General features: G+C 37.2%; 3 protein-coding genes, 2 long non-coding RNA genes and 1 other non-coding gene across 9 annotated transcripts; 3 read left to right on the top strand and 3 right to left on the bottom strand.

The window, feature by feature from the left end:
* Positions 1–15,673: 15,673 nt before the first annotated feature.
* MYF5 (myogenic factor 5) lies at positions 15,674–18,909 on the bottom strand. The gene is given in 3 exon segments (NM_174116.1): positions 15,674–16,918; positions 17,323–17,398; positions 18,251–18,909. Coding segments are annotated over 3 exon segments (768 nt in total). The 5' UTR covers positions 18,752–18,909; the 3' UTR covers positions 15,674–16,727.
* Positions 18,910–26,126: 7,217 nt separating this feature from the next.
* MYF6 (myogenic factor 6) lies at positions 26,127–27,944 on the bottom strand. The gene is made up of 3 exons (NM_181811.2): positions 27,347–27,944; positions 26,966–27,056; positions 26,127–26,750 (listed from the first exon to the last, which is right to left on the bottom strand). The coding sequence occupies exons 1-3, from the start codon at positions 27,863–27,865 to the stop codon at positions 26,632–26,634; spliced, it is 729 nt and encodes a 242-aa protein (NP_861527.1). The 5' UTR covers positions 27,866–27,944; the 3' UTR covers positions 26,127–26,631.
* A 405-nt stretch (positions 27,945–28,349) lies between these two features.
* LOC132345237 (uncharacterized) lies at positions 28,350–44,595 on the top strand. Of its 2 annotated transcripts, XR_009494443.1 has the most exons (3): positions 28,350–28,487; positions 36,306–36,537; positions 43,847–44,595. It is a non-coding gene; the product is annotated as an uncharacterized lncRNA (long non-coding RNA). The 2 variants fall into 2 exon arrangements; XR_009494442.1 differs by lacking the exon at positions 43,847–44,595 and having other exon boundaries at positions 36,306–38,738.
* Positions 44,596–52,342: 7,747 nt separating this feature from the next.
* On the bottom strand, positions 52,343–283,892 carry PTPRQ (protein tyrosine phosphatase receptor type Q). Of its 3 annotated transcripts, NM_001192555.2 has the most exons (45): positions 283,836–283,889; positions 283,389–283,500; positions 282,479–282,705; positions 279,746–279,815; positions 274,738–274,937; positions 273,413–273,662; positions 271,332–271,460; positions 268,751–268,897; positions 262,503–262,675; positions 251,563–251,746; positions 249,982–250,143; positions 249,704–249,883; positions 249,006–249,113; positions 248,591–248,872; positions 236,218–236,400; positions 235,767–235,868; positions 222,207–222,327; positions 210,458–210,618; positions 209,337–209,482; positions 204,994–205,159; positions 203,216–203,506; positions 202,671–202,946; positions 202,157–202,308; positions 197,871–198,012; positions 194,368–194,637; positions 159,564–159,887; positions 135,685–135,806; positions 128,818–129,004; positions 125,058–125,302; positions 121,246–121,312; positions 118,302–118,460; positions 117,545–117,767; positions 115,902–115,975; positions 104,394–104,493; positions 101,949–102,077; positions 85,942–85,968; positions 85,212–85,293; positions 82,109–82,199; positions 77,077–77,153; positions 68,099–68,233; positions 67,525–67,650; positions 66,559–66,707; positions 62,567–62,702; positions 52,925–53,048; positions 52,346–52,678 (listed from the first exon to the last, which is right to left on the bottom strand). In NM_001192555.2, the coding sequence occupies exons 1-45, from the start codon at positions 283,887–283,889 to the stop codon at positions 52,641–52,643; spliced, it is 6,903 nt and encodes a 2,300-aa protein (NP_001179484.2). In that variant the 3' UTR covers positions 52,346–52,640. The 3 variants fall into 3 exon arrangements, with proteins under 3 accessions (XP_059742441.1, NP_001179484.2, XP_059742442.1); XM_059886458.1 differs by lacking the exon at positions 85,942–85,968 and having other exon boundaries at positions 52,343–52,678; positions 283,836–283,892; XM_059886459.1 differs by lacking the exons at positions 52,346–52,678; positions 52,925–53,048; positions 62,567–62,702; ... (3 more) ...; positions 77,077–77,153; positions 82,109–82,199 and having other exon boundaries at positions 85,214–85,968; positions 283,836–283,892.
* Positions 74,088–74,192, top strand: LOC112446841 (U6 spliceosomal RNA). The gene has a single exon (XR_003034932.1). It is a non-coding gene; the product is annotated as a U6 spliceosomal RNA (small nuclear RNA).
* On the top strand, positions 101,995–114,437 carry LOC132345238 (uncharacterized). The gene is made up of 2 exons (XR_009494444.1): positions 101,995–102,083; positions 114,088–114,437. It is a non-coding gene; the product is annotated as an uncharacterized lncRNA (long non-coding RNA).
* Positions 283,893–288,358: the final 4,466 nt, after the last annotated feature.

Genomic DNA, 288,358 nt, shown 5'->3' with positions numbered 1-288,358 from the left:
TGCTATTTCATCTCTGATAATCCCCTGTATTTCACTTCAGCAATTCCCATGGAAAAATTTTTCATCATTGAGTTTCTCTTCTTTATCACTAATTTATAGCCAGCCCATCATTTTTATTAGAAAAACTTCTGTAAATGTGTTATGGAAAGTAACATAAAGTGTGCATCTTCATATTGCTTTAGAATTTTGTTAAAGGTTTACATGCCCTTCATTTCCAGTCTTCAGCGAAGACTAATATTTTCCTAGGACTTCTGGAATATTCTCCAAATATCTCTGACCATCTATGTTTTTCAGGGGGAGATGACTCTCTACTGAAAAAAAAATACATGAGGGAGGGATAAAGTTGTAATAAATGTACATCTAAATGTTAAAGTATGGCTGGAGGAATGAAGCTTGTCTTTAATTATAAAAATTAATACAAATTATGCAGAGGGATGGGCATAAACTATCATGCTTCAGTAAGCTAAAACTAATGATTGCTAAAGGCTAAATATTGAGAGTCAGAGATAGTGGAGTTGCAAATTATGAGCACCTATTCTTGGCCTTGAAATAAACTTGGAATAAGCTCTTGGATTGAAATCATTATATTCATGTGTCTTTACCATGGTCTTCCTCAAAGATGTCTTGAGTATGAATAATATGTGGGAAGTGTCAGTTTTATAGGGGCACTCTAAATGATCACTGAGGCAGTAGGGAAAGATGTATACTCCAATTAGCCTTCACGAAGCCCTTTGTCAGAGTGCTGTATGAACTTGATGGGTTTTTAGTAAGTCTGCTAAGTATCCTTCATATACACCTTCCTGCTCTCCCAATCCATCCCAACCCTTCCTTCTTTGGGTCAGATCTAATAACAGATTGGGTAATATTGATATAAGAAGAGTTTATATAGGTTGTTATGCACTGGTATGGTTTCTTTATTAAAGTGTCTATTTAGAAGACTTGGAAAAAAACTAATAAGTAAAAAATAACGAAGCAATTAAATTCATAGTTCCTTCATCAGAACATATGTCATTCTTTGTACATTAATACTTAGAATATATAGTACAAGTATGGCATGGAGGAGTTTGTAACATTCTATAAACTGCCATTCCTTTTGACTGAACATTTACTGGGAGCTAATACATAAAGTAATTGAAAAAAATACCACCCATAAAAATAGAAATCTTTTATATAACTGACCAGCAAGTGATATGGCTCAGTGAGTAAAGCTAGAATGGGCATACCGGAGATACTCAACCCTTTGTCAGTGTTCCCAAATGCCACAGTAAATATAACACAGGAAACTTGATAGCCATGATTTTATGAATTAACCTCCGGAGAGGATTATACTAATAGTTAGAATCCTATGCATTTTCGTTTCAGCAAGCTCTAAGTCTTGCCACTCTACTTTTGTTATACCTTGACTTCAGAAGGGGTGATTTTGCCTACCATACTTGAGCAAGAAGAGTTAAGATTGATATTTCCACGTATGGTGAAATAGCCATATTAACATAGGTGGATTGAAGAAAACTGTGACTGCAATATACCAATCACTGGTATATTATTTCCGTATATAACTCAGATATTTTTCTCTAAGGATTATTAGGAACTAGTTTTTTAGCACTTTTGTATCATATGCTCACATATTTGTTCATATTTCAGAATTTATACTGTGAAAACATTTTAAAATTCTATCTTCAGTTATTCACTTGAAGAATGAAGGCCAAAGTTTAGAAAGAAGATGGAATGGAGGAGATATAGTCTCTGGAGTTATGAAAATAAGATTTAATTAGAATTTGTAAACTAATCAAAATAAAAGGAACAGTGATTTTGGTTAGTTTATTTAAGTAACTTATATAACATTATGTAACTTCCTATTTAAACAGTAGTATCTGTTTGAAAACTCTAGAGTTTGTCAAACTGAGCTTGAAACAATTTACCTTGGAATTTTGATTAAATATTTGTTGCTAGGCAGGAAAAAAAAAGGAAAAAAATCAGTATGCTTATATTTTCTCTGGTTCCACATAAATATAACTTCTGGCTATGGTATTTATTTTAATCTATCTCTAGTGCTGTAATGTCTTAAGTTAAATCAAGCTACCAACAACTTGTCAGATCCCTAGGTTAAGAATAATTTAGTGTATTAGGAAATAATTTTCAAAATCCCAGGCATTTTGTATGAATTTTGCTGAGTATTAACAGGCAAAACAATCTTTTCCATGTATGGTATGTGTTCTATATACTAAGAATTGATTTCAGAGCTAATACACGTATATCTATGCTGGTGCTGCTGCTAAGTCGCTTCAGTCATGTCCGACTCTGTGCGACCCCTTAGACGGCAGCCCACCAGGCTCCCCCGTCCCTGGGTTTCTCCAGGCAAGAACACTGGAGTGGGTTGCCATTTCCTTCTCCAATGTGTGAAAGTGAAAAGTGAAAGCGAAGTCGCTCAGTGTCAGACTGTTCGTGACCCCATGGACCACAGCCTACCAGGATCCTCCATCCATGGGATTGTACTAGAGTGGGGTGCCATTGCCTTCTCCATGTATATCTATAACTAACCTTAAAAACAGCTTGTAGAAATGGGTGTTAAGAACTCTGTTATGACTGAGGAGTATAAAACACAGGGAATGTAGCTTGATCAACTTATAAGCTAGCAACTTGTGACTCATCCAAAGTCACTCTTACTTCACAGGTCATTCCCTTAACTACCATACACATATCTTTCTACATTCTTTATGTGGGATCAGAAAACCACAAAGAGTTTCCATGTGATAGTACTAAAGACTTCTTGAGCTGTTGAATCACATCATGAATTGAGTTGGTTATACCAAGATGCCTTTCGTGGTCATCAACTGGAGACTTTATACCAGTACAGAACACTTAACCTTTTTGCCTGGCCAGAAGTCTAATTTGAGCAGTTTTACTTTGATGCTCTATTTTTGATTGGTTAAGCCATTCATCCTGTTTGACATTGTTGTGTGGTGTTGCTATGCTTACTTAAACCAGCTGTCACATTCCAGCCTAGAGGTGGGTGAAATGATTCGTGTTTATATGTAATTCTGAAAGGGCTTTTAGATGCTTTGAGTTGCCAGTTTGTCAATATAAAAGACATTTATCCTTCCAGCATAGCAAGCCTGAAGACTTTCAAAACTCTTCATGTAACTTTATAAACGTTTCTTTCTGCCGTTTAAATGTTGGCAGACTGTTCTTATGCAATTATTTCTTGCTCTGTTATTAAGCCTGTGATTGTAAAGAGATGTCTTTGTAGCAGATACTCATTTCTTCATGTTGAGTTGATTCTAAATTTGTATGAGACTATTCGTGTCATATATCCTGTCTTTCTGAAAGAGATTATAACACGTAAAACAGGATAGATGTTCTGATCTACAATTAGATACGGGAAGAAGTTTGAATTCCTCCAGTAGAGGTTCTGCACAAGAATACAGATTAATATGAGAATACAGAACTTTAATGAGCTTTTATTTTATACTCTTTATATGCCTGAAGCTAGTCCAAGTGCTGGGGATAAACAGAATAGTTCTGCACTGGGAGAACTCATAACCTAGTAGCAAAAAATTCAAAACCCACATACTTTTAGTATTCTTTAGCCACAAACTCACATTCCTTCCACAAAGTATTGACAGCTTAAATCAGTGGAGTTGTGGGTATTGTTATCCAGGAAGTCATCTCAATTCTTTGTCACTTTCCTGTGTAGAAAGTTTTATCTTCCAAGATAGTATTACCCCTGTTCACAAAATGTAAAGCCAACCAAGTGATTGAAAAAGTAACTTTAAAATCAGTAATTTCTTCAAGAAAGAAAAAATGGCCAACTCCATATCAATCAGTTTCTTTATCACCACACAAAACACACAGCTTGCCAGTTGTTTTACTCAAACTTTGACTTACAAGTCAGGTTAGCATTTGGACATAGAATGAATATTTTTCAAAGTCACTGTCTTCAATGATAAACTAACATCTTTATTTTCAAGTTATATTTAGTTTGGAGACAGTTTTCAAAGAACAAAGGTATGTTTCTGTTATCATTACTTAATTACAGAAATGATTTTATCAAAGTTGGCATTTCAAAAATACATTATTATCTTTCAAAAATATATTATACATTATTATTATAATACATTATTATATTCAAATTAGTTATTTAGGAGGATAAAATCTACTTTTAGTGAACTGAATATGATACTGCAGTGCTTCGTTTTTATATCATTTTAACTGTGCACAGAAGGAGAGTGTTAACGTTTAATTGTCTGTGAAATATTTTCAAGGAGTTAGCTTTGATGTGAAAAAATAATAGTTACTTAGCTGAAATGCTGTAAGCCTGAGACACCCACCCCAATGAAAATTTTTCAAATAAAAAGAGCATATCCACAACAAATAGTATTTAAAATGCATCTCTGATCATATGAAGCTTTTACTTTCTTCACTGTTTACTAGTTCTCATTTAGTTCGGTGTTCACCTGTTTACCACTATTCCTATTTTAATGATTCATCAGCATTGGCAACCTGAGTAACCATTCCCTAATTAAAAAAAAAAAAAAAAAGCAAGGAATAATGATTGGTAAATGCTCAAGCTGAGTTAACTCAATGCTGTTTGTCTGGATGAAAAATAAGAAGGGCGGTCGATCAGTTAAAAGTTCTAAATGTTTGATGGTGATGTATCATGTAACCTTACCATCTGGATGACTGGATTTTAGTCTTTATATCCAGATGTTTGGCATCATGCAGACACAACCTCAGTGGTTCAATCAGTCGACAGTTTTCATTGAGAACCCCACCACCACCCTTGTGCTGGACAACTCAGCAAGGGCTAAAGGAAATGTTCCCTCATGCCTGGGCTATTACAGTATCCTGTTAATTAGTTCTCTTAACTTTACAGTCTGTTCATTCCAAACAAACCAGAATACTAAAACACCAGTTTCAAGATCTTAGTAACTTGTTCAAGAGCCTTTTGCCTTGCCTCAGGTTTTCACTGAATTCTAGTTGCTTCATAGGAATGTAATAATTTCCAACAACTCTGCTTATAAATTATCATGTTATTTACCTCTCTGTGTGTAAGCCCTCCCTCATCTGTAGCCTTGAGTGGATAATACTCAACTCTGTGAGCTGTTTTTATGCTTAGTTATATATTTTGTGCATCAGACTTAGATATCTGTTAATATATCTAATGGAGGTAATTATTTTTTATCTACTCATGATCAACATCAAAAATCCATGTAAAATTCAATTTCTAGTAGGAAAAAAGTAATGAATAAATGTTCCTTCTTAAACTTCATTTACATTTAATACTTACCCTAAAATATGTTGATTATAAACTGTCCAGTTTGTAACTTTTTGAGGAGAAAAGGAATCCTGTTCCACTATGTGTAGGCAACTACTTTAATAAAGTATAGTGTGGGAAATTATGCTTATTATTATGGAAATACATTATTGTTTCTACTGCCACTACTATAATTTTAACAATTTCTTTTTGCATTATGATCTAGAGAAACTAAATTAATTGTTTTGAGGGGACTGGAGGAAACAAAAAAATTCTAAAATTTCTGGCACACTTTCTTATGCATGTGGTACCATAAAATGAAATAGGATATGCAGGCATAAAAGAGAAGTTCAGTTTTGTCCATGTTGAGATGGCCATTTAGAGAGAGTCTGTTGTTCACTGAATATATGAATGGCCTTCTGAAGAAAAGTTTGTAGATTAATACATGGAGAATGTTTTATTGATTCTTTCATTTGCAGATCCACTCAATGTAGCACATATATGGCACATGAAAAGTAAAGGAATCACTTCAGCTAGTTAGTTCAGTCGCTCAGTCGACTCCGACTTTGCGACCCCATTGATGGCAGCACGCCAGGCTTCCCTGTCCATCACCAACTCCCGGAGCTTACTCAAACTAATGTCCATAGAGTCAGTGATGGCATCCAACCATTTCATCCTCTGTTGGCCCCATCTCCTGCTGCCTTCAATCTTTCCCAGCATCAGAGTCTTTTCTAGTGAGTCAGTTCTTTGAATCAGGTGGCCAAAGGATTGGAGTTTCAGCTTCAACATCAGTCCTTCCAGTGAATATTCAGGACTGATTTCCTTTCGGATGGACTGGTTGAATCTCCTTACAGTTCAAGTGATTCTCAAGGGTCTTCTCCAACACCACAGTTCAAAAGCATCAATTTTTCAGCACTCAGCTTTCTTCATAGTCCAATTCTCACATCCATACATGACTACTGGAAAAACTATGGCTTTGACTAGATGGACCTTTGTTGGCAAAGTAACATCTCTGCTTTTTAATATGCTGTTTAGGTTGGTCATAGCTTTCCTTCCAAGGAGGAAGCGTCTTTTAATTTCATGGCTGCAGTCACCATCTGCAGTGATTTTGGACCCCCCCTCAAAAAAATAAAGTCTGTCACTGTTTCCATTGTTTCCCCATCTATTTGACATGAAGTGATGGGGCCAGATTCTATGATCTTAATTTTTTGAATGTTGAATTTTAACCAACTTTTTCCACCCTCCTGTTTCACTTTCTGCAAGAGGCTCTTTAATTCTTCTTCACTTTCTGCCATAAGTATGTCATCTGCATATCTGAGGTTATTGATATTTCTCCCAGCAGTCTTGATCCCAGCCTATGCTTCATCCAGCCCAGCATTTCGCATGCTGTACTCTGCCTATAAGTTAAATAAGCAGGGTGACAATATACAGCCTTGACATACTCCTTTTCCTATTTGGAACCAGTCTGTTGTTCCATGTCCAGTTCTAACTGTTGCTTCTTGACCTGAATACAGATTTTTCAAGAGGCAGGTCAAGTGGTCTGGTATTCCCATCTCTTTCAGAATTTTCCACAGTTTGTTGTGATCCACACAGCCAAAGGCTTTGGCATAGTCAATAAAACAGGAGTTGTTTTTCTAGAACTTTCTTGCTTTTTTGATGATCCAGTGGATGTTGGCAATTTGATCTCTGGTTCCTCTGCCTTTTCTAAATCCAGCTTGAACATCTGGAAGTTCACGGTTCACATCCTATTGAAGCCTGGCTTGGAGAATTTTGAGCATTGCTTTGCTAGCATGTGAGATGAGTGCAGTTGTGCTTTAGTTTGAACATTCTTTCAATGGCAACCCACCCTAGTACTCTTGCCTGGAAAATTCCATGGGTGGAGGAGCCTGGTGGGCTACAGTATGTGGGGTCACAAAGAATTGGACATGACTGAGCGACTTCACTTGATTATTCTTTGGCATTGCCTTTCTTTGGGATTGGAATGAAAACTGACCTTTTCCAGTCCTGTGGCCACTGCTGAGTTTTCCAAATTTGCTGGCATATTGAGTGCAACACTTTCACAGCATCATCTTTTAGGCTTTGAAGTAGCTTAACTGGAATTCCATCACCTCCACTTGCTTTGTAGTGATGCTTCCTAAGGCCCACTTGACTTTGCATTCCAGGATGTCTGGCTTTAGGTGGGTGATCCCACCACCGTGGTTATCTGGGTCATGAAGATCTTTTTTTGTATAGCTCTTCTGTGTATTCTTACCACCCTTCTTAGTATCTTCTGCTTCTGTTAGGTCCATACCATTTCTGTCCTTTATTCAGCCCATTTTTGCATGAAATGTTCCCTTGGTATCTCTCATTTTCTTGAAGAGATCTCTAGTCTTTCCCATTCTATTGTTTTCCTCTATTTCTTTGCAATGATCACTGAGGAAGGCTATCTTATCTCTCCTTGCTATTCTTTGGAACTCTGCATTCAAATGGGTATATCTCTCCTTTTCTCCTTTGGCTTTCACTTCTGTTCTTTTCTCAGCTATTTTTAAGGCCTCCTCAGACAACCATTTTGCCTTTTTGCATCTTTTTCTTGGGGATGGTCTTTATCACTGCCTCCTGTAGTGTCACGAACCTCCGTCCATAGTTCTTCAGGCACTCTTATCAGATCTAACCCCTTGAATCTATTTCTCACTTCCACTGTATAATCGTAAGGGATTTGATTTAGGTCATATCTGAATGGTCTGGTGGTTTTCCCTACTTTCTTCAATTTAAGTCTGAATTTGGCAATAAGGAGTTCATGATCTGGCCACAGTTAGCTCCTGGTCTTGTTTTTGCTGACTGTATAGAGCTTCTAAATCTTTGGCTGCAAAGAATGTAATCAGTCTGATTTCAGTGTTAACCATCTGGTGATGTCCATGTGTAGAGTCGTCTCTTTTTTTTTTTTTTTAAAGTTTTTATTGAAATTGTTACAATATTTCTTGTTTTATGCTTTGGTTTTTGGCCATGAGGCATGTGGGATCTCAGCTTCCCAATCAGGGAACGAACCTGCACCCCCTGCATTGGAAGGTGAAGTCTCAACCACTGGACCACCAGGGAAATCCCAGAGTCGTCTCTTGTGTTGTTGGAAGAGGGTGTTTGCTATGACCAGTGCATTCTCTTGGCAAAACTTTGTTAGCTTTGCCCTGCTTTGTTTTGTACTACAAGGCCAAATTTGCCTGTTATTTCAGGTATCTCTTGATTTCCTACTTTTGCATTCCAGTCCCCTATAATGAAAAGGACACCTGTTTTGGGCATTACTTCTAGAAGGTCTTATAGTTCTTCATAGAACTGTTCGACTCCAGCTTCTTCAGTGTTACTGTTTGCGTCATAGACTTGGATTACTGTGATATTGAATGGTTTGCCTTGGAAATGAACAGAGATCATTCTGTTGTTTTTGAGATTGCATCCAAGTACTGCATTTCAGAATCTTGTTGACTATGATGGCTAGTGGCTCAGCTGGTAAAGAATCCACCTGCAATGTGGGAAACCTGGGTTTGATCCCTGGATTGGGAAGATTCCCTGGAGAAGGCACAGGCTACCCACTCCGTGTTCTCACCTGGAGAATTCCATGTACTGTATAGTCTATGGGGTTGCAAAGAGTCGGACATGACTGAGTGACTTTCACTTTCTCTTGAGCCAATGGTCACTAAAGCAGGAGGACTTCTCTGGAATCAAGATAATTCTAAAGATCCCCACATTAAGCATTTATGAGTCTTCATGCTAAGTCTCAATCATTATACTTTTTATTTTATTACCATTTTTTTGAGTTTGTGTTATGTGTTAGGCACTCAACTAAGCATTTTGTATGCCTTTTGCATGGTCAGTTGCTCAGTTAATTTCAGTTGCTCAGTCATGTCTGACTCTTTGCAACCCCATGGATTGCAGCACGCCAGGCTTCCCTGTCCATCAACAACTCCTGGAGCTTACTTAAACTCATGTCCATTGAGTCGATGACGCCATCCAACCATCTCATCCTCTGTTGTCCCCTTCTCCTTCCTTCAATCTTTTCCAGTCGCTCAGTTGTGTCCAACTCTTTGCAATCCCGGGGACTGTAGCCCACCTGGCTCCTCTGTCTATTGAATTTTCCTGGCACGGATAGTGAAGTGGGTTGCCATTTCCTACTGCATTTGTATGCCTTATGTCATGTAATTCTCACAAAAATTCTTGTGATTTATTCTATTATTATACATATCTATAAGTGAGTACGGGACTTCCCTGGTGTCTCAGATGGTAAAAGTGTCTGCCTACAATGCGGGAGACCCAGGTTCGATCCCTGGGTTGGGCAGATCCCCTGGAGAAGGAAATGTTAACCCACTCCAGTATTCTTGCCTGGAAAATCCCATGGACGGAGGAGCCTGGTAGGCTATAGTCAATGGGGTCACAAAGAGCTGGACACGACTGAGCGACTTCACTTATAAGCAAGTAAACAGCTTTTGAGAATCTAAGTAACTTACTTAAGTCCCCTCGGCTAATTAGGTGGGAATCAACTTCAACTGTTGCCCAGGCCTCATGAAGGTCAGAAATAGTTCTGTTTCTGTGTTCACTGTATCCCACTACCACTTGGCTTCTCTGGTTTACTTAACTCAGATTGTGCCATAATTTCAGCCTGAGAATGGCCTGTCAGAAACTCTCCAGTCCCATCAACACCATGACCTTTCAGTTTAGTTCCCACTATTAAATGGTGATTTATTTTTCTTAGTCTGAACTCAGGACAATAAGTATTTGTTTATCTCAGTGCGGTATTGAGATCAAACTATGCACTTCATAAATGCTGGTCAGTCTTTTGCTTGGTTACCCTCGCATAAGATCCACATCCCTGACTGACAATTACTAATAAGGATAACTAGGACAAGCAGGATGCATGTGGGGCAGCTTCCCTTAGGAGATGAATGGCTGAAGCAATTGTAGAAGCATCTCTACCAAAAGAACAGGTAGGTAGGAAAGGTCCACAGTGAACCAAAAGAAAAGAGGACACGCAATAGAACCATAAGAAATAAATATCTGAAGACTGGCCAGCATAAGAGAGGTCGGTATAAGAAACTGACATAAAACAGAAAACTAAAAGAACAGCAGAAAAATAGAGAATAATGTTAAGGAATTGCAAAGAGAGTTCGAAAATTAAGGATGCATTGCACAGCAACAAAACCTTCACCAACATCAATCTCACATAGTTCAGGGTTGAGCAAGAACAGGTCCTTGCTCTTAAGGTGGAGGAAACAAATGGTAGTAATCACAGAAATTAATATACAATTGCAGTTCTGAAACATGTGACAGAGAAGAGGTATATAGTATTTTGAGATCCTAGAGCAAGAGGACTTGATACCGTGAAAGAATTCAAGAAGATCTTGCTTAGACTTGATGCCTGAGTTGAGATCTGAAAGGAGTGGGAATGGGCTAGAAGTGGAAGTGAAAGGAGCCCTGCAGACAGTGTGCAGAGTGGCTTTGGCAAGAGGGAATGTAGTGACTGAGAAGTCTCCTGTGTGGCTGGAGTAGAGACAGCAAGGAGTTGACCAGAAAAAGGTAGTGCTAGAGAGGTAAACAGAATATGGACACATGCAAGCTTGAGGGTCATGTTAACGAGCATGTTCTGTGCAAATCCTAAATTCGGTAAGCTGGGAGGGGAAGGGGGATGCTGGACATGATCGGATGAGTATTCTGAGATGGTTGCTCTGGCTGCAGTATGTTGTTCAGTCATGCAGTCCTGTCCGACGCTTTGTAACACCACAGACTGCAGCACACCAGGCTTCCCTGTACTTCACCATCTCCCAGAGTTTGTTCAAACTCATGTCTATTAAGTCAATGATGCCATCCAACCATCCCATCCTTTGTGGCCCCCTTCTCCTCTTGCCCTCAATCTTTCCCAGCATCAGGGTCTTTTCCAGTGAGTTAGCTCTTTGCATCAGGTGGCCAAAGTATTGGAGCTTAAGCTTCAGCATCAGTCCTTCTAGTGAATACTCAGGGTTGATTTCCTTTTAGGATTGACTGGTTTGATCTCCTTGCAGTCCAAGGGACTCTCAAGAGTCTTCTCCAGCACCTGTTTGAAAGCATCAATTCTTCAGTGCTCAGCCTTCTTTATGGCCCAATTCACATCTGTACATGACTCCTGGAAAAACCACAGCTTTGACTATATGGATCTTTGTCGTCAAAATGATGTCTCTTCTTTTTAATACCCTGTCTTAGGCTTGTCATTGCTTTTCTTCCAAGACTGCAGTATGTAGTCAAAGATCAAAGAATGACATTATGCAAGATTTTTTGTTTCAGTTAACAAAGCTCCTACTCATACTTTTTTTTTAAAAAAAGATTTTTGTTGGCACCAAACTTTTAAAGCATGGTCACCAGCAGATATTCAGGCATTTTGCAATCCATATACTTAATAATGTTTTCAGGAGTATATCACTTTACATCATAGGTCTGATTTCTGTTGCCTTGACTTTATTTTTAGGCAGCATCTCTTCTACTGGAGTGACATGGAAACTTCAGCCTAGAGAAAAAAACTCTCATATTATTTCCCTAGCAAAAATAGGACTTTCCCCCTACAGTTCCAGCAAATATTTCAGGACTGACACTTACTGAACAACTTGGTCACACATCCATTCATGGAATAATCGTATGGTCAAGGACACACTCATGGTCAGGCTCACTAGGTACAATCAATCCCACCTGAACTACATGGCCTGAGGAGAGGAAAGGGATAGTCCCCAAGGACAGACTCGCATGCTGTCCCCAGAAATGAGGGATCCAGGGAAGTTATGGGGGACAGGTTAAAGTCTTATGATATTCCTGGATCAAAATAGCCATACTTTGGATTGAGGGGAGAGATTTGAGAGGTATTTAAGGAGAATAATTTTACAGGATTTTGTAATGAATTAGACAAGAGGTAAGGGAGATTGCTCCTTGGAAGGAAAGTTATGACCAACTTAGATAGCATATTCAAAAGCAGAGACATTACTTTGCCAACAAAGTTTCATCTAGTCAAGGCTATGGTTTTTCCAGTGGTCATGTATGGATGTGAGAGTTGGACCGTGAAGAAAGCTGAGTGCCAAAGAATTGATGCTTTTGAACTGCGGTGTTGGAGAAGACTCTTGAGAGTCCCTTGGACTGCAAGGAGATCCAACCAGTCCATTCTAAAGGAGATCAGTCCCGGGCGTTCTTTGGAAGGAATGATTCTAAAGCTGAAACTCCAGTACTTTGGCCATCTCATGCGAAGAGTTGACTCATTGGAAAAGACTCTGATGCTGGGAGGGATTGGGGGCAGGAGGAGAAGGGGACGACAGAGGATGAGATGGCTGGATGCCATCACCGACTCGATGGACATGAGTCTGGGTGAACTCTGGGAGTTGGTGATGGACAGGGAGGCCTGGCGTGCTGCGATTCATGAGGTCGCAAAGAGTCGGACACGGCTGAGCGACTGAACTGAACTGAACTGAAGGGAGATTGAAATATCAGGAGTATGTCCTAAGTTCCATGTTTGTATGACTGGTGATATCTGTCATTCACTGAGAGAATCACCACTGACAGGGCACCAGGTTAAGATGTAGAGACAGAGTAGAACAGCATGAGCTTAATTTGGAATGTGTTTACCTGGAGGTAACATTGAGACATTCAAGAGATATTAAGAATCTAAAGATCAGTTGGATATGTAGTTGGATATACAGGTCTAAAGATGAGGGAAGACATCGGGGCTGAAGGATAAGCTTGCCCAGGGTTGGAACAGTCTAATTATTTTGAAGGTTGTAACGACAATGGAGAGTGATAGAGGCAGAGCCAGATTCCCATCAGTAGAATGGGAGAATGGTAACAAAATTGTGACTGCAAGTATATCCTAGTCATTATGGTAGATTAAATATGGACACAGATTCATTACCACTTCATCCATTGAAAGTGGAGTTTAGTTTGCTTCTCAGTGATTCTTGGTTGACTTTAGTAACTTTCTTGACCAGAAGAATGCAATAGACATAATTTTCTGGGACTTTCCGTGCTAGATCTTAAGGTGCCTTGTGATTTCCACCTGAGCCTCCTAGAGTATGTTCTATGAAGAGGCCCAAATAGAGTCTTCTTGGGAAAACATTAAAATCCATAAGCCTCTATTTCTTTACTTGCATAGTAATACACACTCAGTAATTTTTAGTTGCTGGTTTATCATTAGTGTTTGCTTAATCTGTAAAGAAGGGAATTAAGTAGCATAAAAGGAGGTAAGATTTGGCTTTCCCTTTACAATGGATTATTTTTATAAGATTTTAATGCTATAACAATTTTAGTGACAACTATTAGTGTTATCATAAGCTATCATCGTGGCAAGTAAAATTAAAAGGAGAGCAATACGTTAATAATTTTAGACCCAGTTTAGACTTTGCATTAAATTTTAGATCCTTTGCTCAGCAAATGTGCTGTGTTAAACAATTAAATCATTAGTCCACTAAAATCAAACCAGAATTCTTAAAGAAATAGATTTGATGTTCTGTGCTTTTTGTGACAGTGTGGGAATATTCAGTGGTGATATTTTCAGGGATACTTTGCCATTTGAGCAGGGCTTTTCTGAAGTTACAAATAGCTGTACTCTAATACCATTCCCAGAAATACCACCTCTGAAAGTCAGAGAATTGAATTACTTCATTAATCTAGTAACTGTTGTAACCTCAAATAGAGAATTTCAGGAAATACCACTCTCAGATTAGGAATGCCACCTTAATGAAGAATTTAGGGCCATAATAGAGCCAATAATTTTATCTGACTTGCATTTTTCAGATGAAAAAAAAAATAGGAGCAATCAAGACACCTTGATCTATATAACAGCTTGCTTCCAAATAGTACTTCCCAATTTCCATAACCTCACTGGACTCAGTTTTCCTATGTAGCCCAGTGAACTTGCATTTCATAGGCATAAGGAGAAAGGAATCTCTTTTGACTCTCATTTCCAGAGAACCCCCTCCCAATCAGACTACAAATGGGAAAGGGAATGTTTTCCTTGTTTTCCTATAAATTGACTGTCAGTGGCATGTTTTCCACCAATGGAGGTGGATGTGATGTAGTCTTAGTGGCAGCCCACCTGTTCACTCCAAGGAATTTGTAAGATGGCAAAATCCTGTCCTTACTTGAATATTTTGTCACTATCACTGTTTCTCTGCTCTTCTCCCCTACTTTGTGGAGAAGGGAAGATTTTTCTGGGTCTGGATTACTGTAACAAACTCCCAAAGGCCCCTGTCAAAAAGTTTATATGACTGGATGTGATGTGTGTTGTGCTGAGCTGTTTACTGAGCAGATACCAGCCTTCACCATTAGTCCACTGGAAATGAGATTAATTAAGCAAAGCTATCATGGAAAGTATTGTCTTTAATCATACATTGATCACCATCTGTACTGAATCCAGAGCACTGAAAAACTAAATACTTTGAGGCATTATTATATTAACTGAGAATATCAAGTACATTTGCAAGCAACTGGGGTTTGGTAGTAAAATTAATTTTTATTCACTTGAATTAAAAATTACATAGCTTTTCTGCTTACTTTTTTAAAATGCAACAATATGGTCATGTGTTTTAAAATTGAACTTAAAAAAAAGTCTTTAGATAGTTCCTTTTTTTCTAGTTCTACTAGGAACAACAAACTTCCAATTTCTTCATAGAAGTAAGAGACACTGTTTAACAGAAGTGAATCACTCAAACTGAAGTTGAAATTATATGTGAATCTTTATAATGCCCTCTTGGATTCTTTCTACTTCAAATCCTCACATTATCAAATCATGGATAAAGAAAGACTTATCTGTGTGCTAAAAGTCAGCATCCCGTATCAGGGCATGCTGCTAACAGAGTGACAGTGGCTACAGTATTTTTTGAACCCATCCTGTCTTCTCTCCTTTTCTTTATGGAATAATGTCTATTCTTTTAACTCTGGTGACTGGACGAGCAGGAGAAAAAGCATATCAAAAATAAGGGCAAACCTCCCTGAGAACAGTACAACTGCCAAACTCCAGCAGAGCTCATATGCTTTGGCTGATGATTACACGTAACTGCAAACCCTTAGAAATTTTGAACCGATTAGAGGAGAAGACAATTATCTTTATCTGCTCATAGAGATGAACAACCAACTCAGATGCTTCAATGATATTTCCTTTTCATCTCTCTCAAAGGTAATAAATCTTGTGAGAATTCTTCCAATGATTGACTACCTAATTTTCCACTTAATTGTTGTATTTTCATCTCAATTTCTAAAGGAGATTTTTAAGTGATAAACAAAAAGGTACATGTCCATCATGCACACACAACACAGAATCATAAAATATAATTAATAAAATAAAAAAGGCTGTGAAAAGGAAGAAAGTAATTTAGAGTCTGCTTCACTTTACTATACATTGTGTAAATTTTCTTATGCCAGCACTTTAGTGATAGGAAAAAACAACTCAATACCTTTAAATATTTTATTGACAATATTAATATACTAATGTATCAAGGTATTTTTGGGAAAATAGATATATATCACCTTAACTCATGATTTCTAATGTACTATAGATATTATAATGATGTAATATTGTACATTCTTTTTGTTTAAAAATCTGTTATTGTCCTGAATACCTTCTACTTTTGCTCCACATACACACAACTTTATGTTATATGGTACAACATTAAGATAAAAGAAAAATTTTAGTTAGCAGACACCTTTGAAATATGCTTGAAGTAGAAATGTGGTATTTTCATCTGTGACACCAACAGGACCTAAACTGAGTCCGCGAGATGCTATTCAGATTTATCTTCAAAACCCACTGTTTCAGTACTTTCAGCCCCACCTTAAAGACACCATATCAGTGACTGCCAATTCCATTAGGGGGTTCTTTTAACAAAATCATAAACCAGAATATTTCCTCACTTAAACAATTTTATTTATGGTGGAGTTTCCAAAAATCTCTTATATCTTGAAATCATCCACAAAGTACTATTTTGTGCTTAGATTAAAAATGTATTTCTTATAAGAAATGTTAAAATATATACCATTAGGCAGTATTGTTATATTTTATTTAACACAATATAAATCAAAAGATTAAAGAGAAAAGCAAGACAGTTAAATATATTTAAAACTCCCTATAACTGATTTACATCTATTCTAATGTTTTAAAGAAAAAAAAGCACTAAACATCAGAGGTAATATTTTGATAAGCAATATTTATAAAAATATATAAGTTAAGCATTGCAACAAACTACCTTTGATGAACGGCCCCTATAAGAAATAATATCATTGGAACTATATATCTAAAGCAAAGATGAAGGAAAAGAAGAAAAAAAGAAAGTATAAATTGCAATAATGACTTTTTAAATACACTTTCTTATAAAGTGGCAAGATAACTATTTACAAATTTACAACAGAAAAGAAATGTTTATTTACAGGTTGTCTTGCTTTGGGGTTTTTGGTACCTCCTTCCTCCTGTGTAATAGGCCTTCTGGCAGAACTGATCTAGATTTTTAGTTCATAGCACATGATAGATGAGCCTGGAACTAGAGGCCCCTGGAGTTGCAGGTTGAGAATCGGTGCTGGCAACTGGGGAGAGAGAGGCTGGATCCTGGAGAGGCAATCCAGGTTGCTCTGAGTTGGTGATCCGATCCACTATGCTGGATAAGCAATCCAAGCTGGATAAGGAGCTTTTATCCGTGGCATATACTAAGGACACAAGGAGAAAACCATTAAAAAAAAAAAAAATCCTTGCTTATGCTGCCGCTTAAACTGCAGGTCACCACCTTTGAAACCCAAAGGTCAGGTGGTCACAGAAAGCCTGGTAGAAATTTGCAACAAATATCTAGCAATTCATGGGGATGAAGTTGGGGAGTGGAGAAGCACCTGGGTAATATTTCAAGCAAAAGCTCACGTCTGTGTGTATATGCATGGATGTATCTGTTAGGAGGATTTTGAGTAGAAGATGTGTGTTTATTTTGCCCTGCCAAAACCCCCATAAATACCATTCTGTTCTCTTCCCAGTACTGCATGGAAGAACAGACTCTACTTTGATAGGCTAAATTCTGAAGTTGAACTGGTCTTTAAACTCCTCTGAAGTCATTGGTTCTTACCATTTGGTACATCAGGACAGTAGACGCTGTCAAAACTGCTGCTCTTTCTGGACCAGATAGGGCTGTTACATTCAGGCTATAATAAAAGACACAGAAGAAGGCGTTTGTTTTCAGGTCTTGGCAAAAGGTGCTCCAATCTCGGGTGAGGCAGTGCTTGCCCACCAGCTCCATAAACTGACCACTCTCAATCACCTTTATTGCCTTGATTTAGGAAGGGCTAGCCTCACCAATTGCAAGGGCACTGAGGTCAATCTCTGTGCTTGGAGAAGAGGAGAGAGGCAGCAGAAAGAAGAGAGTGGAATTCAGCAGCAGTGTACACTGGGTTAACCATGCAAAATGGATTGGAGTAGAAGGAAGCCACACTAATTCAGAGAGAGAACACTTTCCCAAGGCAGAAACACATTAAAACCTGGCAGCGTTGGAGCAAACGCCCTCTGAAAAGAATGCATGAACATCTTTCAGCCAGGCATCAGCAGAGTAGGGGCTGGGGCCATGCAGGCATTTCTTTGTTTCTCCCTTCAGTTACAAACCGTGGGACAGTGGAGGCCTCAGACAGTTGCCTTTAGATGTTAGTGTATGTCAAGGTCCACTGGTAGTATACACTGGAAATAAACTGAGTAATGGAGAAAACATCTGACTGATCATTCACAGCCAGCTATCTCAAGTGACAACCTGCTCCTTCAGTGTGCACCTAGAGTAGGTAGGAAGTCTGGACAAAATCCTGTTCAACAGCTGTCTGTGTGCTGGCATCTGTCTAAATGTGGCATCTCTCTTCTCATCTAGATGTGGTGAGCCCCACCCCGCCCCCCAATAGCCAACTATCCACCAGTAACCACTGAATATCTGGTTGCTACACCTGGTCTAAATGAGATGTAAGGATTTTTGTAAAAGTTGGGAAGGTCCTAGCAGGTACAGAGCCATCTCTTACCATGCCATCAGAGCAACTTGAGGTGGGGCTGGTGGGCTCAGAGCAGCTCTGCCCCGGCAGGCTATAGTAGTTTTCCACCTGTTCCCTAAGCAGCTCCTGCAGACTCTCAATGTAGCGGATGGCATTCCTGAGGATCTCCACCTTGGGCAGCCTCTGGTTAGGGTTGGTCGTGGTGCACCGCTTGAGCGTGTCGAAAGCCTGGTTGACCTTCTTCAGGCGTCTCCGCTCGCGCATGGTGGCCGCCTTCCGCCGATCCATGGTGGTGGACTTCCTTTTGCATGCTTTGCAGGCCCACATGAGGCAGTGGCCGGCCTGGTGGTGGCCCGTGGGTGCTCGCACGTGCTCGTCCTCGTCTGAGCCTTGCAGGTCTGCCTTGTGAGCCCCGAAAGCAGCCACTCGCGGCTCAAACTCGTCCCCGAACTCACCGTCGGGGGATGGGATGCAGGAGCCGTCGTAGAAGTACTCAGAGGGCGAGAACTGGCAGCCGTCCATCATGTCCATCGTCTGCAGAGAGGCAAGGGGTGGGCCTGGACAGCAGAGAGATAGATAGGGGAGAAACCGGAGCCTGGCGCCGCTGAGGGCAGGGAAATCCCGGGCCGAGCTCCCTGGTCGGTGTCTCTGGTAATTAACAAGGGCAGACGCCTGGCGGCCTGGGTCTGCCGCGCTGGGGCTGGGGCTCTTTATATATTCTTGGGGGAGGGAGGCCGGCCCCTGTGGCCCCGCACTATTAGCATATCCCACCGCAACCCCCGCCAGTGCTGTCTGGGCAAACCTCCGCCTTTTCTCTAGAGACAGTTCGCTGTTTACTGCCCCTTTTGACGCTAATGGTTTTACTGCGTTTCTGCTGGGGCGGAGGTGATGGCTCCCCAATCCGCTTACTTGCACTCTTTAGATTACCTAAACCAAGGGACACTTAGAGGGTGTCACAGACAAAAGCAACGAAGGAAATCCAACTTCGTACAATTGCTCTCGCATTTAAAAAGAAAATCGGTAAATACAGCTACCCATTTCAGTTGACACCAAAAGCGGACCCGTCTTCCCAATATGAGACATGAGGGACCAACTTTATTTTCAGGTATTTCTCTTTTTCGTGAACTTTAGTTGTGTCAGGAATTTTTTCAGCCATTAGGCCAAATAACAGTTGCTAAAAACTTCAAGTGGCACTTTCAATAATGAAGTGGCTCTAGATTTTTTTTTTTTAATCTGTTTTGTTTCTCATCAGATTGCAATTATGTAGGCTGTATGTTATTGGGGGTAACCTGGCAGGTTCCTTTTCTCCAAAAACAGCTTGCTCTGAGTTTTCTCTCTGCTCATCTGAAGGGTGTGGGCACAGGAGGGCCAGGTGACCAGGAACACACCTGGCTTCCTCTCCTTCCCGCTTCTGTGCCTGTTTGCTGAGCGCCTCCTCCTGTGATGGACCTGAGCAGGCGGAAGATCCACCCTGACTGCGTCTCTAAGATTTGTATTCTAAGAAACCAGGTTTTAGATGATGAACTCCTTCCCAGGGGCTTGTCTCCCTTCTCCCTCTTTCTGCCCCGCCCTGTCATTTCCACAGTCTAAACAGCCAAGCTGGGCTTCGGGGTTGCTAATTTTCTGCTTTCAGGCAAACTAACACCGTTACAGATGCGTCCCAGCTGCCGGCAGGGCAATCTTTCTTGGCTCGTGTAAAATTTCCAACTCCTTCGACCAGAGTAACTTCACACACTTTGGCGACAAAAGCCTTACAGAAAAGCAATCACAGCAGGGTCTTTGAAACTTCTTGGCTAGAAGGCGGGAGGGGAGGGCTTCCATTTAAGTGACAATGACCCTATTAATCAGCTTTCGTCAATCCTCCTCCACCCTGACTTAACTCACTATCAAAATCACTTGCGGTAGGGGGTGGGGAGAGGATAGTTTTTATATATGGGAAAAAACTATTACTTCAAGGTCTACACAAATAGACTTGAATATTCTGAAGTTTTGGACTAGGCTTGTGGACTCAAGAAGCGAGTTCGCACCTTGATCTTGGGTCACAGTCCAGTAAACTGTTGTGACTCTGAATTAACAGGGGCTGAGGGGCCTTCTTTTCCATTACATTTTTCTAAAATTATTTCCCGAAAGCAACCCTGACAGGCAGATTCCCCCATCTTCAGGGGCCAAAGAAATATTAACTTTCTCAGGGTGGAATCTGCTCTCCAAAGGGAAGGCCCCAAAAAATCAGGGGTAGGAGAATGTCAGTCACCAAAGTTTGCTACAAACGTGCCTGCCGCTGTCCCCTTTCCCAAGCTCTGTCATCTCCAAGACAAAGACACTACCTCCACCACCACCATCACCATCCATCCCTTGAAAATCTGGCTCCTTTTCATACCAATGGACAGCTTAATTGGGCAGTGGGAATTCATCTGCACCTTATTTTTAGAACTGTTAACAAGTAGATGCATTTGAAATGAATAGGTACCCAGGGCTACACCAGATAAAAGAATTGAGTTCCTAAAGGACCCATCCAGGGGAGTGGAAACATTCCAAAGTGTGCACGTTGCCACCTCAGAAGCACAGTAGTGGGTAGATATTCTCATCCAGAAATTCTCAGCCAGGGACCACAGGTTCTGGTCAGCAGCTATAGTAGCACTTTCTTTGGGTCTGTAGTCCAGACTGTCACACACTGGTCAAAGCAAATCAGACCTGTGTTCAAATTGAAGATTCGGGCACAAATAAATTTGCTCCTTCAAGTTTAAGTGGAAGATAGAAGTTATGCTTCTGGCTTGTCTTTCAGGCGATTTCTTTCCACAAAGCACAAAGTTGTTAAGCATGGGATATTTGTAAGCAAACAATTAGAAGAGTTTTCTCTTGGGAAGCTCTGTTCCCAGCGCTTGCTATGTATGCACTCAGTTATGACTTCCAACAATTCTGTGGCAACTGTAACTGGACCCATTATTAAAAGAAGGTAGCCAAGCTCGGGGAGTAAGTCATTTGCCCCAGGTCACTCAGAATTGGAAACTAGGCATCGCTTCTGGAGGGCTTGAGCTCCTAGAGGTGAATTCCATTTGTTTCCTTCTCCAATCAGTTCGGGCTCCGTGCGCGCCCTTAGCGCTCCAGAGCAGACACTCGCAAACGCAGGTCCGGGGAGCTTTCCCTCCGCTCCCGGCTTGAGAAGACGCTGTCACTCAGGAGGCCCTGTCAGGAACCAGAGGTTAAGGCTGTCTTTGGTAAGGTGATCTCAAAACAAATTTACCAGAGTGCCGCGGGCCAGTGGAACTAAAGAAGCCGAGAAAACACAAGCGCCCGGCGGCTTAATGGAACTTGCTGCGGGGGGGAACAGGGTCCAGGGTTGAGGACCCTTGGGACCTAAGCGCTGAAAAGAGGATCTCAGAGCACCAAAGTTAAAAACCGAGACAAAACTTTGAGACCTCTGTCAGGGGCTAGAGGAGAAAGAGATCAAAAATGGGAAGCAGGCTACAAAGAAGGTAGGAAGCCAATGCGTTCAGAGATGCCTGGGCCCCCCAAATCAGGAGATAACACCCTCGTTCTTTTCCCAGGAGAGACCATGGGAGGGGAAAATGGGAAACTGAGTAAGAGAAAAACAGTTTTTGTATTTTTTTTGAGGGGGGAAATTGAACAGAGAAGTATAAAAAAAAAGTTAAAATTGACTTTTTAAAAAAGATCTTTTCCATTGCTTTTCTTCTCAAGAGAAGAGGGTGGCCTCTTCTCAAAATCAGACCATATTGGCTTTTGCTTCTCATAGAAAAGAATGAAAATACAATCTGTTTTACCCTATTTCTCCAGGGACGTGGATGTCTTCCATGTTCCACCACTGACTCTGCTAGGAAAATATCACAGTAGGCAGAAGATGAGAGGAAAAGTCAGCCCAGCTGGGTCATATAAATAAATGCTCACTAAGATTCTGATGAAGCAGATATAATGGTTTTTAAATTTTTGAGTTATTTTACATTCTGAAGCAAAATAAACACATACTTTTCTTACAATTTAGACTTACGAGCAGGTTTTAATTGCAAAGACCTTTAAGTAATCATCAACTTTTTTTTTTTTTGAGAGCCTATTTTAGTTTGAGCATTATGGCAACAATCCTAGTGTTGACGGACAGACCACACCAGCAAAATGATGCTCAGAGCTTCCTTTTCTAGTAAAAGTTGCCCACCCTAGGAATTCTGCATGATTGAAAATTCTCCGTGTTTCTCTCAGCAGGAGAAATTAAATATACATAGGAAGATAAGTTCATTTCAATTCACTTCTGCCCCTACCTGAGACCTTATCAACTCCTGGATAATGGAAGTTGTTCTTGAAATTTTGCTCATTATATTTGACATAACAATGTGCTGAACAATTTCAAATCACTATTAGTTCCGGGAACCAGGCACACCTAAGTAAACACATTAGTACCTGCCAAAGCTGCTGGAAGAATTTGTGGAGAAGACAGCTGAGGAAGACATCGGCCTCTGCCTAGTTCGAAGACTCCCAGGAGAGATCAAAGGCCTAAGTAAGGACTTTAAGCAGCCTTGAGAGTAGAGAAAGTAGGCAGTCCTTGCAGCATTGTCTTTGTTCCAGCACATGGCATAGGCATTCCATCTCACAGGCTGACTCTGAACTAGGCTTGCAAAAAATTGCTGTTTCAGAATGAAACCTCTAGGAAGGAGGGTCATCTTTTGTAACACTGCTGACTCTAAGGGAGTGGCTGGAGGAGTCTGCTGGAGAAATGCCTTGATAGCTTGGCTCTTTAAGGAAATGCCATGTTATAGCTAATTTACAAATGCATTAGATTTGGAGATGGGATATTCAAAGTTTGAACTAAAATTTTTTAAAATATTTTTTCCAGATAAGGTGTTGTAGGAGCAAAGTTTTGAGATGAATAAAGGGGACAAAATATTACTAAGAGAAAAGCACAGATGGGTAAATTCTAGCTTTGAATTTAAATGTCTTAATAAGGGTGAAGGTCACTATAGCAACCCAAGACTTCTCTACCAATCTCAAGAGGAGTTGGGATCACTGATTTTTAGCATCATACCTCCACCCCCAAATCATATGAAAGAATCTGAAAAAAAAAAAAAAGAGTCCTTTAGACAAAGGGTATTTCCACTATTTTCAGGCTTGAAATTCAATGATCCAGGTGTGATGATTAAAGTTAGTTTAAGAAAGCTAACATTTGATGTTCTACAGATTATTTCTTCGGTAACATACAAGAGAAAATCACTTGTTATTTTATACTTAATAACCTCTGAAATGAGGCTCCAGTTTAAATCTCAAATTGCTTATCTTTACCGAGTCATTAACATCTTGATTTTCTGTTTCCACAGCCCTGTTTGTTTTGGCTTTGGCCTTAGTCGAGATTACCATCATTAATATCAAATAAAAACATTTTAATTGCAAACACACCAAGGATTCACTGGGAAGCCTACCATGTCAGTTGTAGCAGTGGAGGTCACATGAAGTCTTTGGGAAATATTTGCTCTATTTAATGAAGAGACTTTCTATGGGCAAACTTATTCCAAACAATTTCTCAGGTTACTCAACTAAGAAAGATAAAGAGGATTTGGTTTGCAAAGACCAAATAAAATCTATCAGCAAGTAAAGTCCATGAATTGATAAAAAACATTCTGCTGCTGAGCAGCTTATAACACAAATCTTATTATAAATATATGTGCAATTATAAAGTTAAATGAGTTTACCTGCTCGGTTATGATATCTTATTTCAGTTGAGGCATGAATCTGATTTTCTAAAATATAGAGGTGTGTGTATGTGTGCATGTATATATATATATGTATATATTCTATATATATATATATTAGGAAATCACTATTGATTCTCAGAAAAAATCACAGATACATAAAAAGCATGATTAAGAGGTATACATACAATCAAGACATTTTCATTCACATGTATTCAGATTAGATAATTTGCAATGCTTGACCACATACATTTTAATTAAATGACTTCTCTAATTTGGAGTTTACTAGCTAATTACTCTCGAGAAAGAGCTTTTGAAAAAGTTGTCAAATTCAGTCCAATTATCCTACAGACCATAAATGTATCTTCTCCTTTCTCAAGGCTTCTCTTTCATGATACATAAACGATTAAGGGAGGAAGTTGGAAGCCATTGTTGTCGACTGGCTTAAAATCCTGGCTCTCTGCTCCAAAGTATCCTTTTCTCATAATAAGAAATAACAGCAGGACTTCTCTCACAGATCTTTGTAGGATTATATGAGTTAATAGGTAAAGTGTTAGGAATGGCTCATTCATCTGGCTGTTGGTCTCATTGTTATTAATACTATCCCAGCCAGAGCCTGAAAAGTTAGACAACTAAATCTGAAGGAACTGGGACTTTTAGTGGAAGAAAAGCTGCTTGATGGTAAATCTAGTCACTAATGAAACATAAAAACAGCTAACATTTAATGTTTATTTTGTGTCCCATTTTGGTTAAAGACTTCACAGTGAACCTTCACAACCCGAGGAATTATATAATGAGGAAACAGGACAAAGAGGAGCGGCAACGATTCAATCTAGTTATCAGCCCACAGACGTTCAGCAGTTTGCTGAACTCACCCTCCCACCTGCTGCTTTCACACTTTTGAGAGGGATCATATGTCCAGATCAGTTTCCTCTATGTAGCTTTCTACATTTTAAGAGTATTTTAGGAGAAACGAATTATTCACGCGCCCAGAAATTTGCGTAACTGTTACACGCAGGCAGAGGCCTTTTGAAATGCTGAAAGGGCAAGATACTGCTTCTCGCCTGCAGGGGGCGCGGTCTGTGGCGGCATCTGGGACTTGAGTGGTGGGCGTCAGGTCCAGGCTGGGGCATTGGGTAGCAAGGTTGGGCTAGGGGATGCTGGCTTCGATTTGATTTTTCACGTTTTTGAACTGGACAATAGCTGTGGAGAAAAAGAGGAAAGGAAGCAGTTAAGGGAGGAGGGGGAGGGAGTGAAAGTGCCATCTACAGAATGAGAGAGAGAAGTAGCCATTCCAAAGCAATGCCTTGCCCTCCTCCTAGGCTTTGCTTCCCACCGCGATTCTTGGTGGTCGCTTCTTCCTGAGGTTACAGGGTAAACAAACCTGGCACACGTTGTAAAACCCTCACCGTGAGGGGCTCCTGGGGCTTCAGGCCTCTCTGCGGCTTCGCTGTTTAGTCCAGCTAAGAGGTTTCATGTGTGCTGTGGTCTTTTGCCCTCAGCCAGTTAACCCTTACCTCTCTGGAGGCAACCTTCCATCAAAGACGCCTCCCCCACCTCAGGAGACAGATCGTCCCCCTTCTTTTATCTTTCTATTTGGAAAACAAACCCAAACCACAAGAGGCCTAGAGGATATTCCAGTCTTCAAGCCACCAGTCTAGTTCAAGAAAACCAGGCAGGGACCAGAGACCTTGCTTAGAGGCCAGGGCAGTCCTTGGTACACCATATGAATGCTTCCTCAGGAAGGGCGCTGCCTGTAGCGTCAAAGAGGGAAAGTAACTGGGGCAAAATTAGCTGGATTTTTTTTTGGTGTGTGTGGTTATTTCTTGTAAGGATGAGACTTTCTTGGATTGAAGGATTCAGTTGTTAATTTTGATAAAGTAAATCTCACCCAGATCTCCAGGTAAAGGGCTCTGTGTTTTTAGTTAAAGAACTTTCTTTTAGTTAAAGAAGAAACGGGATGTTGATAAAAGGGAAAAGGACGGATTCCTTCCGAATGGTCTTCACTTCTAACCACAAATGTGAGATCTACATGAGACAAAAAAATGAAAAGTTTAATTCAGGCACAGGAAAACAACCCATTTTCCTCCTTTTAAATCGACCCATAGGTCAAATAAATGGGTTTGGGTGGTGTCTAAATTAAAATGTGGTTCACCTTTATTTATGCCCTCTAAACATATTTTTTTTTCAGTTGAATCAAATTAGACCAACTTTTGTTCATATAGAAACTTATCTTTTAATATTACAATACCAGGATCCTCGCACATTTTATATACAATGTCACTCCACATTTAAAATATATTTCTTAGGTTTACATAAAAAATGGAAGTACTAATGTTATTTACAAAAATACATTCAATACCACTAACATTTAGATGCAACGTTCCCACTTTGCTTTAAACAGGAATGAACTTCTTCTGAACATGGCACAAAAGGATCACCGTAATAAAAGTAAATATATTACAAAACCAACCAAACAAAAAGTAAAACCGCTGATCTAAGCCACTCGCGGTTCCCAAGATACAAGCCCAAAGCCGAAAGGCTTTTTCATCCGAGCGTGCACAGCAGTTTCCAAAAAGTTTCTTTGTGAATATGTCTCCTTCCCTATCATAAACTCCTGGGTCTGGCTTCCTAAATATTAAGGTAACGTGATCTAAAGGATTAGGCGAAGCAGGGAGGGTGGGATCTTCCTGCTCCGTGGAGAACGTCCGGACCACTGAGTTACTTCTCCACCACCTCCTCCACGCAGGGGAGTTTGTGTTCCTCCGAGGAAATGCTGTCCACGATGGAAGAGAGGCATCGAAGGCTACTCGAGGCCGATGAATCAATGCTTGTCCCTCCTGGGAGCAGAAAATACACAGACACATAAACATACTTCCCATGGAAGGAAGGCAGCTCTGCTCCCCGCGCCAGGCGCGGTCGCCGAGTTGGGAGCGCCAGCTCGCAGGGCACATCCCGGTTCCCGCTCGGCTCCGAGCATTGTTTTCTGCCCCCAGAGAGCTTCCCAGCCCCCTCCCGGGAGTTTCTCTAGTAGCCCTGTGCCCTTTTACTTTACCTTCCTTGGCAGTTATCACGAGCCCCCTGGAATGATCCGAAACACTTGGCCACTGGGAGCTGCAGGTGCGCAGGAAATCCGCACCCTCAAGCTGGAGGAAAACCGAGGCAGCAGATTAGTCAAGAAACATGGGTTCCGGGGGTGGGTTAGGGGGCCGTTGGTGGGGGTGTCTCCCCTGTTTCCTCAGGCCGGGTACGAATTTCCTGCCTCCTGCAGGCACCCCGTGTTCACGGGTCACCGGGGGTTCATTAGAGAGGCAGCGGGAGGGGAGGGCGAGGAAGGGGACCGGGAACGGAGACCGAGCAGCTGGAAGTTAAGGCCCCGAGGAAGGCACCTAATCAGCCTATCCATTCCCCGCCCGGCGGCAGCATCTGGGCTCACATTTTCTTGCTTGGGTCTGTAGCTGAAGGGGTCCACCCCTAACTCCTGCATTTTGTCCTGCTGATCCAGCCGGTGCAGCAGGTCCTGCAACCGCTCGATGTAGTTAATGGCGCTCCGCAGAATCTCCACCTTGGGCAGCCTCTGGTTGGGGTTGGCCACAGTCCGTCGCTTCAGTGCCTCGAAGGCCTCGTTGATTTTCTTGAGCCGCCGCCTCTCGCGCAGGGTGGCGGCCTTCCGCCGGTCGGTGGGGGCAGATTTTCTCTTGCAGGTCTTGCAAGCCCAGATCAGACATTGGCCGGGACAGTGGGGAGGCTGCAGGCCTGGGGGCGCCAGGACATGTTCCTCTCCGCTGCTGTCGCTCCCGGCTTCTGGGGGCATTTGGTCCTGGCAGGGCGACAGGGTACCATCACTCCCTGGATACAGAGGAGAGCCCTCTGCCACTTCTAAGGGCTGCAGGGTAACATTTTCCCCGTCCAAGTAGAAAAAATAGGAGCCAGTTTCAAAAAGGTCCATCATCATGTTCTCTTCCTTGGCCTCTGACTTGGTCTGAACAGGGTGATGGGCTCAAAAACCCAGAAGGTTCTGGGTGGTTACCCAGATGGCATTTAATTAGTGCGGTGACATAAGTCGCCCCAGCTTTATATATAGTAGCTCCTGAAACTCAATCCAACTTTTAGCTGTCATGGAGCATCAGTCTCTCAATGTGATTACACCCAGTGCTCTCTAGAACATCTAGTTTGAAAGAAAACTGAGAAGTGTCACCTTTAGAATGATGTGACAACCTATATGCAGGACAGGTTAAAACAAAATATATGGACTCCTAAATTTAAACAAAGCATCGAACACTTCAATTTGGGACACTTTAGAGGCTAACCTGCTTACAGGACAAGTTCAAAACAACTGGGGATTAACACTGCACTGTTCCCCTCCCCCAGGCTCATCTGAATTCTAAGTATAGACCCATGATGAAAGATTTCAAAGGCAATAGCCATTGCTCCAAAATAGCTTGTTTAATATTTGCAGAGTGGTTCAGGTCTTTTCTCTCTCCTGCCTCTCAAAAAGATGCTATTCCTGTGATAAAACCATTACAGTCCTTCCAAGGTTATACATGACTTTCAGGCTTCAGCCTCCATAGCAGCAGGTAAATCTCTTTCCTCTCTTTTACTAAGGTTGTATGACAGTTTGGGAGCTGGAAGGGGTGGCTAGAGGGTGCTCAGATTCCTTCCTTGGCTATCTTTTTCTGGAGGGTGGCAACGTAAGATCCGAATTCCATACCCCTCCATGGTGGACCAGTAGTACCTATAAGGTGAGGGGTGGGACTGAGGATGGGGATGCAATGAATGTAATAATGTCTCTTGAATAATAGTTTTAGTGGAAATAAGACTCATAGCTATTTGATATTCCAGGATTCAGTGTGGCACTCTAAGGTTCCTCTGTTAAGGCTCCTATTCTACACTGTGTGCTCACGGCTTTTTTATTCTCTTTCTTGGCACCCTTTGATGCCAGATAAGTTGTTTCTTAGGATTCAGCTGAGAAAGGTAGCAGCGAAGACGCAAACCAAGGAAGAGTGTGTTTACCTGCAGCTTGCCTGTGGTTCAGTGCACATAGGTATGGTGGTTGGGGAGGTATAAGAGAAGGATGAAGTGCAAGGCCCCTAAGTTCCTAAGAAGTCCCTTCAAGTCCTAGCTAAGTTAATTTCTGTTTCTGTGTGCCTAGGCAATACTAGGTTTTGATTTCTCTTAAGATAACAATGGTTGCCTTATGGAATTTTGGGGACAATTCGATTAACTGATCCCATGCGTGTGAAGCATATAACCTTACATTAGCTGCTTGATAAACATTAGTTATCATGGAAAGCATAAGGCTATGTCAAGGCTAAGACCATTTCTTATGAAGGAAGTGAAGCACAGCTGTAGCAGATAATTTTTCCTCCTATTGAAATTGTTTTATTTTGTTATACCCTTTCCTTTTCCCTTCCCTTTCTTTCCCAGAGCTCTGGAAGACTCTTTCCAACTATAAATTGCCTTTGGGATGACAGTCACCTCTGGTTTTGGCCATTAGAGTCAGTGCCTGAAAAACCAGATGGAAACATAATATCTTCTTCTTCTACCCCAAGCAGTGATAATTATAGGCTACGCTCAATATGATTTCATTTTTTAAAATGAATAGGCTGAAAACAATGTCCTTGGACTCAATGGTCAGACAATGTAGAAACTAGTTACATTTTTGAGTTAAGTCGCTTACTCCATAAGATAAATCATTATTTTCTGATCAAGCCATAGACCTGAGATGTTAAGTTTTGCCATTTTGTGCTATTTTTACATTTTTGTTATTGTGCAGCTGTATATTCCTTATGAAGTATGCGAACCATTTTTCAGTTTTTAAAAAAGTAGGAACTATAGGGAATAATAAGAATCTAATACTTTTGTGCAGTTTCTCCTATTTCTGCCAGTCCCCTGGTTGCTAGTATCAGCAGTAGCGACTACAGATTGGAGGCTCCAAGAATTCATGGAATAGTCTTGAATATATTATGGAAAATTACCCTGTGCTCTTAACTTCACTCTGTGCTGCATCTTCTAACGAGAAGGCAATTTGAAAAGTCATTTTAAGCAGTAAAATTATATAGCATTATTGCTAAGATTATTAAGAAAATGATATCTGAAATTCATTTATTCAACATTTTTGAGTTACTGAGTGCCAGATAGTGTCTTGGGTGCCAAGAATAAAGCAGTGAAAAATGATCCCTTTTCTTATGGAGATGGAATCTAGAAGGGTGAGTGAGATTGACTAAGCAATTAAAAAAATGGGAGAAATAGCACTTGAATTGGGGTATCAAAGGCCTACATCACAATTACTTTGGGCCTCTGAGAACTTAGTCAACCCTAATATCTCAAATTCTCAGTTTTTCACCCATAAAGTACATAATGACAAAGATACCATATTCTCAAAGGTCATGATAAAGTTTTTAAAAATGCAAAGTCACTTCAAAAATGTTGCATACCCAAAAAGAAAAGTATTTTAATTACTGCAATTAGGTTTACAGAAAAAATGAAGTTAGAAAAATATTGCTTCTCAGAATGTTGTTGCTTGGATGATAGAAGTAACGTGTAAGGTGATAACGATTCTCAGACTCACCTCTGATTTTAAGACGTTTCGGGCAGATCTGAGACAGTTTATGCATCATGAACCTGCTAAAGAATATGGAAGTGCACTTTCTCCTTTATTTTTCCCTTATTTAAATATCACCACTGGAGAAACAATGAGTTCAAAACATAGAGAAGATTCTAGAAAGAAGAGGAAAAAGCTTTGGGGTGCCAATCAAGAGCAAACTTCCCAGACAGGGGTGGCATTTCTTTGTGTGAATTCAGCTATCACTACTGAATTGTCATTTCTTATTAAATTACAAAACCCCTTTAACAACATTCTCTAGAATTCAGGCCAATAATATTAGTCTTCTTATTCACCTTGTTCAAACAGATTTTTCCCTTTTTTGTTGTTTTGAGGGCTGAGGTAGGGATGGGAAGAGAGAAAAAAGGAAATGCCAACTTGGGAAATAACCATTTTTTATTAGATTAGGTAATGGGAAAATACACAGTGATTCCAAACAACTAACTAGTGAACTCTTGGAACTCAAACTGTTTACAGAATGTGAGATGCCTGTAATTGCAATTACATTATTTCTCAGTACAACATGGGAGACACAGATCTCAACAAGTGGTCAAAACGGGTTTATCCTCCAAGCTTTAGATAGTTCAAGTGCATTTTTTAATTATGAAAAAAGTAACTAATAAGAGAATAATAAAATTAAATATCAATAAGTCACTTCAGGGGCCTAGAGTTCATAACGAAATGTGAAAGTAAGTTAGTGATAGAATTGAGAGTTTTCAAATAGTTTTCAAATTATTCTTACTTCATGCTTAGTTATTTGTAAATGTATTTTCTTCCCATCATCTCCACAAAATCTTGAATATGTCCAGCTTTTCCTCTCTGTGAAAAAGTGTAGGAGGAAAAGGATTATAGTTAGTCCAGCCAACAGTGGGTTTCCACTGTGAGCTTTTGGGAAGGTGTTGTATCTGGTGGCAAAGCAGTCTTGGATAAGTCAGAAACTAAGTTCTAGCTATTCATAATTATACATTCCAGGCTTATTTTAAAAGACATCAAATGGCATATATAATACATACATCATAGATTTGTTGTTAGCATAAAATGGAAAAATATATGTTGAATCCATATTATGGAGTGGGCACTCAAAAATGTTAATTTCCTTGCTTCCCAATTCATACGGCTTCTGATTGAAATAGCCAAAGGGAATTAATTGAAGTATGCAGATCTGTTAAGACAGATGTTTAGGATAAATTTAGGGATTTATTTGTGTTAATTGTGTTACAGAAGTGAAAATATTAACACTAGTATTAGTTGCTCAGTTGTCTCCAACTCTTGGTGACCCCATGGACTGTAGCCAGCCAGGCTCCTCCGTCCATGGGGTTCTCCAGGCAAGAATACTGGAGTGGGTTGCTGTTTCCTTCACCAGGGAATCTTCTTGACCCAGGGATCCAACCCAGGTCTCCTGTATTGCTGGCAGATACTTTACCGTCTGAGCCACCAGGGAATATTAGCACTAGGGACTCCAGTAATTGTTTCGTGTGTTTATGCCCTCAGCAAATTTCTGTTTACTCTAATTTAAAAAAAAATTACACAAGTGACTAGGAAATTGGAGGAAGAGAATGTGGTTTCTTATGAGTGTGTAACAATGAACAATCTGTCACGAATGGATGGAATGGTCTGGGAAGTTCCTAAGATGTTGGGTTGGGATTTCTAGGGAGCAGATTTGAAGATTTTTAACAGACCTGACGATTAGGGTAGTGGTGACCATAGGAGGAAGTTCAGGGAAGAAGTAGACACAGCATCAGTCAGGAACTGATGAAGAGGTTTTCGTGGGCTATACCTAGGGAATTTGGCTAGATTGTTGCATTTGTTGCTCAGTGACTAAACCCTGTTAGACTCGTGGCGACCCCCTGGCCTATGACACACCAGGCTCCCCTGTCTGTCACTGTCTCCCCTACTTTGCTCAAACTCATGTCCGTTGAGTCAGTGAAACCGGGTTCAAAAAAGCAGATTCTGTCATAGCTGAAAAAGCAGAACTGAGGGCCAGATAGAAAATAGTTATACTTTTTCAGCAGCGGAAAGAAAGAGGAGGAAAGGGAATAAAAGAAAGAGGGGCTGGAGGAGGAGGAGCAGGAGAGGAAGAAAATGAACGGCATGAAGTCCAGCCTGTGGGGAGAAGAAGGGTCAGCTAGCAAGGCCAGGGAGTGGCCCTAAAGAATAGAAGGTGAAGGAAGGGCCGCTGACTGAAAGGGAAAATTCAGAAGAGGCAGATTAATGCTCTCAATTTGTGGCTGCTAAATGAGTAACATGAGCCCGGGCACCTGTAATTTACCTAATCTTCAGACAGTTTGTGCCCAGAGATTCCCAAACACCATGGTAAATATAGCTTGCGTTTAGACTGACAGAATGTTCGAGTTACTGCTGAGGACAAGGGGAGGGACCCAACCACGCAGAGGAGAAGGGAAGCTTTTTTTTTTTTTAATTCAATAAGGATTTTATTTGTAGTTATAAACTTTTTTTTTTTTTGAATTGGAGGAAAATTGCTTTACAGTGTGTTGGTTTCTGCTGTACAACAATGTGAATTAGCTGTATGGACATTCCCTCTCTGGTCAGCCTCTCTCCCCGTCCCTATCTCACTCATCTAAGTCATCACAGAGCACCAGGCTGGGCTCCCTGTGTTACAGACAACTTCTCAGAGCTGACTGCTCCACACATGACAGTGTGTCTGTGTTGACGCCACTTTCTCCATTTGTCCCAGAGGCAAATCCCCTGCAATCTCCAGATAGTGGCGGTGAGAAGCTGGGCAGAGAAAGCTGGGCTGGGCAGCGGCCTTTTTCAAGCAGCTCTGAAGAAGTGTGTCTAAGACAAACAGAGACGAACCAGAGAGGCTGCTCTTCAGATGTTTCAAGAAATTTATTTTTTTACTCTTTGCTCTCAACCCCCATATAACCTGTGTTCAGTTCATGCGCTAGATACAGAGGGCTACTGAAGGAAGCTGCAGCTCATTTATTTTCTAGGCACAACATCTAGGGAAAGAGACAATAAATAGGAGTGTTTCTCCTCTACCCCAGAAACACTCATTCCTTGGTGCTTAGAAAATGAAATTCCCTTTAAAATTCTGCGCACTCCCTGTCTTCACTCAGATTGAGGGATTTTAGAGCAACATTTGTGAAACATTACAATGTTTCTAGGTTAAGTGTTCCTACCCTGTGGGTTGCCAACTGGGGAAGGTTTGCTTAGGACAAGTACACTGAAGGTCCTGCTTTCGGGACTAAGCTTGGGAAATCCCCAGGCAAATCAGAACAAGCTGTAAGCATCTATCCAGGATAGATGGATAGAATCTATTCATAGATATGAGCAATGGACAGAGTACAGGATGTATAGGCTTTTTTCTTTAAAGAGAATTATAGTGATTACAAGTATGGGATTTGATGTTAGACATAAGTTCTAGACTCAGCTCTGCCACTTGCTAATATTTGACCTTGGGCAAGTAATTTTAACTTAAGTCTCAGCTAGTCCATAAGATAGAAATAATATTACCTTATAAGGTGGTTTTAATGATTAAAACAATGTTAATAAGCACCTAATATACAGTATCCAGCACACAGGAAACAATACAAACTGGTATTATTTCAATTGATAGAAGAAAAGAAAAATCACCCATCAACCTCTTGCCTCAATAAATCATACTTTGTTTTTTTTGTCCTACATATGACCAAAAATTTTATATTATGTAATATTATATAATGTAAATTTTATATTAAATAATTTTAAGAATATAAATATAATATCATGTATTTATGGTCTTTTTCACTTAAATGTAATAGTTTATGTAATCATAAACTTTATTCATGATGCTCCATAGTAACTGTTTAAAATGTCTAAGATATATGGAATGGCCTTTCAATGTTGTTTACATCTTTTAAAAACTAAATGATTGTGATCTTCAGATGATCCAAATTATAGTAGGGTCTGGTGTTACCAGCTTGCTAAGCTAAACAGATGTCTCTAGTATAGAATGGTTAGCCAAGTATTTTGTTACTGCCCTCCAACTGGCTGGTTATGACATATTGTCCAAAATAGTTGGTGCTTTAAAGCCTATGTCAGAGCCTACTGTGACAAATAGTCACCACTGTACAAACACATTTATCCCATAAAGTTTCTCTACCGGTTTGGAAAAAAACAGTTGTTTAATCAGACGTACACACACATTTCACACTTTTTCAGAACTTCAGACATTTCACCTTGAGATAAATACATGTTAGCTTTTAGGATGGTAAGTGGCAGAGGCGTGCCAAAAGTGGTAAAATGTTTAAATTGTATATATCCTGGTGCTTTTTAAGTACAGGAATTATTTCAGTGTGTTGCTAGTCACATAAAAATTAATCATGTTAAGTTTTGTCTTCTCTAATTTCAAGATCTGGGCTAGGTGTTGTGATTGGAAAAGCCATGCTATATAATTTCACAATGTAAGCACAATCTTTTTATTAAGTATTTTTTTTTCTAAGTATAAACTATATGAGATTAGAAGCTGTTTGACACTGTAATATTCCAGGATTTGTACTTTTAGAGTATAGCATGAAGAGTAGCTATATATAATTTATTTTGTAAAGTTGTAGCCATTAGTCAATTTTGAAAAAAAAAAAAAGTGGCAATTCCTGTGTTGAAGCACTTTAGATAAATGATTTCATTATATATCACAATGTTTTGGGCTTCCCAGATAGCTAGGTTGGTAAAGAATCCACCTGCAATTCAGGAGACCCCAGTTTGATTCCTGGGTTGGAAATATGCCCTGGAGAAGGGATAGGCTACCCACTCCAGTATTCTTGGGCTTCACTTGTGTGGCTCAGCTGGTAAAGAATCCGCCCGCAATGCGGGAGACCTGAGTTCGATCCCTGGATTGGGAAAATTCCCTGGAGAAGGGAAAGGCTACCCACTCCAGTATTCTGGCCTGGAGAATTCCATGGACTGTATGTATAGTCCATGAGGTCGCAAAGAGTCAGAGACAACCGAGTGACTTTCACTTCATTTCACAATGTTTTGCCAATATGATTTATCTCCATTTTAAAAAGGGAATAAAACAATGAGAAATTAATCGACTCTCCCCAAATCACATGCTTATTAACTAAATTCTGGCTCTTAGAGCATCTCTTACAGTTCATAAATTGATTTATATAATCAAAAAGAAGTCCTTATTCTGAGTCTCCTTACAGTGCCCAATAGAAGAGTAGTCTGCAATGGAAAAGTCTTAAGGGCAAGTTAACTTAGGGGACCTTTCAGTGTTTATCTGGCCACGCGTAGGATAACTTCCGTTTTTCTAGTGACCAAAAGAGGTACTGTTGATAGCTGTTGGCTGAGATTTGGACCTGTGTTGACCCATTGGGAAATAATGATGCAATGGTATTTTCCATGTACAGTGCCATCCTGTCCCAGAGGTCATGAAATTGCTTCTCAAATTCAAATGCTTGAAACCCATGGTCTATTGTTACTTTAAAATACACAGTAAGAAGGAAAGAGAAAGACAGTGTAGTTTAGCACACTTACGACAGGGTAAAGGTGGAGTGGAGAGACCTTACTATCCAAGTCTTGAGTTACACAATGCATATGTGCGTGTATGCGAAGTCGCTTCAGTCATGTCTGATTCCTTGCAACCCCACCAGACTCCTCTGTCCATGGGATTTCCCAGGCAATAATACTGGAGTGGGTTGCCATGCCCTCCTCCAGGGGATCTGCTCCACCCGGAGATTGAACCCACATCTCTTCCGTCTGCATTGGCAGGTGGGTTCTTTACCACTAGGGACCTGGGAAGCCTACACAATGCATTTATGTCCTGTATTTCTTCCTTCCCCTTCAGTCTGCCCAGGAGACCAGTACAAGGACCAGAACTGAGGATGAGCAAGGAATCTCACCAGACAGAAGGTGTCTGAATAAATACACGGATGCTCTGTATACCTAGTCAAAACTACAGCTCACCTATAGGGAGCTGTATCTACTATATCTACGGGGTGGCTAGCAGATTATGTGGACCAAACTGGACTTCACCAATAAGTAGTCATTTTAAGACTTCTTGAAATGGGGTTTCTCAGGTATATTTGGTTGTTTGATGCTTAATTGGCCCTCCAGCCCTTTCTGTGTTGACAAGCATAGGGTGAACTCACTTTGTCTGTAACCTGTTTTCCCAATCATTTGCTTTTATATATAGTTTCATCTACTCTCTTATACTCTATAGTAGGATTGAATATTCTTAAGTAACAGCAAGTATATATTATAGCTCCTTTCAGAATAGTTCTTTACATGTTTTCAAATATTAATAGAATTGCTGTTGCTTGATATTTTCTAGTATCTTGACTAATTTCTTTGAATTCTTTAACATAAATCTCTCTTTATAAAAGTTTCATAATCTCTAATTTCTATTTGCCATGTACCATCTCTTGTTTTTTGCTTCTTTTTGAAAGTTGTTAAAAAAAAAAAATAGTTTGGGCTTGAAAGGTTCTTTTAAAAAAAAAAATGGTGGGTATGTTTTGTTCCAAGAATTACCACATCAGCTGAGTGTAGAATTTCTTTCTAAATTTGTTTTCAAGAAAACAGACGATCATATGCTTTTGGAGCTCAACAAGGTAAGGTGCCTACATAGCCCTTAAGAAAGCATTCTTTTTCTCAAAACACAGACTAATGTGAATTGTGACAAGCATGACTCTTATGATGGATATTTGGTGAAGTATGATTTTCTTTTCATACAAACCAGGTCTCTATTAACATGGTTTCCTCAAGTCCACTTCTCACTTTCAAATCCTCTAGGAATTGACACCAACTGCCCATTTTGACACTCGCTCATTAATTTCCTTTCAATAGGATGATTCTCTCAGCTGTTGTGGCAATTTACGGTTTTACAGACTTTTCTGGTACGGCTCTTTGTTGACTATCCTTTCTGTGTTCAGGAGACGGTACACCACCAGAGGCCTGCAAGTGTGTCACAGAGTCATTAGTGTAGTTTACCATTTGTTTCATTTCCACTCTCCCCAAGGGAGACTTCAGCGGAGCCCTTAAAAAGTCAAAAGAACAGAATCAATTAGTTCTCTCCAGCAAGACTGAATGGGCTTGATATCAGGTAGATCCATGCCAGTGCTTTCTTCCCTAACTTGCACTGTTCCACACACTCAACCTGACTGGGTCCAGTAGATCTCTAGTTCACAGATTTTTTTTTCCCCAGTTGGGAGGTGTGTGTGCACACATTGTGTGAGGGAGGTCACTTCCCTGCCATGACTGGAAGCACTCACAGAACCCAGGGGACAGAGAATGACTTTTGTAGCCCCTTGTGAAATATGAACGACCTTGCTCATTTCTATTCGTGATTGGGAAACCCCCAGAACTTTGAGGATTAAAGAGCATAAAAATGAATAACAGAAGGAATGGCTGTAGAAGAGTACAGTATTTGTTTTGCAATAAAATTAAGTGGGACTGACTGTATGACTTTTCCGTGGCGCAGGTTCTTTTTCTGTGTGTCCAGTTTTGTTTTGGGTTAGTGAGAAACAGCACGTCACCAAGAAAGAATGCAGGAACCGCGGGCTACTTTACACTTTACCAATCTGTTGTGCTGTTCCTGGAAATGTTTGTATTTGATGTTTTCCAGAAGGTAGCAAATTTGTGTGTGTGTGGCTGCTATGCTTAAAGATAAGTGTAATGTGATATTTGACTGTTTTATTTTACCTTTGTATTCAACTCAGTGAACATGGTTTAATCCTTCAGAATTTGTTTCATCTTACGATATAATAAAACTAAGAACATATGCCGCTTTAACTAAGTAATTTCAAGCTATTCATTTGTTAATGTTCCCTACATGATTCTACAACAGCTAGACTTCTTATGTTTCAAACTTTATTTTTACTTCTTGGAGTGTTTGGTATTTTATATAGCTTTCTAAAGCTCCCATAGCAGAATTTTTTCTTTAATCTTATTCATTTCAATTCACTAAAAAGCTTATTTTTTTTTTTCTGACTTTGAAGAAAATCCCAGTCTTCTCTATGGAATAAGTTATCTTTTGAAGATTAAAGTGATGATTAAAATCAGCTTTAGGACATATGATAATACTATAATACTATTTTTGGCAGTGGTGTGTTACTTAAAATGTTTTATAAATGCATTATCTTAGCAATAACTTCAACCACAGGAAAAAATGAAGCACGATCTTATAAGATTAGTGTGAGATTTCCTGAGGGTGCAGTAATTTAGCTCTACTTTCAGAAGTGGGCAGCAAGACTTTTCTGGGGCTCTGGGGTTTTTAATAGTCTATCTAGAATAAAGACAAATAATGGAGCCAGAGGAGAGGAGAGGGGGAGAGGAAGGAGAGAGGAGAGAGGGAAAGGAAAAGCTAGAAGGGGAAATGTAGGGTTATAAAATCATTCTGAGTTCAGAATTGACCACTTGGCTTCTATCAGAATCTATTCTTTTTATAAAACAACTCACAACGTTTTGAAAATCAAAGGCCTTAGCCTAAATCACGTCTTTTTAATAGTATGCTTCCTTGGTAATAGAATCTGGTGAAAAAGCACAGAATCACAGTAAGCTTGGGAGCACTTGATTTTGTCTAGTATGTTCCTATTTCAAAGTTTATGACTGTAAGAAAATACTCACAAGGGATTATTTATGGAGTGTGGATCATCAGGCGATTTCTATTTTTCTCAACTGCCTCTTTTCCTATGTCTCATATTGATTACAGCATTTGCTCCTGTGGTTATTCATAACCAAGCTCTTATCACATTGCCCTCTAGTGCTTATTTGCTCATGTAGTCCACCCTGGAGAGCAGGAACTATGTAATCATCAGTGCTTAGAAGACTACTTGGTGGAAAGCAGGGACTGTGTAAGATCTGCTGAGTGAGAACTGTCAAAACCCTCATCGTCTTCCCTGAGATGAAGTAGCATCTTTCCTTATCAGATACTTATTCTTTTATTTCTATTTCTGTTTGTGATTTGGTGCTTTGCCCAAAACACTGTGCATCCAGATCAGTGAAAGATACAATGCTCATCTTATTTTAGTAGAACTTCCTGGAAACTTTATGGGATAATAGGCACTCTGCTTAAAAAAAAAAAAAATTATATAGCAAGCTTTATTTTTGGAGCTGAAATTGCTAAGCCTTGGATACTAAATCTAAGTAATTAATTGCTTAGTCTGGCTGTCACAACACAATTAGAGTACATCAATTTGTGTTCAGGCACTCGTGCTATGTTGGTGGGTTGCTTGTTCCTAGTAACCCAGCTCCTGAGTACCTGGTCATCCTCGTTGTTCCTGGCTTCCATGTCATGAGAGTCTGCCAGCTGACCCTGAGAGTGAAGGCCTTGGGACATATGGTATGTTAGTGTTGGCCATTCTTCTGGACACTCTCCAGTTGCCACCATTTCACTTCCTGAACTTTACTTGTTCAGAGTTGACTGGGTTCCTGAGGTAGAATAGTACAGAACCCAGCACTGGAACCAGTAATCCTTAACCCCCTCTTTGTACCCTTCAACTTCCTTCTTAATAAAGTCTTAGCTTTATAATAATAAAAATATTCTAATTTACCTTGAAATAACTTAATTTTGTACAACATTTTTTAGTCTAATATTAATACTTATTTTTAAAAAGTGGTATCTTAAATGTTTCATATCATGTAACCCATGTAAGGTGGCTCAAGACAGTAAAGAATCTGCCTGCAATTCAGGAGATCTGAGTTTGATCCCTGGGTCAGGAAGATCCTCTGGATAAAGGAATGGCAATCCACTCCCATATTCTTGCCTGCAGAATTCCATGGACAGAGGAGCCTGGAGTTGGACGCGACTGACTAACACTTTGTCTTTCACTTTCTTTTCAATACATTTATGACAACTTTGAAATGATCACAGTAGTCTGTCTAAGGTGCTGTTGAAATAATCAGGCCTCAATAAACTTCTTAGAACAGAACATGTAATAGTGGAACACATAGTAGAGCAGACCTCTCCTTTCATGTGACTTAATTAAGATCTTTTGATGAACTCACTTATTAAATATTTTTTTGTAAATTACATGTAATTCAGGCCTAAACTCTGAGAGTGAAATGGTCGTACTTCTAGCCAATGCCATTAACTCCCCAATTGTCTTATTAAATAGCTTCATGAAAACATATTTATTTATGGTTGAGCTGGGTCTTCATTTTTGCTCGTGGGCTTTCTCTAGTTGCTGTAACTGGGCGGTTACTCTGTTCTGGTTCCCAGACTTCTCACTGCAGTGGCTTCTCTTGTTGCAGAGCACAGGCTCTAGAGCATTTGGGCTTCAATAGTCGTGGCTTGTCGGCTCTAGCACGGGGCTCAGCAGCTGCAGGGCACAGGCATAGTTGCTGTGAGGCGTGTGGAATCTTCCCAGTCCAGGGATCAACCCCGCGTCTCCTCCATTGGCAGGCAGGTTCTCTACCACTGAGCCATCAGGGAAGCCCTAAAGTTCACCGTTTTAAAATGTGTCGGTCAGCGGTTTATAGTATTTTCACAAAGTTGTACAATCATCACCACTATTTCCATCATCCCAAGAAGAACCCTTGTTCCCATGAGCACTCACATCCCACTTCCCACTCCGTTCCTGGCAACCACTAATGAACTTTCTATGGATATGCCTATTTTGGATATTTAGTTTAAGTGGAATCATTGCAATATGTCTGGCTTCTTTAGAAACCATGGGTGAAATGGCACTTCACTTACCTTCTCTGAACAAGGTTTTAAGATTTTCACGTCCTCCAGGCAGCATGCAGCCTGAACAATAAGATGCCTGCCTGAGTTGTTTTCCAGGAACTTGGAGTCAGCTGCACGTAGTTAAGGCTGAGCCAAGAGTCAGCTGTGTCTAGTTCGAGCTGCGCGCCTTAGGGCTAGAAAGGACCCCTGACCGCTGGTCTGGGCATGCGTAGGCATGCGCACTTGTGACCTTTAAAATGTGCAGAGGCCTGAAGCTTAGTTATGCCAGTGCTGTACAAAGATTGTCTTGGCTTCTCCGAGATGATTTGACACCTATTTGCCCATCTCCTTGCTTTGGTGCAAACCTCAGCATCTCACCGTTTTGGCTTGCTGCGAGTTGGGTAAAACAAACCGGTAAGTAACACCTTCACTTAGTGTAAAGTTTTCAAGGTTGATGTTTGAATAAGTACTCCATTCCTTTTTGTGGCTGAATAATATTCCATTGTATGTATGTACCACATTTATTTATCTGTTTTTTTTTTTTTTTTTTGCTATTATGAATAATGTTGCAGTAGAAACTTAAATGTGTGATTGTTTGTGTGGAGCCACATTTAGTTTGTTTGAACTGGTACCATAAGAAAGCCTCCAGGATGTGGTTAGTTGATAAATCTTTTAAGTCTCTGTGGTTCCTCCGCTACAGCTTTATATCTTTTCCAGATTTTTTAAAGAATTGATTCATTGGTCCTGTATGGTTTTCCAAACTCTGAATTTTGTTGATTGCATTTTTGGGCATAATTTAACATGTTTTTCTAATGTCTATAATTTCATCAATTGGTAGCTGGATGTAGATGCTTGATTGGATTCAGACTCGATGGGAGGAGAGAGGGCTGGCAAGATCACATTGTACTTTTTTTTTTTATTCTACAAACGTGTCTCTCTCACTTTTTTTTTTTTTTACTATTAGCAGCCATTCATGATATTTGCCTAGATACATTACGGAATGAGAGGTTGTGATGGTCTGTTATTTATTTATTAGCTAGAATATGGTATAAAGAAAAAAAATCTGCCCTCAAATATTTTGTTTTAAAAGTGATTTTTATTTTACTTTCTGATATTTCATTATTAGTGTAAAGAAATGCAACAGATTTCTCTGTGTTAATCTTATATCCTGCTACTTTGCTGTATTTATCACTTCTAGTAGTTTTTGCGTGAAGTCTTACAGAGTTTCCTATTTAAAGTATTGTGTTACCTGCATATAATGACAATTTTACATCTTCCCTTTCAATTTGGATACCTCTTATTTCTGGCATCACTGACTCCATGGACATGAGTTTGAGTAAACTCCAGAAATTGGTGATGGACAGGGAGGCCTGGTGTGCTGCGATTTATGGGGTCGCAAAGAGTTGGACACGACTGAGCGACTGAACTGAATTGAGCTATTTCCTCTTGGATACCTTTTATTTTGTTTCAGGGACATACTTGTTAGAATTCTTATAAATTTTGGAGAAAATGTAAATGTTTCGCATTTGGTTAATATGACCCACTTGGCATTAAAAGTTGGTGTTTATCCTGAAAAGGTGAAATTGTTTATGATTTTTTAAAGAAAATTAAGACCAAAGGAAATAAGGCATGGAACATACTAAGATTTATTCACTCCAACATCCATCTTGGTTTATCACGAGGGGGTTAAATTTGACATGATTGCATTTTTTCCCCCCCTGGCAGCCAATTTCCCTGCATCATTTCTGAATAGCAACATATCTTTTCTTCCTTGGTGGGCGATACTTTCTGATATATTAAAATCTTATGTGGCCTGTATTTGAAAACTTGTCTGTTTTATTAGGTATTGCTTCTTATATTAGTTACACACTTCAACTTTATTTTTATAATAAAATATTTTAACATATGAAAGGAAAGTTTTCTCATCACTCGTAATCACATAAAAGTTTCTCATTTATTTTTCCAGATGTTTTCATAATGTGAACTTAAGATGTTTTCATAAATATAAAATAATCTAACACTATTAAAGATTTTTAAGTTACCATATTAAACTTATGAAGTAATTTGAAAATAACCTTGTTTTTTATAATAGGCTTCCCTTACTGAAAAATCTGATCATGTCTTAGGTTTCTCTGTTCTATAGTTTTCTTCAGAAGTACCCTCTGAGGTTAGCCTCTTGGTACTTTATATTTTGGGTGTTATCAGTAAACTAATTTTTCCCATTATTTCTTATCATTCATTAATTGGTTATCATTTTGGAATATTTATTTTGTGGTCACTTGTATTCGAGAACCTTTATTAAAGCCTTTCAGTCTGCTTATTTGTATTTCCTAGGTATGCAATATTTTTGAATCAAATAATGACAATTTTGACTTGTTATTTTTATTTTTCTTATTGCTTTGGTTAGATAAGCAGGATGTATTTTTGGTACCTGATTTTGATAAAATCTTTGTCTCTCAAATCTTTAGTGCCTTAGTTATTTAAAGCCTGTATGTATTTTTCATGCAATTCCCATTTATTTAGTACTGTTAAGCCACACTAAGGAGTGATCTAGAAATACATGTGTTTGTGTATCTCTGTCTATCTGTCTTCAGAAAGTGAGGGGTTATTGAAGCCAGCCTGAGTCTGTCTACTTTGTGTCTGCCCCCGAGGAAGGGCGATGCTTCTAAGCCTGGCTGGCCAGTAGGACCCTGACTCCTCGTGACCCGCTTCCCTTCCTCCAGCTTTCCTGGATCTGAGCGGTGCCAGCTCCTGGCTTCTCTTCAGCCTTGCCCCACCTGCCCGCTGTGATGCGATGCCTCCTCCTGGCCCACCCGCGTGTGTCCTGCCTGCCGGACTCACCACCTGCTGTTGCTTACTGTCCTCTCTGGCCCTGGTGGCTGCCTCCGTGTGTGTACAGATTGGCAGCCGAGGCCAGACCCGCCTCTACATCTCAGCACCTGTCTCACCTCGTGGGATATTTGGTTCCAAGTTTCTTTTGAAACTGTGCCTCCCTGCTTTTATAGTCTAATTAGTTTTGATGGAGTCTTTGAGGGGGGGGAAAAAAACATGTTAAACCCCTACCTTTCTCCTTATGGAGTAAATATAATGTAATTAAAAAAATGTTTTGAGTACTTTGGCTGTAATATTTCAGTGGCTGTTGAAATATGTTGAATTTCTATAAGTGATCCCCAAGTTTTATGTTTTGAAGGCTTACATGCTTTTAGGAAGTGAGATGTGTGTTGGTATGCACACAATATAAGGATATTGGCCATTAACTCTGTTTACAAACTGCTGTGTACGGGGAAATCATGTTTGCTGAAGTGTCTATAAGACAAAAAGTACTATTGAACTAGTTTTTAGTATGTCGTCCGATTGTACAGAATTCCTTTTTGTACTTTCAGTTGTTCAAAGGATTTTTGTCTGCATACTGTTAAGATCTTAGTTTCATTCTGGGTAACTGGTGATCCTGAATAAATGACAAATTACTGTCTGCTCAGTGTCCCTGCTCCCCTACTTTCATTTATCTTTGACCCAGTAGTGCTTGTTTGCTCCTTGAGAAGATATTTTAGCAAGTGGAGATTGGTAAGAAAATACACTGCTGCGTAGGCCACATTATTTTACTTCTTCTAAGGGAAACTTTCCAATTGCACGTATTAGTTCAGGTACATCTCATGCAGAAGATGATGTTATACAAAATGCAATGAGGTTCAAATTGTGAGAAAAAGTTTGTCAGCTGCTTGTGAATAAGGACTATCTAGTAAGAGGGGGAACGTGAGTGGAGGATAAGATCTGTTGAGAATACCGGAGCTAAAGCAGGGTATTGATAACGTGTAGGGTGTGTTAAGGCAGGAAGTATCATAGTTTGGCTTAGGTCTGGAAAATTGGAGTAAGACTGGGAAAAACACTTTCTGAGTTTAACTTAATAGGCAATGTCAGGCTGCCAAATTGGATGGGTAAAATAATAGAGCTGAGAGCTAGGGAGAGAAATCTGGCAACGAGTTCCTGAGATTTGGGAAAACAGTACATCTTGGTTTGAATCAATACATATTGGAGGAGGCAGCAAATTGCAGGAAGAATATCAAACGTGATACTTTAATTCAGAGGGTAGCACTACCACTGGCTGACTATATCGCATGAAAAACTTGCATAAAAGGGCTTATTTTAGATATTCAGAAACGTCTGTTCTTAAGGATGAGAGTAATGAGCGTTCACATGTATGTTCTGTGTCCAAATAGGTGAGATCAAAGCCACTGTGTATCTGATGGTCTCTAGGTGATGCAGTGATGTGTGGTAGCTGATGCTGTAGCCTCTAACGTCAGAGTTCCAGTTTCAGTTCTGGGCAGTTTCACCTATTTGATGTGTAAACCTGGGCAGGTTATTTAACCATTTTTTTCGCTGTTGTTTTCTCATTTGTAAAAGGCAAATCATGATACCTACTACCATGAATTGTCAGGAGATTAATATTTATAAAATCCTTAGAAGAATGCTTGGCACATAATGATTCATTAGAGAAAGCTATTATTATTCATGGTAAATGGAATTATAAGTCTATTTCATGCAAATGATTCATATCACAATTGTAAGTGTATTCTTTAAAATATAAATAACAACTCTGAGAAATAGATGTTGATCCTGTTAGTATGCACCAACTTTATGAATGTGGTGCCCTTAGACTGATGAAGCTCTGTTTTCCAGTATAAGAGTCCAGCAAGTGGATTCACATCTTCCATGGCAGTTCACCCGAAACTATAAATACTAAGTGAATACGAATATAGTTTTTAGTGAACTATAAATACTAGGTGAATAAGAACTAGTGAATCCTGTGGAAAGCACTTGCAGTATGTCAGGTTTTATTTTTAATGTTAAAACACTGATTGCTAGTCCTTTGGGAATGGAGTAAATAATAAAGTAAACATTTTGCTTCATATTGCCCTCATTCAAGCAGATGAGCAGGATACTTTGATAGATTAGTGAAAACAGTACATAAACATTTACATCATTGTAATAAGTTACTAAAGTTTAAATTATACTCACTTTTAAAATTATGAAATATTTCAAACACAAAACTTTAAAGAATAATGTTTTTTATTCATTACTTAATTTTAACAAATCTATGTGGCCGTATAAGCTTTAGACTTTAAAACAAAATTTACAAATGCATTTGAAACCCTTGTGGGCCCCTTGATTTCATGGCAGTTCATCTTCCTCCCTGAGTTCCTCCCATGTCAGAGGAAATCACGATTCTGATGCCCTTACATTACTATTTATGATTTTACATACGTACTATAATCAGTGAATCCATTAAATATGCACTGCTTGTATTTTAAAAATGTATGAGTAGCTTACTGTAAATATCTTAATAATTTTTCATTGTTCTATTTTTAATCAAATATTGAATTATAATTTACATGAAAAAAGCATTCATTGTATGTATACAACTTAAACATATTAACAAATAAATATACCTGTATAAATAACTCTCCTACTCAAGATATAGAACTTTCAGCACCCTCCAGAAGTTCCTTTTTGTCCATTGCAGTCAATTCCCCACATAAACTCTACTCCAGGTACCACTGAGTTGATCTCCATCACTATAGATTAATTTCACCCTCTCAAGAACTACATCTAAATGGACTTTTCCAGTATGTATTCCCCTATATGTCTTCTTTTCACTCAGTATAATGGTTTTGAATATTTTTCCTCTTCTCATGTGTATCAATATTTCACTTTCTTGTCAAAAAATGCCACAACTTATTTGCTCATTCCTGCTGGTGGGTATTTGGATTCTTTCCATTTTTGGCCATTGTAAATAAAGTTGCTAAGAGCACTATTAATACAAGTCCATTTCTGGAAATATATTTTAACTTCCCTTGGATAAGTGAGTAGGAGTGGCAATACTGAGTAATATGGCCATAGGGTATTATCTTTGTAAGAAACAGTCTGTTTCAGAGTGGTTGCACCATATACCACAGCAGTTCCAGCTTCTCCAAATTTGTGCTGGCATGACTTGATATTACCTGTCATTTTTAACTTTAATCATTTGTTAGCATGGTTACTTCATTCTGATTTGCATTTCATTTTCTTGAGGACTAATGGTGTTGAGCATCTTTTCATGTATTGTCCATTTGTGTGTGTGCTATTCTGTAAATATACATGCATTCTGAATACCAATCCCAGGACTTGCATCTTGTCACATTTGTGAATATTTTCTCCTATTCTCCCAGCCAGTGGCCTGGATTTTCATTTTCTTCATAGTCTTTTAAAGAGCAGAATGTTATAATTCTGAAGTACAATATATCAATTTTTTCTTTTATATTTCTTTGTACTCTAAGACATCTTCGCATGTCCCAAAGTCATGAGGATTTTATTAACTTTTTTTCTATAAGCTTTATAGTTTAAGCTTTACATTTAGGTCTGTGTTGAATTTCAAGTTAATATTTGTGTGTGTGTTATAGGCTAGGGATGAGGCTAAAGATGAAGATTCATGTTTTTCCAAATGGGCATCCAGTCATTCCAGCACTACTTATTGGGAAGACAGTCTTCTCCATTGAATTACTTTGTCACCTTTGTTAGTGACAGAATTCAGCAGTATTCTACTTGAATACTTTGGCTAGTCTAGATTTTTTTGCATCATTTCTATATAAATTATAAGCAAGTTTATTGATTTCTAGAAAAAAAGCCTTATGGGATTGATATTCCATTTAATCCATAGATCAGTATGAGGAGAATTGATGTTCTGAGTTCATGGACATGCATTATAAAAATTTTATTTAAGCCTGCTTCAATTCATATCAGTATTGTTTCTAGTGTGTTTCTTGCAGATACTTTGTTAAACTTATTCTAAGCATTTCATGCTATCCTTAATGGCATTTTAAATTACCATTTCCAGTTGTTACAGTTGTCAAGATAAAATTGATTTTTTTTGTATCTTGATCTCATATTCTGTAATGTGTTTTAAAGCTATTTATTATACCTAGTGATTTTTGTAGTTTCCTCAGGAATTTCCTCATAAATAATTACACTCATATAGACAGTTTTGTCTCTTCATTTACAAACCTTTTTCTTGCCTTAGTGTAATGACTAGGAACATCAATGTGGAATAGAAGTTGTGAGCGCATACTCAGTCGCTCAGTCATGTCTGACCCTTTGCAACCCCATGGACCATAGTGTGACAGGCTCTTCTGTCCATGGAATTTTTAAGCCAAGAATACTGGAGTGGGTTGACATTTGAGATCTTCCCTGAAGTTGTGAAAGTGGGCATTTTTGCCTTTTTTTGCCCTTAGGGTGAAGGCCTCTAATATTTCACCTGGTGACTCAGGCAGTTAAAAGTCTGCCTGCAATGCAGGAAACCTGGGTTTGATCCCTGGGTCAGGAACATCCCCTGGAGTAAGAAATGGCAACCCATTCCAGGATTCTTGCCTGGAGAAACCCATGGATGGAGGAGACTGGTGGGCTACAGTCTATGAGATCACAAAGAGTTGGATAAACTGAGGGACTTTCACTTTCATGACACTAGCTGTAGCTTTTTGTATTTGCCTTTAATCAAATTTAGGTGGTGCTTTGAGCACTTTGAATATGTTGTTTCATTGTCAGTTGGCTTGCATTGTTTCTAAATAGAAGCCAGGATATTATCTTATCTTGAACTCCTCAATAGGTCTATTTTCTTTGTGAGGTTTACAAATTTTATCTTTTTCATTGGCTTTCAGTGACGTGATTATGATATGCAGCGTCCATCGTTACTAAATGTGGTCTCGGGTGCATCTAGTAAGCTTTTATTATGTTTATCTGTGATAATGGACACAGTAGAAGAATCTAGAATCTTAGAGGAATTTATAAGGATTAATCAGGTATAAAAGTATTAAAAGTTTCTAATTTACTAAAATGACTTCTCAATCTAATACTTTCAGTAAAAATGAAAATAATTCAAGCTTGCAATTCTAAAGAAACAATCCCATTAACAAGGGAGAATAATGCTTTTCATCTGGAGAAGGAAATGGCAACCCAGTACTCTTGCCTGGAGAATCCCAGGGATGGGGGAGCCCAGGTGGGCTGCCGTCTATGGGGTCGCACAGAGTTGGACTGAAGCGACTTAGCAGCAGCAGCAGCCAGTACTCTTGCCTGGAGAATCCTATGGATGGAGGAACCTGGTAGCTTACAGTCCATGGGGTCGCAAAGAGTTGGACACGACTGAGCAATTTCACTTTCACTTTCACTCTCTGTTGAGTTAATTTTATTTTCAAATGACTGTATTGCAGACACTGATTTGGTATGTCCATTTGAAACATCTGAAATGGAAATTGTCTTCATTTGTTTTCCAAATCATATTTTGTCATTTGTATACATGTTTATCTGTTCACTTTAGTCCAAACATTCCTTGGGAATGCTCTTAGTCATTCATGAAAAGAAAGTATCACTGGTCTTATTTAGCAGAAGTCAATAAATCTGCTATAATTTTCTCTTTAACGTGTGCATGTGACACAGACATACAAATGTGGAACTAATATCGCAAGGTACAATACAATCGTAAAGCAGGGTGTGTTATCTTACTGATAAGCATACACACTGTCCAGCCAGGATTAAATATTGTAAAAAATTATCTTTGTGTGATTTCTTGTACTTTTTGAAACACTTTGATATGTGTGGTCTCATCTGTTCCATAGAACATCTTCATGAACTGATGGGTATATGAGTTTTGATTCCAAATGGTATCTTTATGCATGTTTATGATGTCATTTACCACACAGTGATCCTAAGAAGGCAAGCCAAGATTATGCTTCATAAACATTTTTATTCCACATTTTCACTTTTTAGTATCAGGCAGTTGGGAATTTCAGATCATTTTGTGTTACTGGCATCATCAAAATTTTTATTATGAGTTTTCTAAAAAGTTAGCATACAGAAATGGACCTATCACAATAATGTCATGACGTAGAGAGTGCTGAACTTCAATTTCATTTTTAAAATCTAGTGTTTGATACCAGATGTGAAGAGTGAATCGCCATCTCCTCTACGAAGAGGGCAAGGTTTCATTAGCTTTTTCAAAAGACTTATACATTTCACCTATAAAGTGAAAGAAGAAAATTATGCGTTTTAAAGCAGCATGAAAGTAGAGGTGATACCCACAGCTGCTCTCATTTCTGACAAACAATTCTGAGAGGCTCCAGTTTCATTTGGTTCAGATGAAACACATGTTGCTCATTTATTGTACATATGCTTCAATGTATTTTGACAAATCTGATCTAAAAATGTTACAGATGTCCCTCATTATTTTAATTTGCACTTAGTAGCCACCTATAACACTTGGCTGTAAACCAGCCTTTTTCACAGTATGATTAAGAGAAAATTTAGCTACCTTTAATATGTGAATTTCAATTTAGTTTCAGTTAGTTTTGTGATGCAACTAGTGAACTATACACTTAACAGGTGCTCTGTTACAGGTGTGTTATATATAATGAAGATGAATTTTTTAGACATGTTTCAAATAATTTCAGGTGGAAATAGTTATTCTAATCCTGTCTTTTAGAGATTCGTTATTCATCGTATGGCCTGAAATCAAGCAGCAATATAACTTGAGTACTTTCAAAGTGATGAGTCTTAGGTCTTATCCTAGACCTGCTGAAGTAGAATCTACAGTTGAACACAATCCCCAGGTGATTTGTATGCACAGTGAAGACTGGTAAGCACTCTTTTAGAGGAGGCTTTGTTTCAAAACTTCGTTTTATATGCACATATGCATATACACAGGGGCCAACTCTATTCTGCACTCTGCTTTATATAGATACTATTGAAAATGGACTTGCTTGTGGATTGAACTATTTCTTATTTAATACATTTAAAAGTAGACTTCCAGTACATTCCACAGGTCTGTCTTCCATGAATACAAAAGTTCACATTCATAAGTACTGGCTTACCACACGTTTTCAATGAGTGACACATGAAGCAAATTGAAGAACTTCTTACTCCAATTTGAGTATTTTAGAGTTCTCCTCATTTCTTACTGTTTTCTCTAACTTTCTATAGAGTAAACTTTCTGGTTTACTTTCTGGTTGGAGCATTAATATATTTATTTACACACTCTTGCCATTAAAAAGCAGAAAGTAGAATTGCTGGGAAAACTAAAGGATTTAATTTCTTGGGTGATAAATTCAATTTTTAAAATTATTTACCATTTTTGAGTACCTTGGGAAATGATCGTATATTACTTATACTACATTACATTATTGTAATCATATATACTTCACGTTAAGATAATCACTAATTATATCTTAATATGTGATACAAAATCAAATTTTTGTTTATAAGGACCTCTGAAATCATGCTGCAAAGTAACTCAATTCCTTAAAATTCAATTTTATTGGCCATTACATTTTCTATATGTGTATTCCAGCAGAAATAAACATACTATGATTCTTACCATAGAAGAAATAAAATACTATTTTATGACCCTTAATTGAATCTATGACAATAATTTCATATAGTTCAAAACTTAGCACATTGTTACTATCTAACAAAAGGAGGGTGAGTTATTTTCTTTAAAAAACTCTCTAATTTGCTATGGTCTAGTTAATTTTTTGTGTTCAGTTCCACCAAATATACTCCTCAATAATCAGCCTTAGGAAATGAAATAAAGACCATTTTATGTAGTCTATTCAGAAGTGTCTGTTGGCACCACAGCAGCACATCATGGGTTTTCAAACTTGAGACACATTACCTTTTTATTACTGTTTTCATACATTTCTGCTGAAAAAATCCTTCAAAACTGTTATTAGGTTGAATACACATCTATGGACAAATACTGATACATTTAACCCAACAATGTAGTAGTACAGCTTGTTCCTGAAAACATACAGATATAGACAGGCTAGAAAAGTACCAGACAACTTCATATGATCAATCGCACTAATTTTTCCTTCTGTTTTTCCAAGTTAAATATTACAGTGCAACTAAAATAGCCCTAAGTGTACCCGAAGAGCTTCTGTGTGTTGTATAAAGGCTAAGTAATCCGGGGAGTGTCAGGGGGGTTACTGTCAGCTGTTCGAGATCATGAGATGGTATCTCAGCACTCATAAAACAGAGGATTCAAAACACAGGAGCATACATGGAAGTACAGATCATTATGACAGTCCTGGAAGTTATCCACGAGAAAAGTCAACACCCTGGAGGCCAGAATAACACTACTGAATCAACATTTACAACTTCTGTTCAAGATCGAATCCAATATGTAGGGAAAATCCACATTGAAACATTAAATATAATTTTATATTTGGCTCATTCCCCAAATACAGAATGCTTCAGAAATCTCTGGGATATCTCTTCTTAAACAATTTAAGTTTATAATATTCTGTACAAAACAGACAACTATCTTGAATTAGCTATTTCCTAGGACTATTCATAAAATATAAGTTTAGTAAGGCACAGTAAGGGCAGCATAGAGATTTACTTAAGGCTATACATTTCAAATCAGAAGAATAAGGGGATAATTTTGGCCCCTGGGGTTTGAAAATATCTTCCAGTTGTAATCTTTGGTCTGAATATTTACATGGTGGTTTCTTCCCATTCAAGCTCAACATCACCTATAACACAAAAACATGCCATAAGAGAGAATTGATATTAACAGTTCAAAAGATTTAAATGTTTCATGATAAAAATATAATGTACATGGAAAGGCTATTATCCTAACTTGGATTAGAGAGAAATTAAAAAATTGATATGTTTGCTAGCCAAGCTTCTAAACCATTTTCAGTAAATGGTGATTATTGAATTAATGTTCCTGTTATAGGTGGTAAACTCGTAAGTTGATATACAGTGCCTCTGTTTACCTTCCATGGCATCCAAAGAGTCCATCTTCTGAAGTGCTGAATAGTTAACAAAACAGATGAGCTGATTATTTCCTTTACTTGATAAGAGATCCAGAACGCACTGATGTAAAAAGATATACTGTGCCTAGACACCAAAGAAAGGGTGGTTAAATAAATAAATGGGGTGGGGATTTTTCTTACAAGGAGGGGCTGTACTTTTTACATTTAAAAGTAATAATGAATTCAACAAATGTTCAACAGCTAAGTTAAAGGCACAGAATTTACCAAGTATATAAATGATTTTCTATCATTTCAAACATAAGGTTTGCTGAACTCCTGTGGGGTTTTTTGTAGCTTCCAGTTGTTTTTTTTTTTTCTTAGTACTTGTTATTAAATACCCAACTGTTCATATGTTCTTTCTTGCTGTGATTATAAAAACTAAAAAAAAAATTATTTAAATTTGTTTATGTTTTTCTTTTTGGGCATGATTGAGTAATTTTTCTTATACTTTTCTTGTTAGAATGGCTTTTGGAATGTAGATACTAAATTTAGTTTCAAAAGCTGTGACTGAGCATATCTACACACCGAAGGCACGTGTAGAGTATGGTTAACAATTCTGTTACTCACCCAGCATTTGGCCTACTTAATGTCAAGGACCTGGTCTCTAAATACAAGGCAGTTGACCGTTGAGATATCCAAAGACGCGTAACATTTCGTCTAAAGTTTGGAATAGATTCAGTACCACCTGAATTCTTTAAGTGTATTCAATATAATTCAATGACCTGTTAGCATTTCTGGGTTTGGACTTTTCCAAAGGTTATTTAAGGTTGCAATCATAGTAAAGCACCCTCATTTTCACATAGGAAAGGTACCTGAATTTAAAGGAATATAACCAAATGTTTAAGATAACACACATACATACTGACAACTGATTTAAATAGAATGTCCTCTAAGTGACCATCTTAAGAAGCTATATCTATTGCTAACTATACCTCAAAACCTTTTTGGAATTACACTAGTTGAGACACTCTTCAGAAATCGCTGGTCATTATCAGGAATACCTATTTCTTTGTGGATTACAAAATGTTTCCACAGACGTCTCATTGGTGGAATGTCGGTTCTGTGAGGACAGAACTCTGTCATATTCACTGCTATATTCCCATTGCTTGTAATAGTGGCTGGAATGTGGTAGTTGCGTAATGAATGTTTGTTGACTTAGCCTCATGTAATTCTCACAGTTAGTCGATCTTTACCATTTAAGGACAGGCTTGATTTGGAGAGCATACAGAAGTCATTAGAGATCAAGTTTGTATGTAAGAGGGATGATCAAGTTACATAATTCAATTTTGGTGAGAAAGGAAGGGTTATAAGGGAATAAAAATTCTATTAAATTGCTGTTAACATTCTTCTCAAGATAATTCTAAAAGAGTATTTTAAAATATACATCACACAGTACATTTTAAAATACTATTAGCAGAAATATGTTGACATGATATAGTTTCTTTGAAAACAGCATTCATGTAAATTTATCATTTCCGTTACTTGAAAAAACACATTTGAACTTGAAGTCACATTTGATATGTTCTGACTGTCCAGATCTCATCTTCTCCACTGGAAAGAATGATGGGCGTAAACTCTGCCAGCAGGGCAGGCTGAGCTCCATGGGGCAGTGCTACATGTTCCAGGATCTCTCCAGTGGTGTGTTATTGCCAAAGAGTCAGTGAAGAATTCAGTTCCAGTTTCTACCCTAGATAGTCCTGTTACCGTAAGAATTAAGTTTTTCTGATGTTTGGTTTCCTCATCTGGGGGATCAGAAAGGCTATAAGATTGAAGGCCAGCCAGATAGATAGATGATAGATCAATTGATCAATGGATCTGGCAGCAAAAAGAAAAACTAGGCACCAAAAATAATTCTTTTTTTCTTCTTCTTCAGGAGTTTACATCAGTCAATTTTCAAGAGATCCAGAGCAGGAAAGGGATTTCATCCAGACTAACCTTATTTGAGGCAGGAATAGTATCTCAGGATATTATCTCACTGCAGAGTATTCTCTGACAAGGCTCTTTCAGACCTCTTGGGGCTGCTGTGAACTGCGGCTTGGTACACAGTGAAAGAACTCTTGGTTCTCCTTGCTTAAAGCCCTCGGGCGTCTTTTCATGGTGCTATGTTGCCGAGGTTCCCAGCTCCCCACCCCTGGCCGTGGCTACTGCAGTCTGTGCTGAGACAGCGTTCTTCACAGACGTTGGGATCATTCCCAAGTGCAATAGGAGAAAATAAGAAACCACTCTTGTGCAAGGCAATGCTAATTTGTAAGGACTGGAGCCAAGGTGTGGTCATTTCCCTTTTTTTTCCATCACAGAGAAAAGACAGTAGACAGCTTCGCTTCTGGGAACAAAGTCAGGTGAAAGACAGCTAGCTGTGCATACCATGTTTTAAGCAAGGATCTGAGAATTGTGATTTACACGGTTTACAAAGTGGAGGCTAATTATTTAGTAAACATGGATCTATCTTAATTTTATAACTTCTTACGGAAAGGGTGGAAGTGAAAGTGTTAATTGCTTAGTTGTGTCCAACTCTTTGCAACTCCATGGACTGTAGCCCACCAGGCTGCTCTGTTCATGGGATTCTCCAGTCAAGAATACTGGAGTGCGTAGCCTTTCCCTTCTCCATGGGATCTTCCTGAGCCATGGATCGAACCTGGGTCTCCCACATTGCAGGCAGACTCTTTACCATCTGAGCCACCAGGGGAAGGTTACCTATACTTTTTATGGATACTGATGAAGATGTGCCTTGTGCTCAGTTGTGTCTGACTCTTTGTGACGCCAGCCAGGCTCCTGTATCCAATACTGGAGTGGGTTGCCATCTCCTTCTCCAGGGGATCTTCCCCATCCAGGGATTGAGCCTGTGTCTCCTGCATTGCAGGCACAATCTTTACCTGCTGAGCCATCAGGGAAGATGAAGATGTATTAATCTCAAATATCCCAACTAATATTCATGACTTCTACCTATTGATTCAGTGACCTTTATCAGGATTTTAATGACCCACCACCTTTTTATGCCAAAAAGCACTTGGCACAACTATATTGTCAGACATTTACTGCATGCTGGGCATTTACTGCATGCTTGGTGCTTTCAGATACTTTCTTTTATTTAATACTGACAATAAAATTGTGTAACACAGCTATTTTATGAAAGAGAAATAGCTTAGGGAAGTTAAAGTCACAAAGCCAGAAATTAGCAGGACTGGAATCTGAACTCAATTCTCTGACTCCAAAATTCATGCTCTTTCCATTCCCCTACCCAACCTACAACAGTTTCCTCTGGCTGGTTATTCCAGCACAATGTATGAAGTTTATGTATGAAGTGTATGCTGCTGCTGCTGCTAAGTCGCTTCAGCCGTGTCCGACTCTGCACGACCCCATAGACGGAAGCCCACCACATTCCCCCGTCCCTGGGATTCTCCAGGCAAGAACACTGGAGTGGGTTGCCATTTCCTTCTCCAATGCATGAAAGTGAAAAGTGAAAGGGAAGTTGCTCAGTCGTGTCTGACTCTTCGCGACCCCATGGACTGCAGCCTACCAGGCTCCTCCATCCATGGGGTTTTCCAGGCAAGAGTACTGGAGTGGGTGCCATTGCCTTCTCTGGTATGAAGAGTATATGGAGTACTAAATTGTGTGAAATTATTCACAGGCATTCTTGAACACACTTGTTACAAAGTTTGGTTCCACGAAGCTGTACAGCAAGACAAAATCCAACTTTTATTATTTAAAGACTGAATCTACTCTCTAGAATGAAAGAAATCTCACTCATTCCCATCCTTTAACTCATCCAGGAAAGTCAACCCATCTTGATCAGTGCCCAGAACATTGCTCATCACGTACATGTGTACACCTAAGAACATGGAGGAAAATGTTAGCTATTTATCCTGTTCTCATGTTTTAATAATCACTAATAGTTGTATTGATATCGAAGCCCTTAAAAGATCCCTGGATAAGAACCCGCTACAAAATTTGTGGGGCTCACTACAAAGTGAAGATGTGAGCTTCCTTCGTCAAAACTGGGGCTTCCCTGGTGGCTCAGATGGTAAAGGATCCTCCTGCAATGCAGGAGGCCAGGGTTTGGTCCCTAAGTCAGGAAGATCCCCTGGAGAAGGGAATGGCTACCCACTGCAGTATTCTTGCCTGGAGAGTTCCAAGGACAGAGGGCCTGGTGGGCTACAGTCCATGAGGTTGCAAAGAGTTGACTAACACTTTTCCTCAAAATTAATAAAAGACTTTCAAAATAGTGACAGCAGGCATCAAATCAAGTGCAAGGTCCTTTTGAGGGTGGGGACCTATGAGTTTGAATAGATTGCATACTCATGAAACGGAGCCTGGCCACAAGTCACAGTCCATTTCTAAAGTTCTGTAAGGGAAGAGTGTTACTTCTCTCATGTGTTCCCTTTCAGCATTTAAAGGAATGCATATGGATGACAGGACCTAGCTTTACCTAGCCATTACATAATGAAAGTGGCTTTAAAAGATTCCTACAAAAAGACTCGGGGTCATAGCTATTATTTATCAGCAAAATACAAATGAATGACAAGAAAATGGCAGGACTGACATTTTTCATACCCCTAGAATAACTGTCTTATAGCCATACTATGAGGTGATTACAACAATGTAATCAGATCTCTCAGTGAGCTAGATCACTTATAAAAACTATAAATAATTTAAAATATATATTTTAAGACCACTATTGAAACAATTATTTTCTGCTAATTATATATTTTATCTTTTGAAAATACCTAATGATAACATTAGTATTAGTCACTTTCTTGTTGTTCAGTCACTCAGTCGTGGCCGACTCTTTGTGACCCCATGGACTGCAGCCCACCAGGCCTCCCTGTCCATCACCAGCTCCTGGAGCAAGTTTAAACTCATGTCCATCGAGTCAGTGATGCCATCCAACCATCTCATCCTCTGTCATCCCCTTCTCCTCCCACCATCAGTCTTTCCCAGCATCAGGGTCTTTTCTAAGGAGTCAGTTCTTCACATCAGGTAGTAAAAGTATTGGAGTTTCAGCTTCACCATCAGTCCTTCCAATGAACACCCAGGACTGATCTCCTTTAGGATGGACTGGTTGGATCTCCTTGCAGTCCAAGGGACTCTCAAGAGTCTTCTCCAACACAGTTCAAAAGCATCATTTCTTTGGCTCTCAGCCAAACTGAGAGTTTTTACAGTCCAACTCTCACATCCATCATGTGACATGACTACTGGAAAATCCATAGCTTTGACTATATGGACCTTTGTTGGCAAAGTAATGTCTTTTTTTTTTTTTCTGATTCTTTTTTAAATTTATTTTTTAATTGAAGGATAATTGCTTTACAGACTTTTGTTGTTCTTTGTCAAACTTCAACATGAATCAGCCATAGATATATATATAGCCCCTCCCTTTTGAGCCTCCCTCGCATCTTCCTCTGCATCCCACCCCTCTAGGTTTTTACAGAGCCCCTGTTTGAGTTTCCTGAGCCATACAGCAAATTCCTGTTGGCTATTTTACATATGGTAATGTATATGCTGGCTAGGTTGGTCGTAGCTTTTCTTCAAGGAGCAAGCGTTGTCTTTTAATGTCATGGCTGCAATCACCATCTGCAGTGATTTTGGAGCCCCCCCCCAAATAAGCTCTGTCACTGTTTCCAGTTTCCCCATCTATTTGCCATGAAATGATAGGACCGGATGCCATGATCTTCCTTTTCTGAATGTTGAGCTTTAAGCCAACTTTTTCACTGTCCACTTTCACTTTCATCAAGATGCTTTTTAGTTCCTCTTCACTTTCTGCCATAAGGGTGGTGTCATCTGCATATCTGAGGTTGCTGATATTTCTCCCGTGGCAGTCTTGATTCCAGCTTGTGCTTCATCCAGCCCAGCATTTCTCATGATGTACTCTGCATATAAGTTAAATAAGCAGGGCAACAATATACAGCCTTGACGTACTCCTTTTCCTATTTGGAACCTGTCTGTTGTTCCACGTCCAGTTCTAACTGTTGCTTCCTGACCTGCATATAGGTTTCTCAAGAGGCAGGTCAGGTGGTCTGGTATTCCCATCTCTTGAAGAATTTTCCACAGTTTATTGTGATCCACACAGTCAAAGGCTTTGGCATAGTCAATAAAGCAGAAATAGATGTTTTTCCAGGACTCTCTTGCTTTTTCTGTGATCCAGTGGATGTTGGCAATTTGATCTCTGGTTCCTCTGTCTTTTCTAAATCCAGCTTGAACATCTGTTAGTTCATGGTTCATGTACTGTTGAAGCCTGGCTTGGAGAATTTTGAGCATTACCTTACTAGCGTGTGAGATGAGTGCAATTGTGCGGTAGTTTGAATATTCTTTGGCATTGCCTTTCTTTGGGATTGGAATGAAGACTGACCTTTTCCAGTCCTGTGGTCACTGCTGAGTTTTCCAAATTTGCTGGCATATTGAGTGTAGCACTCTCACAGCATCATCGTTCAGGATTGGAAATAGCTCAGCTGGAATTCCATCACCTCCACTGTATTTGTTTGCAGTGATGCTTCCTAAGGCCCACTTGACTTCTCATTCCAGGATGTCTGGCTCTAGGTGAATGGTGACACCATCATTGTTATCTATCTGACTCATGAAGATCTTTTTTGTACAGTTCTGTGTATTCTTGCCACCTCTTCTTAATCTCCTTTGCTTCTGTTAGGTCCATACCATTTCTGTCCTTTACTGTGCCCGTCTTTGCATGAAATGTTCCCTTGGTATCTCTGATTTTCTTGAAGAGATGTGTAGTCTTTACCATCCCATTGTTTTTCATCTATTTCTCTGTATTGTTCTCTTTGGGAGGCTTTCTCGTCTCTCCTTGCTATGCTTTGGAACGCTCCATTCAGTTGGGTATACCTTTCCTTTTCTCCTTTGGCTTTCACTTCTATTCTCTTCTCAGCTATTTGTAAGGCCTCCTCAGACAGCCATTTTGCCTTTTTGCATTTCTTTTTCTTAGGGATGGTTTTGATCAACACCTCCTGTATAATGTTACAAACCTCCGTCCAATAGTTCTTCAGGCACTCTGTCGATCAGATCTAATCCCTTGAATCTTTGTCACTTCCACTTTATAATCATAAGGGATTTGATTTAGGTTATACCTGAATGGTCTAGTGGTTTTCCCTACTTTCTTCGATTTAAGTCTGAATTTGGCAGTATGGAGTTCATGACCTGAGCCACAGTCAGCTCCCGGTCTTATTTTTGCTGACTGTATAGAGCTTCTACATCTTTGGCTGCAAAGAATATAATAAATATGATTTTGGTATTGACCATCTGGTGATGTCCATGTATAGAGTAGTCTCTTGTGTTGTTGGAAGAGGGTGTTTGCTATGACCAGTGTGTTCTCTTAGCAAAACTATGTTAGCCTTTGCGTTGCTTCATTTTTTACACCATGCCAAACTTGCCTATTACTCCAGGTATCCCTTGACTTCCCACTTTGGCATTCCAGTCCTCAGTCATATGCAGCTCTTTCAACCCCACTGAACATAGCCTGCCAGGCTTCTCTGTCCGTAGAATTCCCCAGGCAAGAATATCAGAGTGGGTAGCCATTTCTTTCTCCAGGGGATCTTCCCAACCCAGGGATCGAGCCCAGGTCTCCTGCATTGCAGACAGATTATGGACTGAGCCATGCCATCACTATTAGCAAAGTTGTCAAAATTTCTTATTTGACCTTTAACTCATGGTTTTCAATTTATTTGTGTATACTTTATAATATACATAATGGCTCAAACTACATTTTTAAAATATATATGGGGAACACATGTATACCTGTGGCGGATTCATTTCTATATTTGGCAAAACTAATACAATATTGTAAAGTTTAAAAATAAAATAAAATTAAAAAATATATATATATGTATTTTTATGTGTGCATTTTGATATTTGGCAAAACTAATACAATTATGTAAAGTTTAAAAATAAAATTAGAAAAAAAAGAAAAAAGAAAAAAATAAAATAAAATTTAAAAATATATATATATGTATTTTTATGTGTGTACGTGTATGTCGCTCAGTCACATCTAACTTTTTGCCACCTCCACAGACTATAGTCTCCCAGGCTCCCTTGTCTATGGGATTTCCCAGGCAAGAATACTGGAGTGGGTTGCTATTTCCTTTTTCAGGGAATCTTCCCCACCCAGGGATCGAACCTAGGTCTTCTACATTGTAGACAGATTCTTTACCATCTGAGCCACCAGAGAAGCCCAGGAATTGAATGCTTAAACTTTTCTCCTCAAAGGGATGTACATTTTGAAAAGTTTGGTTGTCTCTGGTCTAGGGCCATATCTTCCTAAGAGCATTAATGTTCCATGACTTGGCGTTACATGTTTTGGGGTCAAAAGGGTTCAAGGAGGCCATAGTCATATAAGTTCGGGAAATGTTGTTCACAAGGGCTCTGTATTTATAAATGTCAACGCACATTAGCATAGAGGCTGTAAGAAATTTTCTCAAACTTATTTTAGCAAAGAGCTGGTTTTCTCCCACCTCAAACGGCTATATAGCCACTTATGTTTTCTAGTTGGTACCCTAGAAAATATCATTATAGAAGATCTGCATATTTACTATGAGAAAAATCTGTATAGTATAAAAATATCAATCCAAAGATATGAGAAGAACATCTTAGTATAATTAGACAGAATGGGGTGTGAATTTTGGCTCTGACACTTATAACCTTTGAATATCATTTAAATTTTTGGAACATCTGCTTCCCTATCTGTAAAGAAGAGCTGGTAATACCCAGCCTATTGATTAGTTTCATTGGACCTGCTTTACAAATAATTAAATGAGATAATACATGAAAATGATCTAGTATAGTACCTCCTACTAGACACTCAGCAGAGGAGCCTCAGTTTCATTACCATTATACTATACATTTCTTTTATGACCGAAATCTAGATTTTAAAAATACTTTTGCTTCCAAACCAAAACAACCAAACAAAGACTCCCAGATAGTTGATGATATTCTGTAACAAACATTATTAGTACTGATATACAAAAGGGATAAATACGGACAAGTGAAATACATAGACCAACATCATAGTTAATATTTTAAACTTTTCCCAATTACAGCTTCTAGCATGTTTACGAAAGAAATTAATCTGGTTCATTTTCTGTGCTTCCCAAACACTAAAGACAAATCTCTCTTAGGAATTATTTTCTACATGCCTATCAGCATAAACAAGTTAGATTGAGTCGTCAGTAACGGTGCTGAAGGATGACTGGGACATACGGGTCAGTTCTCCTATGATCTCCATCAGCTGCCAGCCCCAAGCCCTTGCCCCAACCCCAGAGGTTTATAACATAATAAAAGAGTGTCTGCTTTGTAGCCATGCTATGCTATGCTATGCTAAGTCACTTCAGTCGTGTCCGACTCTGTGTGACCCCATAGACGGCAGCCCACCAGGCTCCCCTATCCCTGGGATTCTCCAGGCAAGAACACTGGAGTGGGTTGCCATTTCCTTCTCCAATGCATGAAAGTGGAAAGGGAAAGTGAAGTCGCTTAGTCGTGTCTGACTCTTAGCGACCCCATGGACTGCAGCCTACCAGGCTCCTCTGTCCATGGGACTGGTGCCACTAAGGTCCTCCCAGGAGAAATTCTCGAGCTGACTCTGCTTGCAGTTTTAGATCGTCTTACCAGGTTTTGTACCATACACATTCTTTCACTTCTTAGTTCAGCTACTAATCCATATATATCCACAAAATCGTGATCATTTATATGTTGTGTTAAGTGGTCCAGAGCAATAAAAACTCCAGTTCTTCCAACTCCAGCACTGTAGGAAGAGTGAAATTACATGCAAATTATTCAGCAAAAAGGTTGTTCATGTGGATGGTGATGAAGAAGATAAACTATGGTAGCAATAAATTACATATAGTTTCTTTTCTTATTTGGAAGTGGATTTTCTTTGGAGTTTCTTTGTACATATATTGTTCCCAAGACTGTTTAGAAGGAGTAAGATGATTATCTTTAACACGCTATCAAATATTGGAGTTTTTTTTTTTAAACCAGTTGAACTTTTCCTCTTCTTTCATAACGTTTTAAGAGGTGTAGTTGGAGAAGTACGGGAAATATTTTTAAAAATCACTGAAAAGTCTTAACACCAGAAACTTTGAATATATTTTTGGTTACAAGTAGGGATGCTAAACATAGAAAATGTCAACTATTTAGCCCAGATAGCACTTCTTCTACATCATATTGATAAATAGACTCTTGTGTGTTCTTATTCACTTTCCCTAGAATTTCCTTTTCCTTCCATAGATAATGACATTGGAAAGTGGTTTCCTTTTAAGAATTTAGTTTAATACTGAAGGACAGTATGTGCTCCATATAAACTGTTAATTGATAAACCTGACAAGATTTATTCAGAAATTCCAATTAGAAAGACAAGACTCCTGTGTACTTAAATGGTTAATATAGGAAGTAAATGTGGAAAAAAGGGCATTTGAAAGGTCACCTAGTCTTACAAATGTCACTTTGAAAAATACGAAACAATACAGAAACTACTTCTGTAGGTTAAGAATAGTTGTCTGTGTACAGTGCCTATAAGTCAACCTAAGAAATAGCATCACAACATAACTCTGAACACGATAACACATAATATGCCCCAGCAGAGTAATCAGTCATTACATTGTTCAGTATACTTTGAGTGTCAGACACTGCCCTAGGCATCTGGGGTACAGGAGCGAACCACACAGAGTCTCCAATACTTATGGAGTTTAGATTCTAGAGGAGGGATGATGGGAATCCACACAAAAGAGAAACATGCATAAGGTATGCCCAGTGGCGATAAGTGCTGTGTGTATGTGCTCAGTCACGTCCGACTCTTAGGAGCTCCATGGACTGTAGCCTGCCAGGCTCCTCTGGCCATGAAATTTTCCAAGCAAGAATATTGGAATGGGTTGCCATTTCATAATCCAGGGGATATTCCCAACCCAGAGATCGAACCTGCATCTCTTGCATCTCCTGCATTGGCAGGCAGATCCTTAACCACTTGTGTCACATGGGATATGCCCAATAAGTGCTATGGTGAGAGATAAAAATTAAGGAGATAAAAGGTGATAAGGTAGGACAGGGTCATCAGAGAAAGATTCTCTGACAATGAAACTTCAGTGGGGTTAGAAGTGCACCATGTTGGTACATGGGAGAGGAGCATTGTGGCCAGAAGGTGAGGGAAGAGAACAGATCCGAGTGGGAGGGTGTTCTGCATGTTCAAAGAAAAGCAAGGAGACCAGGGTGGGGCGAGTGTGTGGAGAGGTGATGGGGCACAGGGATCAGAGTATTTGCTATTGGAATGGATGTAGCATGTGAGAGGAAGTAGAGAGTCGAGGATGAGTGTTGGGTTTCTGGGCCAAGCAGAATGGACTGCTGTTGACCAAGATGGGATGAGAAGGAGTGAGTTTGGAGATGGGCCCAAGCATTCTGTTTTGGACACATTTTTAGAATATTGTGGTCATTTATTAATAGGTTGTCATGTTGAACTGGAAGCTAAAAGTATAGGTCAAAAGCTAAGGTGAGAAGTTGGGGTTGGACATGATCATTTAGGAGAAAGTTTTGAAATGATACTTAAAGATTATTAATATAAGCATACTTTTTCCTGCATGTTTAAGTCACAAAGGATGAGGCTACACTTTTTGAGTCTAAAAGAGAGAAGGTCCTTTACTTTTCTAGTGAATTTTTAAATCCACGATTATAATCCAGTGGCAGTGTATATGTAAAATAGGAAGACATTACAGGCAGCTTACTATCCACTTTAATCATCAGTAATGCCAATTTAAAATCAAACACCAATACAGTATACTAACGCATATATATGGAATTTAGAAAGATGGTAACAATAACCCTGTGAACGAGACAGCAAAAGAGACAGTGATGTATAGAACAGTCTTATGGACTCTGTGGGAGAGGGAGAGGGTGGGAAGATTTGGGAGAATGGCATTGAAACACGTAAAATATCATGTATGAAACAAGATGCCAGTCCAGGTTCGATGCACGATACTGGACGCTTGGGGCTAGTGCATGGGACGACCCAGAGGGATGGTGTGGGGAGGGAGGAGGGAGGAGGGTTCAGGATGGGGAACACATGTACACCTGTGGTGGGTTCATTTTGATATTTGGCAAAACTAATACAATTATGTAAAGTTTAAAAATTAAATAAAATTAAAAAAAAAATCAATCACTGACTTTAAAAGCAAAATGTTACTGTATTTATACTATATACCAGTCTGTTAAAATTTTTCTGTGTATGGAGAGTATATGGAATTGGGAAGGTAAGAATGAGGCTTTTACTTTTAATTTTATTTGTTTTTAAATGTGAAAAGATATCTCATAATGTATTTTATGTATTACTCTTACTTAAAAAATCTAAAATATTCCTGGAAAAGAAAATGTAGACTCATTTAAATTATGTGTTGAGTTTCTTCATCTAAATAAAGTTTAAAAACTGGATGGATTAATATTTTCCTAAATATTAACTACATTAATTATAGTATATCCCCATTAGAATATTTATCCATCAATTGATTTTGGAGTTACTATAAGTAATAATTACTTTATTAATGTGGTTGAAATCATTACTTAGATGTTTATTGTAGCAAAAGATACATGACAAAATTTACCATTTTAACTGTTTTTAAATGCACAGTTTAGTGGCATTAAGCACATTGCAACCATTACCAATATCTGTTTCTACACTATTTTCATAATCCCAAACAGAATCTCTATACCCATTAAACAGTAACTCTCAATTTCTCTAAGTCCCTGGAAACCACTTTCTGTCTGTATGAATTTACCCCTTTTTTAGGTACCTCATGTAAGCAGAATCAGTACTATCACCCACTTTTTCTCTCATTTGCAAACTACAACTGTTGGAAGAGACTCATGCTGAGATTAATTTAGATAACATGTTAGAAAGCATAAATCATCAGTATGTCCAGAATTCTGAATTCTAAACAATTGTGAGCTTTATTAATTTTTGAGGGGGACTACTGGTGTTTCAGTGGTATAAAATACCAATGAAAATAAAAGTGAAAACCTTAATTTATTATATTTATCATGTTCAAAGAGCTAGGTCAAAGAAAGATATTTGAATAGTTTGCAAAAGTTTGGAATCATGCTTGGGTTGGTCACTTAATTTGATCTTTACTTTAAAGTTCATTTTCTTTATTCTTTGTAACTCAAATCTCAGAAGTTGTTTTTACAAAAAAGTTTAAGTTATTATAGTAGACTAATCTCAATTGAAATAATGAAGGATCAAGAGTTTATTCATAAAACTCAAAAGATTCTACACTCCTAGACTCATTCACATCAGTAGTGGGCTACAGTTTTTTATATATTTTAAGGATTTTGAGAGGTATAATCCAGTAAAGATGTCATAAAAATTCTTAAACCAGGATATATATTTTGTCTTCCTTTTAGCCACAGTCATTACTCATTTGATCTCTGCATCTAACCTTTTATAAAACTACATCTTGATTTGTTATAGCCAGTAAAATATCTTACAACTAAAAGCTGGATTGAATCTCCATTAATATTCTACTAGAAAATCAATAGTGTCATGATAACATAAAGGTCACGTTGGGTTTAAATCCCGTTTCGAGTATTTCATAAAAGGTTCTGAAAACCTTTCTTACCTGCAGTGAACAATCATGGGTGTGGTATCATGTGCCCTGCTTGCTCGAACCAGCTTCACAAAGTGGACTAGAGGGGCGCTGTTCTCAGGAACCCCGTGTTCAGGCCACGCAGTAAAGTTGCACTGTCGAATGGTCATGCAATCCCCGTGCTAGACAGAATGACATATTAAACAAACATGATGAAGTTATTTAAGTATCACAGCGAAGTCTGAATGTAGCTGACTCCCCGGGTTTTCAAGATGATAGTTTACAAAACAAAGAAACTGTGGTTTCTTGATTTCCTATAAGAGAAGTCTTCTGCTATTGCTACACTACAGAAAATTACCTTTCAGTATGAATGCAAACGATGAACATGATTGTTTCAAATCTTTCAAACAGATGATTATGCAGGGTATTTATATTCAATGTAGTGTAACGTGTTGTAACACCAGAATAGTAGATTTTGAACAGTTTTGACCTAACAACTTAAATAAACACACTCACAAATTATTCATAACACTGGTATTGGGTATCTGATAATATTAGAAAGTATAAAGGTCCTTATATCATTTTCTATGTGTATAGGTATTTACATAATAAAGGTGGGATCTCTATGTTATTGATTCTGTATACGTTCTGGATTAAATAGAAAATCCAACCATTAAGATACAGATAGAGACACGTGATTTCAGAAATTCCTGTTTTAAATAAAATTTTACAGTTTCTTCATAAAATAAGATAAACCTAGTGATCTAGTTGTTTCCTCCTGTTGCCTTCCTTGTTTAATATAAACTTTAAGGAATTTGGAATTAAACATAATGACATAGATATTGAAGGCAAATGCCAATTCAAAACTTCTCTTTTGAAGATAATAGAAAAGCATTACTGAATATACAGAAATATGTCTAGAAATTAATTTTACTTTAGACATTTAGATCATTCATATTTTTTATCATGTTTGACTTCCCCTCCTCCTTTTTTTTTTACCCTTTCAATTTTCAGATCTCTGATGGTCCAGTCTATTTGAACATCCTCCATTAGTTTTGTAATCACTATATCTCCAAAGACAGTAACTGGTTTGTTGTCCTCTGGCCAATATTGATGACATCTGATCTGCAGTCAAGAGAAAATTCACCAGTTACAAGAACCATTATATATATATATATATATATATATATATATATATATATATATATAGTTCAAAGTTATTGCTACTAAGGTACAATTGCCTTATACATGCCCCAGTCATTGATATGTCAGAGTATTAGCTAAAATCGTCACACATGTGACGACACTTCAGTTGTGTCTGACTCTCTGCAGCACTATGGACTGTAGGCCACCAGGCTCCTCTATCCAAGGGATTCTCCAGGCAAGAATACTGGAGTGGGTTGCCATGCCCAGGGGATCTTCCTGGTCCAGGGATTGGACTCTCATTTCTTGCATCTCCTGCTTTAGGAGGCATGTTCTTTACCATTAGGGCTACCTGGGAAACCCAACATCACACATAAATTAACACAAACATAAAGTAAAGGTTTTGTGAAGAGCTTTTCAAATAACTTACCCGTCCTTTTTCAAAACACTGTGTTAGCATTACTAATGTTTTTGCTCTGGTTTCCCACACCATTCTCCAAAAGTCCCCAACTGTTCCTGGTAATGGACCTTGAGTAGCAATAAATTCATTTGGACATAAGTAGCCCTAGAATGATATAATTACAACATTGCATCAATATTTACATATATATATATATATTTTTTAACTTTTGAGATATGAAAAACATACTAGTTGTAAGATTACCTAATATTCTAAAATACTGCATATTTTTGAATGCTAAAAGATACTCAAAATTTCCAACATTAATTTAAACCTCATAATGTAAGTATACAACTAGCTGTTCTATCCCTGCAAGAAAGTATCTACATAAATGATGGTATTAGTAATTATTCTCCAGAGCTTAAAACCAAGAATAATGTGGAGATAGTAAGAAGATTCATTTAACTATTGTAGGACCTGAGACTTGTCTCCACCCTGTTATGACAGCTCTTGTACATTTTATCAAGTCGTTCTAAAACTCGGTCTATTCACCTGGAATGTAAGCATGCCACGTGAGTAGCATCTATGGATTTTTCTTAAAGTTTATGTGTAAATTTTTAAAAAGTGATGGAATTACATCTATTTCAAACATCAAAATATTTTGAAGAATGAGGTTTAAGGGTGAATTTTATTTTTAAATTGAATTGTCTCAGTAGCCAGAGAATATAGTATTATACAGAATAGTATACATTTTAAAGTTCAAGTGGTCCTAAAATCTAATCCAACCAGTTTGTTTTACTTTAAAGAATGATGAGCTACTTCAGGTGATTTTTCCCAAATCACAGTGCTAGTCAGTGACAGTTTCTGGAACAAAACCTTCAGTCTGCGGAAAACAAACAAAAAAAACTATGTGCTAAAGCATTTCTGTGTTTCTAGTCTAAGTTGAAATACTTGAGTATGTAATTTACATTGTAAAGGGTTTTTTATTTTTTAGTTTAAATAGTACTGTACAATCAGTGTAGAATGTTAGGAAAATTCAGAAGTATGTATTAAAAAATATGGACTTTCTCTGTAATCTCACTATCCAGAGTGAAGCACCATTAATATTTTAATTTCTTTACAGCTTTTAAAATGCACACTCCTCCATTCAAATAATATTTATGAGTGCTTACTGTGTGCCAGGCACTAGTCTAGGAACTGAGGATTCATCATTGACGAAAATTCCTACCCTGATTTGTCTTATATACCAGTTATGGGAAATAGACATTAAATCTGTTAACAGGTCTATTAAATGAGTGATTTACATAGCTTTTTTAAAGTGATAAATGCTATGAGAGAGAATTTCAGAAAACAGGGTGTTCAGAAAAGGCTCATTGGTGAAATCTGAGGAAAGACTTGAACCAGAAAGAGGTAAGCCCTTCAAGATTTGGAGAAAAAGTGTTCCAGGTAGCAAGTCAGGTGTGTGTCTGGAGTGTTATAGGAACTGCAAATGGGGACGGTAGTAGAAGGTGACATTGGAGAGAACAAGAGACGGGAGGGAGCAGTGCTTTAGGCCCTGGGGCAGGTAGTTTTAAGAGTTTGGTTTTTACTCTGGGTGATACAGAAAGCCATTGAAAGATTCTGAACATATATAGAGTGTGTTTAATAGTTCCACTCTAGTTTCTATACAGCAAGCTGATAGTGGTATAAAAATGGAAAGGAGGGAGAGTAGTTGGAATATTGCAACAATCCAACCAAGGAATGCAGTTTGGGTGATAGGAGTGGGTATTGTGAGAAGTAACAAAATCTGGTGTATTTTGAAGACAGAGCCAAGAGAATTTGCTTATGGATTAGATACTGGGTATAAGAAAGATAGGAGTCAGTAATGATTCCAAATAAAGATGGGGAAAAAAAAAAACTTCAGTATGAGCATACTTTAAAAAATTTGTTTAATTAAAATTTAGTTGATTTACAGTGTTGTGTTTCTGGTGTAAAGCAAAGTGATTCAGTTATACATGTATAATATATATTCTTTTTTGTTACAGTTTATTGCAGTTTATGGAAAATCATTCCCTGTGCTATGCAGTAGAGTATGTTGTTTTATATATATAGTACATTGTATCTGCTAATCTCAAAGCCCTAATTTATCCCTCCCCACCCACTTTCCCCTTAGATAACCGTAAATTTGTTTTCTATGTCTGTGGGTCTATTTCTGTTTTATAACTAAGTTCATTTGTATCATATTTTAAGTTACACATATAAGTAATATCACATGGTATTTCTCTTTCTGAGAAATTCTACTTAGTGTGACAATATCTAGGTCCATCCATGTTGCTGCAAATATCATATTTCATTCTTTTTTATGGCCAATATTCTGTGTGTACTTATATATACACACATATATACCATATATGTGATATATAAATACACACTCATCACATCTCCTTTATCCATTCCTCGACCAGTGGACAGTGAACACTGGGGTGCATTTATCCTTTCAAATTCGAGTTTTCTCCAGATACATGCTTAGGAGTGGGATTTCTGGATCATTTTGTAACTCTAATTTAACTCTAGTCTTAAGGAGGCTCCATACTGTTTTCCATACTGGCTGTACTAATTTACATTCCCACCGACAGTGTAGGCAGGTAGGTTCCTTTTTCCCCACACCTAGCATAAGCGGACTTAAAAGGAAAATCAAGAATTCACAATGGACATATTAAACTTGAAATCCTATTTGGATATTCAAGTGGGTACATCATCATGGCAATTGGGTATATGAGTTTGGAGTTCAGAAAGAAGTCCAAATAGAAACATAATTTTACTGGATGCTTGGGGCTAGTGCACTGGGACGACCCAGAGGGATGGTATGGGGAGGGAGGAGGGAGGAGGGTTCAGGATGGGGAGCACATGTATACCTGTGATGGATTCATTTTGATATTTGGCAAAACTAATACAATTATGTAAAGTTTAAAAATTAAATAAAATTAAAAAAAAATTAAAGTAGTCAGCGAATAGATCTTACTTAAAAATCACAAGAATGGTTGAGATCATCAAGGAAATGAGTTTGAAAAGAAGCAGCAAATTCAAGGAATGGGCTCTAGATAATTTCAGTGTTTGGTAGTCAAGGAGATAAGAGAGAACCAGAGAGACTGAGATGAAAGAGTCAAAGCTGTAGATGGAAAATCAAGGGAATGTTGTCCTAAAAGCCGAATGAAGAAAGTGTCTTAAGGGTGAGGACAATTAAGTGTAATTTATCAATTTATAAAATATGTCTCCTAGTCATTTGCATTTCCCTGTTTCAGGGATCCGACATCCTTTGGTACTATAATCTATCAGCGTAGATCAGATTTGATGTTTCTGATATGATTATGGCTCATATGCATCATAGCCTTTAATCTTCAGTCTAACTATAGTAAAAGCTATGCTCAAATTGAAGTAATTTCAGGCATCTTAGGTTGACAGGGGAGATAATTTGGGTTAGCAGGTTGGAGTCTTCCTCTTGTCTCATTCCATAATGTTCTTGTTCGCTCTCTTGAAAACATTTCTAAACTCACTTGTACAACTATTGGCTATTTACAAGGATGCAGTACTTATTTTCCTCTCTACCTCTCTCCCACGATCCATCCTTAATCAAATCAAAAATTCCAGCTTCTCGTTGACTCCTAGCTTTAGGAGTATAATTCCCAAGAACAGCCAAGGCCAGAGAGGTAAACAAATAGTAATCTAATTACAGATCCTGGCCTGGTGTTTCCTAGTTTCAAAGCACATACTTCAGACCACCTACTGGTATTCCCTTTTCCCTTCTCAGATTTCATTTCTTCCCCCCATCTAAACACTACTTATCTTGCTTTCTTCTCTCGCTCTATAGTTCTTCTCCCTTTTTCTTCTAGCATCCAAAGAAATAGGAATCTAGAATCCATTTGTAGATGGCCTCTATCTTTGGCTTCTGGAGCAAGTGTTCATGAACTTTCACATGGAGGTGCCATGGAAGAAAACCGGGGAGTGGGGAGAAGCTGCGGTGTCCTTCACTCTGAGAAGTCTTTACTGTTTGTGAAGTGAAGACTGCCTAACCTTGGGGATGGAAAAGTGAGAGGCCACTACAGTATTATGAGTTTATTTCCAACTTCTCCCGACATCCCAGACAAAGGAGATTGCCCTGAAAGTAAAAGCAATAAGCATACTGCCCACTTTAATACTGAAAGTGAAAGTGAAGTCGCTCACTCGTGTCCGACTCTTAGCGACCCCATGGACTACAGCCCACCAGGCCCTCCGTCCATGGGATTTTCCAGGCAAGAGTACTGGAGTTGGGTGCCATTGCCTTCTCCGTTAACAGCGGCTAGGCATATTATATTTACTTGGAGCTGGTATACTTGGTGACAGCCTTAGTGCCCTCGGACACGGCGTGCTTGGCCAGCTCCCCAAGTGGCAGCAAGCGCACGGCGGTCTGGATCTCCCTGGAACTTGCCTTAATGTAAAGTGCTTTCCATCCGCACCTGCTTACTATGCAGCTCAGTAAGGATGATGCATATCATTACATGTGGGTCATGGTGACTTTGTTGTAAGGTTTATTACATTACAACATCACTTGACCACAGAAGAATGTGTATATTCTGTATATATTCAGGCTTAGTTTATTGTTCATTCTGCAGTATCTTCCTATTATGATTGTCTCCCGATAACTGGTAATATTTAGAGGGAACACTGGGACTTCATTAATATTCCTTTGTTTATGTAGAGGGAACACTGGGGGTTCATTAATATTCCTTTGTTTATGTAATCTGTGTGGTTCAGTTATACCTCCTAAAACTGTCTGGTTGCCTTCCTAATCATGTTCATATCCTATACTGTCATCCCATAGCTAGATGAACCTTTTACGCTATGAAGTATTCATTTGTGTCTACTTAATTGGTAGATAAGAGTCGAACCAAAAAGCCTCTTGATGAAAGCGAAAGAGGAGAGTGAAAAAGTTGGCTTAAAGCTAAACATTCAGAAAACTAAGATCATGGCATCTGATCCCATCACTTCATGGGAAATAGGTGGGGAAACAGTGTCAGACTTTATTTTTTGGGCTCCAAAATCACTGCAGATGGTGACTGCAGCCATGAAATTAAAAGACACTTACTCCTTGGAAGGAAAGTTATGACCAACCTAGATAGCATATTAAAAAGCAGAGACAGTACTTTGCTGGCAAAGGTCCGTCTAGTCAAGGCTATGGTTTTTCCTGTGGTCATGTATGGATGTGAGAGTTGGACTGTGAAGAAAGCTGAGCGCTGAAGAATTGATGCTTTTGAACTGTGGTGTTGGAGAAGACTCTTGAGAGTCCTTGGACTGCAAAAAGATCCAACCAGTCCATTCTGAAGGAGATCAGCCCTGGGATTTCTTTGGAAGGAATGATGCTAAAGTTGAAACTCCAGTACTTTGGCCACCTCATGCGAAGAGTTGACTCATTGGAAAAGACTCTGATGCTGGGAGGGATTGGGGGCAGGAGGAGAAGGGGACGACAGAGGATGAGATGGCTGGATGGCATCACTGACTCTATGGACATGAGTTTGAGTGAACTCCGGGAGTTGGTGATGGACAGGGAGGCCTGGCGTGCTGCGATTCATGGGGTCGCAAAGAGTCGGACATGACTGAGCGACTGAAGTGAACTGACAATTGTCATTTTGGAGTAATTACTAACCAAAGTAAAATTTGGAATGAATGAATTCTTTTCCCTCTTAACAGAGGCTTGTGGGGAGTGGGACACAGGACAGGTTATGTTTGATGTTGGGGAAAGGATGGAGCAATACAGAAGCAGAGCCCCAGTGGGACCAAATAAAATGGCAGGCCTAGGTGAGAAGATGATGAATAAGAAAAAAATTTTTTTAAATGGGAGTATGGGCAGTATAGGAAAGCTTCAGGTATCTGTAGAATCATAATGAGAACCATAGTTAACCTTGCTACCTATTAGAATTGAAGTAGGTACTTCACCACCACTCAAGATTTAAGAGTACACATCTTGTTTTTAAAAAAACTGTATCTGCTTGCTTCGGCAGCACATATACTATAAGCAAACACATACACTAAACTTGGAAAGATACAGAGAAGATTAGCATGGGTGCTGCACAGGAATGACAGGCAAATTCATGAAGTGATCCATATTTATATTTGATCAAATTATGCATACAGTTCTTTCTAGAAGAGGTGGCTTATTAACAGTGAAGAAGATTGCTATATTACAGTTATAAGAATAGCGTTAGGTATTTTAGGTTTTCTTTTTTTTGTTTTTTTTTTTTAAATTTTATTTTATTTTTAAACTTTACAATATTGTATTAGTTTTGCCAAATATCGAAATGAATCCGCCACAGGTATACATGTGTTCCCCATCCTGAACCCTCCTCCCTCCTCCCTCCCCATACCATCCCTCTGGGTCATCCCAGTGCACCAGCCCCAAGCATCCAGTATCATGCATCGAACCTAGACTGGCAACTCGTTTCATACATGATATTATACATGTTTCAATGCCATTCTCCCAAATCTTCCCACCCTCTCCCTCTCCAACAGAGTCCATAAGACTGTTCTATACATCAGTGTCTCTTTTGCTGTCTCGTACATGGGGTTATTGTTACCATCTTTCTAAATTCCATATATATGCGTTAGTATACTGTATTGGTGTTTTTCTTTCTGGCTTACTTCACTCTGTATAATAGGCTCCAGTTTCATCCACCTCATTAGAACTGATTCAAATGTATTCTTTTTAATGGCTGAGTAATACTCCATTGTGTATATGTACCACAGCTTGCTTATCCATTCATCTGCTGATGGACATCTAGGTTGCTTCTATGTCCTGGCTATTATAAACAGTGCTGCGATGAACATTGGGGTACACGTGTCTGTTTCCCTTCTGGTTTCCTCAGTGTGTATGTCCAGCAGTGGGATTGCTGGATCATAAGGCAGTTCTATTTCCAATTTTTTAAGGAATCTCCACACTGTTCTCCATAGTGGCTGTACTAGTTTGCATTCCCACCAACAGTGTAAGAGGATTCCCTTTTCTCCACACCCTCTCCAGCATTTATTGCTTGTAGACTTTTGGATCGCAGCCATTCTGACTGGCGTGAAATGGTACCTCATAGTGGTTTTTGATTTGCATTTCTCTGATAATGAGTGATGTTGAGCATCTTTTCATGTGTTTGTTAGCCATCTGTATGTCTTCTTTGGAGAAATGTCTATTTAGTTCTTTGGCCCATTTTTTGATTGGATCATTTATTTTTCTGGAGTTGAGCTGTAGGAGTTGCTTGTATATTTTTGAGATTAGTTGTTTGTCAGTTGCTTCATTTGCTATTATTTTCTCCCATTCTGAAGGCTGCCTTTTCACCTTGCTAATAGTTTCCTTTGATGTGCAGAAGCTTTTAAGGTTAATTAGGTCCCATTTGTTTATTTTTGCTTTTATTTCTAATATTCTGGGAGGTGGGTCATAGAGGATCCTGCTGTGATGTATGTCGGAGAATGTTTTGCCTATGTTCTCCTCTAGGAGTTTTATAGTTTCTGGTCTTACGTTTAGATCTTTAATCCATTTTGAGTTTATTTTTGTGTATCGTGTTAGAAAGTGGTCTAGTTTCATTCTTTTACAAGTGGTTGACCAGATTTCCCAGCACCACTTGTTAAAGAGATTGTCTTTAATCCATTGTATATCCTTGCCTCCTTTGTCAAAGATAAGGTGTCCATATGTGCGTGGATTTATCTCTGGGCTTTCTATTTTGTTCCATTGATCTATATTTCTGTCTTTGTGCCAGTACCATAGCCATCAGTGGGGTAGTTTAGAATCCCAGGGATCAGGATGGAGGATCAGTAATCATTTGTTTTTTTTTTTTTTTTCTTTTAACAATAAAACGTCTTCAAACTTTTTGCCTCAACGTCTGGCCCAGGCCTGCCGTTTCATTTGGTCCCACTGGGGCTTTGCTTACGTGTTGCTCCATCCTTTCCTTTCCCATCTAGAGAAGAGTTCATTTTCTTAACTCAAACTAGTTAAATATTCTGGGTGAACCAAGTCACTGATTTGCCTATTACCTTTTAGAAAAGTTGTCATTTTGTTAAGATACTGTACTTATTATTAATCTGAATTTGCATTGACTATGTTTTAGTGTATTTGTACATGGTGAACTCAGTTTCTGAAATTAAGCTTTTTATTTGTAATTCTCTAAAAACAAACCACAACTGTATATTTGATTAGTTCAGAGATAGAATCATCTGCCTTAGGGAGGAAGTAGGTGATCTGTGCCAAGAGAGGGTAATCTCTAATTATCAGTAGTTTTTCAGAAAGATTTTCTAAGTGACTGGATTAAATAACCACAGGAGCAATTCCTCCTCTGAGATTTCATGGTTGTGTCAACCCAAGTGGAGGTCTTGGGTGCATATAAGGTTTCTGTGTTCCTAAGATAGCGGTGAGCATTGAGAGAGCAAGAGTCATGGAGAAGGAGCTCCTTGGAACACTCGGGTTGTGTTCCACTTTTGATCTTATGTGGCAAGCATTTATTTGTGATGTTTATCACAGTTTACCCCACATTGGTTCACTTAAGATATGTTTATTGAGTGGCTGCAAAAGAGTACACGTTATCTAAGTAATAGAGGGTGGAAAGAACATGACATCATAGTCCCCTTGAGGGACTGAAAATCTCGAAGGGAAGAAGAGCACAATGGGTTTTTATATAATATGGACATGACTATCCATTTGACTAATTTTCTTTGAAAAATTGGCTGACCTTAAAGGATCTTCTGACAAACACTGGAAACAGTGGACAGTCCAGGGGATATGTAGTTTGAAGTTGGACATCTGCTGCTTATTAGCGAAATGATTGTTGGGTAAATTGCAGTCTCTATTTGGAGCTTCCACTTCCCCATGTATAAAACATCGTATATATACTTAATGTTGTATGGAACTGGTACATTAAATATATACAGGTTGCAATGAATTTCTTGTTTTCAGTAGTTGGAAGAGTAACATTATTGCAGTACTCATGTTTTTAAAAAATGTATATAAAATAGCAACTTACAGAAACATAGCTGGCATTAATATAATCTGATCCTGGAATACTAGCATCAGCTATCAGCTTCACTCTGTTATTGTTATCTAGAAGGAAAGATAAGATATTAATATTAATTTACTTTTTAAATTACCATTACTTTTTTCTATAAAATACAAAGAAGTTTCTGATATTTGAAAATTACAGATGGCTGTAAAATTTTAAAGTAGAAGTTCTCTCTTATTCCATATTTCCACAACCTAAAGACAATGACTATTAATATGTTCTCATATTTATTCCCAGGATTTTCTATACATAGTCATATAAAATTAACCACAAATGGGGTGCTAGTCCCTGTATTCTGCAAAAAATTTTATTTAACTATATCTTTCCATGTTAGTGCAAATAATAATATCTTTTGGGTTGGCCATAAAGTTTGCTCAAATTTGCCCGTAACATGTTATGGAAAAGCCTGAACAAATACCTTTACCGATCTAATAGTTCATTACTTTAAAAGATCGTATAGTATTTCACTGTGAATATAACATACTTATTTAGCTCTTCAGGATGATTGAAAATCATATCATTTTGTTATTGTAAAATGCTGAATAAATAACTGAAATTTTGCATATCTGTTGGAGTCTATTTGTAGAATACATTACCAGCAGTAAAATCCCCAAATCATATTGTGCTTCTCAAATTTTGAAAGACTGATGAATTGTTCTCAAATTATATCAGTTCACTCTGAACAAAAGTGTTTGAACAGTTTGAACACCACCATGAGATACTACTTAAAGATTTTAATTTATGACCTTCTGAGAGATACAGATTGATTTAGTATTTGTTTTGATTGCCTTAACTATGAGTGAAAGTGAGCTGCTTTGCTTGTGTATTGGCCATTTTAAATATCTTTTCTGTAATTGCCTTTTCATATTATACTATTTTAATTTTTTAAAAGTATTTTTATACTAAAAATGTTACATGTATTGGAAATTTTTTTGTCATTTGTCTTTGACTCACTTAATTTATCTGTTAGCTATCTTGCCATACGTAAAATTTATATGTATTGTAGTCAAAGTTCTCATTTTTCACTGTGGCTTTCTGCGTGATACATACAAAAGGCTTTGTCACACCAATATTCTTCACAGATTCATTCATAGTGTCTTCCAGAGCTTTAATAGGTTTTATTGCTTGTTTTAAATATTTTGATTTTTGATCCATTGGGCTTCTTTTATTTGGGGACAGAATGAGGGAAAATCTATGTTTTATTGTTTGTTGCCATTTAGAACAATAAACAGTGCACCCTTACCCCTTATTCAAAATACCACTGTATCATACACTGGTTTTCTCTGTGTTTAGGTCTGTTTCTGGAGTTCTTTAATTTAGATGTCTATTCTTTTTTTCACACCAAACTTTGAATTACTGTTATTTAGACTGTTTTACAGTCTAGCAAAATTAGATAACCGTTTTCCCATTATTTTTCTTCAAAGAAAAGTATCAAAAATTATTTTTCCCTGAGAATCTTTGCCAAATTGGTATTATAGTTGAAATGTCCAGTGCTAACTTTCACGAGACAAAGAAATGATACAAAGTTATCTGTCACTAAATTCTTCTGAGGTTTTAAAACAAACCTTCCTGGGAAGGCAGTGAGCAGTGGAGCAAAAATGGGAAAGTGGGTTTGAGTGGGAATCCAGACGCTCTGCCTATCTGCCGTTTATGGCCCTGGGCGAATTGTTTCCCTCCTCTGTTTCTTTGTTACCTCAGCTATAACATATAGTTATAATATTTATTTTGTAGAATCCTCTGAGGAAGACATGAAAGTTTATAAAACGTATAGCTCTGTATGGAACACAGAACACACTCTCAAGTTCTTAGAATTAAGCACATGTTATATGTTAAATGACTTTGCTGTATTTTTAGGTTAAGTATAATGACCCAACCAATGTGTTTGAATCCAAAGAAGGGGGATCATTCAAGCAGATTACGCAAACCATTTCTGTCCCAAAGATTTTGAATTTTGTAAGATGTTCCAATCTTAATGACGCTGTGGCCAGTCATGCAACTAAGAAAGGGAAGCCATCAGTTTTCTATTCACTAAATATCTGAGTGAACTATCCGAGTCAACTGAACTGAGTCAACAGCAAGCTAAACTTTTATTCATGGTGTTGGAACGCTTCTCAAGGTCACAGTGTCCTGTCAAACAGAGATTTGGAAATCTCTTCTGCACACATTTGCTGCTAATTCTAGTATCTTAAAGCCCTGTAAGCTAATATGTTCTAAAATGCACTGTGATATTTGAAATCCTTCTTTCTACATTACTCAGGGGAAACAGTGGATCTCTCTTAGCTGGCTCAAGCTAAAATTCAGACTCTACTAAAATGAATTCATTCTCTATGGGAGAAAAAAAACATTTCTTCAACTTTATGGCTTCTCTGCAAACACAATGGGAGAATATATTAGTTTAAGTATTGCATTTTCTGTGTGTGTGTATGTGTCATGGTGGGAGGGAGCTGGGATCATATGGGTCTGTTTGCCCGTATGAGAGGATGTGAGTTTACAGCTTGTCTTCCGACCCAGATTAGGGAAGTGGGTTTGTCATCTCCAGACCATAGACCCTAAGGGCCTGTAACTAAATTTTAGTCACCCAGAAACTTAGAGGCTTTTAAAAATAAGCAATTTACTGATTACTAACAACCATAAGAACTAATACTGATTGAGAGCTTCCTGTGTTCTATATTGGGTAAAGTGATTTACATGATTATTTTATCTAATCCTTAAAGTTATGCGGTCAACGTTACTAAATAATATCCAGCAACTAAAGTAGTTGTTAGGTAAACAGAAACGCAACCCAGGAAGTTTGATTAGAGCCCACGTTTTTAGTCATTTTACTATACAGCAAGTAGTATGTACTAGTTGAATTAATAAATTCTTAATAAAATTATTGAAAAGTATAAAATTATGCCTAATAAAATTATTTCTTATAGAACTTCCAGTTCTTTAAGAGGACAGTTAAGAAAAAACTTTACCCCCAAAACCCATTAAAGGATATCGGATGTGGATGTAGAATATTATTTGAAAAATTACTAAGTTTTCTTTACTGAAATCAAGAAAAAACAGAAAATAATTGGATATTATCCCTTTGGCTCTAGCAAAGGTGGAAAAAAATGTATGCAATGCTTATGATATTCCCAAACATCCTTGATTTACAGTTATTTATTGTCTTAGCCATCACTAGTTATTTTTGTCTTAGCCTCAGATATTGGGATTGTCTTACTCCTCAGTTCTCCTTATTTTAAGGATGTTTGTTTAGTTATATTCTCCTTATGCTGTAAGTGCTAGCAAGCTAGCACTGTATGACTTTAATGGCCATTATGTGAACCCAGAAAATAATGCACTGAAATCTTAACAACAAAAGATCAAAATGTTACATATAAAAAATCTCACATACCAAATTTTTATATATTTAAAGTCAGATATGCTTCCATCTTTGGAAATAAGCTAGATATGTTTCATCTACCTATATATAATGATATACAGTGATATACATTACTTTAGCCGCATACACTATTGTAAATAAATATTAAATATTCCATAGTAACTGTCCTTCAATCAGACAGTTTGATTGTATATTTATTTTCACAGGATATCATTAAGCATGAAGCAGAGAATCTGAAGGAAATTTAGATATGGATGAATATAAAAACCTGAGACTTTCCATCTCTCTTAATCTTAGGATGTATCCCATCCAGGTTAACTCTCTAAAAGGGAAAACAAAACGACTTATTAAGAAAGGTCATGCCAGAGGAATTTAGGGATGTAATACTAACATTCCTTATTTCCTACAAAGATGCCTTATTTGTCAACTTACTCTTAAAGCCATTTACCTATGATTTGTTTTGTTCCGGGAAGGATTTTAGGTGATTAAAGCTATTTGTATTTTCATCCTTTTCTAATTCTTGGGAATTAACAGATTCCATTAGGTTACTGACTTCTAGATCATGTTTCCCTAAATTTGTTTACTTCATGCCTCAGTTATCCTCTAGTTCTAGAATAACACAATATGGTCCATTTTTTGGGGGGACTATCCATATCCTTATGATTTTACCTTCTGTGATTACATATTTCTCAAAGTCTGTATCTTTCTAGACAGAAGAGTTCAATTTTTATATGTTCAATTTTATATGTATGGAATTTTCCCCAATACAGTTTCGAAAAGGCATAGAACATAGAAAAATATATATACACTAACTCTAAAATTAGGAATATTTTAAAACTCTAGATTTTGAAACAATATTGACAGCATTTCAGAACTTAACATATCACTTTTTAATTTTATAATATAAAAATGTATTGAATCAGAATATACTTAGTAGGATAACATGTTGAAAAATATAGCAAACACAGCATTTAAAGAGGAATGCTATGTTTTTTCTTTCATATTACTACTAATTCTTACATCAATAATATGGTTTGCTTTTTCCACATCAGTATACACATTCGTTTTAATGACATTTAAGGACATAATAACAGCGTGGCATGTACTACGGTTTCTTACTGATTGAAAAATGTTGACTGTGGTAAAGCATAAGCTGCTTCCTTTGTAAAAACCAACCCTGGTAATCACACATTTACTCTGATCTTCAACAAATATTTTGCAATGCACTTTTTTATATTCCTTTACAAAGCACTGCCATGCTCTTAAGGAAAGTAATGCGCACAGTTACACATGAACTTTCTCTCTTCATTTGAGAACTAGGTCTATAGGAAGATATGAGAGAGGTTTGTTCCTGGGGTTAAATTACAAAGCTCAGAAAGTACTGGGGCTACAGTTTCTTACACCTGCATGAATAAACCTTGTGTGAACAAGCTGAAACCCACGTTCATTAACTTTAGTCAATATTAACAAAGCCAAAGAAATACAATTTATAAGTTGCTGCTAATAAAATGCATTATTATAATTCAATTAATATGTAACACATATTTAAGAAGAATGCTAAAGTGCATTTTGTGCTCATTTGAAAAGCTTTCAGTATCTAAAAGCAGAAACAGTATGTACACATACATGGTTTTATGTTTGGAAAGCGGTTTTTTGCTCTGTTCCAAGGCAGATCAGCGTCAGTTGAAGAGAGATCCTGAAGAAATTTTGGTAATTCCTGTGGATTGAAGTCATTGCAAAGTTTAGATTTATTTCAGAAGTCAACACGAAGTTCCACTTAGTAAAAGACTATTCTAAGTCATTTTATTTTTAAAATGAAAACACTTCTCATAACTGCAGAAGTGAGGTCAAGTGAACAGTAAAGAACTTAGATGAACTTACACTGAAAATACCCTGCATAGAGCTGGTCCTCTGGGCTCCTGCTTTCTCTGGCATGATTTCTCTCCTCTGTCAAGTCTGAGGTGCGGCAACCATGTTAGCGACTCCCTTCATACTTTACTGATGGTTTCATCAAATATTCCCTGTGTATTATTTAATATTTCAACATCTACTTAGTAGGGGAAGGGAGTTGGTGATTTATTTTTTGTTTTTTCTCCTTGGGCAGTGTGATTTCATGCCTATTAATTGGTACAACATTGGTCAGTTTGAGAAGATGCCAAAGGTCAATTCCTGTTCTCAGTGGGCATTGTTAAATCGATAACAGAATGCAAAGGTGTGATTAAGAAATGTCAGACACTGAGGGAGTGTCAAGGAGCTCTGTTATTGATATTTTGGTGGAAAATGATGATATCCGTTGATCATTTAAAAAGCTGTGCAAGAAAATAGGTTATTTTATCGAGCTGATGATTTACATTTATGAAATTTATAGTTTTCCATATTAGAAATGTCTCAGTTTACCAGATTCCCTTAAAAGTGCTAAAACTGGGGGGTTTGCAATTTTTCAGCATTGTTAAAAATTATTGTTTTAATTGGATAATTTTCCCTTCTCCCTTATTTTTCCTCCGAGAATTCTGGACAGTCTTTTGCATGTATGTGTGTTAGAGAAGAGGGACAAGGTTAAGCATCTGAATTCTGATGTTCTGGCACCAAAGGCTTCAAAAAATTTTTAACCAATTGAGGAATCCTAGAACAGCTTCCTTGTGTTAGGTTTTGAGATTATATATCAGCATGTTTATATGAGGCAAATAGAGGGGAAAAGAAAGGTGAATTGGAATCACCTTCTATTCTGTGTTTACAGAAGTTTCCATTTATAGATTGAAATGACTCTGGCCTTGATAATCAATATTCAGTTACCAGGTCGATTGTTTGGTTAGTAATATTACACTCAGTGGCCTTCTTACCAGGGCACATGGGGCTTCAACCAACCCTCCTTAATACTTAGCTCTTTCTCCTTCTGTTTCTGCTTGTTAGTGGATCACAGCTGAGTGAGACTGTTTTGCATCCTTACGCTTTTGCATTCCCTCTTTCTCTCTAGAATACCTTTTCCGCTTTCTCTACTCATTGGACTACTGCTCTGTCTTAAAGTTCATCTGGCCGGTCACTTTTTTGTAAAGTCTTTTCTGATTGCTCTGCAGACAGAGTTGAGGCTCACTTCTTTCTGCGTATCTCTATCAGGACTCTGTATTTGTGATTTCTTAGACACGTCTGCAGTTCTTATCATAAATATGAACTTCTTTATGGTAGAAATCATCATTGTAATAGCAAATGCTTATTGTGCCAGCCACTGTTCTTAGTATTACACATCGTTCAATCAGTTTAGTATTCACAACTCAGTAAGATAGGTACAGATGGAGGACACTGAAGAACAGAGAGTTTAGGTCACCTAGCTATCAAATGCTGAACTGACATATATCAGTGCAAATAGGAGCTTATTGATATTTAAGGTGTAAGCGAATATGACCTGAGTTACAAGGTTTATCAAATATATGCATCAAAGATGCATTTGTTAAAAAGTTTTGCTTTAAAAGTTGACACAGCAGTAGGATTGAAAGCAATTAAAAGGCATGTCCTTACATATTTATATATATTTACTTAGTATATACACACAACATATATAAAACCCAAGTACTTAAAACCATGATCTCCAAAACAGTTAAACCTTCTCAGTATATGTGAAAATGTTATTGCTAATAAAACTTTTCAGATACTCAGTCATGTATGATGGAACTATATTTGCTACATTCTAATGAAACTACCCTTTGGTTCCTGAAAACTTGAAAGCTCTTGCTGTATAAATGCTATGAAGAGTTTTATGGTACCACTGATTTTGTTAAGTCCAGATCAATATTTAAGAAGCATAACCAAAAAGCTGTAGGAAATACCATTAATCTTCTCACATTTTTGTTATTACTCCCTGAGAGACTGAAATATTACAGTCCTGAATTATCCAAGCCAATTGTTTGAGTTTTGTTCACACACTAAAACGTTCATGAAAAAACAGTAATATTTGGTAACATTTAGAAATCTGTTTTTATTTTTCTCATACAAAATAAGTCAGGAAAGGGGCTCACAGATTTTAAGATAACTTGTAGATCTAAGACACGCCTTATGTTTTTAATGTAATTTCAATTTTGTAGATATATAAAATGCTAAAAGCAATAAAATTAATGTTCTAACTTTCAAATAGTCTTAAAGTGACAAGTTCTTAACTTCATATATTCTCTTTAATGTGATAGAGCACTTATTCCATGATTTAAAAATAAGCCTGTAAAGCACAGGTGTTATTTATCTATTTTTGTACAGTTCTAAAAAACATTGTTTTTTATAATTTCTGGAAACATCAAATTCTGTTCTCAGGCTCTTCTATACCACTAACATAAACTAAGCAGGCAAATATGAAATGAACTTATTTAGTTTCTAAATATAAAAGTTATTGAAATATATGGTACCACCCAAACCTTGCACACACACAAAAACCAATGCGTCCAGCATTCTAGGGTTGCCTCTACATCTGGGTGATGAGCAGAGAGCAAACGGGGCCGGGTTGCCCTTGCTGGGGGAAGTCTGAGGAGCAGCACCTTTTTCTGACACAGTAGGTGAATAATTCTGTTCAGGTTGCACCAGAGGCTGCTCAGTGTAGTGTTACTATCCAAACAATCAACCTGGTAATTGGGTATTGATTATCACGGCCAGAGTCCTGCATGGCCTTGCAAGCTTAAACGGGACATGAAATGTGACACATGAAACGACTGGAGGTCTGGCAATGTTGTGACAACTGCTGGAAACATACCGAAAATTCCTCTTGAAACTTTAGGTTGTTGTTTGTGCAAAGCTCTTCAACATGTTGCAGGAAGGATTTCTTGCTTATCGGCCTCCAAGCAAAGAAAGGTATAAAATGGAGTTAGGTTAGGTTCAGTTCTTTCCCTTTAATCTGCCTTTATAGTTGACCAGTTAAGAGGACACAGGACATTTCAAAACCACACAGCCCTTTAAAGTCACCCTGTCATATTTACAAAATTAGCTTTCCCTCTTTGAGTTCACTTTCCCTGTATTTCATGGTACAGAAATCCTTCAAATTTTAAGTGACTTTAAATGAATGATTGCACATTTTAATGAAGAAAGTTTTTCAAGTAAATGTAAGGGCATAAAGTTATCATTGAATCCTAATGCATATAATACCTCTTTGTCATACAGAGAACATTTTATACATTACAAGGTTTTAGAAGATATAAAATATTGCAGTGACCTCATTCTCATAATGACATGGTTTCTAAACCCTAAGGAGTTTAGATATCCCTGTATTACTTCCCAAGCTAAAATACAGACATGCAGGCTTCACCCCAGAGAGAGAGAAAGCATTTCTCCAGTTACCATGCAATTAGTCATGCTTTTATGATTTATATCCAGCTTGGAGGTTTTTCTACCAAACATACAAAAAAGGAACCACACATTAAGATTCATTGAATCAGGGAATCTAGAGTTGGTATTCAAAAAGAAGAAAAGATACTTAACAAACTTACTTGATGGATTTTCTATAACTAAGTAACCTGCAACAGAGATTGTGTTAAACGCATTATGAGTTGAGGATACAGCTCTTGAGTTCTGGATTAAAATTAGAAAAACATGGTAAACCAGCAGTTATAACATGCTATACCTTTAACTGATATGTGATCATTATTTTAAATTCTACATCATTTTTGAAATTATATTATTTGGACCCAAATATGGCCAAATAATAATTTGGCTTTTCTCTCAAGCTAAGAAGGTAATGTTTTATATTGCTGGGCATTTGGGGCATTACATTGGTACAGGTCACTTTTTAATATATTGCATAGTATTTATTGCCCTAAAAATGTAAATGTGAGTGAAACTTTTTTATTTGTCCATGAAGAATGCTGAATAAAGGAAGGTGATTGAAAAATGACATCAAATTGACTAAATCTTGTTTCCTGAGTCTTTGTGAATATATAACCATAAAAAATGACAGTCATTTCAGTTACTTTATACATTTTTGTGACAGTTCATTAGTCCAGTTATTTATACTCTAAAAATTGAAATAATTTTAAACAGCTAAATAGACTGTGCAATGCCCAAATTCAGAGATGGGTGTATCTTTAATAACACATTTGTCATGCGCAACAAATTAGCACTGCAAAAAAACACAAAAGGCACAAAGTATGAAATAAAATGAACATACACCTTTATCAAAGTTTATAATTTTAAATATCAGGGATAATCTTACCAGATTTCTTAAGTGACAAATGTAAGAGGATGTGGATTTTGAAGTAAAGGACAAATGAAAAAATAGATGGAAGACTGTGGCTTAATAAATACTATGAAAATGGTCACAAAGGGGTTTGTTCAGTGAAGAAAACATGAGTCAGAGTATATTTTATTACAGTGCAGGAATTGGTGAAAAATACAGGGGTGCTGTAGTAATTGTTATCAAGAAGAAAGAAGGAATTCTTCATTAATGCTGTAGGTGTCCCCGGGCAGAAGGAAGTCTCTCTCAGCTCCACAGGGTATAACCTAGTAGAGCAACTCATCATCAGCATGGCATCACAGTGATATATAGCATTACTAGAGCAAAGACTTCCCTGGTGGCTCAGATGCTAAAGCGTCTGCCTACAATGCAGGAGACCCCTGTTCAATCCCTGGGTTGGGAAGATCTCCTGGAGAAGGCAATGGCAACCCACTCCAGTACTCTTGCCTGGACAATCCTATGGATGGAGGAGCCTAGTAGGCTACAGTCCATGGGGTCGCAAAGAGTCGGACAAGACTGAGCGACTTCACTTTCACTTTCAGAGCAGTGTCTTGGTGGATGAGCTAGTGGGTTTCTCACAACACCTTAGAGTGATTCTAAGGAGGCAACAGAGAAATCCTGACTAGATAGATGGGCTTCCCTGTTGGCTCAGATGGTAAAGAATCTGTCTACAATGCGGGAGACCTAGGTTCAATCCCTGGGTGGGGAAGATCCCCTGGAGAAGGATGGATATGGAGATGACTGAATGAGATATTGAATCAGAAAATTCCTTAATTTGAGGATAGGAAGACGAAGTATATGAACTGGAGGTCCTGACTTCCGACACATGCAGTGGGAACTTGGGCAGCATATCAGTCCCCATAGAAAATAATTACCCCTCAGCAAAGACCAGCAAGAAAAGGCAACCATGAGCTAGATCCACACCAATTCAATGGCCATGAATTTGGGCAAACTCCGGGAGATGGTGAGGAACAGGGAAGCCTGGTGTAGTGCGGTCCATGGATCGCAGAGTAGGACATGATTTGGTGACTGAAGAACAAAAAAGACCCACACTACCCAAGCTCTTTAAGGTGCTTGGTACCCTAATGTTCTGATGCCACAATACTCTTCAGAAACAGGAAAGGAATGGGGGTCAGGCTGGGCAAATCTTCAGAACTGAGTTTAAGATAGAAATGAACGAGATACTTGAATTAACAAGATCGATGTCTCTGTTACCATGCAGAACTGGAAATTCTTGTGTAGAGATCACTTTTCTAATATCAGGGAACATTATTCAGTTTATGAATGGTGGAGTTCAAACATCACATCTGCTTTAGTGACAAGCTTGTGATTCATCTTTTTAAGGACTGTCAGATAACCATGCTGTGGTGGGGAGATTTTCTTTTTCCAGAGGGATCCAGGGTTATTTGAGGTAGTACTGGCAAAAATATTTTTTCTGGGCTATCTAGAACCTGAAATAGAGCTAGTTTGTAGAGCAAGAAATAGCTGAAGCACCAGATAATTATTACTCAAATCCTTGTTCTATTTTCACTAATGATCTGTTCTTATTTAAAAATTATTAATATTTGATCTTTATAGTCTGTCTTTTCAGTGAAGAACTCTACAGAAGGTTGATTTTATTATTTTACATTTGAAAGATCTCTTTAGAGATTACAGATTTTTTTGTTTTTGTTTTCTTTTTTGGAGTATAGTTGATTTACAATGTAATGTCAGTTTTAGGTGTATAGAGATAGTGATTTTAAACTATACCTGGCTACTAGATTTGGGTGAATATTTGTGAATTCTTACAAAATACAGTGTCCCTTTTGGCTTCAAATACCTGTTCCAACAATTACCAGCTATATTATTTTGAGTAAGTTACCTCAACCTTTCTTAGTTCCTAGTTTAGACAATAAGGCAAATATATGTAAATCAAGCTCATATATGTAAAATGCTAGGAAATTTCTACCCCTGACTTTGGAAGCAATATGTAAATGTTGTTTGCTATCATTGCTATTATAATTACTAGTTCTAGTTTTATTGTGAAACTCAAGTTCCTTCTACAGATCTATTCTACAATTGATACTGATAAAAAGGATGAATTTTTTTTTGTTTCTAAACTGATAAAAAGAATGAGTTTTTTTTGTTTCTAAAAGAATATCCTAAATTTTACTCAAAACTGGGAAGACTAGATTGTGCTAATTTAAGCAGGGAGATTTCCTATTCTTCCTAATCAGAGTCCCAGAATAAAGAGTGATCAAAAGGTCGGTTTCCTAGTTCTCAACTCAAATTATAAATTAATCCCTAATAGTATAAAGGCTGTAATAATTCTCTTTTCATATTATCATGTGAAAGCACTTCTAACTGTGCCTGCATTTTTTACATTATTCTTTATAGCTACCCCTCACATTACCCTGTTTACACCACAGATATTTTCTATTAGTTTCTCCATTCCAGGTGTCTTACCACAACCAGATGCTGCTGATTGCTTAATAGCTAATTCAGATGTTAACTCCTCTAAGGACCTTACCCTATTCTATTACAGAGAACATAATTTCTTCCTTCTATGAAACTAAACTTCTATGGACAAATCACCTTCCATCTTCTATCATGGCTATATAAGTACATGTATTAAGGACCCATGCATTGAGGTTCATGTATTACTTGAAGGCAGGGGCAGGGTTAACATCTGGCTTACTGCAAGCCGCTCATAAACTTATTTGTAGTAGACAGTGAATAAGTCATTGTTAAATATACAACTGTGGATGAATTTAGACTAAAGATACATAGTAAACTAAATACAAGTGCTCTGATTATTATGAGAGAATATCTGAATTAAATGAATTTTCCACAAAGATATTAATTGAGAATTCTCATGAGATGCTACTCAAGGGCTTAAATATGATCAACAGATGCATCAGTAAACAGTATACAGGTCTAAACAAAGCCGTATCAAATCCTCTCACAACAGAGGTTAACAGGTGCTAGATACTCAGGAAGTTACATGAACAATAAAATTGCTCTTGTCTGCACAAGTAATTTAGATAATAGATTTAATAAAACAAGATCTGTTTTGGCTTTGTTTACTTTTCAGTATCTCTCCCTTAAACCCAGTCATTTTACATATGCTGTTCTTCACATCTGTTTTTACATAATGTGAGAAACAAGGCGTCACATAGACCGTTTTTACGAAATTTTCCAGTCTGTGCTTATCTCACAATTATGTGTGAACTGAAATAAATACCTACCTAGACAGCTTAAAATTGAGAAGATATTTTGGCATAAATTACCTGTTTCAAATAACAATTAGTTTTTTTTTCCCTTATTTTTGTTTGTAGTCTCCTTGTCATTGCCTTGATTCTTAGCCTCATATTGAACAAGTGTATTTTTCTCAAGTACTGACTGCATTCTAAATTTTATTTTTCTTTGAAGTTTTAAAGTTTTACTTGTAAACAGGGAAAAATAGTAATTTGGACAATTATGCAGGGAAGTGGAAAAGGAGATGGCATATACTATGAAGAAAATGCACTGATGAAGAAATTAAATTCCTTTATGGAAAATTATTTGGTTAGATAAGCATAAAAAAACTCACAGAAATTAATGTGTATGAAAATCAACAATGTCATTTCAGGAGTGCTATTTCAAATAAAGTGATCTATAGACATACTCAAAGAGACTCAAAAATACTTTTTATTAACATTTAAAAAAACTTAAAAACTGGGTACATGGAGAGTGTTTTAGACACTTTGGTGAATAAGAGTACTTATTCACTCACAATAGTGAAGGATACTGTCAAATCATATTCATTAGTGTGTAAATCAATTTGGGGATTGTCCAGATTTCAGTAAGATAACTGACCAATGTCTAATATAAAGGGCTAAACACGTTTTATTACATGAATCTTAGCTTAAATCCTATGCCTTTTTGTTGAAAAGGGTATTATTTCATGTCTGGGCTCATTTTTTTTTCAAAGTCTATCAAAAACTTAAATTCCACTCAGATTACTCTTGATAGATCCAGAGAGGAACCATTTATTTATGTTGGCAGTGGTGATTGAAGACCATATTGTCACAGAGACTCAGCTTTCCCTCAAGGTCAATTAGTTGAAATCTATAGGGAATTAAAATATAGTCCAAATAGAGAGCTACAGATGATAGCCTATAGATGGGCAGCTTAACTCAGCATTAGCAGTGGCAAGAAGCTGTGTTTTCTACTTAACCAGTTTTAAGTTAGGTTCAAAATTTTACTGCCTTTACTGTAAAAATATGTACTTTTCACACTAATATGTACTTCATTTTCAGCGAAAATTTTTGAATAATCTGGTAAAACATGTTAATTGATTTTTCTAAGTTTCATAAAATATTGAGTGTGAGCTTTTTGGTTTATGTATTTCAATTCATTAATTTTTCCAATGTCCACATTTATTTCTACAATGACTGTGTTACTTATCCAAAGCATTTACTGTAATGCTTTCAAAAGGATCTTAATTTTTATTTTTTCCTATTGTTTTTATTCATTATAGGCTTTAGTATTCTTTCAGACTCTTATCAAATCACCAATGACTTTTCTCTGGTCTTTAGTACAAATTAAAAATATTATCCCAACCAATGGCTAGGACTGTACAGCTGACTCTAGAACTTCACTTTATAAGGTAAACATGCCACGTTAATAAGTGAGTAATGTAATTTTTTATCACAGTATTCAGACCCTGGCACTTGTAGAGGCCCAACTGATATTTCTTTCATGCAAACAAGGTGAAATGGATTCTAGATACATACAGGAAAGCAACGTTCTTGCTGTCGTCAAAGAGGTGATGTCAGATTTCCAGGGTGGCAAGAGTTGAATTTTCCTTATTACTAAGCACATGTGAAAGCAAACTCTTGACAGATTCTTATTTTGTAAACCATGTATTCTAAATTAAAATTGTAGTCCTAAACCTGGTTACCTCAGGGGCAAGAGGGCAGACGCAGCAAAGAGGATGAAGAAACTGCCGACAGCTTTGTGGGGAGGTAGGCAGAGGTTCTCGGGGAGAGGACTTAATGAAGAGCAGACAGATGACATAACAGCATCTAAAAGGACAGGCAGGCAGGTAAGCACAGAAATTACTCTCTCAGGGGTTAGCAGGTAACCTCAAAAAACCAGATTTGAAAGGCGACTATATTTTAACTGTGTTGATTTACGTAGAGGTGTTTAAAGATTCTGATTAACCCAAACTATATAGTTCTATCAGAGTAGGAGCTCTGACCAGAGGACTGTTGACTGATTCTAGGAGAAGAAAATGTGGTTATAGAGGTGAGAGAGTGAGGGTTCGATAAAAATGGAAGCATTTTTCTCTGAGCTACTAATGGCATATCTGGTAAAGAATCTGTCTGCAATGCAGGGTACCCAGATTCAGTCCCTGAGTCAGGAAGATCCCCTGGAGAAGGGAATGGCTACCCACTCCAGTATTCTTGCTTGGAAAGTCCCATGAACAGAGGAGCCTGTAGGGCTATACGTCCCTGGAGTCACAAGAGTTGGACGCAACTTAGTGACTAAGCCATCACCACTAATGGCATAAAGCCAAAAAGGAAAAGGAAAAGGATTTTGTTTAATGATGACGCAGAAAGGCATTTGGCAGAGTTTCTCAACCAGACCATTTGTGAGTCTGGAACATTGAGAGGTCAGCTTTGAGTGCTGGTTGGAAATGGTATTTTCTGTGTGATGTGATCACTGAAATCTTTAGCTCAGGAGTGTTTTTGGCAGATGTATTAATCTGATCAAGTAGGTCCTTTGAGGAAAATGTATCTTCATGAAACTATTTTAATTCTGTCAATGGGAACGTGGCAATTAGTTAATAAATAAAACAGGGGTTAGCTATGATTCCAAAATGTGAAATGTGGTTAGAGTAGCCATGGGTCTGCCTTCCTCTGTTTGAATTATTACTCTGAGTACTGTTCACAGTCAAGAGAATGTCAGGAGTCTTGGCTCCATCCAGCCTTGTGGGCTCATGGAAATTGAGTCCTTTGTCAGAGATAGATCTGGGATTCTGAAATCAAATGCATTTTCCTTCTCTACCTCCATTCATATCCTTTACTGAAGAAATTGAGTATCTCTGCCACACTCAATTGCTGGGTCCCTGCTAATGCAGTCATTTTGCTATGCTCCCCTCAGAATGTATACAGCAATTTTTATCCTAGGATAAAAGTGGCACTTCTGGGCATTAGGGGGATGTCTGAAAGCATGCACAGTTGGCTGTCCATTGGGTAGGGTAGAAGTCAAAATTTTATGAAACAGGGAATGTGATCGTCTTGGCTCGCACAGATTACTGCCTGTAGTAGTTGAAATGAGCTTGTGTGGAATGTGAGCCCAGACACCACCCATCAGACAGAGAACTCTTGTGTCATCGTAATAATAGGCCAGGAAACTTGTGAAGAAATCTAGGTAAAAACTTATTTTACAATCAAAGTTAACACAACATGATAACACAGCAAATTTCTCGGGCCATGCACATTGTGAGTCAACGCGCATTTTGATAAGGTTAATTTACACTAGCATGCAGTATCATAGAGGACACGTAGGAAGTAGAAAGTTTAGAGTACCTTTAACTGTTTTTTGTCTTTGGAAAAAAAATAGCATATTAAACAACAAAACACTTCTTATCATGTATTTTAAAATATAGAGCACACCATCTGAAAAGATTAATCACAGCAGAGCTCTGCATTACCACAGTAACTTACTGGATGACAAAAATCTCCTTTCGTCTAAAGAAAAATGAAGAGTATCTGGAAGTAAAGATTAATTTTTTAGTATAAAAGCACATACTGCATTGTCTTTTACTTGCTGCTGGAAGAACATGAGCATGAAATATCTTGAATTTCATTCTACTGCTGGACATTTCTTGTCCCAAATTCACATTTTGTTCAGACATTCCTTATCTGGATTCGTATATTTTTGCCCTTGCTTGCAAAATAGTTTAAGACAGAAGTAAAATTAATGACCAGAATCTGTCAGAGAACTGCTGGAAATTAAAATGCTAACAATTTTACAAAGTATTTCATATATTGGTCAAATTTTGTGTATTATTAGTGAAGTCACAGGAATTGCACAACTAAATACTTTTCGGTTTCTGTAAGATTGAACCTGTACTAAAATGCTATCATTCTTTTCCCCGTATCGCTGGAGAATCACAAAATAAGCAGTTCTTAGAATAGAAAAGAAAATACTACTTGAAAGAAGAAAATACTCTGCATAGAAAATCCTACTTGAAGAAGGATATCACGGGTCTCGTCAGGTGTGTGTGTGTTGATCCCATGTAGCATGCTTCAGAGGCAAATACATGCACACAATTAGAGGTGTATGCTGATGCTTCAGAATCAAACTGACCTGCTCCTGTCATCTTGGCTGTCCTGTTAACTAGATGCATGCCCTTGGACAGTTACTTAAATTCTCCAGGCATCTTTTATTTTTCATTTGTAAAATGGAGATAAGGAGTACCAACCACAAAAGATTAAATGACTTGGCTGAGATCATTACATACAAAATTTACCACACAGTTCAGTTCAGTTCAGTAGTTGCTCTCAAACAGTAGCAAGTATTATGTTAGCAAATCCTATATGTGAAAGTAGACTGGGGTCATTTTTAATTTTACAAATATTATAAATAACAATAATAATACTGAATGTATTCTGATTTACAGTTTACAAAACACATTCATAGGATTCTTTTACACGGTAAACTTCTGAAGGCATAATATATATTTAATAAAAATTCAGCATGCAAACTTCTCAAGTTATTCATGAAAGATACTCTTAAAATAGCCATTCAGTTGTTTGCTTCATTTTGTTAGAATTTTAATTCATGATTACTAGATTGGGCCTTGGTCTTCAAGAGGATGCACCATTACATTCACTCAACTAAAATAGGCAAGATAATTAGTATGGAATGATGCCCAGAATTTGAGGGGAAAAGTTGAGGACTGGAAGAAAAGGAGTATTTGTCAAATAAGAATATTAATGACACTGATTAATATTTTCTATTTTTTCTGACTTAGTCACCAAAAGAAACACAGCTTCTAAATTCAGTTTAGAAAGGACAGTGAAAATTAAAAATTATTAGCCAGTAGTATCTTTTTCAAAATTCTGTTGGCTTATTTAATTTTGTGTTATAACTCTTTTGGAAAGCCAATCTGTGTTACAGTTAAATTAGTTCAAAGCAAACCACAGGGCCAGGTAGGCTGAGCAGTGTTTTTTTCTCTTTAAAATTATATCTTTATTCCTTTAAACTTTCCCAAGAATTTAATCCTAGATTTAACATAGATTTTTTTTCCAGGAATGTAGATAATCTATACAATTAAAATATTGCATTTTTTTCAACTTCATTGGAACTTTAAAAAAAAAAACTGAAACGTAGTTAAATTACAATGTTGTATTAGTTTCAAGTGTACAGCACAGTGATTCCATTATATACATATATTATACTTTTTTCAGATTCTTTTTCCTTAGAGATTATTACAAATACTTAGTTCCCTGTGCTATATAGTAGGTTCTTGTTGGTTATCTATTTTACACATGCCGCTGCTGCTAAGTCGCTTCAGTCGTGTCTGACTCTGTGCCACCCCATAGACGGCAGCCCACCAGGCTCCCCCGTCCCTGGGATTCTCCAGGCAAGAACACTGGAGTGGGTTGCCATTTCCTTCTCCAATGCATGAAAGGGAAAAGTGAAAGTGAAGTCGCTCAGTCGTGTCCGACCCTCAGCGATCCCACGGACTGCAGCCCACCAGGCTCCCCCGTCCATGGGATTCTCCAGGCAGGAGCACTGGAGTGGGTGCCATCGCCTTACATATAGTAATCTGTATGTGTTCATCTCAAACTCCTAATTTATCCCTCACCTTTCCCTTTTCCCTTTGGTAACCAGGAGTTTGTTTTCTATGTCAGTGAGTCTATTTCTGTTTTGTAAATAAGTTCATTTTGCATCTTTTTTTTAAGATTCCATATATAAGTGATATCCTATGACATCTGTCTGGCTTACTTCACTTAGTCTGATAATATCTAGGTCCATCCATGTTGCTGCGAATGGCGTCGCTTCAGTCTTTTAAATGGTCCATTGTATGTATGTATCACATCTTTATCTGCTGATGGGCATTTAGAGTGCTTCTGTGTCTTGGCTATTGTAAATGGTGCTTCAGTCAACATTGGGGTGCATGTTATCTTTTTTAATTAGAGATTTCTCAGGATATATGCCCAGGTGTGGGATTGTAGGATCATATGGGTACTCTTTTTAGTTTTTATGGAACCCTCCATACTGTTCTCCATAAGGTGGCTGTACCAATTTACATTCCCACCAACAGTGTTCCCTTTTCTCCACCATCTCTGGCATTTATTGTTAGTAGGTTTTTTGATGATGGCCATTCTGACTGGTGTGAAGTGATACTTCATTGTTGTTTCTATTTGCATTTCTCTAACAGTGATGTTGAGCATCTTTTCATGTGCTTTTTAGCCATCTGTATGTCGTCTTTGAAGAAATGTCTATATAGATCTTCTGCCCATTTTTGGATTGGGTTTTTTTGTTTATTTTGTTGATATTGAGCTGCATGAGTTGTTTGTATAGTCTGAAGATTAATACCTTGTCAGTCACTTGATTTGCAAATATTTTCTTCTATTCTGTGCACTTTTTGTTTTGTTTATGGTTTCCTTTGCTGTGCAAAAGATTTTGAGTTTAATTAGGTCCCATTTGTTTATTTTTATTTCCATTTTATTTCCATCTCTCAAGGAGATGGATCAAAAAAATATTGCTGTGATTTATGTCAGAGAGTGTTCTGCCTATATTTTACTGTTAGAGTTTTATAGTATCTGGCTTTACATTTGGGTCTTCGATCCATTTTGAGGTGTGTGTGTGTGTGTGTGTGTGTGTTTGGTGTTAGAAAGCGTTCTAATTTCATTCTGTTATATGTAGCTGTCTAGTTTCCTGGCACTACTTATTGAAGAGGCTGTCTTTTCTCCATTATGTATTCTTGCCTCCTTTGTCATAGATTAGTTGAGCATAGATGTATGCATTTATCTCTACTTTCTACCCTGTTCCACTGACCTATAGTTCAGTTTTTCTGCCAGTACTATACTGTCCCGATGACTGTAGAATAGTCAGAAGTCAGGGAGGCTGATTCCTCCAGCTCCATTTTTCTTTCTCAAGATTGCTTTGGCTATTCAGGGGCTTCTGTGTTTCTGTACAAATTGTAAAATTTTTTTTATCTAGTTCTATGAAAAATTTCTTAGGGATTTGATAGGGACTGCATTGAGTCTGTAGATTGCCTTGGATAGTACAGTCATATTCACAATATTGATTCTCCCAATCCACAAACATAGTATATCTTTGCATCTCTTTGTGTTGTCTATGATTTCTTTCATCGGCATCTTATAGTTTTTGGAGTACAGGCATCTTTGCCTTCTTATTTAGGTTTATTCCTAGGTATTGTATTCTTTTTGATGTGATGGCAAATGGGATAGCTTCCTTAATTTCTCTTTCTCATCTTCCACTGTTAATATATAGAAGTGTAACAGATTTGTGTACATCATTTTGTATCCTGCAACCTTGCTGAATTCATTGATGAGCTCTAGTAGTTTTCTGGTAGAATCTTTAGGATTTTCTGTGTATAGTATCATGTCATCTGTGAACAGTGACAGTTTCACTTTTCCAATTTAGATTCCATTTGTGTCTTTTTTTTTCTGATTGCTGTGGCTAGGACTTCTAAAACTATGTTGACTAAAAGACATCCTTGTCTTATTCCTGATCTTAGAGGAAATGTTTAGTGTCTCACCATTGAGTATGATGTTAACTGTGGATTTGTCATATTTGGCCTTTAGTATGTTGAGGTATGTTCCTTGTATGCCCAGTTTCTAAAAAATTTTTCTTGTCATAAATGGATGTTGAATTTTATAAAAATATTTTTCTGCATTTATTGAGATGATCATTTAATTTTTATTCTTCACTTTGTTAATATGGTGTATCACGCCGATTGCTTTTCAGATACTGAAAAATCCTTGCATCTCTGGGATAAATCCCACTGGATCATGGTATATGATTCTTCTGGTATACTGTTGAACTCAGGTTGCTGGTATTTTGTTGTGGACTTAGTGATATTGGTCTGTAGTTTGTGTGTGTGTGCCATCTTTGTCTGGTTTTGGCGTCAGGGTGATGGTGGTCTCATAGAATGAGTTCAGAAGTGTTCCTTTCTGTGCAATTTTTGGAAGAGTTTCAGAAGGATAGGTGTTAATTCTTCTCTAAATGTGTGGTAGAATGCATCTGTGAAGCCATCTGATCCTGGACTTTTGTTTGTTGGGAATTTTTAAATAACAGATTTAATTTCAGTACTTGTAACTGGTCTGGTCATACCTTCTGTTTCTTCCTGGTTTAGTCGTGGCTGTACCTAAGAATGTGTCCATTCCTTCTAGGTGGTCCATTTTATTGACATATAGTTGCCTGTAGTAATTTCATATGGTCCTTTGTACACTTGTGCTGTCCATTGTAACTTTTCTTTTTTCATTTTTCATTTTATTATTATGGGTCCTCTTATTTTTTTCTTGATGAATATGGTGAAAGTTTTATTAAATTTGTTTATATTTTCAAAGAATCAGCTTTTAGTTTCATTGGTCTTTTCTATTATTTTCTTCATCTCTATTTCTTCTCTAATCTTTGTGATTTCTTTTCTTCTACTAACTTTGGATTTTGCCTGTTCTTTCTCTAGTTGCTTTAGATATAAGGTTAGGTTGTTTGAGATTTTTCTTATTTCCTCAAGTAAGTTTGTATCATTAAACTTCCCTCTTAGAATTGCTTTCGTTGTGTCCCATAGGTTTTGGATCATCGTGTTTTCATTTTCATTTGTCTTTCTATTTTTTGATTTCCTCATGATTTCTTCTGTGATCCAGGCTCAGCAGTTTTAAAGAGACAGGTCTGTGCTACCAGTTGCTAATATTTTCTCCTAGAAACATTTCTCACTTTAATGTTTTAATGACGAAAGAGCCATCACAAAACATTGTTTTGTGAATTTGTTTATCAAATAGAAAATCTCAGTGTTATCTTCCAATCTGGTGAATGTAGAATAGAGGAACACAAATATTAAATATTCTTCCTAATATATATAGCTTGTGTTCACTAAAAATATATAGAAAATGGTATAATGAAATGATACCATTATCATTCCAAACAAGAATTTAAAACATTTTCTTTGCATATCACTGAATGTTCTCTTGGATTTATAGAGTACTAAATCTTTGAATTTCATTAGTTTTCAAGAAGAAAAAGAATGAGAGAATTTGTCTTCAGGTCCTTTATGAAACAAGGTATAATATAATCAAATGATATGAGTTCACATATATGGAACTTATAAGAAGAATCTTAAAAAATCTATATAGCTATATATGCAGATATAATATAATTTCTTAATTATAAGACCCTAGGTCCTAAAATTGATTTAATATCAATTACTGTAATGACCATTTTTGGTCAATTAGATAACTCCATTAAAATTAATATTTTAACTGCTCATTAGATACTTTATCATTTCTGTTACGGACACGCGACAACATATAACACTGAGGAAAACTGGCAGTCCAATTAGCATGAAGAAAGTGGGCAGTTTGGAAGGAAAAGAATTGGCCTAAACCTCAAGTGGAAAGAGCATATGGTAGTTGGGTAGATTTAAAGGAAATGGTCTAAGTTCCTTCTTGTAAATGACAGACACATGGCATAAGTTACTCAGCAATTTGGAAGCTAACTCAAACTCCTTGATTCTTCACTCTCAGAATCTACCATCAGTCTCTGTGGCTCAGTCCTCATCAGACATGTGTGGCTTTTGATAGCTTTAGACTTTCCCGTACCTGAAATACAGGTAAAGAGCTTTAGAGCCTCACGGCATGCATGCATATGTGCACATGGCTACTTAAGAATCTGTTACTATTTTTTCTAGTCTTACCATCTAATGTATGTGACTTTAAAAACATGAAAAACCTTCAATAAAAAAGCTGGAGACAGTTATTTTAATAAATTCCTGTAATCAAGCAAAGCATATCATATTAGTATGTGACACTGGAATTACCAATAAGTATTACAGTTATGATTACTAGAGTCTTAACAAGGTAGCAAAAAGCATTGAAAACTAAAATTTCTAACTTTGATATGACTAGCAGTAATATATACCAGTTTTCTGTGTGTAAAAGTAGATAAAAATTATTTGAAATATACTTTAAAGACAATTCTACATCTATTTACAAATAAAGTAACATATATAAACAAACATGGAAGCAGGAAAACAATGAGTTAATGTTAAATGAGGCTGTCCTTGAATTTTAAGTACCCGATAATAAACAATCTATACAGTCTTTGCCCACCTTTTCCATTAGCTGTCATGACAGATATTTAAAATATATATCTTAACCCTTTTTGATAATGGCTATGTTCAGTGGAGTAGGGGGCAAGCTGTGAAAACACAGAGCTTAGAGGATCTGACCTCACATAGCCTCTATAGAATGGTAACCTTCTTGAAAAAGAATACTTTCTCCAATTACTGACTGGCTTTTTTCACTGTATTATAACTCCTGAGGATCCACATACTAGAGACTTTTGGGGGATTAATAAACATTCTTTGGTTTGATTCCTGGGTTGGGAAGAGCCACTGGAGAAGGGATAGGCTACCCACTCCAGTATTCTTGGGCTTCCCTGGCAGTTCAGCTGGTAAAGAATCCACCTGCAATGCAGGAGACCTGGGTTCAGTCCTTGGGCTGGGAAGATTCCCCTGGAGAAGGGAAAGGCTACCCAACCATTATCCTGGCCTGGAGAATTCCATGGGCTGTGAAGTCCAGGGTCACAAAGAGTCGGACATGACTGAGCAACTATCACTTTAAAAAAATACTGTAAACACGTTTGGGTGCTTAGAAATTCACATGAACAGATTCAACTAAATTGTTCAAAAAACTAAAATTAATTACACTCAGAGATTTGAAGTTTCATTCCTTTTACACTTCACATGTAGAATAAAGATGGAGATTCCAGGCCTTAGTTGAGAAAGGGGTGTGGAAAGGGAGTTGGGCCCACAGGTGTAAAGGAGAAGAAACTTCCTTTTTCCATGCAGCAGGACCCTTAAAGAACTGAGGCATAGCCTAATACTACTGATGTCCTATTGTTGCTATGATAGGCTTTAGCTTGGGCAGGTTACCCTGCAGGTCTATTGATCTTTTATGTGGTTTAAAAATATAACTATCTTACACACAGTCTTTGGAGCACTATCCATTTTAGATAGGAACAACCTGTATTAGAACATAAACAAATGTAGATAAATATTAAAGGAATTTTCATATCCAGTGAAATTACTTTGTAATTTACTGATAACACCAAATAACTTTCATTTTGTAGTATTCGGAAGGACTCTGCTTATCAGATGACACTTCCATCTATAGCACTTATTAGATGTTTTTAGACATGCTGGAAATATTTGTGCAAAGTCAGTCTATTAGGTAAAGACCAGCTATAAATGATTAATTCCTTTTTAAGTTTAAGACCTTTGGTGCCATATTTTCACATGCTATGAGCATCATAAAATACTGAATCTCATAAGAATTTAAAACTTTCTGATGATAGTTTTATTAAGAATTTGGTAAATTATCTTAATGGAAGTTTTTCAAATGTGCCAACATTTTGAAAAACTTACGATTTTAAAAGAATATAAAATTACTTAACATTTACAATTAAGTACTCTTATTTCCAAAACACATTGATGGCACATACTTAGTGCATACTTTAAAATTTTTCCTTTCAAAGATAAATTTTACTTTCTATTTAATCCTAAATACTAAGCAATTTAAAAAATGAAGTGTTAATATATAATTTTGACTTTAATGTAACTTTACATTAAATAAAGAGCTTAAGGCTTTTATAAAAAATGATAAGAATATCAAGCAGTTACAAATTTGAATAAATATGTAATTTAAAATGTGGACAGGAAAAATCCTATATATGTAGTGAATTATTAGACATAATTTTAAAGATTTAATGTATATAAATATTGTTTCAGGAAGAAAAAAAAAGCTTTGCCGAACATTATAGACCCGGGTTCATATTGAACTCAAAGTATTAGGAAGATTAAGTGATTCTCTGAACACCAGTGAGAAGTGTGTGGAAGATGGAGGTCACCCTTTGAAAGAGAATCTCTGTGACCTGTGTAAATAGAAGCCCCACAAACACTTCCAACAAGTACAGGTCACAATAGGGTCATGGCTCCGGGCCCTCTGGACCACTGTTCGCCCAGAGGAGTGTGCTCACCGCGTTAATCTCTCGTCCTTCAGTTCCAAGTCCGCCACAGTGATGAGCTGATCCAGCTTGAATTTAGTGTCAATAATTTCTGCATCCCGAGGAGAGTATGTCCCACCTTCTTTCTGCTTCTGTCGAATTCTAAAAGTAAGTGTAGTAAAGTCCAAGGAGGAACTAGCATAGAAAGCATGCATTTGTATTTAGATTTCTTTTTAAGACATTAGTCAAATAATTTCCTTGTTGGGATCACTTCTGTGAACACATTGCAAATTTATAGCTACTCAAATTCTTCTCCCTGTTTTAATTCCACAGAATATATTCTACTATAATTTTTTAACATCCTATTTTTAATGAGAATTAGTTCTTCAAGGCCTGAGTCACTGACACATTTAAAGTATAGAGTGAATGAGACGGATGTTGTGAGCTTGTTTCTCCTCCCTCAAGCTGTCCCATAGATTTATCATAAAAAGGAATATGCCAATGTGGACACAGCTCATTGCTATCAGCACCGGTTCAAATAGACAACCTTCCACTGTTTTTACATACGTAAAACACATATGACCAGATACACAAGTTTTATAAAAATATTGCCAATTATGTATATCTAATTATATATTCTTTATATAATCAAAGAGTATAAAATAGAACCAGAAAACTCAGGTTCAAAAATAGAAGTCACATGAATCTGCAAATCATATTGATGTTAAATATAAAGTAATATTTAGCTTTTCTATCTTGTACTGCAAATATTTAATACTTATTATGATTTATGTGTTAAGGATGATACAGAAAGTAGAACATATGGTCCTTATCCTCAAGGATATAATTTAGTTGAGAAGGATTGGAATGTAGAAAAAGCATACAGAGGAAAAATATTCAAATTGCAACTTGTAAAACAGTAATTGATCGGTTATGAAATGATATGTGATTACAACTATTGGCACTTAGAAGAAATAAAAAGTAGAGTTTGACTTGGGTGTTGCAGAAGGTGGAGGAAGCACATTTACAGTGGACTGAAAAAAAGCAGCAGTGTGTGAAAGCCTAGGGGATGCTCAGGTGAGATTAAACTCCGGTGGCTGAACAGCCACATGAAGGAAAGTTGCAGGGAGTAAGAGGGGGCCATTTCCCGCCCACTAGAGGAGCTCATCCTATAAAGAAATGATCTGGGAGCAGAACAACATTGTGAATACAGGGGTTGCATGTCCCTTGGGGACAAGGACCATAGCTTGCACAATATAACTCTCACCGTCTTCTGGCTGAATCTGAGAACACTATCTAGTGGAAGAAAAATATCAAGAGCCCTTCAAATTTTCTATCAAAATGATAATTTAAATGATTCAAGATGAAACAGAGGATGCTTGGCAAACGCAATACAGGAAAACATACTTCAGATAAAACAGAGCCTACTGAGCTACTTAGGAAATTAGTATAATGGTTATTTTTACAAATGGAAGGTCCCTTTAACTTGGCAATCTATCTTATGAAACTGGATTTTAGAATCACAACTAAGATTTCCCCTGTGTGGTGTGCTGTGTGCACTTGCTCAGTCGTGTCCGACTCTGCGACCCTATGGACTGTAGCCCGCCAGGCCTCTGTTCATGGGGATTCTCCAGGCAAGAATACTGGAGTGGGTTGCCATGCCCTCCTCCCGGGGATCTTTCCAACCCAAAGATCAAACCTGATTAAAATCTTTTAAATTAAACCTATCAGAGTTATAAATATTCAAAGATGTAGAAAGCCGGGCACCTTCCTCTTTTGTGTAAACTTCTCTCTCAGTCCTCTATCTACTTTGTCTCACTTTGAGATATTGGAGCTAGACTCCTTGGCCAGCTGGTGGGATGTTGAGCCTTCTTAATAGAGGACACTAGTCATCCTGCAAGGCAGTAGGGATGGGGAGATACTGCCCTTGTGTGTTCTAGAGCTACATTATTATGATTCATTGTGGAAGGCCAGTAGTCCACCTAAATGAGTTCTAGCTGCTTCTAGAGTTCATGCTGTCACCATCCCATCAGTGAATGATGCTAAGTAGCTTCAGCCCATCCACGATCGGGGAGCATGGACTGCTCTCACTAATTCCAGGCTGCCTACCCTCCAGTAATGACAGGCAGCTTCTCCAGACCAGCTCCAGCTGCTTTCTCTGTCATATTTCTTTGCTCACTGTAATAGGATGCATGTGCCTGTGGTGGCCATTCCATTCTTGGGAGCGAGACAACTTCTAGTTTGTTCACCTACTGTCCACTTGCCCTTAGACTAGAGAGAGCAGCTTGGTTGCAGTTGCTACTTTTGGATCCCTTAGTGTTTTATTTTACTCCTTTTAATAGTAAACTATTTGTATTTGTTAAGTTGTTATTATTAAATGCTTCCTATCCTAGTAACCACTGTGGGCTTCTGTCTCCTAATTAAACCGTAACTGTCCATAAAGCATCTTAGGAATAAGTCTAATGCAAATAGTCTTACCTTGCAAACGCAAACACAGCTGTTCCAAGAAGAATGATGGAAAGGATACACAAAGTGACCGAAAGTATAATCTCTACAGTTCGTTCTGAAAGTCCTTCACCTGAAGAGAAAGTGTAACATAATCATTAATGATTATTATATGGGATACTTTGTTGGGTCTACAATACAGAAAGATATACTTTGGCCTATTTCTCAATAACCTTAACAAAATGTACACATGTGTTTATCTTCTAGATCTTTTAACTTTGGGGCTAAATCCTTGGTCCTCTTTCTTATACCCCTGGTGCACTCATGCAGCCTCAGGGTTTTAATTTTCATCTATATGATGTCTACTTAACTGTAATCTAAGGAACTCCCAATTTGTATATTCAGTTGCCTACTACATATCTTATATAGAAATGTAATTAAATTTAAAAAATCAGAATGTCCCAGACTGAACTCCTGTTTGTCCCTCCTTTCAACTGCATCCTTCTTCTTCTTGGTTGATGGCAACTTCATTTGTACTAGTTGCCCAGTCCCCAAATCTTGCAGTCATACTTGACTTTCTCATTCTCAGAACACATCCAAAATCTCTGAGGAAATCCTGTCGACTCTATCTTCTAAGTATACACACTTTTCACTAAAAGAAACTAGGGAAAATTGGAGAGATAGTAATCCCAAATTGTGATTAGGGTAGAGAAGGAATTTGGGACATCTAATGGGGCAAGAAAGCTAAGAAACTGTCAAAGGCAAATGGTATAGAAAGAACAAAAGGTCATCTTTAAGAGGTCCTACTGGCCAAAGATGGAACATTTTAAACTTTATGATGAATAAAAACTGAAACTGATAAAAATATATTCAACATCAGTATAAAAATCCATGAGTTCTAATATTATTCAATGAAATAGAAATGAAAATTTAAAAAATACTACTTTGTAACCTCTGGTTTTAGCTAAACTGCTTTTCTTTCACTCTAAAACTTTGAAATTAAAGGAAAAAATTAAACATTTTCCCCTCTGGCTTCCTATTTTTATGAATTAAAAAAAAGCCCTAGTTAAGGAGAAAAAGCTCCTTTTTAGAGGAAAATTCTGTTTAATAAATGTGGAAGAAATAATAAAATTGGAAATTAATTTCGCATTCCTAATGAAATAACTGACTCAGGTAACAATTACAAATGCATCTTTAAATGACTAGGAGGTTGATAGGGACTTAAACATTTAGGGAATGTCAGACTATCACCTCACAGATTATTTGCTGGTTACAACATGGGAAAAAAAACTTCCAGTGAAGAATCATGCTGTCACTATCACTAAATTAACTGATCAATTTTAATGTCACTGAAAATGTGGCGAGATGAGATATTATATACCTTCTGACATGAGGTATTTTGATCTACACAGCCACACTTGTAAAGTATTCCTGCCAAAATGTTCATTGTGCATATTCAGACCTTTAGATCTTATCTCTAATTTATAAGAAAGTAGGAAAAGTAGTTCAAGAATAAAATGACATCAATAAAGAGCAATGAGACAAATGCAGAACATGGAACCACTTACAGGACAGCTCATCTAGTTGCCTAAATGAGTGTTTGGCGTAGGAGTGGGGAGGTGGGAGGAAGAAGTCTCTTCTAGATGAAAATAGACTGAGAAAGGGTAAAAACTGAAAATGTTAGTCACTCAGTTGTGTGTGATTATTTGCAACCCCATGGACTATAGCCCATCAGGATCCTCTGTCCATGGGATTTTCCAGGGAAGAATACTGGAGTGGGTTGCCATTTCCTTCTCCAGGGTATCTTCCCAACCCAGGGATCTAACCTGCATCTCCTGCATTGCAGGTGGATTCTTTACCATCTGAGCCACCAGGGAAGCCCAGATTAAGAGAAACAAAAGTCAAAAATACTGTGTGAACCTCTCATTTGATCCTGTTTCAAAAAAGTTATAAGAAAAAAAAAGAGGATGTTTTGAAAGTAGGTAGTTTTACATGATATCAAGGATTTAACATTAATTTTGTTTAACTGCAACAATATAATAAAAACAGACTTATTAGAGAAATAAGCTAAAGTATTTGGAGTGGAAGATAACGCTTCAGAGATAAAATGACAAATGCACAAATAGAGATGTGGCAAATTTAACAGGTACTTGGGGTTCATTATACTATTCAAACCTTTTGTGTACTCTCTATACACCTTTTACTACCTCTTCTGCAAGTAACCTGATCAAGGCCATCATTCCTGTTTTGCATGAATTATTGTATGGACACCTAACAAGTCTTCCTGTATCTATCCTTGTCTTCTATGTATTCTCAGCATAGTTAAGCAAGAATAATGCTTTTAAAATATTACCTCTCTACTTAAAATCCTCCTCATCTCTCACAGACAAAATCCAAAGTCCTTCCAATGGCCTATGTCCATAGGTTAATGGTCTCTGGTCCCTCCTTAACACACTGGTTCCCTGTTATCTCTTGACTTCCCTTCCAGTCGCCATCTAGCTTACTGCTTTGGAGCCAGACTGTCTCCTTATTGTTCATGGGATACGCCAGGTCACTTTTGACATAGGGCTTTGTCCAGCTTCTTCCTGTGCCTGGAAAGGGATTTCTCTTGTAGATCTTCCTGGGGAGCCATGTCATTACCTTCAAGAATTTTCTCAAATATCAGCTAGTCAATGAAGCGTCTTACAAACTGAGTGTGTGTGTCCCTCCAAAACGCATGTGCCGAAACCCTAACACGTATTTGAGTAGGGATGAAATTAAAGTTATTTGAGGTCTTAAGGGTTGAGCAGAATTAGTGTCCTTTTAAAAAGAGAACACCAGAAGCCTATTCTCTCCCTCTGCGTGCACATGCTGAGGAAAGGCCACAGGAGGACACAGTGAAACGGAAGAGAGCGCTCAGCACATCCGGAACCGGCTGGAGCTCTGTGCTGGACTGCCTGCCTCCAGGACTGTGAGAAAGTAACCGTGTTGTTTACGCTATGTCTATGGTGTTTGTAATGGCAGCCCAAGCGGACTCAGACATTACCCTATTAGGATGGAAAGTTACAGCTCCTCCACCTCCTGTCTTACCCCTCCTGCCTCTTCTGCACTCTGTTCTACTCTTTTTTCCTCTCCATAACACTCTTAACATATCTTAAAATTCATTTATTTATTATCCTATTACCAGTCCAGAAGTAGGATTCCTGAAGACAGGTGTCTTTATTTTATTCACAACTGTATGCAAAGTCTGAGAATAATATCAGGCACATAGCAAATATTCAATAAATACTCAATAAATATTCAATTCAATAAATATTCAATATTCAATTCAATTCAATTCAATTCAATATTCAATTCAATTCAATTCAATTCAATAAATATTCAATAAATACAAAAATACAAAAATACATGACCACTGGAAAATTTACTGATTAAAAATTCAGTTTTGAAGTAGAAATTAAAAGTTTTCAGGTTGAAGATTAGGCATTAAGCCAAATAACTATAAGTGTTTGTTTTTTAATATAATTAGTAATTATCAATTTTAAGTTATATAATTTTACTGTAAAAAGTATTAAAAACAAGTGACAACATAGGTTAACTGTGTGTAAAATACACAGGGATTAATCTTTTACCTTTATTCCCGTGGCTTGGTGCTTATAAATGTTAACAATCTAAGAGAGTTTCTATGGCTCCTCTGCATGGTGGATTTGAATAAATAGTGAATCTTAAACATTTATCAGAGTTTCATGGTCACCTAGAATCTTCACCTAAATTTAGAAGACACTAAATGAGCATATAAGAGCTCATAAAGTATTTTAGATACACCTTTTTTGCACATTAAAATATAAATGGCTTGTTTCATATATTTTAACATGCTCATTCCTAATTGGATATGCTTGAGAAAGGAAACATGAAGATGAATAAAGAATCATCTTTATCAGGTAGCACTGAGTCACTAGACCTTGGAGTCTCGGTTCAGTTCAGTCGCTCAGTCCTGTCCGACTCTTTGTGACCCCATGAACCGCAGCACGCCAGGCCTCCCTGTCTATCACCAACTCCCAGAGTCCACCCAAACCCATGTCCATTGAGTCAGTGATGCCATCCAACCATCTCATCCTCTGTTGTCCCTTTCTCCTCCTGCCCTCAATCTTTCCCAGCATCAGAGTCTTTTCCAATGAGTCAGCTCTTCGCATCAGGTGGCTAAAGTATTGGATTTTCAGCTTCAACATCAGTCCTTCCAATGAACACCCAGGACTGATCTCCTTTAGGATAGACTGGTTGGATCTCCTTGCAGTCCAAGGGACTCTCAAGAGTCTTCTCCAACACCATAGTTCAAAAGCATCAATTCTTCAGTGCTCAGCTTTCTTTATAGTCTGACTCTCACATCCATACATGACCACTGGAAAAACCATAGCCTTGACTAGACGGACCTTTGTTGGCAAAGTAATGTCTCTGCTTTTTAATATGCTATCTAGGTTGGTCATAACTTTCCTTCCAAGGAGTAAGTGTCTTTTAATTTCATGGCTGCAGTCCCCATCTGCAGTGATTTTGGAGCCCAGAAAAATAAAGTTAGCTATTGTTTCCCCACATGAAGTGATGGGACCAGATGCCATGATCTTTTGTTTTCTGAATGTTGAGCTTTAAACCAACCTCTTCAGTCTCCTCTTTCACTTTCATCAAGAGGCTCTTTAGTTCTTCACTTTCTGCCATAAGGGTGGTATTATCTGCATATCTGAGGTTATTGATGTTTCTCCTGGCAATCTTGATTCCAGCTTGTGCTTCCTCCAGCCCAGCATTTCTCATGATGTATCCTGCATATAAGCTAAATAAGCAGGGTGACAATATACAGCCTTGACGTACTCCTTTTCCTCTTTGGAACCAGTCTGTTGTTCCATGTCCAGTTCTAACTGTTGCTTCCTGACCTGTGGTTTCTGAAGAGGCAGGTCAGGTGGTCTGGTATTCCCATCTCTTTCAGAATTTTCCACAGTTTATTGTGATCCACACAGTCAAAGGCTTTGGCATAGTCAATAGAGCAGAAATAGATGTTTTTCTGGAACTCTCTTGGTTTTTCCATGATCCAGAGGATGTTGGCAGTTTGATCTCTGGTTCCTCTGCCTTTTCTAAAACCAGCTGGTTTTAAAAGTTCTCTGGAAGTTCACGGTTCACGTATTGCTGAAGCCTGGCTTGGAGAATTTTGAGCATTACTTTACTAGCATGTGAGATGAGTGCAATTGTGCAGTAGTTTGAGCATTTTTTTTGCATGCCTTTCTTTGGGATTGGAATGAACACTCACCTTTCCCAGTCCTGTGGCCACTGCTGAATTTTCCAAATTTGCTGGCATATTGAATACAGCACTTTCACAACATCATCTTTCAGGATTTGAAAGAGCTCAACTGGAATTTTATCACTTCCACTAGCTTTGTTTGTAGTGATGCTTTCTAAGGCCCACTCGACTTCACATTCCAGGATGTCTGGCTCTAGGTGAGTGATCACACCATCATGATCATCTGGGTCGTGAAGATCTTTGTTGTACAGTTCTTCTGTGTATTCTTGCTACCTCTTCTTAATATCTTCTGCTTCTGTTAGGTCCCTACCATTTCTGAGCCCATCTTTGCATGAAATGTTCCCTTGGTATCTCTAACTTTCTTGAAGAGATCTGTAGTCTTTCCCATTCTATTGTTTTCCTCTTATTTATCGCTGAGGAAGGCTTTCTTAACCTCTCCTTGCTATTTTTTGGAACTCTGCATTCAAATGGGTATATCTTTCCTTTTCTCCTTTGCTTTTTGCTTCCCTTCTGTAATCCAGTGGGAAAAAAATGATTTCATAGACCATAGGAATTTTCCGATTCAATTACCATTTCAAAGCACCAGCCAAGTGAAGTGAAGAAATGACAAATACTGTATTAATAAAAGTAGGTAATCCTTTTGGCACGTGCATTACAAGTGTACTACTAGGAAAGGACACAATGCACTGTGGTTGTCCAGGACAGATGCTGACTCACTGCTCTTTATGGTACCCATCGCATTACCAGTACAGAATGAAATTGTTCTCTAAGTCCTCTCACAGAAAATGGAACTCTTCTGCTTGAAAGTATGAGCATTCTTTTTGTAATTCATACAAGTCATTTCCTGACAAGACTTAAATCTTATGAAAGGTCAAATCATTTTATTTGCATAACAGAATGTTCTACTGTAATTAATCAAATCATAATTATAAAGCACTAATTTTTCACAAGTATTATCTTTTGATTAAAATTATCATTACTTAAACTCAGCCTATGGATCTGACTTTTTAAGCTACATTTATATTTCTAAGAAGAAGCTTGAATTTAAATGGGTTATATAGCTCCTAGGACAATGTCTATCTCTTGTTACAGATACATATCACATAAGAGTATGTGAATTTGAGCTTTTAACTCATTTATTATGACAGAACTTCAGTTAAAAAAGTTTTCTTTCAGCCCTGTACTAGCCATCCAGAATATTTAAATACTGTACAAAGAGCTTACCAGAAGTCATTCTATGTTGTAATTCAAGAAATATCTATTAAAATACCCTAAATAAATGTTACTTTCATATATCAGCTATGTAAAATATTAGAAGTAGATACTATTGTTTCCAGGATGTAGAGAAAAGTCACACTTATTGTTTACAAAAAACAAAAGGAATTACTGCATTTTTATGTGTAAAAATAAAGCATACTCATGTATTAATGTTAGCCTTAAAACGCTGAGAAGGTGAAAAGAGAACAGCTAGAAATAGTTCAAAATATTGAGAGGAGAAAATGGTACAGCAAGGATAGGAAGTATGCAGGAGCAGAAAAATTAGCAATAGTAATGAAAGCTACCTGGGCATTTAGTAATTTCTAGGCAACACAACATTGCCTGAAGTCAGGTTGCCTGGGTCTAAAAGCTGGTGGTGTACTTCCCCAGCTCTGTAACCCTGGGCAAGCTGCTTAAAGACCCAGCTTCAGATTTCTTAGCAATGTATTAGGGATACCCATAAATAGGAAATCACATTATAGGTCTTGTAGTGAAAAAATACATGAGGCTATATAGAGAAAAACACTCATGAAGGGCTTGGCACATAAGTAAAAAATGTTTCATATATTTATTAATAACCTTATTCATTAATCTGTCAGAGAAGGCAATGGCACCCCACTCCAGTACTCTTGCCTGGAAAATCCCATGGATGGAGGAGCCTGGTGGGCTGCAGTCCATGGGGTCACTAAGAGTCGGACACGACTGAAGTGACTTAGCAGCAGCAGCAGCATTAATCTGTACATTCATCTGATTTAATCTCCCAGTTATGAAAGTGTGAAGTGAAAGTGTAGGTTGCTCAGTCGTGTCTGACTCTTTGCTGCCCCATGGACTGTAGCCCGCCAGGCTCCTCTGTCCATGGGATTCTCCAGGCAAGAATACTGGAGTGGGTTTCCATTTCCTTCTCCAGGGGATCTTTCCCAACCCAAGAATTGAACCTGAGTTTTGTGCACTGCAGGCAGATTCTTTACTGTCTGAGCCACCAGGGAAGCCCAGTTAGTTTATGAATTGGGTATTATTCTACTTCTGGAAATGAGACTTGCAGAGGTTAATTTGTTAAGTGACTAATTCAAAGTCACAAGTTCCATATGCCAAAATGGCCTGAAACATGCTTGTCTGGCTGCAGAGTTTACGAGCTTCACTATCACATCACTACTGCCTGTGAACATCATAAAACTTCCCCCCGTTCCTTTTGTCACAAAAAAATATATAGTGACTCCTTTTTCTTCCCAAGTGAGAATACTGGAACTTTTCATCGTTAGTACAGTAATTAAATGAGGAATGTTATGACAAAAAACAAACAAACAAAAAAACCAATCACAGAGTGCCTTTGCCATGGAGTTTGTTTCCTCTTGTTCAGCTTTAATGAAGCCCTGTGAGGTACATAAAGGAGTGTCTGCTGTTCAAATCACAGGACTCCTCTATAGTGAAACCTTGTAATCAAAACATTGCCTGCAAGCAGTTTCCATAAACTTATATACCTAAGGAGGAGTTTTTACAAATGAATTTAAGAATTCTTGTGAATTTGGTTAATAAAAATTCTAAGGCTCAGTCCTGAATGCAAATAAAAGCAAGTTGTAAGTATATCTTTAGGATTAAAATGATGGCACGTGTCATTTTGCATTATTCCTACAGGTCATCAAGACTTCCCCAGGTGTGATTCCTCTTCCACCTTATTCGTCTTTATTTAGCAAAGCCCTTGTCTGGCCCCTTCTCGCTTGTCCCGCTGCTAGCCTTTTCACTAATCTTAAGCCTTTTAGTTCATCAGTGATTCATGCCCCTAATTTAACATCCCAATAATAATATCTCTACAGTCACAGCCACTATCAAAATGGCCAGTGTTATAAGTGCCTGTCCTATACTAACTTCAAAACACAGCCTTCAAAAGGTGCTTAAATCCTGAAGACTGTACTGATGGGTAACTCAGCTTGAAGCTCCTTGCCTGTGGGGTGCAAAATACCAGTGAGTGACTGTACATCCATGGGGGTTTGATGACCTAGAGGGGACCTAGACTTTTTTGGCTAAAGTGTGAGATACACCCAAGTATTGGGCAGGCTTGTGAGAAATGCTGGGAGCCACTAGTCCTGTATCCTATACATGACATATTAGAGACAGAGGACTCAAAGTGCATCCTTTGTACTCTTATGACCCCAGGGATATTATACCAATGCATTTACTGTTTGCTGGCCCCTACTCTCACAGCTGTGAAATCATTATTGCCATTGACCACTGCCCACTATAGAAATGGTCAACTTTATTTCTTTTTTTGAGTCCTTCTACTATATCCTCCCCAGCAATGTTATTTTTCCAAAAACTATGACTTCATGGCATTTTATGAATATCAACTGAGGCCAGCATCTTTTCTGGAGGGTGCACTTTAGTGCCTGACTCATCAGAGTGAACCGGACAGACCCAGAACCACAATATCCAATAGCTAGGTAAAAATAATAATGACGTGAGGCCAGAAATTGATGGTGTTACATCCATTCACCAGCAGAATGACTGAGCTACTTTGCTCTAGATCAAAGAATTCTGCTCCAGTGGTCCATGACACATTACAAATCTGAACATTTCATTTCACCATAACTGAGGCTTGGATCCTTTAAACTCCATCTACTCCTGCCCAGTACTGTTTTACTAGCTACAGATAACTATCTATCTAGGTAGCAGAATTCCATGCGGTCAGAGTGAGCATTACAGAACAAAAGCCTACTATCGAGCTGCTATCCGCCAGGAGAGAGCCCACTGAAGGCCACTCTAAGGAGGAACCTGAAAGGCTGTCCTTATGTCACGGGTCTATGCATGCTCAGTCACGTCTGACTCTCTGTGACCCCATGGACTGTGGCCTGCCAGGCTTTCTGTCCATGAGATTTCCCAGGCAAGAACACTGGAGTGGGTTGCTATTTCCTTCTCCAACAAATAACATTAACCCTGAAAAACTGATTGTAGATACATATGAGCCTTCCCTGTCACTACCCCTTACCACCCCAATGGCATTCCACCTGCCGAGTCCAGTCTGGCTCCCCAGTCCCTCCTTCTCTAACCTTGGTAAGATCTGGTGCTCTGCCCTTCCTTCTATATATCACATCCTCTGACACTCCTGCTGTTACCAGGGTACACACACATTAGCACCTGGGTGACTCGGGCGGTGGTGGTGATTCCAGGAGAGGAATCCGAGAACTTAACAAGCGTATTTCTCCTGCCTTCTAGAATTACTTATTGTATGCCACTGCCTTGGCTGTGAGAGACAGGAAGAAAAAGAAGAGACCATCGCTGAGAAACGTCTCGAGACCACCTGTGGCCAGTGCTGAATGGGGTACATCCGTGGCCACAAGGATGCTGTTTTGTAGTACCTGAGGACTCACTCACGTCCCTGTGCACTATGGTTCCTAATGCTTGACTTTCCCTCTTCTTTCATTCCTACTAACCCAGATGTGTCAACTTTACACTCCAGATAACCAGTTGAATATGCTGTCCTCATATCAATAATCTATACAAACCCAAGAAGCTGTGAGATGAATAATACACAGCAAACAATACAACAGAGTAATCTCTTTTTAGCACTGTATCTACAGAATGTCATTTCTCTAAGCCATATGAGCAGAAACTGGCTTTTTATACAATTAATGGTCCAGAACCAGATGAGAATTTCTAACTAAAAATGCTGGAACATTTTCTATCTTCTCTCAACCATAACTCTCACTGAAATCTATTGCACTGGTGATATATACTGTGGATCTGAACAACACAGAGTTCCACAGGCTCAGAGACTGATACACAGGACACACAAAGTCGTGAATTACTCAGAGAAATCCGAGGGAAAGAATTGCTCCCAAGGAAGTATAATTTAAAATCTTTCATTATAACCTATCAAAAAGAAGCTATTAGGCATTCAGCATTTTTATTAACTATAAAAGGTTAATATATTTACCCGTGTTGTTTTACATAAATCTTTCAAGGCAGATAATATCACCATTTTCCAAATAAGGAAACTCTGAGGGTAATAGAAATTACCACTTGAGAAAAGAGAGTCAAGATTTGAATCCAGATCTAAATCCTGCATTTGCAGGATGGTTATAAAATTTGTGCTGGTAGAGCCACTTAATTACTGAATCTGGGCCACGGGTTCCTCATCTGCAAAATGGAACTAACATTAGCAACCTAACAGGGTTTCTGAACCTCAGCACATTGATTAGGGGTTAGATAATTCCTTGCTGGAGGGGCCTGCCTACGCCCTGGAGGACAGGCAGCCGCACCTCTGACCTCTCTGCCCACGGGATGCCACGAGCTCAATCCCCACACTTAGAGGACAACCCAACCGAAAATGGCTCCAGACATTGCCAAATCCCCAGATAGTAAAATCAGTCTGTTGAGAACCACTGACCTAAATTAAGGATCGTTGTGAAGAATCCATCAGTTAACACATACTAAGGACCTCAGAGTATGTCTGGAGCAGAATATTTAATGTTAGATACGTTGATGGTGAAGGAGGCGGAGGAGAGAAAGAAGTAGCAGTAAGAAGGGGAGGAAGGGGGAGAAAGAGAAAAGGAAGAAGTATACTTGCATCTGACTGAAGGGTACTTATCCAGGCCTGACTGGGTGGATACAATTGAAAAACTCAGGAAAGCACTGATCAGACAGAAAACTTACAAAGACTGATAAGCTTCTAACTTTTAGGATTATTTCAGAAAAATTTCCTTAATCCTTTTTCATTTTTATGAAGTAAAAATGTTTTACTTAGAAGACTGCATATTAAAAAACCAAATATTTTCTTAGTGTAATGTCCATACACATCAGCCTAGACTGAACACCATATTGAAACCTATGTCCAAATTTGAATAGATGGAGTCCATCACTTAAAAAGAGTATTATAAATACTGCTTCTGTCTTAGTCAACATAATTAACCTTGAAGTGACTTTATACTTGAGAACATTCAGTCATGGAATACATTTACTAAGGAACATTACAGCTATGATTAGCATGTTGAGATTATAAATGAAATTAAACTACAAAAATGTCTTACTTAAAGTCTTAACAGGATCAGAGTAATCAGAGTCAGTAAATTGTCCCATGATGTTTGTGGCTCTAAATTTAAATCTGTGGAAGAAGAAAAACAATTTACATATGACTTTTTTTTTCCCATGTATAATTTAAACAAATAGCTGTGGAAAAAGACATTTTTGTTCAGAGAACATGAATTTACAAAGTATAAACTTAGAAATCTGCCACCATCAGAACAAATAGTATCTTTATGTGAGATGAATAATTATCCTGGACACAGACCTTTTCAACTTCATCAGAGTGTGATGAAAAATTTGACCAGATTCATGAATAGTCAGCAGTTAATCAGATTAAGTAGATCATCTCTCTCATAGATTTGTTCAGATGAAATTAATTAATGTCAGCACAAGCACAATTTAAATTAAACATAACTACTACACTTTAGCCACCTTTGAAAATACCAGTAAGTCAGATTTAGAATGATCATATAAAACTTACCTTGTTCACATGTAGATAAAGAATAATGCTTATTAATTCTGAGTGTGCATAGCTATATTTTCACTTTATATGCTTCCATGACATACAACATAGAAAATGGGTACAGAAGAAAATCAACCTTAAAAATTGCTGGATAATTCTATCACCACAGAGACAACCAAAATTTACCTTATTTTAAAACATAACATCAATCTACATTAATAATCTCTGCTGTTCTCAAATTCTTATGATTTTATGGTTTATATGAAATGATTTGGTAAAATTATGCAAAATCAATAATTCTTGGATATAAAACTTTGTAGTATATCATATCTGTAACTATTATTGTATGATGATTAATCTCAGGGCATAATTTAGTAACCAAGTAAGTGTTCTTAATAATAGATAATAGGCATTTGTAAAAAAAAAAACGCTCTGACTTTTCTTTCTAATGTTAAGTTGCCCTAGGATGTTTATGAAGAATTTAATAACGCTTTAACTAGTAGGCAAAAGTGAAATTAGCTGTATTTTTCAAATTTAGAATTAAAATTATATTTTGGAAATTAAATTTTTAAAAAGTATAGTCATGATATAATAGTCAACTTAGTAGGAAAAAAGCCAAATTTAGCAAAGCATTTAATAGAGCTAAAATATCAACATCTGTTTTTATATTCGAGTATTATAATCTACAGAATACCAAATACTAAAGTGAATTATAAATATTTTAATACATCATCTAGATGTTTGATAATATGAAGAGCTGAAAATGATTGTTATGACTGAAGTAAAGGGAAGCCACAATTAACTGGAAGACAAGGATAGTGTTTCTAAAACTGTACATACATCAGCATGAATGGCAGAATAATGAGAAAGACAAAACATCACACATTAGTCACATAGCCCTTTACGAAAAGAATTAAATTCTCCTGAGTTCTCCAGTTTGCACAATATTCATATTGCCCTTAGTTGCTTATTTCAAACCACAATATAAGTTTGCCTGCTTTCCCTAGAACTGTACTTTTACTGAACGAAAGGACAATGCCTTGTTGATCTTTACCATGCATCAGGTCACAACACATTATGGATATCCAGTACTTACTGGAAAAAATAAAAGGAGGAGTAGATGGATGGGTTAAAAATGTCAACTAGCTGCTATCATGATGCATAGTAAGCATAAACTATACTTACAAGTATTGCTTTTTTGGTTTCAGAGGTCCATTGCAGATTTTGTCTTCATTACCAGGAATCATACACGCACGATCAGCACCTATGATGTAAATTTCTTCACTGCCACTAAACTTTGCCTTTCCCTCTGTACATGGGGGGTTAGGAAAGCCTTCATTTGTAAAATATGGCCTTGGTTTATTAAAGTATGCATCATACCACTTTGTTACATTTCCATCATGCTGAGCTATTTTCAGAAAAAAGAAGAATTATTATAAGTCATATCCAAATGTATTTTCACATTTATAAAAGGCATTTCTATAATTGCATGAGGAAAATCTGGATGCAACATCTTTTACTTTCTGAACCACCAGGGATGATTCAACTGATCTACCTGGATAAGCAGGTAACCCTATCCATCCCATCACACATGAATCCATAGACACTGTTGTGGAGAATGACGTCTCAGAGAAAAAGCATTCTTCAGTCAAGAGTGACTCTTTCCCACCTTCAAAGAAGCTATCAAGACTGCATCCTGCCAAAATCCTACCAGCATATAGAATACATAAATATTTTAAGCACATGTCTTTTAATTTTGGTAAACTATTTAGGCATAAATTAATGATCAGTAAAATTAATGATACTATTGACAATCTACTAAGCTCAAAAGATGTGTAATAATCGCGTCTATTTTATATTACTATTTTTGAATTGAAATATCTTTAGCATTCAGCAGTCCACACTCCACAATTTAACAAGATAACCTGGCATGTGATGATACCTCCTGCTTCTGCTACAAGCACTTGTACATTTTTGATTGGTCCATGGTCATCATTGTAGTAACATATTGGCATTCTGATTGTAATCGTTGTTGAAGTCACAAGAAGTTTTCCTGTGGCATCATAAATAGGGGTTGGTTTGGTCTTTGGTCGTGCTGGAGCTGTAAACATGAAGATGAAATATCACTACCTGTTGATTTTTTGTTCTTAACAGAAAAGAGAAAATCATTTTAAATTCTCCTTTCATGCAGGTAATTTACAGATAAAGTGATGACAAACCTAAACAACATGAAACATTTTTGTTTGGATACAGAAGATATTTGGCAATTATTACCTCCTAATGATATAATTATATATTTGAGACTTGTCTGAGATAATGGAGCCCAGGTGTGATTTTCAGACATCTGATTCCTCTTCATGTATTAAAGAAATTCAAACTATATATACATATATATATATAAAATTTTCACAAATGTATTAAATCATACTATTTTAGTGGTTTTTTTTTTTCTGTCACTTCCTTTAGCTGGTTCACTAATTTCTGTTCTAGGCATACCAGGAGCCCTGTCCTCCAACCCCACAATTATCCATACCAAACAACTAGATGATATCCTCTCATTTTTCTTTATGCTCACATAATCATATAAAAATACATAAAGTCATACATAATGGATTTTTCTCACTGATACGTTTTAATGGGGCTCTGTTAAGTATTATAATTACACCACATATTGCTTTTTATTACAATGACTGTGTAAATCTTTTCAAGTCACCAAGTTCTGGGTTAATTCATTCTTCTTAATAACTATATTATATGTCATGGTACAACTGCATCACATTTATTCAATCATTCACCGAGTGATGGGAATTCACTTTTCCTTCAGTCTTTGAACATTTGCTTCACTAATCTGCCTTATATCTTAAGTCTTACTCACTGATTCTTTTATTTCTATAGAATATACTCCCAAGGGCAGGATTTCTGGAGCAAATGATATATGTACTTTTAACTTTAACACATATTTCCAGAATAATTTCTACAAGTGTCATAATTCACATTTTACCATCAATGCATACAAGTATCTTCAAAAATAATATTTGTAGAAGTTCTGCTTGTTTCATCTTAGAGCTCCACACACTAGCTGTTTGAGCATCAGTAAAGTTGCTTAATCAAACTTCAATTCCCATATTTATAAAATCTTTTTTAAAAGCCTTTTAACCACGTCATAATCTTGGCAATATCATTTCCATTTGATAAATGAGGAAAACAGCTTTATGCCACATAGCTGTGAAAGGGAAGTATCAGGACATGAACCAAATCTTTTTGACTCAATTCTTTAGCTCACTCCTCTGAGATGTCAGAGTTATGATGATATTAGATATGCAGGAAGTTTACTGGGGGAAATATTTGTGAAGAATAGGGGAGGAGGGAGCAATAGTAGGTGGCAAGATCACAATTCCGACATGTGTAAATGACGAGAAGGAAGGAAGAAAGGATGTGGCAGGAACAGCCTCCAGGTTCTAGGGAGGCCACTGGGGAGCCCCCGAGACAAGGTTTCTAGTCAGAGGAATCTGTCATTGGATGGTACTGTCCAAATTGATACAATTGTTAATCCAGTGTTACTCCATGTCATTAATAAAATTAGGCATATTACTGGAGAAAAATTCAATTTTTTAGACCCCATCACTGCTACCAGTACTCACCCATCTTCTCTAGATAACTGGTCATGAGTCTATCTGCTCTATGTAAGGTGTGGGAAGTCAGAATTAGACATCTTTACTGGAGGATGAGCAAAGTATCTGAAATGGGAAGTTTTACTAAATATAATGCATCTATTGTTACATGTTGAATATATGAGTAAGTCTGCCACTGAATAACAAATAGTATTACAGTTATATAAATTACCCAATGGTAAAAAAATAAAATTTATCAGCTTCATCTTACAGTGAATATTTCTTATCCTTATCAAAGCAAGTTTCTAGACACTGTGGGTTTTTCAGATTCTCTCTTAACCCTCACAACACGAGGTAGGAACTAGTATTATCTCTATTACACAAGCTTAGAGGTGTTAAGAAACTTGTCTAAGGCCAAACAAGGTAGCAAGTGGCCAACCCAGGATTCAACCTCCGGGACTCGACCCTCGACCAGCCTAAAGATGGCGTTTTAATCACTGTGCTGCCTGTAGTTACCGAAGACTGAGAGAAGATGGTTTTCATTTTAGAAAGAGGATCAGGTGGAATTCTATTGAAGCTCTCTCTCTCTCTCTCTTTTTTTTTTTTAATCTCTCTGCAGGTTTTACACAGGTTTTTAGAGCAGTGACAAAATTGTGTGCCTGTTTTCATTCTTGAGAAGGCGCCCTGAATAACTGAGTGGCCCTAAAGTCCTTTTAATAATCTTCTGTGGGTTTTGTGGAATTTGGTGAGGGAAGGGAGTCTCTAAAGTTTTATATATTTTCTATGAAAAAAAATCCCTGTCAATGATGAACTGATAGATCTACTTTATAGCCAGAATCATAAAGTTGATTATATGGTAGTTCAGTAAACACCATTTTATTAACTTAGAAGAATCTGACTTTCAAAAAAAGATCAGTCAGAGAATCTACTTAGAACTAGTCAAAGTCCAGTCATGGGCAATTTAAAGAAGTTTTCTTTTCAATAAAATTTAAAAATCATAAAATACAATTATAAAGTTTGTCTCAGCAAAATTTCAATTTAGTGGAAAAGAAATATAGCAGACAGCCTCTGTAATTAACATGGTAATTTGCCTTATGATTTAGGTATTTTAATTATAGCTTTATTAAGCATATATTACTACTTATTACTTAATGTATACTTACTGTATGTATACACATCATTTAAAAGCTTACCTACATCCATAACTCTAATACAGAATATAAATTATAATTACTTTTAAGACAATAGCATTTCATGGGAAGGCAGTTCATGTACCTTTAATATCCATGGTTATTCTCATTTGAACCTTTGGCCCTGCACCAGCACTATTGATTGCATAAACCTAAAACAAAAAAGCATCTTATTATTTTCAAATTATTGCACAGGTGTATGTATAAGCAATTATGATTATACGTCATTTAAAAATTATTCTATTTTTAAAAAACAATTCATATAGTCTATTATATTTTCTTGCACTCAAATTTATGTAATATATGGAGGAAGAATGTTAGCAGTAAACTAGTTCTTACAACTGATACTATGGTCCTAAGCCCTGAGAACAAAGGCTCAGTGACCTAACAGCCCCTCACAGAGACTAAGAAAGATGTGGCTTCTGTTTGAACCCGTAGGAGGAGAGAGCAGAAGAGTCACTGTGTCTACACTCTCTCATCTACTCTAACATCTGTTCCTTTTCTGTGTAGCTAGGTAACTCCAGCTTTCTTTAAATCCATATTGAAGATTCTCTTTTTTTTTCCTTCTGAGATGAAACCCTATTCCCTCAGCCTCCCAGTTTTCCTGTATTAAATCATCCCTCTGAAAGTTGGCCTCTCTGCCCTGCTTCACCCCTGCCCCTAAGTATCTGACGCTATAACCTGCATAATGCAGCATATACACATAAAGCATTTCTGTTTGTATCTGCAGAGGGTGATTTACACAAATGTGAATCCTTTCAATCAACTTTGTGCTTAGGAAGCTGCAGACACAGGCTCTTTTTTTAATTCACTGTATCTTGCTATATATTAATAATGACTGTGTTCTTGCCAATTTCATTATATTCAATAAACACAATTCAGAATGCATCTTGACTGGAATTAATAAATTTGTTTCATACATTAGTGGTCCACCCTCCACCCTATGCACAGTTTAGAAGTATTTTGATTGAATTAAAGTAACACATATGATGTGGCAGGTATAGTAAATAAACCAAGCCTATAAAATGTAGCTTAAAAAATATAAAAGGAAATATTTACTGGTGTATGTAAACTTCAAAAAGAAAGTATTTAAAATGAAAAGTGATGCTAAATGTGTTTAATTATTTATATTTCTTTACAACCTAACATTTAAGTGGAATAATACAGTTGGGCAGTGCTTCTCAAGTTGTGGTGAGGAAAGAAGTCACTCACAAACCCTGGAAAATGAAAATCTATAGGTTTTGACTCATTAGGTTAGGACCCATGTGAAAGTTACACATTTCTAGTAAATTCTCAGGTGTTAAGGACAATGAAAATTGCACCTTGCAAATAATCCAAAGATTGATTTTTCTTTAAATTATGAACTAGTCGATTTCCCTGGTGGTACAGTGAATGACAGGCCACACGCCAGAGCAGGGCACATAGGTTTGATGCCTGGTCTGAGAAGATTCTACATGCCACAGGGCAGCTAAGCTGTGCCACAACTACTGAGCCTGGGCTCTAGAGGCTGTGAGCTGCAGCTGCTGACGCTTACACAGCTAGAGCCCGTGCTCTGCAGCAAGAGGAGCCACTGCAATGAGAAGCTCGTGCACTGCAACGAAGACCCACTCATAATTCAAAAATTATGAATTAGTTGTACTTTATTTCTTATTTTTCTTTTATTTTTGAGAGCCAAAACATTTGTTTCCTCCCATCACTATTAATATCCTATATAGAAATTACTATTCCTATTACTGATTTTTCAGATAAGGAAAAAGAGGCACAGATTTGCAGACACTGCCCTGAAAGAACCTAGCAGGGCCAGAATTTGAATCTAGGTCAGTTCCTTCTCTTAACTACCACCTTCTCTCTAACAGATCTTTTAGAATGGGGGTCCATTTAATGGTATGTGTAACAAGAGTCCTAGCAAGTCAGATATACAGTGAGTGGGGGAAATAACACAAATTACTAATGACAGTTTTCTGATATAAAGAGTTTGTTGAAGATTAGTTACTTGACTGTGTAGTTACTTGAGCTACTTGAATGCTTAGGGTGAATTTCAATTCAGTTCAGTTGCTCATTTGTGTCCGACTCTGCGACCCCATGAACCGCGGCATGCCTGGCCTCCCTGTCCATCACCAATGCCCAGAGTTCACCCAAACCCATGTCTATTGAGTCGGTGATGCCATCCAACTATCTCATCCTCTGTCGTCCCCTTCTCCTCCTGCCCTCAATCTTTCCCAGCATCAGGGTCTTTTCATTTTTTTTCTCAGATTTTTTTAATCATTAATTAATTATTATTATTATTATTTTTTACAATATTGTATTGGTTTTGCCATACATCAACACAATCCCACCACCGGGTGTACATGTGTTCCCCATTCCGTACCCCTCTCCCACCTCCCTCCCTGTACCATCCCTCTGGGTCATCCCAGTGCACCAGCCCCAAGCATCCTGTATCCTGCATCGAACCTGGACTGGCGATTTGTTTCATATATGATATTATACATGTTTCAATGCCATTCTCCCAAATCATCCCACCCTCTCCCTCTCCCACAGACTCCAAAAGACTGTTCTATACATCTGTGTTTCTTTTGCTGTCTCGCATACAGGGTCATCGTTACCGTCTTTCTAAATTCCATATATATGGGTTAGTATACTGTATTGGTGTTTTTCTTTCTGGCTTACTTCACTCTGTATAATAGGCTATGAGTCAGCTCTTCCCATCAGGTGGCCAAAGTATTGGAGTTTTGGCTTTAGCATCAGTCCTTCCAATGAACATCCAGGACTGATCTCCTTTAGGATGGACTGGTTGGATCTCTTTGCAGTCCAAGGGACTCTCAAGAATCTTCTCCAACACCACAGTTCAAAAGCATCAGTTCTTTGGTGCTCAGCTTTCTTATAGTCCAACTCTCACATCCATACATGACCACTGGAAAAACCATAGCCTTGACTAGACAGACCTTTGTTGGCAAAGTAATGTCTCTGCTTTTTAATATGCTGTCTAGGTTGGTTCTCAGAGAAGGCAATGGCAACCCACTCCAGTACTCTTGCCTGGAAAATCCCATGGACAGAGGAGCCTGGTAGGCTGCAGTCCATGGGGTCACAAAGAGTCGGACACGACTGAGTGACTTCCCTTTCACTTTTCACTTTCATGCATTGGAGAAGGAAATGGCAACCCACTCCAGTGTTCTTGCCTGGAGAATCCCAGGGATGGCAGAGCCTGGTGGGCTGCCATCTATGGGGTCACACAGAGTCGGACACGACTGAAGCGACTTAGCAGCAGCAGCAGCTAGGTTGGTTCTATGATGCTTAATAGATTATTTTCTGAATTATATAGTTCTTTTTGAAAATTCCAAGACATGCTATAAAAATAGTGAAAGGGTGAAACAAATTGTATGTGTATTATGTCTGTGTGTATGTATATGAACTCACATATATATTTACTTTCCAAAATGGATAATTTAGAATTAAGATATAAAATGCTTTTAGCAATAGTTGTGTGAAATACATGTGAATTTCAATCATACAAATAGTTATTTCTGCCCTTTGCTTTTGCTATTTCCTTTTCCATTTTCCATTTATAATCACACAGAAACAGTCTCCCTTTAGGCAGAACTATCTATATATCACTGCTCTTTAACTTTTAGTGTTGGTTTTCTTTATGCTTTATTTTTGGATTTCCACTACAATTGTGCACACTTTTCTGTTATTTACATATTTTCACATGACTTTCTGTATTAAAATAGGAAATCAGCAATTCTGTTTCCCCAAATCTTTTTCACTTGGCATGTCTTAAGCAATTCCACCTAGAGATAAGGAAAATGTAGTATTCCATAAGCTGCAGTATTTTTGAATGCTGAGTTTTTCTATCAGTTTTGTAAAACAGAGGAATAATTAGAAACTGTGTACACTTACACTGATGTTGTACGTATGTCCACCTTTTAGCCCTTCTAACATCGCAATGACAGATGTGTCAGTTTTCTGGATGATACTGAGGTTGTGAATCTGGACAGCAGTAGGATCATCTTCTCTGTAAACCAAAGCTTGATACACTTGGATATTTCCATTTGGTTGAGAAGGAGGAAGAAATGTTAACTGAAATTTTGTAACTTCATCTGGTATCTTCTGAAATGTCATGTTGTTAGGTGGATCCTTAGGGACTAAAAGTATTCAGCAGTTAAAATTATTTAAAAATTTGTGTTCGTTTTGATCTCCATATAAAACTGATTTGCTTCAAACTTTTCTCAAATTTCTCTTTACAAAGAGTATTACACAAATCATGTAATTATGAAAAGCAAAATGGCTGGTTCATTATAGAATCACTGACATTTATAGATCACAGAAACCATAACAGTGATCCAATTTATTTGCTTATATATTTAGCCTTTTATATGTATGTGTCTTACACAGAATGAACTCCTATGACACTGAACTTAAAAATAATGTAGACTCACAGGAAGTTGCAAAAATCGTACATTCAATTCCCTGTTACCTTCCCCCAGCTTTCCCCAGTGGTGACATCTCATATAACTGTAGTTAAATATCAAACCTGGAAACAGAACTGGCACAATCATATTAACTTGACTATAGGTCTTATTCAATTTTCACCATTTTTCATGCTTTCCTGTATTTTTGTATGGTTCTATGCAATTTAATTCCATGTATAGACTACTGTAACCGTCACCAGAAACAAGATACAAAACTCTTCCGTCACCGTAAAGAAAAGTCCTCTTGCTCTCCCCTTATATTAGCACTCCGTGACTCCTCGACACTGGTCAGTCTCCACCTGCATAGTTTTATTAGTTGCCAAAGACAACAGCACAATGACCTTGAGATCAGAGCTGCTGCGTATAGCAACAGTTTATTCTGTCTTCATTGCTGAGTAGTGTTCCACTGTACTAGAATTTGTTTAATCATAAAAGCATTTGGGTTGTTTCCAGTTATTTTGTCGTTATTCCTAATAAGCCTGTTAACATTCATATAAAGATATTTGTATGAACATTAAGTTTTCAATTGTCTGTGATAGCTGCCTAAGATTGTAACTTGTGGATCTATCATGAGTGCATGTTCAGTTTTACAGATTACCAAAATATTTTTATATTGTATCAGTAGTTATACCCTTTTATATTCCCACTAGCAATGTATGACAGATACAGTCTTTTTGGACTTTTTCCAGCATTTGGTATTATTACTATTTTAAAAATTATTTTTTCTGTTCTAGTAGATGCATACTGATGTATCATTGTGGTTTTAATTTACATTTTCTTAACAGATAATAGTGTTGAAAAAACATATCTTGAGTTTATTTGCCAATCATATTTCCTCTCTGGTGAAATATCAGTTCATGTTCTTTGTCAGTTTTCTTTTCATTTTTTTGGCCATGTGGCATGTGGGGTCTTAGTTCCCTGACCAGGGATTGAACCCATGCACCCAGCAGTGGCAGCTTGGAGTCCTAAATACTGAACTGCCAGGGAAGTCCCCTCTGCAATTGTCTGATTAGATTCTTTTTAAGTGTTGAATTTTAATATTTCTTTATATATTCTAGATATTCCTGTTTATTTTTGATAAATAAAAGTTGCCCTAACATATAACTAGCCAAATATCAATAAATTGTTATGAAAAATAACACAGGATAAAATTATTTTATAAATGTGAGAACTAGTTCTTATCAAACTATATAATTAGTATTTTTTACACATGTATGCCTGTGGCGGATTCATTTTGATATTTGGCAAAACTAATACAATTATGTAAAGTTTAAAAATAAAATAAAATTTCAAAGAAAAAAAAAATAAAATTTAATGGTTGCATGAACATATTTATTTTAATCACATTGAAATGTATATATTCTTCCATTCTAGGTAACAAATTTCCATGAAGAAGGCTGTTCATATTTGACTATGAATAGCTCAGATATTCATATACACTTGTAGAGATATCTAGAGATAGTTCCCTATGGCAAGCAAAACATAAGTAAATAAATAGAAAAAAAGAGAGAAGCAGATAAATATGTTATTGTGCAAATATCACAATGTGAAGAAATGCATAGCTGATATAAAGGTTAAATTGGTTCAACACACATTTTCACAATTGCTATTATCCATTTTTATGATATATAAGAATATATATATTTCTTTTTATGAAAGATGATTTCCTAAAATTAGGATCAGCTTTAAAGTTGAATACATGAAAAAATTATCTGAGTGTTAGAAAGAACTTCCTATCCTCCAGATATCTTTGTTTTCATATCTAAAATCTATTCTTAGAGGTTTAATAAAAATTTATGAAACTACAATATCCTTGGAAAAGGTGTCACATTAAGATTGTTGATCAAAGTTTTAGGGTATGAACATGAACAAGTTTAGCAGCAACTTTTCTCACAGATGGGCAGGATAAGGGAGAAGTACAAAAAGTAAAATAAGTACCTGAACTATACATGGCAATTAAATGGAAACAAGTAGAATTTTATGGTGCTGAGGATAAGATGTACCTTTCAATTTAGAATGGTAAGTAAGTCTATAGATAATAAAATATACAGCATAATGAAAAGACTAATTTTTTTTTTTACCTCCTATACTTACCTTACAGATAGCAACAAATAAACTATAGCAACACATCCTTCATGTGCTCTTTCCAGAGATATATCTGCTGGCAAAGAACATCAGGAGTCTGAAGGAGGATGGGGCAAGCGAGTTCTGGGAAGTTGACTTTCCACAGTAATTTCTCACAGGTTACAATCTTACTATCCACTCAGACCCTGTTCATACCAACTTGAGGCAATCTGTACAGATTCTGACATTAATCCTTAGATTATATAATAAAACATGCCACTTGACTAAGTGAAGAGAACAGAAATGGTAAACATAGCTAGGGGGTTAATTGGCTCTTCTGTCCATAGGATTCTCCAGGCAAGAATACTGAAGTAGGTTGCCATGCCTTCCTCCAGGGGATCTTCCCGACCCAGGGATTAAAACCAAACCCATGTCTCTCACGTCTCCTGCATTGGCAAGCATGTTCTTGGCACCTGGAAAGCCCAGATAATTTAATAATAGAGTGGTGGTGGTTTAGTCGCTAAGTCGTGTCTGACTCTTGCAACCCCATGGACAGTAGCCTGGGCCAGCCTCCTCTGTCCTTGGGATTCTCCAGGCAAGAATACTGAAGTGGGTTGCCATTTCCTTCTCCAGGGGATCTTCCCAACCCATGAATTGAACCTGGGTCTCCTGCATTGCAGGCAGATTCTTTACTGACTGAGCCCTCAATAATAGAGTATCATTATTTTAATGTACATTTAAACAATGGGACATAAATAATTAAAACAGAATTTAAGGTGAAGATTTATTGGCTATAAACAGTTGGAAAAATCATTTCTTAGGCAAGGTTGTCCAACTTTTAAAATACTTAGTGTTGAAATAAACACACAAAAAATACATTTGGATACCTTATTATGAACTAATTTATTTCTGTATTTACAAGTATTGACTATACTACGTAATTCCATTTTGCCTCAAAAATACAAATAGAAAGCTTCACTTTTGTCAGCCCCCGTGAGTCATTGAATTTTATGCTTATATGCTTAAAATTTTCTTGTAACACATATGCTTTGTAGGGTAGAGTGTGAGAAACTGTAAGAAAGACACTTAGTCAATTTTTAGCAATGATGAAAAATATACCTTACCTGATTCTAAAGTGGTAACAATTATTTCAGCACTTGACTTTCCGTCCACATATGCAGCACTGATATTTCCAGTGAATGCGGTGATCACCACGGAATACCTTGTGAAGATTTCCAAATCTTTAACTTCTATGGTTTTATTTTCTTCATTTGACTTGATTAAGGAAATATTAAATTCATCACTATCTACCTATAAGAAAAAAAATAGCTAATACAGGAAGCAGCACTTGAGTTACAAATCACTAAAATATTAATAGAAAGCTACAACTGGTATATCTTTCTAGGCAAGATTTAAAATTTCTTTTATTTACAGTCAGATGGTCCTGGGAAATCCAAAGTGCTACTTTAAGAGTCTACTACCTAGCAGTTATTTCAACAGTTGAAAGTAAAAGAAAAAAATCAACCACAATAATCAGAAAAAGCAAAAACCATCTCTGTAGTCAATGAAACTTCTACTCCAGTGTTTTACAGAGGAATGAATTTAGTCATCAAGGGTTCAGATCCCAACCTGGTCACTTAGCAACTTCCATTCTATAAGTCATTTATGCCCTGTGTTTAACTTTCTATGTATGTAAGATCAGGGTGATAATATCTAAATAATTATAGTATTTTGATGATTTAGAAAAAAACTGATCTGAAGTAGTTAGCAAAGAAATTTGTGGTTTTTTTTTTTTATCATGACCCACAAAAGTGAAACACATTTGGCAACATAATGTCCATACACATTCAGGATGTATGTGTGTGAATGTGTATTCTTTATAACTGCAAACTGCTTTTCAGAAATACAACTTCTAAAATGTACTTTGATATTTTCTGCTCTTTTAAATTTTATTCCGATTCATTTTTAAAATGGTGGTCATAACTGAAGTTTGAAAACCTGATCTAGCACCATGCATGGTACTAAATAAGGAATCAATTAATATAGATGCAATTATTAAATGTGTACAAATGAGTATGCTTAGGTATAATAAATACAGTTGTACTATTTATTAAAACAGTCTGTCTTTGATAGAGAATCTGGCCTACTCACTGTAGGGACTAAACATAGCTAACGTATCTAGCACTGAAGAGAAGGACTTTTCCTGAGATGAACAAATAATTCAAAATCCCCTTATGCCTGCTTCTATCAGGTACTTGACTTGAAACACTTAAAAATAAGTTGGATACACTGTCCTCACTAACAAGTTCATTTTCAACTTTAACCTTTCTTATAACTTTGAAAGATGTATTTTTGTTCAATATGTTCAATTTTGTTCAATTTGTTCAAATTCTCTTTTCTAAGTTTCTTAACTGAAAAAGATATTGCTATAAGAAGCACAGGAAAAGCAGATACAATATCAGTATTGAAAAAAAAAATCAAACAGATCGAACCATCTTGAGAGAGAGCAGTAGGGGAAGATACTCCACTGGCAGGAAAACAGATCAGCGTAGGAATCCAACTGATCAGCTTCATGTATCCTTGCGCAGAAAGTGTGTGTTTAATTGGTTGTCAACATTTAAATATCACATACAAATCAGGCTTTTTAAAGTTCCCCTAAGACTAGACTTAAATGTATGCTAGCTAACAATTATCTAAAGATGAATGATGGGTAACTCTTATAACGGGGTAGGGGTCTCCAGCTCATCACTGCTCACCACTTAGCTTCACGTTCCTTAGCTGACTACTAGAGCTATTTCAGTTCTGATTTTATAGAGTTGGGCTGAATTTCTCAAGATTCCATAGCTGCTTGGTAACTGCGATAGGATTTGATCTGAGGTCTTTGAAGAGTTCAGACCTTAGCAGCTGATGCTGCTAAGTCGCTTCAGTCGTGTCCGACTCTGTGTGACCCCATAGACGGCAGCCCACCAGGCTCCCCCATCCCTGGGATTCTCCAGGCAAGAACACTGGAGTGGGTTGCCATTTTCTTCTCCAATGCATGAAAGTGAAAAGTGAAAGTGAAGTCGCTCAGTCGTGTCCGACTCTGTGTGACCCCATAGACGGCAGCCTACCAGGCTCCTCCATCCATGGGATTTTCCAGGCAAGAGTACTGGAGTGGGGTGCCATTGCCTTCTCCGTCAGACCTCTCTACACTACCAGAAGGTCATGAGACCTGATCTTATAAAGTAAAATTAAATTATTCCAATGCCTTCATTAAAAAATGGTAACAGATCGCAGTTAGTAAAGTAGGAAATAAAATGCATGTGATGTACCATATCTTATAAAATATATAGTAAAATTCCAAAAGAATACTGTGCCCTCAAAAAGCAGCACATACAAAAATTCATTTTCTGTCTTCACTAAGCCTACTAAATTTAACCTTCTCTGTACAGTCTCCTCTGTATATTATGTACCCTATAACAGAAACTTTAATTGTAACATTATATTCCAAAAAGACTGGCTACCTCATACTCTAGAATTATCTATATTCTGGTGTTCTAGACTGTGAGTTACTTGGAAGCAGAACTTTACGTTTTCCATCTTTGTCTTGGTGGAAAGAAGCTACTAAGTATTTGGTAAGTTAAAAAAATAAAAGGAACATAAAACTCTTAGAGGAAAACACAGGCAGAACACTCTATGACATAAATCACAGCAAGACCCTCTATGATCCACCTCCTAGAGTAATGGAAATAAAAACAAAAATAAACAAGTGGGACCTAATTACACTTACAAGCTTTTGCACAACAAAGGACACTATAAAAAGGATAAAAAGACAACCCTCAGAATGGAAGAAAATAATAGCAAATGAAACAACTGACAAAGGATTAATTTCCAAAATATACAAACAGCTCATTCAAGTCAATACCAGAAAAACAAACAACTCAATCAAAAAGTAGGAAAAAGGCCTAAACAGACATTTCTCCAAAGAAGACATACAGATGTGTAACAAACACATGAAAAGATGCTCAACATCACTCATTATTAGAGAAATGCAAATAAAAACTACAATGAGATATCACCTTACACCGGTCAGAATGCCATCATCAAAAAAGTCTACAAACAGTAAATGCTGGAGAGGGTGTGGAGAAAAAGGAACCCTCTTGCACTGTTGGTGGGAATGTAAATTGATACAGCCAGTATGGAAGATGGTATGGAGATTCCTTAAAAAACTAGGAATAAAACCACCATATGACCCAGCAATCCCACTCCTAGGCATATACCCTGAGGAACTCAAAATTGAAAAAGACACATGTACTCCAATGTTCATTGCAGCACTACTTACAATTGCTAGAACAAGAAAGCAACCTAGATGTCCACTGACAGATGAATGGATAAAGGGGCTGTGGTACATGTACTCAACGGAATATTACTCAGTCATAAAATGGCATGCATTTGAGTCCGTTCTAATGAGGTGGATGAACCTAGAGCCTATTATACAGTGAAGTAAGTCAGAAAGAGAAAAACAAATACCGTATACTAACGCATATATATGGAGTCTAGAAAGATGGTACTGATGAAATTATTTGCAGGGCAGCAATGGAGATATAGACACAGAGAACAGACTTACAGACTCGGCGGAGGGGGTGGGGGAGGAAGGAGAGGGTGGGATGTATGGAGAGAGTAACATGGAAGATTACATCACCATATGTAAAATAGACAGCCAACTGGAATCTGCTGTATGGCTCAGGGAACTCAAACCAGGGCTCTGTATCAACCTAGAGGGGTGGGATGGGAAGGGAGATGGGAGGGAGGTTCAAGAGGGAGGGGATATGTGTATACCTATGGCTGATTTATGTAGATGTTTGGCAGAAAACACAATTCTGTAAAGCAATTATCTTTCAATTAAATAATAAATTTAAAATAAAAGGAACAACAAAAGGCCAGAAAATGCAATTCCCAGTAGAATCATCCCAGGTGATATCTGAGCCCATATATCTTTATTGTGCTGTGCTTAGTCACTCAATCCTGTCCAACTCTTTGTGACCCCATGGACTGTAGCCCGCCAGGTTCCTCTGTCCCTGGGGATTTTCCAGGCAAGAATACTGGAGTGGGTTGCCATGCCCTTCTCCAGGGGATCTTCCCGAACCAGGGATCGAACCCAGGTCTCCTGCATTACAGGTGGATTCTTTACCACCTGAGCCACCAGGGAAGCCCATATGTCTTTATTAAAGAGTGTCAATTTTTGCTTCAAGTCTTTTAAGGGAAGAGCAATATGCCCTTGTGGCTGGTATTTGGCAGAGGCCAGGGTGCAGCATAAATCTTAAATTCAAGGGCACGTATTCTTTGGCCTGGGAGCCAATGACTTCTGGGCTTCTCAGGTGGTACTAGTGGTAAAGAACCCGCCTGCCAGTGTAGGAGCCATAAAAGATGTGCGTTTGACCCAGGACCCAGCACAGTGCTGGCATCTGAATGTATTTAAAGTTGTACTGGAAGTTTGAGATTGACATGTACAGATTACTATATTTAAAATAGATAACCAACAAGGACCTACTATACAGCACAGGGAACTCCAGTCAATATTCTATAATAATCTAAATGGGAAAATGATTTGAAAAAGAACAGGTACATTATATGGATAACTGAAACACTTTGCTATATCCCTGAAGCTAACACAACATTATTAATCAACTATGCTCCAATATAAAACAAAATTTTAAAAAATAAACTAGAAGTGTGTTGAAAGAATGAAGGGAAGACCGCTTTAGTTCCAAGAATCCTAGGGAAACTGTGAAGTGTTAGAATCTATCTGAATTTTTGCTGTCTTTGATCCAAATGTGTTTTGGTGAGCACATATTTCAATTTGGCAGATTTTATTTGCTTTTTTGATAGTTTTTCCTATTTCCATCACACTATTGTGCTGGTTTTAGCCAGGTCTTAACTGTTTGAGAAGTTTTTTTTTTTTTTTTATCATCTCTGTGCCTCAGTTCTCCTATACGCAAAAGTAAGATTATAATACTTACATCAAAATGTTATAAGATACAATAATACAATGCATATGAAGAGGCTAATATGTAGCTGAAACGAACTAAGCAATTACAATAGTTATCTTTCCATCCTTCTCTCTTTCCCTTACTCAGTTTTAATCTCAGTAAGAATACTGAGAGAATTAGATGATAAATCACCTTTTTTTAAATGGTTTACTTTTCCCTCCTTTCAACACAACCAAACTCCATGAGAGAGCTATTTTCCCTAATAAAGTATCTTCTAGTTAATAGAGCACAGTGTTAACATTTTATAATTTGCTTTTAATGATATTCCTGGAGCATTTGTCATTCATGTTGATTGTTTTTGGCTAATTATGAACTAAAAGTCTTCACAAATGTGCTCTAAAAAAGGAGGATCATAAACTGAAGACTGGGAGAAAAAAATGTACCAATAATCCTTTAAGTTTTCCTTTAATCATGACGGGTCTTTTGAGATAGAATTATTTCCACTTAAGAAATAATATAAAAGCATTTTAAAAAATCATAAAAGTTAAAGAAGAGATGAATAAATACAGCAAGAGGAGGAGGAGAATTCACCATGGATTGCCTAATTTAATGCTTCAGACGCCACCAGAAGGGATTGCTCTTCAGCTCCAGTAAAACCCAAGCAGGATGCCAGGAGAAATTTCCAATTCTAACCCTAGCTAACAACTCTGCATTATTCACACTGTGGAGCACCCTGCTGTAGGCAAGAGGCTTGACTCCCATGCTTGCGTTTCCTACTGTCTGAATGGCTACTCCAATTCAGTGTTTTCAGGTCCCTTTTACTCAAATGTTTGTATTCCCCAGGACACTTTCTTCAGGTTAGTCCTTACAGAAGAGTTTCTTACCCTAAATGTTTCATAGTTAATCTCATCTATTCATATTATTTCATCCATCCAATACCAACGCTTCCCAAATCTGGAAATACAAACTTCCTCTCCTGAGCTACAGATCCATGAATGATCCTGTCAATGGGCATCTTCACCTGGGGACTCCCAGGCATCTTAGCACATCTAGTTCTGAATCCATGCCTTTTCTCTACAAATCCATTCCTCCTCACAAGTTTCCAAATCATATCTCTTAAAAAGTCACCCTTGATTTTTATTTTCACTCACCATCCATGGATTTTTTTCCTCCAGATCCTGCATATTTAAATTATTTTTTTATTCTGTTACCCTCACTCATTTCCTTTTCTTGCCCAGTTTTACTCTTATGGTTTCCTGCCTCCTTTAATTTTGTACCCCCAGGACTGGTCTAAAACTATGCTTTACAATGTGATCATACTGATTCTGTAAAATAGAAATCTGTATCCCAACACTGCTTTATTTCCACAATTGGCACCCCACTGAACTTACCATGACCCACACTCCACAATAGGTTTTAAGTCGGCCCCCGAATCAAGCCTCATCTCTCAGGCCTTTTCTTTTCAAATGTTCCATTAAGGATGCCCTAACTACTTGCTTTTTCTTGAATGAAGCTAACTTTTTACACTTATATTTACACTACCTTTCCATGTTCTGCTTCAATCATTTTCAAAGTTAAGCCCTGATACTGTCTTATTTTGGAGCTATGTCTCCTAATGCCTTGGCCGTTCTTTTGTATTTTAAGTTCTTTTTCACTGTATTTTAAACCAATATATTACTGTCAACTTGAACTTAACCTCATTTATCTATATCATCTATACCCTGAAGATAAATAACAATAAGCGTGATGACAATATTTTGTTTGCACTTCTTGAATATTTACTAGGTATCAGGCAATGTTTTAAGTTATTTATGTATGTTGACTAACTTAGTCCTCACAAAAATGCTGTACCCTGGGTAGTATTATCTATCTTTATTTTACAGATGTGGACACAAACATAAACAAGTAAAGGAAGCTGCCTAAGGTCTAACAGAGCTAAGAGTAAAATTCAGTCTGGTTGCAAAACCTGGATTCCTAACCATGCTCTATTCTGCCTTTCAGAGAAGACAAGACAGGTCTTACTGATTTGACGTCTATCAAATAGAAGGTTGGTCCGGTAATGACAGTAGGTTCACTCCAGCTGATGTTGATGCTGAAAGGTGATGTTGCTACTACATGCACATTTTCAGGAGGACCGTCTGGAGCTACGAAAATAGAAAAAATTCAGTTACCTTTCTACATTTCAGCTAGTATTTGCCACAATATGACGACAGAAAAAAACAAAAGAAGGATAATGATAATGAATTATATATTATAGTTCACAGCATACTAAAATGCATTGCCAGATCAAAAGATGTAATTCCTTTAAAAATAATTACTATACATAAAGAACTTCCACGTGAGAAATTACTGATCATAAATACATGATTTTTAATCTCAAAACAACATTTTGAAAAGAAAGCATTACTAATTGCTAAAATCTATTTGAATAAATAAAGTTTTATTTTTAAATAGCCTAATAATGTTGTTTTAAGAAACTTGCAGGAATGCATTTGACTACAGAAAAATGCAACTTGTTCAAGTGAATTATATTTAAAATGTATTTTCTTACAAATGTAAGTTGGACTGGTTTATTGTCTTCACTGAGGGGATAACATAGGAAATAGGTTATACAACTGATCTTATCATTACAAATGTAAATATTTCCTGAATTCATTTTGATTCCAAACAAATTCTTTAATTTGTCCTACTTTTAATATTACTGTCTTCATCAGGAGTGCAGAACAAGGGATAACATTTTAATGAGTTGACTGCTGAAAACTCTTGTTTAAATTTTAATTTGTGAAACGACTAGGAACTACAAGAGTTCTCAGTTTGTTAAGAAGGAATTAGTCACAGTTAGTTTGACATAGACATTAACCTAGAAACACTGCTGTACACATCTCTCTCCTAGTATGGCTCCTCGTCAATACTAGGGAGATGAGTATTTCCCAGCACTTCTGATTTTTAAATCGACATAAACAGACATTACTGAACAATATCATTCCTTAGATCCTGAGAAGGCGTAAAGAAGAAGATAAAATATTCCCTTCCTGAAATAAATTTGTAACAGCAACAAGCTGTATAATCTTGGTCCAACAACAAAACCCCTGGACCTCGGTGTCCTCTTCATATGCAGATTCCACAGTGCTTTAAAAAGAGTTACAAGCCAGTGAGCACAAAATGTGCGAAAGTAGCCCGTTAGCGTCTGGTCCTTTTTGTCAATTAATACAAAATATTATCACAAAGGGCAAAGGAAAGATAAGAACTAATTAGAAATACAAATAATCTGCTCTGAGAGGGCAGAGGACACTGTGGTGAGTACAGAAGGGCAGGGAGTCAAGGTAAAGTTGCAGAGATGGGGATTGAAGGGACTTTGAAACATGAGAAGGATTTCAATAATCAGAAGGGCAGGCTCAGGGGCACTTCTTTGCTAAGAGGGTCATAATAAAGCCACAAAGATATAAACAATGGGGTCCACAGACAGATAGAATTTTACTTCTGCAGCATGGCTTTCCATGGTAATCTTATGTTTATTATTCTATACACTGAAAAATATTACTCTAGGAAGGGGTCCACACACTTCACCAGACTGTCAAAGGAACCCACGGTGCAAAAACATTTCAGAATCCCTATATTCAAGGAATAGAGGTATCACAGAAAGACCAGTGTTCATGAAGGGGCGGGGTAGGGAGCAAGCCAACTAGTCACTGGGGAACTAAGTTAGGCAGCACTCGATTATGTTAAAGGGTTTGACGTTCACTCTTTAAACAATGGGATGTCACTGAAAGCTTTGAAAAGGCAAGTACTTTTCTAATGATTTAGGAGGAAATCTCAGGCAGCTATGAAAAAGATAAGTGCTCTGAAGCAGTGAGTTCAGACAGGTTATTTCCAAAACGTCAGGTAAGATCTGATGAGAGCCGAAAGTAGAAGAGCGACAGTAGGTAGAGAAAGGAGGAGATGAACCCCAGAGTCCTGAGAAAATTTAACAAAAAGAACTTAAGGGCTGACTAGCTGTGAGACAGAGGGTGTAGTAAAAAGCTAATTCATGTATTAATACTGGGGGAGGGCTGATAGAATTCACAACAGCACCTTCAAGAACAGATACTAGTTTTGATAGGGATAAGACCTTGGCAGGGGATGCTAAATTTGCATCTGTACTCATTAAGCCTGAGATACTCACAAGGATTGAGATGCCTACCTGGCAACTGTAAAACGGAGTCTAGAACATGGGAGATGGGACCAAGATGAAAAGAGTTTGTTAACAAATTAAAAGTAATTCCTTACAAATTGAGATAGTATCAGTATGGCAAGTATATCTGGTTCAGGTGACTCACGGGCTCTGAAGAAAGCCAGAAGGTTTATTTCAACACTGCTGCTGCTAAGTCACTTCAGTCGTGTCTGACTCTGTGTGACCCCATAGATGGCAGCCCACCAGGCTCCCCCGTCCCTGGGATTCTCCAGGCAAGAACACTGGAGTGGGTTGCCATTTCCTCCTCCAATGCATGAAAGTGAAAAGGGAAAGTGAAGTCGCTCAGTTATGTCTGACTCTTCGCAACCCATGGACTGTAGCCCACCAGGCTCCTCCATCCACGGGATTTTCCAGGCAAGAATACTGGAGTGGGGTGTCATCGCCTCCAACACTAGGTAAGTATTTAAGATGCTCATAGTAATGACAGTCTTTGGACTATTAATGAGTTCTTGGTACTTAGAACATTTCCAAGAGAAATGATATTATGTGTTTGGAATTTAGGTGCCCAACTCAGCCTGGATTCTTAACCATCTGAGCCACCAGGGAATCTCTCAACTCAGTCCATAAAGTACTTTTTAATAGTAGCATTGACATAATTTAAAGAAGTTGTTACTTCTTTAAATTATGTCAATTTAAAGTAACATTATGTCAGATGTTACTACAGAGGATGTATAAGAAATATTATGTGGGAGAATGGTTTGTGGATGACAAACACATCCTTCTATTTGTACCTTTACTGAATTTTGTGCAATACTCTGAACACTGACTCAAGATGCAGTCTATATGACACCGAGGGGAGAGAGGGAGGAAGGGATGCTCCAGGATTCCAAGGTGTGATGAGCTGAGGTGCTAATAATAATGACAGAATACGGTACATGATTTCTCCAGTGATTAGTGTAGAAGAGATCATGGAATCTCAGCACTTAAACACATGCTGCATATACTGACATCTTCAGTCATATTCTAATTTTAGGGTCCTAGATTTAGGAACACCGCCTCAAATTGTAGTATAATTCATTTAGATACCTGGACATAACAAATGATAGTGATGAGAGGGCTCTGCCACCAGCATAACTAATTGCTTTTGGATTATGCCTCACGGGATAATGCTCTCCATATTCAAGAGTGGCAATCCTGGGCTCTCCTGGAGGTCCGGTGGTTGGGAATCCACCTGCCAATGTAGGGGACACAGGTTCAGTCCCTGCTCTAGGAGGATCTCACATTCTGCAGAGCCACCGGGCTAACGTGCCACAACTCCTGAGCCCACACGTGGCAGCTGCCGAGCTCACGTGCTGCGACTACTGAAGTGCGCCGAGAGCCCGTGCTGGTGCTCGGCACCCAGAGAGCCACGAGGGAGCAGCCCGCGCACCAAATCAGAGGGGCTTCGGTCCACCATAACTAGACAAAGTCCATGTATACCACAAAGAATGAAGACACAGCGCAGCCAAAAAATAAATATATGTTTAGAAAAAAAGAGTGGCCACTTCTTTCCTTTCTGGATATTGCTTAGAAATGTCATACCCACCTTAACAAGTAGTAGCTTAACAAAGAGCAGCTCTGAATCTCTGTATTTAACTGTTAAGTGAGGAGTGGACAGGCTTTAGGATCAGGTACTCCATTACTCATCATCATTATATATTTTCCTCATGGAGAAACCTGCTTTGAAAAGTGGGTTGCAAAGGCCTAACTCCTGCCTTTGACTCTAAAAGAGGATGGGTCAGAAGCTAAGTAAAACTTTATTAAGGTGTTTATTAATTAATAATTAATATCAATTATTTACCCTTTATTAATGTTTTCCTCAGACCTGCCCTCTAGTTCTGTAAGAACCATTGTGGAAAAGACGAATATTATGACAGGTTGCATATTTTAAGTGGTATGAGACTGGAAAATATTTTAGCCTACCTTTTCATTTCTGCTCAAATGTTCTGTTGGTTTTTAGATGAAATTTATATATTTATTGAAACAATAAATATTTATTGCACATCTTCTACGTGCCAAGGACTGGGAGGACACCAAGCCTACAGAAGAGATCAGGGTAGTTGTGGACCTAACATTTAGAGCTTCTAGTACTGAACATCTATACTGAAGGCCTTTTCATACTGTTCATGGGGTTCTCGAGGCAAGAATACTGAAGTGGTTTGCCATTCCCTTCTCCAGTGGACCACGTTTTGTCAGAACTCTCCACCATGACCTGTCCTTGGGTAGCCCTACATGGCATGGCTCATAGTTTCATTGAGTTAGACAAGGCTGTGGTCCATGCGCTCAGTTTGATTAATTTTCTGTCATTGTGGTTTTCAGTCTGTCTGCCCTGTGATGGATAAGAGGCTTATGGAAGCTTCCTGTTGTGAGACACTGACTATGAGGGAAACTCGGGTCTTGGTCTGATGGGCAGGGTCATGTTCAGTAAATCTTTAACCCAATTTCCTGTTGATGGGTGGGGCTGTATTCCCTCCCTGTTGTTTGACCTGAGACCAAACTATGGTGGGGTAATGAAGATAATGGACCTCCTTCAAAAGGTCTAGTTGTATTCAGTGCCCCTGACCCTGCCACAGGCCACTGTCAACCCATGCCTCTGCCAGAGAATTCTGGACATTCACAGGCAAGGCTGGGTCAGTCTCCTCTGGGGTCACTGCTCCCTTCTCCTGGGTCCTGGTGTACACAAGGTTTTGTTTGTGGCCTCCAAGAGTCTGTTTCCCCTGTCCTTTGTAAATTCTGTAATCAAATCCCACTGGCCTCCACAGTCAAATTCCCTGGGGGTTCTCAGGCCCTTTGCCAGATCCCCAGGTTGGGAAATCTGTTGTGGGTCCTAGAACTTTCTTAACAGTGTGAGAATTTATTTGGTATAAATGTTCTGCAGTTTGTGGGTCATCTAACTCAGTGAAACTTTAACAGTGAGAATTTATTTCGTATAATTATTCTGCAGTTTCTGCCTTGTCTAACTCAATGAAATAGGAGCCATGCTGTGCAGGGCCACCCAAGACGGGCGGGTCATGGTGGAGAGTTCTGACAAAACGGGGTCCACTGGAGAAGGGAATGACTAACCACTTCAGTATTCTTGCCTTGAGAATTACATGAACAGTATGAAAAAGCAAAAAGAAATAACACTGAAAGATGAATTCCCAGGTCAGTAGGTGCTCAGTATGCTACTAGAGAAGAGTGGAGAAATATCTCCAGAAAGAATGAAGAGACAGAGCCAAAGTGAAAACAACACCCAGTTGTGGATGTGACTGGTGATGGAAGCAAAATCCAATGCTGTACGAACAAGGCTAATTGGAAATGGTCAAACAAGAGACAACAAGAATGAACAATGACATTTTAGGAATCAATGAACTAAAATGGACTGGAATGGGTGGCTTTAATTCAGATTACCATTATATCTATTACTGTGGGCAAGAATCCCACAGAAGAAATGGAGTAGCCCTCATAGTCAACACAAGTCTGAAATGCAGTACTTGGGTGCAGTCTCAAAAATGACAGAATGATACTTGTTCATTTCCGAGGAAAACTATTCATTATCCTAGTAATTCAAGTCTATGGCCCAACCACTAATGCTGAAGAAGCTGAAGTTGAATAGTTCTATGAAGACCTACAAGACCTTCTAGAACTAACACCCAAAAAAGATGTCCTTCCATCATTGGGGACTGGAATGCAAAAGTAGAAAGTCAAGAGATACCTGGAGCAACAGGCAAGTTTGGCCTTGGAGTACAGAATGAAGCAGGGCAAAGGCTAACAGAGTTTTGCCAAGAGAACATACTGGTCATAGCAAACACCCTCCTCCAACAACGCAAGAGACGACTCTACACATGGACATCACCAGATTGTCAACACGAAAATCAGACTGATTATATTCTTTGCAGCCTTAGATAGAGAAGCTCTATACAGTCAGCAAAAATAAGACCAGGAGCTGGCTGTGGCTCACATCATGAACTCCTTATTGCCAAATTCAGACTTAAATTGAAGAAAGTAGAGAAAACCACTAGACCATTCGGGTATGACCTAAATCAAATCCCTTAAGTGGAAGTGACAAATACAATGGAAGTGACAAATAGATTCAGGGGATTAGATCTGATAGAGTGCCTGAAAACTATGGATGGAGGTTCATGACATTGTTCAGGAGGCAGTGATCAAGACCATCCCCAAGAAAAAAAAAAAGCAAAAAGGCCAAATGGTATACTGACGAGGTCTTATAAATAGCTGAGAAATGAAGAGAAGCTAAAAGCAAAGGAGAAAAGGAAAGATATACCCATCTGAATGCAGAGTTCCAAAAAATAGCAAGGAGAGATAAGAAAGCCTTCTTTAGCAATAAATGCAAAGAAATAGAGGAAAACAACAGAATGGGAAAGACTAAAGATCTCTTCGAGAAAATTAGAGATACCAGGGAACATTTCATGCAAAGATGGGCTCAATAAAATACAGAAATGGTATGGACCTAACAGATGCAGAAGATACTAAGAAGAGGTGGCAAGAACACACAGAAGAACTGTACAAAAAAGATCTTCATGAACCAGATAACCATGATGGTGTGATCACTCATCTAGAGACAGACATCCTGGAGTGTGAAGTCAAGTGGGCCTTAGGAAGCATCACTACGAACAAATACAGTGAAGGTGATGGAATTCCAGTTGAGCTATTTCAAATCCTGAAAGATGATGCTGTGAAAGTGCTGCACTCAATACACCAGGAAATTTGGAAAACTCAGCAGTGGCCACCAGACTGGAAAGGGTCAGTTTTCATTCCAATCCCAAAGAAAGGCAATGCCAAAGAATGCTCAAACTACTGCACAATTGCATTCATCTCACACACCAGCCAAATAATGCTCAAAATTCTCCAAGCTTCAACAGTACGTGAACCGAGAACTTCCAGATATTCAAGCTGGATTTAGAAAGGGCAGAAGAACCAGAGATCAAATTTCCAACATCCGTTGGATCATCAAAAAAGCAAGAAAATTCCAGAAAAACATCTACTTCTGCTTTATTGACTACATCAAAGCCTTTGACTGTATGGATCACAACTGTGGAAAATTCTTCAATACATAAGAATAGCAGACCACCTTACCTGCCTCTTGAGAAATCTCTATGCAGGTCAAGAAACAACAGTTAGAACTGGACATGGAACAATGGACTGGTTCCAAACAGGGTAAGGAGTATATCAAGGATGTATATTGTCACCCTGCTTATTTAACTTAAATTCAGAGTACATTGTGGGAAATGCCAGGCTGGATAAAGCACAAGCTGGAATCAAGATTTCCAGGAGAAATACCAATAACCTCAGATACACAAATGACACCACCCTTATGGCAGAAAGTGAAAAAGAACTGAAGAGCCTCTTGATGATGGTGAAAGAGGAAGAGTGAAAACATTGGCCTAAAACTCAACATTCAAAAAACTAAGACCAGGGGCTCTGTATCAACCTAGAGGGGTGGGATGAGGAGGGAGATGGGAGGGAGGTTCAAGAGGGAGGGGATATATGTATACCTATGGCTGATTCATGTTGAGGTTGGACAGAAAACAGCAAAATTCTGTAAAGCAATTATCCTTCAATTAAAAAATAAATTTAAAAGACTGTAACATCACACACACACAAGAGAAACCAAGGTTATGGCATCCAGTCTCATCACTTCATGGCAAATAGATGGGGAAACATAGGAAACAGTGACAGACTTTATTTTCTTGGGTTCCAAAATCACTGCAGATGGTGACTGCAGCCATGAAATTAAAAGAAGCTCACTCCTTGGAAGAAAAGTTATGACCAACATAGACAGCATATTAAAAAGCAGAAACAACCTTGCCAACAAAGGTCCATCTAGTCAAGGCTATCGTTTTTCCAGTGGTCATGTATGGATGTGCGAGTTGGAACATAAAGAAAGCTGAGCCCTGAAGAATTGATGCTTTTGAACTGTGGTGTTGGAGAAGACTCTTGAGAGTCCCTTGGACTGCAAGGAGATCAAACCAGTCCATCCTAAAGGAAATCAGTCCTGAATATACACTGGAAGGATTGTTGCTGAAGCTCAAGCTCCAATACTTTGGCCACCTGATGTGAAGAGCTGACTCATTTGAAAAGACCCCAAAGCTGGGAAAAACTGAAGGCGGGAGGAGAAGGGGATGAAAGAGGATGAGATGGCTGGATGGCATCACCGACTTGATGGACATGGGTTTGGGTGAACTCCAGGAGTTGGTGATGGACAGGGAGGCCTGGCGTGCTGCGGTTCATGGGGTCACAAAGAGTCAGACACGACTGAGCTACTGATCTGATCTGATACTCAAGGCAGCCATTTTTGAGGTCTGAGTTAGAGGGGAAAAAACAAAATTACAAAGGTCACAGGACCTCTATTTCAGGAGAGGGAGAAAAATATAAAAATTTAAATATGTAACAATTAAATTATATACTGTTGGGAATTGATATGTACCATGACAAAAAATGAATCAGGATAATTGGAATGGGAAGGTGGATAGGAGTTACTATTTTAAAAAATATGGTGGTCAGGCAATGCCTCTCTAAACTGGTGACATTTAAGCAAAGATGTGAAGGAGGTGAAAGAGCATGGGAATATTTGAAGAAAGAGTGTCACAGGGAGGAGAGTGGCCACTGCACAATCTCTGAGACAGGATTGTGCCCGGTGTGTTCTAGAAAAACAGAGATTCCAGTGAGGCTGGAGCCAAGCAAATCAGAATGAGAGAGAAGAAATGGGGCCAGCTTGTTCAGGGTCTTTAATACCATGGCTAAAGTCTCTGTAAGAATTGCCTTCACAGACAAGAAAGACAAAAGCCATAGTTTAATAAAGTAACACCATGAACTAGAAGAAGCCTCTAAAGGTTTTGATGTTCGGTATCTAACTCCTATCAGGATGATGGACAAAAAGTCATTATATCAAGAGGACAGATTATCTCCAGAAATCTGATTCCTACAGCTTTACAACATATATCAACTCAGTGACTGTCGGGACTGTAGTTAAACCTCACTCACTGTAGCAGACAGACAAGGTGGTACATTACTGTTGCCCTGATAACACGGACAGCTTACTGAACATTTCCTGTGATAAGAAAGTTGAGGAAGGTTTTTTCTGTGATTAAGTTGATGGTAACATGTTTTTAGAAATATTTTCAGGAAATAATTCTTCTCTGTCTGTGTTGTCTTTGCTCTGCACTTTAGATCTTTGAGGTCTTGAATGAGGACAGATCCAAAACATTTCCCTAGCTGTAAGGGAAACTTACAGCTAGTCTTGCAAGTGTGTCTGTAGACCAGCTCAGAAAACAGTGTGATGCCTTGCTTCAACTTCTCATCTTTCATAGTAAAATGTCAACCCTGCACCCATTCTTTAATAGCAATCAAAGCCCTCGTCAGGGAGTGTCTGCTACCCCAAGCAGAGCTGAGAGGAAAATGACATTCAGGGATCATTCATGGAACACACTAACTACTTGTACTTGAACTACTAAATATTTTAAGTTCTGTACACAAATCAATCATTATAGAAAGGCAAGGCATTTACCCCCTGGCTGAACTGTGCTTTAATTCTTGAACTTGCCTAAAGTCTTTTTTTTCTTTTTAAGGAATAATCACTGTTAATAATATTTGCATTTTCAGCAAACTTGATGACATTTCCTGTTTTGTTACATTAGTGCTCCCTGTGTTAAATCTTTTATGAAATATTTCTCTTAGAACATATTAATCTATATTCTTGAAGAATTACAATATGATGGAAAAAGACCTTCTGAATCTGAAATAAAAAATAAACATACCTATCTAAACTTAAATATGAATATACTATATGTATGTAGTATATAACTGAATATATATTTCATGTTTGTAGAGCACTGAAAGATAAACATCAGATTAATTCATGGATATTTTAAGAGAAATATTTAGAACACCAAAATGCTCAAAGTATATTATAGAAGAGCATCTAATTATTTTAATATTGTACAAACATTATAGTGTACTTTTAAGCAAATAACATTTTCAAGTTTCTTTTAGACAGTTTTCTCTTGGAACTTATCAAAATTCCAAAAATGCATAATGGGGGAATACAGAATTATCATTATGAATGTCAACTACCAAAATAAAGGCAACTAAAAGCAATAAAGGTATGGGGAGTTGAAAATATGCCCGTTTAAAAGCTTAGTAATATATAAGCATCTTTGGGAGACTTTGTTTGTCTCCCCATAAACTGTCACATTCTGATTTAAGATTGTTTGTGAAGTGAATCTAGTCAGTAATGGGCCAAGATATCACTATACCCTTTCTCTTATAAATCACAGCAATTTACTCAGTAGGAATGATCTATCCTTATTCTCTCATTCCCCATAATCCAATCACTTCCTCTCATAAGCACTTTCCCCCTGGTTTTCACAATAATGCATTTTCTGTAACTAACAACCATCATTTCCTGATTACCATGCTTCTATCCTTGCACAGGAATGTGGGTCCTCTATGGGTCAGGGTCACCTCTCCCATCCATCTGTGTCCCCACGTTAAGTGTGTTAGCTGAAAGGGGAGTCTGGATACACCATCATTTTGCTTAGTTCATATAAAAGTTTGAGTGCCCCCAGGTCTATGCCACTTTGATTAAGAACCATCAAGCTTTGGTGTGTCTAATACTGTGCTTTCAGAATAAGCACATTCCAAAACTTATTAGTAACTTTGCCTGCAGCAGATCCCTGTAAATTTAATGATGAAAATGTTGTAGAAAATTCTCTATGGTTTTAAATGCATGCTGCAGTGACCTTCCTAAAGAATAAACATAAATAAACAACAGCAGCTCACAAGACAAAAAATCTTGAGTTCCATACACATTATGATTCAAACTACCCACACGTCTATTTAAGTTCAATTTAAGTTTATTTAAAGGTCCTTCACTCCAGGGTATTTTAGTTTCAGGATTTGGTACCCTGGACCACCAGAGTCCTAGCTGCTGTCATCAGTAAATGAAGGACTCCCATTCTTTCTTAGCTTATACAGGTATTCACAGCCTCTAAGACTGTAAGTTGCCATACCTGATAGAATTTGCTTTAAGTTTTACATGCCTCTCAGGGCTAAGGGGAATCTCACTGGCTGGGTGGTTTGGGTAGATTCCTTACATCTTAAACAACTCAGGGCATCAAGAGCCCTGAAAGAGTTCAGCAGTGAAACTGACCATATTGATGTGGGCCAAGAGCATCTCAGGACATATTCCACTGGGTACAATACTGCCCTAGCTGGCTATCCTTCCTGGTGATGAATGTTTCCCTAGAGCCAAGTGACTGCACTGCCCAGTATGAGGCACTGCTGCTGCTGTGTGAAATATTTCCTACCATTTTACAAGACTAATTTTGTTCCAGGAGGAGCTAGATTTCCCAACAGCAAGATGGTAGCAAAAAAGGGCAAATATTACAAGCATAAGAATCTGACCTATTAGACTGATGAGTACTGAGGATGATTCGTGGATGCCTACAGTATTAGACCGCATTGTAGGACTATTTTCTTTGATGCTGAATGAGTAATTTTCTGAATCATTTCACACTGGCTTAAGTGGGGAAAAAAGAAAATACCAAAAAACCCTTACTTCCAATATTAGCCATGCCAGGTAAGAATGAAAATATTCTCATATTATTTCCATTGCTTTTATAATCAGATAATATGAGTTTTTCTAGAATTGCATTATGTTTACAAAACAACTGTTTATAACAGTGGTTCTCAAAATGTGGTCTCCACAATAGCAGCATCAAGATTACCTGGGAAGTTGTCAGGAAAGCAGATTCTGAGATCACATCCCTTACCTACTGAATCAGATGTGGGGAGGGCTCAGCACTCCATGCTTTAACAAGTCCTCCTAACAATTCTAATGCCCGGGGTATAAGTTTAAGAGCCACTGCTCTATAATATCAATGTACAACTGGAAAAAGCTGTGGCATGGGCCCTTCAGATTACAACTCTTGATAACAAGGATGGAAAGGCAGATTAAACTATTGCTTCTGTGAAGACTAGGGATGTAGTTAGAGGTGAAGGGCTTGGGAGCTGGTGATGAACATGGAAATGTGCATCCAGCCAACAGACACTCCACACACTGGCTCCTTGTACCTTTCATGTATTTGAATTCTGGCTGAACTATATACAGAATTCTCCCTACCATCACTCCCTTCTATTTCTAAAGTTTCTAGAGTAGTTAGAGGTCATCATGTTCCTTAAGAACATAAGACGACATCAGTTCTAAGGTACCTTGAAGCTACATGCAGGAACAAGATGGAATAATTTAGATAAGGCCATCGCCAGAGCAAAGAGGTAGGACTGAGAAAAGTGTTGTACTTCATTCTCCCATGCGTTACATGTAGGTATAATCAGTGTATAATAGCTACCAAGGGTATAACTAAAGAGAAAAGAAACCAAAAATATAATTAGAGGTCATGTGTACTAGGGCAAGTCCCACTCAATTTGTTTGAGAATGGAGACGGGTGGATTATGATTAGAAACTTGCATAGTATCTCTAGGTCTTTCTTAGATTTGGTTTTCAAAGCTAATAATATCACATACTGATTATCCTTTAAATTTCCTTTAACTGTTTGGTTTTTAGTTACTTGCTGAAAGACATCCAGTTAGTCATGCAAATGCAGACTTCTAATTGTTTTTATTTATATTCTAGAAAACTTGCTTTAACAACCTAACTGGCTTAACACCCTGGGAAAAGTTTTTTGACATTAAATATGGAATTGGTTTCATCAGATGTATAAGCTTTTGCATGGTAAAGAAATTACAAACAAAAAGACAACCTACAGAATGGGAGAAAATATTTGTAAATAATGTGACCAACAAGGACTTAATTTTCAAAATATATAAGCAGTTCATACAATTCAACAACAGAAAACCAAATAACTCAATTGAAAACTGGGCAGAAGACCTCAATAGACATTTCTCCAAAGAAGAAACACACATGGCAAAAAGCATTAGAAATGATGCTCAATATCACTAATTAATGAGAAATACAAATCAAAACTTCAGCCAGGTACCACCTCACACTGGTCAGTGTGGCCGTCATTAAAAACTCTATGAACAAGAAATGCTGGAACGGATGTAGAAAAAAGGGAACCTTTCTACACTGTTAGTGGGAATGTAAGTCACAGTGGCAAACAGTAGGGAGGTTCCTCACCTAAAAATAGAGTTGCCATAAGATCCAGCAATCTTACTCCTGGGCATATACAGACAAAACCCTATAATTCAAAAAGATACATGCATCGCTATATTCATAGCAACACTATTCACAATAGCCAAAATATGGAAAAAACCTAAATGTCCACTGACATATGAATGGATAAGGAAGCTATGGTATATGTATACTGTAGAATATTACTCAGCCATAAAAAGGATGAATGAATGCCATCTGCAGCAACACGGATGCAACTAGAGAGTATCACACTTACGTAAGCAAGAAAGAGAAAGACAAATACTATACAATACCGCTTATATGTGGACTCGAAAATATGCACAAATGAACCTATGAAACAGATTTACAGACACAGACAGACTTGTGGTTACCAAGTGCGAGGAGACTGGTGGAGGGACGAAGTGGGAGGTGGGGGTGAGCAGATGTGAGCTATTATATACAGAACAGATAAACAACAAGGACCTACTGTATAGCACAGATAACTATATTAAATACCATATGATAAATAATAGAAAAGAATATGAAAAATACATACATACATGCAGAACTGAGTCACTCTGCTGTACAGCAGACGTTTTTAAAATTTACTTTTAATTGGATAATTGTTTTATAATATTGTGTTGGTTTCTGCCATATATCAACATGAATCAGCCATAGGTATACACGTATCCCCTCCCATTTGAACCTCCCTCTCACTCCATCCCACCCTTCTAGGTTGTCACAGAGCACCAGATTTGAGCTCCCTATATCATACAGCAAATTTCCACTGGCTGTCTAATTTTACATATGGTAATATATATGTTTTAATGCTACTCTCTCAATTTGTCCTACCCTCTCTTTCCCCCACTGTTTCCACAAGTCTATGCTCTGTGTCTTGTATAGCAGAAACTAATGCAACATTGCAAACCAACTATACATCAATAAAAAATTTAAAAATACAGTGATATTTAATTTAATTAAAAAATAAAAATACTTTGTATTTTTATTATATTATATAGTTTAATTTATTATATATAGCTTTAATTTTATTATTTATATAGCTTTATTATATAGTTTAATTTTATATGCATGCTATCAGTTCAGTTCAGTTCAGTCACTCAGTCAAGTCCGACTCTTTGCGACCCCATGAATCGCAGCACGCCAGGCCTCCCTGTCCATCACCAACTCCCAGAGTTCACTGAGACTCACGTCCATCGAGTCAGTGATGCCATCCAGCCATCTCATCCTCTGTCATCCCCTTCTCCTCCTGCCCCCAATCCCTCCCAGCATCAGAGTCTTTTCCAATGGGTCAACTCTTCGCATGAGGTGGCCAAAGTTCTGGAGTTTCAGCTTTAGCATCATTCCTTCCAAAGAAATCCCAGGGCTGATCTCCTTCAGAATGGACTGGTTGGATCTCCTTGCAGTCCAAGGGACTCTCAAGAGTCTTCTCCAACACCACCGTTCAAAAGCATCAATTCTTCAGTGCTCTATAATTTCCTTTAAATTATGATTTTACCTATCTTCCCTTGGTAATCCTACTTAACATCTTCCACCTGTTAGTACTTTCACACCACCATGAGGCTTTGCTAGTCAAGATCTAAGAGCACAAGCTCTATCCTAGAAATGAATGAGGCTCATGAATAAACTGATGTGTATAAAGATCTTAGACTAATACCAGCACATAGTAAACCCTTGCTAAGCTCAGTTATTGCTGTCATTATTAACTATCCAGCCAAGGGGTCTCAGCTCAGTTACTGGGCCCAACCAAAAAGTGCTCTACCATACCAGACATAGCAATGCTATACTTTCTTCAGAAATGGGAGTTTTCTGTAGTCAAATCCCCACTTCTATAAATGCAGAAGAAAAGAGAGCTGAAAATTTGTTAACTCAGGCCCTAATACTAAGGCAGGCCCGAACTGAGGTTAATGACCAGCAATCACAAAGAATTGAACTTACTTCACAATTCTTTATAAACCAAGAGAAAGAAGAGTCTCAGAAAAGTCAAAATAAGTTCAACATGAGATTTGAAGCTTGAGATGAGAAAGTGGGAGAATTCATCAAATTAATAAAAGATAAAATACTACTAACCATTATTGGGAGAAACATTTTTTTCTTCTTTTATCCTTTTGATAAATCAGATTTTCTATAATACTGATGATTTAGAAAAACAATATAATAATCATTCTTATCCTTTGATTTTTAGTGATTTTACTGAAAAACATATTCTACATGCTTAAGTAATAGGATTCCAAAATATTTTTATTTATATTCTGGAAAACTGTTAATAACCTGGCAAATGTTCTTTTAAATTAAATATACAGTTGAATCCTTTAAAAATAATTTTATATAATCACTGCCATAGTTCTTTAAACTATGATTTCACCTAAATATCCTTTCTTTCTAAACATACTTAGTAGCCCAAATTTAGACATTGTTCTCCTTTGCCTTCTTAATGAACTATCAACCTATTATATTCCACTTCATAAAGTCATTAAGAATTTATTATCTCAGTTAATTATTTAGATACTGTTAAAATGTCAATTCACTCTGAAATTTATGAATAAATTATTTCTTTCTCGATTTGAAATCCTAAATTTATGTCCATACTTCTTCCTTGTAAGCAGTAATTCATACTTATGTTAATGAAAAAATACATTATCAACAATATAAAATATACTGGTTTTGTGAAAAAGAAGCTGAACATGTCACACATGAATAGAAACTGACTGGAAGAATTTTAATTTTGACAGGCACCATGCAAATATTTGAAAGACAATTTGACAAAAAGAAAATTTGAAGAAAATGAGTATGAATGATTTTGCAATGGAGAATTTTGACACTGAAATACTTTCACATTAAAGTCAATGCCTTCCTTGAGTCCAAATGCCACATTCATTCAGTCTTAAATACTGAGTAGGCATAAAGAGTAGAAACATACATAAGACATGATCACTGGTCAACTCTGCCTTTAAGGAGCTCAGAGTTCCACAGAAGAGATTAATAATTATGTTGTAATAGGTTCAGTGTTTAGAAACAACTTTTGGAAGCTGGGAGTAGAAAGAGGAATTGACAGAAGGCTTTGCAGAAGAGAGATTTGGTGTGAAACATAAAGAAAAGGCCTTTTGGTCTCCAAAAGAGGACAGGAAGGACAGTAAGAAAGAGCAGCAAAGATTCCAGAGCACAAAGGGGAAACAGCGAGGGGTGTGTGGGGAATATAAGCAAAAATCATAGGTAATCTTATCAGTTCAGTTCAGTCACTCAGGTGTGTCCAACTCTTTGCGACCCCATGGACCGCAGCACGCCAGGCCTCCCTGTCCATCACCAACTCCCGGAGCTTACTCAAACTCATGTCCATTGAGTCCATGATGCCATCCAACTATCTCATCCTCTGTCATCCTCTTCTCCTCCCACCCTCAATCTTTCCCAGCATCAGAATCTTTTCAAATGAGTCAGTTCTTTGCATCAGGGGGCCAAAGTACTGAAGTTTCAGCTTTAGCATCAGTCCTTCCAATGAATATTCAGGACTGATTTCCTTTAGGATAGACTGGATCTCCTTGCAGTCCAAGGGCTCTCAAGAGTCTTCTTCAACACAATTCACAAGCATCAATTCTTCAGTGATCAGCTTTCTTTATAGTCCAAGTCTCACATACATTCATGACTACTGGAAAAACCGTAGCTTTAACTAGACAGACCTTTGTTGGCAAAGTAATGTCTCTGCTTTTTAATAAGCTGTCTAGGTTGGTCATAACTTTTCTTCCAAGGAGCAAGCATCTTTTAATTTCATGGCTGCAGTTACCATCTGCAGTGATTTTGGTAATCTTATAGAGCGTATCAAAAGGAAACAGAAATCTACCAAAGATTTTAGACAGAGAAATAACAAATAGGTGTATTCAAAATCTAGGTTTAGGTGGAGGGTGGAGAAAATGAGAACAGAAAGACCATTTAGATATTTTTTTGTAATAATCTATGAGGTGTATTTTAACAGTATGAATTTAGAGACCTGTCACAGAGAAACCTAAAAAATTCAAGAAATATTTAGAAGGGAAATTTGGTTCAGGTATGGACTGAGGGGTGGGGATGGCTAAAAAGAATTAAGAATGATTCCTAGATCCCTGACTTGAACACTTAGATGAACAATATATAATACACTGAAACAGGGAACATCTAAATCGGAGAAGGCGTGCAGTGGGGCAGAAAGAGTAGTAATATGGGGTTCAAGATGCCTGTGGAAGCCTAACTGGTCATATTAGTAACTTCAATCTATAGTCTAGGGGAGAGAATTGTCATCTTGAATTACACATTCGGGAGCCTCGGGTAACTAACTTAGAAGACTTTTGACACCAACTAATTAATTTTGCAGAAGTACAACCATCATGTCTAGAATAAATTATATTCGCTTCCTCTACTGGCAACAGGATAGAGCCTATTGTAAAAACCCACTGCCACCAATTGGGCTTCTTCATGTCATGAATTGTATTTTCCTATTTATGGCTGACATCTTTTATCAGCCATAATTGCTTCTTTATAGAAAGTAGAATATCTTCCTCTATTATGATAGCATTCACATTGTAAGTTCATTACACTATTTAGAAGGTATTAAGAAAAACAATTGAATATATAACAATGCATCAACAATGTCTCATTTTTTAAGATGTTAAAGAGTGCTTTGCCCTCTATTTGGCTTTCTTCTTTTTAAATCATAAAAGTTGCATTCCTTGGAAGCTTCTTTGATGAGGCATGTTTTCCTGAATTTTTTTTTTTTAACCTAACAGATGTTTGGGTAGTTAAAATTCCTCATGAGTATGGTATCCCGTGGTTTTCACAACCTCAGTGCTACCCCAGGAATTTTCCTTTCTTGCTGGTTTCCAGTCTTGGTGGTCTATAGGAGACGCACATTATGAGAGTCCCATTTCATTCCATACTAATTTCACACCCACACTCTTTTAAAATTGTACATTTCCTCAGCATTATAAGTACCTATTGCGGACCACAGAGAAATTTAACAAATTTCCATTCTCTATTCCTCCCACACACACAACTTATATCCCTTTTGAGTCTAAGGACAATCAAGAGAAGAGATGAGTAAAATAATCTGGAAGACTTTCATGTTTCAAGTTAAATATTTCTGCCATTTGTAATTTCTGTGCTTATGTGTGTAGCTATGCATACTCAGTGTGAAGAAGAGAGCAATGGCTATTATACAGATGATTTAAGGAGAAAAGGAATTTGGCTTCAATTATCTAGATCAGAGTAGGTGGGAGAAAGAAATGTTTGCTTGGGTTGGCTGAATATTGTTACTTTTATTCATTTCAGTGTACAGAGGTAGATCCAGATTCAGAAAATAACCCAATTTAATTCTCAGTTTGCATTCTAACATTGTTCCCTGCATCTTCAATTTGAGTGCTCTTCTTTATGAGCTCAGAGAAAGTTAATACAATATATATTCTTATTCTATAAGCCATTTTAGAATATTTTACAAAGCCATTTTAGAATATTTTACAATATTATTCCAAGTGGGTGGTCTTTTTATTTGAGCTATTCAAATGTTGAATCATTTGACCTGAAACTAGCCATCAATTACTATCTCCTTATCAAAGAAGCTGCAGGTTTTGATTAAGAGGTTCTGGTAGTAAGTGCTTAGGCACAACTTGATGCCATTAGAATAAACTGCATTAATTTTAAATACTGATTTTATATTATTTAGTGTTTTCTTTAATTCACAGAAATGACTTATTTTCATCATTTTATTTTCTTATATTATAAAATGACATAACTTTTTTGAATCAATAACAGATAAAGATACTTAATAAGTTTCTTCATTCAGATTACCTTTTGTTTGCAAAATATCTGTAATGCTTTTCAACTTTGGTATGCAGAATCAACATCTAATCCTTATTTACTTTATCTAATCTTAAAAATATTACTGCTCTTCAAGATTTTTGTTGCTTGACTATTCTAATTTCTCTTATTCTTATACAATATGTTAGCTCACTATATATACTGTCTTGTAACAATATATATGGTGTGTTTTCATCTTTCATATCAAATGCCACCTCAGAGTATCTCTCCTTGGCTTATTATAACAACACATTTTTTACTGTACATTTATAAAATTCATTTATCATTAGAAAAATGTCGACTTCATTTATGAAACTAAATGAAAAGTGTCCAACTCATTCTTATAACTTTCAAAATTAATTTATTATTCCTACCCCCATATGAATACTCAGCTGAAAAGCTAGTAAGTTTGAGAATGCCAGGAAAAATAATATGTCTGTTGTCACAAATTCTGAAATATATTAATATTTTCACTTTTCTCTCTTAATCACAGTGGTAAAAATGCAACTGTATTCTCTTTTCTATTTTATTGATAAAATGAGTAGAAAATGAGTTCTTAAGGATAAAGAAAAAGAAAAGGGGATAAAAGTAGTATAGAAAGTCTACTTAACTATTAATATTTTTCACAACCAGTTATTTTCTGATGGATAATTTAAATTGTGGCGATAAGATACTAGACTAAGAGAGAGGAAAAGTGTCAGATAAAATTCACATTGGTACTCCACACAAAGGTACTCTTTGGATTAGTCATCTAGTAAAGATCTGGGAGTTGGAGTGAAAAAAGTCAAGATTATCCTCTCCGTTGCATCAAGAACCAAGAAACTAATCAACCAACCACCAATGGCAAAGGAATACCTCCCAATAAAATGAGAAAAATAATTCTACTCAAAAAAAAAAAAAAAAGCTCACACTAATCATGAAATATTTGAAGTAGGCCAGAATGAGCAAAGTAGCATAGCAGAGAGCTGAAAATGACCAAATTCTAGTGAGTGGGCATAGACCTTAAGGGTGGAGAGGGAGAGAAAGCATTCTGGTAGAAGCAATGACACTCAAGTGGAAAGACTCCCAAATTTTCAGAATTAAGAATGTGGGATTCTCATCTGTCAATGCAGGAGACACAGGTTCGATCCCTGATCCAGGAAAATCCCACAGAGCAACCCAGCCCATTCGTCACAACTCTTGAATGTGCTCTAGCGCCCAGGAGCCGCAACTACTGAGCCCGTACGCCACAACCACCGAAGCCCTCATGCCCCAGAGCCTGTGCTGCACAACAGAGGAGCTACCACAACGAGAAGCTCCCGCACCACAACCAGAGAGCAGGCCTTGCTTGCTGCAACTAGAGGAAAAAACCTGCATGGCAGTGAAGACCCAGCACAGCCAAAAATAAATACATAAAATTGAAAAAATTAAAAAAAATTTTTAAGTGCATAACTTAAAAAAAAAAAAGAATGTGGGATTCTGTAAAAATCCAACTTCCTAGTTTCCTTTGCCAGCTTTTGAATTGATCAGGTAAGTCATTTAGTGCTAACTGAACATCTACCACCACCCTGTCTAGAGTGCTCAAGGAGATGAGGCATTTACAAACTCCAGTTCCTGGCTCGCTGTAGGAGGAAGAAGCAGCTACTATCCAAGGGAGATGCTCAGAAGGAGGAGGGCGGGAAGCCTCAGGGGCAGCAGATGTACGGGGATACAGTCTATTTTAACCCAAGTAAGTAACGTGAAGTATGAGTCACCCAGTCATGCCTGACTCTTTGCAACCTATGGAGCCCACCAGGCTCCTCTGTCCATGGGATTCTCCAGACAAGAATACTGGAGTGGGTAGCCATTCCCTTCTCCAGGGAATCTTCCCAGCCCAGGGATCGAACTCAGGTCTCCTGCATTGCAGGCAGATCCTTTACTATCTGAGCCACCAGGGAAGCCCATTTTAACCAAAGGTAGCAAATTAGTTGCCCACAGGCTAGATTTGGACTACTGACATGTCTGGTTTGAAAAACTGAAAGTTTTTAAATTTAAAACAACTTGTTACAGCAAGAAGTTGAGTATTTTCACCATAAAAAATTTAGCTTTCCTATTTCTCTGAACACATCTTATATCCTAATAGCATGATTTCTCTGTAAGACAGTAATCAGCCAGGGCTGAGTAGAGGTTGCCCCACAGACAGCACCTTTTGTTCATTTGCCGTGGTGTTCACCTCTCTCAGAGAAGACAATGGCACCCCACTCCAGTACTCTTGCCTGGAAAATCCCATGGACGGAGGAGCCTGGTAGGCTGCAGTCCATGGGGTTGCTAGGAGTCGGACACGACTGACCGACTTCACTTTCACTTTTCACTTTCATGCATTGGAGAAGGAAATGGCAATCCACTCCAGTGTTCTTGCCTGGAGAATCCCAGGGACAGGGGAGCCTGGTGGGCTGCCGTCTATGGAGTCACACAGAGTTGGACACGACTGAAGCGACTTAGCAGCAGCAGTAGCAGTCACCTCTCTCAATCACCTTACATCAGCAGTCTGCTTCATTCATTATGGTACCTGTATGATGTCTTCAGTAACAGTTGTCCCTGTGATTTTAACATGTATTAATTCAGTGTCCCATTCTTCTCTCACTTGTAATTCTAATTATTGTTATTGGCTGAAACAACTAAAATGCCTCACTTTACCTATGTTCTAATCTCTAAGCACCTGTTTCTTTCTGTATTCTAGTCACTTAGATTGTAAGAGTTATTTCTTTTCAAAGTTAACAGAGTAAACATAACTATACTTATTGACTAAACCAGCTTGAACTTGATTTTTTCCCATATTTTCCTTTTCTTTGTTATGGCTCTGTCATCCTCTCTATTCCCTGCTTTGGAAAACAGTTCATGCTCCCTCATCCATTTTAGCTTATTCAGTCAAGTTTAACTCCTTCAGGAGATATTTATGGAGTGCCTCCTGTTGCCAGGTACCATTCTAGGCAACAAGGAAATAGTAATGATCAAGAAAAAAATCTAAAAATAAGCAAATACATAAAAATGATCAGGTAATTATAAATTTTCATTAAGATGATATTCTTGAAATACACTGTGTGGCTGTTTTAGATTGGGTGGTCAGGGAAATTCATTCTGAGTAGGAATCATTCAGCAAAAGTATACATTATAAAAAGCTGCTCATGCAAAGATGGACACAGAAAAGCATTCTGAAGCAAAGGAACAGGGCATGCAAAGCCCCAAGTTCTAGGACTTCAGTGTGTTCAAGCAACAAAAATTATCCAGTATAAGTGGAGGATAATGAGTAATGGGGAAATGATAATGGATGAGGTTAGAGAGTTAGGTAAGAGTCAAGTCACATAAGGGCTTTGTTAAACATATTAAGAAATTTGATTTGAATTCCAAGAGCAATGGAGATTCATTGAAAAGCTTTATATAAGGAAGTGACATCATCTGATTTACATTTTAAAAGATGAGTATGAAAGCCAAGGAGGTCAGTTAGGTTAAGGCAGTGGGAGCAGTAAAGAAGGACAGGACTAACAGCAATGCAAAAGGAGGGATGTGTTTAGACAGTATGGTAAAAATAAGTCATTAGCAGAGTAGAGGGGGAAAAGAACAGTGCAAGATTCTCATTTTCTACATTTGGATGCTGAGAAGGCTTAGTGTTTAGATCACGTTAATTTTGAGAGGATATTACACACATCTGCCCAATGATGTCAGTTCATCAGGTACATATACTGATTGGGTTCTAGGGAGCAGTCAGACCTAAAAATAGATATTGGAGAATGATCACTATATAAGGAGACTTTAAAGCCATAGGACAGGATAAAGTCTCTTAAGGTAGGATCTCCTAGGTATTATGCACTGATAAAGAAAAGGGCCAAAACTATGTATCTTTGAATACTCCAACATTTAGATTAGAAAAATGAGAAAGAGAGAGAATAAGCAAAGGAAACTGAGAAAGAGCTATCAGGGAGGTAAGAGAAAAGCCAGTGGGCAGACCTTACAGAAACGGAGTCCGAGTGCCACAGAGGAGAGGGTGGACAATCGTACTGAAGGCTGAGTTGTCTGGATTCTATCACAAATGCTTAATTGCATTAACATTCATTGAATATTTACTATACAAACATTATTCTAGGTACCCTTGGGAATAGTAACAAGAGACACATTTAGTGACCACCCCCCCAAAAAAAAAAATAAAAGCTCTGGATCAAAGTTTATTTCACTATTTATAAAGATCTACAATAGCATCAATGGAACTCCATGTGCATGTGTATAAATGTGTGTGTGTGTGTGTGTGTGCATGTGTGTGCACGCATAAGCCTACAATCACTGACAAGGTGGTAAAGCCTGACTTAAGAGCAGCAGAGCTTCCAGATATGAAGGGAAAATGTAAGCCAAGCCAAAGGGTACTCAGTGGCCATCAGTACAGCCTGATGAGAGACCACAGAGAAGACCATAATGCTTTGTTGCAATTTAAGACTCTTTATGACCTTGATACAATTCTGAAGTTTGAGAAAAGCCCTAATAATGGCTGAAATTGAACTTCCCATTAGCATTCAATTCAATAAAAATTAAATGCTATGATGGTGATGATGTTATTTAAGCAAGTAGGGCAACCAGTTAATTTTAAAATATAAAACTAAAGTAACAAGAGCAATCTTTACCTATATTCTGAATGACTCCTATGGAAAAACACTTAAAGAGCTTTTTCTTGAATCCAAAATTAATATATACATACATACACAGGACAATACTTACGACCAGGCAGGGTTTGGGTAGATATCCAATTTGAAGCATTGCCATAGCCAGCATTGGTGCTGGCAGCCACTTGGAATCTATACCATCTAAATTTCTTCAATCCATATACTGTCTCTTCAGTTAGGTCAGCTTCATAGAGGTACTGAATTTTTTGATGTTCAACACAGTCTTCAGAGTCCCATTCTCTGCATTTTTTAGCCCGAAGTTGAGTGGTAATCTTGTAGTTTTGGAAGTAGCCAAAGATACTGTCAGGTCTCATCCATGTCAATGTTGCACTAGTTGACTGAACATTAGAAAAGGCAATATTCATGGGAACACTGGGAACTACAAATTAAAGGGGAAAAATGAAAACAATTAGAATTACTAAACACTGTGTAAATGGGAGGAAGAAACAGGCTTTACAATATTTTTTTACTATGCACGTAGTGGTGATCTCTTATTACAACTGCCCTTAGATTAATACGCCCACATTTAATGAGCAGAAACTTACAGTGAGGCTTCAGAGAGCAATGATTCTAAGGGTTAGGGGACAAAACAATTGTGATATTTTTATTCCTAACTTTGCTCCCAAATTTACTCACAAGTTGCTTATACAAACTTACTTTAGTTCCTTATATAAACACTGGTACAAAGGAAAATTGCATGCTTATATAATCCTTTGTATTTCCAGAGGTATGGTCTGAGTTTTGCTATTCAATTCCCAAGAAAGACATTCTTATATTTAAATGACTAGATAGAGATAAGCACATCTTACAGTAAACGCTGATGATAAAATAAAGAAACATTAGTGACTGAATTAATAATTTATACAATTGGGTAATTTTTATTTTATGTTGCACATATTTAAAATTAGTAAAACTCTTTCTAGAACACCATCAACCACACTGACATTTACACACAGAATAAGGTATCATCTACAATCATATTGTCCTACTTGGGATCATTATCAGATTTCACATTTCTATTGGTTTGCTATATGCATACTACGTGTCAGGCTCTGGGGTTGGTGTTAGGAAATCAAAATACCCAGGCTTATGTTTTGTTCTCAAGAAGTAGCCACTTATTAGACAATAAATTTAAGTGTATTATAGTGGGAAATATAAAAGAACAATGACTTCAGTGATGCGGCACTTTCTTCAGCCATGCCTGCCCTTGCATGTGTGCAAGGACCTTCGCTCAAAAGGCTGAGATAGGAATGATACCAATGATTTGTATGAAAATTACACTATTCATAAAACATTATGTTAATGTATGCATTAAAGATAAAATTAAAAAATAAATGAGTTAGAAAATTATTCATTAAAAACTCATTCATTCCTAAACATAGCATATTCTGATTTCAGTAAATACCCCCACCAAAGAAGCCCAACAAAACATACAGCATTTTGCATGATGATTGCATGAGTGTGTGCTCAGTCTCTAAGTTGTATCCAGGTCTTTGCGACCCCATGGACTGCAGCCCACCAGGCTCCTCTGCCCATGGGATTTCCCAGGGAAGAATACTAGAGTGGGTTGCCGTGTCCTTCTCCAGGAGATCTTCCTGACCCAGAGATCAAACCCATATCTCCTGCATTGGCAGGAGGATTCTTTACCACTGAGTCACCAGGGAAGCCCGCATGATGATTACTGTTATGGAAAAAAATAAGAAAGGGAAGAAGAGTTCCCAAGGATAGCGAAATTTTAAGCTGAGTAGTCAGAGAGAAAGCCTAACTGATGAGGAGACATGAAGTTCCTGATGAAGGTAGGGAAGCTAACCATGTGACTATTTTGAGGAAGAACATTCCCAGCAGAGGCAAATGCATGATGACACTCCTAGGCTGGAATCATGCCTGGTAATATTTGAAGAATAAAAAAGAGGCCAGTGGGCTAGTAGGAGGTGAGATCTGAAAAAAAAACACTGAAGACTTGACTGTATATGACCACGTGTAGAACATTGGTATGACTCACTTGAGCAGGAGTAACTATGAGTTCTAACATACATTTTCACAGAATCACTCTAGCTGTTTTGTTTAGAATGGACAAGGGAGAGAGGGTGAAAACAGAGTAATTAGTTAGCAATTGCAGTGTCAGCATAAGACATCATGATGGCCTGCAGCAGAACTGAAGCAGCAGAAATGAAGTATTCAGATTCTGAATAAATTTTGAAGGACAGCTGACGATTTGCTGACATGTGACATATGAGGTAGAAGAGAGAAAGAGGAGTAGAGGAAAGCTCTAAGGTCCTCAGGTGCAAAAAGAAAGATAAAGTCATTATTCACCAAGAAAGGGATGACTGCACAAGAAGTAGACGGTGCAGAGCAAGACTAAGGATTTCTTTTGAGCTTGTTAACTTTGAATTGCCTATCAGATACCCAGAAGAGGTCAAATAATAGATGTATGCATGAGTCTGGAGTTCTGTAGAGAGGTCTGGACTTGAGTTAAAAAATTTGAATGTTCTCTTAAATTTTTACAGCATTATCTACAGACAATTTTTTAATATGAATATTAATTGTATTACACAAGTCAATCCCACAAATAGCTATATCAACATTAAAAACTTTAATAAATGGCCAAATCAATCTGGATTGAATTGTCTCATCCAATAATAGTACATCACAACTCTATTTCCATGGCTCAAAAACAGCAAATCAATTTGGTCGAGTCAAATAAAAGTCAAAAAAGTTTGTTTTTTTTTTAAAGATACAAACTGGAATAGTTGATATTATCATCCTGTACAGGCATAGCCTAAAATTTGATATTTATTTCTATTTGTTTTACAGACCTATAGATTATATCTTAATATTGCCTAAATCTGAAAAGGGGTTTCCCAGGCGGTTCAGTAGAAAAGAATCCACCCGCCAATGCAGGAGACACAGGAGACATGAGTTTCAGCTCTGGATCAGGAAGATCTCCTGGAGAAGGAGATTCTTGCCTTGGAAATCCCATGGACAGAGGATCCTGGCAGGCTAGAGTCCATGGGATAGCAGAGTTGGACGTGACTGAGCAACTGAGTATACACACACGAAACTGGAAGAGAAGAAAAAGTCTAATGCAATAGAAAACAAATAGTAGATTAAAGCTATATGATCATATACAATTAGCCTGTTTTCAAATATTTAACATGTTTTATCATATCTTGCTGTATTTAATCAAACATTAACCTCTAAAAAAGTAGCCTTACAAACAGAACACTTACTAGACTACTTATAGCACACTCCCTCTTGTATGTTTAGTTATGTATAAAAGCAATTAGAGAAAAAGTTATTTTTAAGGAAAATGTACCTTTTCCTTAAAAATAAGGAAAAAAGAAGTTCATAATTGGCTAAAAAGTAGAATTTCCATTATTTATTGAAATCCTTCAGCCACTAAATTTTAATTCAGAGTACTTCATGATAAGATACATTTCAAACTAATCTAACACAGACCAGAGAAACCTGACTGATTTGGGGGTTCAGAAAAAATTTTAAAAGGAAAGACTGCATAAGAACAGAGAAGATTTCACTAACTATAAAGGCAGAGATTCAAGAAGAGGAGGGTAATGTGACCCAAATCAAGTTCACTATGGCTTATAATTCACATTGGCAATAACAAAGAGAGTCTGGGGACATACTACATCATGATTATAGATCGTTTGTCAAGCAATAGAAAGCTGTATCAAGCTGTCAGAATGAGACGTTCAGAAGTACATCTTTTCAAATCCAGTCATACTCGCAAATAGGTAAAGGGACAAATTCATAGACCATTTGATTTGTTCAGCAAAGAAGAAATAAGATGGTAGCAATAGGAAAGAAGTGAATTTTTAGATCTATTTTGGTGGTAGAATCCATAGAACAGGCAGATGAATCAGAAGATCACAGAATCAGAATTTGACGGCAGCTCAGAGATGATCTCTGTCAACCTGTCTCTTTACGTCTGACCTTTATGGAGGCAGATCTCCCTAAGAATTTCAGTATATATGCCTTCTTCCAGGCTTCCCTGGTAGCTCAGACAGCAAAGCATCTGCCTGCAATGCAGGAGACCCAGGTTTGATCCCTGAGTGGGGAAGATCCCCTGGAGAAGGAAATGGAAGAAGCCCACTTCAGTATTCTTGCCTGGAAAATCCCATGGATGGAGGAGCCTGGTAGGCTGCAGTCCATGGGGTGGCAAAGAGTCGGACACGACTGAGTGACTTCACTTTCTCCTTCTTCTATGCCTTCTTCCAGTTTTTCAACCAAACACTGATATAGGCGCTGATGCAAAAAAAAATTTCCAGCTACAATTAAGAATCCAAATCGGTTTACTTTAAAATAAGGAGAGGGGACTTCCCTGGTGGCCCAGTGGCTAAGACCCTGCTTTCCCAATGCAAAGGACTTGGGTTCAATCCCTGGTCGGGAAACTAGACCCCACATGTCACAACTAAGACCTGGAATAGGCAAATAAGTAAATAAATACTCTAAAAATAAAGACTAAAACAGTATGTATTAAAATAGAGATAATCCAAGGGCCCTGATTTTATAACGAATCCTTTAAAAGCAGAGAGGTGTTTTTTTTGGGGGGGTGGGGCGGGGCAGGGCTAGTTACCAAAGAGGAAGTATTTTAAGCAAGAGATTAGATTCAATGTATGAATATTTCTCAACTACTGGCTTTGAAGAAGGAAGGGACCACCTGACAAAGAATTCAGGACCTCTCTAGGAGCTAAAGACAGTCCTTGGCCAAAAGCCAGCCAGGAATTGGGGATCTTAGTTCCACAACTGTAAGAAAGTGTATTCTGCCACAACCATAGTAGCTTGGAAGAGAACCTTCACCCCACATGAGCACTTACCCCATGGAAGCTTGATTTGACCTTGTGAGACTTCGTGAGACTCTGAGAATCCAGGCATAGCACACCAGTAGGACTCTGACCTACAGAACTGTTCTCTAATAAATGGGTGGGTGTTGTTTTTTAAATCACTAAGTTTGTGATCATTCATGACCTACAATAGAAAAGTAATACAACTTTCCACTAACAAATGACCAGTCTCTACTTATCTAACCTGTTCTTAAACACACAAAGGCAAACTCAAAATCTTGAGGGGCTTTTTAAAAAATTGATTCCAGAGCACTCTATTAGTTTGTACAGCCTTCCTTATTTTAAACTGATATCTCCTATAAATCCTAGTTTGACACTGAAAATCCACCATAAGCAGGCCTAATTCTATTTTCATTTACACTTTACATCAACATTTATACCAAAGATCTATAAAGGTTTTTGTTCTGCCTTCATATCAATAAAAAAAGATTGAGCAATTACTCCAAATTTATTTATATATTATATATATATACATAAATGCCAACCTACATGTTAGATTGTGTCTCTGAAGGTCTAGACTAATTCTTGGAACAAAACAGGCATTTAAAAAATATTTCTGAAAGTATGAACAAATAAATAAGAGGGTATTACAGGAGATTTTATTTAGATAGACAACCACCAGACTGTTTCTGATGAATTATAATTTAATAGGAGATCTGACAGACAAGATGTAGCCTCCCTGGTGAAAAACATCATGTTAAGATGCTTGAATAAGAAAACATAGCACAGTGGAAACACGTGAAGGCTACTGGGTATACCAGGAGGTGAATGGGAAGACAGAAAGTTATAGGTGTAAGCCAGAATCAGATAATGTTGAGCCTTGTAGGCTAGATTCAAGATTTTTAGTTTTATCCTAAGTGCAGTGGGAATACTTGATAAGTATTATATTGCCTTTTAATTTGCATTAAAACCATTGACTGCTTTTGTCCCATAAGATCCAGTGTGTATGATCAGAAATTTCCTTTCTTTCTAGTCCATCACCAACTACTCCTTTCCTGTTTCCTTTACCGAGGGTTTACTAAGCAGCTAGAGGTGGGAGGAAAAAAGGATGCATTCTCTATTTAGGAGCTGGAGAAGGCAAAAGAGGCTACCCTTTCCTTGTATTTCAGCAGAAGGGATGATGAGATGCACATGGCTCTCTGATCAACTTTTTTATTCCCTCAGATTTCAGGAAAGAAGACTTTAATGGCAAAGTCTGTGGCACAGTAAAAAAAAAAAAAAAAAATTCAGCAGATTAATATTGGTCCACAGGCTCTACATTCTGTAATTAAGTTTTGCAGAGAAGTAAAGGTCTAGATAGGACAGTACTTTAACTTGGCAAAGAAGCAAGATCTATACAAGTTATTCTAACCTAACTAAAGGAAGAGTAACAATAAATGCAATTGCCTTCCTTATGACAGCACAGGCATGGGCCTTGCACAAGACACCCAGAGTCTGGCATGGATGGGCCACTCAGTAAGTGTTGATATTTGACTAAATTATGGTTCATAACACAGTCCTTTGGTTTTCATGTGCTACAAAAATTTGTCCACACTTTTCACTCAAATGTATTTAGAAAGATGAACCAGAAATAAATCTAATCTGAGGCCAAATATATAGTATAACTTCATAGACAGTTTTTTTTTCTTAACAAAGCTACCTGATGTGCATATAAATAACTAGCAGTAAACTTCATTTATATCCAGTATCTTCTCTTTTGATGAACTGTGTGTTGAACTAGACTATTTCAAGGCAACTGCCCTATTGAATTACAGATACAAAAAGGATTACACTCATTTTAGCATGGAGAATCAGATTTCCATTCTTTAAGAATGACTAAAAACCTCAAACTTTTTCTATTCACAGATGGTACTCATTTGAACACATCATTCCATGCTTCCTGGAATAATCACGCAGCTTGCTTAGATTTTCTGAACATGACTGAACTGTGATGAAGCGATCAACATTCTCTGCCAAGGTATTCCGTAAATTATATTTTTATTCATAAATTATTCTTATCAGAGAAATACTTTTATCACGGTTGAAATGAAGTCTACAGATCTATACAAGTAAAATTTGTTAACGGTTTAAATGCATATCAGCTTTTAGTGATTACTTAGTATATCCCACTTAGAAGGTGAAAATGTGTATAAAATATAATTACTCTCTAAATGTCTGAATATCAGTTATTAGAAGTTGCTACACTCTTAGGATGGTAGCATTAACCTGGTTAACTGTGGTAATATGGAGACCAAGTTTCCTTAATTCTTAGTCATGACTGCATACATTTATCTTCAAGCACAGATACACTCTCTTTTAAGCAAAACAAATGTCTGAAAATTTTATATTTATAAATATCTATAAAACTTACCAAAGTATCAACACAATCTTTCCTAGTTTAGGAATATTTTTGTCTGTACTTATTTTAGATAAACTACAAAACACAAGGTACAAATATATGATCTGAGCATAAACAAACAAAAATACAGTTTGCTAACACCAAAATAATATGGCTCAATATAAACATAGAAATGCCTGCAAAATTAAGTGCAAAAAAATTTCCTCATACCAGATAAATTTTGCACTAACTTGAATTTAATCAATATCATTTACTAGGCATTCAGATTGAGTGGTGTGCCAAGTCTTAGGATATAAATATATATGAAAGTAATTTAGCCAATAGAAACTATCACATACAGGTGATGCCAAAAGGAAGATTCCAAGGAAAGAGAAGGTCTGGGAGGTATAACCTGAAGGAACAATTGATGACTGGTAGAGATGAGGGAGAAATAACGTTTAAGTAGATTAATAAGGAGAGAGATACATTACGTAGCAACAAGATGTCTGTCACTGGCTGGGAAATATACCAGATTGGAGAAAAGAAATTGTAAGGAAGTTATAAGAAAAAAATGGGGGGGCGGGGGTGGGGGAGGGTGGTGGTATTAAGTGTGGTGTTATTGAAAGGCACTGCAACTTTGAGAGATGAGCTTATATGACTATTGCAGAATGCAGAGAACAAGGGACAGAGATTAACTGGTAAAGTATAAACTTAAAGACAATCCTGAGCCTCTGTATAATAAGTTATATAAGGTAAACTTAATAGAAACTGGTTAGATACCACATATATCCAAGACAATATAAGTTACAATGATAACAAAGAATAATTAAGAACAGAGCTAAAAGAAAGAGGCAAAAGAATATTGGCCCAAAATGTGATGATATAGTAGGCAGAGAAAAAACAGGGGTAAACAAGTGGAATAAACCCAAGCATTAAGTTAATAGATCAAATGTACATTGTACACTTCCTAGAAGTAGGCTATGACTTGGCTCTCATGCAACAGAAAATAATACAAAGGAAAAAATTAAGATGGTAAATCTCTGTGACCATAAATAAAGGCAAATTAAATGAACAGGAAACATGCAATAAACTCTGGTATTGAGATCAAAGGTATTGCTCTCCCACCTCTCCCTGACCCCCACCAAATCACACAAACAATACCATATAATTTAACAAACAATGTCATCAATAACGTCCTTACATAGGAAATACTTAGTATGTTTAACTTGGCTCTTTCTTTTGTCTCTCAATGTAGGTGGGTGGAATAATTATCAAACACATTTATGTAAACCTATTTCTTCAGAGATTCTAATTACTCAGTTTTAAGTACACTTCTCTCTGGCAGTCTTGCTGAAACCAGAGATAGATTCTGCAGTAGGTGAAACAAAATTTCCCAACATTTGTTATGTAAATATGTACAAAGCTGAGAATATGGAATGATGAACTCTTATTAGTATGCCAAATTAAATCATAAAACTGTCATTTTCATCAAAGAACTGAGAAACTATCCATAAACAGGACTAAGGTTTTCTAAAAAAAATTTAAGTGTCTGTCACGGTGCACCCATAGGTAGACAATTAGGGATCCAAAATTCTATGGACCACAGCTATAATAGTTTTTAAACCAAATATTATTAAAAACATAAGATTCAGAAAAATATCTCAGTAAAACTTCAGGGTGAAAATGTCACTTTCTTGGGGAGAACTCAACAAGAAAAATGATGACACATTCTATTTGGAGGCAAAGTGACTTGATTTGTTTTATAGAGTCATTAGTTTGAAAGCTCTATATAGCAGGTCATCTCACGAGAATATCTATCAAAATGACAACCTCGATTTGAAGTAGTTTATCAGAAGCAGTTCTTAGGGGAGTAATTATATAGCAGAATTAATTGTCTATTAAGACCACTCATGTTAATACCACCTGGAGACTAAGCTGAACTACTGACACTGAAGAAGAAATGAGAATGATGTACTGGTTAGTGCTGATTTGCTTGAGGATGGAATTTGAATAAATAAAATGCTAGTTTCAAATCTTGCTAGCATGAATATATAGAATTGTCTTGAGAGGAAAAGCTTAGAGTAAGAGGTGAAAGAAAGAAATTCTGAGACCACCAAAAACCAAGAGAAAAGAACGTATTTTAACAGAAAGAAGCAATTAAGGAATTCTACTCAAATCTTGAAGAGTTGTGAAATGAAATTCACTCAGTCGTGTCCAACTCTGCGACACCATAGACTATTTAGTCCATGGAATTCTCCACACCAGAATACTAGAGTGGGCAGCCTTTCCCTTTTCCAGGGGAATCTTCCCAACCCAGGGATCAAACCCAGGTCTCCCATATTGCAGGTGGAGTCTTTACCAGCTAAGCCACAAAGGAGTAAGAGGTAGGAAGAAACAATTTGGCTTTGAATCCATGAGGGTGAATAAACATTTAAGGGGGATGATATTTATAGTATCAGAATAGCAGATGACCTAAAAAAAAAAAAAATTGAGTCTCAGTCAAGTCAATATTTAATCCAGGGTAAATTAGAATAGGAAAACTAAATTACAAAAATTAAAAAAAAAACTCATGTAAGCCAATAATGTCAGGCACACATTGGTACATAAGAAATATTTAACAAATAAATGAATATGTGAACAAACTAGTGGATGGATACATGGATGCGTGGGTGAATACGTGGATTTCAAGAAGAAAATATCACCAATGCCATCACCAATATTGACTGATGAACAAGTGTCACCAATGCTGATTACAATCAGTTCAGTTCAGTTGCTCAGTCGTGTCCAGCTCTTTGCGACCCCATGAATCTCAGCACGCCAGGCCTCCCTGTCCATCACCAACTCCCGGAGTTCACTCAGACTCACGTCCATCGAGTCCGTGATGCCATCCAGCCATCTCATCCTCTGTCGTCCCCTTCTCCTCCTGCCCCCAATCCCTCCCAGCATCAGAGTCTTTTCCAATGAGTCAACTCTTTGCATGAGGTGGCCAAAGTACTGGAGTTTCAGCTTTAGCATCATTCCTTCCAAAGAACACCCAGGGCTGATCTCCTTTAGAATGGACTGGTTGGATCAAGTGCTACTTAAAACCATTCTTTTTTAAAGACTGGCTGTATGGAAAACCTTGATAGAGTAAAATATAAAAAGACTCCTGGATCAAAAGTTTGGGGAAAGTTCTATAAGTTAGACGGATTTGGGTTGTTCAAGGATTATGAGAGAGAAAGAATAAAAGGAGAGAAGTAGGGAAAAAAGTCAAGAGGAGAAAGGATCAAAGGACTGAGTGAGACTGGAGACACTGAAATAATGTTTGTGTTGTTTAGTCCCTAAGTCATGTCCAACTCTTTGGCAACCCCATGGATTGTAACCCACCAGGTTCCTCTGTCCATGGGATTACCTAGGCAAGATTACCGGAGTGAGTTGCCATTTCCTTCTCCAGGGCATCTTCCAGACCCATGGATCGAACCTGTGTTTCCTGCACTGGCAGGCAGATTCTTTACCACTTAGTCACCTGGGAAGCCCATGAAATAATGTAGCCAATAGAAAAATCGGTTACATTTTGGATTGCCAAAATATTTAAGAACAAAAATACCATTTAAAGTCATGTATATTATTGCAATGTAAACCCTTCCTTTATGTATTCACATGTTCAGTAAGGCTATTATATATAAAAGTGCATGGTGTGACTAGAATTGTCAAAACCATGCAAAAATTTCCTGAAGTAGTCAAAAAGTTATATAAGCACATTCTATTATCCCAACCTAATGAGTTTGAGAGATCTCTTCTGATCATGCCAGAATAGCTAGTGTCACACTGATCCTTCTGCAGATAACAACTATGACCTCTGTGGGCAGGGAGGGACAGCTTCTGGCTTATGGTGTCAGGGATGCAGGATTGCCAGAGTAGTTGCAAAAGGAAGAAGTCACTAAGGGGTCAGACCCAAACTCTGGGTCTGAACTCCCTAGAAATCCTCGGCCATTCTCATAATTGTGAAAGTATATAGGGCATGCCAAGAAGAAAAGTGGAAAGAAACAGATGAAAACCTTACTAGAAATTTTAGTTGCTTCCCATTGCGGATGAGATAAAATTCAGAATTTGAATCACACCAAATTAAGGAATTAAGTAGCAAGCCTCATTTCAAAATCCCAAAAGTATCATACATTTACTTTTTTGCTCTATTGTCCCAGAATTAAGGAATTCTCTCCACAGATATGGTTGAAACCATAATCACACATTCACAGAACTATAAAACAGTAATTTAATGGGTTGTTAGAATGAAAAGTCAACACTCTTCAAAAGAAGATAACAAAATCCAGAGTTTCTGCACAACATCACCAACAACATAAAATTTAGGTTTAAAAACTACTATGCAGACAGGAAAATTTCTACTGACATAAAAAAAATGTATCTCATAGTCAGGAGGAAAAAGTATTCAACAGAAAGATCATGGAATAACACAGGTGTGGGAATTAACAGAAAACTAATTTAAAGAAGCTATGATAAATATTTTATTTGACTTAATGGAAAACAAAGCAAATGAGGAATTTCAGCAGAGAAATGGAGATAAGGAAACAGAACTAAATGGAAATTATAGAGTTTATAACTATAATACCTGACATGATACTGAATTTGTTTAATACCAGATTAAAGATGGCAGAATATAGTCAATGAACATTATGGCACATCAATACAAACCTGATCTACAGAATAAAGGGAAAAAAAGCTAGAAATTTTAATAAAGCCCTGTCCTTTAAGAGGTACGGAATTAGAATCCCAGAAGAAAAGAATAGTAAAGGGCAGAAAAAGAATTTAAAAATGATGGCCCCAAATTTCTCAAATTTTAGAAAATTATTAATTTACCAATACAGAAAACTAAATGAACTCACAGCAAAATATATGCAACAGAAACCACACTAACCATATTATTATAAAATTGCTTAAAAGAAAAAATCTTGAAAATTGCCCCTTAAATAACCTTTCATACATAATAGATAGTGATATAAATAGTAGTTAACATCTCATCAGAAATAATAAGAACCAGAAGACAAAGGAAATACATCTTTAAAGAGAAAAATATTGGGTTGGGGCAACTATCAACCCAGAATTATATAATCCACAGAAAAAGTTCCTCAAAAGTGAAAACAAAATAAATATATTTTCAATGAAGTAAAATCTGAATTTCATTTCAGCATACCTGCAATAGCAGAAATTCTAAATGGAGTTCTTTAGTTGAAGGAGAAATGATGTCACATATAACTTATAACTACTGGCATAGAAGATACCAATACTGATAATTATATGGGAAACATATGGTCTTCATTTATTTTAATGTCTACTGGCTATACAAGTAAAAGTAATACCAAAAATTGTGAGGTTTAAAATGTAAATATATGTAAATCACTTAAAATATATAGATGTCAAATGTATGACAATATATATGTAATTGTACTTTTACAAAGTTCATATATTTTATGTGAAGTTGTACAATATTAATTTAACTACAATAAACTCAGGAATTATATTGTAACCCCTTGATCAACCACTAAAAATAATGACAAAGAAGTATAGATAAAAATCTTATAGAGAAATTAAAACACAAAGCTAAAACCTCCAATTAAGGAGGCAATAAAGAACAGAGGAGCTAGAAAACAAATAGCAAATAGAACTAACCTCAACTAATTCAATTTAGTTTAGTTCTATTCGCTATTTGTTTTCTAGCTCTTTTTTCCTCTGTTCTTTCTTTAATGGACTTCCCGAGGGTGTCTCAGATGGTAAAGAATCTGCCTGCAATGCAGGAGACCCAGGTTTGATCCCTGGGTCGGGAAGATCCCGTGGAGAAGGGAATGGCAATGCGCTCGAGTATCCGTGCCTGGAGAATCCCATGGACAGAGGAGCCTGGTGGGCTACAGTCCATGGGGTCACAAAGAGAAGGGCAGGACTGAGCGAGTAACGTTTTCACTCCAACTTACTTAATTACTTTAAATATAAATAGATTAAATGCTCCATTTAGAAGACAGTGATTGTCAAATAAGATAAAAATGAAAGACCCAATTATCTGCTACCCACAAGAGAAAATTTGTACACCAGACATACAGTTTAAATATGATACAAATAATTCAAAAGTGAAGATAAAAAAAAACATACAAAACAAAACAGTAGAGCATGTGCCAATATTAATATTAGACTAAAGAATCTTTAAGGCAAGGAGGGTTTTATACCTGGAGCCTATTATACAGAGTGAAGTAAGCCAGAAAGAAAAACACCAATACAGTATACTAACGCATATATATGGAATTTAGAAAGATGGTAACAATAACCCTGTGTACGAGACAGCAAAAGAGACACTGATGTATAGATCAGTCTTATGGACTCTGTGGGAGAGGGAGAGGGTGGGGAGATTTGGGAGAATGGCATTGAAACATGTATAATATCGTGTATGAAACGAGTCACCAGTCCAGGTTCGATGCACGATACTGGATGCTTGGGGCTGGTGCACTGGGACAACCCAGAGGGAGGGTATGGGGAGGGAGGAGGGAGGAGGGTTCAGGATGGGGAACACAGGTATACCTGTGGCGGATTCATTTCAATATTTGGCAAAACTAATACAATATTGTAAAGTTTAAAAATAAAATAAAATTAAAAAAATAAAAAATAAAAAAATAAAAGATAATTTATAATGATTAAAGGGTCAGTTAGGAAGTTATAACAATTATAACTGTGTATGCGTTTAATAAATAAAACTCTAAAGTACATGAACAAACTACTGACAGACTTAAAGAAGAAATAGACAAATCCACAATACATCTGGATATTTTATATTTGCTTATCAATAACTGATAGTATAATTTTTACTGAAAAGTGATAAGAATATAGATTTGTAAAACATTATCATATTGAACTAATACCTACAACTTTTATGGACAACAACTGAAAAATAGACCTTATTTTCAAATATGCATGGAAGAATATTCAACAAGATAAATTAAATGCAGAGCCATAGAAACTGTCCCAACTAATTTTTAAAAATTAATGTTATAGACATATTCTCTAACAATGGCAAAAAATTAAAATTTGATAATATGTAGATATCTAGAAAAGTACCAAAAATTTGAAATTAAATACATTTTTAAATAACTATGGCTCAAAGAAGAAATTTCCAAGGAAATTAGAGAATATCTTTATTTAAAGAGTCAAAAATTTTGATATATAATTTTTTATATAAAAGGAGATTTATAGCTATAAATGTTTATATTTAGAAAAAAGGGAGGCTTAAAATCATTATGTTAAGAAAAATATGCTAGACACAAAAAGATAAATACTACAAGATTGTATTATGTGTGGGCTATACAAAAGGCAAGTTCATGGAAACAAAGTGGAGCAATGCTTGCCAGGGACTGGGGAGAGAGAGGTGACGGAGGATATTGGTCAAACGGTACAAATTTTAGTTATATGGATAAGTTATAAGAAACTAATGCACAGCATGGTGACTATAGTTAATTATGATGTACTGTATACTTGAAAATGGTTAAGAGAGTAGATCTTAAGTGTTCTCACTACACACAAATAAAAGGTAAATATGTGAGGTGATGGATAGTGTGATGGGGGAATCATTTCATAATGGATACATATATCAATGCACTGCACTGAATACCTTAAATATATCCAATATTTGTTCATCAATCATACCTCAATAAAGCTGAAGAAAAAAGAAAGTAAAGAAAAAAACTATGATCTATATCCTCACCATAAAAATAGAGAAAAAAGAAGAGCATATTAAAAGTAAAATATTTAGAAGGAAGAAAGTAACAGAGATCAAGACTCAATAAAATAAAAATTAATAAGAGCATATTAAAAAATGCAAAAGTTAGTTCTTTAGATAAGTTAATAAAACTCACAAACACTTGTCAAGCCATATACAAAATGATAATGCATCTGATCAAATGTGGTCCATCCCAGGAAGGTAAAGTGAAAGTCGCTCAGTCATGTCCAGCTCTTTGCAACCTCATGGACTATACTGCTGCTGCTGCTAAGTCTCTTCAGTCATGTCTGACTCTGTGCGACCCCATAGACAGCAGCCCACCAGGCTCCCCCATCCCTGGGATTCTCCAGGCAAGAACACTGGAGTGGGTTGCCATTTCCTTCTCCAATGCATGAAAGTGAAAAGTGAAAGTGAAGTCGTTCAGTCGTGTCCGACTCTTAGCGACCCCATGGACTGCAGCCTTCCAGGCTCCTCCATCCATGGGATTTTCCAGGCAAGAGTACTGGAGTGGGGTGCCATTGCCTTCTCCCCATGGACTATACAGTCCACGGAATTCTCCAGGCCAGAATACTGGAGTAGGTAGCCTTATCCCTTCTCTAGGGGATCTTCCCAACCCAGGGATTGAACCCAGGTCTCCCACATTGCAGGTGGATTCTTTAACAGCTGAGCTACAAGGGAAACCCAAGAATACTGGAGTGGGTAGCCTATCCCTTCTCCAGGGTATCTTCCCGACCCAGGAATCAAACTGGGGACTCATGTGCTGCAGGCGGATTCTTTTTCAACTGAGCTATCAGGGAAGCCCTCAGGAAGGTAAAGTTTACTTAATATTTTAAAAATTAATCATATACCACAGTAAATAATAATTTACCATAGTAACAGAATACAAGAGAAAAAAGCATATGGTCAAGGGCATCTACAGACATCCTACAGTACACATCATACAAAACAGTGAGGGATAGATGCTTCCTCTTTCAATTGAGAACAATGCAAGGATATCCTTTTATTACATCCTTTGATATAGTATCAGAGTCTAGCCAGTGCAATGTGGTAAGGGAAAATAAATCATAGGTTTTAGAAAGAAAGAGATTAAAAATTACTTTAATTGTAGATGCAATGATATTTTTAAATGCAGAAAATTCTAAAGCAATATATACAATCTTCTATGTCCAATAAACATATTTAGCAGTTATAGGATACAATATCAAAAAAACAAAAATCACCTGTATTTCTAGATTCTACCTCAAACAACTGGTGACTAAAATTAAAATAACTCTACTTCCAATATCATAAAATATTAGATAGGAATAATTTAAACAAAAGATGTAAAATTCATTTGCTGTGAACTACAAAGCGCTGCTGAAATTAGAGTCTAAAAATGGAGACATATGCCATGTTCATGGATTACTTACTATTAAAATGACACTTCTCCCTAAATACATGAGCAGATTAAATGCAATCCCAATGAAAATGCCACAGGGCATTTTGGTAAAAATTAACAAGGTGATTCTAATTATAAAATTTGTATGGAAATACAAAGAACTAAAATAGCTAAAACAACTTGGAAAAGAACACATTTATGGAAGTCACACTACCTCATTTCGTGACTTGTTTCCTACAAAACTAATAAACACAATGTGGAATTCACGAAGGCGGACAAACAATAGACGAGGATATATTTCAGAAAGACAGTGACGTGCACACGGTCCAATATTTGCTTTTTGACAAAGCTACCAAGGTAATTAAATAAGGAAAAAGAAACTTTTTAACAAAGAGTTTTGTAAAAATTGAGCAAAAATATTAAAAAGGAACTTTAAATCATACCTCATGCTATGTATATATACAAAATTCTAGGTGATTTATGGATATAAATATTAAAGCTAAAACGATAAACTTTCTAGAATAAAAGGATAATACTTTCATGATCTTGAAGTAGGCAATTATTTCTCAGGACACAAAATGTACTAATGTGAAATTAAAAACTGCTGATTTGGATTTCATTAATATTAAAATAATCTGCTCATCCAAAGGTACCATTAAGGGAATAGTCAAGTCGTTGACTAAGAGATACTTGTTATACATACATCTAATAAAGGATGTGTATTCAAAATATATAAAGAATTCCTATAACTCAGCACTAAAAAGAAAAGCCACTCAATAAAATATAGGCTAAAGTGTTGAACAGAAAGCTCCCCAGAATGACAGACCAGTCCTCACTTTGCATGTTCTAATATGTCTGAATTTCTGTTTTTATGGTTTAATTAAATAACGCCTGACTGCCCAAAACAAGGGTTAAACTTCGTTACCTTTATATATTAACTATGAGTACTTGCATAAAGTGCTTCACTGCTATAGGTTCTGTCCACAAAATCGTTACATAAACAGTAGATGTAGGGACTTTCCCGATGGTCCAGTGGCTAAGACTCAGCTCCCAGTGCAGTGGGCCTGGGTTTGATCCCTGGTCAGGGAAGTAGATCTCATATCCCACAACCAAGAGTTTGCTTGCAGCAACTAAAAGATTCTGCATGCTGCAATGAAGACTGAAGATTCTAAGTGACGCAGCTAAGACTTGGCACAGCCAAATAAATAAATATTTAAAAAAAAAAGACAGATATACATTATAACGTGAGGCCCAACATATCCTTTCTTTCGAAACTTATCCTTGATTGGTCACTGTGCATCTGTTACTTAGTTCATGCACAGGCAGCAAAGTGTGTAGTTACATTGATTCCTGTCTTTCCTGTGCATATGTCACATGCCCATACGCATGTTGGAAGCTAATCTGAACTCTGAAAGGAGTATAAAAATTTGCCAAGTCATAGAAAAGATGCTCTCTTTATATCATAAGCTGAACAGTGAGAAAAAGAATGCAAGCACTCTTGATATGTTTTTAATAAAGAAAGTGAATACTTTCATTATTTCTAATGTTTTAAATTACAGTGTATTAAATATTGCTTTTATAGTTTTTTCATTTCCTATGTATTTGTAACTGACAGGAACAGAGTTTTTAATGTAGTGGCAAACATTTTTGAAGGTTAGGGAACGAGCATCACTTTCCCCATTGATTATTAAGGTTGCTTGCACACATTATACAGACAGCTTTGCACTCATCTTTATGGCCCCACACCACCAGGCAAAGCAAAAACTGCCTTTATATGAAGGATCAATAACCATGTTAAAGGAATTGACATCATTAAACATCACTGAGATGAAATTTGAACTCATAATAAGAGAGAAGTTCTTTTATACCAGCTAGACTGTCTAAAATTATAAAGACTGATAATGCCAAATTGTGCTGACACTGAGAAGTATGACGTTGGGTGAGTATTTAAAATCATACAAGCACTTGTTAGTTTTGTGAACAGTTAAAACATGGATCTAGACTATGACCCAGGAAGTCCAAAAAAAAGTTTTATATAAAAATATCGATAGCATTTTTATTCATAACAGTTTGGAACAGTTCATGCATCAGTCAAAAGAAAGTGAAAGTGTCAGTCGCTCAGTCGTGTCCTGCTCTTTGCAGCCCCGTGGACCATAGCTTGCCAGGTTCCTCTGTCCATGGAATTATCCAGGCAAGAATACTGGAGGGGGTTACCATTTCCTTCTCCAGGGGGTCTTCCTGACCCAGGGATCACACGCAGATCTCCTGCATTACACACAGATTTTTTTACCCTCTAAGCCACTAGACATACAAATAAGGGAGTATTCAAATGATGGAAATTGACTCAATAATAAAAGAAACAAATTGCTGAACCCTCAACAACATGAATTTCACAATTATGTTGAAAGAAATAGGCCAAATATAAAAGAGTACAATAGGTGAAGAACAAGTGAAACTAATCTGTGTTGACTGAAATCAGGATAGTGGGTGTCCAAGGGAACTTTCTGTGGAAGATGGAAATGTTCTATATGGTGTTGAATGGTGGTGGTTAAAAATGGCTGTACGCCTGTGTGGAAACTCATTTAATTGTACAATTAAGTTCTGTGCATCTCACTGTATATAATTTCCCATAATTAGAAAATGTTTAAAAAAAAAGAAAAAAGCTTTCCCATTAGAACGTAACAATAATTTCAAAATAAGAAATTTAGAATAAGAATTCTAAATTCAAAGTAAGAAATATAGAAAATTAAAATACTAGATACTGATACACTAATATTTTATAAACCTAGATATTATGGAAAAAATTGTGAGCTTTATTGTATTTCTCATATGTCCATACTAGAAAAGAAGCCTTACAGATTAGTCCAAGAATGCCAACAATTACTTTCAATTCTCTTTTGGTAACTGTTCAATCTTCAGGAAGATTTCCTAATAGTACTTATAATAATAGCATTCTATCCAGTTTCTAAGGAGTATGTCTCACACAGTTAATAATTTCTCTGTAATAATGTCCTAAATACAAAATTAGTTTTTAATTTCAAGTCTAAAAATGTTAGGCTGCCATACATAACAAATATTAATGTATTATTAATATTAATAGTAGCATTAATATTAAATATTAATATTAATAGCATTAATATTTGTTACATTTAATACGTTACTAATACAATCTTGGCTTTAAAAAAAAATCTTATCTAGAGCTTCTGTGGTAGCTCAGTGGTAAAGAATCTGCCTGCTAATGCAGAAGACAAGGGTTCGATCCCTGATCCAGGAAAATTCCACATGCCATGGGGCAACAGAGCTTGCGCATCACAACTATTGAGCCTGTGCTCTAGAACCCATGAGCCACAACTGTTGAGCCCACACACCACAACTATAGTCTGTGCTCTACAATAAGAGAAACCATTGCAATGAGAAGCTCATGCATTGTAACTAGAGAAAAGCCTGTGCAGCAACAAAGACCCAGGATAGCCAAAAGTAAATAAAATAATAAACTTAAAAAAAATCTTATCTAAAGTAGACCAATTTAATTAGTAATAAATGTCAGAAGGGCTGCCCTGGAGGCTCAGACGTTAAAGAATCTGCCTGCAATGTGGGAGACCTGGGTTCGATCCCTGGGTTGGGAAGATCCCCAGATGGAAGAAATGGCAATCTGCTCCTGGCCTGGAGAATCCCATGGAGAGAGGGGCCTGTCAGGCTACACTCCATGGGGTTGCAAAGAGTCAGACATGACTGAGCGACTTTCACACATGCAAAAATATCAGAAAATTGAGCTACTGGATTTTACCATAGCCTTTAATTGGTATAGATTTCATTATTGTGATCCATATGGATTTATACTATCTTTCTAACCCTGCAAATTGTTTCTAAAGTAATAATTCATAATAAGGTATCCAGGCACTGAATTAATGGGTGATTCAAGGATGTGGTGAATAGGAGGTAGTGAATATTTAAATTACAATAATAAAATTAATATACTAAGAAATGTTACTTGATCTGAATTCTGAAAGTGTTTCATCATAGAGTGGCTCCTATTTATGCACATTTTATATTTATAAAATGGCTTCTTCCTCAAAAGTTGTTTTCTTATATACCATGAAAAATATTTGAAATTCACTAAGTTGAGGTTAACAATAATTTGTACAACCTACTATTTGCTTAAAGCCTTTTCTTTATATTCATACTGCACTGATTTTAATTGTCTAAATTAATGTAATATTATTAATGAAATTGTGCTATCATTAAAACCCATTTATCCTACATTTCAGAGTTTTTTCACCATTAGTAAATGTTTTTCCCTGAAGTTTATAATCTCATAAATATAAGGAGCACATTCCTGAGCCTTTAAGTCAAAAGGTGACCAAAAAGAAAGAAGAGGGGTTTTTGCATGTACACGCACATGCATAATTTACTTCAAAAGGGAAGTAAAAGAAAATAAGAAAAAAATGAGGTGAAATTGAGGAGGAGGTTGATATGTAAAGGCTGTTATGAAAAGTATCAACTACAGCTGCATAGAACAGGAATGGAAAATAGGGTAATAAGATATGCCCCAATTCCTAAATAAGTTAATAAAAATGTTGCTTGAAGAACAGCTGGCTTTAGCTGGAGCTGGAATGAAGAAAACAGTGGTTGCCTGGAGTCCACTTAATGAAAGGTATTAGAACATCAGTGGGGTCAAGGAGAATAATGCAGAGTAACTCAGATTCATTTTTTTTTTTTTTTTTACAAAAAGGAATTACATTTAAAAGGACTTTTAAACTTATAATTTAGAATTTGATACTTATGACACAAATTCATAATGGCAAACATTACACCTTTGGAATTGATCCAGGATAAAAAATGTGATATGTGTCTAGAAACTATAAAATTTCCTAGAATGGCTTCAGTATTTCATAGATCTTATTAACTCATAGTATTTTTAATATTATAGGTTAAGCATATATATGATCATAGAAAATTAGTTTTCCTAAACTTTAAATCCATATTTGGACAGAAGTATGTAAATATACTTACAACATAAACATCCCTGCACAAATTAATGAAATTCATATTATATTCCTGAATTTCCCTACTCCATAATGACTCTATTTAGATACTGTGAAATAATGAGAAAAAATATTTTCATTCCAATAAGTACAAATGATCAGGTAAATTTCTAAGGTAAGTGAAGTATCATAATATAGTAGAAAGAGTCCTGGATTTGCAAGAGTTCTGCTAATAATTAGCTAAAGCAAACTCAGTAGATAGTAAGCCTCTATGCTTCATTTCCCAAATTTGCAAAATGAAATGACTGATGGGATTATCTCTGAAATCTAATGAAGACCTAAGATTATATAAATTTTAAAAGCATAAGAAAATAATTGTTTTGTAATAGTTTTCCTAGTAGCCCCTGACAGAGTACTTCGTACACATTAAATAACTTATTCTTGAATATATGGATAAAAAGGGTACTACGCTTGATATTCAACAAATCCTCACAAATGAACTTCAGGCTTTCAAGATGGAGTAGATATATTCACCCAGTTCCCTCCACAAAGTACAACTAAACCCATGGACATTAAATATAAAACAAACATAAACTTCTGAAAGGTGGTGAGAAGACAAAGCAACTAGGGAACTCAGGACCCAGGGAACAGCACAGCAGTGAGCTCCCTGGGTTTTCCTTTTTGCCGCGTATATCCCCAAAGCCAGCAATCCCCAGCTGCACCCAGCTCAGACTGAAAAAGCCTCAGTAAAAGCTTGCTCCCTCTAACAGAAAAAACAAACAAAAAACAAAACAGTGCAGCCTGGGCAAGATAGAAAACGTTTAGACAATAACAGCTCTACCCAAAAGCTACAGAAAAAAGGCTGTGGTCCCTCTTCCTCCCATGACAACAAAGGCCAAGTGAAGAAACTAGTCTTCTGCCTTCACTAGGCAGTAATCCCCACCATCTTTGATAGAGTGAGGCAAAATAGCAAGCCAGAACTTCCACCCTTTCCAGAGGGATTAAGATCTGTCCACCACGTCAGTGGAGGATATGGGGAAAGCAGTTATGAGGCACTCTTCTTGGTGGAAGCCTCATGGGCAGCCTTCTTTCTCATGCTCACCCAGCATCCTCCCCTTGGGTGTCAACAAAAGGCCAAATGGGAAACTTGGATTTCTCCCCACATCTGGCAGTAATGGAGATGTGCTCTCATTTTCTCTACTAGAGTGCTATCAAAGGAAACCATCACAAATTTAATATCCCTAGGAGTTATAGGACTATTCAAAGCATCTATTAATAATTCATATTAGCTGAGCTGTGGTCACTGTGATTTTAAAGAGTAAGTTCATTTCATCCAAGGTGCAACATTGTTGGTATTATCCCCTTATTATCCTTTTGATATCTGCAGTGTCCGTAATGATCTCATTCCTAAATACTGGTAAATCTGTGACTTCTTTTTTCCTTTCTTGGGCTCACTAGAAGCCTGTCAATTTCATCCTTTCAAAGAACCAGTTCTTTGTTTACCTGATTTTTCCTCTTGCTTTCTGTTTTTTATTTCATTGATTTTGTTTTTGGTTTTATTATTCACATCCTTCAGTAGATCTTCCTTTTCTTTTTCTAGACTCTAGTTGGGCCGTGGCGGGGCGGGGGGGGGGGGGGGGGCGGGCGGGGGAGGAGTTAGATTATTAACCTGAGGTGTTTCTTCTTTTCCAATGTATGCATTTAGTGATAGAAATTTCCCTCTCTTCACTGCTTTAACTGTTTCACACATTTTGATATATTGTGTTTTCATTTCATATCAATTCAACACATTTTAGTTTACTGTATTTTTTATTTCTCTTTTCTTTTTGACAAATGTATTATTTAGAAGTGCCACTTTTTACAACTGATTTGATGTACATTTCACCTCCCATTTTGCATCCTGAGAGCCTTAAACTTAATTTTAAAACTCCTCAAAAAGATATCTCCATGACTAGATGGTTCCACTAAACAACTCTGCCAAACGTTTAAAGAAAAATTCCCAGGGGGCGCTAGTGGTTAAGAACCCGCCTGCCAATGCAGGAGACTTAAGAGACGAGGGTTTGACCCCTGAGTTGGGAAGATCCCATGGAGAAGGAAATGGCCACCTACTCCATTATTCTTGTCTGGAGAATTTCATGGACAGAGGAGCCTGGTGAGAATAGAGTCACAAAGAGTTGGACATGACTGAAGTGACTACACACCACACAGTCTGTTCCAGAAATTAGAAGAGATTTGTATTATTAAGCTAGAATTCCCTGATACTGAAACTAGACAAAGACAGTGAGATGCATCACGGAAAAAAGGGAGAGGGCTCAGATCAATAAAATTAGAAACAAAAAAGGAGAAGTTACAACAGACAACACAGAAATACAAAGGATCACGACAGACTACTACAAGCAATTAATGGTCAACCTAGAAGAAATGCACAAATTCTTAGAAAGCTATAATCTTTCAAGACTGAATCAAGAAGAAACAGAAAATAAGAACAGACTAATCACAGGTGGGCTTCCCTGGTGGTTGAAATGGTAAATGCCTGCAATGCAGGAGACCTGGGTTCAGTTCCTCAGTCAGGAAGATCCCCTGGAGAAGGAAATACTACCCACTCCAGTGTTCTTGCCTGGAGATTTCCATAGACAGAGGAGCCTGGCGGGTACAGCTGATGGGTTCTCAAAGAGTCAGACACGACTGAGCAACTAAGTCGGACACAATAGAGTGACTAAAACTTTTTAAACTACAAATATTGAAATGGAAACTGTAATTTTAAAAAAATTCCCAACAAATAAAAGTCCAGGATCAGATGACTTCACAGGAGAATTCTATCAAATATTTAGGGAAGAGTTAACACTTATTCCAAAAAGCTGCAGAGGAGGCAATATTCCCAAACTCATTCCATGAGGCTACCTGATACTGCCTGATACCAAAACTAGACAAAGACGGTGGAAAAAAAAACCAAAAACCTCCACAATACTATAGATCAATATCCCTCTTGAATATAGATGCAAAAATATTAAACTATTAGCAAAAAGAAATTAGTAATAAATTTTAAAAACTACACCATGATCAAGTGGGGTTTACTTCAAAGACCAAAGGATTGTTCGGTATTAGAAAATCAATCAATGTAATCCACCATATTAACAATCTGACAAAGAAAATTACATAAACATATGAATCATTACAAAATAACTTTATATAGCATTCTTGAAATGACAATATTACAGAAAATAAAGAAGAAATTAGTAGTTGTCAGAGGGTTAAGATGAGAAGTACAAGGAAGTTAGGCAGGAGTTGAATGCGGCCATAAAAACACAACAGGAAAAATTATCCTCAGTGAAATATTCCCTATATTGACTGCATTGATATAAATAAGGTAACTTTGATACTGCACTATAGTTTTATGAGATTTTTCCACTGGGGGAAACCAAATAAAGGAAACATGGGATTTCTCTGTATTATTTCTTATATATGCATGTGAATCTATATCTCAAAATTAAAAGTTAAACTAAAAATATATCACAGAAGACATGCCTTTCTTAAAGATCTACCACATAATTTTCTAAAAATATTTTGTGGCTGAAATTTTCTACTTAAGGCACCTGAAGTATGGACATTGAGTATTCACCGTGTCTCTATCTCTCTTCTAGGCCTATAAATTGATTGTTTCATTCATTATTTCATAATACATAATTATTGAGTATCCCTATATGCCAGACAGATTTCTGGGCACTGAAAATACATGTGAACTGCACAAGGAAAATTCCTGTTCTCATGGAGCATGCAATGTAATGAGGACAGATATCCATAGACAATGGCACATACAAAGTAAAGCAGGAGAGAAGGGTAGAAAATTCTAGCTGGGAGGAGGTTCAATCATAAATAAGTCAGGTCCTCTTTGAAGTTGTAGCACTTGAGGGTAAATTTCAAAAGATGAGGGGCTTCCCTCATAGCTCAGTTGGTAAAGAATCCGCCTGCAATGCAGGAGACCCTGGTTTGATCCCAGGAAGATCTGCTGGAGAAGGGATAGGCTACCCACTCCAGTATTCTTGGGCTTCCCTTGTGGCTCAGCTGGTAATAAATCTGCCTGCATTGTGGGAGACCTAGGTTCGATCCTTGGGTTGGGAAGATCCTCTGAAGAAGGGAAAGGCTACCCACTCCAGTATTCTGGCCTGGAGAATTCCATGGACTATATAGTCCATGGGGTCGCAAAGAGTTGGACATGACTGAGTGACTTTCACTTTCACTTTCAAAAGATGAAGGGGGAGACACATACATTACTTAGGAAGAGAATCCGTTCAGTTCAGTTACTCAGTCGTGTCCGACTCTGCAACCCCATGAATGGCAGCACACCAGGCCTCCCTGTCCATCACCAACTCCCGGAGTTTACCCAAACTCATGTCCATCGAGTCGGTGATGCCATCCAAACATCTCACCTTCTGTCCTCCCCTTTTCCTCTTGCCCCCAATCCCTCCCAGTATCAGGGCCTTTTCCAATGGGTCAACTCTTCACATGAGGTGGCCAAAGTATTGGAGTTTCAGCTTCATCATCAGTCCTTCCAGTGAACACCCAAGGACTGATCTCCTTTAGCATGGACTGGTTGGAACTCCTTGCAGTCCAAGGGACTCTCAAGAGTCTTCTCCAACACCACAGTTCAAAAGGAAGAGAATACTGGGTTGTAAAAGGACCTTATGGGCCATTAAAATGACTGTGAATGTTATTCTTCATGATTTTTGAGATTCAGTAAGTTATTTGTAATGAACAAATCTTTCTCCATCTAAAGAGATTACTGCAGTGTTTAGGAAAATGGCCAAAAAAGCATCATTGTTTTCAGAGTCAATGTATGTTGCTTCCTACTCTAAATTTAGTTAAGTTCCCATTTTTCCACAATATTGAATTCAAACTTCTGGTACGATTACAAAGCAGAGTAAGGTCCACTTGAGTTATTCTATCTTGCTTCTTATCCTCTTCAATACAACACTGTCTATATAGGCTTCCATCTCAGCCTGATCCCTTGTATTACAACCCTTTATTCTACTTCAGATCTTCCCAAACTCCACCATCTAAGACTGCTGAAATAAAAAGAAGAATGTTTTTTTGATATGTACAACTGACATTTTCTCAAGCATATTGAGGAGCAACAATAAAGAATATTTAGAAAAGTTAGCTAGTTTATTGATCTATATCAGGCAACCTAAGTAAACATTAGATTAGTACCTGATTATGAAATTCTAAAATTCAAAAACATATCATCAGCTTCTAACTAGGTTATAGCATCTAAACTTCTCCTATAAAGCAGTTTTGAAGCTACCAATGAGTAATATCCAATTGCTGTTCCACTTTTTCATTACAACCCTCAATAAAATGTATTTCTCCTGAATTCCTATTTGATTCTTCAGTCCACACAATTCAATCCATACAATTGAAGGTTTGTGTTTAATTGCTTTATATTTACTAAATGTGTTTTTACAATATGGTAGAGTTATTTGGTGGAGAAGGCATTGGTGACCCACTCCAGTACTCTTGCCTGGAAACTGCTATGGACGGAGGAGCCTGGTAGGCTGCAGTCCATGGGGTCATGAAGAGTCAGACACAACTGAGCAACTTCACTTTCACTTTTCACTTTCCTGCACTGGAGAAGGAAATGGCAACCCACTCCAGTGTTCTTGCCTGGAGAATCCCAGGGACGGGGTAGTCTGGTGGGCTGCCATCTATGGGGTCACACAGAGTTGGACATGACTGATATGACTTAGCAGCAGCAGCAGCAGCAGAGTTATTTGGACCTACAGATTTGAGATAACCAATTCCATTTGGGATTCAAACAGGTCTTGAACCCCAAACACAGAGCCTGGGCATGGTGGTGGTGGTTTAGTTGCTAAGTCATGTCTGACTCTTGCAACCCCATGGACTGTAGCCTGCCAGGCTCCTCTATCCATGGGATTCTCCAGGTAAGAATATGGAGTGGGTTGTCATTTCCTTCTCCAGGGGATCTTCCTAACCCAGAAATCAAACCGGGGTCTCCTGCACTGCTTCAGATTCTTTATCGACTGAGCTATGAGGGAAGCCTGGGCATAGCAAGCATTAAATCAGTAATATATTGGTCAAATATCCAACACACCACAAGTATAAAGGATACTTTTCATCTCATGCTCACTTTTAAGGAAAGTATCCTATTTAGAAAAGGCAGAGGAACCAGAGATCAAATTGCCAACATCTGCTGGATCATGGATAAAGCAAGAGAGTTCCAGAAAAAATTCCATTTCTGCTTTACTGACTATGCCAAAGCCTTTGACTGTGTGAATCACAATGAACTGTGGACAATTCTGAAAGAGATGGGCATACCAGACCACCTGACCTGCCTCGAGAAACCTGTATGCAGGTCAGGAAGCAACAATTAGAACTGGACATGATTTCTTGCCTGGAGAATCCCATGGATAGAGGAGCCTGGCAGGCTACAGTCCATGGGGTTGCAAGAGTCAGACATGACTTAGCAACTAAACCACCACCACCATGCCCAGGCTCTGTGTTTGGGGTTCAAGACCTGTTTGAATCCCAAATGGAATTGGTGATCTCAAATCTGCAGGTCCAAATAACTCTGCTGCTGCTGCTGCTAAGTCACATCAGTTGTGTCCGACTCTGGTTCCAAATAGGAAAAGGAGTATGTCAAGGCTGTATATTGTCACTCTGCTTATTTAACTTATATGCAGAATACATCATGAGAAACGCTAGGCTGGAAGAAGCACAAGCTGGAATCAAGATTGCCGGGATAAATATCAATAACCTCAAATATGCAGATAACACCACACTTAAGGCAGAAAGTGAAGAAGAACTAAAGAGCCTCTTGATGAAAGTGAAAGAGGAAAGTGAAAAAGTTGGCTTAAAGCTCAACATTCAGAAAACTAAGATCATGGCAGCATCAGATCCCATCACTTCATGGCAAATAGATCAGGAAATAGTAGAAACAGTGCCTGACTTTATTTTTCTGGGCTCCAAAATCACTGCGTATGGTGACTGCAGCCATGAAATTAAAAGACGCTTACTCCTTGGAAGGAAAGTTATGACCAACCTAGACAGCATATTAAAAAGCAGAGACATTACTTTGCCAACAAAGGTCCATCTAGTCAAGGCTATGGTTTTTCCAGTGGTCATGTATGGATACAAGAGTTGGAACATAAAGAAAGCTGAGCACCAAAGAATTGATGCTTTTGAACTGTGGTGTTGGAGAAGACTCTTGAGAGTCCCTAGGACTGTAAGGGGATCCAACCAATCCATCCTAAAGAAGATCAGTCCTGGGTGTTCATTGGAAGGACTGATGCTGAAGCTGAAACTCCGATACTCTGGCCACCTCATGTGAAGAGCTGACTCATTGGAAAAGACCCTGATGCTGGGAAAGACTGAGGGCAGGAGGAGAAGGGGACGATAGAGGATGAGATGGTTGGATGGCATCACCGACTCAATGGACATGAGTTTGGGCGGACTCCGGGAGTTGGTGGTGGACAGGGAGGCCTGGCATGCTGCGGTTCATGGGGTTGCAAAGAGTCGGACACGACTGAGCGACTGAACTGAACTGAATCCCATTTAAGTCTGTATGAAATACATTGTAAAGCATTTGAACTTCAATTAAAGTACCAATACTAGTAGCTATTTCTCTTTGATCTGTGACAAGCAATTATAATGGCTTTTGTGCTTTCTGCAATTACTGACTGGTAACTAGAATGTGGCAATTCACTTGCTTAAGAACAAACAGGATTACACAACTTGCCTGCATGTTTGACTTCTCACCTCAACTGAGGAGAGTGATGTCAGTGGGATGCAGACAATGGAAAAAGTAAACTTTTGAATTCGTACATTAATTTGCAACACTTTCACCACCCACATTCACTCTATTAACTGGTACTTAAGCATGGTCTGATTTCTTCTATATTGTATAAATATTTCACTTTTTAAAAAAGCTGGTAAATGGAAGTCAGATTTAGTCATAATCACACTTTTCCCAGTCATCTTGACACTGCTCAGAGAAATCCACAAAATAAGCTACCAAAGAAAGTACATAAAAACACATTTCTTAAAGAGATCTTGGGGAATGGTGGTCATGGCATTGCGTAAGGGGACGGACAGTTCACATGTATGCTATTAAGCAGTACAGGGACATTGGAAAGAACGAAGAATACAAGGGGGAAAACAGGGAAATTAAACTTTCCTATTCAATGCTGATCCACTTATATATGTGAAAGCTCAGTGGACTTCCTCTAGGTACCTAATACCTACTATTAAAAACTAGTAAAGAAATCACTGCCAAGACTTTGTTGGTGGCCCGGGGGTAAAAAATCCACCTGCCACAGAGGGGACACGGGTTTGATCCCTGGTCCAGGAAGATCCCACATGCTGTGGGCCAACTAAGCCCATGCATGGAAAATACTGAAGCCGACACGTCCTAGAGCCTGTCTCCCCAAGAGAAGTCCTCACGCGCTGCCACTAGAGAAAGCCAGGGACAGCACAGCCCAAAATAAACAAACACAATTTTAAAGGGGAAACAAAAAAATAAATCACTGCTGAAAAGAACACCCTAAAAACCACAACTGCATATTTCACTTTCCTTCTCCTAAGTTTTGGGCATCCAAGGAATATAACTTCTTTTCCTCTTTGGATTCTAAATTACTGAACCTGGGAGACCTTTGAATAAATCCAAACTGAAAAACTAACTTCCAGCAAAAAGAACTTTTCAAACTCAATAGTAAATAACCATATTTACTAAGATTTGAAAATAATATGGAGAAGAGTACGCATTTTGAAGCAATTTGAGATTTTAAAAGTTAAGTCTTGTATCCACATGAACTTGCTATAATATTTTTATTGGTAAATATAATACACTTGGACACAAAATACTGTTAAAATCACCAGGTTTGGCTGCCTTCGTCTATATATGCCCTATTTCAACATGTTTGACTGTGACAATGCAGCCAGTTTAGACACTGAACACTAATCTCCTCATAAATACAGTCATCGTGAAGCGTGTTTAACTGTGCCCAGATATCACCAAGTTTACACTGAGCAAAATACCCAATGATCTCTGGAAGGAATGTTAAGGTCAAACACTAGGCAACAAGGGCATGAGGCAAATTTGACTTTACTTCATGTCAAAAATAAGTACAAAGTCAGTGACTCAGAGCTGATTTTACACTGTGACTAATCTTAGACCACCATAAATTAGAAGTTTGCAACAGCTATAAAACTGCTTCCATTCTGAACAATGAATCTCTAGTTCTTACTAACGTCTCATCTACAAACAATTCATGTGAACCCAGATAAAAGCAAATTATTTACCTCCTAAAAACTGTAATCATAAATACAATTACATATTAGATCTGGAAATTAATTTCAAAGACAAATTATTTAAATATTTTTGAAGCAGCAATACTCATATTTCACATGAATGACTCTCCTTAATTGAAAAAAAAAAAAAAACTTTTACATTTACTGTAGAGAAAATATCTATACTTTTGCCTGATGGAAATGTGGACATAATGTATCAGACTGGAGTAAAACCCTTATAAAAAATCATGAATTCCATGAGAACACAATTCATTTCTTTCTTTTACAAAAATCTGAGTGCCTAGAATGCCCATGTCTCTCTGCTATGAACTGTTGGTAAAAACAGAGACAAGTAAGACAGTCTCCACCAGCAAAGAGTATACATAACAGTGGGATAGAATGGTACTCAAATTTCAGCACTGTCTCACCCACCTATCTTGTTTAAATGAAGATTTGTGAGTTTTATTTTCTAAACTCTGATCCCATAGGTCTAGAGTAGGGGCCTCAGGGATGTACAGGTATGTTCTGATGCAGGGAGTTGGAAGTCCAAACTTTGAGAAACACTGTCTTTACTGACAAGGGAGCACAGAATACTCAGAACAATATGTCTAATACCTGCCTAATTCATTGGTTTAGAATTCCGGCAACCTCCATTCCTGTGGTCTTTTAATCCTGAGTTAAAATCTAATTCAAGTCTTTAATTACAGGATTTCTTTTTTTACAAAGACCCATCCTTAAGTTCAGGTGGCTCTACCTCAAGTGTGCATACTTTGATTATGTGTCTCTTTTCATTGAACTCCCGCTTCATTCCTGTGCCTGCGCAGCCACCTGGAGTACCACTGGGATCAATAATAATAATGAGTCCTCTGTCTTGTTTTCTGAGTCTCAAAGCTCTCATTTGTCTCAGAATTTCTGTCCTGACTTTTGTTGCCCTTTTTCTCAGACCCAGCTCCCGCCCAGTGATCAGGACCATTGTACCTGGTACTAGACCACCCTGGTGGAGACCACCTGCCTGGATGTGAACATATATCCCTCTCTCAGACTCTGCGTGGTGATGATCTGCTGCCCACCCACTGAGGAAACACCTGCCACCCCTTTCTGGATCTCTCTGACACTGTTTGCCTGTCCTCTCTGCTACATATCACCTGCCATCAAAATCCCTAGGTCTTCTAGTCCAGTCATTCCCCAAATTTACAAAGTCATCAGAGAGATGCTTCAGAGTATAGATTGTTAGGCTTCATCTCTTGGGAGATTCAGCCAAGTCTAGGGTGATGTCCAGGAATCTGTAGTTTTAATGCTGCTGCTGCTGCTGCTGAATCGCTTCAGTTGTGTCCGAGTCTGTGCAACCCCATAGACGGCAGCCCACCAGGCTCTTCCCTCCCTGGGGTTCTTCAGGCAAGAACACTGGAGTGGGTTGCCATTTCCTTCTCCAATGCATGAAAGTGAAAAGTGAAAGTGAAGTTGCTCAGTCGTGTCCGACTCTTCTCGAACCCATGGACTGCAGCCCACCAGGCTCCTCCGTCCATGGGATTTTCCAGGCAAGAGTACTGGAGTGGGGTGCCATTGCCTTCTCTGCGTTTTAATACTTAGCATATCATTAAAGACTTGTATAGAAGAGTAAGTAAAACTTCTGGAGCATTCTGAGCCCTCTCTTACACACATCAACTTTCATTATCACCTCTGTGCTTCAGATACTTAAAATCTGTACATTTAATTCTTATCCTTCAGGAAATAAAATTCAACAGCCAACACATAAAGGTTCTAGATTGAATATTAGAGCCAATTCAATCTAAGTAAGTGGGTGGAACGATGGTACTGATGGGCAGGCTGGATAAGTATAGGTGATAAGGCCACTTTAGGGTATTATTATAGGAAGCAGCAAGTCTGAAATTAAATGGGGACAGTCAAGTTGAAGAAGTGGCAAACGGCAGAGATTGAATTGATAAGCCCTGATTATATGTAGGAGAGGTGGGAGGAAGAATCACATTAAAAATATAAGGCTTTGTCCCCAACTGATTATAAAGAACAGGTACAGAAAAGTGAGGAAGAAAAGGAGAATCCACATTTCATGAATTCCACTTTGAATATAGTTAGGGCTGATATACCAACCAGGGCCTCAGTTGAAATTTTCTAACAGCTGGTGGGATTGTTTGTGTGTGAGTATGCACACAAAAGAGTGAGAAAGAAAATAAAGTGTATGAGAAAGTAGATCAAATTGATGGAGCTATGTTTTAGAGGCGACATGAGTTTGAAACAAAAATGAGCAGTGAGATTCCTGCAAACAGAAAGGCGGTGGGTGACATCCCCAAGGGAGGATATTTTGAGAGATAAATAAAGATATGGGTAAATTTTGAAGGAAAGCAAATCAATATCTTTGATGCTATTAGTAAAATGGATAAGAACATCAAAGATGGATGATACTGGGGGTAGATTATGTTCTGAGTAAGAGCAGAATTTTCCTGTGGAAAATTGATGAAGTGTAAACCAGGGATGTACACTGTATAGCAGATTGTAGGGCAGTTGGGAGAGTTAGAAAATAGCTCAACAAGGTAGAACCATTTACATTTTTCTCTAGCACTGTTCATCAGTCAGCATCTAGTGAAAACAAACAGTGAGGTCCATTCAGAGTAGGGAATCTCCTGGAAGATGAGTCACGATGACATATTTTGAGATGCATCCATTCCAGATGAACAGGAAAACCCTGAAGTCTCAAGAAATGTTGCCTTAAAGGATGCTGACTTGGATGCTGAAATCAGAGAGAAGTCACACTGTGTCCTGAAGCTCTGTGGTGTACAGCCTCGAAGACAGAAAAGTCGAGAAAACTGGGTGATGCTGATTTCAAAAGGAGGAAAGGGCTAAAAGACGTTTCCAAGATAAGGATCTAGAGGTGCCAGAGGTAAACAATTATGTCAACCCCACAGTCCCCACTAGAGAGGACCTCCAGGGAAGTGGTATTACCAGGAAGGAATCAGGTTTTCATTGACACGAAGAAGTATAATCATTAGAGATGGTAGAAGATGAAAGAGATTATGATGTAGGACGGATCACTGTTAGGGAGGGTGAGAGTTTTCTTCTTTGAAAACTAGAGCTTAGTGACCTGGATATCCTTATCCCAACAATATAAAGATGAAGACCATTATAAAGAGAAGGAAATAGAAAAAAATGAGCTGACACTGCAACTATGGAATTCAGGGAAGCATTAACAATGCCACAAAAATCAACTTTAAAAAGATATTATATATTTATCCCCTATTTTAAATTATGATAAGACATAATTCAGTGTTTGGTGTTTATATAATAAGAAATACATACTTGTAAAACACAAAAGATTTTCTCTTTTTCCCTCCTTTCAGTCTCCCATTGCTGTGGAGGTGGTTCAATGTACCACGAGCTGGTCCTTACGTAACATGTGGGATAGAACTGCCTTATGATCCAGCAATCCCACTGCTGGGCATACACACTGAGGAAACCAGAAGGGAAAGAGACACATGTACCCAAATGTTCATCAAAGCACTGTTTATAATAGCCAGGACATGGAAGCAACCTAGATGCCCATCAGCAGATGAATGGATAAGAAAGCTATGGTACATATACACAATGGAGTATTACTCAGCCATTAAAAAGAATACATTTGAATCAGTTCTAATGAGGTGGATGAAACTGGAGCCTATTATACAGAGTGAAGTAAGCCAGAAAGAAAAACACCAATACAGTATACTAACGCATATATATGGAATTTATAAAGATGGTAACAATAACCCCGTGTACGAGACAGCAAAAGAGACACTGATGTACAGAACAGTCTTTTGGACTCTGTGGGAGAGGGAGAAGGTGGGATTATTTGGGAGAATGGCATTGAAATATGTATAATATCATATATGAAACGAGTCGCCAGTCCAGGTTTGATGCACGATACTGGATGCTTGGGGCTGGTGCACTGGGACGACCCAGAGGGATGGTATGGGGAGGGAGGAGGGATGAGGGTTCAGGATGGGGAACACATGTATACCTGTGGCGGATTCATTTTGATATTTGGCAAAACCAATACAATATTGTAAAGTTTAAAAATAAAATTAAAAAAAAAGTATGTGTTCTATTTTTTAATATTTCTTATATAGTTTTGGGCAAATATGCTCTAAAGATGACAAATGTTATTGACAAACGTAAGACACAGTCCAGGAACAGTTATGTGTTGCAGGCTAGTTCCCTTTTGCAGGTAAATCACTGGCTTCAGGTCAGTTACCTGTTACACATTAGTTACCTGTCTCAGGTAGCGTGCTGACGTTGCAGGTCATTTCATTACCTTCACCAGCGGAGGTTGAAGCTCTTATTTCAAAGACATAAGAGGTATTGGCAAGAAGTTTCATGAAGGTATACATGTGATCTTGGGGAGAGATGTTTGTAGCATTCCTTTCAACCGTTATCGTATAATGTGTAATTATTCCGTTTGCTTTTTTGGGTGGATCCCACTTCACTGAAGCTGACTGCCAGCTAGTTGCCATACACTGTATGTTCTGTACAACATCTGGAACTTAAGAGATAAGCAAATGCCCAAAGTTAAAATTTATACACATGTAACAGATAAGTGATTTAATTATGTGATTGCTAGACAAAATCATGTTTAGGAGTAGACACAGAATAAAAATGTAACATATCAACCTTTCAAGTGTGTTAGCCACTCAGTCATGTCCAACTCTTTGCAACCCTATGGACTGTGGCCCACCAGGCTCCTCTGTCCATGGAATTCTCCAGGCAAGAATACTGGAGTGGATAGCCATTCCTTTCTCCAGGGGATCTTCCCCACCCAGGGATCGACCCAGGTCTCCCACTTTGCAGGCACATTCTTTACCATCTGGGCCCTTCAACATGTGCTCAGAAATTTCTTAACATGGACTGAATCAAATGGGCCATTTTCTATGTAACCATGTCAATCCTTACAATACTGAATCCACCACTGAATATTCTCCTAGGCGCAACATCAACACAACCTCAAATACTCAGAAGCAACTGGGTAGCCAGCTTCAAGTTCAGGCAGTGGTTGAAGCCTGCCCTATTCATCTTTTAATGGGAAGGAGCAGTCTTAGCCATACTTTATGATGGAACTTTCTAATGCAAAACACCTGAGGTGGCTTAAATGGGTAAAGAATCTGCCTGCAAGGCAGGAGATGTGAATTCCATCCTTGGGTCAAGAAGATCCCCTAGAGAAAGAAATGGCAACCCACTCCAGTATTCTTGCCATGGGAAAATCCCACAGACAGCGGGGCCTGGTGGGCTATAGTCCATAGGGTCTCAAAGAGCCGGACATGACTGAACGACTAAGCACGCACACACAGATATAGATGCAGGCGCCTCACCCATGTGGCCTAACAGCACTAGGAAACATGTAACTAAATGTGGGACTTTGCTTATATATTCAGATGACTTTTTTGTAAAAATCGTGAAGACCTGATCCCTCAGTACTTACAAAAAAAAAAAAAGACTGAAGATGGAAACCAGCCCCAGTTTTTAATTCAGTCCCAGTTTTTTCTAGAACTTCCCTGAATTTACTTGGAAGTAGGCACTATATTTGGCAGATCTAGTTAAAGAGAACTACCCCAGGCCCACCAAAGTGACCCTAAGAGTAGGTACTTCTAGGGAAATATCTGATTATCTAAATGTCCCCTCATGCTGGCATAGCTTATCTTGTTACAATAAAAAGAGGATGCTGTAAAGAAAATTTGCATATTGTCAGTTTGTGGATTATAAACAAGCAGTAAAAAGAAAAATCCTGTCATTATGGGGAAGCAGAGTTATTTAAAGAACAATTCAAGTCATATTTAACTTGCCTACAGTTCTCTCCTCTGGCCTAAATTTCTATCTTTACAAATCCTTCATCCTCTGTAACACAAAGGCATCAGAACTAAAGGAGAATAACTTAGGGAGGGTGTGTGGCATTTAAAGAAAAGATGATTCCTCTGTTGATCCAAGGTTCTGGCAGTTACATATGTTTAATTATTTGCTTTCTTATTTTCAAAAACATATACCATTATTTTCAAAAATAAATGAACAAGAGATAGTTGATAATGTGCTTAAGTGTAGATTATAAACCTAGATTTTGTGAACATCCGTTTTACTGACTCTATAAACCTAAAAACAATTAATTAACCAGCAGATATTATAACACTTCAAGTCAAAAATTTTATTTAACTAATCAGGGCATAGGGTTTTATGGAATTATTTTATTTCACTGGTAAAATATATTTATAGGTTTTTAGAACACTGTCTACAAGATTAGCCTTAATCTTTATCAGTGTAATATGCGTGTAAATGGTTTAAATGTTTCTTTTTTCTTTATGGGTTCAGCATTTTTCCATAGTATCACTAATTTATGATACACATTTCCTGCAGTCATGTCCACTTGTCACTAGAGGTCAGAGACTGAGGTTTCAGTTCAGTTTTTCCACTAATTTTCTCAGCCCTTTTCATCTCACTGCCTGAATCACGGCTTCTTCATCTGAATTATGGGAACAGGGCATCAGTAATATTTTTTGAGTACTTGTGTGTCCAATACTCTAATTAAAAGTGCTTTATATAGATCTCTTCAAATATTTTTTCATAACAGCTATGGATGGCTACTGATAAAATATGTTTCTTTTTGGTTAAAGATATAGAGGCTCAGAGGAGTCATGTGCCTTTGCCAAGGTTTTACTAGTAAGTCGCAGAGCTTGGATTCAAATCCAGACACTGATTTCAGAGGGTGCACTTGTATCCACTATAAATACTATTTACTAAGCATATCTTAGGGGCATGCCATGAAAACAAAGTATCAGGTATTCACAAATTAATGTGAAATGATTATCAGTCAGTGGTCTACAATTTTAATTTAGGGATTCACTAAATGCATCCAGACCTACAGGGAAGAAATGACTAGCACAGAATCAAGTGCTTAATCAATTAAGGAAAAAAAAGAGAGAGTGAGGAAGAGATGCCTTTAAAAAACATGTGCTTCCAGTTGAGAAGGAAAAGTATTAAATTTTTAAATCAGTTCTACATGAAAACTATTTGACACACAAAATTGAGCTATGGCATGTCACGACACACAGGTAAGTTGTTTAATTAGACCAATGGTATTTCATAGTCTTCACAGTCCCCACCACATGTCACAGATGAACTAGGGAGAAATACAAGCTTACATCCTGACTGCTGCTGCTGCTGCTAAGTCGCTTCAGTCGTGTCCGACTCTGTGCGACCCCATAGACGGCAGCCCACCAGGCTCCTCCATCCTTGGGATTCTCCAGGCAAGAACACTGGAGTGGGTTGCCATTTCCTTCTCCAATGCACGAAAGTACTCTTCAAATGTCACAATATACATTATTGTATATATAGTAACAATATTTTGTACAATATACAAAAAAAATCATAGATTTTTTTCATGAAAATATGAATCAACCAGTTAAAGGTGATTAATGGCTTTTCTCTTCCCCCCCCCCCAGCAATCTCAGGTAGTACTAGGAATTGGGTAATTTTCATATATATCTAGTAGTGTACTTTGCTCCTAAACTAGTCTTTTATTTCAACTTCCTTGGTCCAAAATGAAAAAACATGCATAAATATATATCTATTTGATTGCAGACGACAAGATCCAGTCTAGCCTGAAAGCACTAAAATTCAGCTTCTTTGAGTGAACAATTAAATATTGATACTTAGTCACATAAACTGAGAAAGCAAAGGGAAAAGTGTTAAATACAAAATCAAACATTTTAGGATCCAAAAACCACATCTAACCTGATTCTTGGGTTGTGAATTTTACTACGTTACTAAATTGATTGCCATTTCCAACTTTAGTAAAGGCAGTTATACTGATGGAATAGGTGCTGACTGGTTCCAGTCCAACAAGCTTGGCTTCAGTTTGAAAACCTGAAATATTCTGAAAAGCAGAAAAAAAAAAACAAACCAAACCTCTTAGTCACAGTGCATCATCAAAAAACTTATTTATAATTGGAAGAAATATTTTTAATACATAAAAATTATGTCTTCTGTGTTTAACCTATGATTTAATAAGCATGGGTATTTTTAATTAAAAATTCAAAAATTAAACAGTTTTTGTGTGTGCCCCAGGGTATGCTCAGGCACAAGGTTGAACTGGACACCCATCAACACTGAAGAAAATCATAATTGCCATTGGTTTTTAAAGCTGAAGTATTTTGTTTTTATTTTGTCTCTCTGATTTTTACTTAGAATTACATATGATTACTTCCTTTAAATTTGCTAAAATTAAAGTCCTCAATTGGAATCCAACTTATGAGCAGTCAGTGGTACTTTATTTTTCTTGAATTCATCAAAATTCATTTTTTAGTTCTCAGTAACATTCTCTTTGTAAATTAATTTATTCATCAGCTGTTATATGCGAGGACCTGGGAACACAGCAGTGCATGAAACAACCTCTGCTCCTATGAAGCTAAGCTTCAGAAATTATGAGATTTTCCCACACAATTCCTAAATTTCTAATTTTATTCAATCTCTTAGGAAAATGAAAAAACAAACAAAACAGTTATCACAGATATACCAAAAAGGATATGGTGTCTCACAGAAAATTTTACCATCAAATACAAGGACTTCATTCAAAGAGGACTGTCCTAACAGAAAGAGCACTTAAGATTAATAGTTATCCTATGGGGAAAAAAAGACAACCTCTTATGTGGTATAATTTTAAGAATACTGTATTATATCTGATCCAAAATATAAACCAGTTTGACTTATAAATTAAACATTTCAGTGGCAGAAATTTAGCAAGAATACTAACTCTCAGGGCACTCATAGTTAGAATCATATTTTAAATTAATCTCTTACAAGCTATTGATATCCTTTATGAATTCACTGTGTTATACAATTTTCTTTCATTCTTTCTTAATTACTATTCACAACGCACATGGTTAGATAACCAGGAGATTATAAAGATATATAAGACCTGGTCCCTGTCATCCAGCAACTGTTATATTCATTAGAAAAATCTACCAATAACTGTATACGGAGAAAAAAATTAAATACAAGCAGATAAATTTTGACTTGGGTTAGGAGGGGTGAGTGAGTACACAGAGAAATTACTGAACTCAAGATATTATAATAAAAAAAGTGTGAGTAGCTTATTGGATAGTAGACAGACTGACAAAGTAAACTGTAAAAGGGAGACATGAGTAAGGAATATTTTCAAACATATTTTTAGCAGAACTTTCTCTTTCAGTACGTGTGAGTGACCTGACTGGGACGGCAGGAACATTTGGAGCGGCCCAAGAGTTACTATGCCTCCACAGACGCACATATCGCTGGGAAGGTAAGAGAGAGAAGAAAGTGCTGTGTGGGACACAGAGGGAGCTAAAAACAGAAGGGAAAACAGGACACCACACTCAGAAAGAAAGCCACACAGTGAGAGGAAAGCAGACGCACCAGACACTGAGAGAGGAAAGAGGATGGCATCGGGCACACACAACGGAATCGGAAAGATAGTAGGGCGATGAGCGTTCGTAGAAGACAAAGTAGACGTAGAAAGGAGTAACTAAAAGCAGTAGCAGATTTTAAAGGAAAACTACTCTTTCCACCTCAAAAAGGATATATTTAATACTTTATGGTATGCATATTATGTTAATAATATAAAAATACTTATAGTGAAATTTCAATGGTAGCATTAGGTAGATAATGAAGATATATGTTAAAGATTAATTGCAAGGGGATAAGAACAGTAGGAAAACTAAACAAAGAAATACATGTAGATAAAATAATAATAGATTAAAAATTTAAAAATTAAAAGAGAAAAGAAAAGAAAAAGGAAAACTCCACAGAACTGCCAATGCCCAGCACAGGGGCAGAGGTTTATAACAATAATAAAAAATGTGACTGTGAAAAAAAAAACAAAACTCAAAGGCTTAATTGGATTTTATAGTCCTATAAAATGGAGAAAGACAACCGAGTGGGGAAAAAAGGGAAAATCCAAAAGAATCTATAAAACAGTCAAAAAATAAGAGTAATCAATGTTTTTCTTGAAAACAAAATGTTTGATATAGATTTTCCTCTTACAAGCTTCACTTTTTAATGGCTGAATATTTACAAATCCCATTTTGCACTTGAGGAAACTTGAGTCATAAGAAGTTAAGGAACTGCCCTAAGGGAGCATAGTAAGTCTTGAAGGCAGGGTTACAACCATTTGGAAATTATTGCAAATTATTCCAACCAATAATTTGATGCCAGAGTCCTTAGTTCATGACTATGCTAATGCTGTTGATGGTAGACATCTCTGCTCTGAGGGAAAGATCACACAAATACATCCATGCTTCAATATTCATACGTGTTTATCCTAGGAATGGCCACATTCCATATTATTGAAAGATAATAAAAATCATTATTACTTATGCCATAGCATTACTCACTTTGTAAGCTACACATGCTATAAAAATAATTTACCATCAACAATAAATTATAATGCATATAATACTGGGGACAATGTTTATGCAGAATTTTTGCATCCTCCATGCTGTAACTGAAAAGCATTCCAGTACTTCATTTGCCTTTGGGGAAAAAAATAAGAACACTTTCTCAAATAAATGCTAGTCTATTACAGTATATTTTGGCAATTAAGTGCTATAAATCATACAGGTATATTTGAGATCCTTTGTTACATTAGTTCTTTGGGTATGTTTCATTGATTCTGAAACCTAAAAATGGAGGAGTAAAAGGGTGTTTAGAATGGAAACTATTAGCATTGAATGAAAAAGAATAATGATGTATCTTAAAAGACCAATTAGTGTGAAATTATACTATATCTGGGAAGGTTACTAGAAGTCCAGGATAAACACATCTCTGAAAAGGTTAAAAATATTCACTTGTTACTTCTTTGAACACTTGGTGGTTTTCCCTTAGTTATGGTTTCATTTTCCACAGTTTCAGTTACCTGCAGTCAAGCTCAATTCAAGATACTAAATGGAAAATTCGAGAGACAGACAATTCATAACTTGTACACTGTGAGCTGGTCTAAGTTGCGTGATGCAGTCTCCAGGCGTCCTGCTTCATCTTGCCCTGGGTGTGAATTATCCCTGCGTCCAGCATTGCCTGCCTGCTAGTCCACGGGCTTTTTGGTTATCCGATCAACTGTGGGGTAGCACAGTCTTGTATTCAGGACACCCTTATTTTACTTAATAATGATCCCAAAGTACAAGCGTAGTGATGCTGGCAATTCAGAGATGCCAAAGAGAAGCCATCAGTGCTTCCTTTAAGTGAAAAGATGAAAGTTCTCAACTTAATAAGGAGAGAAAAAAAAATCGTATGCTGAGGCTGCCAAGATCTGGGGTAAAAACGAAGCTTCTGTGAAATGCTGTGAATTGGGGAAGAAGGGAAAAAACTGTACAAGTTTTGCTGTTGTATCTCAAACTGCAAAAGTTATGGCGATAGTGTGTGATAAATGCTCCCTTAAGATGGGAAAGGTGTTAAATTTGTAAAAGAAGATGTTTTGAGAGAGAGAGACAGCATTCATCTAACTCTTTACAGTTTATTTTAATTTTTTAAATTTTGTTGTTATGGTTGTTAATCTCTTACTGTGCCTAACGTATAAAGTAAACTTTATCACAGCTATGGATGTATAAGAAAAAACAGAACATAGGTTTAGTACTATCCTTGGTCTCAGACATGCACTGGCGGTCCTGGAATGTAACCCTTGCAGCTTAGGGGGATGACTGCAGAAATATATTACACTTAAGACAATAACAGGTTATAAACAGTCTGAAAAAATTTACTGTATACTTTTGCAGCATTAACAAAATGGTGTAATGATTTCTTAACTTACAGATATCTAAAAACTTTAAATTCTATTAAAATGCTCTACAAAGCACTTTACTTCCACACCTGACAAATGTTTGCTGTGTTTTCCTCAAGCATCCTTAAATTGTGGGAAACCAAAGAGATTTTTTTTTTTTAAAGATGGGTTTTGTGTTATTTAAAACAGTCCATTTCCCCCCGCATGTCAAAATATTTTACAAGAATGTCTAAGTTTTTGAAATAAACATACGGTGTTATAATCGACCTACCTTATAAAATATAGTATCAGTTTCATGTTCATGAATTTTTAAACTATATATTTTAACAATACCGCCTGGAACAGGACTTGGGCTCCATTTCAGCCATACAAGGTCTGAAGTGTAGTTGACTAAAGTCAAATTTTGAGGAGGTGCTAAAGGCACTGCAGGAAAACACATTACAAAACTTACATTCATAACATTTTTAGCAGAAAAACATCATCGTGACTCTAGCTTCTGGAAGACACTAGTTAAGAAAGATTTATAAACGGGTCATATTTTAATTGCAGAAATAAAGAGCATAAGTCGTGAGGCTTTGTACTTGGAACTCAGAAGTTCCAAAGTAGCTTTAAACAGAACAATTTGTTCTGAAACTCAATGTTAAAATGTTCAGCAAAGCAAATCAATAGTTGTCAGCCTGTTACAAATAGACAATCAAATATCCTTTCATTTTCCATGCTTTTCCTTAAAAAGAGCAAGTGCTGCAACAGTAAAATCATTGGAAGAAACATGGATTCTGGCTTACCTGACTCATCTGTGTAAAAGAAAAGAACACTGGAAGGACCGAGTCCTTTTATAGTTCTTGCTGCAGCAAAAAAACTATATAATGTAAATGGTGAAAGCTCTTCCAGTATTACATAGTTATCAGAAGTAACGAAAGAATAATTCTCACTTGGTCCTTGTAAAGTTAAATCATAACTTATTATTGCACCATTTGGTTTTACTGGGGGATCCCATGATAAAAGAACTGAGGTAGAGGAAAGGTTTTTAAAAGTGTTGATTATTGGTGAAGTTTCTGGGACTATAAAAGAAAAAAAGAATATTAAATGAAACAAAAGTGAATTAGTATCAAAAAGAAGAGGCTTCATTAATAATGGGACTTAATTTTATCAACAGGTAATTATTTTAATTTTAAGAAACTGTAAACCTTATTGTGTTTATTGAAAGGCTAATTACTTAAGAACAAACAGAATCTATGTAGTGATAAGAATAACGTTTTCTAGCAGAAAGCAATCTAAATAAGAGAACACCAACTATCTGCGTAATAGGCAATACAAGGGTCCAGCCTACCATCTTCTTCAGTTCTGATGTGTAGTTGGGCCGTATATGCGTCAGAGAATCCCTTTTCTGTTGATGGAGTGACTTTTAAGATATAGTCAGTATATTTGTCCAGATTATCAAAATACATGCTTCTCTCATACGTAACTAGAGGTGGTCTCACGTGGCGCGGAGTCTGCTGTGAGCTCAGAGAAACATAGTAGAAGACTAGACCATTGGGTTGAGACGGAGGGCCCCAGCTGACATTTACTGCAGTTGACGAAATGGACTCGTAAGTCAGGTTTCCCACAACTCCTTCAGGTACTATGATAGGTAACGTGCAAAATATAAAAATCATCAGTCACCCTAGGTAAACTTGAAGTAAATTCACAAACCAGAGGCTCATTGTTGAAAGGGCACCTACTACCTCACCAGCTTCTACGGTGTTTAGATCCACACGTGGTAACATCATCTACTACAAAATACCTTCTAAATAATTACATTAAAATTAAAATCTAAAAAATTACATTAAAATTATATTCAAATCATTCAAGGTAAACCTTTTCATCTCTAATATGTGTGAATTGTTTTATACAATACCCTCTTGGCTTTTCTTTCCTACAAAATGGGTATTATGAGTCTGTGTAGATTTTGAGTATGTGATGGAAATTATGTATATGAGACTATGAGTGTGCAAGTATGGATATATACATGTATACTCAGATTTTTAATTTCTTTCTTCTGGAGATTATCCTTATTGTACATATGAAGTCACCTAGGACCTCTCACCAGGAATAGTGCACAGGGTTTATTATTTATGGTGCTGTAATATTGACTGATAAAACATTATAGGTTGGTGAAAATCTTGGGAGAGATCTCCATTTAAAGAATGCCTGAAATGATGTTGACCACATACTGCTCTAAACTTTTTAGCTAAAACTCCCCCAAACTTATAAATTCTGCATATTCTATCCTAGCTACACTGCTCGTCAGTGAGTAAACAATTTGAAAGATTATCCCAACAATGGGGAAAGCATTCACTCTTCATACTTGAAGTGTCTGTCGATTTATAATCTTCAAATACTAAACATGCAATTTTACTCTCAGCAGCAATTTAGGTCAATATTGTTTCTCAATAAGAGATGAGCCTTTTAAAAATAAATGGACCATAGAAGCAACCACAAGAAGAAGTAGGCAGTGACCCACGCATCACTGTATTCTCGAAACGGAAACCTAAAACACAAGAGCTTCAGTCATTATAGTTTTCTGAATACTCCGCACAAACAGGATGATGCAGCATCCACATAAGAGGAAACTGCCAGAGTTAAAAAAAAAAAAAAAAGGTATTTGGGTCATTTAGTCATAAACACAATAGGAACAAAATGCTGCATAAAGTCCTTCGTGAGTTCAAAGACTGAAAAGGAAACAAGTTGCTAGAGAGAGGAACAATGTCATTTCTAGAGCAAATGAAGTATTGGAAAATCTGTCTACACATGCAACAGTATTTTTCACGTCAGTATTTTTCATTAACCGTATATTTCATTAACCTATGGCTGTGATATCTTTTGAATAAAGGTGACAGAATTTTTATAAATGGATGGTAGCAGTTTCCTTGAATAGAAAAGGTTGTTACTGTTGTAATAGGTTTACAGCTATATTAATGCATTTTCAAATTTCTCTGACTAGTTAAATGTGCCTAAATAAAATATAGATTTTATCACCAATACATACAAATAGAAAAAGATTCTGAAAAATTATAAAGTTTTAAATTAATCCTATTAAAGATTAAGAAATGCTTTTCATTTACATACTGTCTTGATCTGTATATACGTGAACTATGCCACTGCTTTTATTCCCATTTCCAACTGAAGTACTTGCTGTTACCCAAAATGTATAGTAGCTGAATATTGCCAGTTTATCTATTATTGCAGATACGGTCATATTGTCAAAGTCATTTACTTCATGGAGTGTAAAATTCTGAAAAATAAACATATTGTTTTTAATTGTTCAGAATATATTTTTAGTATACATAAGCATTTCAAAGTATCATAGATCGGTTGCTTCATTATTTTAATATGTTAATTTTTGAGGAAAATCAACATAGAATTTTTTATTGCAATAATTAAACTGGAAATATATTTGTACTAAAAGAGGAATCAGTGGTAGCAGTTTTATTAAAATGATACACAGATTAGCAAAGAGTTAAAACTCCAAGCTTAGCTGGCAGTGGGGAAGGTCCAGTAGTGAACCGAAAATGCTACAGTGTGCTGATCAGTATAGTCGGTTACAAAACAGTCAAGTATTTTTCAAAATTTGGCTACATATTTTTATGCAAGTTTGGGGATACTATAAAAATTTTCTTTTTTTCCTTCCTATCAACAATGTAGGAATTATGAAAGTCTTCACCTCTATGAGTTCAAATGGTTACAATTTCTTTTTCTTTTCTTTTTCATTTCCTTTTCTTTTCTTTTTCCTTTCCTTTCTTTTTCTACTCTCATGTAGAGAAATAGGAAAGCACTGGATACACTCTCACATGAGCTAAAAAAAAAAATTTTTAATTCTCTTGCCTGACTCCTAGTTATATTTGTTCCAAGCCATTTTATGATAATCAAGGAATTGTAATCATTGCCTCCTTCACCAAATTTTAAATACAAAACATGGTCAAAATCAATTCTAAATAAAGAAAAATAGACTTTTTAAAAAGTCATGTAATTAAATATGAATTAAGTATGAATAATTTTATAGTAATATATTTATATACAGAGAAATCTGAATCATTCCAATCTGCACAAAGTCCTTAGAGTCCAAAGACCTGTATTCAATTTGGACAGAAGTCCTGGATAAATCATCTGATCACAAAACTTCTCATCCTCTAACTGTAAAATGGGAAGAACCTCTTCAAAAGCCTTCACAGAGGGCTTCTGAAGATTAGACTATATGAGGCAAATAAAGCAACACCATCTCTGGCACATGATAAAAGAAAAGTAATAAATAGTAAAAGGCTAATTTGAACTAATAACATAGGATAATCAATTTGACTAAAATTTATAGTTAGCATGGTTCTGTGATGTATCAACAAACTAAATTCTGCAAAATTTTGTGGTTCTTTGACAGTATGTGGGGCAGTGAGTGTCATGAAATCTACTTCAATTTTGTGGTGACTTATTAAGTAATAGACAAGATGCTGCTGCTGCTGCTACGTTGCTTCAGTCGTGTCCGACTCTGTGTGACTCCATAGACAGCAGCCCATTAGGCTTCTCTATCCCTGAGATTCTCCAGACAAGAATACTGGAGTGGGTTGCCATTTCCTTCTCCAATGCATGAAAGTAAAAAGTGAAAGTGAAGTCGCTCAGTCGTGTCCGACTCTTAGCGACCCCATGGACTGCAGCCTACTAGGCTCCTCCGTCCATGGATTTTCCGGGCAAGAGTACTGGAGTGGGGTGCCATTGCCTTCTCCGAATAGACAAGATAAGACATTATTAATCTCACAAAAAATGTGATCTGGGAACTTTAATATCTTCCAACACATATACTTTACAGATGGCATAACTGGCTTATATAATTTATCTCTTAAAATACTAATGGAGCCTTTCTATTTTTTTTGCTATAAAATTTACTCTGATTACATATGAGCCTGATGACAATTAAGTAACAAATTACTCTGAATCACCCAGAATTTATTCATGCTGAGTGTGAGTAAACATGCACAGACATGTAAACACATTTAGAACCAGATCAGTTATCCAAATGATTATCCCATTCATCTATTTATTTTGAGGGGGAAAAAAAAGTCTTGTGGTTCAAATTATCTAATTAAGGCTTATTCTTTGAGAATATAAATACAGTCAGAAGGTATTTAGTAAAAACTTCTCAAAGTTGATTAATCAAATCAGTACTTATTTAACACTTTTTAATAAAAGACACTGTGTCAGGCACACTGAGGGGACAAAAGTGGGTAAATGTTAAAATGGATAAGAGTTAATATGAAACCCAATGGGCCACAACTGGAGGAGGTACAAGATGGATTGCCATGTAGTAGCAAGGAGCTTAAACTCCACAAAGTCTGAAGGACAGATCACAACCAACTTACATGCTCCAAATCATAACTAATTACTGAAAATAACGTTGATCTGCTATAATTATTTTTATGTTCTCTGATTAAACGTTTATTGAGCATTATGATATAGTAGCAGAGGATATCAGGGGATGGAAAGACAAGAGTCACACACAATCCTTTTCTTCACATTATCTGCTATGGGATGAGGGAGCTAAGACAAGTAGCAGACACCAGGAATAGGAAGTACTATGATGTGTCATGCATAAGGGATACTACAAAGGTCTATGGGAAGAAGAAAGAGAAGGAAGAAAATAGCCATACATCTATCCTGCTATATAATTTTCATTTTGATGATTTCTTCTACTACCAATCCAAAATAGAAAATTAAGTAGTGAAGATTTTTATACTATATTTAACTAATTTTAGAAATAAAGCACAGATGAACTTCAAGGAATATGAGAAATGTTTTAACATCATTAGCCTGTGCCTTCTTGCAGCTGTCATACTTAAAAGCATTCTTAAGATAACTTAATAAAAAATTACATTTTCTAAGACAGATGAACTGCAAATGGGATCATATTATATGCTCAGGTTTGAATAAGAAAGTTCATAAAATCACCTTGAAATTATAGTTAAACTTTTGCCCTTGATTACTTAGGATGTGGACAAAGAGAGCCAAAACAGAATCAGACACGAGCGTGAAGTGAACTGTAGTGGAGACAAAACCTTTGCTAAAGGTTCAGAACTACTGAATTTGGAATACTGAATATTGGTTAAATGCATGAAAAAAAATCTGCAATTTGAATGGCCTGATGACATAATGACAAATTATTAAATTTATAAACAAACTGGGTAAAAATGCACATTAATTTTCCTTCCCCAAATAGAGCAGAACAAAAAGAAGCAGCAAAAAATTGTTTGATGTACAGAGTTAAATAAACAGATTGTCCTTTCTTATGCAACCTCACTCTTACAGGGCCTGGAGCAGAATATTAAAATTCAACCAACCTCTGGACTGTCTTTTACTCACTGCTGGGTAAGGCCTAAGACAGCGCGCAGAATTCTGCTCTGACTCTTCACTAGCCTAAACTGCACTAAAGCAAGTCATACTTTAGAGAGGCTTCTGCTCACAAGAACTAACTCTTTGGCTAAACTTGGGTTATTAATCACAAATTGAATTAGGCAACTTAGAATTAATAAGACTCCTCTCTATTCTTCTACTAAAAAGGATACAATGACTTAATAGTGGTCAGAGTAATAATTAACATTCAGTCAACAGTTCCTAGTAGTAAGGTACATATTCTGTAAATGGCCATTATTTCTTCTATATCAGTGTTTTCCAAATTATATTCCAACTCTCCAATTCCTGATTCAATCACAACTGTCCAGAGTTTTATTCTTTTCAAATGTTAGAGTTCTGTGAAATAGTTTGGAGAAGTAAAGGAATCTGGTTGAAGAACTAAAAATATTTCTCTAAATGAAAGGCACTTTAGCTATTTTAATAACTATTGTTGTTCATATTTCAGAACGTATCCATCTAAAATTATGCAATCCTATAACCTTGCATATCACAAGTTTAATAAGCACATTTTGGTACTTTCATTACATCTGATACTAAGTGATAACAATGATGATGATGAGGATGACCCCCTCATACTAACAATGGAAAAATTTTAGACTTGAAGAAAAATACACAAACACATCCAAGCATGAAAACTATTATATGCAAACAAAGGGAAATTTTTTTTAGCTGAAAAACAACTGAGGGTAAGTGAAACCATCAATTCTCTGGAGAAATAGCACTGAGAGCCACATTTATATACAGAATGCTTAAAATGTGTCAGCTTCATTGTCGGTAACACATTTGAAGCTGATCCAGAGACGTGTGTGTGTGTTTGAGTGCATGTCTGCACGCATAGACAGACAGATTAAAATGTATTTATTTCTCCACCACATTTTTCTACATCAATAGGAGTTTTATAAAATGTCTATATATAATTCTCAACGTAAGATAAGAGACGTTTTCTACTATGCCAAGTCTTTATCAACAGAGCTGAGAGATGTAAATAAATAAACAGGAGAAAACTCAGGTCTTACCTGGATGAAAGTACCTGAAGTATTTCTGTAATAAACAGAATAATATTGTATAATCCCATTAGGTTTTGAAGGAGGTGTCCAAAAAAGAAGTATTGATGAAGAACTGAGGTTTGAATACTGAACATCTTTGGGAGGATCACTTGGTGCTAAAAAAACAAACAGTTGAACACAAAAGTGTACCTGTGTCTCCAAATAATGTCTGAACTGTTCTAAATGTTACCTGTGCCTAAGTTATGACTGTTAAAAATTAAGAATATCTAATTAGAAGTCAGAAATGAAATCTGTAAGGCTCATTGGGCCATCCCCATTAACACTCTACCACAGGAATATCCAAGCAGAGGACAAATGGATTTCTTATTTGTAAAACAGTATCCCAGTTCTAAATCAGGCCAGTGCTTTGGATTTGAAAAAAACATATGACAAGTTTCCAATGCAGAATGCATACTATGAAATTCTAATTTAACTCAGCATTTTGAAGCTGAATAATAGAGGACAAAGGCACAGAGCTGACTTCATGCATTTTATTTTGCTTCATGAAAAAAAAAAACAAAACCCTAGGACCTCCCTGGTGGTCCAGTGGTTAAGAATTTGCCTGGCAATGCAGAGGACATGGTTCAATCCCTGGTCCAGGAAGCTTCCACGCGTTGCGGGGTAACTAAGACCATGCACCACGTCTGCGGAGCCTGTGCCCTAGAACCCAAGCTCCACACTGAGAACTGTGTGGAGGGAGCGGGGCCTCCACTCCCTGCAACCAGAGAAAGCCCAGCACAGCAGTGAAGACCCTGCACGGCCGAAGATAAAGTAAATAAGAAATTAATAAAAAAATAAAAAGCACACTACATGCTAAGTATTGGGTTTTGTGCTGAGCGCATTCACAAATATAAATTCATTTACTCCTCAAAAGGACCCTAAGGTAGGTGATACACCGTATCCATACAAATGGGAAGTTGAGGCACAGAGAGATTACCTAACTTTCCCAAACTCACACAGCTAGAGGGACCACAAAGCAATTTTGTGTGTAACTTATGACAGATATTAGGCTTAATAAGACATCTTTATATTTAATGCGTTTTTTCTGAATAGAATATTCTTTTACTTGGGCTATATTCATAAGAACTTACCTCCCTCGGGTGTTCGGAAGTTGATGATATTGCTTCTCTTTTCCCCATCACCAAATCTGGTACTAGCTGTTACATAAGCATTATATTCAACATTGTGGTCCAAATCTGAAAACTCTAATGATGTTTCAGTTACATTAACAGTTTTTAATGATGATCTGTCCCTAAAAGGAAAAAAAAAATTATCTGTACAATGGACCTTTAAACATTATATATACATTTTCAGCACAAGTACATTAAAAATAAGCAATATTTATGCATATTTATTAATCCAGACTGATAGAATAAAGATGCTGCTGCTGCTGCTAAGTCGCTTCAGTCATGTCTGACTCTGTGCAACCCCAGAGATGCAGCCCACTAGGCTCCTCTGTCTCTGGGATTCTCCAGGCAAGAACACTGGAGTGGGTTGCCAGTTCCTTCTTCAATGCATGAAAGTGAAAAGTGAAAGTGAATTCGCTCAGTCGTGCCCAACTCTTAGTGACCCCATGGACTGGAGCCTACCAGGTTCCTCCGTCCACGGGATTTTCCAGGCAAGAGTACTTATCCTGAAATGCTGAAAAGAACTGAATTTCAGAATAATTCAATACATAAGCTTCTTTTGCTTTCAAGTATATTCAGCTTAGACTGATTTTAATAGATCTCTAGGAATTTTGTATATTCAAAGTAATTATAGCATCCTTTTCATACCAGTGTTTTAGTGTTCAAATATTTGTTCTTTTCAAGTGTAGGCATAATCTTATTCATACAGCATATTTATCAAATCCATTTTATAAATATTGTATAACAATAACATTGATTTCAGACCCAATTCAAATAAACAAATAAAAAATATCTGAATAGCTATATCTAAAATAATGAGTATGGGTTATTCTTTAATTAGAAGCAAGATTTAAAATAATGGATGTAAAACATAACAAGAAAACAAAAAAGTAGAGCTTCTATCTCTTACTCAGCTAAAATCTTAAATGTATCTCAAATATTACTTTGGTAAAGAAAGTAAATACTGATTCACACTCTTCAAGTAAGTACCAAAGTCCCAGGAGAGGGGGAAATGTCTAAAGAGCATACTGTTGCTAAGCAACATGGTACTACAGTTCATTTCAGATATGTTACTTCAGATTCCATAGAACTGGGTGCAGATTAGAATCTAAGCTAAAGAATACGTATGTAACAGTACTGAAAACTGTGCACTTTAAAAACAAATTCATATTTTTAAGAGCAATACAATTAATTACTAAAGGATTTAGATAAAGAAATATGATTAACATCACAGAAAAGATACATATCTCATGTAATGTAATGTCTTTTTTCTTCTTTAGAAACACATGGCATCCAAGAGGTAAATGGATATTCCCTCTGAACATAAAACTCTTTTGTTTCTCTACCACTAAAATATATGAATCCTGAATCATTAAGTGGAATAAAAGATTTTAAGTGAATTAAGGGTATACACAAAGAGATACATTTCAGCCATAGTTTTACCATTACAAAAGCATCAACTCACTCTAAATACAAGTATGGTTATCTGAAAATAGTTGGAAAGCTTACCATAGTGAGAATTATGGATTCAGAATATGCAACTGGAGACAGGCAGGATTAGCCAGGCTATTCAGTGATTTGAAACAGTTTCATCATCCTTTTCCAGAAGCCATAGGGAGAACTGAGTTCTCTCTTTGACTTTGCTGAGACTACAGAATATCTTTTAAAACTTAATGCTATAGCTGTTAGGCTATTAGTCTGAGAAAGATGCCTTGTTATAGAAACTTTACCCAATTCCAGACTCTTGGATCATTAGAAAATCACGATATAGCTAATCCAGTTCAGATCTCTAAAGCTATGAAATTAGCTAAAGCAACCTAATTGCATTGTCTATTTCAAAAATTTCTCTTCCAGCATATTTTTAATAATATCTGCTGCCCTGTGTGACTATCTTCTTGCACTGATCTTCACAGCAAAACATTTTAGATAAGTATCTGCCTATAATATATAAAGGACTTCCCTGGTGGCTCCATCAGTAAAGAATCCTCCAGCAATGCAGGAGATTTGGGTTTGATCCCTGGGTTGGGGAGATCCCCTGGAGAAAGAAATGGCAACCCATTCCCATATTCTGGCCTGGGAAATCCCATGGGCAGAGGAGTCTGGTGGCCTATGGTCCATGGGGTCTCAAGAGTTGGACACAACTTGGCAACTAAACCACCACAATAAGGAAAACCCAGTTTTGTTCCATAGATAATACAGAATCAAGGCAATTACTTGGAAAATGCAGGTCAAACATAAATTTTGTCTTAAATATCTGGGTATTTCAGCAAAAAGAAGGTAGTCTTTATAAATTATCTGAATAACAAAGTCAATAGTCCATCTCATTTAGCATATACAAATATAGTATACACAACTACTCTAATTTATCTCCAGAGACAAAACCATGCTAACAAAAATGTTTCATGTACTGATAAGTCTTGTCTGTTTGGGGCTTGTTTGTTTCCTTTTGGAGTTAATTGTGGCTGATATTTGAATAACTATGGTAGAAAAATATCTGAGCATAAACTTCAACGGGAGCTTCAACTTCTGATACAAGTTCAGAATGCATCTTAAGTTCATAAGAAATGGCTTGCTATTAAACTGAGAACCAGGAGTAGGAAAAGGAGAGAAAATTGACACTTTCCCCGAGGATCTGACTTCACCCTCTTTGCTCTTAGGCTGTTGCCAGACTGGAGGAAACACACAGAAACCTCTGGGCCGAAGCCTGAGCTCTCTGCTCTCTGAACAGCCATCTCATGGACGATCTTACAGTTCAGAGGGTCACTCCCTCCCATGCATGAGAAACGCAACTTTGATGCTGCTACAATCAGTTTTTTCTCCTGGTTTTAACTGGTTTAGTGTAAAAATCTGTTTTCTTCTTATTAGTTTAAAAATATTTTATTTCCATTTATAAAAGTATGTTTTATATAAGGCTTTCCTGGTGGCTCAGTGGTAAAGAATCTGCCTGCCAATGCAGGAGACGTGGGTTCAATCCCTGGGTTAGGAAGATCCACTGGAGAAGCAAATGTCAGCCCACTCCAGTATACTTTCCTGGGAAATACCATGGACAGAGGAGCCTGATGGGCTATAGTCCATGGGGTTGCAAAGAGTCAATTTGGTGACTAAACAACAGCATTTTATATCTTGACTTTTCACTTATGTTAAGAACAATAATCTACATCATTATTTTTTTCTAAGTTGCTTAATTTGGATATATCATAGTTCTTCAGCCTTCCCTCTATAAGTTAACATTTAGGCTGTTTCTCTCCTTTTTTCTTTAGTTATTACTAACAATGATGCAGCAATCATTATTATCTTTCCATAACAGTACTTTTATTTCTACAGGCTAAATTCCAAATATGTGATTGAACCAGATGGGTTTTTTTTTTTTAATTTTTAATGATAAATCATTATGATTTGGAGTCACAGCAACAAGTGTGCAAACTCACCACTAGTCTGGCTAGTAATCTTAATTTCTGCAAGTTCAATTTACCAGAAACATTTAATTTGAACATCTGTGACCATGAGTGAAAAAGAATTATCTTCTTATTGGTCATTTACAGTCCTAATTTTGGAATAATTTATTTACAATTTCCTTTTATATACTTTTAGTCCCTTAAATGGAAAACAGCATATGTTGAGGAGTTAGGGAGACATTTTTCTTTTAGATAGTGTTCCCAAAGAAGAGATATCTTCATAAGGGGAATCACATATTCCCTATCCTTTCTATATTTAGTAATGGTGTATATACAATCAACATTCAACAAAATTTACTGAGCACCTATTTTATGTCAGGAAAGATGTTAGGTGCAAATGAGAAAGGCACAGGCCCTACCCTCCAAATAGACAAAGCAGTAAATAATTAAACAACAAATTCATTAATAACAATAGTTTTCCCCCTATTAGCTAAAAGCAAAGAAAAAAGAGAAAGGGATGAGTGAAGAAATTAATTGGGAACAAAGAGTAGAAAAGGAGAATAAATCATAGCCTCCAGAGCTGCAGAAAATGTTCACTAGAGAGCGAGTTTGTAAGATTTGAGAGAAGAGGGAGTTGAGTGAGATGGGGAGAGGAAAAGGCCCTTTGACAGAGCAGGTCTAACTCTTAGGTATCCAAAGTCATAAACTGCATGGAGATGGAAGGAACATAAATGGCACACAATACTCAGAAAATCAGCCAAACCTCTCACACAGTGCAGATTATTACACTGAGGGAAAAAAAAAAACAAAAAAAACTCTTGAGAGTGTTGAGTGCTATCGTTTTACTGATTTAATTCTATAAACTAGAAAATAAATTAGAACATTTTTAAAGCCTTTTTGAATGAGAAATCAAAAGACTTTAATGACTGAAATTATTCTGAATAAATATAAAATTATTCTGAATAAATTTATATTCATCTGCACTCATTGGTAACAAGAAAATGTCTTGAGATGAAATTAATGGAGATTTAAGACAAAGTTATTTCCTAGTTAATTTACACTTCTTTTCAAAGGACAGGCCACATTTTAACATCAGGGCATAAAGGAAATTCTAGAGTTTAAGAGCAGTTTCTTTGCTCTGCTTTACCAATTCCTTTGCTCATTTCTTATCACATCAAGACTATGCCAAACAACAATTACCTATGAGAAATCACGAACACCAACACCATATGGAAAGATTTAAACAAAATTTCCTATTTTCCCAACTGTTGTGAAAAACAAATAAGGATATATAGGGAAGATACAAAACACAACATTTGTCCCCAAATATTAACTACTACAGTATCTCTCAAGTCCTTCTCTTTAGCTCTCCAAGATGTTTTGTTCCCCAATCACAAGCTTTCCTAGCTTTGTACATTTCACCAATGTGATGAAAAGAGCCCTGAAGGTATTAAAACTCAAGATCCACACAGGTGAAATAAATGACTAAATGAATTTAAAAGAGAATAAAAGATTGTGGTCAGAAAGACAAACACCGATAGGGTATATTAATGTATATATAAGGAATTTAGAAAGATGTTAATGATGACACTGTATGTTAGACAGCAAGAGAGACACAGATGTAAAGAACAGACTTTCGGACTCTGTGGAAGAAGGTGAGGGTGGGATGACTTGAGAGAGTAGCATTGAAACATGTCTATTACCATATGTGAAACAGATCACCAGTCCAGGTTCCATGCATGAGACAGGGCACTCAAAGCCAGTGCACTGGGACCCGGATGGGGAGGGAGGTGGGAGGGGGTCGAGGATGGGGGACGCGTGTACAACCATGGCTGATTCATGTCAATGTATGGCAAAAACCACCACAATATTGTAAAGTAATTAGCCTCCAATTAAAATAAATAAATTGGGAAAAAAAAAAAAAAGAGTGTGATGGGAACTAAGTTAAACTGCAGAGCAAATGCTCCACCTAAAGACAGCCTTTCTTCAACTCCAGCTGATTTTTTTTCATGAGGAACATGGCAAAAGTATTCTGATTTTTGTAAGAAACAAAGGAAGCTGAAGTTTCACTAGATACCTACTCATTTAAAAATACTACACAATTCTGTTTAGAATTTATTAACAGTTTGTTGGTCCAGCGAAGCACGAGTGGCCTACTGCTAGCCTGCTCGTCACCTTGGTAACCAAGCTTCATCTCATTCATTCATGAAAATGATTAATAAAAAAGAACTAGGACAGAGCTCTTAACATCCCACTAAAAAACTCAAGAAGTCAAATGATCAAAAGCACCCTTGTGCTAACCACTCCTTCCATCTCTGTATCTCCCACCACCCTAATCCAGCTCCACTGTTTCATTTTTACAATGCCACGCATCTACCTCTTGTGCTAACCACTCCTTCCATCTCTGTGTCTCCCACCACCCTAATCCAGCTCCACTGTTTCATTTTTACAATGCCACGCATCTACCTCTTGACACAGCCTACTCACGCTACCTCCACGCCTCCATAGACCCTTCCCACTCTGAGATGTTCCCCTAAACTAATCTGTCTTTACCACCTTCATTTCAAATGTAAGATAAACTCAGGAAATTTGAAATGGCCCCCTTCCCACTCTGATTATTGATCTATATCACACATTGAAACCATTAGGCAGTTTTAATAGAGTGAAAATCTTTCCGAAAACTGGAAGAAATAGGGCTAAACATACCTTTTTAGCGTAACAAAAGCCATTTCCAAAAGTAAGCTTTTATGTTACAGGGGAAATCACCAGTAACATTTAATAAAAATCTACAGTAAAACTGTTTTGACTTCCTTATATATTGCTCAGCAAGTATTTTTAAATTATTTCACATGGGCTTATTTTATCTCTAATTAGTCTACAACCATTTTAAGGTTCTATATATTTTTTATCTCCCCACAGAGTTTAAAAGCCAAGGTCTGTGTATAAGCTAGAATTTTCAACATCATTTACATTCCAGTCTTTTAGCTGTATCTTATGGACCATTCACTTAAAAGTTTTATGAACAAGGAAGAAAACTACTGTTAAAATTTACTGACATTATAGAAATAAAATTGCTAAACAAACCCAAGTTGAATTCAACTATAAAATAAACACGTTGTATAAATCAGTTTACTATAACACCACACTTCAATCCAAAGTATATTAAAAGAATACACTTAGAGGGGTCTCGGAGAAGGCAACGGCACCCCACTCCAGTACTCTTGCCTGGAAAATCCCATGGGTGGTGGAGCCTGGTGGGCTGCAGTCCATGGGGTCGCTAGAGTTGGACACGACTGAGCGACTTCACTTTCTCTTTTCACTTTCATACATTGGAGAAGGAAATGGCAACCCACTCCAGTGTTCTTGCCTGGAGAATCCCAGGGATGGCAGAGCCTGGCGGGCTGCCATCTATGGGGTTGCACAGAGTCGGACACAACTGAAGCGACTTAGCAGCAGCAGCAGCAGCAGAGGGCTCTAGTAGAAATGCGTTTATCTAGTGGTGGCTGCCCTAGGAATGAAAGGACTGTTTCTCATTTGAAAATGTATAAACATAATTTACCAGTATAACTGAGGGAAAAGTGTTACTTAGGTGACAAAAATTATTTTACAAAGCAAACTCTAGAAGAACACATTATTTTTAAATGTAATGTGTTAAAGAAGATTTCTGAACACACCATCTACAAATCAAATATGGCTCACATAGTAGCGGTTATAAAATGATTGCACAATAACCCTCATGAGCTATTTTGTAAAGACATACTCATGACAAAGAAAGAAGTCACCAGTATAACAAATAGAGTAGGTAACCTGCAATTTGCAGACACACTGAAAATAGCAAATATCCAAAGATGATGTTTTTTAATTTTCCAGGCAAGAATACTGGAGCGGGGTGCCATTTTCTACTCTAGGGGATCTTCCCAACCCAGGGGCTGAACTTCTCCTGAGTTTCCTGCATTGGCAGGTGGATTCTTTACCACCAGCGCCGCCTGGGAAGCCCTAGTGTTGGAGCAAGTTCCCAGTTATCCAGGCTAAAGCCTCTTAGGGCGTTCAGCCTCTTCCTGTTTTCTTCCATAATCACTTGTCAGATTCTGTAATGGTCTCTGAGTGCTGTCATTAGAGATTTCTGTGAAGCATCAATCTCCGCATTTGTATTAGCGCTTTTCAACATTGTCCTAAACCAGGCTTTCACCTGCTCATGTGGGGACTATATCACTGCCTTCCAATTGGCTCCTCAGTCTTCATCATATGCTTCAACACAAAAATCTACTTGAACATTCTTCATAACTCATGAGATGGAACAGCTTGCTTCCTTCAGAAAGATGTTGTTTTTTAAAAAGAATTTGGCAGTTAGTGAAAGAACGAAAATAATGGAAATTGAGTATTGTGAGAGAAATGTGAACCCCTGAAACAGGAACTCTGCTAATAAAAATAGAGACCACTTACACAGTGCTTTAAGAGAACCCCACAGATAACTTAGTGGCAGAGTCACCATTCGGACCTATGTCTCTCCACTCAGAATGTGCTGCATGGTATCATGATACATGCCTCCTATTCTCCCCAATTAAACTGATATGGCAAGAGTTCCAAAAAACCATTAAAGAAAGAAACTGAAGTCGTTCAGTCATGTCTGATTCTTTGCAAAACCATGGTCTGTTGCCTACCAGGCTCCTCCATCCATGGGATTTTTCAGCCAAGAATACTGGAGTGGGTTGCCATTTCCTTCTCCAAGGGATCTTCCCAACCCAGAGATAGGAACCCGGGTCTCCCACACTGCAGGCAGACGCTTTACTGTCTGAGCCATCACGTAAGCCCCCCAAAACCATTACTGATTAGTAATAGTGATAAAAAAGGACCCTGGATCATGATATCCCTTTTAACTACAGAGGCTAAAGCTTCCAGCTTAGGTAAGAAGATGCTGGAAATTTAAAAATATCTCTTATATACTTCATTACCATTTATATCTGTCAGTCTATTACAGATGATATTCTTAAACATGTTAAGATGTTTTTCCTTTTTTGTTGTTTCTTTATAAGACCTAACTCTGGTCAACAGAAGGTGTCCACTGTTTGGAAAAGCATCACTGCTTTTATGCCGGAAATGAAAAGATAGTAAGTCTCTACTAAATTTTTAACTCTTAAAATATACTCTGCATTCAGTCATCCATTCAGCAGATGATTTAGTTTCAATTATGAGCCAGGTAGTTTCCTGTTCCAACACAGCGATGAACAAACCAGATCTTGGAGCAGATAGGATCTTCATCTCTCTGCCTCTTCTTTCACACTCGCCTCCTCCCTATGTGTGGTGTGTGAGAGAGAGAGAAAGAGAAATATAGCCAAGTTCTATTGAGGAAAAAGCGTTTCCTATGTTCTCTTTCCACAGTAAGAGTCAGTCCAGCACGAATATAGGCCATAAAGTTTTATAATAATTCATGGTGTAGAAAGGAAGAATTACATGCAAAAAGAAAGCTTTCAGCAGTCAAAAAGAAAAAGTTTTGCACTACTAAGAAAAGGTGAGAAAAAGAACAGGACAAAGCTGTCCTGGGATCTTAAGTTGAAGGTGAAAGTGAAAATGTTAGTTGCTATAGTCGTGTCTGACTCTGTGACTCCATGGGCTATAGCCTGCCAGGCTCCTCTGTGCATGGGGATTTTCCAGGCAAGTATACTGGAGTGGGTAGCCATTCCATTCTCCAGGGGATCCTCCTGACCCAAGATTGAACGTGGACCTCCTGCATTGCAGGCAGCTTCTTTACTACCTGAGCCACCAGGGAAGATAAGCTGAGGGTAGGTGGTGAAGACAAATGAATAGTTTGTGAAGGAAGTGCCAGCATAGAGCTTCTCCTTCTTAGGATAGAGAGGAAAATGGTAAACCTCTTAGAAAATCTGTCTTCAGTATGGCATTACTCATGTCTAGTTAAGTAGTTAGGTCCAGTGATTATCAATACTTATGTCTGGTAAGATCTAAGGGCTCTTCCAGCAGACCACTGGAGCTAAGGAAAGGTGCAGAAGCCACCTTCCAGTCCTGCACACTACAGATCCGTTCAGAGAAAACAACAGAGAGCATATAGCTACCTGAGCCTTGAGACAGACATGCTAAGAGATCCAGAGTACTAGAATAAATCTGAGGTTGGATCAAGGCTAAAACAGAAAATAAAAACCTTGAAACTGGAAGCTATGATGGCGGGGGTGGGGGGGGCGGGAGGGGGTGTGGGGGTGTGGGGGGGTGGGTGTGAGGGGGTGGGTGTGGGTCCCAGAATGGTTCCCAACAGTCAAATGAGATGAGTCACGATATCCCAAACTTGAGATCCCCTCATGCTACTTTCCGCGGTCTCTCCTATACCTACAGTCCATTTTAGGAAGTGAGACAGAAATGGGACACCGCCTGAAAGAAGAGAGAAAAAAGGACTGCGGGGGAGTTGAACTCACACAGCATGATCACTATACAGAGTAATGATACCGTTTATCAGAGTAGGACCGGAAACCCAACCAGAAAAGTCTTGATTCTCATTAACTTTTTTCACTGTCAATTTTTTTTCTAACTCAGCAAAACAGTGTCATAAATCTCTGAGTCATTACCTTTGATTCAAAAATCCAGAAGTCATCATTGATTCCATTGATTTCTCTTTCTTTTCATTCCCACAGCCAATCAATCCATCACTGGGTCCAAGCAACTTTTCTTCCTAAGTGTAATAAAAAGCTGCCACTTCTCTCCTCCATCCCAGGATCATCTATAGCCCAGATTACTAAAATAAGCTCCCACCTAATATTCCTGCTAGCATTTTCCCCCCTACAATTCTTTCTGCATAAAGTACCCAAAGTGCTTGAATAATGCTTTAATAACTGTACTTTAATAATTCCCATTACAACTGAAATGAAAACAAATCCTTATGATGGCTTAGCTCCTGACCTTTGCCAGCCTCCTACTCTCCAGTATAACTCTCCTCTGTCTCTCCATCTGTGGCAACACTCACCTTTTCTATGGTTTTCAAAACATATGTGTTTCCTCACAGAGCCTATGCACTTGATATTCCTTCCTCCTGCAGATCCAGACCTGACAAGAAGCTCCTTCTTGTTCAGATCACAAGTAAAGGCCATCTATTCTTTTGGCCTTTTCTTTGGCCATATATTCTTTTAGAAGCATCCTATCAAAAGTAACCCTCTTTCCCCTGATTCCTTCTCTTTTGTTTATTTATGGGTATATAACCCAATTATCTCTTTAGAATGTAAGCTCCTTGAGGGCAGGGGTCTTATGTGTGTCTTGTTCACAGGTACATAGCTCCTCTATCAATGTTACTGAATGAAGAAATGAAACCCTGAACTGATAAATGGAGTCGGGTAATAGAGGGGAATGGTTACCTTGTCTCACTGCTCTCCTCCCATTATCATCCCTCATGCCACTCCTAATTTTGCCAAAGCAAAAGGACTTGGAATCAGGCAATGAAGAATACAGGAAGGGTAATCCTAAGGAGCAGTATGCAAAGGGTTTAAAGAGGGACTGGGGTGGGGGGAAGTCTTCATTTAGGAAAGAGAAGAGTAGACTTCTTAAAAACATCATACATAGCCTTTCACTCAATGCCGGACCTTCTGAGTAAGAAATATAAAAGAAATGTCTATATAAAGCATTATGTAAATTGCATTTTCAAAGTTGAAATATTTAACACATTAGGAAATATGTTATATCACTTGTGAATCCTTATACCAGGATTTATAGTCGATCAAAGTGAGGCTTCTAATCTATTGAGTTTCCATGAAGCAATATATTAATACCATGTTGTTAATCAATGAGAAGCACTATAGGATTATGTCTTTTTTCACAACTGACTCATAAATAGGCAAGTAGGATAAAGGTGATCAGTAAAAAATAAATACACTGCTTACATTTCAATGGACAATTGACCTTAAATAATAGAGTTCTGGAGAAATATCTTTTAGTTAAATTTTAGTTTAAAATATTCTGCTCAAGGAAACTTAAAAGGAGAGTGGCATAGAGAATACTGGAGTAATATTCTAAAAGCTTTTCACATATAATTATAGTTGGAGTCACATGAGCAGTCCATGATGCTGAAGAGCAGGATTCTAATGTAATTATACATAATACATTTATTTTGTTTTGATTACAAAATTCACATTATTTGACTATGCTTGGACCTCCACCTAATATGGGAAAAAGTTGTTTCTTAATAAAAGCATATAAACTAGCCTATTAATAATCAGATTTCTAATGTAGCTTCACAATCTGAAATTTTAAAACTGCATTCCTATTATGTTACAGATTAATACTTGTTCTCAGAACTATTTCCAGAAAAGAAAAAAAATTCTTACCAGACATAAACTGTGTAATAGAGGATAATTCCATTTGGCTCCAGGGGTGGTTGCCATGACAACTTCACCATGACACCAGACAACTGTTTTACAGAGAAGTCTTGTGGGGGAGAATCAGGAGCTGAAAAGTTAGGGTATAAGATAATGTATTAATATTTTATTAAACATACATAAGCAGCAGCTAAAATAGAAATGCACAGAATTTTTATTTTGAACTTTCTGGTAAATGAATTGGGTACAGGGCCTTTCTCCATGGGCTGGAGAGGCTGTTTACTTTCAAAATGAGATGATAAAAGATTTTGCATGGTGGTGTTAGAACATCTGTTTCTGTGATTCAATGGAAAAAAATATTTCATGAGAAAAAAAGAACAAGGGTTATGACACTGTGATTCACCTACCATTCAAGGACATCTTGGTAAATTATCATCCTCTAATAAAAATAAAACTACTGGGGTGAGTAAATATACAATAAAAGAGCTCCCAAAACAATAAAAAGAACCGGGGGAAAAAATCACACATCCAAGAAGTGGTAAAGTGATAAGCATAGCATTGTGAAAGCAACTGACCGACCTCACAATGAAAACTATACTCCTCAATTTCATGTGTGTCATTAAACTGCAAAATAGCATCAAAATGTGTTCACTAAATCTTCAAAATTGAATGGTTGACAAAGGAAATGCCAATGTAGCACATAAACAAGTATATAGACATTTTAGGGTCTATTTCTAATTGTGCTATCATAGTGTAAGGATTCAAATATTTCAGCCATTCTGCATTTAAAAAATACATTAAACACTAAAAAATACTGTAAACTAATTATCAAGTATATATTTCAACTTAGATAAAACATTTAGAATGCAAGTTCTCAGTTGCTACATAATAGCAGAGTAATATTTTAAAATATTAACATTTTTTTCATGTAAAGGGGTATAAATTATTACAATTTTGATCACTGTTTTAGTTATACATGGAAACTGAACTCACACCTAGTAGAAATTCTGAGGATTAGTTCAGATTTCTTTAAACAGTTTTAATTTATAGATTAGTATTGTGCAGAACACTTTTTTCCAGTGATTTGAAGATGCTGCTTGAATTATTATATTTTCCTTCTAACTTTTGGGATAATCGCAACTATAGTGCATGTGTACACATACATGTGTGTTTTGATATTGTTTGATATTGTTATTCTGATAATAACAATTCTTCAAAAAAGAGTTTATTGAGCAGAGAAAAGCTTTATGAAATAAGTTCCACAAAATAACAGTAGCAGCTGTATTTATATTTTCCGTTGATATTCTCACTGGCACCACAATAAAGATGCTATCAAACCTGATTATCACAGAATCCATATATCACATTGGAGGTGTTTGTTTCCCAAGATATGAATTACCTCTAACTGAGGAAATTCTTTCATTTGTGAAAACAAAAAACTGTGATATTTTTCTAAATATCACTGCAAAACTTTTGTTTATTATTGGGAAAAAAGAATTTTAATCAAAACTAGCACTTATACAGAACACTGTATGTTGTAACTAAGCATTTCTCTTTGATAATATGCTTTATGCTTTAAGATGTTTAAGTGGAATATCAGCTCTTGGTGTTTTATATTTAATCTTCCATATATTCTTGAGTAGTTTCTTTTTTATGTCAAACTTTTTATTACTAAAAAAGTGTGATTAAATGCCTTTTTAAGTAAAATACTGCATATCTACTATATCAGACAAAGTTTTAACCATTTTAACATTTGTCAAAATTACTTTTACACTCTTCAGAAATAGCTCAGTTGGTGAAGAATCTGCCTGCAATGCAGGAGACCCCGGTTCAATTCCTGGGTTGGGAAGATCTGCTGGAGAAGGGATAGGCTATCCACTCCAGTATTCTTGGGCTTCCCTTGTGGCTCAGCTGTTAAAGAATCTGCCTGCAATGTGGGAGACCTGGGTTCAAACACTGGGTTAGGAAGATTTCCTGGAAAAGGGACAGGCTACCCACTCCAGTATTCTGGTCTGGAGAATACCATGGAAAGTTGGACACAACTGAGTGACTTTCACTTTCACTTCAGAACTGCAATTTTAAAAAATGAAATTGGAAAAACTAGAATAAATAAATGCAATGTCTTTTGCAATCTATCCAACTCATCATGACAGAGATATGAGTATAGATAAGAAGGGTCTTCATAAGGCTTTTACTTTCTCTGCTTGGCATGATCATTCCTATCCCTAACCCTCCCTCTACTCATCTTGCTTCAGGTCAGAGCTTAAACATAACTTAATCTGCTACATTTTCCTGGACACTCAGAGTAGCTAAAATTCTTATTTTTGTCCTGATGAACACTTCTACCAGTAATTATAATTATCAAAATTATTTGTCTACATATTTGTCAAATTTAGATCTCTTCTAAAGAAGATAAGGAGTTCCTAATACCCAACAAAAAGCAAAACTTCTGAGGCCTTTATCCATTTTAGGTTTGCTGTAATTTTTCTATAAGGGGGTTTTGTTCTTTACCCTGTTTGTTAGCAACTATGTCAATGACTGAGCCAAGGACTTAGATGGATGTTTACCATAACTTCATATTTTGAATAGCCCAGGTATAATTTGAAACTATTGACATGAGCAGTAATAAACTCTGACTGCTCAAAATAATAACATATGTTGTCTACTGGTCTAGGTTCCTTCAGAAACAACCTCAAATTCTTACTACATGGGCTATTTAGATTAGAAATTAAGAAGTGGGTACTCTATCTAGTAGGGCATTGCTAAAATGATCTAGTACATCTTTCTGAGACATTATCTAAGACAGAAGACGATCTAACCTTCTACCCTAGCCTTTAACCACTGTCCCACAGGGAAAATTCATTTATTTGGTAAATTTTCACTTTGAGAGCAAGAAAAATCTAATTATGAAAAAATGAAAATTTGGACAGGTAAGTTCTGCTGAAGAAACAAGCATAGGAAGCAGAGGCAATAACTAAGGAAGACTAACCCATGAGAAGACAGAAACTGGGGCGCCTGGTGAATGACTGTAATCTGAACATCCATAAAGCACAGTTCAATGGGAAGATGGGGAAAGCTTGAGAGGGTGAAAAAAGATATTCTACGAACACATGTTACATCCAGAACTCCTCCTCCTGGCAATGGGACTGACTTTTGCAGAAGAAGAAGAATATTCTCAAAATATACAATGTAGAAAACATAAAAGGCAACTCCAAATCCAAAATGCATCTCTCAAAAGTAATTTTCTTTTTAGCATGATAATATGCCTACAACTTGGTGAAGTAGCATTGTAAAGTGGTCTCAATAGTAAAGTTGGTTTTATCCAAGTGAGGAAAGGTGAGCTTAAAAGTTGAAAATGAAGGCTATTAACATTCAGGAATAGCATCTTGGCAAATTATGGAGAGAAGTCTGGTAAATAGCCTGAACTCATTAGCAAGCTAATCTTAATAACATAAAAAAATGCTACAGGCCCTTCCTGATCCCAACACCTTGTTTCGGATTCATTGACTTATTGTGTGGTGAGCAGAACGAGCTTGGACTCTGTAAAGGTCTCCCTGGGCATGAAATGACACATGTATGTAATATACCTGGCTCAGGATGAAGGTTATGAGTTCTGTTCTCCTGGGATGTTTTTGCTTTTAAAAGCAACAGATTAAAAAGCAACTTAAGGAGAGAACAAGATGGCGGAGGAGTAGGTGGACGTGGAGTACAACTCTCTCCATGGATACATCAGGAACACACGGTCAGACACAGAAGTCCATGTAGAACACCAGCAGAGAGCGGACAGGAGTACCCGACCAGTGGAAAAAAACATATAGAACCATGCAAAACTTGGTAGGGAGAAGGAACTAGGGGGAAAAGCAGGAGTGTGAGAAGGACTGGATCTGCCCTCAGCTGGTGGGGGAACTGAAGCCAGGGTCCAATCCCCACAGCAGGACAATTGTCTGAGTCAGAGGAGAAACATTTAAGGCTGAGAGTGAAACAGCTGATCTGTGGCAGCCATACACCCCTTATAGGAATGCTGGTCTCCTGGAAGGCACAGCGGCTGGGAGTTGGAGTTTAGGGACTGTGGAGCAATCCCAGGACGAGGGCTGCTGTTGACTGCAGAGAGACGGATCGAGGGGATGTGAGGGAGAAGACCGTGGTGGGAAATGTCTGTGGAGGAAAGCCAGGCAGCTTTGGAAGCAAAGCAATACTGCTGAGTCACATGTAGGAGGTGGAGTCATCACCATGGCCTCTCCCCCCACACAACAGCATCAGCAGCTGAACAATAGAGAGGCTGGCCCATCAAACGCCTGATCCCCTGAACTATGGAGTAGGACCCCACCAAGTGTGCTCCTTTAAGTGCCTGATGCACTGATCTACAGAGTAGGACCCCAGCCAGGGGGGCCTCTCTATGTGCCCGGCACGTCTAACAACAGAGAAGGACCCCAGGCAAGGGAACCCTCCAAGTGCCTGAACAGGTGGAGGTACGGAGAAACACTGACCAAAGAGGCCTTCTGATCACCGGCTACAAGAAGCTTGAAAAAAGATGCTGACAGGGCCATAACTCCTGCAGCAGAGGCAGTCTGTGTCCCTGCACACGTGGCATCACCTGGGTCCCTGCAAGCCAAGCAGCTGCACCACCTTCACACTCAACTCTCACTTGGGCAAAGCTGCCACAGGCAAAAAAAGAGTCTTGCCTCTATGCACACAGGGTTGCTTCATTCATGTCCGACGCTTTGCAACACTGTAGGCTGTGGCCTGCCAGGCTCTTCTGTCAGAGAGGGGGTTCTCCAGGCAGGAATACTGGAGCGTATTGGCCAATACTGGTTGCCATACCCTTCTAGAGCACTGTATTCCCTGCTGCCTTAGCCGCCAACCCCCTGAGTATCTGGTGCTGCCAGAGCCCCTGCGACCCAAGCAGCTGCACCACCTCCACACCTGGCCCTCACGGGGCAAACCCAAGCTCTCCAGGAAAGCCTCAGGAGCTAAACCCTTGTAGACGACCCACATGTAGAGGTGGAAATAAAACCACAATTGAAACCCAGGGGCAGTGTGGCTAAGGAAGAAGACCCAAAACGTTCCCAACAGCTATACAAGGTGCAGACTAAATCCACATGGTCAACTGGCAAACTCTGTGTCTACGGAATATATAAAAGGTCACTGAGAGCTCCCACAAAAGAAAACACGCTAGCTCTGATAGCTGTGGACACTGGAGGCAAGAACACACAGAAGTCGGACCAGATTAGAATCTGAGCTGCCCCCATAGCAGGTCCAGAGATCAGCACAGTATTGGAGGGCATCCTAGGGAGGTAAGATGAACTGTGACTCCCAGCGAGGTGAAGGACTCTGACAGCAGTGACTCAAGAAAAGCATTTATTATTCTTATGTTTTGACTTGTTCTGTAGATTCTTTTGGAATTTTTCTTTTTTTTTTCCTCCCCCCTCCCCGTTGTAGTTGTTGATTTTATTGGCAATATGAAATCTAATTAAGCTTTTGAGCTTTTTTTTTTCTTCTCAGACACATTTTTTAGTTGTTATAAACCTCTGCCCCTACATTGGGCTTTTGCAGTTCTGTGGAATTTTTTTCTCTTTTTTAATTTTAATTTTTAATTTTTTAAACCTATTTTATTTTTTCTACATTTATTCCTTTGTTTGCTTTTTCTACTGTTCTTTTCCCCTTGCAGTTAATCTTTAATGTATACAAATCTTTATCTATCTCTATTTAACTTTTCATATCTATTCTTTCTTTCCTTTCCTCTCATATTTGTTAGTTTTATTTTCATTGCTTTATTCCTCAATTGGCACCTTGCTTTAGTTTTGTTTTCCAGTTTGTGCTTCAGTTAGTTTTGTTCTGGTAGATATAACTTTTGCTTTCATTTGTTCGCCAGGTCAATCTATTGTACTTTATTTTTGTTGGACTGTTTTGATTTTGCTTATGGGTATATATGTATATGTGTATATTCAGTCACACTTCTTATTGTTGTTATAAACTTCTGCCTCCACGTTGGACTTTTGCAGTTCTATGGAATTTTTCTTTTTTCTTTCTTCTTCTTTTTTATAATTTTAATTTTTAATTTTTTAAACCTATTATATTTTTTCTACATTTATTTCTTTGTTTGCCTTTCCTACTGCTCTTTTCCCCTTGCAGTTAATCTTTAATGTATATAAATCTTCTTTATGTCCCTCTATTTAACTTTGCATATCTATTCTTTCTTTTCTTTCTTTCCTTTCCTCTCAACATATTTGTTAGTTTTGTTTTCATTGCTTTATTCCCCACTTGACACCTTGCTTTAGTTTTGTTTTCCAGTTTGTGCTTTAGTTAGTTTTGTTCTTAACAGGTAAATATAATTTTTTATTTCCTTTGTTCGCTGGGTCAATCTACTATTTGACTTGGGTTTATGTGTATATTCCATTATTTTAAGTATTATTTGGCTGATTTTGTAACTGTCATTTTCCTGGGGTTCACTTTGGTTTCTCATTTTTGGATATTTGTTTTAATCTCACTTAATGCCATAACAAACCACTTGTGGGATCTTCGTTCCTGACCAGAGATCAAGCCCTGAGCCTTTGGAGTGGGAGCACTGACTCCAAGACCCTAGACTACCAGAGAACTAACCCTGCTGCTGCTGCTGCTGCTGCTAAGTTGCTTCAGTCGTGTCCGACTCTGTGTGACCCCATAGACAGCAGCCCACCAGGCTCCCCCGTCCCTGGGATTTTCCAGGCAAGAACACTGGAGTGGGTTGCCATTTCCTTCAATGCATGCAAGTGAAAAGTGAAAGTGAAGTCGCTCAGTCGTGTCCAACTCTTAGCAACCCCATGGACTGCAGCCCACCAGGGTCCTCCGTCCATGGGATTTTCCAGGCAAGAGTACTGGAGTGGGGTGCCATTGCCTTCTCTGGAACTAACCCTAAGGAGTATCAAATAGTGAGAACTCACACAAAGGAAACCACTTGAATACAAGACCCGGCATTACCCAACCACCAGTAGCACCCTGTGCAGGGCACCTCATCTAAAGGACAAACAAAACAAAAATACAAACCCAATCATTAGAAGACAGGATTACCACCTCACTCAGCCTTGCCCACCAGAGGAAAAACAAACAAACAAACAAAATCTCAGCACAAATCTCACCCTACACAAACCACTGGACCAACCTTGGGAGGGCAGAAACCAAAAGGAAGAAAGAAGTCAACCTTGAAGACTGGGAAAAGGAGACCTCAAACACAAAAAGTTAAAAAAAAATAATGAAAAGGCAGAGAAATACTACACAAATGAAGGAACAAACTAGAAACACAGAAGTCCAAATAAAGAGGAAATAGACAAACTACCTGAAAAAGAATTCAGAATAATTATAGTAAGATGATCAAAAACTCTGAAAATAAAATGTGGAAAATGCAAGAATCAATTAACAAAGACCTAGAAGAATTAAAGAATAAACATACAGAGACAAACAACACAATTACTGAAATTAAAAATACTCTAGAAGGAATCAACAGCAGAATATCTGAAGCAGAAGAACGAATCAGTGAACTGGAAGATAAAATGTTGGAAATAACTTCTAAAGAGCAGGACAAAGTAAAAAGAATGAAAAGGACTGAGGATAGCCCAGAGACCTCTGGGAGTATATCAAATGCACCAACTTTCAAACTACAGGGGTCCCAGAAGAAGAGAAAAAGAAAGGATATGGAAAAATTTTGAAGAGATTATAGTTGAAAGTTTCCTCAACATGGAAAAGGAAATAGTCACTCAAGTCCAAGAGGCACATACAGGATAAACCCAAGGAGAAACACGCCAAGACACATACTAATCAAACTAACAAAGACTAAATACAAAGAAAGAATATTAAAAGCAGCAAGGGAGAAGCAACAAGTAACATACAAAGGAAACCCAATATGCTTAACAGCTGATCTTTCAGCAGAAACTCTGCAGGCCAGAAGGGAATAGCAGGATATATTTAGAGTACTGAAAGGGAAAAATCTACCCAGCAAGGATCTCATTCAAAATTGATGGAAATATAAAAAGCTTTTCAGACAAGCAAGAGAATTCACTACCACCAAACCAGGTTTACAACAAATGTTAAAGGGACCTATATAGTCAAGAAGTACAAGAGAAGAAAAAAGATCTACAAAATCAACTCCAAACAAGAAAATGGCAATAGGAACATATATATCAATAATTACTTTAAATGTAAATGGATTAATGCTCCAACAAAAAGACACAGACTGGCTGAATGGATTCAAAAACAAGACCCATATATATGAACTGTCTACAAGAAACCCACTTCAGACCTAAAGACACATAGAGACTGAAAGTGAGAGGATGGAAAAATATATTCCATGCAAATGGGAAGCAAAAGAAAGCTGGAGTAGCAATCCTCATATCAGACAAAATAGATCTTAAAATAAAGAATATTACAAGAGATAAGGAAGGACACTACATAATGATCAAGGGATCAGTCCAAGAGGAAGACATAAAAATTGTAAATATCTATGCACCCAATACAGAAGCACCTCAATACATAAGACAAACTCTGACAGACATAAAAGGAGAAATTGACAGCAACACAATGATAGTAGGAGACTTAAACACCCCACTCACACCAATGGACAGATCATCAAAACAGAAAGTTAATAAGGAAACACAAGTCTTAAATGATACATTAGATGAGATGGATCTGATTGATATCTTCAGGGCATTCCATCCAAATGCAGAAGAATACACCTTCTCAAGTGCACATGGACTATTCCCCAAGATAGACCACATCTTGGGTCATAAATCAAACCTCAATAAATTTAAGAAAATTGAAATCGTTATTTAAGAAAATTGAAATCGTTATCAAGCATCTTCTCCAACCACAACGCTATGAGACTAGATATCAATTACAAGAAAAAAAGTGTAAGAAACACAAACACGTGGAGATTAAACAAGACATTTCAACACATAATCACCAACAGGTTACTGAAGAAATCAAAAAATTTCTAGAAACAAATGACGATGAAAACATGACAACTCAAAACCTATGGGATGCAGCAAAAGCAGTTCTAAGAGGATGTTTATAGCAATACAATCCCACCTCAAGAAACAAGAAAAACATCGAACAGACAACCTAACTTTACAGCTAAAACAACCGGAAAAAGAAGAACCACAACAAAAATTTAATAGGAGGAAAGAGAAATTTATTTCTGAGCAGAAATAAATGAAAATGAAATGAAAGAAACAATAGTAAAGATAAATAAAAATAAGGTTAATTAGGTCCCATTTGTTTATTTTTGCTTTTATTTCCAATATTCTGGGAGGTGGGTCATAGAGGATCCTGCTGTGATGTATGTCGGAGAGTGTTTTGCCTATGTTCTCCTCTAGGAGTTTTATAGTTTCTGGTCTTACGTTTAGATCTTTAATCCATTTTGAGTTTATTTTTGTGTATGGTGTTAGAAAGTGGTCCAGTTTCATTCTTTTACAAGTGGTTGACCAGATTTCCCAGCACCACTTGTTAAAGAGATTGTCTTTAATCCATTGTATATTCTTGCCTCCTTTGTCGAAGATAAGGTGTCCATATGTGCGTGGATTTATCTCTGGGCTTTCTATTTTATTCCATTGATCAATATTTCTGTCTTTGTGCCAGTACCATACTGTCTTGATAACTGTGGCTTTGTAGTAGAGCCTGAAGTCAGGTAAGTTGATTCCTCCAGTTCCATTCTTCTTTCTCAAGATCGCTTTGGCTATTCGAGGTTTTTTGTATTTCCATACAAATTGTGAAATTATTTGTTCTAGCTCTGTGAAGAATACTGTTGGTAGCTTGATAGGGATTGCGTTGAATCTATAAATTGCTTTGGGTAGTATACTCATTTTCACTATATTGATTCTTCCAATCCATGAACATGGTATATTTCTCCATCTATTAGTGTCCTCTTTGATTTCTTTCACCAGTGTTTAAAAGCTGGTTCTTTGAAAAGATAAACAAAATTGACAAACCTCTAGCCAGACTCATCAAGAAAAAAGAGAGAAGAATCAACAAAATTAGAAATGAAAAAGAAGAGGTTACCACAGACAACGCAGAAATACAAAGGATTATAAGAGACTATTATGAACATCTATAAGGCAATAAAATGGATAACCTGGAAGAAATGGACAGATTCTTAGAAAAGTTCAATATTCCAAGATTGAACCAGGAAGAAGAAATTATGAGCAATCCAATTACAAGCACTGAAATTGAAGCTGTGATCCAAAATCTCTGAAAAAACAAGCCCAGGACCAGATGGCTTAACAGGAGACTTCTATCAAACATTCAGAGAAGAGCTAATGCCTATCCTTTTAAAACTCTCTCAAAAAATAGCAGAGGGAGCAACACTACCAAATTCATTCTACAAGGCCACCATCACCCTGATACCAAACCCAGACAAAGACAACACAAAAAAAGAAAACTACAGGTCAATATCACTGATGAACATAGATGCAAAAATCCTCAACAAAATTTTAGCAAAGAGAATTCAGCAACACATCAAAAAGCTCATACACCATGATCAAGTTGGGTTTATTTCAGGGATGCAAGAATTCTTCAATATATGCAAATCAATGTGATACACCATATTAACAAATTGAAAGAGAAAAATCATATAGTAATCTCAATAGATGCAGAAAAAGTCTTTGACAAAATTCAGCACTCATTTATTATTAAAACTCTTCAAAAATGTGCATAGAAGGAACCTACCTCAACATAGTAAAGGCCATAAATGATAAGCCTACAGCAAGCATTATTCTCAATGGCGAAAAACCAAAAGCATTCCCTCTAAGATCAGGAACAAGACAAGGGTGTCCGCTTGCACCACTATTATTCAACATAGTTTTGGAAGTCCTAGCTACAGCACTCAGAAAAGAAAAAGAAATAAAAAGAATCCAGATCGGAAAAGAAGAAGTACAGCTCTCACTGTTTGCAGATGACATGATACTATACATAGAAAACCCTAAAGATAGTATTAGAAAATTACTAGAGCTATTCATTGAATTTGGCAAAGTTGCAGGATACAAAATCAATACACAGAAATCGCTTGCATTTCGATACACTAACATTGAAAAATAAGGCAGAGAAATTAAGGAATCAAGAACCTTCACCATTGCAACAAGAAGAATTAAATATGTAGGAATAAACTTACCTAAGGAGAAAAAAGAAATGTACACAGAAAATTATAAGACACTAATGAAAGAAACCAAAGATGATGTAAACAGATGGAGAGATATTCCATGTTCCTGGGTAGGAAGAATCAATACTGTGAAAATAACTACACTACCAAACACAATCTACAGATTCAATGCAATCCCTATCAAATTACCAATGGCATTTTTCATAGAACTAGAACAAAAATTTTCACAATTCATATGGAAACACAAAAGACCCCAAATAGCCAAAGCAGTCTTGAGAAAGAAGAATCAAGCTGAGGTAATCAACCTTCCTGACTTCAGGTTATACTACAAAGCTACAGTCATGAAGACAGTGCGGCACTGATACAAAAACAGAAATACAGACCAATGGAACAAGATAGAAAGCCCAGAAATAAACCCATGACCTATGGGTACCTTATTTTTGACAAAGGGGGCAAGAATATACAATGTGGCAAAGACAGCCTCTTCGATAAATGATGCTGGGAAAACTGGACAGTTACATGTAAAAGAATGAAATAGAACACTTCCTAACACCATACACAAAGATAAACTCAAAATAGATGAAAAACCTAAATGTAAGACCAGAAACTATAAAACTCTTAGAGGAAAACATAAGCAGAACACTCAACAACATAAATCAAAGCAAGATCCTCTATATACCTGTGGCAGATTCATTTCGATATTTGGCAAAATTAATACAATATTGTAAAGTCTAAAAATAAAATAAAAAAAAAAAAAAACAAAAACAAAAGTAAACAAGTGAGACCTGATAAAAAGGAAACTATAAGCAAGGTGAAAAGACAACCCTAAGCATAGGAGAAAATAACAGCAAATGAAACAGCTGACAAAGGATTAATTTCCAAAATATACAAGCAGCTCATACAACTCAATGCCAGAAAAACAACCAACCCAATCAAAAAGTGGGGGAAAGACCTAAACAGACTTTTCTCCAAAGAAAACATATGAAACAAACACACAAACATGGCTAACAAACACATGAAAAGATACTTAGCACCACTCATTATTAGAGAAATGCAAATCAAAACTACAAACTACAAAATCAACTCACACTGGTCAGAATGGCCATTATCAAAAAGTCTACAAACAATAAATGCTGGAGAGGGTGTGGAGAAAAGGGAACGCTCTTGCACTGCTGGTGGGAATGTAAATTGATACAGCCAGTATGGAAGATGGTACAAGGTTCCTTTAAAAACTAGGAATAAAACCACCATATGACCCAGCAATCCCATTCCTGGGCATACACCCTGAGGAAACCAAAACTGAGAAAGACACAAGTATCCCATTGTTCCTTGCAGCACTATTTACAATAACTAGAACATGGAGGCAGCCTAGATTTCCATCGACAGATGACTGGATAAAGAAGTTGTGGTATATATTATTCAGCCATAAAAAGGAATGCATTTGAGTTAGTTCTGATGAAGTGGATGAACCTAGAACCTATTATACAGAGAGAAATGAGTCAGATAGAGAAAGGTAAATATTCTAACACGTATATATGGAATTTAGAAGAATGGTACTGACGAACTTATTTACAGGGCAGCAATGGAGAAACAGACAGAGAATAGACTTATGGCCATGGGGAGAGGGGAGCAGAGGGTGGGATGTATGGAGAGAGTAACACGGAAACTTACGTTACCACATGTAAAATAGATAGCCAACGGGAGTTGGCTGTATGGCTCAGGAAACTCAAAGGGGCTCTGTATCAACCTAGAGGGTGGGATGGGGATGGAGATGGGAGGGAGGTTCAAAAGGGAGGGGATATCTGTATACTTATGGCTGATTCATGTTGAGGTTTGACAGAAAACGACAACATTCTGTAAAGCAATTATCCTGCAATAAAAAATAAATTTTAAAAATGCTGAAGGTTGACATAACAGAATCTACTACAAAACTTATTAAATGTCTATTCTTATGAATGTTAAAAGTGAAAAACGTGGTCATAACATACCCAGATTGATGTTCAAGCTATGTGCACCAAAAATTTTAGCCTTAAAAATTCCCATGGGAAAAAAATTACTGATTTTTTCACAGAGTATGAATGAGTTAAGAATAAAAAAATGCATTTTACACCTGATGTTACTGAACATAAATATGACTTTGCAAGCTTCTTTTAAACCATGACAATGAAATATCAATATAAAGCTGATGCAGCACATAAATTGGAGAAGGAAATGGCAACCCACTCCAGTGTTCTTGCCTGGAGAATCCCAGGGATGGCGGAGCCTGGTGGGCTGCCGTCTATGGGGTCGCACAGAGTCGGACACGACTGAAGCGACTTAGCAGGAGTAGCAGCACATACATGCTACTCAAGGCAAGGAGAATTCTTATACTATATCTTCATTTTATATACATGTTTTTTGAAACGTGACAGATTAAAAATTTATCAAGTCTTCACTGCTATATTTACCATCTTCTTCAGTAAGCACATTTATGGGTGCACTCCGAATTCCTTCACCTTTGAGGGTACTAGCTGACACCTCAATTGTATACTGCGTGTACTTCTTCAGTCCTAAATAGAAATAAGATAGATAAGACTTACAAAATAACCTTTAATTATATGCAGGAAAAAAAACTATGAAATGTTTCTTCACAACCTTCCAAAAGTAAAAACTAAGTGAAAATGTAGTTCTTGGAACAGTAACTCCTATTATGAAGACAGAACAATGTAGAAAAATGTGGAAAAGAACTGAGTCTTCTTTCACGTGATCTGCAATAAACTCCTACCTTATTGAACCAAAGAGCCGGAACTGTCACACTCTGTATAAAACTAACTACACTTCTCACTTACAACAACAAGCTGATGATTTGTGGTCACTCGGTCAAAACAAACATAAATATCCAACATTATATTTTTTTACCTTTAATATTCTGGACCAAAGAAGTTGTATTTATCGTTCTTTCCTCATTTCCATTACTTTTCATTAGATAAATCGTATATTTTTGTATAATTCCATTGGGACTACTTGGAGGGAAGAATGACAGCTCAATCTCTCCAGAGGAAATATTTCTGTAAGTAATATTTTCTGGTGCACTATCAGGCACTAAAAAAAAAAAATTATATATACAGCATAAACAATTCTATGCTAATAATGTATTCTGCTGATGTTTTCACCCCAAAGGTCTAGGATACACACACATATACACACTTGTCAAGTCACTTCAGTCATGTCTTACTCTTTGTGGCCCAGGGACTGTAGCCCACCAGGCTCCTCTGTCCAAGGGGATACTCCAGGCAAGAATACTAGAGCTGGTAGCCATGCCCTCCTCCAGGGGATCTTCCCAACCCAGGGATCGAACCTGCATCTCCTGTGGCTCCTGCATTTCAGGGGGATTCTTACCACTGACCCAGCAGGAAAGCCCCCCCCACCCACCCCCACACACATCAGAAGTTTCACTAGAATGCAATTATAATAAATATCCTAAATGTAGAAAAATATGGGTATATTATAGCACTTGCAACTGTGCAAGAAAATTTTCATCTTAAAGAAAATTCATACTACAACTCTACAGAATAAAGTTTATTGAATGTTGCTGCTGCTGCTGCTGCTGCTAAGTCGCTTCAGTTGTGTCCGACTCTATGCAACTCCATAGACGGCAGCCCACCAGGCTCCCCCGTCCCTGGGATTCTCCAGGCAAGAACACTGGAGTGGGTTGCCATTTCCTCCTCCAGTGCATGAAAGTGAAAAGTGAAAGTGAAGTCGCTCAGCCGTGTCCGACTCTTAGCGACCCCATGGACTGCAGCCTACCAGGCTCCTCTGTCCATGGGGTTTTCCAGGCAAGAGTACTGGAGTGGGTTGCCATTGCTTTCTCGTATTTTTTATCAAAATACTTGAGACTATACTAAACTGTCTTACTGAGCAGAACATGCAGATACAGTGGTCCCATGGTACATGCAGGGAAATGGTTCCAGGGCCCCCATGCCCCCACCCCTTTCATGGATACCAAGCTCCAAGGATGCTCAAGTCCCTTATATATAATTGCACAGTATTTGCATAGAACCTAACAACATCCTCCTGTATACTTTAAATCGTCTCTAGATTATTTATAATACCTAATACAATGGATTAGGTAAATAATTGTAAATACAATGGAAATGCTATGTAAATAGTTGCCTGCCAGCATGCAGGAAATTTAAGTTTTGCTTTTTAGAACATTTTTTCTGCAACTTTTTTTCAAATACTTTCAATGAACAATTGGTTGAATCTGTGGATTCAGGGCCCCCAGGTACAGGCTAACTGTACAAGAAGGAGAACTTGAAAACACTTAAAAATTGATCTGTCTTTCATTAATAACAACATATAAATGGTTAATAGATTAGTTTTGATATACAATATGATCTATGACAAGGCAAGGATCCTCTGCTAGATAAAAGGAAAGGATATAATAACCTGGTAACAAAACAGTCTCCTAAGGATGTGTGTGCTTAGTCACTCATTCTTGTCCGACTCTTTGTGACCTCCTAAACCGTAGCCTGCCAGGCTTCTCTGTTCATGGGATTTTCCGGGCAAGAATACTGGATGGATTGCCATTTTCTTCTCTAGGAGATCTACATGACCCAGGGATCAAACCTGCATTTCTTGTTTCTCTTGCATTGCAGGTGGTTTCTTTACCCATTGAGCCCTCAGGGAAGCCCAAGGATACAATTTATCAATAAATAAAATACCAGTTTCCTGTATCTATTAATGCTTTTATTATATTGAATGTAATGAACACAAAATGGTTCTCTACATATAATCAACTATTAATATTACATGTGGGATTCCAAGTCTAGAAAACTGGATATTGGAAAAGCTACACTAAATGAATGATCATTATAATTAAAAGAAGTAAAACTTTACATAAAAATTAACCTTTTTCTTGTAAGGAATTGCAGAGCTGGCAAAGAAGTAAGAAATCTATGGTGGACCAAAAACAAACACAAAAAACAAACAAACAAACAAACAAAAGTAAAAATAGGAGTCCTGATATGCTGGAACTAAAGCCTGCTCTGACTTACAGGGTAATGGTCAATCCTGGTGACTTTGAGTTTCTGTATTAACTGCTGCGTGGAGAGCCAGAAAAAGAAGATAAAACCCTGGGCCAGAAGAAGGGTAAAAAATATCCCTGCATCAAGTGTTGAATCCCCAAAGAATGCAATTTCAACAAGACCCGTGACACAGGCCAATTCTGGGGGCACTTTGAATTCTTCAGAAGAGTTGAAGAGAACCTGAGCGGTTCTTCCTAGACTTGTGCAATGTGGTATATTCACTCTCACAGAACAAGGAGTGAGAAGGAAACCTACCAAGAAAAAGAGGACAGAAAAGTAACTTTTTTCCTCTTATCATGCCTCTGGATGAGAGGTGGAAAAGGAAAAAAGAAAAAAAAAAAAAACTATGCATTGTTGGAACTGTAAGCCTATCCCTATGAGCATATGTGGCTCAAATCCATGGAACATATATAATCACTTAGAACCAACATGGTACAATGGACTGATTCAAAATTGGGAACAGAGTATGTCAAAGTTGTATAGTGTCACCCTGCTTATTTAACCTAGATGCAGAGTACATTGTGTGAGATGCTGGGCTGGATGAACACAACCTGGAACCAAGACTGCCAGGAGAAATATTAATAATCTCAGATAGCCATTTGACACCACCCTAATGGCAGAAAGCAAAGAAGAATTAAAGATACTCTTGATGAAGGTGAAAGAAGAGAGTGAAAAAGCTGGCTTACAACTCGGCATTCAAAATATGAAGATCATGGCATCTGGTCCCATCACTTCATGGCAAATAGATGGGGAAAAAATGGAAACAGTGATAGACTTTATTTTCTTGGGCTCCAAAATCACTGCGGACGGTGACTGCAGCCATGAAATGGAAAGATGCTTGGTTTTTGGAAGAAAAGTTATGACAAATCTAGACAGCATATTAAAAAGCAGAGACATTACTTTGCAGACAAACATCTATATAGTCAAAGCTATGGTTTTTCCAATAGTCATGTATAGGTGCGAGAGCTATACAATAAAAAAGGATGGTGGTGGGATTTAGCTTCTAGGTCATGTCTGATTCTTGCGACCCCATGGACTGTAGCCTGCCAGGTTCCTCTGTCCATGGGATTCTCCAGGCAAGAATACTGGAGGGGGTTGCCATTTCTTTCTTCAGGGGATCTTCCTGACCCAGGAATCAAACCCAGGTCTCCTGCATTGCAGGAGATTCTTTACCTACTGCAGACTGTTTACATTTACCATTGCAGATGCTTTATGAACTAAGCTACAAGTGAAGATCAAGAAAGGATGAGGGCCAAAGAATTGAGACCTTCAAACTGTAGTGCTGGAAAAGACTCTTGAGAGTCCCTTGGACAGCGAGGAGATCGAACCAGTAAATTGCAAAGGAAATCAACCCTGAATATTCATTTTTTAATTTTATTTTATTTCACTTTACAATATTGTATTGGTTTTGCCATATATCAAAATGAATCTGCCACAGGTATACATGTGTTCCCCATCCTGAACCCTCCTCCCTCCTCCCTCCCCATACCATTTGAAAGACTGATGCTGAAGATCCAATACTTTGGCCACCTGATGGGAAGAGACAACTTGTTGGAAAAGATCCTGATGCTGGGAAAGATTGAAGACAGGAAGAAAGGGGACAACAGAGGATGAGACGGTTGGATGGCATCACCAACTCGATGAACATGAGTTTGAACAAGCTCCGGGAGTTGGTGATGGACAGGGAAGCCTGGCATGCTACAGCCCATGGGGTCGCAAAGAGTCAGACACAACTGAGCGACTGAACAACAAATATAGCCTGAAAAGAACTCTACTTTAGAATAGAAATTAAAATGAATTTGTAATACTGAGTTGCCATTCAGTTCAGTTCAGTCGCTCAGTCATGTCCAACTCTTTGCAACTCCATGAATCACAGCACGCCAGGCCTCCCTGTCCATCACCATCTCCCGGAGTTCACTCAAACTCACGTCCATGGAGTCGGTGAGGCCAACCAGCCATCTCATCCTCTGTCGTCCCCTTTTCTTCCTGCCCCCAATCCCTCCCAGGATCAGAGTCTTTTCCAATGAGTCAACTCTTCACATGAGGTGGCCAAAGTACTGGAGTTTCAGCTTTAGCATCATTCCTTCCAAAGAAATCCCAGGGCTGATCTCCTTCAGAATGGACTGGTTGGATCTCCTTGCAGTCCAAGGGACTCTCAAGAGTCTTCTCCAACACCACAGTTCAAAAGCATCAATTCTTCAGCACTCAGCCTTCTTTACAGTCCAACTCTCACATCCATACCTGACCACAGGAAAAACCATAGCCTTGACTAGACGGACCTTTGTTGGCAAAGTAATGTCTCTGCTTTTCAATATGCTATCTGCTGCTGCTGCTAAGTCACTTCAGTCATGTCCGACTCTGTGCGACCCCATAGATGGCAGCCCACCAGGCTCCCCCATCCCTGGGATTCACCAGGCAAGAACACTGGAGTGGGTTGCCATTTCCTTCTCCAATGTGTGAAAGTGAAAAGTGAAAGTGAAGTCACTCAGCCGTGTCAGACCCTTAGCGACCCCATGGACTGCAGCCTACCAGGCTCCTCCATCCATGGGATTTTCCAGGCAAGAGTACTGGAGTGGGTTGCCACTGCCTTCTCCAATATGCTATCTAGGTTGGTCATAACTTTCCTTCCAAGGAGTAAGCGTCTTTTAATTTCATGGCTGCAGTCACCATCTGCAATAATTTTGGAGCCCCAAAAAATAAAGTCTGACACTGTTTCCACTGTTTCCCCATCTATTTCCCATGAAGTGATGGGATAAGATGCCATGATCTTCGTTTTCTGAATGTTAAGCTTTAAGCCAACTTTTTCACTCTCCTCTTTCACTTTCATCAAGAGGCTCTTTGGTTCCTCTTCACTTTCTGCCATAAGATTGGTGTCCTCTGTATATCTGAGGTTATTGGTATGTCTCCCGGCAATCTTGATTCCAGCTTGTGCTTCTTCCAGCCCAGCATTTCTCATGATGTACTCTGCATAGAAGTTAAATAAGCAGGGTGACAATATACAGCCTTGAGGTACTCCTTTTCCTATTTGGAACCAGTCTGTTGTTCCATGTCCAGTTCTAACTGTTGCTTCCTGACCTGAATATAGGTTTCTCAAGAGGCAGGTCAGGTGGTCTGGTATTCCCATCTCTTTCAGAATTTTCCACAGTTTATTGTGATCCACACAGTCGGCATTACTTAAAAGCAATTAGCAGAAGTAAACACACATTCTCTCTGAAGAAACTCAACTTTAACTTAGGTCACAATTAGAAAAGTGATACCAATTGAAAAACTACTGGAATTCTCTACCCAGAAAAATTAACAAGAACAAAATACAAACACAGTCAGCCAATCAGAAACAGAGAGAAAGCCATCAGTGTAATCTCACTAGCTGAAACTGTAAGCAATACATTTACACAGAAACATACTCGCAGGAGATGAAAGACCGTAGTTGGAAAGATAATGGTTTAAAATTGCCTTCATAGAACAATAATGATTAACTTGCGGTTTAAACAATATAAACTAGATATACATTTTTTCATTGCCAATACTCATAATGCCATTACAAGTTCTTTTCCTTCAAGATTAAGAATTCAACCTTTTTATTGGTATTCTAAATACAATGGATATAAATATGCTACTAATAAATTTAGTAAAGAAAATTCAGAAGCCTTGAAAATATAGAAAAGTACCCCTCACCTCCACTGTTACCTGTTATGGAGTGTATTGCATCTAAGGCAGACTTACCAGGAAAAACTTCCATAAAAATGCAGACATTTCTAAAACTTTGGGAAGAACTTTAATAGAGCTTGATATAACAATATAATCCTACAATCCCTCCCCAAATATTCAAAATCTTCCCTAGTATCTTCCTAACCAACGCATTAAATTGAGAAAAATCTTCAACAAGTACTCTGGCTCCTTAACCTTCTGGCTCTTAGTGAAATCTTAAAACTGCTTGAGAATACAACATAGCACTCGGGTTGGCAGCTATTTGTTTTTTTCTCATCATCTCTGTAACCATAGGGCCTAGAACCCTTTCCGTATCGAGATCTGTTCTTTCCTCTTCCTGACCCTTCCTTTAAGACAATCATCCAGTGGATCTCTGCCATTTCTCTAAACATCTTAAAAATGCAGTCACCTGACAATTGACCTCCTCTCTACCACTGTGAGATGTCAAATAGATGGAAATAACCCTGTAACTCCCTAGACTCTGAATTCCTTGAGCTCCACATTCCAATATTTTTTTCCTCTGCCTCACTCTAATCAGCAGCCTTCATGGCAACACCTGAGGCCTTCATTACCAAAAACTGCCAATATTCCTCTCTTTGGCAACTATCTACGTCTCCAGCTGACTGACCACGATATTGTCAATTCGACAAGTCACTGACCCTCATCAAGTCTTTACTGTCTATCACCACTCTTAACGTCCTCATCTCCCTGCTTATTCAGGTCAGACAGTCTATCACTAAAATCACTCCCTAGCAATCTCCATCAACTCCTTTTTATATCTTACTTTTCTAGCAAAATTTCAACGTTGGTTAAACTGAACTCAGGGCTAGTCTACATCCGCAATGCAACAGGTGACCATGTCTGAATAAAATTCCACTCATGCTGACTAGCCTTACTTTAATTTATAACCTCAAATCTCAATCTTTTTCCATCACTTGGCAGCCTATCTATTTTTCAGTTAATCAGTCTTCTACTCTGTTATGCTTGTTTTCACCATCTTCTTTCTCCACAAACATCCAGTATCTCCTCCCTCTCTTTATTCAAACCTGAGAAGCCTGCTTCTAATTTGATCGAGAAAATAAAAACACTCAAAGAGGACTGTATATTTTCCTACCACTCATCTTCAACTGCCTTCTTATCTAAAACCTAGTCCATTTCTGCACTAAATTCCATTCCATCTACCTAGTTAGACTTTAGACTTGACGTTTTTTCCTCTCTTTTGTACTTTTAGTTTTTCTCTCTTCACTGAATTATTTCTATCATGATACATACATTGTATGGGGCTTCCCTGGTAGCTCATCAGGTAAAGAATCTGCCTGCAAGCAGACGCTGGTTCGATCCCTAGGTTGGGAAGATCCCCTGGAGGAGGGCATGGCAACCCACTCCGGTATTGTTGCCTGGAGAATCCCATGGACTGAGGAGCCTGGTGGGCTATAGTCTATGGGGTCGCAAAAAGTCATACAGGACTGGGTGACTAAGCACAGCACACACACACACATCATACACACATGAACACACATCAGTTATTGCTCTGTTCTGTCCTCCACTCTATATCCACATTTCTCAAATCTTCCCTTTACCCATTTTCTCCCCTTTCTTGACCATCATGCTCTTTTAGCCCCACTTCAATTAGGCATTTTCTCCTCATTTTTAACCATGAAGCGTACTCTCATGGTGTCATCAATGATCTTCATCTTGCCAAACCACTAATCAATTGTGTGCCATTGCACTACTGGCAGGGGCTTCCCTGGTGACTCAGTGGTAAAGAATCTGCTTGCGATGCAGGAGACGCAAGTTCAATCACTGGATCAGGAAGAGCCTCTGGAGAAGGAAATGGCCGCCCACTCCAATATTCTTGGCTGGGAAATCTCATGGACAGAGGGGCCTGTTAGGCTACAGTCCATGGGGTAGCAAGAGTCATACACGACTTAATGACTAAACCACCATCACTTCACTGTCAGTAGCACTTGACGTAGGAAACAAATTGCTTCTAATTTAAAATATCTACTCATTTGACTTCCAAGACATGACCTTCTCCTGACTTTCCTCCGACCTCACTGGCCACTCCTGCTTAGTCCTTGATTGGCTCCTCCTTGACTTCCCAAAGTCTCCATGTCCTATTACCTGAGTACGTAGCGGTACGCTTCTGTTCAACTCTATCTGCACTTACCCTGACATGACTTTATCTCAACCTTGACTTTGAACACCCAACATATGGTGATGCTTATAGATTGTATATTCAACCCTGGATCCTTTCCATGAGTTTAAAACTTATTGCCCAGTTGCCTTCACGACAGGCACTTGAGTATTTCAAACATGTTCAAAACATGAACTCCCAAGATTTCTCCAACCTGATCTCCTCCCCAGACTTCCTCATTTCAGTAAATGGCACCTCATTCACCAGGATGCTTAGGCCAAAACCTGATAGGAAATCTTGAGTTTCCTCTTTATTCCCACATCCAATATATTCAGAAGCAATCTTCTAAAACTGCAAAACATACCAAATTCTCATCACCTAATTCTCCAATAGCTTCACATTGAAATTAAACACCACATTCCTCAGTATGGCAGCCACGAAGGTATGATCCACCTTTGCCTCTCTCTCTCTCTTTCATCTGCTAATTCTACCCCATAGCTCACACTGCTCACATGAGAGAAATGGTCTCCTCTTCCTCAGACATATCAAGAGCCTTCCCTCTTCAGGAACTTGGTAATTGCTATTCTTCCTCTGGAACATTTTCTTCCTTATTCTCATCTAAGTAAATCTCACACATTATTAATATCTCTAGGCAAATATAACCTCCTCAGAGAGGCCTTTTGTCAGTCTTCCATCTCAAATTGCCTGCTCATTCTTCCATAACTCTCTTTTCTTTCCCTGATATTTTTTTTCAAGGAATTTTCCAGTATCAAAAATCATATATATTATTTGTTTACTGCTTTATCTTCTCTGACCCTTCTAGAATGTTAAGCTCCAGGAAGACAGAAATCCGGCCTTATTTACTGCTGTAACTATAGTGCCTAGTTCAGTGGTAGTACGTGATATGGAATCCATAAAAAGTCTGTTCAGTGAATGAAAACCTGTGCTCAAGGTGGTATAGAACATATTTAAAACAAAGGAGAAATTTACATCTCAGGAAAGTAAGACTGAATTGAATAGCTCTTTAATTGCAAGGGAAAAAAGGAATTAGTGATGCTATGCTTGAACTTTATAAATCAGTATAACTTGGGATTTTGAAAAATTCTCATTGGAATTCGCTAACTTGTCCCTGTGGATCTACCTGCCTACCACCAGTAGTCAGGATCTAAATATGCAGCCCTGACCCCAGGCTGACATCCTATGCGTTTTTATTCATTTCTCCTTACACCCATGCTGGATCTTCAGGGAAAATAAAGCAAGATAGATTTAATGACTTGGTGATTTTGGAGAGTAATCACATATTTAAATTTTTCTGAAATAGCATGGTGCTTCCAATTGTAGAAGTACCACATAAAATGGATACTCATGAATGACAAGTAATTATTATATCAGTTGGAATAAGCTAGAGCTATTAAAAACTAAAAATAAAGAATAATTTAGTTTATGATCATCCTAAAATAGTGGGATGTTATCCTGGGTATGCCAGAAGATTATTGTTTGGCATAGATAGCTTTAATGTCACATATAGAAAGTAATAAAATGCCTTTCATTAACATGAATAAATTTATACAGTCCCACACAAAGTTTTGATCAACAACTAAATTACAATCCCCTAGTATTATTGCCCCAATTCAGACTTACTCAAGGCAGTGGTTAAGGCTTACTGTAAAGAAAATTATATCTTAAAAAAAGAAAGGAAAGAAAATATACATATATAGATCATCAAAGGGTAATCTGTATGGGAACTTAAAGTTCTTTATGTGGTTATTGTGCCCTAAGTATGAGAAAATATAAACTAATCTCAAGTTTGTTTATTAAGTGCACATTCTATGCTTAAAACACACACACAAGATCAATCCTATATTGATTTTTCCTGCTTGACACATGAGGATTTTACTTTCAAGCATTATAAACTCTAATTCCCCAATCAAGATAAAACATCTGAACAAATAATTTACTCCTATTTGTAACTAGCAGCATTAACACTATTAATTAGCTGTAGTTGGCTTTTTTAGTTAGCTGAGTTAGCACAGCTCTCAATTTCTCATGAAACAGTATTGAAAAGTGGGATCTTGATTTTTAGAGTAAGAGTAGAGAGTGTATTTATTGTATTTAACAAGAACATTGATCCCTGGGAGTAAACAGTTGCTCCTGAGTACATTCTACTTCAAATGACACCTTGAGATTGTGTTTAAAATTCTAGCTACCTCTGTTGCAAAAAGAACTCAAATTGGTGGTTCAATTGTGTTAGACATGATCTAGAGGAAAAGTCACTGATGCAGATTCCACTGCCTGTGAAACACCCAGTAATTAATATTAACTTTAGGAAGGTGGAAATTCATTTTCTTGTACAGTGCTAATAGAGCCCAGGGAAAGGTTGCTATAGTATAAATTATTTGCTGAATATTTCTTGAAAGGATGAACCTCGCAGACCTCAGTTTTTCATTAGGAATGCAGATAATAATACCTTATTGCTTTATTTTAGAATTAAAAAGGCAATTTTTGTGAAAGTCAAGAAGTATGTTGCAGGTACTTAAAATATGCTTCTTTCCTTGACATGGTGCAAAATGAAACCAGGTATAGACTTTTCTCAAAAATACTTATTTTCCATATATTTATAAAAGCAATGAAGCATGCTAATACATATAATAACAATTATTTTGCACCATAATATACAATTTATGATAATTTTAAAAAAACGCTCTTTTCATTACTCATTCCTGCCATTACAACTGTTGTCATCCCTATGGACTGTTTTATATCATTTCATTTTATTAATTTATGTGACAGTCTCAAGAGGATGAAAAGTGAAAAAAAAGTGTCAGTCACTCAGTTGTGTCCGACTCTTTGTGACCCCATGGACTGTAGCCCCGCCTCAGACTCCTCTGTCTGTGAAATTCTCCAGGCAAAAATGCTGGAGTGGGTTGCCATTCCCTTCACCAGGGGATCTTCCCAACCCAGGGATCGAACCCAGATCTCCTGCATTGCAGATGGATTCTTTACCATCTGTGTCATCCTCTATGGTCAATTTTATATCAATTTATTTTATTAATTTCTGTGACCAGTCTCAAGAGAGTATTTTTGCCCAAAGGTAAGCTGGTTTACTAGATCCCTGATTCCTCAAGGTCAGAGACAGGGCCTCACCTACAGCATCTGGATGAACCATAAGAAATTGCTGATATTTAGCTAATTATGATGTATAGGAACAGTGACTCCAATCGTCAGCCAGTAGCTAGTCAACAAATATTTATTTTTTTAAATGTAGGGATAAAATAGTAACTTTACATTTAGTTTTAATTCTAGGCATGTGCTACAGAGTTGGCCTAAAAGTGATGCTCCAATATATGTTTATAAGCATAATATAAACAATGCACTAAGATCATCAGGCAAATGTCTTACATTGTGCTATTTGCTCTTGTACACTGAAACTGAAACACTATTAATTCTCTGCTTACATTATTTTATTTATATGGGATACACACCCTGGCCACAACAAACCTATATAATGTCCATTCCACCTGATTCTTTAAGATTAAGGTCAAATGCTACCTCCTTTGTAAGGCTTCCCAGGCATGTCCTTTCTGTGCTCCGACTCTACACCTCTGGCTATATATATACACTCAAGAATGTATATAGATATACACACATACATAGACAGATGTATAGAGTTTACATGTATTAAGTCTATATACATCTATGGGCTTCCCAGGTGGCTCAGATGGTAAAGAAGCTGCCTGAAATGCAGGATACCTGGATTATACATCTATAGATATATATCTACTTACATCTTTACATATGTGGCTCAGACAGTAAAGAATGGGTTTGATCCCTGGGTCGGGAAGATCCCCTGGAGAAGGAAATGGCAACCCACTCCAGTGGTGGGCTACAGTCCATGGGGTCGCAGAGTGGGACACGACTGAGCGACTAACACGCACACACACACACACACATTTATACATATATATGTATAAATTTAGATATATCTATAGATAGATGCCTATGGATGTATACAGAATTTATATAGATTATATATAGTATAGGATTCTATTCTTATGAATGTGTCTCTGCTATTTCCTAGTTTCAAAGCAACCTAATTTATAGGTACACTGAAAGGACTTCTGATTTCTCAAGATACTTTCTTTGAAAAAAAGAACACTGACATTTATTCTGGAGTTCCCTTATATGTAAATCAGATTTTAAAAACTTACACAAGTCTTTTCCCACGCCTTCCCACAAAGATCATATAAATTCCTGGATTATACAGAACAGAATGACAGACTTCAGGTTATGTAAAATATAAAACAATATGACAATTATCGGCCATGTTTACTTCATTAATATGTATGGGGAAAAAACTTACCAGTCTCAGAAGTTCTCACAGAAAGTACAGAAGATAACTGCTCGCCATGGCCAAATCTGGTATATGACCTTACAGAAACGTTATAGAGCGAGTAAGGTTTTAAGTCTCTTAAAATTATGTTTGTTGTTGAGGTGTTCTTCATGAATAAGGAATTTACATTTCTGTAGAGCACTTCATAGGCAACAATAATCCCATTGGGTTTCTCAGGTGGTGACCACTTCAAACTTATTTCACTAGCGGTAACATCGGTAACTTCAACATCTTGAGGTGACGACTCTGGTTCTGGGGGAAAAAACCAATATGTGTATTTTTCCATGTTTATCGCTTCAGACACTAAAGGCAGCATGAGGTAGATGACAGTAAGCATGCAACACCACTTGCTTCTTCTTATTAAAACTGCACCTAACATTCTTACCATCTTCTGGAGTTCTCACGAAGATGTCATTTGCTTCGGACAAAGAACTTTCTCCAACAGTGGTTGAGGCAGCCACTCTCATTTTATATCTTGTGTATTTCTTTAACCCTGTAAGGAAAATAGGCCATTTGTTCAAAGTCCCCAGAATACTATTCCTGGATTAGTGCCATTCAACACAAGACTAGTGAAAACAACTTATCTGGGAGACTGGTTCTTTAAATCAGCCTCCTATAATCCCAATCTCCCAAACTTCCTTGGTATGGGAGACTTCCATCTGGATGAGGTTTTAGTTCTCTCCTAAAATATCAAGGCAGTGGTCTGAGACTGAAGAAACAATTTTTGGCACACTGCAAGGAATGTAGCTGATTTGGCACAAACACCACGTCAGCTCAATTACTTCAGCTGATGGTCACATTCAGTCAATACAGAGTTATTTTGACGCACCAGGCATAAAATTCCGTAGGTCAAGTATATTCTTAGGATACCTGTGGTCTGATGACTTTATTTGCAGATAAATATAGTGAAAGAAAAACAACATTTAATGAAGTTATTTCTGCAAGTATTTTTAAAGATATCCATGGGGAGCATAGCACAACTAAGTCTGCAGTGGTGCAACATGTACTCCGCAGTGTTTAATGGCATAGAGAGATGTGCGTTTTCCATCAGAATAAGAATGTCAAAACAAAATTCTGTTCTACCTGTTATGAGAAAGTTGTTATCTATAGTAGTCATCTGGAATGCTCTGTTTGTATCCAGTTCCATTGCATAAATTGTATAATGAGTTATTTTTCCATTAGGATATTCTGGAGGATCCCAATATAACAAAATAGATGAAGAACTAATATTTTTATAGTTTATAACTTGAATGGAGCTTGGCACTTGAGAAGAAGAATGAAAAATTAATATGAATGAAAAGTATTACAATGTACCAGAGCAATATCTGCAGGTAACTATTTCAGAGGAAATATATTCTTACCTTGCTCAAGCGTCCTAACACTGAGAACCGTTGGTGGTCCTTCTCCCATGATGGTGAAAGCAGATACACTAATCATATGCTCAGTGAAGGGTACAAGTCTCCTGATAACATAGGACAGCTGTTCAGCAGCAATGTCAGTGATATACTGATTCCTTGAAGTTCCTATTTGAAATCAGTTTTTTAAAAATTTTACAAGTATTTGGCTTTGTGATCAAAATCATTTTTGCTTCCACAGTGAAATTTTAAACCCAATTTCACACTATCCATTAATCTCTCCATGTAATCCCTTATATGAAAGGTAGATACATAATTAAAAATAAATATACTGAATGTACTCCAATAACATATACAGACATTTTGTGCTCATAATATAATTTTGCTAGTTGTTATACACTATCCCAGAATAAGAGATTAGTGTTTTGAGAAAATATAACTTTCTAAAAAAGACAAGTTAGGAATTCTTTTCCTAAAAAACAACTGGGCAATATATCAAATTGAAATATTATAAGTCAGTGCTGCATTATGATATAAAAATCATGGAAATAAGATTTTATTTGGACTCAAAATCACCACACATTTGCTAAATCCATTAATGATTTAAAGCAAGTATGCTTATAAAACTGCCACGTAAATATATCTGGACAAGGATTTCAAAAAATCCCTATTTCAAAAAATAAGCTAGTTTTTTTTTTAAAAAAAAAAAACTTATTTGGACTGTGCACTTCCAACAGTGATAAGTAGTGCTTAGGCCAAACAAAGTATTAAAAAAAAAATCTGTATCAGAAATCATGGGCCTCTTAATTTTTAAGTGTCTTCTAAAAGTTGTCTTCTTTGCCCAGGAAAAACATGTCAGTAAATGAAATAAGCATATATTGAATGCAATGTGATACTTTTGCCAAATTCCACCATCAATATAAGAAATTTTAATTTGGAAGGGAACAAATACCAGGTTAGAGAAAAAAGCAACAAGAGAAACCCTTTTTTCTCACTTAGCATTTTAGAAAAAACAGAGATAATTTAGATCTGTTTCTTCTAACCAAATATTTTTAATTCACTGTATATGACATTCTCCTTATAGAAACAATAAGATCCCTTGACCCTGAGTAGTCAGTGTACACACTAATGACATCACCACGTCACTGGGGTCACCTCCACCTGTTGATCACCCCATGCACTCGAGTTGTAACTTTCTGACCTATTTACCTTCAGTGACATTTGAAAACCTATTAGTCAAAAGCTGCAGAGAGTGTGAGGCCTGTGAATGATTTGAAGATATGTTAATCCTTTCCCATCACACCTGCTTTGGCAACTGTAATAACTGATTGTCTCTGCAGCTTGGCTGCAGACTCTAGGGTGCTACTTTCTCTGGAGGAAGGTCAGATGGGTTAGGAGGGGCCAGCTCCTGCCTGTGTGGCATTTCCATTTGCCACATGAGGTTATCCAACAGTTAAAGAAAAAAAATCTGACTCCAGCCCATGGACCATTAATAATTGGGTTGAACTCTGAGCTAAGGTTCATATCTGTGCTAGGTAGTACTGGTGGTTTAAATACATTTCACACAGAACAAAAAAATGTACCTACCAAATGTTGAAGGCTGGTCTTCAGCTCTGCCCCTCACAGGAAAGTAATTACGTGGATGACTGTTATATATAACTGAAGCAAGTGAATACAGGTCAGAAGACATCTCTGCTGAACCCTCAAATAATCCTGCCATTGACTCTACTATGCTCACAGTTTCTGGAGCCATGGGGTTTATATATTGCACCTGAAAACAGATATTTGCAAAGACAGTGATGGTTACATTTAATAATGGCTTCAGTCAAGTACTAGTTTCAACAACTAGTAATTTTGGAATGATAAATTTTTTAAAGATAATGTTATTTCCAGGACTACTGTCTCCCTTACACTCCAAATTTTCATTCTGAAACTATTAAAATCCTGCATCATTGTAGCCCATTATGATCAATTCTGTATCTTAAAACTCCATACTGCATTGTGCAAAAAAGAAAATAATTTATTTCTGACTCAAAAATGGTTAAAAAAAAAATAGCCATCCTCATGCAAAGTTTCATGACTAAAATATTTTAGCTGCTTACCACCCAATAATAAGTTGTCTAGGCCTACTGCCTTATTAAAATGTGTTTTGCTTTGCCAATTTATGTCCTCATTTGTACACCAGGTGTGAGCAGCCTGCATGCCTACTGGGTATATGTCAATAATAATAACCTATAATCGAGTGAAGTTACAGACATGAACAAAATTACATGGCAATAATTTTCAAACAGTTCAAGACAGACCTACGTAAGGCTATGGGTCTAAGGAATATTTTAGGTAATTGTGATTGTTCCAAGATGCACCAAAGTAGCAAATAATGACATGAAATAAAACATCATGAGCATATTACAAGTATATACAGTAGAGCTTTATGTTAGGACGGCAAGAGAACTCTCTCCATTCTTCCCACACAGTATAACAGATTGAAACAAAATGAAAAAATCTGAAAATAATCTAGGTTTAGATGATACCAAGACAATATTAGTAATTGTGTCGATTGTGATAATGGAATTGCATAATGAATTAGAATTTCAGTATTTTTTAGGAATCCATACTTAGTTAGGCATGTAAGAGCAAAAAGATATGAACTCTGGAATTTATTTTAAAATATACCTGCATCAACAGCAAAAATGAGAGATGGCAACAAAGACAGCATGTTGATAATTATGGAATCCAGGTGATAGGTTAATGGATGCACATTATACTCTTTTTTCTTTCATTTATACCAGTTAAAATTTTTCAAAATGAAGTATTGGGGAAAAATAGACAATGTTTTAAGAACTACTCTTTTTTTGTCAATTTCTTCAAGACTCACCTCCAAACCTTTTTTTTTTTTTTAAGAATATTTTTTTCAAAGAAAATCACTCTATTCCTTCCAAATCCATGTTCTTGCACCTTCAGAATTTCTAATTCATAATATAGATTTTATTTATTTATAAATTTTGATACACCTATCTTTTAATTATTTTTGGAGTTGAGCCCAACACAGGCTTTTAATTCCTTATGAACATAAAGCACTTAGTATTTTTTTTTTTTTAAAGCAAATGCTCAGAAAAATATCTGGAAGGCAAGGAATTTTAAGGCTGCTTAGTTATTTAACTAGTTACAAAGGCAGATCATTTGAATATTAACTTTTCTGAGAAATAAAATTGAGAAAAGATGCAAAGGTATATCTAATTCTCCAAATGATATTTATAAGATAAAATTACCTAAATCTTATTTCTTTACCCAGGGAAGTATTGTGATGAAAAGCAGGGAGATATCAATAATATTTATTCCAAAAATATTATGATAAATCACTCTGGATAAGGAACCATACTTGGAACAAACTAAAGATCTTCCACCTTCCAAGGCACACTTCAACTTTACCTCCACTGGGAAGTCAGAGAAGGCATGAATAACAAACACATAACTCAGAGATGCTCTGGTATTCCAGTCAATAGTTTATGCCTGAACCACACAGCTGTTTCCACTATCAATCAACCACCCTTTGAGAATCCAGTGTGCACTACAGAGGGTACAACGGGGTAATACAAAGAATTTCCCCTGAACTATGATTTTGTGTTAAATCTCACAATATTTTATACCGTCAGATACATTTTTGAGAGTTAAGCCATAGTATCCCATCAATTAACTAAGTTAAGCATCTCTGTTGACAAATTACTGTTCCAGCCTAAGAGGTGACTGAGTGATTTTGACTATCTGAACTTCTTCCAAATACACTGGAACAACCCTAACTATAAGTGATTTGAACTGGTTTTGTAAAAATCCAGAATTACTAATTATCACCAAGTGTGTCATTTTGTGAATATTTCTCACACTTTGCCTCTTTAAAACGGGGATTAGGTTTTTCAAAGGATGAAAAAGAAATAATTTTAAGAGTAAAAATGATAGGAAAGAATCAGAACTTAAGAAAGTAATGAGAAGTGGCTAAGAAACAGGAGTGGAAATGAGTAAGAGAGAAGGAAATAAAGGCCTATCACAACTCCCCCAAGGTTGGCCTCATTGAATTAGTCTAGTATTCTCAACCCCAGCACTAATGACATTCCACGTTTGAGAATTTTTTTGTTATAGGGAGCTGTGCAGGGCATTGTAGGGACCAGCCTCCCTGGTCCCTACCCACTAGAAACATACTCCCTGTGGTGACAATGAAAACTTCAGAGATCGTGAAATGTCTCCTGGATAGCAAAACTGCCCTTGATTGAGTAAAAACTGAGTTAGGCAATGTTGCAATTCATCAACACGAAAACCTTCTCATATGCTACCTAGGAATCCTTGGAATTGATATGAAAGAAGTCTTCAGAGTTCAGTTCCTAATGCACCTGAATAAACCAACCTGATTCTACATGTAACAGTCTTCATTATAGCTAATATGATTGTATTTTCAAAAACTTTACTATATCTATCAATTTATACTTTCTGGAAGTCTACTCAATTGGTTTAATGAAAACGTTGACTTATTCTTAAGAAATGCTTCCATATTTTCTTATAAACTATAACATGATTTGTACTATTTTCAACCAGTGGTACAAAGAATTTTATAATTAGTATATGTTTGGAAGCCTTCTAATGGAAACTGTATCATTCTGCACTTGAGTGACAAATCCTTAACGCCTGATTCTGTCTATGTTCTTAATGCTCAATAAAGTAAACATTTTTAGAATTCCTATACTACTTTCGAGCCTTGTCCTCAGCCTCATTCTTGAGCCACTGGACAAGCATTTGGCTTGTGTTCTTATGTTCACCACTGACAAACATTTATATACTTGGGAAATATGTTGGATGAAACGATGTATCTATACAAATCTCAGAAATTTGTGACGCTACATAGCAAGATGTCTTTGGGGAGAAAACCCCTCAGGATTTGATCTGAAAAACAAGTACAGAAGTACAGAATGAGATCTGAGTGTGAAATTCAACTAGAGATCAATTAATGAAGAGTGGACTTTAGGATTTTTTATACTTGCATCTAGATGGAATGCTAAGTCGCTTCAGTCGTGTCCGACTCTGTGCAACCCCATAGATGGTGGCCCACAAGGCTCCCCCATGCCTGGGATTCTCCAGGCAAGAACACTGGAGTTGGTTGCCATTTCCTTCTCCAATGCATGAAAGGGAAAAGTGAAAGTGAAGTCGCTCAGTCGTGTCCGACTCTTCACGACCCCATGGTCTGCAGCCTACCAGGCTCCTCCGTCCATGGGATTTTCCAGGCAAGAGTACTGGAGTGGGGTGCCATTGCCTTCTCCATAGGTGGAATAAGTCTCCCAAATAAATTAATTTTATTCTTTGCATTGACAGAAGCAGAAAATTCATGCTAAAGGAGAAAATAATTCTGCTCAATTTGGCTCTAGTCAAACCATATATGGAATATGGTGTTCAGCTGAGGAAGAGGCTCATTGATAAACTGGACAATAAATACACAAGAGAGTAATCAATAATATGAATGACTGTTAAGAAACTGAGGATATTAAGCCGTAGGGAAACCATGACCATTATTTTCAAATGATAAAAAGTTAAATCATTGTATATTGTTATTACTAATGGAGACACCAACATTTAAAGCTACTTTGTGTCAAGTACAGTGATAAATATTTTTGCCCGTGTAATCACTTAATTATATCCCAAAGAAAAAGGTATTATTATCTCCATTCTACAGTCAGCTGTTCATGTTCATAAAACTAGTCATACACTTCCCTGGTTGCAAATCCCAGACTCTAAGCTACTCTAAGCTACCGTGTGGGTCTGGAGAGAAGAAATGGGATAAACTGGTAAACACTAGAGAACAAATACTTCAGTTCAAAACTGTTAAAGAACATGGTAGTTTCTTATTTATATATGTTCTGGACCTGTCGTAGTGCCTGGAACTTGATAGTTACCTAATAAATGCATGCCTGTGAGACCACAAAGAAGCATGGTTTAAAGCTTATAGAACAGGAGCTGATTACATGCTTGTGGATACCCTATTGTCAGAGTTGATCAAATATTTTAGCAGAGGCTGGATTTCCAATCATTTATTAGTCATGTTATTGATTACCTTCATATATAAGCTTGGAAGTTGAAATAAAAGTCCTCAAACCCTGAGATTAAATTTTCAATTTTTTTTTCAAAGATGTGTTTAAACAGTGAGAATAAAATCCTGTGCATATTTCAGCATGCTTAAATAACTCCTGTCTGTTAAGAAACAAACAAGTCATGAGAGGTCACTGGAAAAATTTCAATAAGGGTGATGAAATCAGAGCAAATCTAGCATCGGATGATTATATTTTAATACTTTTTAAAAAATGTCATGATCATGATGTATGCAGGTAGCTAAAAATACAGGAGATGATGAAGGATTTTCAATGAAAATAATATTTTCCTGTCTGTAGCTTTACAACTGCAAGTCTTACTCTCTAGAAGAAACATTTTTTTGAGATTTTGAAATCAATTATTTTTAATTAAGATATAATCAACATATAACATCAAATTACTTTTCAGTGTGCAACACAATGATTCAATATTTGTATATTTGTTGGAAGCAACGCCTTTAATCATTTCAGTTTCAGTTCTTACGGTGTTACTTCTAAAACCACTAGATAATATATTTTACTTTTCTGTTAAGGGTCACTGGGCTTCCCTTGCGGCTCAGCTGGTAAAGAATCTGCCTGCAATGTGGGAGACCTGGGTTTGATCCCTGGGTTGGGAAGATCTCCTAGAGAAGGGAAAGGCTACCCACTCCAGTATTCTGGCCTGGAGAATCCATGGACTGTATATAGTCCATGGTGTCGCAAAGAGTCACTTACTTTGCTGCTGCTGCTAAGTCGCTTCAGTAGTGTCCGACTCTGTGTGACCCCATAGACGGCAGCCCACTAGGCTCCCCCATCCCTGGGATTCTCCAGGCAAGAACACTGGAGTGGGTTGCCATTGCCTTCTCCATATAATTTCTAGGATATCTGTATTAGTAATTTTACCAGACATTATAACATGAGAGGATTTATTACTCATTTGATAACTTTTTCATGTAATTTAACCAACCAAATAAACACAGTTTAATATCTCTCTTTGGGATGTTTCAGGGGCCCTCTGAAGCACCCCAAAGTTGGCTAGAGGTCAAAGGAACTTCAAAAGAATTCGATTTAGGAAGTTTTATAAAAAAAATCAATTAAAAGCTTTTAGAACATTTGGTCAGATTTAGTCAATGTTGATGGGTGTATCATTTAGCTTGTTGATATGTCACAATAGGCCTAAATACCAAGGCTCAAGGGCTAGTGAAAGTCAGCTCCGCCATCTTGGACCTGGTTGACTCTAACCAGTTTTCTTATGTAAGTTTTCACTTACTTTGGACAGTATCAATTGACTTTCTGCTACAATAGGAAAGCATTAATTACTAAAATAGATGCATATTCATATTCCAAGTCCATTCTCATTTTTTATTTACTTTTATAGTTTAAATGCATTAATACTTTAATCTGGATGGATTGTAACCCAGAAACTGCAGAGCAATGCCTCTCTCATGATCCTTCTACTATCCCTAACCCATGCTGTTCATGCTTTTGTATAATCCCTTACTCTTGCATGGGAAATGTGATTTCATCCAACCAATGGACTAAGGGAAAGGCGATGGGATGTCACTCCCATGGTTACATCATACAGACTGTCCTTGCTGGCTTGATGAAGTGGATGGCCATGTTGGGAAAGTTCTGTGGCAAGAAACTGTGGGGGACCCCTATGAGCTGGAGCTAAGGACAGTCTCTAGTCAAGGGGCCAGCAAGGATCCAAGGCCCTCAGTTTTATAATCAAAAGGAAATTAAATCTGAGTCAGCCAAGACTCAGATTTAATTTGAGTCAAAAATCTAAGTCAGCCAAGAAGTAGATTCTTCCCCAGTTAAGCATCCATATGGGAACACAGGAAGGAAAGACCCTTAACTGAAGCCTTATGAGACCCTTAGCAGGGAACCTACACAAGCTGTCTGGATTCCTGACCCACAGAAACTGCGAGATGATAAATGTGAATTGTTTTAAGCTTGCGGCAAACTGTTATACAATGGAAAACTACTAGTGTAGTAAGCTAACAAAAATAGTCCAGGCAATCCTGAGCTGGAGTGAGGACACAAGAATGGAATACAGAGGTATGAAGGTTACACTTTGAACTGGCCTTAACATTGAGTGGCTATTAAATGCTAAGTATAACCAAGGTCAGAGGTAATCCCAAGATTCTAAGCCCTCATGAAGACAAGATAATGGTGCCATCATCCAGAAAGAGAGACATCAGACATATAAAAATGCCACAAAAGCCTCCCGAATTCTTCAACAATGACTTACAGATCAAAGATCTGTGGTGTGACCAATCCAAGGGGACAGGGAATTCTAAGCCTGTTATTTCATATCTGGGTTTCAACTCAGTCTCTCTCCTGACCTTGTTATCGATCATTAAAACTATCAATTACCCTTACAGACTTTCTTCTTCTGTCCCATAGGAAAACTAATAGGTCCCTACCACTAATAGGCTCCTCCTTCCAATCAAGAACCAAGTCCTATTTTCTCAAAAAAAGATGCTTGTTTTGTTGTTTTATGGGGTAGATGAGTTTAAATGTGATGAGTCCTGGCAGAATTTCCCCAGAAATGATTGTAATTAGGGATGCAGAGTGTCAGAAAAATCATCATGGAAAACGAGGTGAAAGAGACATGCAAATAGGAAGCAGTGACTGACACTCTAACATGGCTGAAGACAGAACTCTCCGGAATACCCTTATAAGGAAGGAATTAGAAAACAGTAAAAGAGCTAGCTTTCTTAATTTATTCTTTTTCATAGTACAAGGCCAAATTGTTTTGCAAAGTTGCAGTATATGACAGTGGAGCAAGTACTAGGGAGAAAACGGTTGTGTCAAAAGCTGGGGAGGTGGAGGTAAAGGAATGGGTTTTGGAGGACACAGAAGATGAGGACAGTTAAAAACGTATATCCGAGGGTTCAGGGTTGGGAGCACATGTATACCTGTGATGGATTCATTTTGATATTTGGCAAAACTAGTACAATTATGTAAAGTTTAAAAATAAAATAAAATTAAATAAAAAAAAAAAAAAACTCAACATTCAAAAAAAAAAACAAACGTATATATGCTTTATTTGACGTGTAGGAGGTCACTGCTGCTGCTGCTGCTGCTAAGTCGCTTCAGTCGTGTCCGACTCTGTGCGACCCCGTAGACGGCAGCCCACGAGGCTCCCGTCCCTGGGATTCTCCGGGCAAGAACACTGGAGTGGGTTGCCATTTCCTTCTCCAATGCATGAAAGTGAAAAGTGAAAGTGAAGTCGCTCAGTTGTGCCTGACTCTTAGCGACCCCATGGACTGCAGCCTACCAGGCTCCTCTGCCCATGGGATTTTCCAGGCAAGAGTACTGGAGTGGGTCGCCAGTGCCTTCCCCAACTTCTAACAAGACTTGAAGGATTTCAAAAATTCTTAGGACACAGTGTGGAGGCTATACTCTGAGAAGTTAACGAGTGAATAGAAAATTCCTTATCCTACACCAAGGTCAAGGAAAAGGATACATACTAAGCCAGACGTTTTATCTGTTATCTCCTTTACTCCTCATCATACCCTTCAACAGAAGGCAGGCATATAAGCTCTACTCTAAAAATGAGGGCAGCAAGTCTCCAAAAGTTGACTCAAAGTCATAGAAAAGGAGGAAAAGGCAGAGTCGGGGTAGGACACTGGCTCACTGGACTTAGAGCTCCTGCCACATGTCTCCCCACGCCAACCTCTGAAAGGCAAACCCAGACACCAATCACACAGGAAAGCAGAAACATCAACAATGGGCCTGATCTAATGAAGAAATATACAACCACAGAAAGAAAGTATAATGTCTCCTTTTATTGAAACTGAAGGAAACGAATATTGTGTCCCAATGAGGGTGAAAGGTCCAATGCCATGATGAATAATTACAACAGGTCACAATTATCTAGGTCACCAGACTTACCATACACAAGGTGGAGTTCTAAGCTCTTCACACATTAATCCATTAAATCCTCACTAACAACTCTGTGTTACACAGACTCTTAGAGTCCCTATCTTAAAGAGGAAACAAGTTTAGAGAGGTCAGGTCTACTCTTCCAAGGTTAAACCATCAGTAAGGCCAAAACCAAGGTTTAAACCCAGCATTCTCTCTCCTAGTTCCATGACTTAACCTCTCTACTGTAAAACACACTGCTGCTGCTGCTGCTGCTGCTAAGTCACTTCAGTCGTGTCCACCTCTGTGCGACCCCATAGACAGTAGCCCACCAGGCTCCCCCGTCCCTGGGATTCTCCAGGCAAGAGCACTGGAATGGGCTGCCATTTCCTTCTCCAGTAAAACACACTAAATGACCAAATTACAAATATAAACCCAGATTTGTATATACCAAAGCTCATGTGATCTCTATTATGTCACAGGGATTGTGGATCAGATCACAAGAAGTCTTTCCTGAGTCTCTTAGTTTCAAGAGAAAAAGAGGCATGGCTTATCATTCAATAGATATCATTAGCAGAAGTGGGAGACCTGCCACACAATCCTAAAAGAGTGAAGTATCTAATTTAAGGCCTTCTCAGCAGGAGCAGAGGGTTAAGCTTTTGCCCTGTCCCTGAGCTGTCGACTAAAGTATCAGAGAAAGCATAACTCAACATCTTTTACACAAGAGGAATGGAGTCAGTATTGGATTAAACTATAACCCTGGGCCAGAGGTCAAACAACTTGTACTAATGAGTCCTGGTTGGCCAGAATGCATTAAGCACATAGTAAAGTAGTGAAAAGTTGGCTTAAAGCTCAACATTCAGAAAACTAAGATCATGGCCTCTGGTCCCATGACTTCATGGCAAATAGATGGGGAAACAGTGGAAAGAATGTCAGACTTTATTTTGGGGGGCTGCAAAATCACTGCAGATGGTGACTGCAGCCATGAAATTAAATGACGCTTACTCCTTGGGAGGAAAGTTGTGACCAACCTAGATAGCATATTCAAAAGCAGAGACATTCCTTTGCCAACAAAGGTCCATCTAATCAAGGCTATGGTTTTTCCTGTGGTCATGTATGGATGTGAGAGTTGGACTGTGAAGAAAGCTGAGCACCAAAGAATTGATGCTTTTGAACTGTGGTGTTGGAGAAGACTCTTGAGAGTCCCTTAGAGTCTCCTTACAAGGAGATCCAACCAGTCCATTCTGAAGGAGATCAGCCCTGGGATTTCTTTGGAAGGATGATGCTAAAGCTGAAACTCCAGTACTTTGGCCACCTCATGCGAAGAGTTGACTCATTGGAAAAGACTCTGATGCTGGGAGGGATTGGGGGCAGGAGGAGAAGGGGACGACAGAGGATGAGATGGCTGGATGGCATCACTGACTCGATGGACGTGACTCTGAGTGAACTCTGGGAGTTGGTGATGGACAGGGAGGCCCAGCGTGCTGCGATTCATGGGGTCGCAGAGTCAGATGTGACTGAACGGCTGAACTGAACTGAAGGTAACTTCCAGGTGCGTATCAGAAATGGAGGAAGTCTGGGACTAGGAATAGAATGGATAATATACGTGGAGAAAAACAAGAGCACAGCTAGAAGAAGTAATGATTCTGGACCAAACAAGTGGAACCTAATTGCTGAATAACCAGCAGGCAGGGCCTCCAAGTTACAGTGTGCTACACTCACTGGTCTTAAATAGATGTATTTTTTGTGAGCCCCGGGAACCACCAATATCTGGATACAATCAGTTTAAAGTCTTAGAAGGATTTCCCAGGTGAACAGCTGTCTGGATGAGGTAAATGAAGACAGTGAAGGAAAAATTAGTGCTGCCTATATTGGGTTGGCAAAAATGTTCATTTCGATTTTTCCATAGCGTCTTACAGAAAATCCCAAACAAACTTTTTGGCCAACACAACACTTTCAAATAGAAACAAAGCAGGGAAAGAAGGCTTCCAGTGTGACTAGAAGCAAACACTGTCCTCTTATTTTATATTTATGAAGTGATTTCATCTCTTATTTATTTGATTTCTTTAGTCAAATGTATATTGCTTGTTTTTAAATGAGGTAGCTTTGAAAAATCTGGGTTCCTAAGACTAAGGGGGACAAAACCATTTGTCAACAACAGTTACTAAAGTTATTGTGTCTTTCTTTGGCAACTATTCCAAATTGCATGCACAACCTTAGGAGGAGTATTTAAATCTTAACAGGAGTTTCCAAACAATTCATTAACTTTATTACCATAATAGCATTCACTTATGGAAGTACCTTTAGTCCCGCTTAATTGCCCAATTAACATTTTTCATATGCTGAAAAAGAATAATAGCACTTAACTAATAATAAATGTCTTGAATTGAAATATGATGAGCTAGATTATCAGCATAGCTGAATTTACTTCACTTTGTACTTTGAAGCTTGTCAAATATTTTATGTTTGCATGTTGGCAAATCTCCCAAGTTATCTGGGCCAAAACCAGGTAGAAAGGGCTCAACACAATAGGAAATTCAAGGGCAGTACCTCATCTTTTCCGATCAGCAGAGTATCTTCTAAAATCACTCTTGTCTCGGAAACTAATACTCTCACTCGATATTGGTTAATGATGCCATTGGGTTGTCGTGGTTTCTTCCAGGTAATTCTTATTTCTGTGGCTTCTACTTCTGCAACCTGCAAATCAAATACTGCACCTGGAGCTAAAAAAGAGAAGAGGAGGGAGCTTTAAAAATACCTTCTCAGATTTCTAAAAATTCCAGAAGGCAGCTCATGACTGAAGGCATATAAGCAATTCTGTTAGAAAACAGACTAAAACAATTTACTAATTTATGAACAATTGGATTTGTATCAGACCCTTTAAAAACACAGATAACTAATGTTAAATTTCTATACATTGCTCTCCACATGTACACAAGAAACAGAGTAACATAATTTTCCCAAATCAAAATGCCATAACATTTGTTCAGAACAAATTAATTTATAAAAATAACTTTCCAGGGAAAGTTGTTTATGACTGATGAATTCCTAGTAGAAATCTTGAAGGCTCTACAAAAATTAAAACATACCAAAAGATAATATCTGGAATATTCTGAATGCAATTACATGTAGCTGGTAAACTCTATTAGGCAACTTTTAATTTGTTTGAAAAATTAATGGATTTTTATCTGCTGATTTTATAAATTATGTGAATCTCAAATTTCAGATGCCCTTACTCTTTGCAGAAGTAAAGAAAAAGAAGGAAAAACAATTGGTTTTAGATAAGGTACCAACTACTTAAATTCCAGTTAGAAAGTCACCAAGTGGTGATCATTTTGTAATGAATAAATGCATAAAATTATTAAATACATAAAATAAATGTATGTATGTCATCAAGGGCAACTACTAGGAAACCTCCCAGTACAACAGGACCAATCAACCAAGAAAAATTCTACTTTGGGCACTTGTCCACTTTTAGTTTATACTTCATTATGTGATTATTAATAGCCAATTCCTCCCTTCACATTTAGTCTCCCTATCTCTAAAATGGGTGTCATTAAATCTTTCCTATCACTATACAAGATTACAATAAGGAATAAATGGTTCAAAAGACTTTATAGTATGCTGGCTGAAGAAAGAGAAAATGTGACATAAAAGCACTGTTCTTTATGATTAGGATGTGGTCATACATTACATTTCTTTCCCTAAGGTAAAATATTACACACAGTTAGCAAATTCCAGTTGGAAGAAAGACATATTAAGGATAAAATGCAAACGAAGAATGATTCTATTCTTCTTTAAGATAACAGAAAGGAATTAATGTCACAACTCCCATAAATATTATTTATAATTAATGAACCTAATTAAGCTGAAGTTAAACATGAAGTTAGCATAATCATGTAGTATTTCATCTTAGAGATTAAGAGTTGGGTTTTTTGGTCCCTATAAAGTAATCAGTACAAAACAACTCCTTAGATATTTTAATAGTGTAAATATTTCTCAATGTTTGTTGACTAGTGAATGACTAGATAGCTGAACTCTGAATCTCAAAACCATGACAACCCAATGGAATCATTAACCAATATCAAGTGAGAGTATTAGTTTCCGAGACAAGAGTGATTTTAGAAGATACTCTGAACTCTGAAATTAGAAGCCTATTATTTGATTATTGCAGTCAAGTCTCCAGAGTCCAGTATGGGTAAAACCTGTGCTCAAAATTAAGAGATAAATGTGACATGGGTACACTCATAACTTGTCAATTCTTTCAATCTCCTTTGCTAAAAACATTTCAGTGTATCTCTATACAGAGGATAATTCTTTACCTTGATTTCCCCACAGGTATTCTAATCTGAAGGAAAAACAATTTAATTTTTGAAAGATGGAGGAAGAGTTCTAAATTAGAACCCCACAATAAATGATTTATTCATTTGTCATTCAACAGACTGAGGACTCATCATATGGTCACGTTCTAGGCACTTAAGGATAGAGGGAGGAAGAAGACAGATAAAAAGCCTTTGCATAGGTCACCTCTTATATAAGATTTCTTTCATTACCATACATTGTTGCTAAACTTATGTTTCTTTCATATTTATCATATTGACATCATTCAGGAGTAGAGAACCTTTCCAATTAACCACAGAGTATGAAAACAACACAGCTATTTAACTGGCAAAGCTCCATTCCACCTTTCTTTGACATTTCTGGGGTTGCTATGTGGATGAAGTCTTAGTCAGTACTGCATAATATAAATCAGAGAAGAGATCTGGCATTTTCCCACCTAATTTGAACTCATGTAGAATCTCAATTGAAGAAGCAGTTTAATAACTATATTGATCAGAGTCATCAGATAACTAAATCCCACCTACTATAAAATAACTGAAATGGTTAGTACCATTTGGTGCAACAAAAATTACCCACAACAGTATATTTAAAGTGTATTGTCTCTTATTCTGTTAGCCAAACCTAAAAATAGACATTGTTTATCTTCTAATTTATAGTTTTCAATACAACTTAATAAGTATTGCCCCATAACACTAATGCTTAACAATCACAATCCAAAGTTAAGTGGTTCTCTATTACCCTAAAAATGTACCCCAAACTTGTGTAAGAACAACTGTAAGGCTATCTCTTTTTTATGAAAGAAGAAAAAGCTTAGGGGATAAAGGAAATGAAGGACACAGCATTGTATCTTGTCTTTGGAAAGACACTTGATATGTTACACCAAAAATTCTCATGGAGAAACCAGAGAAGTGTGGATTAGATCAAACTCCTTTAATATTGATACCAAATTAACTAAAGAAAATCAAACACACAGGCAATTATTCATGGTTCAGCATTAATTCTGAAGGTGTTGTCTATGAGGATGACCTATGAATCATTCTCAGGTCAATACATCTATAAATTTTACTAATAAATAGGAAACAGAGTATACATATAATTGGTAAAAAAAAAAAAAAATCAGAATGATTAGTAGTATACCTGTGGCTTATTTATGTTGATGTATGGCAAAAACCATCTCAATTTTGTAAAGCAATTATCTCCAATTTAAAAAAAATCAACTCCTAGAAAACAATGGAGACAAATGGTATTGGGGTAAAGAAAATACATTAAAATAATTTTTGCCTTTATCTAGCAAATTAAACTCCCATTGGAAGTGAATTTTGTAAAAATCTACTGAATCTGAAAATTTGAAAAATAAAAATCATGGAGAATCCTGAAAAATACAAAGTTGACAGTTTCTCAGTGATCTCCCTACAAAGATGTTACTACTATTTGCAGAAAATAGCAAATTGAAATTACTGAGGACAAGTCTTCACTTCAATAGTCTATTTATGGGGGAGCAAAGATGGATTTCAATACTTTTTTTGCTTTTAAGACATGATGTAAACTTTCTTAAAAGATATTCGACACTAGTCATAGAGAAGTTTTAGGGGATTTGAAGCAGCAAAATTTACTTAAGACTTTTTTAACCCACATAAAAATAACAAGCAAAAATCTGTTGTCATTGCTATATTCAGCAGGTTGTTTCATTCTGGAATGGCAACTATGACATTTTGTAACACTGGAGATTATCATCATTTTTTCCAAAACCATCTCTTCTTCATGCCTAAGTAGAAATCTGCTCAGTAAAATATTAAGGGAAATGCAGAAAAATTATGAAAAACATAGGATAACTGCTTTCACAACATCATGTTGATTTTCTTTGACAATGGACCATATCATTCTCAGTATTAATGAAATCAGCCCTGTTATAATGTGATAACACATATTTTCTATAAGAAATAAATTCAATATTTTTCTATGAATATCTGGAGATTTGTTAGAACCTTGGTTGTTTTAAAATATATTAATTTAAAAGCTGGCTCTAATTGATTTCCTAATTAGACTACAGACTATTTTTAAAATATGAAGAATAAAATTGAGAAACTAATTAGAATACAAAGAACCTGTTATATTAATGAATAAAAAGAATACTAGAAAATTAAAGTATCAATTATAACTCAAAGTGTGTATGTTCTAATGAGTTATTTGATTGTTCTCATACAGCTTAAAGATTCCTTTATGGCAAATTTTTAATCAGTGGGACCAGGATTAATTAATGTGTCAGAGTCTACATTCACTGCATTTGCCCCAGTATATCACTGAGACCCCTTGGCTGAACTATTCCTTGAGAACTGCATGGAGGAAGCAGGCATGCAGAGAAAAGAATCATGCCACGCTTGCCCTTACAGCTACGAAGGCCACCTTAGTTTCCAGTGGGTTCTGAGAGCCACTTGGATGTGGTGAGCAGGTGATGAGCAGTTCAGGAGGCAGTAAGACAAAACTGAGGTAAATCACCGGGCATACAGGGCAAATAGAGTCATCTATTCAGAATGACTTGGCATCAAAAATAACCCATGTGAAGTACGTTGAACAATGTCCTTAAATATTCTATTTATTATTTTGTAAATTAAATAATAAAGACATAAGAAAGGGAAATAAATGTTTAAGTGATATCCTAAATAAAATGGAATTGTATGTGGTAGTGTATTATCTGGGCTTCCCTGGTGACTCAGATGGCAAAGAATCTGCCTGCAGTACAGGAGACTCAGGTTCCATCCCTGAGTCAGGAAGATCCCCTGGAGAAAGGAATAGCAACCCACTCCAGTATTCCTGCCTGGGAAATCCCATGGACACAGGATCCTGGTGGGCTACAGTCTTTGGGGTTGCACAGAATTGGACATGACTTCACATCTAACACACACACACACACACACACACACACACACACATTATATTATCTAGTTCACTGTTTAGGTCAAATGCTGTAGGCCAAGAATCATGACAATAAAACAATTATTTTAAATTGTGGATTCAGTTAGGAGCACCAAAATCAGCTTGATTTGAAATAAGGTTGAATTTATTTAATTGTACAACATGAGAATAGAAATTGGTCAATTGGGTTGGTCGAGAAAAGACCAGATTCAAGGGCTCTAAGTCTGATAAAGGCCACGTTGCTGGCATCTTGTGTTTGGCAAGCATACATAAATCTGTCTAGATTTCTTGAAAATTCCTAAGAGCAGGTTTAGGTAGAAGTGGGAGAAATTTCAGGTCTAAGGGAGAAGACATACATGCTAAGACTCTTCTGATATAAATGCAAAAGAGAAATTCTGGTATGAAAAAAATAAAAACACTTTATTATTTTTTGTCTATTTTATATATGGTGCTTCTCTTTAATCTGTGTATTGAAACCATGTACACATTACTATTTTCATTTGAAATCGATGTAACATAAATTTTACATTCTTTCAATAGCAAGATAATCTCAAGGGTCATTCTTTGAAATGGGGGAAAAGTACAAAATTCCCTAATAGTTGCTGCCCTCTCATGGTCAAACACTTGAATGATTTCTCTGATGAAGGTATGCCCAACCTTGTTTGTGTGTGTGCATGCATGTGTTCGTGTGCACACCTGTGTGTTTAACTCACAACTCACTGAATGTTAGCTATCACATAAACAAAATCTGTTTTATCAAGTGTTAGTGTGATTGTAAAAAAAAAAAATTGTTGAATTCTCCTAAATAAGTACAATATATAAAGAAAGACATTGAGCATTTGGTGTGGGCCCAGAAAACAGGTTGTAAAATGGCATGGTAATATTTTTTAAACACTACAGTTAGCCTTAGACTGTGGTAGTTAACATATACAAATAGTTTCTTCAGGAGAAATTTTGAAAATAATTTCAGCCTATTCTGGTAAATTTATATTATGCACCTTCCAGGAACCCTCCATTGCTTAGAATATCCTTTTGATTATAAATAGCATCACTGACACAACAGACATGAATTTGAGCACACTCCGGGAGACAGTGAAGGACGGAGGAGCTGCATGCAGTCCCTGGGGTCGCAAAGAGCTGGACACGACTCAGTGACTGAGCAGCAACACCACCACAGGCATTGTGGGATATGTGGATTTCTCTGAACACTATTTTGTGGAAAAACAGAATATACAGTAAATAATGGGGTTTAAGCCATGTTATATGTATGTAGTCTTGAGATTGTGCCAGTAGTACTCATTGTGAAGACGCAGGCTGACACAGCATGTAACGTTTGCTGTGATGTCCACTTGCTCTTTGGCCCCTCTTATCACGAGGCCTGCTATGGGTTTAGTGTTCTGAGGAACACATGTTCAGAATGTACTAGGGAGTCATCCGATAAGGAAATAACATGAATTAGATAAATATCAACCAAACAGTTTCTAATACAAAGTTTAACTGACTCAGTAAAGTTCCCATTCACACACTAGAGGAGATGTTCTCACCTTCTGGAGGAGTGAATACTGAAATATTTGACTTAGGTCCGATCCCCGCACTGGTTTCAGCCGCAACATAAGCGTCATATACCGTAAACGGTGTTAGATTAGTGAAAGCAAACTTAAGGTCCTTAGTGCTGTTATCTAAAATCCGACCTACAAAAAGCAAAACATAACTGTGGATTATGTATTCTTCAAGCATGTAATCATTCTTAATTAAGTATAGAGTAATTGAAGTGTTAACATATGCACTGACATGCACTATTACAATTTTAAAAGTGAATATATGTTAAACATTTCGCTTAGAATTGCACCGGTGTCAATTTTACCAAGATGGAAAAAAACCAGAAATATTTCATGTTTAAAATTACTTTTATATTAATATAAAGCCCTATTGAACGGTCATGTTATTTTTTGGCATATTTTAAAGGAATATGTTAGGTTTTACCAATATAAAAACAGTGACAGCGTTTCATACTCATATTGAAAAAGATATATTTAGAAATGTTCTGTAGTTTAGTTTCTGAGCAAAATTTCTTAACTGGGCCATCATCAAAATTCCTTAAATCCTCAACTTTATTTCTGCATAGCTTTTCCCCCTTCTTGCTGTAACTGAAACCTAGCTCTCCCTTGAGACCATTGATTCTGTTCCCTGCAGATCTTCCTCAAGGGTGGGGACAGATTGATTACTTTTTCCCCAGAGCCCTCAAGAGACTAGGTGGTCAGGTATGATATATGTTCTCCTTGTTCCTCCTTGCTCTGAGACTATTGCTAATGACTTCTACATTACTAAAGTCAATAATTAGTAGATACACCTTCTTGAGTTTTTAGCCTCACAGATGAGAGTACCTTGTCAAAATTTTCAAAAATGACACCAAATAGAAGAGGTGTATCTGGGTATCCATGTGTGTCTGTGTATTGGGCAGGGAGGGGAGAAAAGGACTATCATATTTTTAGGTCTGAAAACATTTCAGAACTTTAGGAGCCTAAATACTGTACATTATCACGCTGCTTCTTTAAGTTATATGCACAGTACATCATGCAAAATGCTGGACTGGATGCAGCACAAGCTGGAATCAAGATTGCCAGGAGAAATATCAATAACCTCAGATATGCAGACGACACCACTCTTATGACAGAAAGTGAAGAGGAACTAAAGAGCCTCTTGATGAATGTGAAAGCGGAGAGTTAAAAAGCTCACTTAAAACTCAACATTCAAAAAACTAAGATCATGGCATCCAGTCCCATCACTTTATGGCAAATAGATGGGGAAACAATGGAAACAGTGACAGACTTTATTTTCTTGGGCTCCAAAATCATTGCAAAATCATTGCAGCCATGAAATTAAAAGACACTTGCTCCTTGGAAGAAAAGCTGACAAACCTAGACAGCATATTGAAAAGCAGAACTTTGCCAACAAAGGTCCATCTAGTCAAAGCTATGGTTTTTCCAGTAGTCACATATGGATGTAAGAGTTGGACCATAAAGAAAGCTGAGGGTCGAAGAATTGATGTCTTTGAACTGTGGTGTTGGAAATACTCTTGAGAGTTCGTTGGACTTCAAGAAGATCAAACCAGTCAATCCTAAAGGAAATCAGTCCTGAATATTCATTGGAAGGACTGATGCTGAAGCTCAAGCTCCAATAGTTTGGCCACCTGATGCAAAGAATTGACTCATTGGAAAAGACCCTGATGCTAGGAAAGATTGAAGGTGGGAGGAGAAGGGGACGGACAGAAGATGAGATGGTTGGATGGCATCACTGACTCAATGGACATGAGTTTGAGTAAACTCATGAGTTGGTAATGGACAGGGAGGCCTGGCGTGCTGCAGTCCATGAGATCACAAAGAGTCAGACACGACTGAGCAACTGAACTGAACTGAAGGTACTCAGGGATGAGAAATAAAGGTTACTCATGTGATTCATGACAGATTCCTAGAAATTTCAAAATGATTAATTTGGACCTTTGTCTATTTTTCCATTCTTTCAAATAAATGTCAATATGTGCATTTATGTTATTTCATTACTATTTGAAATAAATTTCTTTCATAGAACCATAAAATCTTGGATTAAGAATTATAGAGCTTACTTAACTTCCACTAGTATAGTTTTTGAAGCCCTCAAAATATCTGACAAGTAGATGTCCTGCTCTTGCTTCTTCATAAAGATGTGACCTCACTATACTATAAAGTTGCTCATATTTTTAGAGACCTCCAATTATTTGAAATGGTTTCTTTGTTCTAAGCAGAAATCTGATTTAATATAACTGAAGCCCATTTTTCTTCATAAATACATTTGCAATCAGAGCAAGTCAAGGTCCTCCTGATCTAATATTTGAAAAAATGTATCTCCTCTAATGTTTCTCTTCTTGAAGGATTCTCTCTCATTGTTTCAGCCCTTTGTCATGAAATATGGAACATGGACAAGGCTTTACCATCCTTATTTATGGCTATAAACAAAAGTTTTAAGAGTTTCAACATTGCTAAGGGTCTTTTAAAAACAGTTCAGTACGTTTTAAAAAGTTTGAAAATAGTAAAATCTTTTATACAATTCTTACTCCAAAAGATAAACATAAAATTGATTAAGACTTACCTGATGGCCCATATAATTCAACTCTGTAACTAAATTTTCCTGTTACTACAGTTGGTGGGTCCCATGATATTGCAAAGGACCTCCCTGTAATGTTGCCTGTTAAACAGTTTTGTGGTGGTCCTTCAGGCACTAAAATTATAGGGAAACAATGAATTAAAAGCACCTTATTAAATACAGAAAATACAAAGTCAGAGAAAAAATATCACACAGTAAAGCATTTTTTCAACTTAAAAAATAGGCTATAATTGAAGAATGCGAATAAATGGTGGATCATTAAACTCCTTATTTGTAACCATTACTATTTTTATTTAATGTTGTGCATGACTGCACAGGGTGTTTCATAGCTATGCAATTCTTTGTACAGTTACGTTGTCCTGAAGCATATATATTAATAAGTATTGCATCAACAAGCCCTGAGCATCTGGCTTGATAAACCCTTTCCCTCTGCTGTACACAGGTGGAAGGGCCAAAGTAGTAACTCAACCCTCGGAATCTATCAGCAGTGATTTTACTTTTTCTATCAATATCTGTATTTGGTTCTGAAAGGAAATTTATAACCTGCATTCCAATGTAATATTGGTGACATAAAAATAATAATGCTGTTTAAAAGTCTGTTTTTCATTTGTTGTTGTTCAGTCACTCAGTCATATCGGACTCTTTGCGACCCCATGGACTGCAGCACACCAGGCTTCCCTGTCCTTCACTATCTTCCGGAGTTTGCTCCAATTCACGTCCATTGAGGTCTATTTTTCATACGTGTATCTAATATTTTCAAACATCTTTAATTGAAATAAAACATTCCAAATATTTTTAAAAACAAACTTCTTGTCAACCAAATTTCACTTTGTGTGACTCTCATGAAATTATTTCTTTTTTTCTTAATAAGAAGTAAAGAGTATGGAAGAGGAAATGGTCTTCTTCAGAGATTTTTATTTAAATTAAGGTAAAAAAACCTTCACACTTACATGTAATGAAATGACAAGACCTAACACCTACGTCATCAGAAAAAAATACTATGCTTTAGTGAAATTACCCTACCAGGAATAATGCCCAGTAACCTAAAAATTATCAATCATAACTGAATGTCTGCTACTATATATTTTGTCTTGTAGTGTGTAATACAGTGACATAACAGTATCTCAGGTGGTAAGAATCCGCCTGCAATGCAGGAGACCCCAGTTTCACTCTTGGGTCAGGAAGATCCCCTCCAGAAAGGATAGGCTACCCTCTCCAGCATTCTTCAGCTTCTTTGGTGGCTCAGATGGTAAAGAACCCACCCACAATGTGGGAGACCTGGGTTGGATCCCTGAGTTGGGAAGATTCCCTGGAGGAGGGCATGGCAACCCACTCCAGTATTCTTGCCTGGAGAATCCCCACGGGCAGAGGAGCCTGGCAGGCTACAGTCCATGGGGTTGCAGAGAGTCGGACACAACTGGGCCGCTAAGCACAGCACGGCCTACATAATATAATTAAATATACAAATACTATACCTAGAAATATGTACTTAGAATTTAGTAGTAGTAATATCTAATAATGCTCATTTAGTGCTAACACCATATCCACAATGAAGATGTCTCCATTCATCACAAAAAGAAACTGCAGTACAGAGAAGATACAGGTAGGTAGGCATTTTCTAACTGCTGTTTTTATCTAATACTGAATTTTAATCATATGATATTTCTGCTACTGCAGGTGTGATCTCCATATCTGGTAACAGCAATATCAGTGAGATAAGTCATCATCAGATGATAATGTAAAATGTAGACAAACAGAGACTATTATTAAAAATTCCTGAGATCACAGAATGATAAGAGCTGATCTTAGGAGCATGGTTATTAGCTCAAGAATCTTTTCTTTCAAATCTCCTTTCTCCTTTTAGATGCTTATGTCAGTATCTTCGAAGAGTATTGAAATTGAAGATGCTCCAAATGGCATGCCTATTATCCATTATTAGGGAGAAAAAAGTTACTGAAAGAGAAGGAAGAGCTTTAACAAAAAGATCTACATGAATAAAAAAAAAAGAAAGAAAGATTATTCTATGAATAATTTAACTTTTTTTCCTACCAAAAAAAACCCCATACCTGATTCCGGTGTTCTGACAATCGTACTATCAATATAACCTGCTTCAGTTGTAACCGCAGAAACTTCAAAAAGATACGTCGTGTAAGGTCTCAAATGTGTCACTACAAAACTGATAGGCTCTTTCCACACAGAGCTAATCTTACTCTGTGACAACATGCTAGATAAATACGTCGTACGTGGTGGAGGCGTGACTCTCCCCAGGGTTGGCGAAGGGCTGGTTGTACTCCATAAAAAAGATTCATTATTCTCCTAATGAATAAAACAAGCATAAATGGGAAAATAATGTAACACTTGGTAAAGATAAGTGTGATTCATTTTTTTCTTTATATTACAAATATTATTTTGTGCGTGTACTACTTGTTACAGCTACAGATAAATCTGCTAGATTTTAATTATACCCATTTATTATCTATAGTTACATGGTTAATACCATTGTCCACAGTTTCAGAATAGAATGTTTATTTATACCTTAATCTTTCTTATGAATAGGATTTCATGTGACTTTGAATAAAGGTATAACTACAGCAAAATGATTATTAAAAATTTTTTAAATCCACATTAAAAATTTAAGAGCCAAAAAGATAAATTTTTTTTCCCTTTGGTGAAATTTCTAATATACATCACTGTCTTAATATTATGATCATTTTTCCGCATAAACATTCAAAAGATAACACCAAAGAACATATGGGTGTGTGTTTATGTATATTAGAAATATATCTAAATTAAAAATATTTGTGGCTTCCATTAACTTAAAGCATTTTTTAAAAAAAGTAATTTTGCTTGTCTTTTCATCAATAGTATCACAGTGATCACCAAAATTAATTTTTAAAAAGCATAATTACAGTACTTCCAAGGATTTCACGTCAGTGCTTAGAATAGTAACAAATTCTTCACTAAAGATAAGATACAACAAAAACAATCTAATTCCACAAGTGTAAACTTTACTATTTTGTTCCCTTCCCATCCTGTCACATGCAAGTATTATCTTTTTCCCAGTGACACCCTATGCTTTCCTACTTTAAGGCTTACAAAGTATCCTCCACCCTCACACAATCACCTACTTATTCCAAGACCCATCACAAATGCTATACCTATCAAGCCTTTCCAGAGCTCCCTAAGGGATTTTTTATATCTCACTGTCGAATTCTGAAACTCTTCTCTTACTTTACCTTGACTATAGTCAAGTGCATATAATATGATACTATAAGTAATCAAATAGCTAATAAATCACTTTGGTAAAAATACATAGTATCCAGATGCAGGGCGTTTCACGATGTAATTTACCTAAAATTCTGAGACACAGAAAACGTTCCATGAGACTTACATTACATTCTGGCAGCTTCCCAGTCAAAATGTCCTCTACTCTGATTGAAACATCCTTCACAACTATCCCACTTCTGGCATGTTTAACACTGATCTTGAAGCTAGTAATTTTGCCATTTGGTTGCCGAGGTAAATACCAAATCAGGTTTACTGCTGAATAGTTAAAGGCCTCGACGGTGAGATTCACCACTTTTCCTGGAGCTGGGGACGTGCAAGGGATTTTTGAAGGAAAAGAAAAATATTGTTATAAAACTTAGAATGACATTTATATAATTCAGGGATGTTACAATTCCCATGTTATATAAAATTAAATATGTAACACATTGGATAAAATCTATTTGGGTAGTACTTCTTAAAATATATATTCGGGTATACTTTCTGAATTGATTTTGCCTAAAATAACAAATCAGAAATTGGGCCCACAGACTTGTGTTTAAGAGGCAAATAAGCTTTTTTCAGGATTAATAGGTCAATAAATCCATCAATAAACTATTTCAAATAAGTCTGAAAAATATTCAATCAATAGTTGTTTGTGGTTATACAAATTTGAATAATGACTATCTTACCATCTGATATACTTTGGAATTATGTAAATTCCTTAGATAATGAAGAAGTAGCAAATTCTTAGATAATGAAGAAGTGGCAAATTCAAAGAATTATCCAACCATTTGCACAAAAATCACATTTCTGGAGTGTAAGTAAATAACCAGTGTCTAATATAAAGTGGATAGCACCAGTTGGTTGTGATTATTATATTTTAACCTTTATACACCCTCAAAATCAACTTTCATCAGAACTCATGATACCTTGTTATTAAATATTAGTAATCTGCATAATAAGCTGAGGGCTATTTTAATTGGGATGACTGTTAATTCAAGGTTAGCTGTGGAAAACTGACAAAGTAAATAATCAATGTCCTTTAGAATATAAAACAACCATGACAAGTCACTGTTGAAAGAAAAAAAAATTACAAGACGTTTGAGATAAAACATGCCTAGTATTAAGAAATGGAATAACTAGAGTTTAGGTGTACACTGTAGAGAGGAATATGAAGATGTGATCTGAAAATGAAAGCCATATAAATTATATAAGAAAGTTAGGCCCTGGGAAGGAGAGGTGTATGGAATGATATGAATTAAAGAGTAGTAAAGAAGAAACTTAACAATAGCTGCATTTTAACAACAACAAAAAATAACAATTTGGGATGATGACTAATCATTAATAATGGATAACATAATGGATAGAAATTTTTTTCTTCAAGGGAATTTATCAATGGAATTAAAGCTTAAGAAGGACAATGACAATATGATAAGTCTCTAATACTAAAGATTTAGCACTAAAATTCATTTTGGGCAGATAAAATATAATAAAACAAAAAGTCTGTCAAATATCTGATGCTACAGAATTATAAGAACCACAGCTTTTGCCATTAATATTAATCATTGTTTTAAATTTCTTTGTCTAATGTATGTAAATTTTGTAAAAATGCCTGAAGTTTTTATTAACAACAGACTGCATACAAGCTGGCACATTTCCACATCAACCTTAGCAATCATGAGAATCTGCTCAAGTGCAGAGAAATTCGAATTTATAAGGTAACCAAACTTTATAAATTCCAAAGTATGATTTCAAAATATCTTTTAAAGCAAACTCAATATAATAGATAAAAATTAATTAAATCTGTTAAACAACATTTAGTGAAAAAGAGGTTTTCTTATTAACTTTACATTATTTTTGCCCCAGTAAAATCTGTTTTCTTTTTTTGACTTGATGGTGTCTGAAGACTAATTCTGGCTCTTTTTCATAGCTGACAGGTCTTCCTGTACTTTAAATACTCTAGTTTCTACCTCTGGACTTTTAGGTACCAAAATCCCATCATCTTTTGATTTTTATAGAGGGAATTTACCTATCTTGCTCCAAGTAAAGATATGATACTAAAGTATCAAAAAATTCTATTTATAAAGTCACATATTTCAGGTAAGCCTTTCACACACTTTGAGGTCATAGCTAAACAAGTAAATATACAAGTATGTGAAACTAAAACTTTTCAAAATGTTCACTATACAAAACATACATTTTCTTGAACCGGAAAAAAATCTTTCTAAATAAAATACAGGGACTTCTATAAAGAATTTTCCTATATTACTAAGGATCCATCAAGTTAAAAAGGAAGCTACAAGGGATATTTCTAATATTTTAAAGCTAAAATAAATTCTACATTTGTCTGAAATAATGCTGCATGGGAAGTTAAAAAAGCTGAGATTTTGCACTTGTGGATGTAATATCAGCTTAGAATGGTATAATGGGCTGTTTGAATACTTCAGGAGTATTTTTATTCATGGAGAGAGAAGTTATTTCTGGCTTAATCATTATAAAGGCAATTTATTTATTCCACAGAAATTTTCATTAAATTCGAGTTCTGCATAACATAAATAATAAAAAGGAGTCTTTGGGGAAAAAAATTGGACAAAACTATCTAACTAAACTTAGATTTACATTTTAATCTCAACATTTTTTTTAAATGATAAGGTAAGAGTGATTAAGTGATTATGTAATTTCTCCAAGAAAACACAGCAAGTCAGAAACAGAATGAAACTCCTGTTCCAGGATTATTTCCATGCCAACCTAGAGTTTTAGTTTGTCCCAATCATAATTTGCCAAACGAGAGAATGACTCTAGAAATTATGTCAGTTAGCAGAATATAAAATATATAAAGTTCAAAATACTGTCAAGTTGAAATAATAATCTGACCTCATAATGTACCAGGCTTTACCAAGATGAGTGTTTTTAAAAAAGACCAAACTATTTGTTAAGTCATCCAAAAATTATTCCAATTATTTTCCCTAAAAGTGTAAGTCATAAATTGCCTTTCATTTCCTAATGAATATTTAATCTTAAAAATAATAATTTTCTCAATTTTTAGTTGTGCTAATAATCTGAATATAAGTAGGTTCAATATCAGTAAAAGATTTCAAGAATCATTACTTTCTAATTTTAAATAAACTCTAGAATTTTCTCTTCATTCTTCCTATGGCATAGAGCATGTATTCACCTGCTTCTCTCAATGGGGTCTCAAATAAGAACTGGCCATAAAGCTTGTCACATGCTTCTTTTAACACTGACAACTGCATAATCCCCTCGAGATACACAGGGTCCATTTCAGTTTATCCCTCTGGCAATGAACTGCTGGAAGATTTTTATGTTTAAATATATAAAATATTTATAGTTATATAAAATTATAGAAACTTTTTTATAGCACTTCTCTAGTCTATTACTTGGGCTTCCCTGGTGGCTCAGATGGTTTAAAGAATCTGCCTGCAATGCAGGAGACCTGGGTTCTATCCCTGGGTTGGGAAGATCCTCTGGAGAAGGGAATGGCAATCCACTCCAATATTCTTGCCTGGAGAATTTCATGGACAGAGGAGCCTGGTGGCTACAGTCCATGGAGTTGCAGAGTAGTACACTACTGAGCAAGTAACACTTCGATCTATTACTTAGTAACCCATCTGTTTATCTTATCCCACTAGAATATAAACTTCACTAAAAATATTTGCTATTGCTTGGAGATGCCATTATTTACTGTTTTTCTATTTATCGGTTCTGTTTGCTGTTATGAATAAACAGCCAAATTACTAACTAAATAAATTACCTCCATTCCATAACAGCTTATTTTTATCACAAATGTTATATTCTACTAGGCTAATATATACAATAAAAAGCAAGTAAATGAGTTATATGTCAAGCTATTCAAGTGGAGAAAAATTAATTTGTTGGCAATAAAGATGGATAGAAGGAAATAGGGGTTATTTTAGAAGGTGTAGTCAGGAAAGGTAAATTGAGATTTACATCAACTGGGGAGAGAGTTCTATGGATATCTGCTTAGTCACGTCTGACTCTTTGCAAAGTGGGTTGCCATCTTCCTCCTCCAGGGAATCTTCCTGACCCAGGGATTAAACCTGTGTCTCCTGAACCGCAGGCAGATTCTTTATCTGCTGAGCCATTGAGGAAGCCCCTGTGGATAATTTAATGAAGGAGTACTCCAGGCAGGAGGAACAGCAAGAGAAAAGACCCTAAGGTGGAAGATCAGTGTGACTGGAGTGGATGGAGGGAGATGGAGAATAGAAAGAGATGATTCAGCGAGGGTTAAGGGCACCCAGAGCACTGTAGGTCATGGGAAGGACTTAGGTTCTTGCTCTGAATGAGACAGGAGCCATGTTAGGAAGAGAGAATTAACGATGGTCTAGCCTCTGCTTCAAAAGATGATGTGACTCTTGTGGGAAGAGGACACTGTAGGCAGGTAAACTAGAAACAGGAAAACCAAAGAAGAGGCTTTCAAATGATCAGGCAAGAAATGACGATAGATTACACAGGGTGAGTAACAACAGGGGTGAGATTCAGGATCTATTTTGATATAATGCTGGCAGGATTTCTTGATAGATTATACAGTACTATTGATTGATTACAATCAAGGATGACGTCAAATTTTTCTTCTCAGTCACTGGGAAAATGGAGATAGCTTAAGTTGGTTTGGTAATGACTGCAAGGTATGGAATAATATGATAACCATTACAATCCATGTTTCCAAAACTCTAATGTCATAAAAATACTTACGATTTGATTTTAAAATGCAGGATGCAAATTTGTACAAATGGCACAAGCCTATTTTCACTAACATATAGTCACAAAGACATATATTCATAGGAGGAAAAAGATCAGCCAGAAATGTATGTTTTTATATAACAGGGCCATGGATAACTTTCATTTTTTTTTTTTTGTATTTTGGGGTATTTTTAAGTTTTCTAGATAACAGTGTTTTTACCATCAGAAAGAATAATTTATATTTTAATGAATAAATTCCCTATCCAAGAAGACTCTAAAAGTAATTTAATTACCATGCTGTTGAAAATTTTATGAATTTTAGTGCCAGATTTTGTTTATATCCCTATTTATTTTAAATGATGAAAACTCTTAACTAAGTTAATTCAGAATAAATGATTTAAGAAAATTACCACTTTCTGCAGTTTGGAAGAGAAATGGGTCACTAAACACTCCAATGCCAGCACTGTTTTCTGCAGCAACCTACAACAGACCACAAAAATTACATTCAAGCTTTATACTCTAATTAAACAGAGTCTGAAATAATAAAACTTTGATTTGTCCATTAGATACATAATAAAGATACTTTCCCCTCTAATTCCTAACAATACTCTCGAAGCAGAAGCAAATGTAGAGCTGTCCAGTATTTCCATTTCCCTAAAGTGAATATTTGCAACATAGCCTGAATCAACAGAGTTCTCAGATTCCTGATAGAGAAATTAATAATCAAGTTTAATGTCTATTAGTAGCAGTAAGAATTTCAGTTACTATTTATTAAGCAACTTCTGTACACTCAGAAATTGACTAGGGATTTTACACATCTTATTTTATCCACATAATCAAAATACAAGGAATTATTGTCAATATTTTACATATGAGAAAACTGGTTGAGAGAGGTCAAGTAACTTGCCCCATATCACAGGAATAAGTGGCAGAATCAGAATTCAGTTGAAGTTGTGTTTATTTCTAAAGCTCAGTTTCTTTCTACTATATTCACTCTAAGACACCACAATTATTTCTGTAATGAACATGAGACCATAAACACAGTGTCTGACTTTAGAGTTTACAATCTAATTAGGCAAATTTTAAAAATAAATAGGTAATGATTTAGACTAAATATTCTAGAATTTAAAAGATAGAAACTATTTTGGCTTGAAACATCTAGTCAAATACACTAGAACAGACAGAGAAAGTGTCATAAATGAGAACTCTTGAGCTTTTACAAATGCCATAACTGAAATCAGACAGCCTTGGTTTAATTGCAGCTCTACCAATTCTCAGATAAAAAGGTTATCTTATTTTCCTTTACTTTAAAATGGAAACAATATATCTATGTCATAAGATTATTCTGAATACTAAATGAAATAACACATGTTAAATACTAAACAGGATTGTCCCCATATCATGTAGATTTGATATTGACATCTGAAGATATCAAATGCACCATGTCAAATGCCCTTTGAAATTCTGCAATGGCTAACATATATTTGAACAAAAGAAAAGTTACAACAGTGGTTAATAAAGTGTGGGGTAAAAAAAGAGAATAGGGGCTTCCCTATAGTCCTGAAATAAGAGAATTCAAAGGAATAAAAATTTAAATTCTGTAAAAATATATCTAAGCAGAATGAGGTTGGCTAAATTACCTTTCTATCAGTAAAAGCTTCTTATATCACATTAAAAGATAATCTTTATTATTTTGAATAGTATATCTTAACATATAAATTAATTTGAATTAATATGTGAGCTTATGATAGAAAATATCTGTGCCAAATAATTTTCAGGTGTCAGAAAAAGGTTGCCTACTCTTTAAGTTATGTTTCTGCAGAGAAATAACCATCAAATCTTTGATTTTTACCACTGTATAAGTAAAAGCCTATATTTTTCTTTTATCATTTGGGGGGTGCCTACTCTTGGCATGCCTACTCTCCTGTTATATTTGATTCTGCAAATGGGCATACTTAAAATTAGATTTTAGAAACAGGCGAGTGTCTCTTTCTTATCATTTCTTCCATTCAGATGGTCATCTCAGTTATGTATGATCACATATTTACACAGCTTTTTCTCTTGAGTCAAGACTAGAGAACATATTGACATTATACTGAAAATAGGGAGGAATGAGAAAATGCCTGTATTCTTTACTATCCCCTGGAAATATTGTGTGTGTGTGTGCATTGCTCTGTCATATCCAACTCTTGGCGATCCCATGGACTGCAGTCCACCTTGTGTCTCCTACATAGGCAGGCGGATTTTTTGACCACTAGCATCACCACCGGAGAAGGCAATGGCACCCCACTCCAGTACTCTTGCCTGGCAAATCCCATGGATGGAGGAGCCTGGTAGGCTGCAGTCCATGGAGTCGCTAAGAGTTGGATACGACTGAGTGACTTCCCTTTCACTTTTCACTTTCATGCATTGGAGAAGGAAATGGCAACCCACTCCAGTGTTCTTGCCTGGAGAATCCCAGGGACGGCAGGGCCTGGTGGGCTGCTGTCTGTGGGGTCACAGAGAGTCGGACACGACTGAAGTAACTTAGCAACAGCAGCAGCAGCGTCACCACGTCTCTTAACTCTAAACATTTTCACATGGCCTAACTAACATAAGACTGCTTTTCGCATGCTCTTCTTTAATATTTTAATAAAGTGTTCTTAGATTTTGTATATTATTGCTGTAAAGGCATAAATTTTTTGTAAACATAAAAGAGGTCATACGCATCCAGGAAGTATTTGTTGAATGGAACCAATTTGAATTCCTTGTTCTTTGAGAAACTGGTTCTTCAGAAACCTTTAAACCATTATCCAAAATTACAATTACATGGAAATATAAGTGGGTTAAGAGAAAAATAACAAAGCTAACTTCAAATTTGATTAAAAAGTAGAATATGTGTGCTTGTAAAATTTATTAAACTTAATTTTTTTTAAGTCACCAAACTAATGCTTTCTAAAATAGATACATTATATAAACACACACACACACACGAAAAGCTTATGACATTTGTTCAAATTTTAAAAGCCCAGATGGGCAATGAGGACATGATTCAGATGATCATTCTTCAAGTCTCTTGCTGGCAAAAGCTTGACCTGTTGGAACAAAACTCCTTTACTTTTAAAATGAATGAAATATTTTAATACTATTTACAAAATAATTACCTTGATTTCATATGTTGTTCCAGGATTAAGATTAGTAAGAAGAACTTCCAGACTGTCTGGTTTTGTTCTAACTTGTGTATACGTTGCCTGCATCCATGGACAAACTTCCTTATATTTTACAATGTAAGATATAATTCTCCCATTTGGATTAGGTGGTGTATTCCAAGACAGAAGAATCCCAGCAGATCCGACTCTTTCCCCTGCCAGGAAGACTGGAGGCCCTGGTTCTATTTTTCCAAAAATGCATGTTGTTATAAGAGTCAATCAATTATTGTATTTTCACAAACAAATGTAAGAAAAATATTTACAAACTGTAGACTTTTAAAGTTCCCAAAGACTAAGTGTCTCATAAGTGTAAGTTTATCTTCCCTAGAGCTTTGCTACCAAGAGAAAAAATGATTAAATGCTATGGGGAATACCAAAAACATTCTTTTATAAGAATGTGAAAAATGGAATGTTACTAAATACTACATGCCAAATACAGTTTTAATGCCAAATCATTTTTTATAAACACTCACTTAATGCAAGGCTTATACACAAACACTAAAGAAACAAGAACCAGCCTTACAAACTGAGTGATTCTTTTGGAGCAAGTATAGTGAGTTTATTTTCATGGCTTTGTATTATTTAAATATCACCATTAACAGTGTCTCCGATCCATTTCACAAACAAGTATGGAAAAATTATCCTTGCTCTTTGAAAGTAAAGGTAGAGAAAGAACCAGTAGCATGCAGGTTCTAAACAGATCACTTTCTTAAGTTTCCATTTTGCTTTAATTACTCAACTGTTTTCATGCATTCAATGCACATATTGCCAATGTAAATAGTCCCATCCAATAGATTTATAAAGGGTCCAAATACTTTGTAAGAAAAGAAAAAGGAAAGAAAGAAAATGGAAAACATATACTTACTTGTCACATTTGTTGCCACTGTTCTGCTAACAGGTGAGCTATATGTTGTAGCAGAAATGGAAGAGATGGTTACCTCGTACCGAGTACCAGGAACAGCATTAGAAACATCAGCCTAAAACACCAAAAATAGATGACTGTATTAAAAATTCTGAAATGCAGGAAAGCTAAAACCATAAATCTATCACAATCAAAAAAGTAAAGTTAGCACTTTACTGCATAACTCTGTGTTATTTATCACAATGTGTTTCCTATTATTGTAAAAATATACATTTGTTATAGCAGAAATATTTACCAAATAACATGCAATAAAAACTTACAAAACATACATTATCAAAGACTCAATCAGTATTTCTATCAATCCCAGTTCATTGTCACAACTCTTTAAGAGTCCTAAGAAATCTATAGTCCATTGATTAGCCCTGGTATTTAACAGTGTGTGTAAAATACCTGTGTCTCTGAAGTTCCAATAAAAAGTAAAAGAAAAATGATAAGAAAATCCATCATTATCACATTTTTCAGGCAGTAGAATCACATTGATGGCTCTAGAGAGAAATGTTGCCTGCATTAATGATTTAAAGACTGATCCTCCTGGCAAGTACACAATTAATGAGCCTGGATTACTCAATAGCTCTGCCCTTTCTTTGTTAAACTATTCATGAACCCTTGGATGGTTGGCTGTAGGTTCAGGGTAGACTTAAAAAAAAAAACAGACATTGCTAAGGTAACAGTCCACCAGTACTGAAACTTACACTCATCAATTCGGCATCAGTGTTTTTGTCTTCATCTTATGCTTTTAAAGAGGTTCAAAGAAGGAAATTTTCATGGTGGATGAGTTTCATAAAGAACTCTCCTATTTGGACTAAATACAAAATATAAGTTGGCTTGGCCAAGTATGATAATGAAAACAATACCTGATATTCTCCACCTCCAAGATCTCTGATAGTAACAAAGCCACCGTCAGGAACAAGATCCACATGAAACCTGTCCACGTGGCCAGAGGGTAGGCTCCAGTGCAGAGAAAAGGAATGTGCAGAAATATTGAAAGCTTTAAGTTTCTTGGGTTTTTCCGGTTCTGGTATCAAAAAATAGAGGTTTAGAATAGAGTTATTCTCCTAAACTTCCAAATGAAAAAAGAAAATCAAAGGTTTAAGGGCCAAGTTTCAAAACAACCACATTGTTAGAAAGTGTCAGAGCCTTTACATTATCACTAACTCTTTGTAGGTGTTAGGCACATGTATCTTTTAAAATATCTAGTTTTAAGTTTAATTATCAGATATAATATATCAATTTATGTATCTGTTCCTGGATATTCCTTATCTACTAAAATCTGTTGGTTGACCAGATTGTTTTCTAAAGCTTATGTTCTAACTAAAAAATCAAATCATTTTAAAAACAAGTAGGTACAAAATTCTTATGCAATTACCTGGATATTTATCAAACAGGAAAAAATTTGAAAAAAAAATAACAAAATATGCCAAACATTTTAAAAGATGAGCATTTCTGATGAATATTTAGTTAGGTGTTTCTTTAAAAGAGAAGTTTTCAGATTGGAAATGAAAACAAGATAATTTTTAAACAATAACTAGTAATTGTCCTGGCCATTGCAACTATATTTTTTTCTACCTTTTCTTTCACTATTTCCAACGCTTTGTTTATGCTGCCTGTACCTACTTGCAGGGAGTTTTCCACATAAAGTTCTTTGGATTGGTTGCCAGTGAGTCAGGTTTGCACTCTTATCTTTAGTGCAGATTCCAGTTCAACAATATAAGGGGAGGGAGATTATGAAGCCAAGCATGTGAAAAAATCCTGATACAGATCCACTCTAACAACCATTTCCAAAAGAAAGGAGTCTGGAATTAGTCCTTGAACTCCGTGTATCATTTTAACACTCTGTTTTCCACCAGAAGTGATTTGAAAATCTATATATTTAAAAAATGAATGGTACATTTCCTAACATAACTGATAAGGTACATTGCATAAAATACATATCTTAACAGGCAATCTCCTAGTATATTTGGGGGGGATTTTTCTTAGAATGGTTTTTATCTCCTCTGAAAAATTCCTTTAATGGTTATAATATAACCATCTCGCTAGTGCGTGCTAAGTCGCTTCAGTCATGTCCAACTCTGTGTGACCTTATGGACCATAGCCCCCCAGGCTCCTCCGTCCGTGGGATTCCCCAGGCAAGAATACTGGAGCAGATTGCTGTGCCCTCCCCCAGGGGATCTTCTCGACCCAGGGATCGAACCTGTGTCTCTTCTACCTGAATTGGCAGGCGGGTTCTTTATCACTAATGCCACATGGGAAGCCCAGTGACTGAAGATAATATTGATCAATTAATTTTCACATGACATCCTCAAAGACACAAACATTCTCTAGGCATCATCTCCAAGCTGCCTATGCAGTGAGCACCACAGTTTCATAATAATTCTTTAGAAATACGGCACATCTAAGGTGAAAGATGTGCTTTCTAAGGTGATCAGAGAAATACCCAGCTTGTGATGGGTATAATTTCTTCGTTGGGCACAGCTGCTGGCATTTTTCCTGGATGATTCTGCACACAGACCTGTGTCCCCTGTGTTCTCATGCTTGAGAGAAAAGGCCTTTATTCTCCTCACCAGTCCACATTAAAACACACAAAAGTTTAACGTGACACAAGTCCAACCACTGCTTACACTTACTGATTGTGAGGGCTAATACTATTTCTTCAAGAGTCCTAAAAATGTATTTAACATTCAAGGAGACTTAAGAAACTAGAGCTGGGATGAGACTTCGAAAGAAAAATGCATATAGAAGTAAAGGGCTGTTTACTAAGACGGTGGTGACGGAGAGAGGATGTCGTTTCCTGGAAGGTCTGTGATTACACACTGAAGAACTCTTGGCCAAGGATGACGTCTGTCTCACTAAGAGGAGGAAGAATATATTTGTCTGGATATCTTCCAATCTGATAAAAAAGGGAAGGCCTGAAAGCTTCAGGACAGTTTGGTAAAGGCCTCTCAAAGCAAAGTGAATAGAAGCCCTGCAAATGGGCAGAAAATAAAATCACAGGAAAACCAGCCTGAGTTGTGGGATTATTTAGAAAAGAACAGCCTGATGGTCATGCATGCCACAATAAAATTTTAGATTTTTTTCCCCCTAAATGGAATGGAAAACATTGAAAATGTTTAAGCAGAAAGTCAATCTGACTTATTTTTAATTTTAAAAGATTACCCTGGAAGATGGGAGATAAACTGGTGAGAGGCAAAAGTGGCAACATGAGGCCAATTAGTAGGACACTGTGGTTCTGAACTGAGAGGAGGGAGGCCTGCCCTCAGGAAAAGGGAGTAGACACGAGGTGATACCTAAGTCATTGTGAGAGCTTTCTGGATAAGAACAGAAAGATAATTAACGAAACAGATATAAGTACATCACTTGTATTCCATGGAATTTAACCTCTGAAAAGGTAGAAAAATATGAAGCAAAAATATCATTCTCAATTTAATTGTTACTAACCAATAAAATCAAATTGTGTGGAGCTTTGAGTTATATATATGTATCTTATATATATATATATCTTATATATATCTTTGAGTTATATATATATATCTCACATTGTGTTCAATTTAATTAATATATATATATATCTTATATATATGTATCTTATATATATATACCATATATATATCTTTGAGTTGTACATATATATATGTATATCTCACATTGTGTTCAACTTAATTAGGGCTAGCAAGAGTAATTGTAGACCTAGTTAATTTTTTAGACCGGAATTTTCCAAAAATTAATCCTTAGAACCCTAAATCCCTAGAATTTAATAGATGTCAGTGATCAAACCATTTTGTCAAATAATTCCTTTTTTACATGAAACAGCTTCCTTTATTGCAGGTTAACTCAGCCTTAAATAAGTTTAGATATGTGACTTGTGCTTCTCTAAAGCAGCACTATCTGATAAAAATATAAGATAAACCACATTAAACAAGTAAAAAGAAAAACGTAAAGTGAATTTTTAAAATATATTTTATCTAACACAAAATTTCAAAAAATATCATTTCACATATAATCAATAGGAAATTATTAATGAGATAGTCACTTTTTTTCATACTAAGTCTTTGAAATCCCATGTGTCTCTCACACTTAGAGCCCATCTGAATTTGGACTAGTCTCATTTCAAGGCTCAATCGTTATGTGTTGCTAATCACTGCATACTGGACAGTGCAGTTCTAAAGAATTTCTCAACTCTTCCCCTTGGTATTTCAGTAAATTTACCTCCACTGCATTTTGAGAAGCTGAGAAAAAACACAAGTATGATCCTATGATGTCTATACAGGAAAAGAGTTCAAAAGAGTTAAAAGGACCACACATACTAAGTTCTGATACAAACTATGGTGGATTAACCTCTGAGACGGAGAGTAAGAAGAGGTTCCGAATAGAAAAGCAAGCTTCTTAGGCAGCTCCTCAGTAGATTCTGGTTCTTAAAAGAGTGCATACGAAATGAGAGCACGAGGGTACATACCTTGAGATACCCGTAAAGAATCACACAAGCCTATCAGAACAGCGCTAAGGAAACAAAGCCTACAGTGGACAGATATTTTAAAAGAAAAAGTGGAGACTTAAAAACACACCATTATTATTAACTTTTATTTATACTTCCCATGTACCAACACTGTATATGATAAACTTTCAACATCACATTTAAGTCTTTTAATGATTTATCATAGGTTGGGCATAATATAGCTCAAATGGTAAAGAATCTGCCCGTGAGGCAGGAGACCAGGGTTCAGTCCCTGGCTTGGGAAGTTCCTCTGGAGAAGGGAATGGCAATCCACTCCAGTATTCTCACCTGGAGAATTCCATGGACAGAGAAGCCTGGTGGGCTACAGTCTGTGGGGTCGCAAAGAGTCAGACATGACTGAGTGACTAACACAACACAGGCATGACATATGTTCTGACCAAGGAAATATCAGCCATGCAGAATA

This window comes from Bos taurus, chromosome 5, assembly GCF_002263795.3.
Source record: "Bos taurus isolate L1 Dominette 01449 registration number 42190680 breed Hereford chromosome 5, ARS-UCD2.0, whole genome shotgun sequence".
Taxonomy (NCBI): Eukaryota; Metazoa; Chordata; class Mammalia; order Artiodactyla; family Bovidae; genus Bos; species Bos taurus.
The sequence above is the reverse complement of the archived record's forward strand: the minus strand, read 5'-3'. Positions and strand labels throughout refer to the sequence as shown.

Bases quoted from the DNA above. Each gene is read 5' to 3' on its own strand.
- MYF6 (NM_181811.2), bottom strand. From the start codon at position 27,865: ATGATGATGGACCTTTTTGAAACTGGCTCCTATTTTTTCTACTTGGAC. The intron at 27,057-27,346 runs GTGAGCCCAGAT...GTTTTCCTCCAG, and splicing joins ACAGACCCAAGCAAGAAAAT to CTTGAGGGTGCGGATTTCCT. The intron at 26,751-26,965 runs GTAAAGTAAAAG...TTCTGCTCCCAG, and splicing joins CGTGATAACTGCCAAGGAAG to GAGGGACAAGCATTGATTCA.
- PTPRQ (NM_001192555.2), bottom strand. From the start codon at position 283,889: ATGGATTTTCTTATCATTTTTCTTTTACTTTTTATTGGAACTTCAGAG. The intron at 135,807-159,563 runs GTAAGTATTGTC...CTATTTTCGTAG, and splicing joins TACCCAAACCCTGCCTGGTC to CTCCAGACGGTCCTCCTGAA. The intron at 121,313-125,057 runs GTAAGTGTACAC...TTTTTGTTTTAG, and splicing joins GACATACGTACAACATCAGT to GTTTATGCAATCAATAGTGC.